The sequence below is a fragment of the Pipra filicauda genome, unplaced genomic scaffold, assembly GCF_003945595.2.
Source record: "Pipra filicauda isolate LSUMZ 115617 unplaced genomic scaffold, ASM394559v2 scaffold124_size2119055_pilon, whole genome shotgun sequence".
Taxonomy (NCBI): Eukaryota; Metazoa; Chordata; class Aves; order Passeriformes; family Pipridae; genus Pipra; species Pipra filicauda.
Window position 1 is genome coordinate 1,436,236 of NW_024103707.1, and position 288,358 is coordinate 1,724,593.

General features: G+C 39.2%; 5 protein-coding genes and 1 long non-coding RNA gene across 7 annotated transcripts; 2 read left to right on the top strand and 4 right to left on the bottom strand.

Moving 5' to 3' along the window:
- Positions 1 to 1,938: 1,938 nt before the first annotated feature.
- On the bottom strand, positions 1,939 to 13,275 carry LOC120324821. The gene is made up of 3 exons (XR_005566462.1): positions 12,464 to 13,275; positions 4,342 to 10,168; positions 1,939 to 3,912 (listed from the first exon to the last, which is right to left on the bottom strand). It is a non-coding gene; the product is annotated as an uncharacterized LOC120324821 (long non-coding RNA).
- An 18,660-nt stretch (positions 13,276 to 31,935) lies between these two features.
- NHLRC3 (NHL repeat containing 3) lies at positions 31,936 to 40,987 on the bottom strand. The gene is made up of 7 exons (XM_027729234.2): positions 40,890 to 40,987; positions 39,688 to 39,840; positions 38,695 to 38,842; positions 38,001 to 38,201; positions 36,787 to 36,878; positions 35,115 to 35,227; positions 31,936 to 34,614 (listed from the first exon to the last, which is right to left on the bottom strand). Exons 1-7 carry the CDS (start codon positions 40,935 to 40,937, stop codon positions 34,386 to 34,388), a joined length of 984 nt encoding a protein of 327 aa, XP_027585035.1. The 5' UTR covers positions 40,938 to 40,987; the 3' UTR covers positions 31,936 to 34,385.
- Positions 40,988 to 41,713: 726 nt separating this feature from the next.
- Positions 41,714 to 63,547, top strand: PROSER1 (proline and serine rich 1). 2 transcript variants are annotated; one of them, XM_027729233.2, is made up of 13 exons: positions 41,714 to 41,875; positions 45,732 to 45,797; positions 46,513 to 46,581; positions 47,050 to 47,144; positions 49,316 to 49,409; positions 49,917 to 50,027; positions 50,742 to 50,825; positions 51,784 to 51,862; positions 54,146 to 54,241; positions 54,365 to 54,409; positions 56,639 to 58,397; positions 59,048 to 59,195; positions 63,213 to 63,547. In XM_027729233.2, the coding sequence occupies exons 1-13, from the start codon at positions 41,831 to 41,833 to the stop codon at positions 63,216 to 63,218; spliced, it is 2,697 nt and encodes an 898-aa protein (XP_027585034.1). In that variant the 5' UTR covers positions 41,714 to 41,830; the 3' UTR covers positions 63,219 to 63,547. The 2 variants fall into 2 exon arrangements, with proteins under 2 accessions (XP_027585034.1, XP_027585033.1); XM_027729232.2 differs by lacking the exon at positions 63,213 to 63,547 and adding an exon at positions 60,518 to 62,182.
- A 2,943-nt stretch (positions 63,548 to 66,490) lies between these two features.
- STOML3 (stomatin like 3) lies at positions 66,491 to 73,084 on the top strand. Its single transcript, XM_027729237.2, is given in 6 exon segments — positions 66,491 to 66,715; positions 68,629 to 68,700; positions 70,910 to 70,946; positions 70,949 to 71,112; positions 72,116 to 72,250; positions 72,648 to 73,084. Coding segments are annotated over 6 exon segments (720 nt in total). The 5' UTR covers positions 66,491 to 66,604; the 3' UTR covers positions 72,849 to 73,084.
- A 1,707-nt stretch (positions 73,085 to 74,791) lies between these two features.
- LOC113992168 (complement C4-like) lies at positions 74,792 to 134,485 on the bottom strand. Its single transcript, XM_027729236.2, has 42 exons — positions 134,301 to 134,485; positions 123,096 to 123,178; positions 120,630 to 120,822; positions 119,437 to 119,617; positions 118,706 to 118,776; positions 118,316 to 118,401; positions 117,519 to 117,601; positions 116,306 to 116,393; positions 111,583 to 111,688; positions 111,267 to 111,390; positions 109,159 to 109,274; positions 108,274 to 108,441; positions 107,330 to 107,527; positions 104,719 to 104,910; positions 103,195 to 103,344; positions 102,663 to 102,789; positions 102,227 to 102,298; positions 101,129 to 101,332; positions 100,116 to 100,227; positions 99,815 to 99,885; positions 98,715 to 98,854; positions 97,404 to 97,616; positions 95,349 to 95,400; positions 94,749 to 94,829; positions 93,505 to 93,708; positions 91,875 to 91,950; positions 91,301 to 91,457; positions 89,852 to 89,947; positions 89,367 to 89,535; positions 88,232 to 88,398; positions 87,629 to 87,787; positions 86,999 to 87,058; positions 86,446 to 86,539; positions 85,563 to 85,728; positions 84,176 to 84,263; positions 83,486 to 83,560; positions 82,347 to 82,455; positions 81,343 to 81,432; positions 80,889 to 80,981; positions 80,078 to 80,161; positions 76,583 to 76,715; positions 74,792 to 75,412 (listed from the first exon to the last, which is right to left on the bottom strand). Exons 2-42 carry the CDS (start codon positions 123,158 to 123,160, stop codon positions 75,274 to 75,276), a joined length of 5,052 nt encoding a protein of 1,683 aa, XP_027585037.1. The 5' UTR covers positions 123,161 to 123,178; positions 134,301 to 134,485; the 3' UTR covers positions 74,792 to 75,273.
- Positions 134,486 to 142,599: 8,114 nt separating this feature from the next.
- Positions 142,600 to 265,402, bottom strand: FREM2 (FRAS1 related extracellular matrix 2). Its single transcript, XM_027729239.2, has 24 exons — positions 260,245 to 265,402; positions 256,022 to 256,111; positions 199,408 to 199,554; positions 196,926 to 197,156; positions 194,464 to 194,589; positions 193,326 to 193,577; positions 178,979 to 179,128; positions 177,293 to 177,502; positions 176,827 to 177,024; positions 174,714 to 174,878; positions 174,451 to 174,633; positions 170,976 to 171,106; positions 169,905 to 170,063; positions 168,724 to 169,027; positions 166,364 to 166,495; positions 165,422 to 165,753; positions 155,536 to 155,728; positions 153,172 to 153,276; positions 151,928 to 152,055; positions 151,699 to 151,833; positions 147,472 to 147,598; positions 147,090 to 147,277; positions 146,055 to 146,201; positions 142,600 to 144,412 (listed from the first exon to the last, which is right to left on the bottom strand). Exons 1-24 carry the CDS (start codon positions 265,400 to 265,402, stop codon positions 143,900 to 143,902), a joined length of 9,504 nt encoding a protein of 3,167 aa, XP_027585040.2. The 3' UTR covers positions 142,600 to 143,899.
- Positions 265,403 to 288,358: the final 22,956 nt, after the last annotated feature.

Here is a 288,358-nt window from a genome sequence, read left to right on the forward strand (position 1 = left end):
ATGCTGTTGCCCCAGCTCCTTCAGCTAAAATTACTCCTAACCTGGCACCTTGAGATGGGGTGATTGCCAATACAGATTGAAGAGGTATGGTTTGCGCTTTTTCAGACTGAATTTCAATTTGATGGGTGGTTCATGACACCAATAACAGAATTCCAATGCTGCCCCCCATAGAAAAGGCCTGGGCATTTGTTGAAGACACCTGAAATATAAGAACTTGAGAATGTGATATTAACAAAGGATTTAGCGAAGAGTAATCCTGACACTGTATCCACAGCAGTGAATAAATATTGCCATCTCCTTGACGGGGGCAGGGGAACAATGTAGGCAACTTGCCAGGCAGTCAAAACCTACTGAGCCCGCTTCATTTTCCTCTGGGGTCTTTGTAATACCCTTAAACACAGCTATGTATAATTGGGCATACTTAATCAAAACATTCTTGCAGGCATCAAAGGCTTCTTGTTATTGCTTGACCCATTGCCAAACAATTTTCTTCCTAGTCAGTTCCTGCAGAGAGTGCAGTAGTACCGCCAGGTATGGAACGAAGGTTCTCCAGTATGCTGAAAACCCCAGGAAAGTGTGCAGTTGCTTCACTGTGGCTGGTATTTCCTTGAGCTGCCCATGCCAAACTACTCCCAGAAAATGTACAGTATTACTAGAGCCCTCTATCTTCTTTGAATTAATCACCCAGCCTCGGTCCTGTAAGGGGGCCTGTAGAGATTCAGCAGCTGCCTCAATTTTTCATTGTGACTCCGACATAATCAGTAGATCATCAGTATAATGGTACACAGCGCTAGTACCTGACCACAACTGGTGGGCACAACATCAGCAGCCACCATTTGGTGTCAAATGTAGACACTGCTTTTAAATCTCTGAGGCAATGCCTCAAAGGTATGATGCTTTTGTTGCCAGGTAAAGGCAAACTGGTCCTGACATTCTGAAGCAATGGCCAGTGAAAAGAAAGCATTAACAAGATTCAATGCCACCTTCCAGGGATGTAAATTTTTTCTGAGTCTCTCCATGAGGGTAACCACATCTGGTACTGTAACTGCAAGTTGGAGGATGACTGTACCAAGTCTCCATAATTAACAGTCACTCTCCATGTACTATTTGAGTTTCAAACAGGTTGAATAGGGTTCGTAAAAGCAGTCATGGTGTGTCTAACGGTTCCCACTCCTTTTGTCTTAGAAAGCTGCATTATGCCTGGCAGCAGTGTGTTTGAACATATCCCTGAACAATTACAGAACCCTGTTGATGTGATAGAACATGTGAAGGAAAAATGCTGTGGCAGTTCCGAAGAGGTGTGAAGTTATGCAACGTGCCAATCTCTGGCTAATATTTATTGGGCACTGCTTGTTACTAGACAGCACCTCCAGGTAGATGGGGAAGGAAAGCAAACCAACAGGCACCGTGGCCACACAAACTGTAGGTGAACCAGAGGAAGAACTCGTGCAAGTTACAGTTGCACCTATACAGAAGAAGAAATCCAAGACCAAATTAGCTTGCTTAGTGAGGAATGACAAGGAAGTAGGGCCTTCAGAACAGGAGGAAGAGGCAAGGCTGCGGTAGCATCTGCCATTTCCTCCTTTGTCTTGGGAAGCTGTGTGGAACCAGGCTCTAGTAACATCAGGTTAGTCAGATTTCTGTAAGCATTTTTGCATGTAATCACCCCCTTTTATACAGTATTGTTATTAGTATTGTTGCTGTTACTGTTTGTTTTCAATATCTCATTGCTCTTTTTCCAATAAATTTTTATCTCAACTCATAATCTCTGCCTTTTTGTCCCTTTATCACTGGAGGGGATGGGGAGAAGGGAATAGTTGCTTGGAACTTAATTTCCAGCTGGGTTTAAACCACAAGAGTGGTGACACACCCTATCACACTTTTCCTAGCAGTGACGCCAGAAAAGCCAGAAAAAGAACTCTCTAAGACTCTTTTGAGTACTAGAAAGCAAGCATTCTTTATTATAGCATGGTGGATGCACAGGAAATGTGTTCCAAATTGTGCATGTTGAATCACAAAAGGATCTATAGCTTTATTCATCTACCTAATTACAAATTCAGGCATTGCCTTATCTTGTTCCTCCTACTTCCAAAACCATTCCACCCACTGTTCCACCCTTGACATGCCCCTTGAATTTGAATCTGAGGTTCTGTTGGTGGTCATGAAGAACCCTGGTGGTCATCTCCATTGTCTTCCTCAGTTTGTCTTTTTCTTGATCCCTTGCTTTTGGCACAGCATCACATCTTCTGGAATGGTGTCAAGGTCTATGACCAGCTTTGACTAGTTTGCTAGTTTTGTGTCCCTGCTTCACAGTAGAGGAACCTTCTACCTCATTAAAATTCCTGCCTGTTGAGACCCTTAACAAAGAATGATAAACTACATAGTTTAGGTTACATTAGTAAATTATAGTCACTAATGAGCTACATTATTCTTTATAGTTGCAAGTCCCCCCTTTTAGAGGCTTTAAAGGACTTCATCCTGTTAACTTTCTACTACCTATATTTAACATTGAACCATAAAGACGAACGACAACATTGAATCATAAAGCAAGCCAATATAAACCCACAAATGATAAGTATAATTATCACAAAAAGCTGTTTTATCCAGGTCCAATTCGGTAACCATGAAGTGAGTTTGTGACAAATGTTTTCAAAACCTAAAGAGGTATAATCAAGGGCTACCTGGCGTAGGGTTTGAGTTTGTTTCAAAATTTCTGCAAGATCTGTGGCAATTCTTTCGCTTTGATGTACATAAGTACAGCAACTGGTGTTAACAGCAGTACATAAGAGAGCCATTTTGTTCTTCAGAACTACACTAGACAAACGATGTCTTGTAAGGCAGTGAATGCATCTCAAGTTCGATTCTCAGTGTGTTCAGTAGTGGCTGAAATGTTGACAATTCCTTTCTTCTCATTCACTTACTTATGAAGAAGGAATAAGAGCTCTAACAAAACTGTGAAAGGCCATGGGATGATCAACAGGGGCATTATTGGATCTTTTTATTCTTTTTACGTAAGTTCTTACCCACCCACCTTGTTAATTAATTCGATGGAATATCGTTATGTTTCGAACTAAGGCTCTAAGAACACAGGCCCCATCCTTATTAAAGGGTAAAACTTTTCACGCTTCATTTTTGCATATCCAGTAGCATCCTGAACTCTGTGTGTGGGGGTCATTCTCCAGGGTATTTGTGCCAATCCCTTTATAAGTTCTGATGTTAGTTTCACTCTGGACTTAATTTAATGGCAATATGAAGGAAGAATGACCTATCCCATGGCATTAACAACTATGCAGGGAACCATGTAGTTTTCATGGTTAAGGATTAAGCTCCTTAGGGCTATAGGTAGGTAGGTTCTCTTGATCTGTCCACACCATTCAGATGTGAGAGTTCCTGAGCCTGTGTGTGTCATGTGTGTCGTATGGTCCTGGAGTTTGTGGACCTCATTGAAGTTTGTTTCAGTCAAAGGTCTTTTCTTACCAGTTGTTGGAATTTGAGTACAAATCCAACAGTCATTTTTATGAAAAATACTAGAAACATTCTGAACTAGGGTCAAATGTAAATTCTGGTCCCAAACTTGGTTCATGGATCCCAGCAGTACACATAAAAAGTACACATAAAAAGTACACATAAAAAGAGTGGTTTAAACGACATTTCTTTTTATCTTATCTGCTTTTGTTCTACTGTCCAGGGAGCAGAGGCCTTCTTAATTATGGAGTAGTGAATCCACTATCCTTTGCCACCAACCAAGGCTGCGGTGAGGGTGGACAGCAGAACTTGAAACGGATCTCTTCACTTGGCTTGCAAAGGATAGCTGTCCCGCCATGTAACATAGGCTCAGTCCCAAGGCTGGAATGGATGGGCAGGAGCGTCCAATCCTATTGGTCTGGATGTCACGACATATATCTGTAGCTTCTGCAAAGTAGATCATAAAGCCATTAAATAATTTTGCAAATCAATTTTCCCCCTCATGTGAATTTCTCCTGGAATATGTGGAGTTTGGTATGGCCTACTGTATAATATCTCATAAGGACTTATATCACCCCTGCATCTTGGCTGTATGCAGATCCTCAGTAGAGCTGTGGGCAAGGCTTGAACCCACATCATGGAAGTTTCTTGGTAAATTTTGCTTATCTGTGTTTTGAGAGTATAATTCATGTGTTTGACCTTACAACTTGCCTGAGGCCTATAGGGACTGTGCAAAACCCAAGTGATTCCCACAGCTTGACTGACCTCTCCCACTACCACTGCAATAAAATGTGATCCTCTGTCTGATGACATTCCTAAAGGAACCCCAAATCTTGGGATTATGTGGTTAAGTAAACTTTTTACTACTTCTCTTACTTTATTAGTGCATCCTCTTCATCTGTGTCAGGCTCTGATTTGCTAGTTGTTCCAGGAACTGAAGCTTTCTTTACTCTGGAGTAATGAAACCAGGGTCCTTTGCCAGCAACTTTGATGGCAGTGAGGGAAGTCAGCAGGACTTGGAATGGTCCTCTCCACTTGGCTTGTAGTGGGTCACTGTCCCATCATTTAACGTAGACCCAGTCTCCAGGCTGGAACTGATGAGAAGGGGTGTCCAGTCCTATAGGTCTGGATAACTCAATAAATCTATGGAGTTTCTGTAAAGTATAGCCTACAGTCATTAAATACTTTTGTAGATCAACTTTTCCCCTCATGTGAATGTCCCCTGGAATATGCAGAGCTTGGTATGGTCTCCCACATAATATTTCATAAGGACTTAGGTTATCTCTCCGTTTTGGTTGTATGTGAATACTCAGCAGAGCTAGAGGCAAAGCCTGAACCCATGACATGAATGTTTCCTGACAAATTTTACCAATTTGCATTTTAAGAGTACCATTTATATGTTCTACTTTGCCGCTTGCCTCAGGTCTGTAGGGAGTATGCAGGCCCCAGACAATTTCCAGGACACGACAAACCTCCTTCACTACTGTTGCAATGAAATGTGTCCCTCTATCTGATGACATTCCTAGAGGAACCCCAAACCTTGGAATTATATGGTTGAGCAAAGTTTTTTCCACTTCCTTGCTGTGTTAGTGAACCAGGGGCAAGCTTCAGGCCATCCACTGAAGGTGTCAACCAGTATGTACTTGTATCCCTCCCTGAGTGGTAACTCAGCAAAATCTATTTGCCAATAATCTCCTGGAAGGTCCCTGGCCTTTGTTACCCCCAGCACCACTCTCTTAGTTGTATCAGAATTGTTTTGCCTGCAGATTTCACATTTACTTACAATGGATTGCACAACTTCGGTCATACCTGTCCCTATTACTATCTTCTTCAAATGTTTTAGAAGATTTCTGGTCCCCAGTGGGTAGCCTCATGTTCCCGTAGAGCTATCTCCCTAAGAAGTTGGGGTGTGATCACAACCTGTCCTGTAGGTGTAACAGCCTATCCACTTTCTTTGATTTCAGCATTAAGGGACTTAACTAACTGGTGGTCTTTCTCATCATATTTTGGGGTGAACCCTGACAGAACAATTTCTTTCTGTGGTATTACTGCTAGGATACCTTTTTCTGCAGCCCCTTTTGCCGCCTGGTCAGCAAAATGATTTCCCAATTCGAGAGTTGTTTTCCCCTTTTGATGAGATCTGCAATGCATGATAGACACATCCTCTGGTTTCCAAATACTCTGCAGGAGTGCATGGATTTGGTCAGCATGTTTGATCCCACTGTTAGTAGCCCTCTCTCTTTCCAGATGGCTCCACGGGCACGTACAACACTGAATGCGTACTTAGAATCAGTCCAGATATTTAACTTCTTTCCTTCGCTCAGTTCTAGAGCTCTTGTCAGTGCAATTAGCTCTGCTTTTTGGGATGACACATCTGCTGGCAAGGCCTTCATCTCAATTACTTCATCCTTGGTTGTCACTGCATATCCTGTCATTCTCTTACCATCCCGCATGAAGCTGCTTCCGTTCGTGTACAGTTCCCAGTCCAGGTTTTCCAGAGGCACGTCCTTCAGGTCTTGTCTCCTGGAATAGGCCTCCTCAATGGTCTGCAAACAGTCATGCTCAGGCACACTGTCAGTCAATGTTGAGGACAGAAACATAGCAGGATTTACAATAGATGTTGTTTTCACGGTAACATGATCATGTTCCAACAACACAGCTTGGTATTTAAGCATCCTGCTAGGGGACAGCCAGTGGCCCCCCTTCTGCTCAAGTGCAGCTTGGACTGCATGGGGTACATACACGACAATGCGCTGCTCAAGGGTGGGTTTTCAGGCCTCCTGGATCAGGATTGCAGTTGCTGCTACATCTCTCAGACACCCCGGCCATTCTTGGCTAACTGTCTAGATGTTTGGAGAAATAGGCCACAGTCCTTTGCTGGTTTCCCAGGGTCTGTGATAATACCCCCAGAGCAACATTTAGTTGCTTATATGTAAACAGTTCAAAAGGCTTAGTTAGGTCTGGTAGTCTCAATGCTGGAGTTGACATTAAAGATTGCTTCAGCTGTTTAAATGCGGCTCTGGTCTCATCTGTCCATGTTACAACTCCTTCCTTGGCTGCTTTCAGTGTTCCATATAGGGGTTTGACTAGTAGCCCATAGTTAACTTTCCACAGGTGACACCATCCTATCATTCCTAGGAATGCCTGCATTTCTCATACGGTGTGGGGCTCTGGGAGACTACAAATGGCTTCTTTCCAGTCTGTGCTGAGCTGTCGATGTCCATGGTACATTTCAAGCCCCAGATAGATGACTATCTCCTTTGCAATCTGTGCTTTCTCTTTCAAGACCCTATACCCACTTAGTCCCAAAAAGTTTAAAAGACTTACAGTGAGCTCAATGTATTTGTCTTGACTTTTGGCAGCAATTAGTATGTCATCTACATACTGCAGGACAACTCCTTCTGGTTGCTACCTTCACCGGTCCTCCAGTTCTTTTGCCAGTTGGTTTCCAAATATCGCCAGGCTGTTCTTGTAGCCCTGCAGTAGAACTGCCCAGGGGAGTTGAGTTCTTCTCCCTGTCTCGGGATTTTCCCATTCAAAAGCAAAAAGCTCTTGACTATCCTTATGTACGAGAATGCAGAAGAAGGCATCCTTGAGATCAAGCACAGTAAATCACCCTAAATCATCTGTTAATGTGGTCAATAAGGTATAGGGGTTGGCTACTACTGGGTATATGTCCTTGGTTATTTTGTTGATTGCCCTCAGATCTTGGACCAATTGATAGCTCTTGCCATCAGCCTTCTTTACCGGTAGGATAGGGGTGTTGAATTTGGACTCATGTTCTACCAATAACCCAAATCTGAGAAATTTTCAATTATGGGTGCTAACCCTTTACAGCTTTCTAGCTTCAAGGGGTATTGTTTTTGTCTTACCGGTGTTGCTCCTGGTTTGAGTGTGATGCTTACAGGCTCTGCTTGTTTGGATCTCCCAGGACACTCGCTAGCCCATACTATAGGGATGACAGCATTCTCATTCATTCTCATCCATCTGTGAGGATCTCTCTGTGGTTCTCCTGTATGAAGAAGGTAGCTGCCTTGATATATTTAGTGTCAGGAATTATGACTTTTATTTCCCCCCCTTGCAAAATTTAATTTCAGCTTCTAATTTCTCGAATAAGTCTCTAGCCAATAAAGGCTTGGGAGAGTTTGGCATATAGAGGAATTGATGAGTTACCCAGTGTTTACCTAATTTAAATCTCAAAGGTGTAAAGAAAGGCCTGGTTTCACTTACCCCTGTAGCACCAACCACAGTTTATAGTATCACGACTCAATTTCCCTTCTAAGGTATTTAACACAGAATATGCTGCGCCTGTATCAACCAAGAATTCAACTTCTTCTTCCCCCAACTTAGCTATAACCAGAGGTTCTGCTGGGGAAGAATCCTCCAGTCCCCTTCATGCATCCCGGTTCACAGACAGTTGAGGGACTGGATTTCTGCTTCTTTTCAAGTCTGGACAATCCCTTTTCCAATGTCCCTTCTTTTTACAGAAGAAACATCGATCGTTTGCCAAATCATACTTGTGGTGGGCATTATGTTTGCGGCGTTCCTGACAGTTACTGCTTCTGTGGAGTACATGGCAGGTATCTTCCTCTAGCTTCAGCACCCTTGCCCTGCCTTTCTGATCTCTATTGCGATACACTGTCCAAGCAATATCCAATAATACACCAATATCTTTCCTGCCCCCTACCTCCTGCAGCTTTTTCCTTATATCATCCGCAGACTGGTATATGAACAAATAGACCAAGTACTTTTCCCCGAAACCTGACTCCGTGTCTATGTCTGTATATTTTCGTATAACCTCTTTTAGCCTATTCAGAAAGTCTGTTGGGGACTCATTTCTATCTTGTTTTACTTCATCCACCTTTGACCAGTTCACTGCCTTTGGAATCCCATGCCTGAAACCATACACTACCCAGTCCTGATAGCGTTTCAATGCTTCTTTTTTCTCTGGTAAATTAGGGTCCCACTTCGGGTCCTCTAGGGGGAAAGTATCCTTAAGTTTCCCTGTGAGTACTCCACCTGTTATTAGTAGCTCAGTTCTAGACTGAGCAGCTTGCTTAACCATTTCCTTCTCTGTGGAGTCAAGTAATGTATCCATCATCTCTTCTAAGTCACACCAATCTGGATTTTGTGTTCTAATTGCTCTTTCCATATAATTAGCCACTTTATCTGGGTTATCTCTATATGCTCCGACAAAAGCTTTCCACTGCTGCAATTCAACCAGAGAAAAAGGAGCCTTTATTAACACTGGGCCTTGGTTACCCATAGCCTGTATTAAGGGAGCCTCTACCACAGGTTTTTCCTTCTTTGTCCTCGTTCTTCTAGCCACTGGGCTGGAATCTGCTAGGGCTTCACAGACTCTCCTCCCCTTTGCTTTTGGTTTTACTACAGGAGGTTTTTCCTCCTCCGTGCTACTATCTAATTTGCCATCAGAGGCTTCTGTATCTGTGTCAGTAAAATCACTGTCTCGAGTTTCGACTTTCACACTCGAGGGGTCAAAGGGGGGAAGACCCTGCCTTTGCTTCCTGTCGAAGGCCGGGATTGATTTGCTCTTTCTTGGAGTGCTCGTTCCCTGATGATATGGGGCAGAAGCTGGAAATGCCTCCAGTTCCTGCTTCCCCCCTTCCACAGTGGGAAATCCTACATAACTGGGCGGCGCAGCGATGCTGGGGGAAAGGGGGCGGCTCCAGCTCCGCCCACAATGACGGAGCCGGAGGGCCCCGTGTCGGCCGGGGCGGTGATCCCGGCTGCAGGCACCGCCCCTGCTCCTCCTCCCGCAGTTCTAAGGTCTACGCCGGTGCCTCCCATCACCATGGGGACAGCTCCGGCCGCAGAGGGCGGCTCCACCCCTCTTCCCGGGGCCGTGTCGGCCCCTGCGGGGACGAAGCCGTCCACGCCCGCAACTACGCCTGTGCGGGCGGCAGCCCCCGTTGCCGTAGCAACCGCGCCGGCAGTCAGCACCACCCCTGGGGCGGCTCCAGCCAGAACCGACCCTGCAGCTCCTGAGGGGGCCGCCGCCTCCCCGCTAGCGACCGCGCCTGAAGCCGCTACGGGCGACATCGCTCCCGCAGCCCCTGAGGGGGCGGCCCCCCCCAAAGCCGGAGGGAATCCCTTAGGGATCTTCTTCTCCTTGGCCAGCGTACAACCCATGATGACAAAATACAGACAGGAGTAGCACCGGGATTAGAGTTCACAGACCCAGGAGCACTGTGTAAACTCCTTCCCCGAGCGCCACTGCCGGCTTCAGGCCATAACACAGTACTTCAACACACGGAGAAGCGTCCCCCTGCTCGGCCCCCCTGGCCAACACAAAACACGAAACACCTGAGTTTCCCTCTGCCCTGCCTTTACCGAAACCTCACAGACAGTCCAACTGCCCGCCCCGGCCAAACTCTTTCGCCCACAGACTGGGAAAAACACTGACTTTTGCAACTTCTGGGCCAAGTCTAAGTTTCCCTTTCCCAGTCCCACTGTACCCCCTATTCCTGGGAAATAGCAGTTCGCAGCTGCTAACAAAAAGCTGCTCTTTTATCTCACTTCCGTGTGTGGTTTTGAGGAGCTGGGCCTCTCAAGATCAGTGCGGGAATTCTCCAAAATATGCCGGCCGAAGAAGAATTTCCTGCTGGATGAAATTTTCCAATCTGGAGAGCCACAGGTCCCGCTTTTCCACCTTTCAGGCTGCCAAAACTGTTGCCTAGAAGACCTAGGGAGAAAAAAAGACTTCAGGCCCAATTAGGTAAGGAGATAAGAGAGAAATTTTAATGAGCCTACAGGCTCCAGGAATACACACACACACATCCCCAGCTGCTTGGGGACGCCCTTCCGGTCTCCATGCAGCCACTCCAGGTGCTCCGAGGAGCCGGCCCCGCAGCCTGCCATGGCCCTGCAGCCCCAGATGGTTTAAAAACCAAAAACAATTCAGCATACGCTACTTCGTTCCACCGCTCCTCTTTATGAAGAATCGACATAAGCTGTAACACTGTATTCATTTGAAAAGAGCCAAACTTCAGCCAAGTCTTCCCTCCGAGCAGCCCGTGCAAAGGCCACATATTTATAGAGAGCCTTCATAACTCCTGCCTCTCTAAAGATGTTTCAGATCCAGTTAAATGCCTCCAGTGCTGCAAAACCAAGGCTAACGGGGATCCTTTTGGGATCTCCTCCTCTTGGGACTGTATACAACCCATGCTGACAACTACCAGGCCAGGTACAATGGCCTTTCCTTAAAATGCATTTACATACACTACTAGAAAACCATATAAACACAGCCTCCCTATGTACAAAAACCCTTTCACTAATCTATCAATCTCTCAAACCTAAAGAAAGATGGGTTTTCATGCTTTTTGCCCCTATCTCAGAGTTAGAAAAGAATGAAGTTTTTGAAAACCGAGATTTTATAACTTACTTTTTAGTTAAAGAAAAGGGTAAAAAACACTTCTTGCATGATTGCCTTTGCAAAAAAAGGAAATAATGCGTTGCCCCTTAAACATAATAACAATAGTTTACTGCTTAACAGTTGGGTGGAATTAGATTTTGTCATTTTCTGCCGCTATTCCTGTTCCTATAGAAACTTTCCTACTAACTCCTTGGCTAAACGAATAAGTAACTTACCTTTGGGTGAGGAAGACGACAAGCAAACCCCTGACTCAGAATCTCCTTTTTTACATAACGTGGAAAAGGAAGGCAGGACATGGTGAACTAAAACTTTGCTAACTATTCACTCATACCACTGCATTTGGCATTGTCAAGAAGATATAAGTTTTGCTTGTAACATTTGTAGTTTTTTGCCTTCAAATCAGTTTTCTCAAAAGTGGTGTAAGTTGTTTTCTTGACAATGGAAATAAAGGGTAGAGGGTAGATTAAAAATATTTACACATGGAATGAAATTTAACATCTCACCATCTTAAAGCCCAGTATGTTCATTAATTCATATTTTTTAAATGTAGAGCTGGCTGATACAAAGCTTTTATTGGGTTTGGCAGTTTCATGTTCTTCTAACTGTGATGGAGTGTGCGGGATGAACCTTTTATCAATCAGCAAACAAAGTTGGTACGCATATTACGGAAACTGGAGCAATATGGACAATTTACTAGGGAGCTAGATTTAAACTAAATAAATTCACATACAGGCTGTTTCAGCATAAATTGCATGCTGATTACCAATCAATTACTGAACTCAAGGTAAAGAAAAGGATTTGAAACCTTCTGCTTCATAGTATAAAGAGAGAGGAAAATTCTCCTTATTGCCTAAAAGCCTTTGTAATTATTTTTCACTATGTAAATTAGTGTCATTTTAACCAAGAACATTTAAGTTTATCTCCACAAAACCAGAACACTACAGCTTCAAAAATTTTCCCTATTTTTCATTCAATTCCCAATAGCTTTAAAAATAAAAATTATTAGAAGTTATTAAATTCTCAAATACATCCACATACATGCAATTGTCACAATAATGTTATTCAAATAATAAGTATAGAATTTTAAACATCCCCATATTTGTTACATTCAAACATTCTCAAAACATTTTGCTGTCACAAAACAACATACATAAATAATGTCAACAAGGGTGCAAAATAGCTGCTTAAATAGTACCCGGCGCCAGACTTGAACCCACGACCTCGGGATCACCTTGGGAGCTCCCTCTCCAGGCACCACCACTGACCTCAGGCCAGGGCAACCTATTTTAATACATGGAAAGGTGTCCCTCTCCTTCCGGCTGTACCAAGCCAATACAAAACCCCTTAGTAACCACAGTGGTAGATTCCACTGTCCCTGCCCTGCCTTTATTGAAGCCGCAAGGCGGTGGGAGGGCGGGTGGTGTCCTCCACCCACTTCCCTTTAACTGTCCCATGCTTCTGCCCACAGACTGGGAAAACACCAACTTTTGCAACAACACGGGCCCAAATTCTCACTTCCCAGCCTACCGTATTCCCCTATTTCTGGGAAAAACCCCTTTGCAGATGCTAGCAAAATTACCCAAAGGAGCTGCTCTTTTATCTCACCCCCGTGTGTGGTTCTGAGGAGCCGGGCTTCTCAAGATGGGTGGATCTGGAGGAGTCACAGGTCTGGCTTTTCCACCTTTCGGAGTGCCAAAACTGTTGCCTAAAGCACTGCAGAGAAAAGACTTCAGGCCAATTTAGTGTAGAAAATAAGATAAAGGGAGCAGATCCTTTAATGAGTCCGTAGGCCTAGAGGAATACATACCACACGCCCTCTCTCAGACACTGATTCTATGATTTTATAATAAGGTCCATCCAATCTCTATTTGTCCAACCCCCGGTTATGCCCCCTGACACGCCCCTTCGGGAATTGAGTCTGGCGGCATTTGGGACCCCTTCTTCCTCATCTTCATCTTCTTCAAAGCACATACAGTCCTTGGAGTTCCTACAAAGTTCTGGGCTTGAAGGTCACTGTGTCTGTGTGATATCTTCTGGTCCAGGCCTTAGGGTGTTTTTCTACAATTCTACCTTGAAAAGAAGACTAAACATGCTAACAGAATTTTAGAGGGGTTGATATGAAACGGGGTAGTAGGGTTGTGTATGTGTAAACATTATGCTACAGGGTAAGGGATATAACACAGCTACATTAAAATCTACGTTCATTACACATCTACTTCTAAAATCTATAAAAGTTAAAAAATCCAAAAAAAGCTCTGAGGCATTATTGCAAACAAAAGAAGGACTAGGGATAATGTGGGCCCTCTCCAGAAAGAAACGGGAGACCTGGCTGCTCTGGACAGAGAGAAGGCTGAGATTCTCAACAACTTCTATGCCTTAGTCTTTTTAGTGGGTTTCTGTGGCTAGGGAAGAGCAGAGTGAGAACATGTGAACAACAATGCAGACACCAAGGTCAGTGCAGAAGGAGGGGCAGGAGGTGCTTCAGGTGGCAGAGCTGAGGCCCTGCAGCCCGTGGAGGACCATCAGGGTGCAGAGACCCACCAGTAGCCCATGGAGAAGCCCATGCTGGAGCAGGTGGATGTATGAAGGAGGCTGTGACCCCGTGGGAGGCCTAAGATGGAGCAGGGTCCTACTGGAGACCTGCAGCCCATGGAAGCCCATGCTGAAGCAGGTTTTTCCCAGGTAGGATTTGTGGCCCCTGTGAGGGACCCACACCGATACAGCTTATTTGTGAAGGACTGCATCCCATGGAGAAGTGACCCATGGGACAGCAGTTTGGAAAGAACTGTTGCCCAAGGGATGGATTCATGCCAGAGAGGTCCATCAGGGACTGTCTCCCGTGGGAGGGACCCCATGGGTGCAGGGGAAGGACTCTTCTCCCTGAGCAGCAGCAGAAGCAGCAACTGACCGTAACCCCCCATTCTCCATACCCCTGCACCACTGGGGGGGGAGAGGGAGAACATGGAAGGAAGGAGGGGTGGGGGGAAGGTGTTTTTAAGACTGTTTTATTTCTCACTCTTTGTCTCTTATCCTGTTAGTAATAAATTTAAGTACTATCCCCACTTTGAGTCTGTTTTGTCCATGAAGGTAATCAGTAAGTGACCTCTCCCAGCTGTTAACTCATGAATCCTTAGCTTTTTTTTTCTCTCTCCTCTGTTCAGTTGCAGAGGGAGAGTGAGAGAGTGGCTTTAGTGGGTACCTGGCATTTGGCCAGGGTCAACCCATTACAGTCTTCAACAGCAAGTGCTCTAGCCATGCAACTGAAGTCAGGAAAGGTAAAGGCAGAGACTGGGAGAATGAAGACCCTGAGCCCACTGTAAGAGTGGATCAGGTTTGAGACCATCTAAGGTATGCACAAGTCTATGGGACCTGATGACATCCAACTGCATGTCCTGAGGAAGCTGGCAGACCAAGTTGCTAAGCCCCTATCCGTCATTTTTGAAAAATTGTGGCAGTCAGAAGTTCCCAATGACTGGAAAAAGGGAAATATAACTTCCATTTTTAAAAACAGGAAAGCTGAGAACCCAGGAAACCACGGACCAGTCTCACCTCTTGCCAGGCAAGATCATGGAGCAGGTTCTTCTGGAAACTATGCTAACGCACATGGAAAACAAAGAGGGCATTGGTAACAGACAGTATGGCTTTACTAAGGGCAAATCATGGCTGTCCAATTTGGTGACCTATGACGGGGATAGAGCATTGGTGACAGGGGCAGAGCAACTGACATCATCTACCTGGACTTACGCAAAGCATTTGACACTGACCCGCATGACATCCTTGTCTAAAACCGTCCCACCCTGCCAGCCCCAACACGTCCTTTTGTTCTTGGGTTAATGGGGCTGGTTTCCGTGCACTGGTTACCGCTGCCTTGCTGCCTGGAACAGCAATAACCCCTCGCATATCCTGCCAAACTCAGGGTATCACAAACGGAGCGTGTGAGCGCCGGTCCCTTCCCCGCGTCTCCTTCTTGCACTGAGTGGGCGGGGGTCGCCCCGGCCCGACCTGGCCGGGGGCAGAGGCGTCGGCGCGGGCAGGAGCATCTTCCCGGCGGCGGAGGGCGCGGACCCCTCCTCGTCCCGGGCGTCACCGGCGGCTGGACCCTTCCGTCCCCTCCGCCTCCTCCCTGCCCCCGGATCCCCGCAGCCTCCCGTCCAGGCGCGGCAGACGCTCCGTGCCCCCGCGGTGCTTACCCGGGCTGCCCGCCGGCTGCGCGGGACGGCCCCATTTCGCGCATAAGCAAACACAGCGCAAGGGTCCTCCGGCCTCCCCTTCCCCCGCCCACCCCTGCTGGGACACCCCAGTACTTTAGCCGGAAGAGGCGTCCAAACAGCCCCCTCTCTCTCTACCCGGCCACCGCGGGAGCCACTGGGGCGATTCGCCTTGAAGCCCGCCCGCCGCTGCACCCGGGCCAGTCAACCACCCACCCCCTGGGCACCCCTTCCCTCAGGATTTTTTCTCCAGAGAGGCATTTCTAACTAGGACCTGCCGGCTGCAACAAGGGATTTGAACACGGAGGTTATGGTGTCAGTAAGAAAGGCATCTGGATTCTGTAAAGCATCATTTAAAATAAGATTTATAGAAGGTAACATATAAAGCGTATAAAGAAGGTGAATAGTATAGTTAATCTTATGTTCATTTAGATGCTGGGTACTCCATGTTGGGCAGCACCAAAGTGGCCTCCCATCAGTGCAGCATGCCGTGCAGATCCCATTGGAAGGAAGGATTAGTCTGTTCTGGTCATTCAAGTTCTTAAAGGATTTTCTTACAAGAAAAAAACTCCATTCATCATTTCTACTGTCAAACAGAATGTTTGCATAATAACTTATTGTTGCACTGTGAGATAAAGGCAAGGCCATGCAAATGTGTAATCACTGGTATGGAGTGGGAGCTGCCTGTAGGCTCCTCTGTTATCATCCCCCGACTGAATTTGCGTTGTGCTGAGGGAGAGGTGCAGCACAGCACAGGCCTGAAGGTGATGCTGTACTCGTGCAGCACAGCGCGGACTTCGGCCTTCACAGAGTCACTGTTACATGGGTCACTAAACCTTACTGTGCTATAGTCTTTAAGTCAGAATCACTGCAGGAGCCCATAAAAGTAGTTTGAGATCTCCATCTGTCTGGGTACATTTTGGAAGAGACTCATGTCAAAACCAGTTGCTCTCTGTAGCAGGGAATTTGGGGTATTAGTGTGGAGTGTGTTGTTCATGCTGATAAGGTAACAGTCTATACAGAGTCCCTACACTGACATTTTGACAGTTGGTTTATTATTTAAGAGAAAGGGATTGTATAGAGATACACTGAATGAAAATAAGTCAGCAAGTTTTAATATTCAAAATGTTAGTTGGAGCTCAACTGGAACATGATCGATAGTTGTCATGAAAGAGACTTTGGCCTAGCAGATTGCATCTAGCTTCAAAATGAAAGAGCCACTGAGATTGATCTGTCACGCATGGTTATCTTCTCCCAGAGGTTCTTAGTTGCAAGACATTCTTTGATAATAAGATTGCTATAGTCTGACTACTAATTCCATTATAGTCTATAAACTCTAGAATGATACTGAAGTTTATAGAAATTCTCTGCATGGTTACACAATAATTGTCTTCACTTACCAACAGCAAATATCTCTGTCTTTTAGTTTTCTCTTCCATGGATACTCCTCATTTTAGTTAGTGTCCTTGCCATTTCACTAGTTGCTTTGTAAAAGTTAATTTCTCTAATGAATGGACCTGTAGCAAAATCACTTGTGTAGTGTTTGGGCCAATTTTAAGCTCCATTGAGGTGATCAGGGGTCATCTCACAGGCCTTGCTGCAGAGCAGACCTCTCTCAGCGCTACTCTTAATGTCCTCCACCTCCTCCTGTTTCATAGGACCTTGGGATTGGTCCTTATTTGTCTTATATAATGTTCTTCTGCAAACATAACAAGCAAGCTAATGTCTTTACCAAATAGGAAAAGTAAGCAAGGAAACTTTTCATGGGAAGTTCATGAACTATGCTTACTCCGTGTTGTACATTCAAAACCATTGATTTCTGAGGAAAGTAAATGTACCCTCTTACTTCATCAATGTTGTGCTCTAAGAAGGAACTTTTTGGCTGTTCTGTTACCCTTGAAGTAAACATGACAGAGATTGTCATTCTCCTTGTCAGTCAGAAGGGCCATCTGGCACTACATTAAAACAGTATTCTATTAAATTCATCAGCATGCTAATTATAGGATGACTAGTGAATGGTTAAACTGCCAGATGCTATGAAGATATATCACTGTCTGTTTACGTGGTTAGGCAAATGTTTAATTAAGCCTCCGCTGCTGTGTCTGCTTTACCTATGAACATATCTCAAATGCATTCACCTGTGGGAAGGATGAGTCTGTTGTTGTCTTTCAAGAAGAAAAGCAACTTAAACACAACTTTGGTGAAACATACAGCATGTATATGTATGATTGAACTCTGCATGCTGGTAGTAGCATTAAAACCAGCTACAGACTCTTACACCTCAGTTCTCTCAGTTGTGCTCCCTGATCCTTGAATGGTCTTTGCAAGCTCTTGCAAGCTTCAAAAGCTGAGTTGTTTTGGAGACGTCAGCAAAGCCATGTTAGAAATGACAATACACAGTCTCAGTTAATAAGATGTCTGCAAGTGATCCTACAGCCTTTTACTTTTCCCTATTCTAAGGAGTCTTTCATTCAGAAAATACTGAGGAGGGTAAGTAACATTCCAACATGACACAATATTTAATATTGGTCTCAGGGTATTTAGAATTTCAATGAGACTGCTTCTTCATCAAAAAGCTGAAAGACAGAATCCCTTGGCTGGAACCTGCAGAGGATGATTTTCAAAGAGAATATAGCTCCTTTATAAGTGAAAGTGTTTGTACTTGGCTCTACTTGGCATTGTAAGGTCTAGAGATCAGATGTGGAAAAATGGGATTTAGGGGTCTAGCTAAAGTCTAGTCTTCCTTCAGTCAAGTTTTCATTACATTTCCCTTTTTTGTGTTTGAGAATTAGATTTCAGAAAGGTGCTTTATTCCCACTTGGTACTGTGCCCATAGTCTGCCTGGACTCTTCTTAGAATCCATCCCAAGGCACAGCCATTGTGGTGACCAAAGGTGCACACAGATAACAAGCTGAGGTTTAACTGCGGAGCTTGAGTCCCCTGAGTAAAGAGCTTTTTTGGATGGGCAGCATCCTTGGCTGTTTGCAGAAGGTGCTTTATGCAACTGAAATTGCTGAAATTGTGTTGAACTTTTGCAAAAGGTTTTTGGCATGGTTTTGGCCTGGGCCCACAAGCACTTTTCCAGACAATTCATGAGCACAGGAGTTACTACATAACAAAGAGCAGAGCCATCAGGCAAACTAGACATGGCCAAGCATTTTGGAGGGTAAAGGAATGTAGTCATATAAGCATAGGTCATTTTGTGACAATTGAACTTTTTGCCACAGTACTGACATGAGTGGGAAGAAATAGGATACTGGGAAGTTATTTAGGAGATACCAGGGACATGGGCTTTAGAGGACCAAGTGAGAGTTTAGAGCGTCTACAATGGAAGTCATAGTTGAAATGATTTCACTATTTTTAAGCGTACTTTATTTGTAACTTTATTCTTCCTTTGCTAGCATTCTCTTTTGCCAGTTTTCATACAATGTGCCTCATTAGACACATACAGCCTTCCCTCTTGGGCACAAACACTGACAACATGATCCACATGATGGTTTTCTCAGGGTTAGATGCTGGTAAACATGCCTCATGAGCTCAACAGCTGAAATCCAAGCAGAATATTTGGGAGTATGTGGTGAGCTGACCCTGGCTGGATGCCAGGTGCCCACCAAGGCCGCTCTATTACTCCCCGTCTCAGCTGGGCAGGGGAGAGAAAATATAACAAAAGTCTCGTAAGTTGAGATAAGGGCAGGGGGAGATCAGTCACCAATTACTGTTACAGACAAAATAAACTGAACTTGGGGAAATTGGTGTGGTTTATTACCAGTTAAATCTGAGTAGGGTAATGAGAAATAGAACTAAATCTTATAACAGTTTCCCCCAGCCCTCCCTTCTTCCTGGGTGTAACTCCACTTCTGAATTCTCTACCTTCTCCCCCCAGCAGTGCAGAAGGATAGGGAATGGGGGTTGCAGTCAGCTCATCACAGATTTCTGCAGGCTGCAGGGGGATACTTGCTCCACTGTGGAACCCCATGGGCTGCACAGGGACAGGCTGCCTCACCATGGTCTTCACCACAGGCTGTAGAGGAATCTCTGCTCTGGCACCTGGAGCACCTCTTCCCCCTTTTTCTCCACTGGCCTTGGTGTCTGCGGAGCTGTTTCTCTCACATATTCTCACTCCTCTCTCTGGCTGAAGTTGTTGGAGTTTTTCCCCTGTTTAACTCTGTTATCCTGGAGGCACTCCCTGATGAGCTTGGCCTTGGCTAGCAGCAGGTCCATCTTGGAGCTGACTGGCACTGGGTTGCAGCTTCTGGCTGAATCTCACAGAAGCCCCCTCTGTAGCCCTCCCCCCTACCAAAACCTTGCCACACAGACTCAATACAGAGTATAAGATATTGGTACCTCAGGAGCTCTGTTCAGTGCATCAATGTCTTCTTGCAGTTTATGGTGTTTGCCTGGGAAAGCAGAGAGAATATATTTGGGGTCTTCCCTGGAAGTTTTACTTATTCTCCGTGTTTGGATTAAGAATGTCTTGTCCTCTCACACACTTTTTTTTTGTGTGTGCACAGTAAAGTCCTCTATGAACTGGGCCTGAAACCAATAAATGCTTTCTTCAGAAGCTCTAGCACCTAGTAACTGGGAAAAACACAGCTCTTACCGAGTGTTGTATTTGATGGCTCTGGAAATTGTTCCTCTTTTTCTTTTGAAGATGCCAAATTTGCTGACTTTCCAGGCCCACTGCAAAAGGCGTGTATGTAAGACAGTTTTCAGATGAGGCAGAGACATGCTTTCCAGCTGACAGTGGAGGTAGATAGCTGGCTGAACTACTGAGGCTTAACTTAACAGTACTTTTGCATAATTTATTATGGCAGTTCCATAGAGCCTTGGGAACCGATCTTGATTATTTTAAATTTAAACAAATAAATATGGATTGTGGGACAAACTGGCACACAGTTCCAGGAGATGAACCTGAGACACATCAAAGGCAGGCTCCCAGTGCCAGAATCAACTGCAGTTTTACAACTGTGTTAAGCTATGCAATTATCTTAAACCACAACGATCCTGTTGGATTTGCAGGGGGAAATTTAGCATCAATCTCCTTACACAAAACAAATAAACAAAATCAGCACTGCATTTTCATATTAACACAGCACAACACAGTGCCAGAATGAATTATCATCTATGTTCAGAAGTGCTGCTTCTGTGCTGGTTGCCTCACAGATAAATAAAAATGTGTAACTATTGGTCTGAGAAGCTTGTGATTACAGAGCACAGCAATGACCTGTAGAGATTGTGACCAGTAAGGTAACTCAGAAGAAACTGTGATTGTCTAAAGCAGTGCTGCTACAGTCAGCATTTTACCCTGCTGGGGTATGCAGCCCTGCTGCTTTCATTCATTGTTGGCCCCGTTTGTCTATCTGTTCACTCATCTCTCATCTCTCGGGGAAAAAGGACTGCAAGAGTTAACCCTAAGAGAGATAAAGAATGAGTATGGCAGAAAACTATCCCCAGGGCTAGAAGACAGGAGAGGACAACAACAGTAACAGATTTGGGTGGCTAAAGCACTAGGAGGGAAAATACAACCCAGAGTGCAACATTCCTTTTAAACCAATGGGGAGAGACAGCAGGCAGCAATGCAACAAATATTAACTATGGCAAATCAGTAAGTAAATAAATAAATGGCCTCTACATATCACTTAACAGCATGATCATTGTCAGAGAGAGCAGAACTTCTCTGGAGTTTCCTTCTCTGTCAGCTGAGCCAGAATCCAGCAAGAGAGCAGGCTCAGAGACAGCTTTCATTTGAAAGACAATTTGTTTATTAGCCAGGCAGAAAATCCCATTAAAAAGAGAGGAATTCCCATGATTGTGCTGCAGTATTAATTTTCAAGTATTCTGCCAAAAACTTTTGGTATTTTACATAAGATGAAACCATAATTCTCAATGGGACCTTGAATTGGGGGTGAGGCATGAGCTGAGTTCCCTGGGAGGAGTCCCAGGAGGCACTTTAGAGGTTCCTTCTCTGCTAGATTTATATATATATGATATTTTTAATCTGGGTTATGCTAAAAGCATTCATAGAAACATAGAATCATAGAATCAGTCGGGTTGGAAAAGACCTCTGAGATAAGCAAGTTCCTTGATCCAAAACTACTGTGGTTACTAGACCATGACACTAAGTGCCACATCTAGTCTCATCTCAAAAACTTCCAGGGACAGTGAACCTTCCACCCCCCTGGGCAGCCCATTCCAATGTCTGATTACTCTCTCTCTCTAAAAAATTTCTTCCTAATATCCAACCTAAATCTCCTCTGGCACAGTTTAGGACTGTGTCCTCTTCTCCTACTGATGGTTGTTTGGGAGATCAATGTCAACCCAGCTACAACCTTCTATCAGGTAGTTGTAGAGAGTGATGGCGTCTCCCCTGAGCCTCCTCTTCTCCAGGCTAAACAACCCCAGCTCCCTCAGCCTCTCCTCATAGGACTTGTGCTCCAGTCTCTTCACCAGCCTCACTGCTCTTCTCTGGACCTGCTCCAGCACCTCAATGTCCTTCCTGAACTGAGGGGCCCAGAACTGGACACAGTACTTCAGGTGTGGCCTCCCCAGTGCTGAGTGCAGGGCAAGAATCACTTCCCTGGTCCTGCTGGCCACACTGTTCCTGATCCAGGCCAGGATGCCATTGGCCTTCTTGGTCACCTGGGCACACTGCTGGCTCATGTTCAGCTTCCTGTCGATCCAAACTCCCAGGTCCCTCTCTGCCTGGCTGCTCTCCAGCCACTCTGTCCCCAGCCTGTAGTGCTCCATGGGGTTGTTGTGGCCAAAGTGCAGGACCCGGCACTTGGCCTTGTTGAACCTCATCCCATTGGAATCAGCCCAACTCTCCAGCCTATCCAGGTCCCTCTGAGGAGCCCTCCGGCCTTGCAACAAATCAACACTGCCCCCCAGACTTGGTGTCATCTGCAAATTTGCTAATGGTACACTCAATACCATCATCCAGATCATCAGTAAAGATATTAAATAGAACCGGGCCCAACACTGATCCCTGGGGGACACCACTAGTGACCAGCCACCAACTGGAGGCAGCACCGTTCACCACCACTCTCTGGGCCCGGCCATCCAGCCAGTTCTTAACCCAGCAGAGAGTGATATCTGCTTCCTGGCAGAAAGTGGGTGTTGGATATGACTTGTGTCACTCTTTTTCGGCTCATTTGGTAACACTGTTCTTGCTAAAATAAGGTGCTGACTCCTGGTATGGTAGTACAGCTAAATAAATGTGGGGCAGGGAATGGGGGCTGAGCACTGGTCCACAACTCTTCTATGCTGAACTTTTAGTTTGCTCATGGACTGGCCTGAGCACTTCAACAAACTTTTTCCAAGACAGAGCCCAGGCATGCTTCTGGAGACTTTTTTCCCAGGAACTCCTCCTGGAAGGTACCATAAATGAACCTGAGCCTCCAACATTGGCGTATGTCCTCATGCCACACACTGGTATGAACAAAACACCCACTCACAGGTTTTTGAAGTTCAGAATTGCAGAGCAAACCTTACATTATTTCAGAAAAAGAAAAGAAGGTAAAGTTCCCCACCCCTCTAGATCGTAATTCTGTTGCTGAAGGGACACCAGCAGAGTGCCAGAGGACCTCCAGAGAGAGGATGGAGTGGGAGTGCTACAGGAGAGGCATGCCCTGGGCAATGTGGATGTGAAGAAGTTCATATCACTCAGGGATACAGATCAAACCCTCTGTTTTGTTATTTTTAGTAGAGTGGACATAGTCTTTAAAACTGAGACACTAGAATTGGGACCCTCCTCCAGGTGCCCAAAGAAAAGAACCAACATTGTTTTCCTATGGAGAGCATTAGGCCAGCAGGTGCACATCCCAGGTCAGGACCAGCTTGCAGGTAGGTTTTGGAAGAAAAATAGGTGACAGATCTATTAGACCCTTCCCTCCACAATGTGGCAGGTGAGCGATTTCATTTGGAAGCTCTCCCACAGAGAAGCTTTCTGTGTTGTGACATGCAACACTCAGCCGGGCCAAAGGAGGGGTCAGTTTTGCAATGTCAATGGATCAAACTTTTTCATCTTGAGCAACTTACAGGGCCACAGCATGGCAGAACCCCTCAAATGCATACTTACATGATCTGTTGGCATCTCCAGTTTTGATTTGTACCTTCCTTTGCCCCAGGCATGCTGTCAGGTATTGCATCTCAGCTGCAGGGTGGAAAATTCCAGCCAAAGGAGATCTTCTGTAAATGGTTGCATTTAATCATAAAGCACTAATGTGACCGTTTCACAGGATATTTTGAGTGGAACAAACCCAGCAAGAATAGTCACGTAGAGATGATGAGGTTTTAACTCTGCAGTGCCATGACCTTTTAGCTGATAGGAAAGTGGCCAGAAGGATTTTCTTGGGGATTGATTTTCCTCTTTAATGTTGCTATTAAGAGATGTTGATAATAAAGACTGGTGATAATAAAAATTAACCTAGGTATTTCTAAATGGTGTGATTCATTTGCAGGAAGACTGGTCCAAATCCCTTTCTAGATCTAAGGACTAAAAGAGAAGTATGATATGCAAAATAATTATTATGATCCATCATTTTCACTGAAACAATGCAGAACAACAAACAATTATGACAGTAAATTGAATCATAAATTGGCAATATTCCAAGATGTATATCAGCTGAGTCTTCCTACTTGTCTGTTGGCAAAATAAAGAGGATTGGGGTATGACTCATCTGTTGATTGGAAAATCTACTTTAAAGTTGCAAAGAAATTTGAACAGCAACATTTAATAAGCAATAACTCTCTGGGCAAAAGCTTCTGTTCACTTACAGCTGCACTCCCCAGCTTATAAACTGTGGATGCTTTGGAGCAGCAGAACCAAAACAACTGTAACATGAATCTCTCATCACTAGGTTGTATCTTCTTGTTCTTGCTATAGTTCTTGTGAGTGGGGTCATATTAGCAACAACAAAATATGTGATGTTTTGTCTAGGGAGAAATCCTAGTTTTTCTGTAGCTGTCAGTGACAATTTTATTCCTGGCTGCAGTGCAGTCAGGGTTTTAATTTTTCCTACAAGTTTTATCTCCTCCTGTATGAAATCTGGATTCTTCCTACACCAACTTTAGGTTCATAATGCATCTGAAGTTGTGGTTTTAAAACTATTTGTGGCCACCAAAGTGATGCCTGAGCTGTTGTAAAAGCGCTGGGAAATACCACACTGTTCTAAACTCAGATTTCAAATCCTGCCTCATCCCCTGTTATCAGAGCAGCCAGCAGCTCCCTGCCTTGCAGGCACTAGTGGGGGCTCCAAACTGTGCAGCAGTTCTGGACAAAGCAATCAGTGCTGGGGAGGTCCTGGCAAACTGCCCATCCATCATCTCATCTCTAGCCTGGGCTCATTCAACCCAAGCTGCTGCTTTGTCTTCATCTCACAAACCCCTGATGTAACCAGATACCTCAGCAAAACTCAAACTTCATTCTGCTCAGAAGCCTGATGAGGATCTAGGTAACAGGTTTGTGTAAGTGCTATGTGGTTATGCCTCCACTATGCGTAACTGTAATGTGTTGGTGTTTGGCAAGTGCCATCTGGTTTTCATTTTTTTTCACAGTATAATTCATCACCTCCACCCTCACAGATTCACAGTGCAAATGCCTTTCTGCTTTCAAGACAATTTCAGCTACACTGAATGTGTTTTGATTTACTTTAGCTGAACCCAGCAGATATTACCATCAAATCATTCTCCTTCAAATTAAAAATAATTTGATTTGCAAATTTTAGCAAGATAGGACTAATAAAATCTTAACTTAAAAAGTAATAAGATGCTAGGACCAACCATATAATAATTGTGCTCACCACAGTCTAGGAAAATACTCTGCAGAAGCATCTTGAGCACATCAAAACCCTTCAAAACTATATAAGCAGTCAGAATAATAGTGAGCAATTAGGAGAGGTGTAGAGAGGAAAACACCAATTGTAGCTCACTACAGGGCATTGTTTAATAGTCCTTGTTATGACTCAAATTACTATTTCTGTTTGAGAAAGACTGGATGCATCTTTCATTAAAAACTAATTTTTGAATCTTACATTGTGAGAGGGGACACTGGCCTGTTCTATTTGTGTGTCTGTGTACAGGCAAGGCAAGCAAAACAAAAATAAAACTAAGAAGGAGCAAAAGATAGAGCTGATTACAGAAGTAACAAAAATGAGTAACTGACAAACCAAGAAGAATGTTTTTATAGTAGGTTCTTAAGACTTCTGGTGAACAGTTTTCTCCCCTTTATCTCATGTATTGTGTAGTGCCAAGTGCTTTTTTTTCTTTTGAAATAATATGGGGTTTGAGATTTTTAGATTAAGCTGCAAATGTTTCTTCTCCGATAAAGATTTTGAATCAAGCAGCTATTATTCCTTTCTTATCCCAGCTGAAATTTCCCCCAAGCAGAACAGTGAGAACAGGGGATGTCATAAAATACATTACAACTCGTACACTGGATTTAATGCAGTGAGTTAGACTGGTGCAGTAGCATTCCTTGGGACACCTGAGCTGATCTAATGGATCTCTCATGTGAAAATAGACCTCCTTTTGAAAGCATGGAGGTTTCATATAGTCTTACTGAATTATATATTGCTTTTCTTTAACACTAGCCTATTTTCTTGGGAAGGCCTCCAGGGCAAGGGCTGTCTCTGTACAGTGCAAACACAGCAGAGAACTACTGCTGATACTGGGCAGCTTAGGCATTTTCATTATAGAAGCATTTGCTACCACTCTTCTCTCCCAGCATGCCTGGGACCCAGACTAGATCAATAAAGATTAAATTAAAATAACATACATATGTATAAATGTTAGACTGTATATACTGCATCTGCTGCATACCTCTCCTGATATATTTAATCTGTACACATGAGTGAATGTGTGTTGGTGTTTAGGATACATATTATATGCCATATATACAATCTGAAATTTACATGACTTCTGTTTCTTGAGCAAGTCAACATTTGCTGGGGACAGTCATATTCTTTGTTAGACCTAGTGAGATAGTTGTTTAAAAAAAAAGAAGTAAATGTTACATAAGGCCTTGCATACCCAAATGCTTGTCTCCTGTATTAAACTGTCACAATTGCACTAACAAGAGATACTGATTTTCCTTGCAAATGTTGCTTGTGTTCGCAGATCATTATAGGTTTTACATCAGTAGCATATTGCTTCCTCTGTTGGAGAAGGAAGGTGCTGCTTAGAGAGCAGCCAATATGACTGAAAGGATCTCAGGTTCCATGCAGGACAAGGAGGGCACAGGGAGAAGATGTGATACACACATCTTACGTGACTGCTCTGCAGAGCTGCATGGGTTTCACAGCACCTGACAACCTTCCTAAGACTGCCTGGTGGCCAGCTCTGCTTTAGAGGTGGCCTCTCCAAGACTGCCAGCAGATCTGCCTTTTCAGATAAGCTGCATCTTTCTTTGCAATGCCTGGTTAAAAAAAAGAGATTTTTTTAACATAAGCCACTCCAGCGCTGTCAGGGTTTCCTGATGTGCAATCCATCCTCCTCTCCTGACTGCTGGGGAGCTGTGTGCAGGGATGAAGACCTGTGCACTGCCGAAACCTGTGCAAGGATGGAGAAACTGGGACCAGAAAGCGGCAGGCCAGAGAGAAGGTAAGTATGTGATGGGAACTGTCTGTGGCAGCCCTCTGCTTTGGAGGCAGATCAAACCTGGGTTGGCTGGAGAAACACCATCAGACATAGCTATAAGGAAAACAACAGCTTGACTGTATTAATAGTAACAGCTTAATTCATAAAAGATATTTGATAAATATTGTCTGTGGCCTGTGTTTCCTCCTGACCGGGTTGTTTATGAGAAAGAAGGAAATTTATTACAAGGAAATTGGGCAAAATGAAAATCATGATTTCTCTGCTGCACCATGCATCCCTGTAAGAACACAGGCAAGCATTTTCAAATCAATTGGAAGGTACCACCTTAAAAGTTATCCCAAATATTTTTAATTTCTCCAGCTTGTTATTTGTCCTATAGATGATTCAAGCTTTCTTTCTGTTTTTGTCTGGTAGCATCATCCATCACAAAGCCCCTGTTAAGGCAACAACTAGGAGGCATATGATGGCAACCCTTACTTAGAGTATAATCTGTTCTTAAAACAATTTTTTAGAGTTTTCATATTAAAAGCTCTGAAATTAGACTGGGCATTAAGTAAGATGGAGCAAGCCTTATTACAGAGTTAGTGTGGACTCCGCTAAGTAGAATCACTCCTCTCTCCTCCCCCTGACCTTCAGGTCTCCTCCTTAATGGATTAAGTACATATTCCCACTGTAATTTTTATACACATGTTGAAGCACATGCCCCAATACGGCATCTCACTTCATTTCTCTTTTACAGCATCCCTACAGAGACAATTATGGGCATTTGCTTGCAGACCAGTCACCCTCTGCTATGAACACTGCAGCGGGAGGCCCCATTTGGGAGCTAAGACCCATCTTCTGCCTGCTTGTTCCAGCCACACCAATGCACACGAAATAAACCAGCATGACCACCAGCATTGTGTCAGGCTGGAAATCATTAAAACATTTGAAAGAGCACCTTCATTTTAATTCCAGGATTTTTCAAGTGCTCCAATCTTTGAACAAAAATTAGCTTATTCAGTCTCATGTTTGTGTCAGACCATAGGTGATGATGTGTTACCTAAAAATGAAATTTTTTTTTCCCAATTTTGGTACCTGATGCAGCAAGTATAGTACTTTTCATCTTTAGGACAGTGGACAGGTGGCATAGGCAGCCAGAGCATGACCCTTGAGGAGAAGATCAAATCTGACCAACTGGAGTGAGGACAACTCTGACTTCCTTTGCTGAAACTTTTGATTTTTGGGAAGACAAATGAACTGACTTTGTGACTGTATGTTCTATTCAAAAAGTACCTTCACCACTAAAACCGTAGTATATTTGCAAACTCTTATTTTTCTTTCAAGCTAACCTCTCCTGCATAATAGACACCACATGTCTCTGCCTATCTGTATTCTTGCCCTGACTTTGGCATGCCAGCTGACTGTACATCCTCACCGAGTTCTGAAGCCAAACCAGTTCAGAACAGCAGATATAGGGAAAATGGCATGTTCACGCACAGGCCTTAAGTGATAAAATGCTGATGATACCCAACACAGTAGCTGGATACAGCCAAGGATTTTTAACAGATTTTTCTTCCCCTGCTCTCCTATTTCTAGTTCTGGGCAGACTTCCTGAGATTAGAAGGAGAAAGAAGAGGCAGAATTGCCTGCACTATTCAAAATGAGTGTGCACTAGGAATTCACATAAATGCATTGCAATGCCTTCTGTTTGATCATCTGGTATTTTCCTAGTACCACCCATTATTTTCTTTGTTTCCTGATTGCTCCTGTGGAAGCTGATATTTTCAAAGAATCATATCTTATGAGCTGGAATCATTTCCTAAATGGCAATATATATCAAAGATATCATAGTGTATAAAATTAGATTTCTTTTTACTAGCTGTATCTGATTTTTTATTTATCAACGTTATATTATTTTTGCTATTTTATTGCCCAGTCATTCAATCTCATGGTGTCCTTCTGCAACTCTTTGAAGCTTTTGTCTTTAGTCTCAAGCCTAAGTAGCTTAGTATTGTCAGTGCATTCTGTCCCTGACTTCCCAAATTCATTTCCAGAACATATATCAGTACACTGAGCAGCAGAGAACTAGTTTTTAATATATTTAATTTATAATATTTTAATTAGTCTTCCATAATTATCCCTTCTTTCTCATTCTCATTTCTGTATGGACACTTGGAATGAGATGTTGCTAAAAGCCCTTTGAAAATTTAAACTTTATTTGCCAGATCATCTTGACATACATGCTCAGAGATTCTTCCAAAGATCTGTAATAGATTTCATGGCTGTGTATCCAATACATGTATTCTTTCATTATGGTTTATGTCAATTGGCAAGGTACAACCATCAATTCTGTTGAATCTCTACAGAAACCTCACACACAGGTGTAGTGGCTTTTTTCATTTGATTTTGTGTGTTTGTGTGTGTGTTAGAATTTTTTTCTTTCTTCAAATTTAACAGCATGGAAAGTTTGCTAAGCACTTCAACAGCAAACACAGATAAAAACCTCAGTATCTATTCTGGTCTATTCTTCCAGAAGGGTTCCTTTACACCTTGACCATTTAGTCACCCTTTGACAACTATCAGAGGCAGTACTGTACTGTACTGAGAGCTAGTAGCAGAAACAAATTCAGCTTCATCAAATCACGGGGATATAGTATTACTCCTGTTTAGTGCTAGACTTCCTGTTACACAGTAAACATTGTTCTGGATTTGCCTGTTTTTATTAAAAAGCGCTAAGAAAACATTTTGAAATGAAAAGTCTTACCAGTTTTCCACTGCAAGTCAACTTTTCCAATTTACACAGTTTAAACAAGGAGCAGAGCAAGAGATGACTCAGTCATCATCTGTAAATGACTACTCTATGACTGATAAGAAAAAAATAAAATACCATATTATGTCTTCAAGCTAGCTGAAAACAGAAAACATGATGTTGAAGACAAATGAATCCAGACTAAATACAAAGCCTCTCCTTCATAATGATGTTTATTGACTACTAGGATGGATTAAAACACGTAGACTTTAGTTATTCAAGACATTTCTCAAGTCTTGATTTGTTTGTAAGAGATCCCACCATAGCTGAGACAGAATTACTAGGCTTATTCCTGATGTAACTGAGCAACAATTTTATCTCTGTTTTGCAGATCTAGTTACACACATTTGGTTTCATCAGCCTCAAAACATGTGATACTATGATAAAGTATGTCTATTCAGTATCTCATTTGTATCAGTGTCACTTTGGCTTTAATGCCATAACAAATAAATCCTCTTGCATGCATAAATTAATATGCTCCTACTTTAAAATTTCTTATAAGCAATATGACTGATGTTTTATGAACACTGAAAGACTCAAATATTTTGAATCATTTACCTGAAGAAAAGTCTGTGTTCTAACTTTTTTTATGGCAACTGCTGGCAAATACAAATTTTGCAGATGAATCCCCCAAAGTAGAATAAAATAGTAATTAAAAAACAGACCAAGATTTTGAAACAAAGGCTGAGAAAGGAGGGGTAGAATAAAACTGGTGAGTGAGATTAAGTAAGCTTAGCTCTAATCTCACTGAGGGTCACCTCTGTAGGGAAATATACTGGCATCTCTCTCTTGGTGTAATTATGCTGCTACAGTTATACTATTACAAATTATTATGTTTCCAAAGCAACATATCAGGAGTAATTCTATTGAAACCAATGATGTAAGGACTACAAGAATCAATTCACCATATCCAGTTGTCTCTGGATGCTGAATTACTGATTTTTTTTCTAGGAAAAACAATGGAAATAAAAGATTGACATAAATCCAGTAGTAATAAGACAAAAACGACTATGATTCTACAATCAGCTTATGTTTAAAGCAGTCTATTTTGAAAAGAGAAAGGAGGTCTGGAGCAATTTGTCATCTTTATTGACTTACTCCAAACATTCAGGAAATACCAGCTGTTTGTATTTGCAAAATATGTCTTCACACTGAGTACGCCAAGCATCGGCAGGGGTTTGGTGCCCTCTCACGTTTTGTACAAGCAACTTCACTGATTGCAAACACTTCTTGGTGACAGATCACTTGAGAAGGGAAGGCATCTCAGGTCACAAATTTTAAAGAAAGTGTCAACTAAGACAACTGACTGCTTAATGCTTCAAAAAGATTCATAACCACTTTCACAGAGGCAGTGAACTTACAGCAACAAGGAGACCCACAGACATACCTGTGTACCCTCCCCTTCAACTTTTATTGAGGTGGTTCAGCTTCACTGATCTGATCTCGCATAGCACAAACCTGATTCAGGCTTCTTTTGTTAATAAATTGCCCACTATGAGAACAGAAAAACACGCATAAAAAAAGGCTGTTTATCATCACTGAAAAATCATGATTAATGAGGCACTGGCACAGGTTGCCCAGAGATGTTGTGGATGATCCATCTCTGGGAATGTCCAAGGTGAGGTTGGATGGGATGTTGAACACCCTGATTTAGTGGAAGGTTCCCTGCTCATGGCAGAGGGGTTGGAACCAGATGGTCCTGAAGGTCTCTTCCAACCCAAACTATTCTGTCATTCTATGAAGGGAGAAGACTATGTGATCTGGTCTTACCTAATGGGAACATCATCCAGTTAACAGCTGTGGTACTTCCTTAAAGAAAAGGGTCAATTAAAAAAAAATTCTGCAAAATTGGAGACGTCAAAATATAGATTATTCCCATTTCCATTAATTCAATACTCCAGTGCTTACTGCTTACACCTAAGGTTAGCACTTACTACCTAAAACTAGATTTCTGGGGTGTTCTAGCAATCAGCTTAGGTTTTCTTTCTTGGCTAGGTAACACTGGAGTATGTTATTTTTCTTCTTGTGCAAGTATTTCTAACTCATAGAGAAGTCCTTTCTTGACCTTCTAAAAAATCAACACTGTTTAGTAAATCTTTTCTGAAAATAAAACCCAATTTGTCATAAGAAGTGTTTTGTGAGTTTCTTTTTAATTTCCCTATTAGCATCATAAAGGTATACAGTTTAAATATTTCTTTAAACTTGGCTCTTATGTAATTCATCATCCCATTTTACTAATTACTCAGAGGGAAACATATGAGAGATATTTATGTGTCTGTTTTGATACATAAATTAGAATACAAAAGAGATTGGCCACAGAAATAGTAACATACAAAGACAACATGGCATTTTAGATTACATTTGAATGTTGGTATCAGAAATTATTAAATACCTTACTAAAGTGCTGAGGGCCCCATACTTAGAAAAGTAATCCATTGCAATGGAGTGTATTGATATTAGTACAGAAATAAAGCACCCAAAACTTTAATAATGGGAAATTCTCAATTTATTTTATCAAATTACCCTACTATGCATTTTTTCAGAAATCAGTTTCAAGATGATACATAAGAAAACCTTCACAGAATTAGCAAGTTAGTGCACAAAATAATTTTCTGGTCACAGACGGAGACAAAAAAGAGTCTAAGCATTTCATACTAGTTAATAATGAGCATCCCTTGTCTCTTGTTATCACAGATACCCATATGCCTAGTGGTAAGGCACATTTTGGCACCATAGCCTATTTCAGTAAAGCCAGACAAAACTGGATGAAAGTTCCCCATCTGTAGGGGCTGCAAAAGCCCATGTAAGAAAAGAGCTGAGAGCAGATCCATGGAGCAAACAGAAGCTTGTAGAATTATCTGTCAGCATCCAAAAGTGCATTATTGCTTGACTGAACACAGAAGCAGGTTCCCAGAGAGCACTGAGTTCTGTTTCAAATGGATATGACAAAGGAAAAATAAATAAGGAGAGGATGTGATGAGGAAGGACGTATATACCTGGACCCCTTACACCACCGAGATATGCTCAAATATTGTGATATTACAGTAAAATTTAAGAAAATAAATCCACCTTGTGTAGGCAAGAAATAGCTAAATTACACATAGAGCAGAGATCCCTGAGCTAGTGGAAAACTAGTTAGAAAATCCACACAACACACTGTGTGGATATATCCACCTAGGTCTAGAGGAAGTACTGCTACTTTTTCAGCACATAAATATTGTTAACTAGCTCCCATTCAAGATCATGTGAGCGATGGACCATATGTGCTAGTGAATAACCCTGAAGTTCTGGTTCTCAGGCTTGTGTGAGGGCAGTCCCAGATGAGATCTGGTTTTGTTTTTGTGGATGCAGCCAACAACAAAGCATTCACATTTAGTGCATTAGTCTCAAATAGTACTAAAATCAGGCCATCAGGCTCCACTGCTGAGTTACTTTCCACAAAAAGTATGAATCTGACTTTTCTAGACAGATTTTCCATCTGCTGACTCACAAATTTGTGATCATAGATTGAAACCTGCCAAATTAAGAAGCATTTGCTTTTGATAACATTCACTGAAATGGGTCTTTCTCATCAGCATAAGTCTGTTTCCCATATTCTCTTTCCATAGAAGTTGAAAAAAGATTGCCACTCTTAGCTGGTAATTAGCATTAAAATAGTCCACACAGTAGAATAAGTGTGTGGAAACAGCAAAAATCCTCCCAAATGTTTGGAAGAGCTAGAAAATATGGAATGTAGATCCACAGCTTTACTCTGGTAATCAGTTATTCACTGTCTCATTTCTGCCATGCCATTTTCCCCATCCCATTTTTCCATACCCAGTTCCCTCTATGCTATAAAGTGAACTTAAAGTCTTCTAGCAATATGTAAAGAAAACAGAAGCACTCTGGTCTGGGAATGGAGAGGAACAGCATTTTTTTAGGACAGAGCTTGGAGACATCTGGTAGGATATAGGGTAAGAAACTTAACTCTAGACATTAATGGAGTTGATGAAATCTGAATTCTGGAAACAAAACAGTTAAAAATCCCCAAATTAAAATGGCTGCATTGCTGTTAACTGGCAGCGCTACAAATAAATTGGAAGAAAATCATATGTCTCCCAGTCCCTACTGCTGATTAAGACCTTCCTAGCAAATTGCAATTTGTTTTTCTTGAGGAACTTAAAATAACTTGAATGTCAATATGTTCCCCTGTGAAACCTTACAGAACAGAAAATTCATGCTGATATAAATCAAATCAGGTTAAGAACTGATTTAATTAAGAATCAGTACTTGGCTGCTGTGCACAGACTTTTACTTGAGCCAAAGTGCCTAATATCAGTTTAACTTAAGCTTATTACAGACTTCACCATTTTAGCTAGAGCTGAAAACAGATTTCAATACTTAATGTCATTAACCACCTAGGCCAGATGCAAGTGGCATCTGACACCATACTGACACCAATATCCAGCAGCATCTAATTTAACATCATTATACATCCTTGTATTCGGTGTTGGACAGTATCAGCACAATGATTAAAAAAAAAAGTGAAGAAACATTGAAATGAGGTCCTCTCCTCCCAGGAAATAATTTATACAATTTCTTTCAGACAGTTCTGACCATTTAACAACATATACAGGCTAGGTAGAGGAGTCCCAAGATGACTCTATGCATTTAAGAACAACAGTTGTGTTTATAAAGTTTTATATAATAAAATTAAAATGCTTTCCATTTTTCAATTGCAACAAAAGCAAAAGCCACCATAGCATTACTAAAACAAGCCAAAGTACTTCTCCAGAACTGCAGAACAGAACAGGACAGATTCTTAGCTGTAGGGTTCTGGGAGCACAATGTTCTGTGCTTGTCTAAGGAAACATAAGCCAAAAAAACCTCCAGGAAATGTGATCATAGGTCTTATACGTCACACAGCTTGTGCCATGGCAGTTGTGGGAAACCATCATCTTAAGGGTACAAATTTTTGTACTTGCTGGGCTCCAATCTCTGCAACATAGATTGCTCCACTCTTCATGTCCACATCCACAAGGTGCGGTTTGGTTTCATCTGCCAGCTGGACTGTATGGACCATAACACAGTCCCCAATAGCGCCAACTGGTGGTGCTACCAAGATTGCTAACCGGTTGATATTCAGCTGAGCTACAATCAGGTACTTGTAATCCGCAGTAAATCTGTGAAAGACAAACATTTTTTTGAATTATGGACGCCATATGACGTCATTTTGACACAAGCACGCACTTTTATACTAACAAAAACTCCTTAAAAGTCACATCTTTGAAGGCTATGACAGACGAAATGCAATAAAACATTGAGAATTAACTTCTAAGTCTTGCTCTTCATATGGCTTCTCATTGAGACAGATTATGCTACAGAAAACTCATTCAAGACAATCTTTCTGCCTGTAAAAGCTGCACCAGTAAAGTTAATAACACACAACAACTTTAAAATGAAGTTCCCAATCCTGCATTTAAATCCATGGGGCTTGTTACAAAGTCAGGATTTCCCTGTCAAGATACAACTGTGCAGATCTTTGCATATGAATAGGGCCCAGCACCTATTAAACTGGTTAACTCCTTGTCATCAGGGTTTAAATATCAACATTTTAATTCACCAGTATGAGTACACCTTATTTATGTAATTGCATGTGTCTAGAGGAACTGTTCAACAATACCTGACAGAATAGGGTCCATCTTCTGAAAAACAGCTGCTCCAAGACCCGAGCCATTCTCCTGTGACTTTATCAAAAACTTGGATTCTTTTGTTGTCTCTGTCTGCAACCCATACCTGTTAAGAAATAAAATCTTGGCTGTTCACAAATAGAACAAAGCAAATGCATTAGTTTCTTATAAGAGCAAGTTCCCTGTAGTAAAAATGTACCTTGGAAGAATGTACCTTCCCATTCAAAAGTAAATCAGTAGATATGACTTTCAGATATAAAACAAAACTGGCCCATAGTTAACATACATGAATTATTTTATACCACTTTAACAGAGAAATTGGTGCCTCCTCTTCATTTTTGTGGCTATGATATAGATATGTTTGATAGGATTTTTCCCCCCCACTGTGAGGACATATTCCCATATTTTTAATTCTAAAGATCTGTCTAAAGGTCTGTCACCCACCAAAAATTTTTTTTTCAATGGTAGTCTCACTTCATGATCCAGGTCCGTGATGACTGCATCTGCAAGCACTCTTGATATGCCTAATACTACTACAAATATTGAGCAATTTAAACACTTAGAGCACCTTCAGTTTGTTTTGTCTTATCAGTTTTGCGGAGCTTGTCTCTGTCCCACCCTAAGCCAACTGGGTTCACAAACATTGTAAGCCAGCAAATACCACTAGACAGTTCCAGTGAAGGCACCTTTTGTACAACAATCATTGAAGTTTTAACTGTTGACAATGCATCAGTCTGGTAAGTAAACTTCACGACTTTTCTGGGGTATCACTGAAAAGGGAGCAATGAACAAGAGGACCTGATATTTTTCATCACTATTTTTAAATGAAACACTACTACAGCATTCTCTTACATTTCTTAGGAATTAACAATTATTTTTTAACATAGGCTGATCATCAACATTATGTTGGCAACAAAATCATAGCCCATTGTGGTTGCTGTCTTGTAGTGAATAAACTCAGTTACCCTTCAGCATAAAGTGACCATGTCTCTCCTGTTTTCTCTCCCACTCTGCCAGTTTTGGCAGAGCAGTGATTTTTATATACATTTCTTATTCTGACTGAGATAGCATCAGCAGAATTAGCTCAAACCAGTCATGTTTTACTGAAGCTATCTTATTTTCACTGAAACAGAATAACAAGAGGCTGTGTAATTTGTCTATAAGAATGGCAGACCAAAGACAGACTACAATTAATATCTGGCAGAAGTGGTCTCTTGGAATGCCTTGAGCTGCATGGAAAAAAAGATTAATGTCCACAATGTAGCTAGAGCCTCACTATCATCTTAAACTCATTTGGAATTTCCAAACATGAAATTAAAGCCCCCTGATGTGTAAGGGGGTAGATACTTATTACAGAACAGAGTTCTCTGTTACTCTCACAATGGCAACCTGTTACAAACTGCAGGGGAAACAGTCAGTTGTTGCATGGACATTGACAATGTAACTGATCAGAATCCTTGCGTTAACCTTGGAGTCAGCTATACCGGTAGAATCTGCAGTGGGAAACTTCAGCTCATGACTAGCACAATGAAAACTGTAACCTCCATAAAATGACACAGATCCCAACAGTTCAAATAAAGAAGAAATACAGTTTGTTTTGTTCTAATACATGTAAATGGGTCTGTTGAAAGATGAAAGAAAAAATAATTTTCTTTTACTCTTTACCCGTCCAAAAGCATCCAGTGTTACACTGTGAGGAATCTTGAACTGACCGATGCCAGTCCCGTTTATTCCAGTCAGCCATATCTCTTTGTAATCTAAACAGTGAGCACGATGAAAAATAAAAGTAAAAAAATCACATTGAGAAAACAACAAATAAAGCATCTTTAAGTCATTCCCTTGCAAAATTATTTTGAGTAATTTGTAAAAGGTGAAATTTCTAAACTTTTCAAACACAGTAGTCCTGATACACAAACCCAAGAAATACTGGAACTACTACAGTGACTACTGGATTATTATTAGTGGTTTCAGGACTATAGTTACAGAAATGTAACCACTAGTACATTTCTGCCATAGTCTAAGATTCTGTTAAGCACTGAACTAAAAAAAAAGGAAAAAGAAAAGGTGGCTGATTATGCTATTAATTTCTTCACTAAATTGATTTTTTATATTTGTTACCTGGCAGTTCTGGGTTTTAACAATTCACCATTTTGCAAACCAGTTATTAGGAAACTATCTGCTTTATGACAGAACAAAGGAGAAAAAGTAGCTCCTCCACTAATTCCAACCATAGGCATGTGCAGACTCCGCACTCACTGCTCTAACTGGGGTATATGAGCAAGCTAATTAGAATCACAGAACAATTTAAGTATAAAAGATCTCCAGACACCATCTGGTCCAAGCTGCTCCTCAAAGCAGAACTACTCTTGGTAACAAATTCAATTCTGAAATTAGATCAGGATCCTCATAACTCATAACTTTCGAGCATCTCCAAGAATGGAGAATGCATACCATCTCTAGGCAAAATATTCACTGTCTAACCAGCCTCACTGTGAATATTTTTTTCCAAAAATTGAATTGGAATTCACCCCCTTGCATCTTTTGCTTAGTGTTCTTCATTTCTTCACTGTGCATCAACAAGAAACATGTGGCTCTGTCTTCTCTATAGCCCATTACTGACTTGAAGACAGCAATAAGAATCCCCCTTAGCTTTCTCTCTTAAAGACTGGACAAACTCACACTCTCAGCCTCTTCTCATAAATGATTAGGAGATTTTTCCTGAAGTGACAAGCAATAAAACAGGATCTGATTCAACAAGCTCTTCTAACTAATGTTAAATGACAGTTCTACCTATTCCTTGTTTAAAAGTATTCCCAAGCTGTGTTATTTAAAATTCAATTTTCAATAGGCAACTACTGCGACAGTTCATTTTTCCATACCATTGGATAGTTTGATCAATCTGTTGTTCATTCCTCCATCTCCATCCACAACATAGATATCTCCATTTTCCTCCACAAAGATCTCTGCTGGCTGATCAAATTGCAGGGGAATCAAACTTGAACCAGCATTTCCTGGTGTGCCCAAGACTTGCATAAGTTTACCCAAAGGGCTATACTGTTTCACAGTGTGTCCGTATTTCCCTGAATTAAAGAAAAAAAAGGTGCCAAAATATCTTAACAAAACAAAATGTAAGTATTAAAACCAATCGCAAAGATTAAAAATCTCCTGATACTCACAAGTGATATTAATTCATCAAACAGTCAAAATTCTGTAGTGAGATTATGACTGTAAATCCATAGGATACGACAATATTCATGAATTGTATTAAGGTCGCTAAACCTAGAACAGACAATAGGTCTAGCCAGAATTTGTGATTTTTTTTCCTGATACTTCTGGGTGGCAGCAGGGTGGAGTGCTTACTGAGCTCAGTAGCTGTAAGCAGACACACAGCACAAATCATGAAACTTTGGAGTGTTTTGTGCAGCACCCGGGAAGTTTGTTCACAGCAAGAAAAGCACAAATCTGTCTCAGAACTCTTTGAGAGATTTAAATAAATGAGTTGTTTAAAGCAAAATCTTCAGTATTAACATTTTCTTCCCCACCTAATACTTCTCATATCACCACCATGCATACCTGTTCCAACATCTGTGATCCATACTGAACTATCTGTTGCAGTGTTCCATACAAAGATACCATGAGGCATTTCAACCGTATCATTCCAGGAGTAAAGAAAATAGCCTTCCTCTGAGAACACAAGTACTTTTGGCACATTGTCTCCCCTCTGAAAAGGCAAAAAAAGATCTAAAGAAAACATATTAAGCAAGTAATCATATTTTTTTAAATTCTTCTTTGTGAAGTTTTTGCAATGTTTCATAAATCATAAGAATCTCCTGAGTTTATTGTCTACTAGACCTCTTTTTCCATCTAGAAAAGGAAAGAGAGAGAAGAGTCTAAGTTTAGCATGAAAAACCTTCCACTCAGCCTAGACTTTCACTTTAAATCACATAAGAATCCAACTTTCAGAGCAGCTAAGCACCTGCAGCTATCTTGGCCTTCATTTTGAAATGTGATTTTATGTTCCTGCAGAAAAACATGGCCAGTACAACACAGGCATGAAAAATTGTAACTGTGCTTATTAGCTGCATGGCACTCAAGTATTCATACTGTGCTTTACAATTAATTCCCTCCACTTATCCATGGCCTAGAGATACCGATGCATGGAACTGGGTAGAGGAAATAATTTAACTCAGTTACTGTAACCGGTTGAAAGAGCTATGTCGTTTTGATTTTATGGGGCAAGGCCTGAAGGAGTGGAAGATTCAGTTGCCACAGAATCACATTTTCCCTTGCAACTAAAGGAAGAAGCCGCTGTAACTCAGTGAAGTTGGATCATGCATTCATACCACAGAAATTTAATGCTTTTTTTAAAAAAAAAAGCTCAAACAAATATGGTACCAGAACTGCTTTAAAAAATAGATATAGCAGAGACATCTATACTTATATTTTCTCTGATTTTGATACAAAAATTATTCATATATACATTTAAACATACACATATACATCCTAATCTAAACCTTTACAGGTAAAAATACACCAGAAAGAGAGAAATACAGTGTTCCCACTCACTTGTCCTACATAGACCAAACCATGAAGAGAGTCAACAGCAACACAAAATGTTTGGCCAGTGAAGTCTTCTGGAGTTTTAGGCCAGCCTATGTCTAGCTTGTACATCTGCTGCTGTTCCCTCCAAGGAGAGAAGTAATCATATGCTTTTAAAACCTGAAAGTACAAAATAAATATCCAGTAGTAATCAAATTCCATGATGGTGGGATCAAAGAAAATAGCAGTTGAAAGTAACTGTGTGCTGAAGCACCATAAATTAACTTATTCAATTTATATTAACAAAACAGATAAGCAGAAGCAGGCTTGCTGCTAGAGGTTTGGATTGCAAATGGGAAAGCTTCAACAAACTGAAAATTAGCTAATGAGTCCTTTGGACTGGGGAGCTCTGGAGTTAGAAGGCAAAACACACATGCTGAAATTTCTTACATCAAAGTTGCTATTAGATATTTGTATCTGTAAATCACACTCCAAAATGAGGAAAATAGTGGAGAAGGTTCCAAATGCAACAGACTCAACAGCCACTTCAAGAAGACATGAAAATAACAAAAAGAAAAGATCAGAATTAAGGGGAAAAAACAGGTCAAGAAAGAAAAACTACATCTTGGAAATTGGGAAGCATAAAACACCAGGAACGGCCAGACTCAGGTCCATTTATGCATTTTAAAGGATAACGGAAAAAAATAATCTTTCACATTTTTGTTCTATTTTTCCAACAAAAGAGAGGAAGCTAAGCACTGCTGCAAGATAAATGCTGAAACGGAGAGCTCAGTCCAGAGCTAAGAACTACCCTGGGTGACCCTGAAGGCCCGCGGCCACCTGGCATTCCTGCTCCTCGCCTTGCCAGGAACAGTGGTGCATTGATGACAGAACTGCGGACAGACGGACTGGGCTGCCATGGAGGAAAACCATGAGCAATCCAGCAGGGAGAAAACCCGACAGCAGCAATAAGTGGGAAGTCATTCACCCACACCTTACTTTTTCCTCCCTCGAGCGCAGCAAACTGCCTGGAAACCCCTGAAAAGGATCGCTCGGCACCCCCGCCCCGCCTCACGTCAGCCGCCAGCCGGGCGGGAGAGTCACAGGGACGAGGGGAGTCCTCGAGTCCTGGGGTCCCGGCCGGCCCCCCACCCCCTCGCCGCAGCCCCTCCCCGCTCCCCGCCGTAGTCGGAGGCCCCGGCACGGAGCCCCGGGTGGCCGCGGCGCACCTGGGAGGCGCCGAGCAGAGCAAGCAGGGCCAGCACCCTCCCGGCCATGGCAGCGCCGGAGCCGCAGCCCCTCCCGCCTCCCGGGGGCCGGGCCGGTTGCCATGGCGGCCACGTGGGCGCCGCCCCGCCCGGCCCGGCCCCGCGGCCGCTGCTCCCCGCGCCGTGCCGGCCCCGGGCCCGGGGCGGCGCCGAGGGGGCGGCTCACAGTGGCTGCGGCGGCGGTCCCGCCAGAGCGCTCAGCGCTTCGGCGCCGCGCCGGGGGCTGGGAGAGGGGCGAGCCCGCCGCGACTCCCCGCCGCTCCTGCGCAGGCATCAGTGTCGTCGGCCAGCGTAGAAAAGGGCCCTCAGTCCGCGCCGTGATGCCATAGGGGCGCGACGGCGGGAGGCGGGACCGGCGGAGGGGGTGTCCTGTCGGTGTGTTCGCGCCGCTCCCGGGCCGCCTTCCCCGCCTACCCCACCTGCCCTGCCCTCCCCGCCTTCCCCGGGGGCCGCTCGGGGCCGCGCCGGCTCTGCCCGCCGGGGTCGCAGGGCGATGCGCTGCGGGGGCGCCCCGCGGGCGGGCGCGGGCAGGCCGGGCCTCGGCGCCGCGTGTTGAGCCGAGTGGCCGCGGCTGCCGCCCCTTCCTGCCGCTCCATCCGTCCCTGAGCCCCGCGCCCTCCCGCTCCCACCGCCGGCCCGAGCGGCCCCGGGACGCGCCGTGACGGGCGTTCTGAGCTGCGCCCGGCGGGAGCCTTTGTCTCTGTGTCCGGATGAGGAGAGCCCGGGCCGCCTTCAGTGCCCAGATTTTTTTTTGTTACGTTCTCTTTTTTTTTTTTTTTTTTTTTTTTTTCTGTATACTTGAGGACTCTTAAGTCTTTAGCCCAGATTTTTTCCGTTTTTTAAATTTTTTTTAAATTTATTTAGTTTTTTATTTCGTCCACGCATTGAATGAACTAATCAAGATGGATAAGAAATCATTTGAAACCGTGCTGGATGAAATTAGGAAGGTAATAACTTCTCGTTTTTTATATTATGTTAGTTTAATAATTTGATTATAGGCTGTAGGACAAGGAGTAAGGGGTACAAATTGAAAGTGGGGAAACTTTAGGTTAGATATTAGAAAGAAGTTGTTTACTGTGAGGGCGGTGAGACATTAGAACAGGTTGTCTGGAGAGCTTGTGGATGCTCGAACCCTAGCAATGTTCAAAGCCTAGTTGAATAAGGCCTTGAACAACCTGGTCTAGTGGCAGATGTCCCTGTCCATGGCAGGGGGCTTGGGACTAGATGGTTTTTAAGGCCCCTTCCAACTCCTTAACATTCTATGATTCTGTTCCTCTTGATGAACACACGAGGTGAGGGGTTTTGTGTTCTTTGATAATCCCTTCAGGATTCAATAAAGGCTAAATTTCACCACGGTGTGAAGAACTAATCCTGTATTATTGATGTATTCCAGTTTTTGTGTGTCAGATCTAACAGTGTAAAACTGCTGTGACATGCTTCCTCGCTTTGAGATGTTTTTAATTGTCTCATAAAACTGATACAGGATGTCCAGACTGGTGCCACTGAACTAACACTGTGTGCTTCAAGAGCCCTATTTGAAAGAAGCACTTGAATAAGGTTATTGCAGCATTTTCACTGTCAAGGAAGATGAGGAACAAAAACCATGTGCTGGTTTAAAGGTAAACCAGCAGGGGAAATGAACCCAACTCAAAAGAGAGATTATAAATCAGAATAACAATTTAATAAAATAATACAATAAGTACAATTATGAAGACAAACAGTTGGTTTTAACCCACAAAACCCAAATGTATAACCCAGCACCCTGGGGCATGAACAGAGTGGTGTTCGTTGGGCCCCCTGAGTCCAGAGTAAAAGGAGAGGGGAAAACCTGTTGGTGAGAGTGGTGATTGCAGTCCGATTGAGAGTGGTGGTCTGCAGTCTGGTTGAGAGTAGTGGTCTGCAGTCTTCCTCTGGATCCCACGAGTGGTTAAAAAGGTTCCAAGACTCCAAGATTATATATTCTCCAGTTCAGGCAGGAATGCCCAGTACCTCCCTCAGGGCAGGGGGTTCCACAATGGGTGTGAGGACAGAAACACCCTCCTATCTCGCAGGCCTCTTAACACCTAGTTTATAGCCTGAGGAGTCAGGCCTGCTCTGGGCTGGTGGTGTAAATGGTTCATTGATAACGGTTTCTGGGAAATGGCATGGAAGGCTATAGAATACACAGTTTTGGGTTACACCCATCCAGTGATGAACTGGTCCCAGCTGTTCTAACTAGGACAAACCAAAATAACCAAGTATCTCTTATTTGGGGAAAAGGGTTGCATTTACTTGGCCTGACCTGAGACAGTGTGAAGTATCTACCTTTTAAAAATCTTTGTTCACGAAGCCCAGCCATGAAGAGATACAATGCACAAGTAGGACATAAGAGCTGATTTTCAAAGCTGCACGCAGCAGTCCTTGGAAGCCGCATCCCTCACAGCTTCGGAGTGTTTGCACAGCTTCTCCAGGATGTAAATCCTATGTTTTTATGCTTGCTCCGAGCTGTGCTTCTGCATCCCCTCTTTAAAAACTAACGGAGCAAAATACCTGCTAGTTGTGGGGAGTAGAGATACAAACCTGGGCTTCCTGGTGTCTGGCAGGTCTCTCTCTCTGCACTGAGGCCTGCATTTAATAGGAAAGCTAAAGGTTAGTGGTTGGCATAGTTACCGTAACGCTGGAGGTGGAAAAAGAGAGAAAAAAAATCAGAACCTCTGAGATTAATTTTTCCTGGTTTGCATGGGAAGTAGAAGTCTGTAACAATGTATTTTGTTTTATGTATCCTTCTAAAGCTGTCTTGGTGTGAAAATGAAGGGCTTGTTTCAGATAAGATTGCCTCATGGCAGAAAGGGGATCCTTAGCATTTTTGTAATAAGTGGGCTTTTTTTGTTGTGTTGGATTGTCTAGGAAAGGTAAATTTCCTTTGGACTTGGGTACTAGAGTTGAGTTGCAGTTCAGTTTCTCTTCAGCATGAGGCCCAGCTGATGGCTGCAGTTGCAGTATTATTATTTTGCAACATAGTGAGGTATAAATGAGTGTGCAACAGAAGCCCCAGGGATGAGTCTTTTTTATCACATCTGCATTTACTAGCATTTTTGCATAAGGTCACGGTCATAAATTCTCCCTTATAAAATAGGTATGTGTATAACCAGCTAAAAACATGACAACCTAATAAGATATTTGAGGGTATGGACTTCCCTCTTGGTTAAAATTTTGTGTGGAAAATCTGGGAACAAAAAAAAAATAATTAAGGGACAACTTGCACATGAATGCTTTCTGTGAGAATTCATGGTGGGAAGGAGTAATGTTTCAATTATTGCTACTGCAGTGCAGTCCTTCAGAATACGCTCTGTGATTACTAAAGACTTCAGACAAAAGGGTTTTGACATGTGATTTTAGGCAATTATGTTTCCTCTATGCTATCTGCCTGTATTCCTGTAAACCCAACTTGCAGTTGATCTAAGGATCAGTGCTGTGCTGTGTTAATAATAGCTGTGCTGTTGCAGTGTAACATTGCCCAAATGCTGATTTCGTGTCTTTGCTGCTGTGTTTTTGTCTAAGCTTTGTTTCTAGCTCTGTGGTAGAACGTTTTTTATTTGTGATTCATAAGTTAGTTGTGCTAGTGTGTTCCATTCTCAGTCCTACAATTAGGAGGAACAATTATTTAAATGTCTTCTTGTGTAGCTTAGTATTATTTTCCCCATATTTATAATTATTAGCAAAATAAACTTTGGGGATTTTGTTTGTTTGTTTCTTCCATAAATATACATAGCAGTAGTTTCTGTTTGTGTTCTTATTACAAAGTTGTTGATTTAAGAAAGAAAAGTAACATTTGTTTTGGTAAAAAAATATGACATACCACGCTCTTTTCCAAAATACATGGAAAAGGAAGAGACAGAAGAAAAAATGAGCGTGAAGAGAGAAATTCTTTTCCCTCTGTGACTTCAGTGTGTCTGGTAGTGTTTATTTCTTAATACAGTACAGAAAGGAAAAGAGTTGCCTCAAACAGTATCCAAGTGAGTTTCCGTGCACCTGTGCTACTCACAGTCAGATTGCAGTGAAGACCTTCACATCTGTCTGTGTGAAGGGACGGGAACAAAAAAATTTAGAGTAGATTTTAGGGCTAGTGGGAAGCAGATGGAAATGGATGTGGGGGTGAAGCTGAAGGTGGTTTGAAATTATGCATGAGATCTAGCAATAGATGGAGACTTGGAAACTAAGGAAGAAAGGTGTTTGCACCAATTTGGGGCAGGAATTCAGCTGTCACCTGTCTTCTTTACATCTTGTACCCATCTCAGTGACTGGGTATGAGGAGAGGAAGGAAGTCCTGGCTATTAGATAGCTCACATGGTTATCAACAGAACTGTCTCGCCACAAAGTTAAAAGTGCTGCATCAAAGTACTGCACTTTGTTTGTTTTGTGTGATTGCATGTTAAAGTTAGAAATCTGAAAGGTAATGATAAGACATCATTCACCTCTGGAGCAAGCTTTGCTGTAATCTTAATTCTTTCTATACAGACTTGTTATCCAGTCCCTTTATAAAATTGATATAAAGCTTTGGGGCAAAAAGAAGAGTGATGATGATGATGATGTTCTCTCAGCACAGTTATAAACAACAATAAAAAAAATGAAGTCTTTTTCTGTTTTTCACCATTCTCAATTATCTAAGGAATATACTGTTACTTCAGAATGCTGTGGTGTGATTGATGCAAATGCCACTTTGTAAGGGCAGAAATTTTTAGATTAAGAGATTAGTAGATGATTGTACTATAATTATACTTTTTGGGCAACTAATTGTATAACTTCTTTTTCTGTATCTTTTAGGCTGTATTGACTGAGTACAAATTAAAAGCTATTGAATATGTTCATGGATACTTTTCTAGTGAACAGGTAAAGTCAACACTGTCATGGGTTTAATGGGAGCTATTGTTTTTGTGTATTCAGTAATGCAGACTGTCTCCAATTATACCAAAGCTGATCACATTAGCTTTTTTATTTATTAACTAAGAATATTTAATTCCTTGTTATATCAGCATTAAACTGTGAAAAATAGTTCCAAGTTGTTTTATCATCAAAGTAATTACATTTTCGGTTGTGTGTGGAAAATGGTATAAAGTTATCATAATGGAATTTAGGATTATTTTGCATGTATTGTCTAAACAGGCATGTAGTAATAATTATCCAACTTATTTTGATACTATGTATATTTTTTCCCCTGTTTCTTTTTCTGCTGACTTTTTTGATGTATATTTGGTAAATATGCTGTTTGAGATACTGAATGTTTATAAGGTTTTTCAGAGATAGTTGACTCTTTTTGTTTTAATACAGTCTCATTGTTGCACATATATGCAAATATATAGAGAGTAGTAAGTATCTATCTTAAATATTTCCATAGAAAATCTTCATCTCATAGCATAGATTTTTTTAAGTGCCTACTTAAGAGATAAAAATCATTAGATGCCAGTAGGCACTGATAATCAAACATGCAGACAGATGTTTTTTAACAGTATACCACTGTACTATAAAAATGGAAAGATCATATTGATGCTGTTAGCATACATTTTTAGTATATCTAAAAGATTAATTGAAGGCCTTACTATTGCAGGTTGTTGAGTTACTGAGATACTTTTCCTGGGCTGAACCACAGCTCAAGGCAATAAAGGCTTTACAACATGTAAGTTCTTGTGACATAATTTTGTGGAATAAATTTGCTTTTATAATCTTATTTTAATTTTGTGATATATACTTTTGCAACTGATGACTCATTGTACCCTTTATAATTGTCAAAGTTTCCTCTTTATGTGTTGCTTCTTCAGTGGTATCAAACTATGAAACTTCATACTTCTAACCAGGGTATATTTTCTGACTAAAGTGTCTTTTACTTTCCTGTGTATCACAGAAAGAGATGTAACCCTTTGTAACTATTGTTAACTTACCTGATTTCTTTGTTTTGGGTGAGTGCTTTTTGAAACTGCTTGCTCATAATTTAGCATATAGAATCTTTTTCCAAATGGGAGGGAGAGACTGTTAAGTGTTTGCTGAAACACACCATGTGAAGTTGTTACTGAGTTGTATTCTGAGTTTAAAATAATTGTACTGCTTTATTTTATATGCACTTTTTTCTTTCTTGCTTTCTTGTCAGAAAATAGTGGCAGTTCCAGCATCAAAAATGGTTAATATTCTCAACTGCTTCACATTCAGTAAAGATAAACTTATTGCCCTTGAAATCTTAGCTTCGTAAGTATTTTTCATGCTGTATTCCTTTAACTTGTATTGGTTTTGCTAGTGTTTGGGTATATAAAACTTTACATACTTCTAGAAGGAGGCACTGTACCTGGTTAAGGTAAAGCACAAATCCATTACTGATTGTGAATTAGAAGAATTAGAAGTAGACATAAGGCTGAGAGAATTGGATTTGTTCAGCCTGGAAAAGAGAAGGCTTGGAGTTGACCTAATTTCAGCCTTCCAGTACCTGAAGAGAGCCTACAAGAAAGATGGAGAAAGACTTGTTACAAGGAATGTAGTGACAGGACAAGGGGGAATGGCTTCAAACTGGAAGAGAGTAGGTTTAGATTAGATATTAGGAAAAAATTCCTTACTGTGAGGCTGGTGAGGCTGGAACAGGTTGCCCTGAGAAGCTGTGGATACCCCATCCCTGGAAGTGTTCAAAGTCAGGCGAGATGGGGGTCTGAGCAACTGGGGCTACTGGAAGATGTCCCTGCCCATGGCAGTGGGCTTGGACCTAGATGATTCCAACCCAGACCATTCAAGGATTCTATGATTGTGGAAAATTCCATAGTTCATTTGAGTCTTGAGCATGCTGCTCTGTGGGCTTCTGCCTGCTGGAAAACTGCCACTTTGGCAATGCTTTTACAGTGGTCTTCAAATCAGGTAGAAAATGAAGATGGCCTTAAGCTTATTTCTCTGCTCACTGAAATGTGAAAGACTTGAGACTAGGGCATTCTGGGAACTGACCTCTTTTGCATTCGAAAAACCTTCTAAATTAAGTATATAGATCTCCTAAATTGACAAATCTACAGTCTAAAAAAGATGTATAGATACTCTATGTTTACGGAGCAAGTTGGGGTTTTTCTACTGAACAGAGCTGGTTCAAAGGATCTGCTACTTGCACATATTTACACTGGAACTCTGCTGCTTGGTTCAGGAGATTTATTATAAGAATATTGTTCTGTTTGGGGTTGTTTTGGTTTTTTTTTTTTGCTGTAAGTATGTCTGCCTTGCCTATGAATGCTGTATATTACAGCCTGCTTGAACTTTCTGGGGGCATATAACTTCATGATATAAATATCCATGAAAAAATTAAGACACAGACTCCAAAATCTGGCTTTTGGAGTTGAGTTTAAGGAAGCTGTGTGAATGCTCCTAGTCTGTTTCAGACCAAAACAAAACAGGGTAGCCTAAGGAAAGTTAGTCAGTGGCACATTAGACTCTTCAGTTGCTAACTTCAGCTCATGTGGGGGGAAAGCATGGTAACTTCTTTAGCTGTTGAATTTCTACAGTACAAGAGCATAATAAGGGAGTCCTGATTAGAAATCCTAAGCCAAATCTATGTGCTGCTTACTTTGTTAATCAGGACTAGAGAACAAAGCCGAAAGTTCATTCACGTTTTAATAACGTTCTTTGAGGCATTTTTCATGTCTTCACTCAACATTCTGCTGATTTCATTTCTGTCTAATATCCTCCTTTGAGAAGTCCTCCTTTCTGGTACCATATAGTATTTCCAGTAGTTTGGATGGCAGAGGTAGTATTTGACAGAATAATGCTGTGATCAGGATTTTGAAAAAGGTAGGTAGAAGCAGGCATTGGTCTCCTGGTACTCACACATTTTGTCTTCCCTGATGTATCTAGTGTTGTTTTGGGGAGAGAAGAGAGGAAGAGTTCTTTTTGGAACTATCTGAAGACTTTCACTAGCTGTTCAGAACTTGGAGAGAACTGCCAGGAGTTGATCTTTTTCATTCTGGAGTAAATTAGATGAAAATTTGTTTTTTTACCAGACGAGCAAGAAACAGTGGCAAACTGAGTAGCTGCAGGTTTTCTGCTGTGCTAGGAATTGTGTGCTGGTAACAATTAAAGCTTTCTAACAAACTGTTGTGATGCAAGATTCGTTTTTTCAACATAGTTATTTTTGCAATAAAGTTTAGCCATCATCATCCATTGTTCTGTATTGATATTTAATTCTAATACCATGATTTACTTAAGACGTAAGAAGTCCATATTTAGGCTGGAAGTTTTTACTCTAATAATAGTAATAGTATGATCTGAACTAATTATGTTTTTTTAATGTACTGTTGGGTAGTGGCTAAATAAGTGTTGGTCACTTATCAGCGGTGCATTATTTCTACTTATGCAAATGGAATGGCAGTAATTGTCTGTCACTGTCTTTATAGCAACATTGTTGATGCTCAGAATTATCGCCTTATTGAAGATCTGTTCAGAATTAATATGTCAGAGAAGAAAAGATGCAGAAGAATTCTTGAACAGGTAATCAAGATATACTAGTATCCTTGATTCTGTCAAATACAGTGTTGTTTCCATCCTTATGGTCATTGTGGGGTCAAGGCTTAGCATGAGGACTGTTGGGAACTGGTGGTGTAAGACAAGCTGAAAGCAACTGCAAAAAGATAAGAGCTATGTAATGCTTGTGCAACAAAAGGGGAAGTTTCTGTAGGCATTAGGAATGTATGGAAAAGGGAGCACAGAATTGCGACCAATGCGGAAGGAAATAGTTTGTGTTTGTTTTAGAGAAAACCAAGGGCTTAAGCCCAAGTTCAGTCTGAGCAGAACTGGTCCGAATAGAGTTATTCAAAATAAAGGGGACTTTGGCAGAACCTTACACTTATTTGGATTATTTGGAAAAAGATTTGAGACAAAAGATTTCAGCTGTTCCATGTAGGTTGATTCATGCAGTCTAAATGTCATGAAATAGTAAAATTCCTTTAAAGCATTGAATTTGATAGCAAATAATGTTCTTTCTTGATTATTTTGTAGGCTTCCAAGACAGGTTGTAAGGCTCCTCATGCTATGATATCATCCTGTGGCATGATTCCTGGCAATCCTTATCCCAAGGGCAAACCAAGCCGCATAAATGGAATTTTTCCAGTAAGTGTGCTTTTGCTTTTCGCAAATGAACTCTTGATTTGGGATTCACTGTAGTATAACCAAAACCAGAATTGATATACATGGAAGGAGGACTGGGGTCAAAACTGATGTGCATTTGTTGGGAGTTTTTTGTTTGTCCGTTTTTTAATACCCCCTTCCACTATTATAGAGAACTTGCATTATTTTTGTTTACCCATTCTTTCTATGCTGCTTCAAGTAAAGATTACTTCATAAATTAGACATTGTTCATATCAGAAACACATTGTAAAATACAGCAGTATTTGGCAGAATCAGGAGAGGTATAAAAAGCCTTACTGGTAGGTTGATAAGATGGCTTAATATGGTCACTACAGTACTACTGCTAATCTTAGTGTAGTTCTTGAACAACCGTGTTAAGTGTTTTCTGTGAACACATAAGGGACTATGAAATATGTTATCACATCCACAAGTCAAAATGCAGAATTCCATCACCAATCTGGACTGTTTAAAATACCTCTCTTTACAAAAGCTCGGTGTTACAAACCAAGCTATTGGAATGCTGTTACTCATCATTTTACAAGCCTAAAGGACTGTTGTTTTTTTTTTCTGGCAAACATGGTTACTTTTAGAAGTTTAAAAACTCAAATGTAGTTGGGAAAAAGTCAAATATGGCAGAAATTCTATATCAATATTTGCTTCTAAATTAATACTTTGTTCAATTTTCTTTTGTTTCAGGGAACCCCTATCAAAAAGGACACAGAAGAATGTACTAATGAAGGAAAGGGAATAGCAGCCCGTATACTTGGACCATCCAAACCAGTATGTCTAATAAATGAGTAAATAAATGAAACTTCAAGAAAACCCAAAACAACCACGAGCTGATTCAATGAGGCTTTATTATAAAATGCTGTTATGTTGCAAGAAGACTGTAGAGCAGCAATTTAATTGAAGCTAAACTTCTATAATGAAGTTAATATGACCTAGTATTTTTTTATTTAGCTTGAAAATAAGCTGTAATTTTTAGCTGTGGAGAGGAGATTCTCTGCTTGATACAGTGTGTGTGCATTTGAAAACAATTTAAATTACAATAGCAGAAGAGAAAGCTAAAAGCATTTTTAGTAGTCCATCATGAGCTGATCTCTGAGGATTTCCCACATGGACAAAAAAATGCCTGCATCTTGGGAACTTGAATTACAGCTGTGCTTTTGAAGGAGCTTCTTGTTTCTTAACAACACGGCTGATCTGTATTTCAAAATTCTTAAACATGTGGGACAAATTTTCAGTGAACTTATTACTCTTTTGAAGTATTGTTCAAATATTTTATTATCACTTTTATTATGAAACGTTTCCTACAAAGCTGTATTATTTTAAAGGCAGAGGTACCGTCAGAAATATTGGTTAGGTTTGAATGTGCTAAATCTTTAAAATGAGATGTCAGTCCAAGACTGCAGAGTGCGAGAACTGTGAGGCAGAAAGGAGTTCCCTTTCCCACCTGTGCTCAGTTTCATATTAAAATTTAAATCTAAAATCTAATCTGCTTTTCACTCATGTTAGGGATTTCAGGGAGTTTTTAAGGTAGTTGATAAGAAAGTGATGTTTGTTTCATTCTTTTCAGAAAAGAGTGAAATACTTGCACTGACTATGGATATTATAAAGTTCATATCACGTATATTTGTAGTGAAGAATGCCTGTATGTAGTAGTATCTGAATGTTATTTTTTTGTCTGAGATACGTTAGGTAATGCTTTCACTATTACCTTTTCCTTTTGTTTATGTAGGCTCCATCGACGTACAATCCACACAAACCAGTTCCATACCCCATCCCACCATGTCGGCCACATGCAACTATTGCACCAAGTAAGGCTTCTATGTGTTCTAGCTTGATACTATTGTTTCATGCATTCAAGTAATGTGTCAAGTATTAGTTTCTCTGACCATGGCCATCTCTGAAATTGGCTTGTGCTTCCTTGGCATGTTCTGAGTACTCGTTTCTACCTTTTCTTGTCATGACTGCAGAATTGATAAAAAGAGGAATATATTGACTTCTTTTTCCAACATCCGCATCATAAGGAAAAGTCACAATCCTGTTCTGATGATGAAATATTTAATTTATGGGTAAATACTGTGCATGTTAGACAAGGGCTGTGACTTTGTTGTAACATTTGACCAAGGTTTGGGCTTTAGCCTGTCGAGTCTGACTTGTTGCTGTAGAACCAAACTTAGGGTATGGTCAGCCACAGCCCTGAACTGGATGGAACTATGTAGGAACTTGCTGGAGGTCTGTAATATGTTTCTCTCAGCTGAAGGTTCAGACTTGTAATCTGTTTTTTTCAGTTGCCTTCAGCTTTACCTACAGTTTCCTGAAAGAAAAGCACATTTCAGTCTCAGAAGGGACATAGTGATTACCTTTTCCTGCTTTTAGTCTATTTGTAGCCTTGTGCCTTAAGTAAGATTGAGCCTTTATTCATAAACTCCTCTTTCTTTGCTCTGTTCCATCAGTTGTTTGATTCCAGACATGTTTGGAAGGGAGCAAGACAATTGCCCTTTCTTAGGAGGAGGAGGTTATTACATAGTCTGACTGGTCTTTTTTTTCAGTATCTGAAAGCCCTTCTTAATCTTGCAATTCCTACTGCAAAACAAGGAGTGCTCTGGTTAGGACATTTGCTTTTCACTGATGTTAGGGATTTCTAAGGTCCTTCCCAAATCTTCGTTCGCGAAGCCCAGCCATGATGATGTTAGGGATTTCTAGGTAGTTGATAAGAAAGTGTAGTAGAACTCTTAGCATGCTTGTTGAAGGGTGAGTCATCTAATCAACCCGATCTTTGCGAGTCTTTTTATAGCCATTTTGGAAAAATGGGCACTACAAGTGGCTAAACTAAGACTGATTATTTATGCCCAAGAAATAACTTGCTCCCAGGAAACTGTATGGGAAACTCGCAGACTAGCTAAAATTTATATTAAATAAGTCCTATTCAGAGTAACTTAAAGTACCAAATTTGACCTGTGACTAGATATAAATATTAGTACATTTTAGGATATGAACAGCTTTTGAGGTTTCAGGGCCTTATTAGACTGCAACATGTTTTTTAAGAGAGTTCTTGTGACAGTGGAACTCATAACTGTTGAAATTATATATATATTTATGTGTGTGTGTGTGTGATGAGGTTGCAGATGCTGACCTGAAACTATTAAATGTGATTGTTTTCAAGCAATGGTCAGAATGATGTTTTGTTTTCAGCCTCTAACATTTCCTTCCTGAGTGACACAATGATTGTTAGTTGTTTTCTGATTTTTAGGCAAGAGTTGTCATGCAAGAAATCTTAACATCAGGTGCAATTGTGAAATGTGAAATAGGAAGGAGTCGTGTATGACAAATTATTGCACTTTCAGTATTGTTCGAGTGCTACCTTTCCCTATGAAGCACAAGTTTTTATGCTCCTATTCATTCAGTACCACTGTGAAGTGTGTTTATGTTCCTGCAATTTAAATGTCGATGTTCTTCATCAGAACTGTATACCACAGCAATACAACAGTTTGAGTTGCTCCAAAAAAATAAGAGGAAAAAAAGGTATTTTTAATACATCAATTGCACTAAGAATTTTATATTAAAATAATTTGTTAACCCACTTGAATTTCTTAACTTTTAAAGAAATATTGAAGAATACTAGATGAAGTATTTGAAATGGAACATTTTCCTCTGAATTTTCTGGCTAGTGTTGAAGGGCTGGTCATGGTCACTGGTCTGTGTTTCTCTTTTTTATTTGTCAAGACTTTAATGATAAAGGAGTTGCCACAGACTTTAAATGAAGAATACGAAAGGAACCAATGATGCTGCAGCACTCTGAATCACTCCTTCCCTTAGAGTTTGTTCAGGCGAAATGAAACTGAAAGGAATTGAAACCTGACTTTTTCATGCTTTCTCAAGAGAATTGCTCCTAGTAAAATTTGAATCACAGCTCATACCATTCAGGCAAACATTGGCCAAAGCCAACATCCAGCCCGGATGATTAACTGGTCTAGCTTTTTGATGAAGGAATGTCTTACAGTCTTGAAAATGCTCTTTTAAAGCAGAAGATGCCTACTGGTTCATTGAGATATGGGTTTTTTGACAACAGATGTGTATTGCATTTTTTATTTTAGGTGCTTACAACAATGCTGGCTTAGTTCCAATGGCTAATGTCATAGCTCCAGGCTTACCAGCTCCTCCACCATACACTGCTAATCAAGTGGTATCAGGTAAAACATGCATATCTGTAAAAATATTGATTGTATTGATTTTGCAGTTCATTGTAGTAAGTGGATCATTCACTGCTGGAATTTCATTTGCTTTTGAATAACAAGCTATTGTTCTCTGTTTAGAAAATGAGGACCTTTCCAGCCAAGCAAAACCTTCCCAAAATCAAGGTAAATTGCAAATCCCCAGGGGGATTTTTATGTTGATTGTATCTTTGTTATTTGTTCAGAAAATGTTAACAACTCACTTGTTTAGTGGGATCTTCACAAGACTGTAATTGTTTAACTACTGTTGGAATAGGATTCCTTGAGAGTGGAGAAAAAAATCATCAGGTATTTGGTGCTTAGAAGCATTATAACTTTAAAACTCATCCTTTTATGTTAACCAAGTTTTATATTCTTAAGTATATAAGTATGTGAGAAATCAGGTAAAAAACTAAATCAAAATATGTTTTGCAATGTCGTGCACTGAAATACTTCAATAAATCTTTGCAGTTGTTGAAACTCTGGACATGTGTTGGAAAACTCATTCACATTTTAGTTTCCTATAGCAGTTGCAATAGGAAGGTAGAAATACAAGGGAGATTCAGAGATTCTTGAATGTCTTATCCCAGACTTATATCCAGCTATGTCTACCTGCACTTTTGTCTTACCCTTTAAGATCCTGTCCTTTTTACAAAGACAGTTGTGCATTTTTTGTTGTTTTTATTTGTGTAGTGCTTTGTATGCTTAGTATAAATCATAATAATACCATTAGGAACTACTTATAAAAAGGCTTTGATAATACTTTGTTAGGTTTGACAAATAGAAGCTTAGAATCTACTGACTGTTGAGTCAGGCATATTGACAAATACTGCAAATAGATAAAATGACCATGATAAGTCTAGCTATTGTAAATATTCTTAGGGACAAAAAAAAGAAAGTTTATGTTTTGTCTTTTCTTCTCTATGTCCAGGGGTGGTTCTACAGAATGTTTCAAAGACTCACTTTATTGTTATATACCCCTCCACAAGTGTGCATATATTTTACAAGGTAGTTAATACAGCTAAATGAATACAGTGTAACAACGAAATCTTCTGTATTAAGAGAAATTCAGTAACAGCTCTGGATTCTATTGCAGCTGTATTTTGTTGATTATCTTGGCTGTCAGGATTAAATAACTGTGATTTTCAGGAAAATCTTCAGCTTAGAAACAGAGTAAGGAAAGAACAGAGCTGGGCAGTCTATTTTTTTTTAAAGAATATGTAAAAGAAAATAGTTTTTTTGCAAACTAGCTAGTTTTAGAGTTTCAAGATACACAAAACAGGAGTTTGTCATATCAACTTAGGTCCTAGATTTAAAAGATTAATTTTTTTGGATTTGTGTGTATATATGTAGAATTCAGGCAAGAGAGACATTTATGCCGTTACAGAGTTATGGGTGATGAGTTTGACTGGTTGGATCAGTGATTTGCTTACAGTTGAACAGATTACTTCAAAAGTAAAATAAAACACAAAAGTTGTTTGAGAGGAATGATTTATTAACATGTTCATATTCCACAGGAAACTAGAGGCAGGCATATCAAGGTGCTTGACATGTTAGTGTTCTTAAATGCAGCTTCTTTCCATTAATCTCCACCTCCCCATTCACAGTGTGCCTTCCTGTTTTCCTCCAGCTTGACTGATGTCTATAACTTACTTTGTAGGATTGACACAAGCTGATACTCTTAGTGGCAGGTGCTCGCCTTGATTACAGACACCTGACTAAAGACTTCTAGAAATATTTGCTGATAAAGTCAAGTGTCCATGTTAGTTTAATACTGTAGTGTGATACATGAATTTAAAAGTGTACCTTCTTAGAATCAAAATCTGAAGGAAGCACAGTGAAGAGAATGACCTGATTTTGAAGGAAAGAAAACTACCAGCACCTGAAATCAGCTTTCTTCAGTTGTTGACTAAACTTCTCTGAAATCATGATACATTGAATTAACTGGTTCTGAAGGAAATTCTGACCTTCAGTGAGAGTGGATGCAGAGGAGCCCAGGTGATCTGATGCTGATTTGGGTACTGCCAAATATTAGGGACTAGAGGGAGGGTGTTTACCTGTATCACTTAGATGTTCCTACAGAGTATATTTGAGTGTATCTGACTGTTTTGCATGATATCATAAAGAGGTAGCAGATGTCACAAGATGTTTTTAAAAGGAGTGGTAGCCCACATGATGTACGACTTGTGTGATGTGTTTGTATGTACCTTTTTGGTTTGTTTTCATAGGTTCCAGTATCCATTGTTTATATATAGACATTGCGTGTTAGCTATTGTCTGTGTATCATATTTTGAAATGATGTATAAAATGTTTTTGTGTTGATTTTAAACATTTCTGACAGTTTCAAGTATTCTTACTGGTTTTGTTTCTTTGCAGCTTTTTCTGCACAAGCGAATCAGCTCTTTACTCCTCATGGTTCTAATCCTTCAACACCTGCTGCTACTCCAGTCCCTACCCCATCACCTGTCAAGGCAATAAGCCATCCATTAACACCTGCAACTCCACACATCTCTGGGATGAACATGTCTACCCCTGTCCTTCCTGTTTTCCCAGGACAGGTCTCCTCTTCCATCCATACATCTCAGCCATCTACCCCAACCCCTACTGTCATCAAATCTCTCTCATTGCCTGGTGTTCCTGTCACATCTGTTCACAGTGCAACCTCTACTCCTGTCCCTGCAGTTTTTTCTGGGCTGGCTTCTATACCCACTGCTATGCCTACTCCACAAGGTTCTTCCACTCCATGTGCCACACCTGCACCTAGTGAAGCTTTTGCATCTGCTACTGCACCATTTGCTGGCCTCCCGTTTTCTGGAACCTCTTCTATTGCTTCTGCTAATAATCCTGCTCCATTGTCATCAGTTTTTGCTGGCCTCCCTTTGTCCTTGCCGCCCAATGCCCAAGGGATTTCTAGTCCTGTTCCATCTACAATTGCTAATTCTCCTGCCACTACCATTCCTGGTTCACTTAGCTTACCTAACCCGATTTTGTCTGTCTTAAAGGGATTTCTGACATCAAATGACGCTTCATTAATCAATTCATCTGCTTTACCTTCTGCTGTGACAAGTGAGCTCGCTTCTTTATCTGCTCTTGCTAATCAAAGCTCTGACCCTCCCACTTCCTCTGTCAACAAATGTTACACTCCATCAGCCACCCCCACACCACAGCGTTCTTCCACACCTGGGCTGGCTATATTTCCAGGTCTTCCATCCCCATCTGTAGCCAATTCTAGTTCCACTCCAACATTGCCTGCACAGTCACCTTTAACCACTTCACCGTCAATTATTCCAGTCAACTGTGGCTCATCAGCCTCCCTCCTGCATGGCACAAGCCCTACTAACCCTGACCAGCAGCTCTCATCAGCCCCAGCTGCCACAAGTATCCCAGTTCTGGTCAAAACAGAACCCATGAGTCCTACCCTCTCAGCCTTCAAAGGTCCTCCTCATGCAGCCAGCCCTTCTCATGGCACTATAGGCCTGTCAGCACTTGGGCGTGCGTACACCTCAGCAGCTTCAGTGCCAGTCAGTTTACCCAGTTCCCTGAATCCAGTGCTGTCAGGTCTCTCTTCTTTGAGTGCTCCTCTAAACAGTTCCAGTTCTCTGGCTTCCATTTCCCTCGCTCCACATGGCTCCTCTGCTCCCATTGCCCCTGTGTTCAACGGACTTCCTCCTTTTACGTCTCTAACCAGTAACTTTGCTTTTACTGGTAACCCAGCACTTACACCACCCGTCACTCTCCCAGGGTCTTTGTTAGCTACTCCGTCTACAACCGCTTCAGCCGTGTCTGCCCCCCATGTGAGTTCCACTGCTGCCGTACTCTCAGGACTCGCCGCCTCAGCAACAGCAACAGCTCCACCCTTCTCGCTTAACTTGTCCAGTGCTGTCCCTTCCCTGTTTTCTGTTGCCCAGGGACCTCTGGGATCATCAAACCCATCCTTCCCTGGTTTTCCTGTCTCTAACACACCCTCTGTCACTCCTGCTCTCCCTTCTTTCCCTGGCCTCCAGGCATCTTCTGCAGTAGCAGCAGTTGCACCGTTGCCAGCAGCTGCCACAGCCCCATCTCCAGCTCCGGTCCTGCCAGGGTTTGCCTCGGCCTTTAGCTCAAACTTCAACTCTGCACTTGTTGCACAGGCTGGGTATGTTTCTGTTTCTGAAGGAGGTCAGAACTATTTCTTTTTGTCTTGAGCAAAACACTGATTTTACTTCCGGTGTAGACGTTATTTTCGCTCATAGTTAGTAATTGCAGATAATTTTAAAAGTTAGTTCACTAGTAGATTTCCACTTTAGAAGCTGATAGAGAAGTGACTAAATAGGTTGTCCTCAATAGTCCCTGTTATGACAGTTCAATCCAGGAGTGATCTTATTTCCCAGATGAGGATACTTGGCACCTTCTAGGCTTTTATGAGAATGAATTCCACATGGGCATCCATTGACACATACAGGTAATAGTAGACAATGTCTTAGATGTTCCTATGTTTTAAGGAAGTACTCAGCATTAACTCTTGTCTGTAAAGTTTTTTTGAGTACAAATTGTAGGCACAGTCAAGGTACAAAAAATTTGGAGTTCCCTTCTAAGGTGTGCTTCAGACAGTCTTGGTTTGTGTGTGCATGAATAATTTGTAGGTGAGTAAAGTCTGGGCTTCTGTTTGGAAATTCTGGCCTTATGAGGTTTAGAAAAAGAAGTGCTTTTCTAATTTGTATAGACAGAATCTTATAGAGAGGGAAACGTAGGATAAAACACAATGCAGATGTTGCTAATAATAGCTTCATTTTGACATTGTTTCAGCTTGACTTCTGGACTACAGACACCTGGAAATGCGGTTTTTCCTGGTCTTTTATCTCTCCCTGGTATCCCTGGCTTTCCCCAAAGTGCCGCACAATCTTCCTTACAGGAATTGCAGCATAGTGCAGCTGCACAGTCAGCACTACTACAGGTAACATGCCTATTTGCTAGTACTGTTTTGTTTCCAGTGATCATTTGAGCATGTACTTATGTGCTAACTTCTTAGGATTAGTTTAAGTCAGTAAATGATTAAAACCCCTGACCTGCGTGAGAACTGATTACAAGGATGATGATAAAGAACAACTGATATTAACTTTTTACTCAGGGCTAGTGTACAGTGCTTTTATATGTTATGAATGTGATTAAACCCTTTTCAAAAACTCTTTGTAAAATGGGGAGAAGTAAAAGAAAGAAAAGATGATGCAAATGAAATTTTTGCTGTGTGTGTGTTAAATCTAATGACCTGGCCATGTATTTGCAAAATTTGTGCTCAGTTCCAGTCTGACATTTTAATAACTTACAGATTTCGTGGACCCTTTGTTGTGAGTTACATGACTCTTTACACATGTAATCAGATTGTCTTGAATTTGTGTCTGTTGTGGTTGTGCCTTTCTCTTGGTGGTTCCCACAAATACAGTTGTTGTAATACAAGCTTGAAGTGGCTTTGGGTAATGTGTAGTCTCATCGTCTCTTGTCCATGAAACAATTTGTTTCATTCATCAACCTACGTAAGTTAACTGAAACTACCATCAGACTTTGTGTTTACATGTTTAGTTTGTCTTTTGTTAAAAACAGCCTCTGTGCAGATTAAGGATTCTGGTAGGAAATTTGTCCTTCTCCACAAAACACTAAAAGAGGCAGTTGAGTGTCTTGAATTAATGTTTTGTATCTTCTGTGACACATCAGCTGTTGAAATGGAGCATGTGTCTAAGTACTATTCAGTGTGCAGAATATTGTCAGATATCTTTTGAATATCAGGGGATCGGAAGAAGCAAATTATTAGGCCATGCTGCTTTTGCAGCTCGGGAATCTGTTTATTCTGTAGAAATCTATGTACGCAGATTGCATTGAGGGAACATCATTTTTCTTATTTACAAGTTTCAATCACTAAAATTAACACTTATCTACTTGAGCAGTGAAGAGAAAGGAAGTTCGAACTCACTGAAATACTACAGCTCCTGATTAAGCTATGCCTTCCAAATCAGTAAATGCCATTAACATTTCTTTGTTTTCCCTCTTAATCCAACTGCTTTCTTCATTCTCTGGTATTTCAGAGAAATAGTTGCACTACAGTTTAGCATCTGTGAATAGATGCATTTCTCATCTCTGTTCTTTGCACACTTCAGATTATAAATAATTTTTTTTTGGCTTGAGTTGGACTGGTATCGTGGCTGAAATTTTGCTTGATTCAGATTTTTGTTTGTTTCCTTGTTTTTATCAGTGCTGTTTCCTAACTTCTTCTCTTCCTTAAAGGCACATTCTGCTTCTGCTCTGGAGAACTATACAGCTCAGCCTGAAGGTTTTGCTAACTATCCATCAACACCAGGAACACCATTTTCATTGCAGACAAGTCTGCCCCAGAGTGGATGGCAGTAAATACCAGACATTTTTAAAGACTGGAATGTTTGCTTGACAGAGCCTGATCCTATTCATTTTGAAGGCTGTCTCTGCATTAGTGGGAGCATGGTCTGAGTTGGCAAAGAAGGGGAAAACATGAGGGTAAAATTATTCCAGGAGGCTGTGTCAAATGTCAAACTTAATTTGTGATTGCATTCAATTGATTCAGGGTCTGATCCTGTGAATTGCTGAGCATCCTTGACTCTCCTTTAATCCTAAGAGTTGAATGTTTGGTGTCTTACAGGATCAGGAACTCAAACAGACGTTTATGTAAATAGGGGTAATTGACTGTCAAACTGAGTGGGGAGAACAAGTATACTTAATAGTGTGTAAAAGCACCTATCTTTCTGTTATGTTTTGTATGGTATATGTGGTTAATGTAGAATGAGATCTAGGCTGAAACTAGACAATTAAAGCTGTAGATGATCTTTCATCTAGAAGCACACTTCTTGTGTGTGCATAGATCAAGGTCAGCTTATTTTTTTGGATATTTTCTTTGTATATATGAGGATCTCCTGTTAGCATCAATAGTATGTTAAGGGGAGGGTAGATTAGAGGTGTGTGGGGGTTTTCTTATGCTTTGAAATATTGTCATGGGCTTGCTGCTGAATTGAGTACTCCTTTGTCTGAAAAAGAAAGCTAGGAAATGATGCTGTACTATATTTGGGTAGCAGTGAATTATGTTTAACTGGAGTATGGTTTAGCTAGCTGAGAATATGTCTTTCCAGAGTACATAAAAACATTCTAACTCGCCTCTAAAATAGTGTTCCATAATATTCTCCTTGCCCCCAACACCCCTCTGTGAATGAAATAATTGTACTGCGGATAGGCTGCCTATCCAGCACTTTTGACTGCAGACTTTTGTGAATGTTTACAGACATGGGTCAAGTTCTTCTCTCCCTTATACTCACAAACAAACTGGTTCTCTATGCTTTTCAGCTGTAAACTACAACTTGATGGTGCTTACATTATCCTGTGAATACAAGTGGGAGCAGAATTTGGACCATGGATTTTTTTAGTATTTTTCCTTGGAAAACGTACATAATTTTAAAGGCATATAGCTAAATTAACTGTTACAATGCAGCATATAGAAAGGTCTTGCTTTGTTAGTGAAATTCAATTGTGCACTCTTCTAATAATGTTAGTACCTGTGGCAATGTGTAACACTTCATTGAGTATCATCTATTTAAGATATACTCTTGATCATGTTCCAGAGACAATAGAGATGAATGATATTCAGTCACGTGATTAAATTAAAATGTAGAGGACAGATACTACACTGTAGAAAAGTTCTGCACCTAGAGTTTTACTTTTTTAAAGATTGATTCTGCTGGGAGATGTTGCTAATGTATTTTCTTTCAAGATGTGAACAACTTTTTTAGAATGTTAACAGAAATTACTGTATTGGTTTTTAACATAATTTTTTTAAATAAAAAGTTTACAGTCATGGCAAAAAGGCTTTGCTGACTATTTACATATTTACCTAAAATACAAATGAATAAACTTGTTTTTACTAAGATATTTCTGATGTTTGGTCTTGCTTATGCTGTTTCTTTATGATGGAGAATTCTGTCCATAACGATAAAATTGACTTCCTAAAGAGTGACAAGAGAGATATCTTATGATTTTTTTAGAAAAATTTGGCAGCAATTGGGTAATCTTATATTTTAATAATCAAATTTATACTCTTGCTTTTTTTTTTCATTTTGTGAAACCTGTTGAATTATTATTCTCCACTCTAGACTGCTTTTAAAATTGGTGCATTTTATCTTGTCTCAAGAAAGCTGTGGAAGAAATCTCTACCATCTTTCATTATACTTTCCTTCTCATTCTTTTCATAATTTGTTCTTTGTAGATTTGTAGATCAATTGGAGAAGGAGAAAATAAAGATATAGGTATCTTATCAAAGCAGATTGACTTTTGTCCCATAAATATGAATGTAAAGTAGTTCAAAGTCAGCATTTTGTAACCATACTGTGGGCCTAAGTTTGATATCCTGTTTTAATCCTAGTTTCCCCATTAATCAATCAAAGTCTGAACTAATTTACATTACCTTTTAGTAAAAAACAAGTAATATGCAGTGTTTTATCAAAAAGTAGGCAGTTTGTACCTCTTTCTCAAAATGTCTATTGGATGGCTGTGGGGTGTGGGGTTTTCTATCTGAACATGGGACAGCTCAGAGATACTGAAGAAGTTGTGAAACCTTGTTTCTCCAAATGCAAACAGGTGAGAAGTCGTGAAAATGCACTATTAAATGCTCTTCTCCTGAAACAGTGTAGTTAATGAGTGGTGTCTAGCCACATCATCCAGAGAAGAGTATTTCATACATAGGTGGGGTAGTTTTACAGACAACTCCCATCTGTGTCAGACAAATGAATAATTTAAGAAGCATTAAACTGTTAAGTTCCTATGTCTTGAATGGCCTCTCTGGTTCTTAGTGAGCAGAATTCTGTAAATTGAACTTTCAGTGCTTAGGATTAAGATAAAATTCAATTTTATAAATATTTCTCCTGATGTAAAATTGTTCTTTATTATTTCTTTTTCTCTTCAGGAATAAAGTCTGTGTTCTTCATTGTAGCAAACTCCTGTGACCCAACCTTGGAATATCTGAAGGAGGTGATTTCTCCTGAGCTCTTTCATGCTTTCTTGAGCACCATATTTAAGAAGCCAAGGAAAAGTCTGTTCCTGAGGCAAACCACCTTACACTGAGCCTGTACTGAGAAAAGGCTTTTGCTGTATGACTTTAATTCTGAACTAACTATGATTTTTTTCACTGTTCAAGTTGCCTATTACTGCTGTATTTCATCTGTGTTGACAGACTACAAAGATAAGGTGTAGTGAAGTGTTCTTTGAAATAAAATCTTTCTTGAAAGAACTAAGAACTTACTGGAATTGTGTTTGCAAATGTTTCAGTGTTTCTTTCAAGTACTTTAATTGCAGCTGCAGTGAATATGGGAGAAACAGCAATTTTCTGTCCTCTTCCTCCTATTTGCAAATGAGTATTGCGAGTTTGGCTGGGGCTGAAAGGAAACTTGCTATGTTATGAATGTTCTTATTTCTTGCAAATTGCCTTCCTTTCTGGATTGAGATGGGAGCAATCCGTTTGATTAACTCTCTCTCGTATTTACTCATGCTCTAGTGAAATGTAGTCAAAGGGGGGCTTCCTGTTGTCTCCTGATCTTCAGCTATTGAAAGCCGATGCCTACCTTGTCTTCTGAATTTTGATTTGGGGAAAAGGAATGATGGGCCTGAAGCAAATAGGCTAGTGCCTATTCTATGGGCAGAATTCAGGGCCAGGGAAGGACTAAGCTGAGAAATCTTTAGGGAATGGCTGAAGCCAATGGATGAGAAGGGAAGTGGTATGGGTCCAAAAAGGTCAGAGAAAGACAAACTGAAACCTACAACTTTTTTTCAAATCTCATGTGGGCATTGCCTGATGATTCTTTTATATACCTTTGGGATTGGCACTGTTTAGAAATGGCCGTGGGTAAGAATTACCCTTCTGGTTTTAACAGACTTTGAGGTGGGTGCTTGGTCTTTATGATTTAATCTCTACAGTTGGATGATGAGGTAAGCGGGAGCAACTGGGCACTGTAGAGACATTGCAAAGGACTGGTGCCATTTGTAAATGTAGCAGTTTTTGCAGAGAAATGCTGGAGAATGGCATGCTTACAGGTAAGCACCTAATCATGCCTGAACTGAGCCCTTACTCTGCTTTTAAACAGAAGTTGAAGGCTTTAGCTTTATCAGCACTCTGCAGAAATAGCTGAGCTGCCACCAGCCCAAACCACAGTCATCTGATGTTGCTTCTAAGTTAGTAAGTCCTGCTAAAGCAGCTTTGAACTCAGTCTTATTGTCTTTGTGGTAGTGCCCTGACACAGGACTGCTACAGGCTGTTCAGCACCAGTGAACTTGCAGCTTGTAAACTGCTTTGCTCCGGGGGTCTTGTATTTTATTCTCTGAGTGTTCTGTAGCACTCTGGGACATGAGTTATCCGCATGCCCCAGTACAGCCCCAAGAAGAAAGGATTAGGATTGCCTTGCCTTTGATTTAAAGTTTTTTAAATGGGGAGTAAAAGTGCAGCTGAACTTAAAATGAACAAACTAATACTGCGATATTACTGAACACAAACGAAAAACACCATCTGCTTTATTCACCTTTTAAGGACTATATTTACAGGCATCTCAGGGAATTATCAATAAACAGCAGGGAGCAATTATTTCTGTTGAGTTTTAGTGTTTTGCTCATTTATCTGATGATATAAGCAGCTGTGCAAATTGTGGCATTCAAATGGCTCAGAATTAAGTTATTTTCAATAAAATTTTCAATTAAAAAGTTGCTATAAAGTGGAAAATTTTTGGGTTGGTTTTGCATATTATGTCTTTACTTCTGAAGTAATTAAAACACATTTTTCTTGTAACTGTTCATGCTTGCTACCCTGCTATTAAGCATCTGTCTTGAGGTTTAATCTTACAGCTCAGTGTTCAGAAGCCAAATAATGAGGAAAATGCCTTAAATGACTTAATGACTTAAAATGGATATTGTCACACATTTGCAAGAAGCATGTCAATCCCAATTTTTCAAGCTGTTTATACTTATGGCTTTCACTGTAATTTAAAACATCAGTTTCGGTGGTATGGTTTCCTCTCTGTGAGGCTGAGAATGCATTCTCGGGGGAGCAGTCAGCTTTGAATGACCCATCTGGGACCAGTGTGATTACTGTCAGAGAGGAAGACTTGGGTGAAATGAAGCTGGAGCCAGATCTTCAGAGTTATTCTAGGTGACAGATGCCTACACATGATTAATGCAGGTGTCTGTCAAACTCATAAATTACATATGAAAAACCACCTCGTTTTTTTTACTCAAATAACAAGCAACAGCTTTCTCCTTTGAGAAGGTTGCCCTTCACTCCTGCACCCTTCAGAAATGGCTTAGTCTGAAATGCTATGCTTAGTTTGATTGTCAAAATGTTCTGTTAAAAATACTCTTATTTGGGGGACAATTTTAAGACTTTGGAGCTGAAATACTTCTCTGGTTTTTAGGTTGTCTAGCTCAACAGGGCTTGGCCTATACTGATGGACGGTATGAAGAAGTGTGTGGTGAGCTATTCTACACAGCATGGAGATGTCACCTGGAGGATTATTTATGTTGCTGGTGTAGCTGAGCCCCAGAACAGCAGAGGAGCAGTACTCAATCAATCTCTACCTTCTGGCTTTATAGAATCATAGGTTGGAAAAGAGCCCTCTTAAGATCACTGAGTCCAACCATTAACCCAGCAGTGCCAAGTCCACCACTAAATTACATCCTTAAGTGCCACATCTATATGTCCTTTAGACACTACCAGGGATGGGTACCCAACCAATGCCCTGGGCAGCCTGTTCCAGTGTCTGACAACCCTTTTGGTAAAGGAAGTTTTTCCTAATACTTAATCTGAACCTCCCCTGGCACAACTTGAGGCCATTTCCTCTTGTGCTATTGCTTGTTTACTGGGAGAAGAGACTGACCCTTGCTTTGCTACAACCTCCTTTCAAATAGTTGTAGAGAACCTCCTTTTCTTTGGGCTAAACCTCAGCTGCTACTCACAGGACTTGTTTTCTCTTTATCTTCTCTTTCTGTCATGTCTTGTTTGCTTTTTTTTTCTCTGTGGTGACAGATTCATAGAAATTATTTCCAGCTTGTGTTTTGTGGGGTCTAAAACCAGCTAGGCCAAAAGCACACCCAGACAGAAGACCAGGGAGTTATACCAGAGGCAACCCGAATCCGAGAGGCTGTGCTTGTAAACATCCTCTCCTCACCAGGGTAACTAACTCCCAGGGGACTCATACAAGGGATTTCTCCTTCTCTCACTCTGCCTCCTTCTTCAGCATTTTGCATGAGCACTGTGCAGTTTCGAGGTGCACTGCTGTCTCGTATGCGAGGGGATCAGAGCTTCCCTCAAATGGGATGGAAACCCAGAGGGAGATGCCCAAGAAAATCAACATGGAACATCTAATTGGTAAGCCTTGTTTTGTGTGTGTGGCTTTTTTTCTCAATAATAATGAAAAGGACCAGAACTAACCAAACAAAAAAAGCACATTTGATCTCCCACGTAGTCAGGAAATGAAAATTCAGAATCTGCCACTGTGAGTGATTGAGCAAATTGCATCATGCTGCCCTGCCAGCATGTGCCAGCATCTATCTTCTGCCAGCATGATCCCAGGGCCAAAAAGGACTGATTTAGCTATTGATATACTTGTAGGGATGGGGTGGAGAGGGAAAAATATGACTTAAGGAAGGCAGAAGAATTTTTCAGCCCCAAAAGAACATTTAGTGAGGTTGCGCTTGTGTGATGAATACCTACCTGGTGTTCTCTTCAAACCAACTTGTTACTGGCAATGTGTGCTGTTTTCACCGTTGTGTCTGGCCATAGGTGTGGACAGTGCAGTGGGACAAGCATGAGTCTGAGCAGGATTGATTTGGGTGCTAGTAGAAAGCAGGAAGGTACATGGCGATTAAAAAAGCTGAGTCTACTCCATCTTTGTCTGGCTGTAGGAGACTTGGGAGATTTTTGCCCACAGTGAGCTTTTCATTTGCCTTCCAAGTTTGTAACCCACACTGTGATTTTATCTATTAAGTGTGTTTGTGATGTACCCTGAATCTTATGAGTGTCCTGGAGCTTTTCCACAACTGCTGAATGATGAGCTCTCACAGTGCAATCACGCAACAGCTACAGGATGGACAAGGGATCAGACCCAGCCAGCAGGGGGTTAGGAAGGGCAGGTCCTATCTGACCAACCTGATCTCCTTTTATGATCAGATGACCCACCTGATGGATGAGGGAAGGCTGTGGATGTGTCTACCTGGACTTCAGCAAAGCCTTTGACACCGTCTCCCACAGCATACTCCTGAAAAAGCTGGCAGCCCACGGCTTGGACAGGGGCACTCTCTGCTGGGTTAGGAACTGGCTGGAGGGCCGGGCCCAGAGAGTGGTGGTGAATGGTGCTGCATCCAGTTGGTGGCCAGTCACTAGTGGTGTCCCCCAGGGATCAGTGTTGGGCCCAGTTCTATTTAATATCTTTATTGATGATCTGGATGAGGGGATTGAGTGTACCATTCACAAATTTGCAGATGACACCAAGCTGGGGGGGAGTCTTTATCTGCTGGAAGGCAGAAGGGCTCTTCAGAGGGACCTGGACAAGCTGGAGAGATGATCTGATTCCAGTGGGATGAGGTTCAACAAGACCAAGTGCTGGGTCGTGCACTTTGGCCACAACAACCCCATGCAGCGCTACAGGCTGGAGACAGAGTGTCTGGAGAGCAGCCAGGCAGAAAGGGACCTGGGAGTTTGGATTGACAGGAAGCTGAACATGATTCAGCACTGTTGTTGGATCAAGAGTTGGACTTGATGATCTTGGAGGTCTTTTCCAACCCAGTTGATTCTATGATTCTATGATTTTGCACATTCTGTACCAAGAGCATTACAGCTCTTGGTTTTCTCTGGACTATAGACCCAAGTGAGGGTTTTGGGTGATTATGGCTATTGTAATCCATATACAGGCATGGCAAACCCAGGTCACTGATATGCTGGATTGTGACTGATTCTTCATTATTGTGTTTTCTTAGAATCTTTCATTTGTCTTGTAGTTAAATGGTTTGAAACTTAAATGGGGTAATCAGAGGAGTTAAATGGGGTAATCAGAGAAGATCTGGTGTTCTTTGGGGAGCTAGGAGCTTCATTCACTCTGAAGAATGCATACATTCATATCCTGCTTTTTGAATTGGAACCTACATTTTTAGCTGGCATAGGACAATTCTCATGGATTCGATTGTACTTTATTCAAGATTTGGGTGCATGCTTTTTGCCCATCGTGGTGAGGGGTGATATCTTGACCCCTACTGCTTCTCAGCTGCTTGAGCATCAATCTGCTGAGTGCAGGCATTTGTTCCCAGCTATTCCCCCTGTCTGTGGATTGTGTCATTCCCACCAGGTATCTTCACAGCAGGATCAGGTGGATGACGGCAGACTCAAAATTGCTTTTGAGGAGATTCTTCGTAACCAAGTTTGGCACAGAAGAAAAAGATCTTCAGACATTTTCTGTAAGCTAGTCATTTTGGTGAAATGAAGAGAGAGACTAAAAATATTGAGTTCTGTTGAAGTGAACAAAACATCCTTTCATGATTAATTTCCCCAGGTTTCAGATTCAGAATTATGAATTATGCCCATTCCATGAGTTTCATTGATCTCTTTCTACTGACTAAAAGACACTGGACTGCTGGTACTTTGTGTACCTGTTGTAGCCTGACACATCACTAGTGTAACATGAAGTACACTATGTGGCAAACACAGCAGTGACAGTGTTAAAGATTTTCGCATTAAATCCTAAAAATTCTGTCTTCATACACATGGCCTTAAAGTTTGCATGGTAATTTGTTCAGGGCTGCTCCTCAAATCATTTGTACCACTGATTGCAGAATGCCTGATGATACCTCATGAAACAAATAGGGATTTAAAAATGCTGTTTTTTTGAAAGGATGAGGAGGAAAGCTGAGCTCCCACTACAACAATTCTGTGCCCAGCTCTCATGGAGGCCTGAAACTGGGCCCTCTTGGGCACACGTGTTTAAGTATGAGTGATTAACTCTGCAGCAGGTACCTCAAAGTAGGATGGGCAAAACTGCGAGCAGCAAAGGGCTTGATGTAACACCCAGGTGTGCAGCTACCATTACTAGCAGGCTCAACCCAACCATGCACAGATAGGAGGGGCAGGAGCCTCAGGAGGGCTGTGCTGTATTTTCTCCTCTGGGGTTGCTGGGAGTTTTCTGACAAACGTGTCAGTCCTGCTCTACTGGTCTGTTAGCTTGTGCCTTACAGGTGAGGGAGCCTCATGCTGTTTCCATGGTGGTGACAAGTTGGTTTTTTTCAGACAGTATAAATTGAATTGTTTCCTATTTATCAGTTTCTATCAGCATGTGAATTTTCTTTGATGTCAGAAATTGCCAGTGCTACCCTATACCTTTCAAATAACTTATCCAAAACACCTTGCACCTTTCCATCAGCATGGCAGAGCTTCTCTGAGGAGACCTCTGAGACTTTGTCCCTTTGTCCTGCTTCTTCCTCTTGCACTGGGAAAAGTACGCTGTGGTGTTCAGCTTCCCATCTGCTGATGCTCGTGCCTGCAAAAATCCTCTTCTGGCCCAAACCAGGCAGCTAGGCAGCCCCTAGGATTATCTCATCCTGCATCCCTGCTGCTTTCCTTGTGACTCTCCTGATGCTTTTCTACATTTAGCAAAATTCAGTTGATCCTACAGCACTCTGTCCTGATGGCAAGACTGTCCGATTTCCCTCCTTGCCTATTTTTTGAGGATGTCAGCAACTCCAGCCGCTCTTCTCTTCAAAGACCAGCTGCTCCTTGGTCACACTTTTCTTTGCAGAGAGCCTCCTGAACTTTTAGCATTTGAACAGCTGCTCACTACTGCCTTCCTTTCAGGCATCAAAATAATGAAAATTATTTTTATATAGTTTTTTTATTTCATTGTAATGAAATTTTGGGATGAGACAAGCTCAACTCAACAAGACAACTGCTTAAAATGCATGAGTCTGCATTTTGACAAGCAGTAATTTTGAAGTTTATGGTTCACTGAATGAACTGATCCATCAATATTCTTCAAAACCTTCATGTAAAGGAAGCAATAGTTCCTCTTGTTTTCCTTATTACCTGTTTCATACAAACTAAATATTTTGCCCCAGCCATGGTGCACTGACAGATTCATACTCAGGGATACTCCACCCAAGGTTTTTAATTTTCCTTCACAGCCCCCAGCTTTGGCAATATCTCACAATTCTTTTCACTTTTCATTTTTGTTTCAATTTGCTGGTGTTTCTTACATTGTTTAGAGGAAGTAGCACAGATCTTCCAAATTGCATGTAATGTATAAAATCATTAATGATCCTTTCTACAAGAAAGGAAGAGGATGGCCATCATGTATTAATGCAGAAGAAATTAATTCAAGTTATGAGATTCGCTTACTGTCGAAACTGTGGTTTAGAGGCTATGTACAACATTTTACCCCAGTTTAAAAATTGGTGGTGCTGGAGAGCTGTCTTGAAGTAATTCCTCAGGGTAACAACAAGAAAATCAAAAGAAATTCTTAGTTTCTTTGAATTATCAGAGCCTTCGCCTCACTAAGGGGTAAAAAAAATAATTCCCCATCCTAGGCAAAGGATGTGTTATCAGATCCTTCTCTAGTTCTTTACGTTTCTCGAATGCAGATTCTCACGAAAGATGCTGTTACTGCCTAAGTTGATGGGTGGTGTACTACAGGATCTACAGTGCTGTCAACACTGTTGCTAACATCAGTGATGTCCACTCAGCGACCTTGCTTTTGGCACAGACAACCCTGAGAAACATTCTGGGTTCACAGAGCTTGGCTCAGCTGCTGGCAGGTCATGAGGAGATTGCACGAATTATCCAGGTAAATCTGGCTCTCAAAATTCACTGACAGGCACTGACAAGGGAGATGTGTTCTGGGGAGTAACAAATTAGAAATACTATCTTTTTCTTTTTTGAATAATGATAACAAAATCTCCCTTTATTGTTTTTTCAATTACACATCTCATTGCTTAGAGTCAGAAAGAGTTATTCTAAAGGTATTTCCCCAGGTTCTTGTAACAGAGTTATCTCCTATCAAAAAGCAATTAAGATTTTGAAATTATCCAGTGACCTAAATAAATCAGTTTAGTCTTGCACAGAGGCCGCTGCAAGCATGGAGAAATGTTTGCTGCTTGTGGGAAGCTCTGTCTTGAGCAGACTCTTGATTGAGGCAAGGCTTGTATCTCCTGTCATCACAATTAAGAGTACAGAACCAGTTGTTTTGTGCTTTAAAATACCATCTGGTTCCTTTCTTTATTTGGCAGCCAAGGAAGGAGCAGAGAAGAAATCCAACACCTGATTTACTATTTTCAGTCAGAGACAAGGCATAGTCAAATCAAAGAGAGACTCTATCCCTCTCCAGCAAGAAGAGTGGCCTTGGGCAGAGCCAGGGTCATGGTGGTGGCGTGAACTGCAGGAGTGCCCAGGAGCCAGAGCAAAGAAGATTGTGTCAGTGCTGCAGGGCTGTGCTGTGTCTTTCACCCATAGTGTACTTTTACGTGCTTTTACAGTGTTGTGCTGCCAAGGAAGTTGTTGTAGTATTTCTTTGTAAAAGGGAGAAGTTTGGTAAGTGCCCAACTAAAGCACAGGGATCGTAATTTAGGAGGTAGTAGAGAAGCCACACAGGTGACACTGGTGTTGCTCAGCAGGTGTTTCATAAGGTTGTGGTACTCACCATACGCACACTGTGCTCAGTGTTCGTGTCTCTGGAGGGTCTGTCTGCTGTCCAGGTTTGCATGCTGCCTGTCCTTCTGTCCAAGTAGCAGGGTACATCGTGTGGCTTTCTCACTGCACTCTTTGTGGTGTGTTGTGTGTTTATCCCCAAGGCTATCCTCAACAGTGCCATGGAGCAGTGGGGAGTCAAAGCAGCCCGTGTGGAGATCAAAGATGTCAGGATTCCTGTGGCCATGCAGAGGGCAATGGCAGCTGAAGCAGAGGCTGCTCACGAGACAAGAGCTAAGGTGAGACCCACAACAATGTCTATCCCCAAGCACCCGTTTCCTTGTCATAAAACCATAGAATTGCTTGGGTTGGAAAAGACCTCTAAGATCATTGACTCCAACCATTAACTCAACACTGCCAAGTCTACCACTAAACCATGTCCCTAAGCACCACATCTACATGTCTATTAAATATCTCTTGGGTGGGTGACTCCACCACTTCCCTGGCATCCTGTTCCAGTGCTTGACAACCTAACTTTTTTCCGATATCTAATCTAAACCTGGAGCAACTTGAGGCCATTTCCTCTTGTCCTCATGTTCCAGGAATCCAAGTGCTTGCTTGTTTTCTCATTATAAAGTGGGTTTTCCCCACTAAGAGCAGTGTCACCATGGCATTTCCATTTCTTTTCCTTTGCAGGTTGTGGCAGCAGAACAAGAAACGAATGCTTCTAGAGCTCTCAAGCAGGCCTCCATGGTGCTGTCTGAGTGTCCAGCAGGTCTTCAGCTGCATTACCTGCAAATGTTAACAACCTTGGCAGCAGAGAATAATTCCACCATTGTCTTCTCTCTCCCTATGAATATGCTTGGGAGTTTGGGGCAGAAAAGTAGAGGGGGATAGAGACTGTTCTAGGGTAGCTCCTTAGCCAGAGATATTTAAAGGTTTCCTCAGGAAGCCAGGGGTTCCAGATTGCCAGAATTAAAGTAGAAGCATGCTTGGGTCCTCTGTCCCAAAAATAAGAGTAAAATTAGTTTCATAATCCTATATAGCTCCCACATTATGCGTCTGCATTTGCAAAGATAGACACTAAGCAGTTTCAGCTTAGCTTATCTTCAGTAAAATAGAAGAAAATATGTAAAATGCATATGTGATGGTTTCAGTCTAGGCCTTCCTGGAAACCAGCTTGTAACCAGGAAGGAACTAGGAAGGTGACCAAGGAAGTATTCCATGCTATTCCTTTACGTAACCTAGGGTATAAATAAGGCATTGATAAGATAGTTCGCTCTCTTCCTTTCCGGCGAGGTTCGAGAACGGTGGGTCCCTGTTTCGGTCGGGCTTATCTGGAGCCGAGGCCTACAGTGACTGCTGTTATCTGCCACCCGTGAGGGGAGAGCCAAGGGCCGTGTCTAGCCATCCTGCCTGTTCGAAGGGAAGTGGTGAGATTTTTGCTAGTTTGCCTTCGGCTGGTTGTTTGACTTGTGCGGTCCTTGCCCCTTTTTGTCCTTCTCCCTTCCCTTCCCCCCCCCCCCCCCCCCCCCCGGTGTGTGGTATTCTCCTTTTGTGTATCTGTCTCATATGTAAAACATATATATATATATATATATTTTTGCTATAGCTTTGGCTGCTTGTTTTTTTTCTTTTCCCTCTCTGGGAGGCAGGTCCTTGTTGTCGAGTTTTGGGGGACTTGGCGGGAAGCCAGCTTGAAACTTGCACAACATTTTTGGTGTCAGAAGTGGGATACGAACCTACGCCTCCATACGGAGACCAGAACTATCATAACATTTTAATGATGCTTTCACCACATCATTTTACAGAGTCTTGAGTGGAGCAATTATTTGGTGTTTGTCTGCTTAGCAGGAACCTCTGACCTGTCAGATACTGGCATTTAGCTCAAGTCCTGTGAAGTGGAAAAGATGGACTTAGCTCTTAACCTTAGAGATATCTTTTCATAAATATTAGCAGAATTACTATATAATTGGTATGTTGGTGGAACAGGCTACTCTTTATTTTGTATTAGTAGAAATTAGTACTTGCTTTACTAACCTCAGCTGTATTTTGCCATATGACTACATTTATTTGAGTTCTGTAATAAAAGAAAGAGAATATATGACCAGGTATTACAGTCATATTTCCTAAATATGAAAGTTGGAGCAAACCTCAAGGTCCTCTGTTAATTTAAGTGTCTGTCTTACACCTTCAGTAGGTTTCTTATCCTCCTTTGCACATATCGTGAAGCAGTGATACAAGTTTTTGTAAAATGAGCCTTCCCACCCTCCATCCATGCAAATCCTGGCAGCTGAGAAGAGGACGTTGCTGATATTCGTGTTTAGCTGACATTAAATTTGAGTTTGCAGCCTTCAAAAATAGCTGGGTACCTCACAGTGCGAGCGCACAGCAATGAACTGTCTGGGTCTGACAGCTGTTCTGGTAGGTGCTTTTGCCATGTAACTTCTTGTCCACACAAGGCTCACTGCTGCCCCTCCTGTCAGTGGAGTAATTTGACTCCAAATTAACAACATCAGCATGAACCTGCTAATTGTCATATCATTGATACAGGCCCTTTTATTTTTACTGCAGTGTACACAAGGAGTCCGGGTGGCAAATATTTGTGCTCAGTAGCTGCTGGCAATGTAGTAGATAGGCGATGGTATGAGCAGCTGAGGATGGTGACCTATTCAGCAAACACAGCTTTTTGTTGCAGCTCTTCTCTGCTTCAGATATAACTGCCAAATGACATCTTTCTGGCAAACTAAAGTATAACACCTGTATTTGCAAGTCATCTGCTTATCAGTGTTATCAAAACACTTTCTACAGATTTTTTTCTTATCTTAAGAAAAGAGAAGTTTTGAGTTTTGGGATAATTTTTCATTGTCAACTGCTTTTGATATTTGTGGAAGCCACAAAAGTGATATAAAGTATATATATACAGCCTATTTTAAGCCCAGGAATGTCCAGTCTTCTTTCTGACCCATGGAAATTTCTTGACGTCTTTTTCTGGAAGGCAGGAATTAATCAGCTCTACAAGCACAATGTTTTTTCATTTGACCCTCCACAGGATAATTGCGCTGTTATATAATGGATCAGGAAGACAGAAATTCCTACTCTCTCTTTGCCAGTGTCAGGTACAATAAACACAATAACTAGTAGAGTAACTGCAATTTTTGTTGTATTACTCCCACACACAAATCTACAAGGAATACCTCAGAGAGCAAAACAGCAATGGAAGCAGCCCTGCAAGGTTTCAGGTGCCACTTGGGTGCACATTCTTTGCAAAAAAAATTCAGGAAGGAGGCAAGCTGCAGTCACAAAGAATAGGATGTGTGGATCAGAGCAGGCACAGGCTATCAGATGTGTTCAGGAAGTCCTGCAGGTGAGCACAGCTTTGCCGACGCAGGGTGCTGCGGCACTCACTGGTGCCTGGAATTTTCTCTACCCAGGCTTGTGCATCAAGGAAGTACTGCATCCTGAATGAAAATGGGACAGATAAAGAAGATGAGTCATTATTCCTGACACGGAGCAATGCGAAAGCATAATCCCTGAGATGCTGCATCCCTCCACTGAGGCATCTCTGAGATCAGGAGATATACTAGCCAAGAAACTTGCCTGAAACTTAGTTTCACCAGCAGGTTAACTGAGCTTTGAATAAAGTTTGGGAAGTGTCGGCACCAAGCTGGGACAAACCTGGCTGTACTGGTGTTTTGAGAGTGTCAGGTAAGCTCGGGCTAAGTTTCTATTAGAGTTTTCCAGAATGGCAAAAAAGGCCCCAGTGCACATCAGTGGGACACAGTGAGGGGCAATTTAGTTTCAACAGTGTCCCAAAATGTTTCCTAATTTTTTGTGCTGAGAAGCTGTGTTACTTCAAGTATTTTACAACTGGCCTGGAGAAGACTTTGGAGGTTACACCTCTTCCAGGAGACCCCACTCTTTAGCAGGCTTCTGCTGAAGAAGGCCCCTTAGACACTCACTTTGGTGTCATATAGAGATGGGGGTGGGACTTTTTAAGGTTTTAGGAAGTGGCGCTCACAATTTGATGGAGGTCTCCCCCCTAGAAGCTTTCAGAGGCACTACCTTTCTCCACTTCTGTGAAAGGAAATGAAACACTTAAGATATCTTCCTCCCTGAATACTTGATAGTGTCAGACTAAATTCCTACACAAATAAATTGTCTTTTTTTATTGAAGAGTGACAATGGGAAATGAGAAGAATATGCTGTTTACATGCATGATATAACAGAAACTTTGTGGTCTGCTCTTAGTCATTGTTCTGCTCATTTCTTTTGCAAACACAGGAGTTGTTTAAGGCATCTGCAGTAGGTGGACTGTGTAGCTTTTCCCATTCTCCTTTTCCAGCTGTGAAGTTTAACCCAATGGAATCAGGGCCAGACAATTCTGAGAAGTCTGGAAACCAACCTCTGCACAGACACATGAGCCGACATTTTGGTGGCTCAGCTGTTCCCCACAGCTACCCTTTTGCCTATGGAGTGGAACTCTTTGCTTTTTAGTAAATTCAGCAGAATTAGTCTCTGAGAAATTTGGTCCTGCCTTTGCTTTCTGGAAGTATTCTAATAGATTTAGTATCCTCTGGATTTATGGTCTGTAGTAGCAGCTGCTGCTGCTCAAAAACCATTGCACTTACTTGTTGTTGCAATCGACTGTTTCCCCATCTTTCCCCATGAGGAGGTACTGTTTGCCAGGGACCATGTTTAACTTGCACGTGGAGCGTGTTAGGAACTGTCGGTGGGCACCCACTTGAATGCTTTCATCATCAGCTGCAGGACAAGAAAAGAAAACCCCATGAACTTTTCTAATAAAGAGTAGAACTGTAGCCCACAAGGCACAACCCTTTGGGATCATTTGCCCCACTGCCCCACTCCCATATTTCACTTGGGATTTGAAGCTTGACATGGGGATAAATGTCCATGCTTTGATAGGATATGTTTCCTGTAGCATTACCTGAGAAAAAGTAAGCCACTTTTGCCTTAGCTGGTTGTCTTGGCCTCTGCAGTAGTTATTGAAGGAGCTGTTTTGCTATAGATCTTAGGACTTTTCAGACCTTCTGGAGTTTGTTTAAATCTCAGAGATTGAAGGAAAAGCCAAGGAAAATAGAAAATGTGCTGCCTTCTACTTCAGATTTCTCAGGCTCAGAGTGGTCTTAAAAGCTAGGATACTAAATTCAAATATCTTGTGGCTTAACAATGCAGCAGATAGTATTAAAATCTCACTCTCTGTAGTATATTTGACCTGAACTTCACTGATGTAGCCTTTACACCTTTCCCTCTAATCTAATACATAGGACATGCTCCTGGTGATCTCCATGTTAAAATAATTTAGAAGATTCTGCTCTGGATCCTGGCCCAGAAGATTATTCATTCAGAACTGCATTGCACACTAGAAGTGAGCATCCAAGGCAGACGAGATGGCTGCTCTGGTACTGCAATGACATGAGAGCTGGAAAGATGCTTATTCATCAGACCAATTTCAGGCCATGAAGATATTGTGTTGTTTAACTAGGACAACAGTTTTCAAAGTCCATTTGGAAAAAAATGCAAATAACTCCAATATTCTACTTGCTTACTCTCTTTCTAACTATAATTTGAAATGTCCTGGTGATAAATTCAATATTAAACCAGCTTGAATTACAGGTAAGGCACCACAGTCTTTCTAACAGTTAACAGAAACTTGTGCAGCTTCTGCTCTCTAAAGTATTATATTAAAAGTATGGGAAGTCTAGTATTCAAAATAAACCCCTAAAAGTAGATTAAAAACCTGAAGTAGAATATTTCGACATTAATAAGATTTCAGAGAATTTGACATGGACTGTGCAACCTAGCTTTAAGAACCTTATCTACTTCCTTAGTAAAACTTACACTGATTTTACAAATAGTACTTATACATCTACATTTTTCCAAAGAATAATAAGTACTTCAGGTTTTCTCACATAACCCAAGACCTTTTTGTTGTTCCCATGGTACATGGACTGAATTTTCATTTTGTTCATGGAATGCAAAAATGGATCAGAACTTGAGAAAATTATCTTATTCCTCAGGTTCATTGGGCTTAAATTACCAAGGTGTTTCTCGGTTCATATGCTTCACAAATACCCTAATGAAATTGAGACTGTGGCAATTGTAAGCATTTGAGTTGTTACTTTAACAGGTTATTACATAATTTTCAATTCTAAATTGAAATTAAAAAAAATTATTAAAATATAATGTTTCAAAGCTTCTAAGCAGAATGTAAGGGGAACAATTACTTCAAATTTTAGAATCTATAATAGGAAACAAAAAAACTGGGGGTAGAAAAAAAAAAGAAGAGTAAAAAAAGGATTCTATGCTATTTTGCACAGGCTATACTGTTCCTCTAAGAGGACTGCTAAAGAACTCACAGGACAGCATAAATATTAGCCACCCAAAACACATGTACTAATTCTATTATTAATCAAGGTAATCCTAGAACCACACATCTGCAAAATTCTTTCTTGCTGACTCCCAAACACAAATAAATGCTTCCATCTGTCTTCTGAACCAATCCTTTATTTCAAAGATTGATACTGAAATAATGACAGGGATCCAGGGAATGAGATTTTTACCCTACGAATTCTCACCTACCCTTGGTGACGGCAACATAGGCCAACCTCACTCAAAAGAGACACAGAGAATACAGAAGATAATAACTCTAGTTCAGTCACAAGCTGATTTGGGTGCAACACCTTGCTTTTTCTTTATCATTGTGGCTTCATGCCTCCTGCCAGCCTTTCCCAAGCCTGCTGAAAGCCTCCTGCTCAGAAGTTGCATTAGACAGCATAAACCAAAGGGGATTTTAAAGTATGTGGGAATGGGAGAAGATGTCTTTTCCCTTCAACTTCGCATTCAAAGGGTGTTTCTCTCAGCTACCGAGCAACAAAATTTTTCCAGTGCTTGCCTGTAAGTTGTGAGTACAAACGCATTGGAACCCAGAGCTCTAAATCCTTTAAATCCTGTAGGTATTCTAAAGAGATTAATGAAACGTTCCCACAGAATACCATAATTTCCCATAGCCAGTATTTTGATCACTAGGTGCATTATCATTTCCCTGCATAGGGAAAGCCCTATATGTCAGATGCTCTCTCTGGATTCATAAAGAGTGGGTCTGATTTTCCAACAAGAACTGAACATTGGGCACACAAGTTGTGTGCCATAAAGTACTGTATGGCATTGCCAGTCCCCTTAGCAAAGACTGATGGAATGAGTTAATTATTCTGTTCCAGAAAGGGAAGGATTCAAAACCTTTGAAGTTCCTTTTTAAAGGCAATCTCTGGCTGCCAAACCCAAAAATGGCAACTGCATGATACCACACTGGCTGCAATTTGAGATGTCATGTAAGAGCTTCCCCAGAAATTATTGTGAAGAGTATCAATGTTCACTGATACTGCAGATTAAGTTCACATGGGGGCAGCTGGGATGACAGGCCTGAAAAACAACATTGCCTAAGTGCAAATATTTACACTGCACCTAAAGAAACAGAAAGGCTTCTTTGTTGTTATCACAATCATTAAATTGAAGTTATAGTTTTCCTGGGTTCATTGACTTGAGGCAAGTCATTGTGGACTACTCAGCCTATTCTTCAAGGATTGCAATTGTTTCATGATTAATTGAGTAATAAGCATGTCAAATCTTAATCTAGTATCAGAACAGAGGCCAGTGAATATGCATAGACTAGAAAAAATATGAATCAGTAATAGTCTATAAAGTGAACTAGTTGGTGCAGAAGTCCTAATATCCAAACTAAGCATGTTTTTTTTAGAGGGTTTATCTTAGACTAATTCTAGTTTGGAGCCATGGACTCAGTGTAGCTAGAGTGTGTCTTCTAGTTTAGTTTCATCTGAAAGGACGAAGCTCACATGCTCTGGGATTGCACAATGTGCAATCATGCACAGTGTGAACAAAAAACTATCCCTGAGCCGAACTGAACAATGAGGCAGATACACCAAACCTTGCAATAAATCAACCTTCTTGAAAGCCTAGTGTAGAAGTGCATCTGACCCTACTTTCTGCAGCAAAAGATGGTATCTGCGTGGCTCATACTGGCTAACGTTCAATCAACCTAGTTTTCCTACAGGTGAATGAAAGGAATCAAAGATTTTTATACTTACTGGCTTTAAGGATTCTGTGGATTTTGGCCTCATAGTAATCAAAAACATTCTTCTTTGTACTGTTGAGGATCTCCACCTCATACGCTGCAACCAAATGGAAACATGAAATTGCATCCAAAGACTGAGAAATAGGTATGCTTTTACCAAGTGTCTATACAGAGGCCAACATACCATCTATTCACAAATCATGGGAGTATGAAAGACAACTTTCATACTTTTAGAAGCTCAGGTATTAATGAAGACCTTATAGATTTGTATTCCTTTTTTGTATTTTTTTCAAGGAAGCTCCTCTATGATTATCTTTTCACTCTTTTTCCTGTCCTACTGTTAGAATCTAACTTACCAAAGCTGCTCAACCAGTTTTCCTTCAGTAGCTCTTCCAATTTTCCATCCAAAGAAGAGGTCAGAAAGGCAAATTAACAAAGGAGAAAATATTCATCTAGCTCTGTAGAAAGAGCTGCTGAGCTATGGCATGCTATGTAGAGCCTATTCTTTATCTACATCCTGTAACACGAGGGATGCAAGGCAAGGTGGTATTCACACCATGTTTTTTTTCTAAACCCTGTAACATTATGTTGTCCATTCTTCCTTCCCCCAGCATCCCCTGTATCTTTCCAAGGCCTTTACTTTCCATTTCACCCCTCTGATGGCTACAATAGCACATGCCTTCATTTCATCTCCTTAGCCAGTAGGCCACATACAGAAATCCTACTCAATTCAGGAGAGGTCTGGGCATAAAAAAAATACAAATTTATCCTTATGAAAAAGAACTATGTTTAAACTAAGTTGACAGTTGTCTGTCATGTCTTACCATAATCTGCGGTAGGTTGGTAGCAGGCAAAATTAAAACGTGTAGTTTGTGTTACAGCTTTACTGAAAGTTGATCTTTGTCTTGGGCAGGGACCTGGAGTGAAGAAAATAAGTGATACGTCTGTCTCTGTAGACATGGACATGTAGACAGATATAGTTTACACATACACATTCACACCACAATATAACAGATAATAAAATGGCAGAACAACTTTCTTAGAGATGCGATAGAGAGTTTTTACATAGGCGTGCACATATATATATATACACATATTGCATTCAGCTATCAAAGGATCAATTTCAATTTGATACCGAACATACTAGAGGACGCACTGTGTCCTGTATTATGTATTAGTATAATTGTAATGGTCCTTTCTGGACTTAACAATTTCCATGTTAATGGTTCCTTGAAGTATCTATCTTCTTTTAGATCCGCCTATGTAGTAATTCCTTACCTTCTGCACACTGGCAAACATTGGCGTGGCACACCTTTGAAAGCATGGCACTGTGCTTGGGAGCACTGTAGAATACACTGCACTTTCTGTCTATGTAGAAGAAACAAAACAGCTTGTCTCAGAGCTCAGGTGGAAAAGCCTGTACAGTAGAATCTACATCTGCAGGTCAACTTTTCTCCCTGGTCCAGGGAAAGGAGAGCACTAAGGGATAGAATGCACATCAGCAGTCCACAAAGACCTATAGCTTAGGCACCTAGAGTACAGGGATCACCTTGCCTTTCAGTTGGGCAATAGTCTTTTTGTTCAGCTGGGGTAAATTTTGTTCGTTTTTTTTTTTTTTTTAAGTTGCACTCTTCTCTCCCTCCCCACTCCCCTGCCATTTTTATTGTTCCCTGTGAAAAGCATTCATCTTAAAAATCATTAGACCATAGAACTACAGTGGGCACTGCACTGTTTCAGAAGATCGTATCACCAATAGCTAGTGGTTTAAAGCCAGTGTAAACTGTCTTGGACCCCTCAGTTTAGGCAAAGTCTACTTTCACCTAATTTTCAAATATTGTTTGCATAACTCTGGCAAATGGGGATGATTTGCATTTAACCTTCTTTGAATGGGGAACAAGACTAACTTCTCCAGCAAGCACAGTACATAAATAAAACCTCTAAGGTTGCTTATCTTAGACAGTCTAACTGAAAACAAAACGTGACTGAAACATGCTTAAAATCACCAGAAGAAACAGGAACTCAGGAAACCTGATTTAAAAATCCATAAGTGTAAAAATTCTTTTTTCATTCCATTTGAAATAATGGACCTTCCTGAGAGGATCTCTATTTAGATAATCTTAAGCCATGGTAGTGCAAGACAGTATGCAAAGCAGGTTATTTTATCACTAGATAAAATTATGTGGCTTCACACATTACATCAAAATCACTTTTATATAGACTGGAGGGGTTTTTTTGAGGGTCTCTCTTTCAAGCAGTTATGCATCATTTTTCTGTGCCCTTACCAGGACTGTAAAAATCATAAAGGATGGCATTTGCTGGCTGAACCAAGCCCATGGGATTGATTTGCTTTGCCCCAAATGATATACAATCTGGGTCTGGTCCACTTGTGAGCTGGAGGAAAAAGAAACAATAGTTTTGATGAGAAAACTAACTCTCTCTCCTCAGTCAATTCCTTATTCATTTGTACCTGTGCTAGTTTTTGAATGCTTGTTTCTGATGGCATAGATACTGGTATCTGTACCATCAGCTTGAAGGAGACTTTTCCTTCCATGATTTTACTGGGAGATTTTGTGCATGAGTTAAGACTCAAAAAGTAGTTTTGTAAGATGTGTGCAGGTCTTCTCTGCCTGCAATTGTCTGATCTGGACTCACATCATTGTTACTTCGGGGTTTACTTTTCAGCTTTTTCCTAAAGCCACCTTGCACAGGAGTAATGGGTGTTAAATACGTTCCCTTGTGCCAGTGGCCACCAGTATATACACTTTCTTTAGTAAACTGCTAAGGTCAGAGACAGATTTTGACATATGTTAAATGAACAAATTATCTAGGAAAGTCATAGCAATAATAACATTTACATTTTTTCATTTGTCTATTATCTAATATTAAAAAAAAAATAAAAATCACTGCCCATGTGTGCTTTCTACGAGGACCTCCTGTTTTGACTGTAGAGGTGAAGCAACTCAGGTGGGTATAGGGTGGATTAATTATCCAAAATATTGGGAAATACACACAGAAACTATGGGTCTTGATGATTATATTTGTTTATCACTATATGAATCTTGATCTTGACGTGCAAGTTGTCCATGTGGAATTTACAGGACCACCAGTTAACACTTTTGTTAATCATGCACAAAAAGTATCCCTTCTGAGTAGAGAGGGAGAGGATTTCTCTTTTTATTTGAGCCAGTGATCAAATCTCAAATATGGACTATATCTCCTGGAACATAAAAAGGTGGAAGATGAAGGTGTATGTTTCCCTTCTTTCCCTCCTCTGTTTTTTCAATTGAGCCATTCAATAATAATATATAACAAAAAATACAGAAAGGTAATGGAGTGTGAAAAATATAATCATTGGCTTTAAAAAAAAGTCTATAAGCTATCTGAGATGGCAGGGATTAGAAAATCATTGGGTTTGCTTTACCTCACCAAAGTAGAGCAAAACCTTCCCTCCCTTGTACTCATAGTGCTGAATGTACTGGTCTGAAGCTGTCACCAACTGCAGGAAAACAAAGAAACAAACAAATCAGAACAAAACCCTGGTAGAACAGGAATACTACAACCTGTATATACTGGTTTGCTTTGTTCAGCTGTTTGCTTTATTCTGCCCTCTTACTTCCTCCCTAAAGGAGACAATCCCTGAGAGGCTGAAACTGGGCAAACCTGCCCCAATAAACCAGGTTCCAGAACCCAAAACGCTGTAGCCATGTTTTTAGAGCGCCGTGTCCCCCTATCTCCTTGTCACTGTGCTCTGCCATCAACCACCTCTAAGACGTACTTGCCAGGACAGTGCACCCTGTGCTTGCAGGGGGAAAGACAACAGTGCCAGTGGGGACAGTAATATGTGTGAAGGACAGGCACGTATTTAAGTGCCCTGCTGAGCTTTGCCCTAATTTCTCTTACAAGGGACTAAGAAGGTTGAACTCTGTTCACCACAAGCTTTGCATTTGTTGTATATATTCAGCAAATATTTTATCAGAACATGAAGAATAATGAAAATCTGCTTTTCCAAAATCTGTTTTCCCTTGTTTATTCTATGGACTTCTGAAAGATTTTGAAAGACAAATTTTCTAAAAGGGCTATGAAAGATTGCACAGAAAAGCGTGTTTTTAACCTGTTCGAGATCCTTTGTGTCAGGCTCCAAGCCACTCAGCAGAGTGAGATCAACCAGGGACATCTTTGGTGCTTTGGAACCTGTGGACCTTTATAAAGGAGATGGTCAGCAGTGAACATCTGCACTGAACAGCCAGCTTGCTTTGAAGAGTTTGGCTTTTCAGGCTTGCTAATGGTGAAACAAAACATTCTGCTCCATTTAACTTTCCAAAGTGGATTTTAATTTGAAAATTAGCTGCCTACTTCATTAGGAGTCATGAGGCAAAATTAGTCATCTCAACTGGTCAAATGGCCATTCAAAACCCAGGTGTCTTGCCTAAGCTTCTCATACAGGCTTTCTGGACTTCAGAACTTTTTATTTTGGCACCCTCCTTTTCCCATGAGAGTTGTACCACAGTGTAGGGAAGAATTGGTGATGTAGTTTGTGCCTTCAGTTTTTCTCCTGTGTCTTAACTACAAGAAAAGGAGCTTCATACTATTGTTTAAGCCTCACCCTAACACTCAACAGTGTGCTATGGAACAGTGGGTCTGGTGGTTGATAAATGTTACGTAGTAATTAATGGGGAAAATGATGCTTTGGCCAGTACACAATTCACTGAATATATGTTTAATGAGCGGGAGTGAAACTTGGGAATTAGGGTAACTTCAGTTCTCTGCTGCCATTGTTCATGCCATTGTCTGGGAGGGGGGATAAAACCACTGTCTTCAAGGCTTTGCCAAAAGTCAATGGAAAAATGAAATTCTACTGGGGAGTAAAACCTGCTTCTGTCACCTTTCACCTCTCTAGAAGGGGAATCCAGAATAGCCACCACTTTGTGCTTCTGAGACCCATGCCAGTCGGTGAGCAAGAGAAAAGACAGGTGTTTCAGAGTTATTCTGCATGGGAGGATTTCTTTCTTACTACCTCTGGCCTTGCCAACTTCTTGATTGTCACAATAGGATATCCTATCTTCCTCCCCTGCTCTCTCAGCTAGTAGTAGATATATTTTCTTTCTTATAAGGCCAGAATTTGACTGTGAAGGAAGTAACAGCATCTTTCCAGAAACTCTGTAAATGTGTTACTACTGTATTCCAGTTGTATTTACTTTATTTAATAAAAGACTTATTTCAAATGATTAGCCTGACAGGTGCTTTAGAGTCTCCCCAGAGTCTGATGGGGCAGAATCTGCAGTGGGCATCTGAAGTATATGCAAATCATGTAAACCTCATAATTGTGTGGAAATCCTTTCTCCTGCCATGGGAGCGAGGACACAGACTCTTAGTGTATTCAGACTCACAGAAGATCACCATGTTGGATGCTGAGTTTGTGGATATGAAGAGGGTGACCAAGGAGACAAACAAATGGGGTGACCATACAAACAAATGAAGAGCTGGTCTTGCAGACATACCTGACACAGACTTTGTACCGCAGTGATTCTACTTTACTGGGAGTGATGGCATCCCTTTTCCTTCTGCTGTGGATATCAAACCACTCTATGCCAGAAAGCCCCTCAAATGTGCTGTTTTCTGCAGCAATCAAGTCCTCACCATCATTTTCATCAGAGTATTCAGCTTCTGGAGGTGAGAAATATGATCAGCCATGCATAAATTTGCCTGAGGGCTTGGTAATTTGGCTCCTTTTGGTATAATGATAAATATCGGTTGGAAGTCATGCCATCACTGTGGGTTTTATAAAAGTTTGCTGTACACCATCTCAGTATTTCCAGTTAATTCAGATTTAGAATTTTAGGGATAACTAGAGTAAGAATAACCAACAAATGTAGCTAAGTATGGAGTTTAGGCTATGAATAAATTTGTAAAGGACAATCCCTCCCTCCAAAAGTTAACTATTCAAACAGAAAAAAAATGCAGACAAAGGCAGAGATGATGATGAATGTATACTTCAAGGGATGGAAAACACATTATTGCTCATATGAAAAACCTATGACAAATCTGCCTCGAAGAGTTTTAAGGGCACATGGTAGGTCCCTTATTAGCCAGGGAACTGAGCTGGGCTTTACCTTCTGTGAAGGGAGTTCACCTCCTGTTCTTCAAGAAGAGTTTCTAGTTCTGTAATTGTTAAGTATCTGCTGCACCTACAGTCACTCTGATAGTTATTATATTATTACAAATAATAACGAGCTAAATGAAAGAATAGGTAGGGAGAGTTCAGGGGCTTCTATCTTTCCTTGTGATAATTCTCACTTTCCGCAGCTGGAAAGCTGTGAATTATCATTAGCAGCTGGCCAAACGTGTCACCTTTGAGACCCAATCGCTGCCCCTTTCACTTACCAGAGTACCTGATGCTCCCTTCCATTTCCACCGTCAAAATCAAATCATTGCAGGTATTGTTCTTCAGCTCAGAAGACCAGTACATCTTTAATATCTAAGACAAACACACAAAAAGCAAGCCACTAAAAATATCATTTAAATGGCAGGGGATTTACTTATCCAGGACTTGAAGAAATGTTGATGGGACATGGAAGTGTAGAGAGAAAGACCAGTCTCCCAGAGGCTCAGAATGGTCACAGAGGACTGTCACGGGTATAAGCATGTGCAATTCACAAATGGTGTGGGACCCCTTTGAGGTAAGTCTCTATTCCCAACCACAAAGAGGTCTTTCAAACTCCAGCTGTCTCTATCAGCATTGACATTTCAAAGATTTAATAAATTGAAAGACAAGAAAAATTGACTGCCCATAAGGGCAGGCTTTAGACCATGAATTTTAGAAATTTGGAGGTAGGAACATGAAGGTTGAGGTCATGGCAAGTGATCTTTCACTCAGTTTTCAAAAAGGGATTAAAAGAAGTCCAGTTAGACTCTGGATTTTGAATTTGCAACTTACACTCATTGTCCCACTTCCTCTGCCATGTACTGATACTTCAAGTTTTCTCCCAAGTTCAAACTGCAAAGCAAGGGAAAAAAAAAATACTTTGTGCTCAGCATTTGATCTGTAGATTTCCTGTCATCTTGCCTTTACCCCTCCAAAATGGGGTAGGGAAAGTTTTTAGCTATGGAGTTATAAGACCTCAAGTTTCATAACATTTTAAATGTGCTGAGCTGGTACATCTTACTCTGCTGTTTAGGGCTCAATAGACATATTTTATCAACTTTACTCTCCCCTCTGTAGCCTGGATTTGATATTTTCACTGTTCCCAGCACACTGAAGATCCGAATATTCCCCTTCTTGCTCATTTCCTAGCAAGACCTGGTCTCCTGGCTGCTCTTCACTGTTAGGGGAGATTCATATCATCAAAGTCCTTGAAGAGGCAGGAGAAAGCACCTCTAAAGTGTGCTGCTAAGCACCTGTTGTTTTTTTTTCTTTAAAAATATTCTGTTGTTTTACAGATTAAATTATTTAAAGGTATTATAAGCCAACTACATCATGGTTGCTTAACATGAGAAAACCCAGGTCAGATGATCCAGTTTCTCCCGTTTGAGGAAAAAAAGTTTGAAACAAGGGATTGTTGTGTACCTCTGTCTGCTTCTGAAACTCTTCATCAGTATCAGTCAGAACAATGGTGTAGTCATTTTGTCTTCCAGGTGTTCCCAGTTTGACAGTCAGGTCAGTGGAAGCAGTGTTCAATGTCTGTATGCTGTATGCTGACAGAGCTTCTAAGGCCACTACTGTGTCCTAGGTGAGAAAGAAGCGCAAAAAACGTGATAATTATGCCACATTATTTCAACAACATGTAGGATGACATTATCAGTCACCTTGGACTACTCAATTTTATGCTTTTTCCTGCTCTGAAGTTCTCCTGTATCTGTTCCTACCTGCACAGACTGTTAATCCTATTTCCCAGCTTCTTCTTTTAGCACTAAAATTGTAAAACCACTGGAGTTCTGACCTTAGATTATCATAGGTCTTCATGAAGACAAAGAATCTTCTTTGCTAGCTTTTAACCATTTTATTTTGGCTCATTGTTTATTAATGAGCCAAAATCTTTAGTGCTTCATGCACCAAAGAAGTTGAGGATTAACTGTTATAATGCTTTCAAATCTAAATGAAAAAGTCTGTATGAGGCTTCTGTTTTCTTCCCCTTGCCCTAGAACTCCCCCTGGACTGGTGGTCAGGCACCTGTGTAGAGCAGTACCCTCCACCGTAGTTTCTTCTTTCTGTCAACCACGTAGCAATAGGCCTTGTGTACTCCATGTCTTTCAGGAGCAATGTTTGAAGCAGTGCATAGGCCGTGGTTTCCACTGAGACAGCATCGTTCCCATTTCCCCAGTAGCGCTGCTGCTTTGCTGCAAGAATAACTCAGTCTTGAATCTCCTTCATAGGGACATTTGCCAAGAATCACTATTGTTCTACACAGTAGGTATTTCATGTCATAGCACTGAGGGACCACAAGACACAGGTGGTGTTGTGAGAGCAACAAATCCATTGAGAAGAAAAGATAATGGAAAAGGAAACCTATAACTTCCAATTTTTCAATTATCACAGTCTAATGAACCCACTGTACAGCGATGTCCATGTGATGGAGTGGTAGCATTGTGTCTGGTGGTTCCTGAGAGATAATAGTATTAATTATGCCCATAAATCCAGCCTTGAATAAGGACAACCATATTCCCTATACTTAAACTATGGCTATTAAACCATAATGTATTGCAAGAAATTTAGCAAATGTATTGGAAGAAATTAATAGGATGGCAGTGCTGCCACGCAGCCAACTAACCCAGCAGTCACCACATCCACACACTGGAGGACTAAGAGGTGACATCCGTGTGGAGCTGCAACAAAGCACTCCGAACTGGTGGGGGGCTTTGAAAGCAGGTGGTCTGGAAGAGACACCTTGCCTCTTGATCAGAAATCCAGTCTGGGCTACTGTTATATGTAGCTATTTTCTCATTCAAATTTTCTTCTTCCTCATTTGGCTTGGACTTTTTTTTTTCTTTTCCCCAAGGGGAGTAGAAAATGTAAATGAATATTTACCATGGTATTGTCCAAGTTCCAGTGTCAGAGAAGATCATGATCCAAACTTCATTATGGTGTCACTTTGTAGTGATATTAATTATGCATATTACATATTAAAACATCAACATTGACATATTTAATTATGTAATTTAAATAATTAAATATATTACACATACACATACATGTTTCTATAAAATGAAATGTTTCTCATTTACTTGAATATGTTTTGTTCATGTAAGTGTTCTCAGTGTTTCAATTAGGAAAAGTGCTTTCTAAAGGAATTTTTAAGGATGGTTACCTTCATCAAAAACAGAACAGTCCCTTAATTTTTCTTTCACAAACTGGGCTTCTTCACTATCAGACTGCACAAGTGTCAGAGCATAAGCCGTGATGACTGTAGAATAGCAGTCAGTATTTCTCGAAAGTTGATTTTTCATGTAATCCACTGCTCCTCTAATCCCTTCTACCTGTGAAAACAGAATGGATCCATTTGAAAAGATCACTGAGATCTACTAAGTCTTACTGCTGGCAAGAATACTAGGAAATTAGAATACTTCACTGTAGTAATTTTTGACAATTGTAATCACTTTTGCTTAGTGATTAAAGCCATTGATGATGGACTGTGTAGGTCGAAGCGCCTTGTACAATAGGCCACGGAATCTTTTCCTATACACCACAGATGTAAACAGATTTTATACTCCTGATTTGCAGTACTGTAAGAGATAGAAGAGTGGATATGCCATTGTGCAATAGCCTTCAGACTTAAAGAGTCACGCTTCCTACCACATCAGGTAACTTGTAGACCTGGAGCGTCTGTTGCAATGCTATGGTTACAAAGGCTGTCATAGCCAAATCCTCTTCTGCTAACTTAATGCCACCCTGAAAGACAAAACATTAAAAGGAAAAGTTAAATGTACATGCTTATGATTAAATTTAGAAAATCACTTTTCATGAAGTAAAGGATCTTCTTGGTAAACCATCTGGTCACATACCATGTAGCTTTACCTTTAATTTTTCTCATTGTGTCCATCTAAAGTATATCTTCTATAGTGGCAGCTAGTTTTCATTAAACAGTGTCAGAAATTAGGAACCCACCATGTCCTTCAGCTGATAATCAAATATTTAATTATTTAACTTATAGTTTAAAATCTATAATTTGTCATTGAAATATTCATAGCTTCAATTTTTCAAGCATTAGTTGGGTGGGGTTTTTTCTTTTCATTTCTCTGGTACTTTTTATGCACTTACTTGCACACAGAACTTTTTTCCTGTAAAGGTATTTATGCACCAATACTAGATCATTTCCTATCCCTCTTCTTGATAAAGTAAACATAGTCCTTTCATTCGCTTTTTTTCCCCCCTGAAAACTCTTGAAGTATATGTAAAATAGAAGATAACTATCTCAGCATGAACATAGGTCAGAAAAAAATCAAAACCCTTTGGCCAGTTCTTGAGCTGTTTGTTTTTTTCCCCCCAACAGTGTTACATCAACTGTAAAACTGGATTTGAGGGGGAAAGCCTCACGACTTATTTGACACAGATAATTAATAATATTAATACATGTTTTTTTCATATATGGTCACTACAAAGGTAACTGCATTTTCAATGAGTTTTGGAAGATGCACATTATTTCCATAGTCTAGATTCATGGACTGTATAAGAATTTTGTGTTTCTGGACAGTTATAGGGGATGTGTAGACTAAGATATGCAAGTGGAAATTCTGCTCAAGTATTAATATTTTCTTTTTTTCACCATGAGAGTGGTGAAATACTGAAACACATTACCCAGAGAGACCAGGAGGTGCTCAAGGCTCAACTGGACATGGCCCTGTACAATCTGATCTAACTAGATCTGTTTTGAGCAGATATATAATATCTGCTCAAATATAAATAACCTCTGGATGTCCCTTCAAAATTAAATTATGATTCTATGGCTCTGTTGCCTTTGGCAATAAAAGGCTTACATTTTTACCAAACATATGGACCTCACAATTAATTTTCTAAGTGCTCTATAGGCATAGCTGCAAAAATTATCTAAGATTGGATGAAAAGATAAGGGTGGTAAAGTGCTAACTATGCATCTGACATAAAAGACCTTTTAACAAGTTAATTTTACATTACAGATTTATTTTCTTTAGATACATTTCTTGTTACTCAACAACTCACAATATTCCTTTGAACCCCTAATAGCCCTAAATGAGCAACAGATTCTTCTAAATATGGATTACCTACCTGCATTGACCTGTCCAATACAGGGTGATGGTCGTGGAATGAACCATCTGCCTGCTGTTGATTAATCAAGTAGGAAATGGAGTTGAGTATGTGATTGTCTTGGACACCAATGTAATCTCTGCACCTTGTGAGTACTTTAACAATGAATGCAGTTAACCTGCACAAAAGAAAATTTTCCAGACTTGTGCTGACATATATTTATAGAAAACTATATCGACAGGAAAATAAACATACTAATTTTGTATACAGACTCATATTCAATACAGTCCACTCACTGGAACCTAGTGTGTTATTATTCAACATCAGCATGACCATTTCTACCCTGTGGCAAATGCAAAATAATCAGTGGCTCAGTATAAATCTCCTTCATCAAGGACTGAACGTGCTCAGAGATTTTGTGGCTGACTATTCATGACAAAAGTATATAGGCAACACCATGTCCACCAGATCTTGAAAATCTATCCCCCTAGAAAAACTCCTGATGCATCAAAAGGTAATAGAGGTAACTCGGAAAAAACCCAACCAGATAAAGAAACAAAACCAAAAATAAAACCACAGAAAAAAAATCACTTACCATACACTACTGGGGATTTTTTTAAATGCTCCGTAGGAGCCATCCACCTTCTGAAACTCAAGCAGTCTAGTATAACCTGCATGAAGAGGAAAGAACATAACTTTTCAGAGAATACCCATATTTACTGGGCATTTCCTACATCACTTGCATTAGCATGAATATGTTCTGTATTGACTGGTGGAAGAGTTCATGGAAGTGTTCGCTGGTGCATTAAGGAGGAAATGACTGTGTCAGCAGACTTCGACACAGAAAAAGCACTAGGCTTAGAAGGTCCTCTGTCTTGTTTGGCTTAACTAAGCCATGAGAATAACCTGAAAACTGCAGATACCTATGGTTACAAAGCATTTTCTGTGTAGTGAATCTTGGGAAACTTATTTCCTCTTATTGACAACTTTTCAAGTTGTTGACTTTATAGCACATTGAATCAGAAAGTATACAAAACATCATCTATTTCATCATACACAGCCTCAGAAATCACGGCCTCTGATCTTGACTGCTACTGTCCTGACAAAGTCTGTATCACAGCCACAGCTCATTTTTTATACTAATGAACTTCAATAAGAATCAGTAAAAGCATAATATAGGGACTAAATGATGCTGATAATACCAAATACTCATTAGCAGGATCTCATATCACTTTAGGCAGTCTTAGATAAATAGGCAAAGACCTCCATGCAGCAACTGCTAGCATGTTTTTAATTTCTATTTATATACTTATTTTTCACTGTTGAAATGTGTGCCACACGTCTGAATATCACGAAGACAGGCATGTAATATTGCTTTATGCCATAAGCACACCACTGCAGTTAGAAAGATCAGCTGTACCTGCTGCAACACTGGCAACTCTCAGGCTCTGTGTTAGTGCCTGAGAGTTAGTGAGCTGGAACACTTCCACATACTGTGGTCCTGGCTTTACCATTTAATAGTATCTTTGGATCACATCTTGGAGTGGACTCTTCGAGAAGAAGACTTGCAGGTGTCCTCTCCCTAAGAAAACTCCCTCCCTGGGTTGGGCCAAGGCTGCTGAAGCCATTCTAGCTTATGTGATGATGAGTACGGGAGTGTGGAAGCAAAAGTGTCAGTATCATGATTAGCATTGGGAATTTCCTTTGTGATACTTCTTTTGACAGCCACCGACAGAGATGTCTACATCCCAGCTGGGCATCCTAAGCACTGTCTGTGAGTCGTGGGGAGAAATAAGTCTTTTTAGGACATGATTCATCTTTATCCATTTTGAACTTGTACATTAGGAGGAAATGAAGGACTGGCCTTTGCTATCCATTTACTCTGAAAAGAGCTGACATTAATCAGCTCAGATTTTACTTTCTACTTCTGAATTAGGCAAGAGGGAGGATGGATGGTGAACATCAATACCTGTCCACTGCCAGATGCTGGCAAATAGTCTCTTAAGTCCTCCTCACAAGTTCTGTTTGCAGATTGTCAGAGGTATTTCTTTGTGGCTGTGACATTGGTCACTCCTTCACCAAGTAAAAACAATCAGCGTGCAGTGCAAAATGATAACAAAAATCCCATCTTTTGGGCTCTGGTTTGGTTTTTGTTTTGTTTTGTTTTGTTTGTTTGTTATTTTGGGGTTTGTTTGTTTTTTTTCCCCCCCTCTTTGTCTGCATACCTTGTTCAATCATACTAATGGCTTCCTGCTTCCGTTCAGGATTAAAGTTCACCCACTGCTCACTGGCATCCAAGTACTCAATAGCGTAGACTGCAGGGGCCATTGTGACCATTGTTTGCTCTGCACAGCCTGTGGGCACTTGAATAAGTTTCTCCACTCCAGTAAGACTAAGACAATTTTCAACAGACTTGTCCATAATATTCCCTGTTGTAAAAAACATAAGCCATAATACATACCATATTTAAAATTGGGTGGTGTAATATGAAGAAAGGTGATAATAACTATAGGTTGACATTCCAGCATGGCCTGATACTCCTCACCATTAAACACTGTTTTTAGTTACCTAAGACTTTGTAAAGCTGAAGAAGAACAAGGATGAGGTGCCAGACCCTGGGAAAGCTGGAGAAAGGAGGCTGGCACAATGAAGGAGTATGAAAGAGTCCCAAGGCTGCTGGAGGCAGAGAAGCAAGGAAAGGGGGAAAGATTGGTGCATGGGGTTTGGGCTGGAAAATTCCTGTCAAACCAGACATGATCCTCCCACAGAAGGGAAGAATGATTGTACATTAATCATGCCAAACCTTTTGTGTATTTTTTTTCTCTCTGCAATTTTATCATTCGATGAATTCACACATCCCTGTACTTTAGCTCAGGGATTTGAAGTGGAAGCCAATACCCTTTGTGTCACAAATGCATTATTTTCCATTTTCTGGGGAAAACAGTAATTATCCCTAATAAAATTGCTTGCTAATAGATGTTTTTAAAATACGTATACATGCATATATATATGTACGTATACAGTTATTGGATTAAATGACTATATGATTATACATATCTTCTCTTCAGCAAAACAGAACTTTCCAGAACTTATACATCAGAATCTGGCATCCTTATTTCTAAAAGCTAAATCAGATTTCTACAAACCTAAATGCAGTGTGGGTTTATTAGAGAAGCTGAATCCCTTCACCTTTGGCCTTCCCATAATTTTAGTCTGAGCACAGTGAAGAGGATGGATCATATAAAGCTATTACATCCATTTCAAGTAAGAAGGAGTAATTAGAAGGAGGAAAAGATACTGGATCAACCCTGGGGGTGTTCTGTCTTATGACCTGGTCATGTAGCACAGACAATTTGACTCATAACAGAAAAACTAGGAGGGAACGGATATTTGACATGCAGGAATAAGCGGCACAGAGGGACCTGTCCCTTGTCACCTGGAGAAGTTGTTGACAAAAAATTACATTTACCTTTCAGGCTAACAAACACATGACTATCAGAACCTGGTACCATATCAGGTGGTCTGTTCAGGTCCAGTGTTTGGGATTTTACTGTAAATAAATAATAAATAGAGATCTACACCCAGACTTTTTAAACATAAACAACATACAGTGTAATTTTAGAACATACTTTTCCTTAAGCATTTCACAGCTGACATCAATTTTGACAGAAATGTTATCTGAAACATTAAATGAAATTTTATGGAAAGAAGTATTTTTAAAATTCATTTAATTTATTTAATTTCCAATCTTTAACAATATTTTAGGTTTGAAAAAACTCCTACTTTTTAATATGTTTAGGACCCATTAGTAGATGAAATAGAGGCTTATTTAATATTTAAAGAATGCTACTTTGAAACAAAAAAGTAAAATAAATCAATCCTAAAAATTTAGAATTTAATGACTTTTCTTTCCTGAGTCTTTTGCTAGGTACCAGATGAATTTATTTGTGATAAGTTCTGGTTAACAAAAGCAATATCTCTACATTAAGAAGTATTTCACTGCATCCATCATTCACCCCCTCTTTCTACTCCAAACCTCATCTGAATCAAACTCTTTTCTGTAACTTACAGCCACTGTTAATGCAAATGGTTTCCTCTTCTCTCTGTAAAACACCTTCTGCCTGCATAATTGAGGAAAGAAAAAGTCAGAATGTTTGCAAGCACTCACACCTGAAATTAACCTGCACAAAACCCATAAGCTCCATTCTGGCATTAGACCAGCGGGTGGCACAAATAAGTGATTTTGATGTGAGATTTCTCTCCAGGTAAAACTCAAGCATAAAATCAGAATTACAATCTCCCAGTTGAAATACTAATAAACTATACTGACTTTTTGTGTTACTATTGAAATATTTCCCTGGATGAAATTCCCTTAAATAAAACTAACTTCAAAAAATTAAACTTCAAAGTTTATTCTCAGCTTTGTGAGCCATGCAAGTCAAGTTCAATGAGGGACTCATATTTATAAATCTCTCAAATATGAAATTCATGACGTTCTGAGTACATCTTGTTGATAAAATCTAAACTTTTTTCCTTCTGATTTCCACATATCCTTCTTCCTACAATTTCAGTTTTAATAAAGCTATTTTTACAGTTACTTTTAATGTTTTAGTGTAGCATTGAACTCTGAGACTCTGCCTATCTCCAAAAAAGTTATGGCCTGTAACAACTGCAGGTTCTCAACATCCTGTGCCTTATCCTTACCTACAATGGTACAAGGATTCATATTTTGCACTTTTTTGTGTGGATTGAAAATAGCCCTCAGTAGGTGACTTGGGTGCTGTAACAAGTCTGTGTTGGCTCTTGAAAAGTCATCTTTTCTAGAAGGTTCCTCCTTTTTATAATTTTGAAAGAGAACTAAGTTATTTAATAATATTTACAGCATTTTTTTTGCCTGTATGTTTTACCTGTGCAATCATTAAAACTGAAGATCCATCAACCAGAGGGAATAAAACAAGTTTAAATTTATTACTAGCAGAGAGTATTTCCTTCTCAAAATATTGATACATGCACATCTTCAATCTTGGCTTCATAAGGGAAGAAGAATTTTCATATAGAATCACAGAATCATAGAATATGCTGAGTTGGAAGGGACCCATAAGGATCATTGAGTCCAACCCTTAGCCATGCACAGGACCATCCTCAAAAGTCACACCATGTGCCTGAGATATTGTCCAAATGCTTCTTGAATTTTGTCAGGCTTGGTGCTGTGACCACTTCCCTGGGGAGCCTGTTCCAGTGCCCAACTACCCTCTGGGTGAAGAACCTTTTTTCTAATATCCCACCTAAACCTCCCCTGACACAACTTCAGGCCATTCCCTCAGGTTCTGTCACTGGTCACCACAGAGCAGAAAACAGTGCCTGCCCCTCCTCTTCCTCTCACGAGAAAGTTGTAGACTGCAATGAGGCCTCCCCTCAGTCTCCTCCTCTCCAGGTTAAACAGATCAAGTGACCTCAGCAGCTCCTCATATGGCTTCCCCTCAAAGCCCTTCCCCATCTTCTTTGCCCTCCTCTGGATGCTCTCTAATAGCTTAATATCTTTGTTATATTGTAGTGCCCAAACCTTCATGCAATATTCAAGGTGAGGGCACACCATTGCAGAGCAAAGCGGGACAATCCCCTCCCTCGACTGGCTGGCGATGCTTTGCCTGATGCCCCCCAGGACACGGTTGGCCCTCCTGGCTGCCAGGGCGCTGCTGACTCAGATTCAACCTGACATTGACCAGGACCCCAAGGTCCCTTTCCATGGCACTGCTTTCCAGCATCTCATTCCCCAGTCTGTACGTACATCCAGGGTTGCCTTCATACATGTTGATAAAGCAGGTGGAAGTTAAAGATTACGAGATGAGCACTGGCTGCATGAAGAAGTTTTTGCTATGTCATGGGTAGAAGGATGCATTTTGCTATAGAGAACAAACATTTCCATATACATTATACATATAGGGTTAAATTTCTTCCACATGCTATACCTCACTCCTTACTGAAAAACAGGTTTCCTGAGATTGTTTCCAGTCTTATCTTTGTACCATTTCACTCCCTTCATGAAAGCTCACACACAGTGAATGTTACATTTGGGGAGAAGCACATATTTGTGAAGTTCTTGTCCTCAACAAGTTATACCTACCACAACATTGAGGTTCTTCCTAATGCTGTCACTATACCCAGAAACCTTGTCAAAAGCAGTAATAGTAATTGGAATTTCTCCCACAGTCAAAGGGACAACTGAGAAGTAGGCTGGTGTTGCAGAGTTCCCCTTAGCCACCAGTGGCAGCTGCACAGCCTTCTCTGTTGTCTCTGCGGTGCACAGCTCCTTCACTGCATCCATCTTCACTGTTACCTGTGGGGACAAGGCAATGTCTGAGATCAGTCTTACAGCATCACTGCACAGGAAAAATACTCCAGCTCCACTATGCCTAGATAAGAATGGGAAATTAGAAACAGGTAAAACAGGAGACTAGCTTTTGCTTAAAAAGGAAAGAGCAATGAAGACATTTTGCAAGATATTGTTTTTCACTTTGCTCTCCTGAATTTACTGTTTTCCATTTATAAAATGGGAAAACCTTTTCATCAAGAAGTGATTGATTGCTGACACAGCTTGTCCAAGAGGTTTGTGGAGTCTGCCTCCTTGGAGATATTCAACATCTGACTGGACAAGACCATGAACAACCTGCTTTAACTGGACCTGCTCTGAGCAGCAGGTTGGATTAGAGACCTCCAGAAGTCCCTTACAACCTAAATTGTTCTATGACCCTTTAATTCATCTACATTGACTAGGGTTGTGAATATAAATTGGCTAGTATTTCTTCATTATGCTGAATTTGCAGTATAGTTTTGGCCTATCCCCAAACCACAGGGAAGTAAGAAAGATAATACATTTTTAATATGTCCCTCTATACCATCCAACACAGTTCAGAAAATGCTGGTCAAACAGCTGGCTGAGAGATGGGAAGAAACAGAAAAAAGAGCATCAGCCTTAGGATGACAGAGGTCCTAAGCCCAGTGACAACTGTGGCTGTATGGAGAGCTGCATAGTGGCTTTGCATTTTTTGCACAGAGTTTTGTGGTTAGCATATCAGATTGTGTGCTCAATTTACCTCTGTACCTTGAGCACCTTGTGAAATAGCAGCAGCTGGGTATTGCCCAGATTACCAGTCAGCTAAAAGGTAACTGATTGCTTCAATGAAGGGGAAGAAGTCATACCCAAAGGCAAGGAATACAGCTGTGTAACATGGTAAATATAATCTTTTTTATACAGTAAGTTTGATTAGCAAGTAGAACTGGATCCTGTCCTTGGGAAAGCTTTCAAGATGGGAGCGTTATGTCTGGGCTGTAGGAGGGCACTGAAAGGTGGCCAGGTCATTTACATTAAATTACTACATAACTACAGATTTAGCTAGCTAGGAATGTATGGTACAGCAGTTGTTGGTTACACTACCTGGAGATCATTGGGCAGATAGTTGTAAACCACTGCTTTTATTTCTAGTTGCTCATGTCGTCTGACTGAGTATGGTAATCTCAGGGACACAAAAAAGTCTTTGAAAACCGCAAAGGTGTGGGGGTCAGCTACACAGAATCCTGTGATGAGAAAAAAAAAACCAAAACACAAAGAATTAGTTGAGAATTACACCCTTAACAGCAGCTGATAAGAAGTTAAACATCTAATCGAAACTAATTGCTTGAGCTCTCCTGAAGTCAAGAGCAGGAGAGAAAAACAGACATATTCAGAAAGCATTTCAATTCATCTGCACTAGAGACCCATCTCAGGGGTAGATGGTTTGCCCTCTGGGGTCACTGCCATGATTTTTGATAGGTAAAACTTGGCAGGAGTGTTTGTAACGTTTGTGAGTGAAACACAGTCCAGTTTTCCTGCAAAGGCCATGTTTAAAACACAATGACCTTTCCTTGTTCTCGGAAAATAAACTCCATATCCATCACTGTAACCCTGGATGAGACTCCCTTTCCATAGAGGAGTGGTCAGTACCAGAAGGACCCCTTGTCCCTCCTGCATGGTCCTGGTCTACTTCCAGGAGCTCTCAGAGTAGCACCAGGAACCTGGGCTCTCTGGTGTCTAGCCCTTGCTGGTTCTCTGCTTGTTTCCTGGCGCTCTTCTCTTATTTGTCTTCCTAGAGATCACAGACTTTCATGCTTTGATATGGCCAGAACTTGGTTCCAGAATTATTCAAAGAAAAGCAGTGTTTACTACCGCTATCTTTCTTGTGGCTTCCTGGCTATGTGGAAGCTAAACGAAGGTGTTTTATAGAGAAAAAAGAATAAGAGACAGTTTTGATTGTGTTATCCATCCTGCCTCAGATCCCACTTCATGTTGCTTTTATAACTATAAATCTAGCTCATAACTTCTAGCTGGGCTTTAATATGGCATAAAAGAGTGAAGGAAATGTCATGATCAGAACATTTTGCATTTGTTCAGTACAGACTGTTTTACTCTGTCAACATAACATTGTGTTTCTCTTTTAAAAACTACACATTGTCTATTCGTTCATACAAAGAAACCAAAAAAATGCCCAATACTTATACCTTTTTCGGGAGATATGCTTATTGCCTGAACTTCCCAGGTAGTTATTGAATCAGGAGCAAAGTTTTCTACACTAAGAAACAAAAAATAAAATATATTAGGAAGAATGTATAAAATGTAAACACTGTTATTTGCTGAAGTTTGAGTATTGTAAGGAAAAAAATCCATATTCCATTGGTTGTAGAGACAAAGTACTTGCAAATATTCTGAAGTCCTCTGCATCAGAAAACATGTAAAGCTGATATTTATATATATTTTACTGTACAAATTTAGACATATTCACCTAGTCAGGAAGCACAGTACCTATGGTTTCCAGGGTTTTCCACTTCTTCAAAATGCCACCACCAGCTCTCGGGAAAATAACTGCGCAAGCTGACAGAGGTTTCATCAAAGAATTCTTCATGGTCGCTGTATTCTGTAAAACAGGAGTATGGTTTCTGTCTGGAAGCCTTTGGCTGCTGACCTTACACTGTCTTGCAGGGAGTCAGCAGGTCAGAGCATGAAAAATACTCTGAATAAAAATATTTCATCTGTGTTTCATCTTCTACATTACAAAAATATGTTGAAAAAGGAGAAGCACTGACCAAATCTTGTCAATGAACAAAAGCTAATTCCTCTTTCCATGTTCAATAACTATATGCTACCAAATGAGAAATCAGTTCCCTTTAGTAATACATAGCAAAGATGTTCCTGCTGTCCCATATTTGTGAAAGACAGAGAATGAAAGGGTTAATCTATGAGAAATTGTAGCAGAAATTGCACTTAGAAAGGGGTCATTTTCTATGCCAGGTAATTTTTTTTTTTTTAACATGAGATAAGATGTAACATGTGGTCAGAGATAGACTTTGGTGAGTAGAAAGGAAGAAAGAGACTAAATTATTCCTGGTTAAAGTGGTCCCTTCTCATGACGAGGTGTCTGGGAGGTACTCAGGTGTTACAACAGTATTACCACTAATAAAATAGTAATGAATCTAAGACCACCTAGAGCCCTGAACGCAGACAGCCACTCACTGCTCTGCTGTCTGTAGCCTCCCTGGAATTTGGGCAGGGGACAACAGCTCCTCCACAAGGCTGTTCTGGGCTAAAGTGATTCCCGCCTTTTCTCACCCCAAGAAGTCATCCTGTCCCACTCCCACCTTCCCAGTGTACAGGTGCGAAGATGCAATGCTATGTGGGTGCTGCACTATACTGGGGCCCCCTGCAATGCTGATGTGAAAACTTCCTCCCCAGCCCCACGGCACTAAATGCTCCTTAATCCTCCCTTGCCACCATATGAAGTGTGAAAAAAGTGGCACTTGTATGCCATTGTTCTTTACGTCGTCGTGCCAAGCCCACTCTGTTCCTCCGCTTCGCCTCCTTCCTGAGGGCTGTGGCTTTCTCACAGCAGTCCTGGAATGCGCTCCTGCATTCACGAGAGCCAGACACCCTTGTTAGTCTTTTTGCACAAGGAAACCTCATGGGATTTATTTTCATTCCATCTTGACAGCATTTTTGCAGATCAGTGTTTTGGTATTTGCTGGCTGCAATACAATTAAACCCCAGAATTATTGCTGTGTAAGTAGCAATAAGTGTAAGAGTGTTCATAATGCTCACTTCTGTCATTCTTTGCCATTAACATTAGTTTTTATTGCAACAGTCAAGCCTTCAGCCAGGGTCCTGTTCTCCATCCTAAAAACAGTTCACAAACACAGAAGGAAAATACAGGCCCTATAGCATCCTAAATATTCTGTTCTAAGATTTCACTTCACAGTCAGACTGTGAATTAAAAACACCTCCTTGGTAGGCTGAAATTAGATATCTTAAGAGAAATAGCCATGGCAGTGTTTTCCTTCTCAAATAAAGAGCCTGATTTCAAAAGTAAGGAAGATGCCAGTTTCAAGCTGTCATGTCTTCCAGCAAGGAGACGTCAATTTGTGTAAAATTATTTTTTTTCCAAATATTTTAGACCAAATATTATACTAACTCATCTCTTAATTGAAGCACAAAGTACCAAAATTTTAAAGCAGAATATAAAGGAAAAAAAATAAGATATATGAAACATTTTCTGGCCATACAAATAACTTTGAAAAGCTTCAATGTCATGACTGATTACATGACATCTTATCTAGTAGAAGTACTTCGCATTTGAGAGATTGTAAAGTCGTGAATTATTTTCCATTTGCAGTTTTTTTGGTTCAGTTGGGATTTTTTTTTCAGGTTTCTTTATTGTTTAGTTGTTTTGATGAATGATGCATCAGGTCACGCAGCATAGTATAAACACTTGTGCTAGGTTATGTCACCTAATGCAAGAACTGGGACTAAGAATATCTTGGTATCTTTTACTATGCCATCACTTCTTGCTCCCTTAGATCCTAGCCAGATTCCTTTGCCTTCCCCTGCTAAGCCTTTCAGGCCACCCAGATGAGCAGACATACCAATTCCTGACATTTTCTTCTGAAAATCCAAAGACCTCTTCTGCCTTCTGGTGCCGTGGGGGCATTTATATCCTGGGAAGGCAGAACAGAAGAGTTTGTCACGATAACATGACAGGAACAGCCTGATCATTCACATCATTCATGAAGACTGATCTTAGGACCCATCTCATTCACAGAAGACCCACAGTTTGTCAAGTTACCTTCCAGCCCTGGCCAACTGCTGCCTGCCCCATGTGAGGTGGTCACCAAAGGACCAGCAGCCATCATCTGGGCTATCTGATCTTCCAGCATCCAGTGGAAGAACAGAAGAATAAAAATCCAGAAGCAAAGGAGATTTTACAACACCACAATAAAATGTTTCTGGTTTTTAAGCAATCAACCTCACCAGATCTACAGTGTAAACAAACATGTAAAGTAGAGGGCAGATTGCACTTACCTTCCCGAATGCTGGATTGAATTGTATCTGATAAAAAAGCCAGACCAACATCAGTAAAAACTTGAACATTATTTGAGCCACCACCTGCAGAACACCCAAGATCATACGAATTCATAGCATTAAATACCTGCCAAATAAAATAGTATGGATGTACTGTACAAGCTTGCAAAGGGTTTATATATATATTAGAAAAATTCTTGTAGCCTTTGATTCACAGAAGCAAGGCAAACTGGAGGTACAAGCTGCATTTGGAAACTGAGATTAGAGCTAAGGAATGTTTTAGTTAGGAAGTGATTTCAAGCAATGGTATCTTAATTTACAGACTTGTCTGCCATTGCATGAAAATTCCCATCTTAAATATACCATTCATCTTAAATAGACAATAAATTGCAAAAGAAAAAAACATTTTCAAGTTTAGCAAATCAGTGTTTAAGCAATTAATAGCCATTAATTACATTTTGATCCTCACATTAGTAATGGAAAATTTTGTTTGACTAGCAGATAGAAAATTTTCTTCTTAGAAATATCTTACTTTTTTGGCTGTAAGCTTATTTTTCTTATTCAGAATAAAAACTGCTTTATCAACCACAGCTAAGGCAACTTTTCCCGCATGGTCCGTTTCAATCTGTAAATTGATGATATCTGTTGGTTCATATATCTCTTGTTCTGTTCTCACTTTAAGCTAAACAGAAAAGATTGAAACAAAAAATATCAAATTTGTTAATAAAAAGTGAAGACTCTTTGGGCCAGGCATACTGTCAGCTGTGATTGTCAGCAGTCAGAGGCTGGGGGATGCTTCTGTTTTGTGGTGCTTCTGCCTGGGATCCTGTGTTTTGGAAGATGGAGATGCAGATATTTCTCACTGAAGGAAATCATGGGGAACTAAAAGATGTGTCTTGCAGAATATTGGACGCTGACTTTCAATGACGAATAAGCACAAATGGGAATTAAAAGTACATGTAAGGGATTTGCTGAACTAGGGTCTTCAACATAATTTTGTTATTTTCCAGTGGAAACAAAATTGCCACGAAATACAGGAAAATACTAATTAATGTACAAAACTAACTGACTTAAACCAGTCTGTAATAATACTACCTGCTTTCTATTGCACACTTGCATTTTTTAACATGACTGGGTAAACTCAGATCTGGTTCTAATGTAGACATTTTGTGGTTTAGGAGGGAGTAGGAACAGTGATTATGAAACTAATACGGAATCCGTAGTAGATATGCCAGCTTGACCATAACTGACTTTTGTCATTGTATAAATGAAGAATTGGTTTGTGTTTTACAGATAGATAATTTTTCTTGAAAACTTTTTTTTCCCAATAGACTATCGCATTCTTTTTCCAAAACAAATATTTTCATTGTAAAATATAGTTTTAGATGGCTGACATTTTTCAGCAGTTGTGTTTCATGCCATTAGGAAAAATTCCTGTCATGTTTTTTCATTTTACCTTATGGTCCCACAAAGGAGGAGGAGGAAAGTGAAAGCAAGGCTTAGAGGGACTCCTATTTTACCCACACTTCATTTTCTAATTTAAACTTTTTTAAAGTGTTGTTGAAATGCTACAAAATCTCAGAAAATTACTTTTAAAAGAAATCAAAAAGCCTGAAAAATTACTTTGAATTTGTTTTTTTTCCCAATACGTGGCTTCACTTTCTTTCATGTGGCACACCTTACTACAAAAAGACAAAGTTTAAAGAGATTCTGCCCCTCAACAATTCTATTGGTGTTTCACTGCAGATTTCTAACATATAGACACTCACAGGGGGGGCTTTATCTCTACAAAACTATATTCTTCATCTTTTTGAGGCACAGCCTGTCCTGTAGAAGAAGGATATCTCTTCTGTCACTCTTGGAAGCCTTTCTGCCATCATTCTTGGGAGCCTTTTCAAGCTATACCTTTCAGCACGAATCCTGACGACTCCCTTTTTTCAATAAAAATGATACGTCTTTCACTTTTTAACCCCAGGCCTGTATTTGCTCTGCTGATACCCCATGTTTTTGTTTTCAATTTGGATAAAATAACAGAAGCTACAAGCTCTGGAAGTACCTTTCCTTCACAGACATCCATAACGTCCACCCATACAGAATCGGCAACAATGTCTTGATGGCCCTCATTTGCAATGAAGTAGTAGGCTAAAAAGCGAAAGGCAGGCACCATCTTCTCTGTGATTTTAAGGTTTATTATTTTTTTTGAGGATGGGACCCTTCCCAAAAGCTCAGCTTGTCCCTTTGCCACAACCTGCAAGGCAGAAACAAACATAAATAAAATACTGCGAATATAGCCTAGAATGGGCATTATGTTGCATAATTTTACACATACATATATGCATATATATACATAGATATAATTTTCTGAAGTGATTTCTGTTTAAAACATATTCTTTTTTAATGGCACTTAACAGTTTTAATTCTTAACCCGTATACAAGTAGCCTGGAAGAGACTAGCACTCAGTGTGGTGGTGAGCCTCTGCTGCAATGGTCTTGTGGCCAAGGTTCGAACACAAATATGCCACCCTCCACTCAATCTTACAGCTTGAAAAGAGGTACCCAGATGTCAGTCTTATCTTTGTCTTCCACAATGACTGACCATCACCCCCACAAGGATATCAGCTTTATTTAATCTGTAATCAGTACTGAATCTTTCAGATGGTGTGAAAAGGTTGGAACAGGAGGTTTCATCCAAAAAATACTATTCAGGATAAAATATCACAGCCTTTAATTGATTTCAGCCCATCTTTCACTATTTAACGCCTTTCTCTTCACACTATGTTAATTATATTAAATTGAATGGAATGAAAAACAGACACAGTGGCAGGACTGACAGTGTTCTTCCCTGAACAAAACATGTGGAGTTTTCCTAAACACACAATGAATGGGCTTCTGGAAGAAACAAAGACATGCTGCAGCCTTCTCTGAAATCCTCGCTGCCCTCATTTAGATGACCAAAGTTTAGGAGAAAGCCTTGCTGCTGCACTCTAGCAGTGTCTCTCACCACATCTCCCACACACCCTGCCTAACCAGCACTATGTCTTCCCAGAGCGTGGCAACACCAATTCCAACCCTCTGCTAAGTCATCCAATGAAAATTAATCCACAAATCTAAACTTAACTCCTAGGGATACAATTATTACAACATATGAGAGTCTTATTAAAAATAAATGGGAACTGGTGTCTGTGGTGTTTATCATCCTGGGAAATTTAAGCTGCCAAAAGAATTAGGATGAAGAGAGGGAGAAGAGGATTAAACACATTTCACATCCAAAAGATTCACTCCTGAAATGTACCCATGAATACATTTGTCTCCTTCAGCAAAATAAATACTGTGCATTCCTGATCACAGGCTGAGTAAGATGGTTTCCTCACTTTTCTATCTACAGATCTGCTTTTCAGTTGTAGAATGTTATTTAGGGTAGTAACAGCCAATGCCTTCAGTATCATTCACGACAATCTTTGTAGGAGATAACACTGACCTACTGATTAACTAAACCAAAAGCAGGTAATATGGAGCCATGGTAATACAAAAATCATGTATTATTTGTGAAAAAAACCAGTAGTTAATTATAAAAGACATTTTTAATATGTTCAACATCCCCTAGAATAGGACTAGATTTTCTAATTGCAGAGTCAAAACCTTATTATATATATAATCTGTCCACAACAAGGTGGGCAGTTCTGTAATAGCTGGGAAAAAAAAAAAAAAAAGCATTTATGGGAATCAGACCTATAAAAACAATATTATGAGGAAAGAATACAGATTGGAAGGAGTGTGAAAGAACAAGATCTGGATTAAGAGAAATTTGGATGAAGATAAAATTGCTATAGATATCATAGAAGTTATCTGCCTGGGATTTCGGCTTTCAAAGCTGTCAGTTCTTTCAAAAATAAAACAAACTAAACAAACAAACTACAACTAAACTACAAACTAAAATTTATACTTACATGTCCTTCTTCAGGAAAAAAATTTACAAAGATTCGTGTATTACATGCCCCAGAATATATATAAATATAAAAAAATAATAGAATTATAGAAATAGTTTCTGGAAGGGACTTATGGAGATCTCTAGTCCAACTGCCTGCTCTAAGCAAGACATCACCAGTTTAAGGTTAGGTCAGATGTGCTTTTTCTCTAGTTGAGTGTTGAATTTTTCTGAGGATGGAAAGTACCTAAACCCTCTGTGGAATCTCTTCCAGTATTGCATTCATTATTAGTGAATAGATTTTTCCAAAATGAACCTTCCAGGCCATAATTTTTAGCCTTGGTCCCTTATTATCTTGCATGGTACCATCTAGGAAAGTATGCCTCTCATTAAAGTTTGAAAGTTTGTCTCTCATTATGTCTGTAATTTCTCTTCAAGTAATTTTAGGTTACTAGTAACTCACTCTGAGTCTCTTCACTAAACTGAACAAGCCCAATTCCTTCAGCTTGTCTTGGTGGGTCAGGTGTGCCAGAACACTGATTGTCTCACTTGCCCTTTGCTGGACATTATTAACTTGATAAATATTCTTGATAAATAATTCCTAAAAGAATTCCTAATAATAATAATTCCTAAAATAAATAATTCCTAAATAAATAAATAAATTTATAATTTAAATAAAGAAATAATTCCTAAAAGAAATAATTCCTAAAAGAAATTACTGATATGATACTATTTTGTTTACCATATAATAGAAGTAGTCAATCTTTCCACTGCCAGAGTGATGAATGTCATTCAAAGTGATGTGTAAAGTATCTCCAGGTGCCACAACAGCATGAGGGATGCTGATGCTTAGGTAGTTTGGGGAAGCAGACTGGTATCTTTCAGCTCTGATACTGGCTTCAGGTGATTCTAATTTTTCTTTTCCCTCTTCAGCCTTTACCTATCAGGGAAGAAAAAGACAGAGTGAATCAAGTGTCCCGCAGGAGATAGTACATGTCACCATTAATTCATATCTTGACGGATTATTTGGAAAATGCTGTGAAGTGAGATGAATCATTGCCAAGACCTCATTAGCAGAACCTCTCACCAAAAAACAGGATTTTAATTATTTTATTCTCTCACTCCATTTTGTCTCTTGTTCCATTTTAATTTAGTATCTTTCATTCTTGGCTCTTCTGAATGAGAAATAATGCCTCAAAATGACTCAAAAGTGATTTTGTACTCAGATAAGTTTTTTTCCCATTTTATATTGTACACTTAAATGAACCCCCTGAGTGGGCAGATGTAGCCTACTCTCTGGATTGCTCAGGACCTTTTTCTTCACCCTCTTTTCATAATTTCCTATCATTTTCCATGGTGAGACCTTACAGTCCCATTTCTGTCCTTCATGCCAGGAAAATGAACATCAAAACACTGAAAAAATACACCACTATAACCAACACATGTATCCCCAAGGCTCTGATGTACCAGAGTGCCTTTCATGTCAGTGAGACATCCCTCGGGCCCCTGGTCTCTTTAAAATATCCTACACAGTCTGAATAAAGCTCTACAGATGGTGTAAAATATGATGTTCCACCCTCTGTGCTAATTTATTGAAAACTGATCATTTTCACAGTCATTTGTAATTGTGTTCTCAGTTCTTCCCAGTGGTATACTTTTAAATATGGATGTTTGGGTTTTCTTTACCATTATTCCAAGCCTTTGGGCATCTCTGGGGATGTCAAATGTAAGGGGGATTAGGCCCTCTTTATTAGAGAGTGCAGTCTTCTTCATTGGGGGTTTTCCAGGCAAGGTAATAGTAGCAGTGACAGGAAGGGAGCCAGCAGGAGAACCATCAACCAAAGTGACAGATGCCTATTGGAAAAAAAAAAGTTTTTGTTACTTAAAGAAAATCCTGGGTTTAAAAAAGGCTTATAAATAAGAAGCAGTTATTTTTATAAACTCAGAAGAAATACAAAAGTGTACACATTAGTGTTCAAAAATTTGAGCTTTGAGAGAAGGGGGTAGAAATCGACTCAGTCTGGACTCCAGCTAAGGTAAAAATCTGTCAGTAAGGATTAAGAGCTGCCCTAGATATTTACTTGGCATCTATTTGGTCTAAGCTGATCCCAGAGACATTTGTCTTCAACTATTATAAGGCAAATTTATGACTTTAACTTGTTGTAGAAAACTCTGTAGAAAAACTTGAAGGTGTGAAGTTTAAAACAGTAGAAATTTCAATGCATTTTTTTAAAAAGGTAATATGCTGTTTTAGTTTTCAGAATTCTAATTTGATACAATATTATTAATTTAATATTTTGATATGGAAGTGAGGAAGAGATTGCTGTTTTGTAAGACCTTGTAGGACAACAGTACGCATTGACTTCCAGAGCAGAAAACCAGCATTTTCTGGCTGCTCGGGCTCTGAGTGTACAGAAACAAGACAAACCAGACACAAACTGTAGGTCTATGTTGGATCTATTCCTAAAGGTCTCTGTCCTATAGAGCTCCCATTGGATCAGATAAGGAAAAAGGGCAGATACAAATGCCTTTCTTTAGAGGCAAAGATACAATCAGCTAAATACTACATACCACAACAGAGAAGGGGGCTCCAGGCACAAAATGCTTTTTGGTATTAGACAGATCAACAACATAAGGAGATTTCACAAACTTCACATTGCTCAGTTCCTCTTCCCTCATCTCACCACCTATTAATATCAAACAGTACATGTTGCTATGAAGGCAATAACTACGTACTTGCATATAACTACAACATCTCTCATTTCTGTTTCCAAGATTAGTTTCACCTTTAGCAGCATATATAAAGGAAAGTGAAATACGATTCCCACACAAGAGCTTCAGTTTTTAGAAGAGGATGAATAAAAATTCCTCTCTAATACATCAATTGGAACAAAGTACCTGCAAACAAAAGGCACTCTACCCCAGGAGCCACTGCAGCCACACACCTCCCTTTCTGAGCTGTTGGGGCTCCGTTCCTGGGGAAAGGCTCCATCAAAGACTAACATAGAAGTTACTCAGAACTGGTAGAGGGGTTGGGACCTTAGATCTCTAATTTTCTGAAAGATTATTTTTCATTTTCAGCTACTAGTGAGAGTTAATATTACCTATTGCCATCTTCTGCAACTTGCAGCTTGAGCAACTGCTTTCCATCTAAGATTCTTCTAGTTAAAACAGTAATTCTTCTAGTTACACCACTACCAATAACTATATCTAAAGAAACTAGTTGCACAACTTGTTTTAAACCAAATGCATTTAGAAACATGTTTCAACATCCTTATTTTCCACTTTAGCTCTCCAAGGTTGAGAGGTGTCAGTAAAGCCCACTACCCTTTCCCTGTCATGCATGTAATTAGTACCAAGCCCAGCAAGTACACAAGTGTGAAGGTAGCCTGCCTGTGGTAGAAAGAGGCAGCATGCACAGCGTGGTAGAGAGTATGGCTCACCGTGAGATCTTGTGCCCATCATGATGGTATAGTAACAGGAGTACTTCCAGCCCCTTTTGCTCTTGCCATAAATGTTGTGGCAATAGCGCATGCTAGCACCTATAGTAGGTAATACTAAAGAACTGCACAGCTGCAACAAATCTGGATTAATTTGAGGATTTTAAGGAATCCTACTTAATGTATAGGATTTTTAGGAATTTACGGAATTCTTGTAATTCTAAGCTAAGTAACTAGACTCCTTCTATAGCTATTGGGAACAGACACCTCTGGAGTGCAGTTTAACCCATCCATTCTCTATACTGACTACACAAAATACCTGAGCTCTGACTAGATACTTTACGTTCAGATATCTAAAATAAAGGGGATCAATTTCCCTACGAAGAAAAAGAAAAATCTTGCCCCTGTTGGAAAGGTCAGCTCTGTCACAGATTTAGCTTCAGAAGTTAGCTCCAGAAGTTAGCTCCAGTAACAGGAAACCTGTTACTATCTGTTTCCTAGAAGAACAATCGCAAGCAACCATTAGAAACTCTGGAAGACATGCTCCAGGCTCATGTCCCAGATGAACAGCAAGACCAAGCAATTTGGACTATATTGTGCTTGCGCATATGCCAAGTACCACAGTCTAATAAAATTGTGGGACATAAGAGGACAAACAGGACTCACAAGGGTTAGATCCTCCTCTTCATTGCACTGTGGCTCTAATACATATGCCTTACCTCTAACCTGACAGCTTAGCCTGCTGAGGTACAAAGCAAGCTAAGATATCAAGTGCAACTAATAAATTTATATATATGGAAGGAATGGAGGTGGCTAGGGCAAGTGGTAAACAAGATCTTATGGGGATTAATTTATTTGCATTCATACATGTGTCTGATGCCACTTCAGAGGGACTAGGATATCTCAGATATCCTCACAGAGCTATTTCATGTGGGACAGACCCCATAGGACAGTACTCACAGGAGACTTGAGTACTTCTGGAGCAGCAATGGAAGACAACACAGGACCACACAGGGCATTTAAAGTGGTCAGGATATTTGGGTTCAGATAAGTGAATACCACACAAAATGAAGTTTTTGTACAGAAGGGGGTCAGATGAAAGAGGCTGTCAGATGAAAGAGGCAGGCTTTGCAGCAAAGATTGATCCAGTTGCACAAGATTTCCCACACGAAGGATTACAGTAGAGAAAGGTCAATATAAATATTACAGACTGTATCAGCTAAGCCTCACTGTACTCACTTGCAGTTTCTACAGTGGTAACAGCAACATATAAACAAAACCCTTCCAGAGTGGAAATGCTCTTCCTTAATTTCTCTTCCAAAAGTAGTGTATTTAAAGTAACTCTTCCTTTCCCATTTTGAATCTAAAACAAAAGTGAAAAAAAAAGAAAAACAAAAAAAAGGGAAAGTGACAACCCTTTACTGGTTTGCTGCCATTAGAAATAAAAAAGTGTTGCTTATATCATGACTGGTATGGCAGGGTTCTAAGTTTCCAGAATTTCTGACAATATTCAGCTTAGGTACAATAAATCAAAATAGTTCCACCGAATACTTACAGATAGCTGTTGCTCCAGGCCTGGAACAAACACTTTGTTTTCATTTTCATCAATGATGCCAAATCGCACATATGCAGCACCTTGAATTTCTTTCCCATAAGAGTGTCTTTGAAAGGAAGAAAAGCAAGGAGGTGAATTTTTATCTTAATAAAAAACAAGCATAAATCAGACCTATCATTTTATGTTGAAATAAAATCGGAATATTTGTAGGCATCCCATCTGTAACTAATACCTTGAAAACAAAAATTAGTCCTACTCACTTGTAACTCAAACATGAAGACTTTTACTGACCTGTGTACCAAGTAGTGATTTCAAAAGCAGACATATATATGGAGTAAATAATGTCAGCAGAATCACATGTCGAGACACCATCTGACAAAATTTGTACTAGAGTAAACAAAACTTTTTTTTTTTTAATGAATTAACGAGAGCTTTAGTTGCACAGTGAGGTCTCACACAACTCATCCCCTTCAGACAGAGCAAGGGAGGTATCCAGTTTCTTTAGCTTGGATGCACAGCTAATTCCTTTGTATGAGACACCTCATGAGAAAAGCTTTTGAAATAAGGGATCATTTGAGGGACTGATATGAAGTATTTAGTTCCTCTGAAGATGTACAGAGACAGATCCTATCTACTGATATTTTAATACATGCATTAGGTACAGTAGATACCCTCTACCCTACATCTCCCCTACAGTTTGAGGCAGTATAGCATAAGGTTCACTTGTAAGTGAAATATTTGCCAGGCAGGTATCTGTCCAGAACACCCCTGGACGTTGCATATAGGTCATGGAGAGAGAGGATAGGGCATGTAGGACATGTATCTGGCTCCTTACTCAAGGAAACCCCGGCAGATGGAATCCTCTGGCAGCACAGTGGAGGATGTTACATGTGCTACATGAGACTTGTCATGGCCATAGTGTTGTCTTTTGCTTGTGGAAATCCTGCTTTATCTCAGTTCTGTAATGGCTTATTTTTGTTTAAACAAAGCCTCTTTCAAATTGACCCGATCAGCAGCACTGATCTATACCAATGAAAGCAACTGAGATGCAGCTCTTATGAAAACTCCATTAAATTCCAGAACTAATAACGGTGGGAAACAATAGTAAATATACCAAGTAACTTTATTACATGCATGGCCAGTTCAGAGAAATAAGTTCAATTATCAGGAATTACATATGTTGATTTTGGTGAAAGTCAGGCAGCACCACTAGGACATTTTCCAATAGACAAAAGAATTATATGCAGTTATTAAGACCTTCTTAAATAATTAGTATGTTAATGAGTATTGAGATATATATGAAGTTTATAAACTCAAAAATGAGTGCTGCAATAGAATAGAGAAAATTTTAGAAAGGATTAAAATTAAAGCCAGTGATTTGATATTACTTCATATCACAGTATCAAGCAATCATGATTAAAGCTAGTAATTCAATACAACCAAATAAAGAATTACAGGTGACCAAGAGGAGATTAGAAGAGTTGAGTTCAGCCAAGCAAAAAGAAGTGGATATAGGATTCTGTCTGCTCCCTCAAGGTGTGCTGGGGAAGGAAGGACCAGCAGAGTTAAGGGCAGAGAGCAGAAGTCCAACAGGATATACACTGGTCAGGGATAAATTTAGATTAGAAATAAACCCAGATAAGAAGTAGGGGGAATGGGGGATCAGTATTCCACTTGGATACAGTTCCAGGGTCCATGTAGCAAATCTAATGACTGTGCTCTGTTTGGACCAGGTTAATTAAATTAAACGAGTACAGTGCTGTTCTACTGCAGCCAGCTGGCAGAGCTCAACCCATCCCCGCTCTACTAAACAGCAAAGTGGTCACATAAATACCTTGAGCTGACCTTGGTTCGTGCTTCTTCCTAAAAAGGTCTCAGAAATTGTCTGGGGAGTGCTGCATTGAAGAGGTCAAGCCCTTGCCATAGACCAGCTGAGCCACTGGTAACTAAGCTCTGGGGCTTGGAACCCAGCTGAAACTGTTTAATTGACTGACCAGGTGGCTCAAATAATTTCTCTGGTATCATGTTGAAATGCAGACAAAGTTCCTACTGTATGAGGATAATATTTGAATAAAATAATAATTCATTTGCTGCTCTTAATTTGGAGGGCTTTCTAGAGTCAAATACACAAGGTGAAATATGAATGGCCACAGTAGTCACATGCACTCACATAGAACCATAGAAGCAGTAAGGTTGGAAAAAGTCTAGCTATTAACCCAGCACTGCCAAGTCCACCGCTAAACCACGTCCCTAAGTGCCACATCTACATGTCTTCTAAATATCTTCAGGGATGGTAACTTTATCACTTCCTGAGCAGCCTGTTCAAATGCTTGGAAGTCCTTTCAGTGAAGAAATTTTTCCTAATATCCAATCTAAATCTCCCCTGGTGCAACTTGAGGCCATTTCCCCTTGTCCTGTCACTTGTTACCTGGTAGAAGAGACTGACCCCTACCTCACTACAATCTCCTTTGAGGTAGTTGTAGAGAGTTGTAGAGACTCCTTTTATCCAGGCTAAACAACCCCAGCTCACCAGCTTTGTTGCTTTTCTCTGGACATGCTCCAGCACCTCAATGTCCTTCTTGTAATGAGGGGCCCAAAACTGAACACAGGATCTGAGATGCAGCCTCACCAGTGCTGAGCTCTAGTCCTGCTGATCACACTATTGCTGATACAGGCCAGGATGCCATTGGCCTCCTTGGCCACTGAAAAATGTTAATAATTAATTCCTATTTAACTAAAGGTTACTGTAAGCCAAATGACTTCTATGGTTAATTATTGTCAGTGCTTAATAAAGGCTCAAACTTTGGTTGTATAGACCAGGATTTTTTATTCTTATTTGCATATTACTTTAGAAATTTCTATACTTAGATCTTTCCTCCCTTCTGTATTGACTGTCTTCTCTCTTCCATTTGCACCAACTACTAAGATAGACACAAACTGTGCAATGGTAACTTATCAATAAGATATTCTTATACTATTCAATTATGTGTATGTTTCTAAAAGGCAATACTCAAAGAGGTTTTGCCTAGGAAACTTAATGAAATACCTTTATAAAATTATACAAGTTATTCTATAGAATTAGTAAGTTATAAGAATGAACTTCTCTGCTAAAATATCTCCCAACAATGTCACGTGTATATTTATATATTATTCAAAAATAATTGCAAACCATTAATGGTCAAAATATTAAAAGTGAATGGATACAATAAGCTTTACAGGTCAAAAATAAATAATCATTATGTAATAAAATATAAACTGTTCACTTTCCACTATCTTGCATTATTGTTACCATACAAAAAATTTGCCCACTGTATAACACTAAATATATTTAACAGTACTGGCTGCAATAACTCTGCTAAAGAATGCTAAGGGATATGGTGAATCAACCTCAAAAGCCATGAGGTGCTGATTTCTGTTTTAAGGAGTTGTTCTCAGTGACAGTCTAACACTACTTGCTGATACTGCATAGTCAGCTCTTCCCTGACACATCAAAATTGCCTGGAAATGAATCTGAGCTTTTGTCTATCTAGGGAGAAGTAAACAGAATAACTAATTCAGTATTATGTAGATAATACAGAGTACCTTATTTCAGGAGATGTATTCTTCCATATCAACTATCCAGTGTGTTTGACAATATCCTAAAACCCTTCTCTGTTTGATAGTACTGGTAAATATTAATTTCTGATTTTTAAAGACATAAAAATTAGATTCCTCACTTCTTTGAAACTGAATAGATTTCTCCCAACTATGAAAGAAGACCAGCTGCTTCCACATGCCTGTTGTCATTTATAAAATTTACTCCTCTTCAGAAAAAAAGAGAAAAAATGTATCTAGTTCTGATTTAGTCATTCTCTCAACAGGCAGTTTCTTAGTATTTTGACTCCTATTAAACTTGAAAATTCAACAGTCAAGAAGGTTTGAAAGATGTTGATAAGCCACCGCCAGTGTGCAGCAAATTTAGATCTATCAATTTGTGCTCAAAAATACCAATATTCAATTTCAGTTGTCTGATTCTTCAAAACTATTAAAAATATTTTGATGGGTTAACTTTTCACTCTCTGACTTCCTAAGTTACTCTGTGTTTGATGCCATTCTAATTTGGTATGGGACCAGGTATAACTTATTTTTCATTGAGCCCTGACTCAGGGTCTGGCCAGTCTTGTAGCCATGTCTCATCCAGACCAGTGTTGCACTACTGTGCAGCAACAGACATATGTGTAGTGATGGTCATGGAAATTCCTCTGATTAATTGTATTTATTCCCCTGGAAACATTTCTGCAAACAAGCACTAGCTAACAAACTTCACTGGGCCTTGAAAAAATAAATACCCAAACTTGAATCCATTTCTACTTGAATTAAATAACACATCTGTGGCTTTAGAATATTTCTAAATGTAAGAAGCAAAAGTATAAAGAAAACCAGGTGATCAGTTTGCCTGGAACCTTACCGAGCAACACAGAGGAGAATCCTAAATAGTCACCTTTACTAGCAAACTAAAATATTCAGAAAATCTTGCTCACCTTAATCACCATGACTTGAATCCGGGTAGAATTTTACACTGCTGTCTCAAGTCATTAGTGGAAACAGAGAATATGTAAGATTAGTCAGATTCAAGTAAAGCCAGAAGTGGGTTAACTGTTAATGACAAGAAAAAGGAAGAAGCTGCAAAGTTCACAATCTACTTATCTGCCTCCTGAAACAACCTGACTCTGAGCACACTTACTTTGCCTCGATATCAAACACAAAGCTTTCATTCCAGATGTGGTAGTATGGCTGAAGTGGGATGAGTTTGACTTCAAAAGATGGAAGTTCTGCATGAAAAAAAGAAGGTGAAAGGTCATGACATGCAAGTTTCAAACATATCTTAAACTCCTGGCATGTGGCAACACCCACTGAGAGGATGCAGCTGCATTGAGGGGATGTTTTAGTTTGAATCAGTAGTGCACTATTGAAGCAAATCTCTAATCATCTTCCCTTATTCTGCTTTGCTTCATATAGTGGAGCAGTCTTTGAGCCCAGAAAATTAATTTATTCATTTATTTACAATGAAATTAAGCCAGAAGATAAATGCTACTGGGCATTAAGTGCCCTGGACTAGAAGCGGTCTGAAGTAAACCCACCCTGAAATGGGTTGAGTGTGGACATGAGATCCCTAGCATCAGCTGTGTCACTTTGATAAAGCCAAACTATTTGCTCCTGTAGATATAGTCAGGGTAATTTGCTTCTGCATGTAGGTGTTTGTGGAGGATGCAGTAGTCTCCACTATTCTGTTACATTCGCTACCTAAGGCAAAACCAGTTTTCTTAAACTGAGATTTTCATACAATCCCGAGGTTTTCTTTTGTCTTTAAGAAAAAAACCCCAACAAAATAACAAACCCACACTAACTTTTACAAGAAGGCATAATTTCAGTGCAAATAAATCAAGCAATTTCTTAACCCAAATAGTTAAATTTTTACATTTTTACTTTTCCCACAGTACCTTTACCATTGCTCAAAAAAACCTTCTTTGAGTATAGGAACTCTCATAAACTTCCAGACTGAATTCTACTGAGAGAAAACAGGCAGGTTTTTTTTCATCGTAGTCTTCGCTGGAAACTTTAGGGGAATTGCAATGACTTTAAAAGGGAGCTCATCTCATTCTTTTTTTTTCTGCAGTAGGAGAGCCCTTACAATGTTTGGTGAAAAATGTAAAAAAAGTGTTAAAAAAGATACTAAATCTGTATATAACTAAAGGTGTTTCTCTTTTCAAATACAAGTGGAAGCCATACAAAACCAGAGTTTTCCTTCTGTGCATCAGAGATAGCAATGATGCACAGAAACACTGTAAAATTTGTCCTTACTACCTAAGTAGAGCCAGGTTTAATCACTGTAGTATATCTTTTAACACATAGTGGTAACTTCATATATTTGAAATGAAAATTTAATATTCTCTTACCATATTTTTTAACTTCAAATTCAGCGGAAACATTAGACATTTCGTGTTGGTGAAACCAGGCTTTGATTTTCCAAGTTCCAGGCCTAAAGTTCAGATTCAGCAGAAAATAGTTAATTAGGATTCCTCAGATATTTGATGATGCCAATATATAAATTATCGCTAAACACTAATATTTTCCTTACTTTGATCTCATCCTAAACTAATTTATTAATGGATTTCTCTTTGCTAGGAGGAGCCAGCAACATATTTCCAAATGTCCTAGAAAACACTCAAAATAACTGTACGAGGAAGTACAAGATAACATATTTGCAAACCACATGTAACATGTATTACCTTTGAAAGTCCTCAGAAATAGAGCACTCATCAAATATTTCCTATAGCTTATATTCATTGTGATATCAGAATCAACTTAGCATGCAAGAATACACTGAATATTAAGTAAAAGCCTGACCTAAAATGATTAATATTTAATAATTAAGATATAATTAACGACACTTTGCAAACTAAGCTCTTGCAGAAGTGCTCTCTTGAATGAAGCCATGCATTGGAGCAGATATTTACGCAGTTTTTTTAATTTTCCCTTATCAGGATACATGCTGCTAATTACAGCATATTAACATTAAATTCTGGACTCAAGTCTCCAAGATGAGGTGCTTAAAGGTAAAAAGATATTAACCATAGGCTCAATCTTTGCCCTATGGTGAGAGAACGACAATTTTGAAAAGTAATTCTAGCAATTCAGCAGTTAAAAATCTTAATCTACAGGTTTTCATACACAAGGCACAGCAATAACGTACTCAGCAACGTCAGGTATTTCAAAATGTTCACTGAACACTGCCTTTATTTTCCGATCTGACTTTTTAACCACCATTCCTTTTGAATTCTGTTGAGACAGAGAAAGTAAACATGAAATTATGCACCAGGTGTCAAACATTTACATCCAAAAGTTCAAGTTCGTATACTAGTCCTATGGAAGAGAAAATTCTTCTCTGACTTTCCTACTTTAATATTCACGTCATGTTTCCCTCCATGCTCCTGATATCAGCCAAAACCAACCAGAAGTATCTTACTATATGTAAATACTGAGAGGAGTCAAAGCTATAGTTTTGCTCTTACATCTTTTGTGCAAGTTATTCATATTTCCTGTGTTGAAGAAGAACTCATCAACAGTGTTTTTGCATACTTACTAGCACAGCAACTGTAACCGTGTCATCTGTTGGCCTCATAGCATTGTCCAGAATGAAGATCCTGTATTTTACTGTTTAACAGAAGAATAAATACAGTCACAAATTTTTTTTGGCCTTTCTAGAGAGTAATTATTACAAGCTGTAAAATGATTTACTGAATTTGGTATTTATTGAATTTAGTATTTACTGAATTTCTTTTAATGAAAATAAGTCTGAGAAATTTCAAAAAAGAATTGCATTCTCCCACAGGCTTTGCATGTTACCTGACCAGAAAACCTCTTGAAGCAAGTCCTGAAAATTACTCACTTTTATATTCATTCTGCAATTGAGGCCTGAAACCAAACTCAAGAACTCTGTTTACTTCCATCTCTTATTACTTAATAAAATTGTTAGGTAAGAAAGCAGTTGTGGTCTTAAAGAGCAAAGGACACATTGCTGGTGGCGCAAGCAGGACCAATATGAGTTTTGGTTTTTTGCAGGTTTCTCACAAATTTGTTTGCCAAAGGAATGTTGTCATTAAGCTTTTTGAACAAAAAAGAGCAGATTTTGTCTGGCTCCTGTTAGAATGACTCTTTGGCTCCAGTGGCATTTCCACAAGGGTTGCTACAATGTACAGTGCAGACCCTGCAGAAGTCCTGGCTGCAGGAAGGATCAAGTCATTGTTGCTTTTTCTAATCATGCCCTTGTAACATCTATATTCAACATTCAAAATGCAGCATTTGTATTTTAACCTTTGGAACTTTGTGTGTATATAGGCTTGTCTGTTTGAATAAAAATGTAGCCTTTCTTGGAGGACAGGAGGATGCGAATGCTCTGAACGGCCTTAGGAAGCTCCCTGCTTTCAGTGACCAGCAGAACATATGGTTGATTACTCTTCTTGAACAGGTTCTGTTGTAGAGTCCCTGGCTTGACCTGAAGAGGACAAAAGGGAAAAATCCACAGAGTCAGAGATGAGCCTGTTGACTTTGGGGCCACATAGATGAGGCCCCAAAACACCTGAAGTGCTTAAATAATTTTATTAGCACCATTCGACAGAAGATTCTCAATTATATCTTTCTCACTGGGGGTTATATCTTTCTTCCTAGATGAATATTTCTTTAAAAGTATAGATACTATCTAATCCTTTATTTTCCATCATAGAAATACACTTCCTTCTGTTCAATGGCAATAACTCAAGCCTGGTGACTTTTCTTCAATTTACATGCTTGTTGAGTTCCAGTCACCATGTATCCTGTAATCCGTATTATGCTAAAATCTTGTCTGTGAGATTGGTGCTTTACTTCATGCAGTTTTATGTGATGCTTCTAAACATCACCCTCAACAGGAACCTGATCTGAAAGCTCAGCTGTTAGCTTTGGGGGAAACTGATCAGAGCTAAACTAAGTATTGCTGTGCTGTTTTCCAACCAACTAGCCCAAACCAGTGCTACTGAACACAATCCTGCCAGACTTCAAAGAATCATGGCAGAAGCAAATGATGCAATGCAGGATGTAAAGAACTAATCCACTTAAGAGCTTGCAGAAGCAACACAGGCTTTGTTCTGAGAGACAACACATTTTTAAAGGCTTCTCCGGTTTTGTAACATGGCCAGTAGTAAGTCGAAGATATGAATGCAATCGTAGTTTAAGTGATGCAGAACAACAGTGATAAAACAATTAAACTGAACTTATTTTATCACCATGTGGCAAAATCTTGAGCTTGTTATTTGGGCACAAAAGCGCACTTACAACCACCACTTCAATTCCATTAGGTGTTCTTTTATTAGCTGGTTGGGTGAATATGGTGCAACTGTCACTGGAAATGGTGTTCTACCATGTGTCTCTAGGAATCAGTGTTATCTCTGTCCCAACCTATTCCTAGTACAAATTATGTGCTTTTTATCACTTAATTAAAAAAATGTACATCACTGTGATGGCAGACTCACCATTATTTTTTTCATCTCCTGGTAGTCATTATTTTGGTTAAGGTTAAAGATGATCCTGTCTGATAGCAGCTGATTTTTAAGCTCATCTTTGAAGTACGCAGTAACTTGCACAGGACTCTGTGCTCCGTGGACTTGAACTGTTATTGTCTCGTATGTGCCCAAATGTACCACATTTGGAGCAGTAATAAGAAATCTAAAACAGCAGACAAACAGATTTTCCAGTATGCTCAGTGATTGTCCAATCAGTACAAATTTTAAAGAAAATAGCAGACACTCACAGAATAGCTGAGTTTGGGAATTGTGGAGATCAACTGATCTATTGCCCTTGTTAGTCAGAATAGAGGTTAAAAATAGACAGTTTCTCCTCAACTGATCCCCAAATTCTGAACTATCACATTTAACTCCTACAAAACATCAGTCCCTATACATAGGAGAGAAAAAAACCTGCAACATGTCCCAGGGACCACTTATTCAATTTATAGCCTGGTTTAACTCAGACGAAGTTTTACAAACTCGAATTTCTTAAACAAAATGAGGCCATGCATTGAAAGACAATGAATACATATTCATAAATACATATTTAATGTTACAAAGTTATGTATCTTTGTGTATTAGCACTTACATTATGACAGCTTATGCTTTAATATGTCAGGAGAAATCAATTTCCTATCTAACCATGTGTATGGGGTTACAAGTAGCTGATCTTCATTGCAATATCACTGTGAAATGCAGGAAATGAGAGACCACAGAAGGTAAGACCACAGCCCTGGGAAGGGTTGAGCTGGAGGTTAAACTGGTTAGGATTTCTTTTTTTCTCTTTATTACTTTCCTTTATTCTAAACTCTGCTCTGGTGCTTCTTAGCAATTAATTTCATGACCATTAAAATGTAGATCATTATTCTTGCTCTCATTTTTTCCCAGGATATTTTACACATAAAAATCAGAGAACTATGTCAAAAGTCATGTCATGACTCTTCACATATAATGTCACATACACAGAGAATAGTTCTCAGTTCAAGGAAGCTGCTTTTGGAAAATTATTATTCTGCAAAAGAATTCTAAAATGAAAGGTAAATGATTTTGCTATTATCAGAATGGGTTGGCTGAACTTTCTCTTTTTTACTTTTTTAAGATAATGTTTCTTCTTTCTTAAATGTATAAAATAAATGGTGGGGTATAGCAATCAGGGAATAAAATGGATATTTAATTTCATTCACTCAGAGTCTGTTGGTTCTAGCAAAAGGTCACACAAGACCTAACTTCACATATGGAAAATAGAGAGTAATGCTTGCTCTCTGACATAGTCTACAGAAATTCAAGGTATTTTTTTTTCCTGAGGTATAGTTAGTTGCTTTGGTTGTTTAAAAGTTCACCTATGTAATAGCTCAGTGAGGTATGGTCACTAGCCTACACTGCCCATAATCTCAGCTAGCCAGACCCAGGCCAGATCTAGTCTCAAAGTATCACGCTATTTTTCTGATGTAATGCTCAATTTCATATACCTGATAAATTCAGCACCTTGCGTTTCCCACATCCCATTACCTCAGGGAAAAAAATCTATCTCAGTCCCCCTTTCCACTAAGACTTTTTTCACAGATGACAAAGATTGTGCTTTACTAATGATGAAGTATGTCTCAAGATGCCCCACAGGTGCCCCAATATCAAGTTTTTGTGGGGCTGTAGTTTTCATGCTGATGTGGACACCGGAGTTCAACACCAGGCTGCAGGCAGGAGTCTGCACCTGGATGAAACATCATCAGAAAAGAAATAAGTATTTGGGGCTAGAGATAACCTCAAAGGTTACCTGATACGGAAGGGGAAGAAAGTTTGAACTGACAGCCCAAATATCTCACCAAAGCTCTCCTCTGAGTATGGTAAGTACCTGCAAACATTTGATCCTCATGGGAACAAAGAAAGAGCCTCTTCTGCTGTACCTCTGCCCTACAGATAAAGATTAATTTGAAGGACCTTTAACGTACTCCACAGGTTTTCTCAAAGAGTAACACCTATTTCCCAAACTCAGGAATTTGTCCAACTAAAAGAACCAGTATCAACACATGTAAGTCTCCGCTAAAATAGAGGATAAATACAGAAAAACACTGAAGCTCTCCCAAAAGTGAAACCTTTGCTTTCTGCAATGTATAGCTCAGTTACAGAGATATTGTTTCCGAAGATTTTTCAATCCAGTACATGTCATAAACAAAAGGTGAACAAACAGCAATAACAGAATGAACAACATGCTTTAGTGGGATATTTTTAATTATTCATTACTAAGTGGAGGTCTCTTCCCTTAAAAGTGCCTTAAAAGGGCTGTTTTAAGCTTTTTACCTCTTACCTATTTAAGATTACACAAATTTACAGTGATCTAAGAAACTGGCTTTGTTGATTCTCTATCGAGAGAAAGAATATTTCCTACTTTCTCTTCCAAGGGATAGGATTTAAGAATTGATAACAAAATGTACTTACGATGGTGCTTGCTGTGTATCGGACAGCAGCAAACAAAAGCTCATGAACAATGCCAGCCTTTCCATTGGAAAACTCTACAATATCTGCAAAACAGAAATGCCAAAGAGCCACTGTCAGTTTAGGTCCATGCTGTAAGAAATGGGCTGATGGCACATTGCAGCAAAGAATATTACCTATCCTGGTTATTTATTAATGACTTGCAAAATGGTGCAACCAAACATGATGGACATGCTGGTGATGTGCACATTAATACCCCAGGGACAGACATTCTGCACTAAGACACAATTTTACATTTGATTATTCATCCATTCTCTTCCCAGATTCTCTTCCATTTGATTATTCATCCATTCTCTTTGACATGACAGCAACTAAAAGTCACGTGCAGAGACAAGTTTTCACAAATAATGCAAAGGCATCCCAAAATCAAACTAGACACTGTGGCTAAAAGAAAGGCTGTAAAGCATTTCTAAGTGGGGACAAATGCAAGTGACAAGGCCGTTCTCTATGCCATTACTTAACCCCAGGCATTACTTAACCCCAGCAAGGTGAGAGAAAGCTCCTTCTGGTTTATATAGCACCAAAGTAACTGTGCTGGAAATCTACCTGTACAACACCATCTCAATCTGTCATGCTTGAAGGCGTTCATCTGCTTTAATTTCAGTGGAAATAAAATTGATGGCTCTATCTGAGCTACTCAGCCCATTTTTCCTATATGTTCGAGCCAGAGGGATTTCCAGAGGGTAATTAGTCTCATCTTAGCATAAACATATAAGATGACTCATGAGCTGATAGCATTTCAGACTGTAGGAGAGACACAATATCTTACAAGGCAGGATATTGATTAACAGGGGAAAAAATTGTCTGAGGAATAATTGTTTGTACAGGAACCAGTTTTGACCAAAGGCAAATGAAAGAACAAACTGAAACTTTCATCAGGTCTCGTTTTTACAAACCTTTACTGGATTGTTGTCTCCCAAACATAATTTTGTTGACTCATGAGAATGGAAAAATGCCCATCTGATTTACAGGCAGGTCAAGTCTCAGAAATGATCACATGGCTATCTCCCAGGTTCTGATGATAAACTGCCCTTTAATACACCACATTTAAGTCTGTGTCTTTAATTATTAGCAATGGATGCCTCAAAGCGGCAGTCCAGTATTTGTAACATGAATTCATGCTCACAGCATGGGCTCACTGCGTGTTGTACTGTGAAGATGAAGGGACCTTCACCTTACCCCACCACCTGCATAAGTGACATCTCTTGCCTTCCTTTCAAGACAAGGAGGTAGGGAAAGAGAAGAAGTTGCCAACAAATCAGTTCACTATTTTATAGTAGGCATGCCACAAGTCTGGTAGCTCCCTCTGAGACCAAAAAAGATGGCAAGTACACTCTGTCCATTGCTGGACAGAGAAAGGGTCAGAAGCAGTAGCAGGAAGAATGTTTCTGACTTCAAACTAACATCAGAAAAAGCTAAGTTTTGCCTGTTCTAGGCATAGGTTTTTTTATCAAGAGACAGCCAGTTTCCTTCACCCTTCCTCTCCTGGCTTCCACTCTCACTTCAGGTGTCAGGAGGGAGGAAGAAGTTGAGGAGAGGTACCTGTGGATCCTCAGGGTCCAAATCTGTGCTCTTTAGGAGATGTTTACAGAAGTTCAGACTTGAGAACTATCAAGAACAAAGTTATTTTCACTCTGCCCTCCCTCTACATCCTCTAATTCCCTCTGCTGATTTATTTCCATGCAAAAATCTCATCATTTTCCTCAGGGCTTTTGGCCTCCCAAGCCAAGCCAGGTGAGGAGGAAGAGCAGAGATTTCCACCACAAAGCTGGTTTATGTTCAGGGCAAAGACGTGGAAGAAGAAGTCCTCTTGGGAACAGGGCTCATGCTTTCCACAGGGAGCAAAAAAGGCTTGTTAAACTTGCAGCTGGTAAAATAAGGACTTCTCACTCTTGCAGAGATAATGAGGGAATTAAGAGCAGCAGTGGCTGTGGAGCATAAGGCTCCTGCCATTTTCAGAGACAGTTCTGCTTCTACAACTTGCACTGATGCCATGCAAGGTCGGAGCTGATGCAATTACTGAGTCACTAAAACAGGACAAGAAACAACTATGAGTGGATTCTTTGCTTTTCTACAGACAAAATACAGGATAAGAAAAAAAATAATATCTGCAAGGTTAATACTTATTCCTTGAGAAACACATAAGGAGTTTTCCCAGCTGAACAGTCAACAATTTGCAGAAGACTGAAACACAACCAACACGGATTTCCTACTCCCGTAGTCACTGGAGAAGCACTTTTGCACTGTGAGATCACACTAAAATCTTGTTCTGTGCCCATCTTTTTCAGAGGGGAGGAGGCAGGCTTTCCATTGTCCGGGATGGCTTGTTTGTCAGGGTCTGAGGTCTGTTTGCACAACTATACAAATAGCCTTGTATGAACCCACAGCTAAACATTTTCACAGATCACATTGTAAAAGCTACGTTTTTTGCTTTCATTTGTTTTTACTTGGATTTGCACTTTTGCTTCCTTAAGTGAATAAATATATGTGAGTACATAACAACTATCCATAGAAATACATTGCATAAATATTTTATATTCGATTTTAAGGAAGTGTTCTGCCTCTAATAAAGATTTTTTTCCACCAAAACATAAACCAGTAACTTCAACTAAATAGGGATATTTCTCACTGTCTCTCACAATCATAGAAGAGCAAGCCTATACATAACCATTTATACAATGAATCTTAAAACTCCTTATGCTTGATTGGTCTGTCTCTGGGCTTGTATAAAATGATCATTGCACTGGTTTTCTAGTAACACAGATTCTTCATATTGTGATTTCTGGCAGAATGTAAAATATTCCAAAGGACTGGAATATTGATAATGAAACAAAATGAAACAAAAAAAACCCAAAACAATCTTGATTGAAGGTCTCTAACACATGCATGAAGGTGAGAACACAGAAAACTCCCCCTAAAATAACTCATATGCCTGTTCTTTTCCTAAAGGCAAAGTCCTTTCCTATTTACTCATCAGCCACTTTTCACCTATTGATCCTTCAGCTGACCCACAGTACAGTACAGCGTGTGGAAAGCACAGCCCAGGGTTGATGTGTGTGTAAGAAGGAACTGGTGAACCCCGAATCTGGGGAGACAGAGTTGCTTTATTTTGAGTATATGTTATCTCTCTTTTCAGTAGCTTTGCTGGAACTTTGCAGGATTTCACAATGTTTTGAGCACCAGCAGTAGTTTTTGTTCTTTGGCTTGAGAGCTTCTCAAAGCCTTTTTCCCCTTAATCAGCCTAAATACTAACAAGACCAAACTCTTCTTTCAGTTTCGGCCTGCGCTCTTTTACCTCTGCTTGGCAGAAGGGTACAAAGGACAGCTTTGCAAAGCATATTTTAGAAATAAGTGCTGAGGTGACAACCTCTTTGCCGAGTTGCAGGGAGCTGTGACAAACATAAAAGGCAATATTTTACTTCCGACATTTCAGAAAATTAGATTTTGAAATCCTTTTTCAACAGCAGACCATGAAGTGGTCTAATTTGAAAAGGTCCTCTTAACAGCAGGATAGCTTCTCTTTAGTGTCAATGTAAATTGAAATTGTAGATTAAAAGTATATATTTTTTTCTTACAATAATCAGTCATGAATTAAGAAGATAACTAGGTTGTAGTTGCTTTTGCCATTAAACCAAATTTCTTTAAATGTTCTGCGTTCAGTGCTCCTAAGTGTATCTACTGAAAAAAAAGGATCTGTTTAAAAGAGGAAAAACAATATATCCATGGGATTTTTCTGCTCTATCTGAGGAGGCTTGATTTCAGGAGGATTAAGCAACCAACCTTAGTTTTTTCTCATAGGTTTCTCCCTCATTTCACCCTCATTCTCCCAATGGGTAGGCTAAATTCTGTGATTTTCTTAACATAGTGTCAAAATAAAATAAAATAAAAATATTTGTGAAAAGATGTTCAAAACCAGCACTGCTTCTGGAAATTTAATATATTGCAAAAGTGACCTATGAAAGACTATGGGATTCTTTTAGGTCAAGCAATCATTGCATTATACTACTGACATAATATTTCACCCTACTGCAATAAGGCATCCTGTTCTTTTAGTAAACTACCTTTTTCAGAATCTCAGTGCTTTTGGCACCTTTAAGAACTGTAGGTCAAATTAGTAAATATATCAGCGACAGCCCTGCTGAGAGAAAAAGCCATTGAACTGGTCATAGCCAGGAGGGGAAGAGATGTCTGAGCATGCAAGTGACTCTCTCAGCCCCAGTGAAAACACAGAGCTCCTTGAAATGAGGAATAAAACAACTTGGCCTAAATAATACAGGGTATTTAGATTATTGCCGTTGTAGTCAAACATCCTGAAACTCTGTCTAGAGCCTTGTTCTCAAAACCATCCTTTGTGGTTTTCCTTTTTTTTTTCTTTCAATTTCAGGATAAAACACAAAGAAATCCTAACTTTTCCTTGTTACCAACTGTAACAAATACAAAATACCTACAAAAATTAATGTATTTCAAATAATTTGGTCTTTCCCAACTTGTCCATTTTTCTAGACTGTAATGAACATAATTGTCTTTTTAGGGAATTCTTCTCCTTTTCATGGGAGCAAAAGGTGAGAATAAGTTAAAAAAAGCAAAAGGCATCTTGAACATATCAGTGTCAAAAGCTAAAATCTTAAGTAGCTGAGAAGAGTAAGAAAAAACATTACACATCTGGTTCTGTGAATGTGGAGGCATATCATGAAATCAAGGAAAACCAGTCTTTTGTGCAGGAAAAATTTAGAGATGTAATTTATAACTCTTACTGACCTTCATTCCTTGCATTTCCTGATTTGCTAAAGGGAGACACTCTAAGGTTTCAAATGGTTCCACAATTATATTAGAAAATGCTTCATAACCACACTAAAGGAGAAAAAAACCCCCATACCATGTACAACCACGGCTAGCCATGTGCCTATCTGCCACTGACATCCTGCCTTATTCTGATCCGCAAATTAAATCTAAAATATTAATTTCATCCAGTAACTCAGAAGAGCATGGACACCAGAAAGCATTTCTTCCCCCCAGCTGAGAGAAGGCTCAGCTCCCTCGTCCATTACACTCAAGCAAGTTGAGGTCAGCTCCACTAGCAGATCGAACCTGCCCTACTATTTTTAATCCCTTGGTTTTAATGTTGGAGGATGAAACACAAAGACAAAGATAAAGGGGAAAGAAGATGAGATATGAGTATCAGAAGAGTTTTGTTTTTATTGTAAAGGAGAAGCTGCTCACGGATAGCATATTTCAATCTCAGGAGCTGCACCCCCCTGTGCAGCAGGCAGGGTATCTGCTCTTCTGGTACAGAGGGGTAAAGGCTGGATGACTTTTGTAGCAGCTCCGTGGGACAGTTATTCAGGTAATATATCTTTAGTCTTCCTTCTGCCATAGAGCTCTGATTCTTTGTGACCTTCAGCTTTTTAGGCAGCTATTTGGGTGAATAATGTGCCTCTTTGTACTGTCAGGCACAGATACAGGAGGAAATGGAGGATGTAGCAGGAATCTTCCCTCTTGCTAACCCAGTTTTACAGAAAACCATCTCCAGCAGAATGACACAAAAGAAGTCAGCTCAGCTGCCCTCTCAGTGGCTTAGATGCAGAGGGGACTACTGGTGCTTTCAGAAAGAGACCAGGTCCCCAAAGCCCTTCTGATGGTACTTGGGTCAGACACACCCTGCCCAGATGATCAGTTTACATTACATTGTACCTACAGAAAAAAAGGTGAAACTATAACAAAATGTGAACACAAAGGATGTTTTCATTTATTTAGTCAACACATCTTGAAAGGAACATGGATCTGCCCCTGCTAATAAGTGATTACATGTTCTGTGATGTTGTGCTGGTTTTGGCTGGGATAGATTTAATTTCTTCAGAGTAGCTGGTATGGGGCTGAGTTTTGGATTTGAGCTGAAAACACTGTTGATAACACAGATGTTTTAGTTACTGCTGAGCAGTGATGTAACAGAGTCAAGGCCTTTTCTGGTTCTCACACCACTCCACTAGTGAGTCGGCTTTGGGTGCAGAAGAAGTAAGGAGGGACACAGCCAGGACCGCTCACACCAATTGACCAAAAGGATATTCCACTTCATACCATATGGCATCGTGCCCAGCATATAAAGCTGGGGGAAGGAGGAAGGAAGTGAGGAATGTTTGGAATTTTTCTTCCCAGTGTCTCATTTTCAGTCTTCCAATTTTCTCCCTTATCCTGATGCAGAGGGAACGAGTGAGCAGCTGTCTGGTACTAGTCGTTGGATGCGGTTAAACTATGACATATTTATTTTTATGATGTGGGACACATTTTCAGACCCATCATGCTCAATTTTGACCTGATTTTGGAATGATGAAAACAAATTTTCACTCACATCAGGATGTGGTCTAAAAACACTTTTCTTCAGGTTCAGCTTGTGGTCCCAGCAGGATCCTGCTGTTACCTCTGACAGTAGCCTGGCCTGCTGTGAATGCCACTCTTCTCTCCCCTCTTCAGGGTTGGGGGCTAGAGAGGTTTTGTAGGTGGTGCCATTCACATCTGGGCATCAGTCTTAGCTTTTCTTCTACCTGCACTGGGTGTGCCTGTGGTGTCACTCTGGATCAATGAGGTAGAAGAAATAAACAGCAGGTTTGAAAGAGTCAGTGCCCATGACACTCTGAGCCTCAGATAGAAGCCCAGATCTGTGATCTAACTGCCTGCTTGCTTATGCTGTTCCTGGGCTTGGACACCATCTAGTATTGCACCTGGAGCCCACTGGCCTCTGCCATCTAAATGATGAAGCAGGCTCCTTCTCCAGATGATACATGGCATGGGCTGCCAAGGCTGGCCCTTACCAAGCATCTCAGTCTTGGGCTGCTATGTTCTGCCTTGCAGGCTTTTCTCATCCCTTGCTGCCACCAGCAGCAGTTTCTTCAAATCTGAGGCTGGCTCCTATTACATGGGCTCTTACACTTCTGCCTGAGCAATGACAAATAAATAAATGAACAGTCATCAGAGACATCATTACAAATTACAACATAATGTAACGGATCACTAAATTTCCAAACACCTCCCCTTTCTTTGATGACTTCATAAAGCTTCTTGGCTTTGGTAAGTACACTACAGATGTACATTTAGCAGCAAGTCCAGCTTCAGTGGCTGTGGAGAAGAGTATTAACAGCATTTACTTGTACATTATTCTATAAATATCCACCATAAGTTTTTGCATGTATTCTCCACTGAGGTGCAAAAAAGCACTGTCTCACTGTGGCAGCATCAATGCCTCTGACCTGCATCATATGTGGGATGTTAATATACTTTAAGACAGAATCTTGCAGCCAGAATCTGCACAACCTGCAGCATCTATATACTGCTGTTACTGCAGCTTGAAGCAGCAAGAAGGAAGATTTGGAACAACATAGTTTTTTAAAAAAAATGTTTTTCCCTCTATCATATGGTTAGAAAAAGTGCATTCCACACCTCTGATTATTCTGTATGTGATTATTCTGAAATAGCAGCTTGTATGGATAGGAATATAAAGTACTATGTAGAATATTCCATCTTGGTAACACACCATAAAAATCACTTGCCCCTCTGAAAATATTAGCCGTAACAGCATCCTGCATCTTCAGGCATAGCTTTCACATCTGTAATTTCTCCTTATCATTTTGCTTGCAGAGTCTTGCTGTGTCTGTTTGAAAAGCATCACTTAGAGCAGTGATGGATAGGACAGAGTCAGGGAGGCTGAAGGGGAGCGTGCACATACGTACGGAGCCCTGGTGCCATCCAGCGGGCAGCTGTGCTCTCCACTGTGGGAGTAAGCTTTCAGGGAGAACTGTGAAATTCCCAGTCCGGCTTTCTGAAACCCCTTTGTGCCTCCCAGACTTGTACTAGTAGTAAAGGGGAGTCAGCTCCGGATTCCCACTCCCTCAGGTGGTTCTCCTCAGTGCAAGCTGCTCGTACATGTGCTGCGGATCCAAGCTCCTTCAATACAGCTAGTGGGGTTTAAAAAGCAATTTGGGTTATCTGAGTGGAGGGACCCCATCCCAGTCTGCTTCAAGGAGTGCTTAAACACTTGTATGGAAAAAAAAAAAGAAAAACATAGAATAATACTGCCTAAGCAAGTCCCAGGGGACCCACTGGCAGTACAGAATCAAGTATCTCTTTTGAGACACCTCTGGTGGCATTCACTTCGGGATACTGAGAGCTGGCCACCTCTTGGCATCACAGCCTTTACTCAACTGTCTCCAAAACCATCTTGTCTAGATGCAAGTCCAGGTTTCTATCCAGCTTTTTGTCCTATTGTCTCGTCTATCATTTTGCAAGAAATTGCAGCAGCAAAGGCAGTGCTGTTCATGCCATATTTTAAGGGTAGGTTTTTACAAAGTCAATGCACTCTCAGTTGGTAGAACAGTTCAGAGTCATGAACACCTTGCCCTGCTCAGTTGCATCAGCCTCATGGCACTAGACCCTGGAAGGCAAGATGAAATGGTTTTTGTTGACCACTACAGTTTATTGCCAAGAACAAGGCTTATCTCTTTTGAGTCCTTTCTGGAGTTAATATTGCAGTCAGAAGCTTGACCCCACTCCATGCCTTATGGACTTTTTGATTTACTGCAACACACTCTTCCCACTCTCAGCAAGTCAAGAGCTTATCTGGGAAAATAGATGCCTTGAAAATGTGGGGCCCTTATTCTCTGTTCCGGCTAGATTCCACTTATAACTATAAGGGAGGGGGAAAGATTATGTTAAACCATCTTTAAGCTCTCTGTATTTCACAGTAGGCAAAGGACTAACTCTACTTCTAATAGGAATTAAAGTGCCTTAAGGTATTGTGATATAAGATCAGCTGTTTAGGAATGCTAACACATTTCTGACCCACAGGAATAGGCAGAGAGGGTTTTTGGCTTCTGTCATAACTTGTATCTTTGAGGTTAAGAGACAAAATAAATCCTTCTGAGGGTATTTATTTTACCCTTACTACTTATTTTTCTTTACAATCTGCAAATAGCCCTTCTGATGTGGGGGTTATAGTAAAAATAAAGACTGGTTTAATTATATTTACCATGCTCTTAAAGAATAAGTAACCCTATCTGCAACTCAGATATCTGAAAGCGCACTCTCTAAGGAGTCAGACAGGCAGGATCTGCTTCAACAGAGCAGTCCAAGACCATATAAAAACAAGATAATGTGTATAGGGTAGGTACAGAAGAATGCAGCTATGTGCTTAGGAAAACACTCCTCATGCAAACTGAGATAAAGCAAAAGACATTCCTCCCTTTTCTGCAGCCCTGAGAGATGTACTCTGACTGCCTCCGTATCTGCCTGCCAAGGTGACCCACGAACACCATTTATGTGGTTATGTACATCCCCCTGCCCTCGCTCATTGGGGCTACTCTTCACTTTTTTTTTTAATCACCTAACACAGAACTATCTCCTGTTTTTCCACTGCAGGAGTCCCCAGTGAAAAGAAGCTAGGACCTCAGAACACAGCCCTAGCTGATTAGAAAGAAGTGTGTTCCTTGCTAGTGGCTAGAGAAAAGAAAATAAAATGTTTCTCATACCCTGGAGTTTGGAGAGTCAGCCTGGCCTTGCCAAAGTCCAAGTTTATCTTTACTTATGGAGACTCCTTAAATGGCTGGAGAGGAAATATGGCTAGGAAAATCTATGCAGAGGAATCTGCTCACACCCATAGTGTTGGGTTTTATTTAGAATAAGAGAAGACTAAGATACAGGGATAAACTCGTGGAAGGGTAGTTGCATAAGGAATTCCCTAGTGGGTGTTTTTTTTTTTTTTTTAGGGGGGGGAATGGTCAGCCAGACAAAAACTCAGGTTAAAAGTCAAGAAGTAAAACTGTGGGGCTGTAGTTGTGTTTTGATCTCCCCATACCACTGTTTTTTGTGGTTATGCGCAAGTGGGGATACCCAGGGTGCCCTAGCATCCTGGTTGTTCAGCATCCCTGCATCAGTGAAATGAGAGGAGTGAGATTTCCCAACAGCAGCTCTGAAGCAAAGTGTGTACATATGGGTGTACACCTGGAGGTGAAGGAGCTGAGGATAAGAATTTAAAAAAGCAGATACAGATCTTCATCCAGCACCATCGCTAAAGAGAGAGTGGATGAAATATCACCTTCCTTCTCCCACTTTACTTTCCAGCAACAGTAGTCAGAATTGGTCTAATTTCTGGTTTCCTTGAAAACTCTTTAGTGAGCATGTTTACTGTTACAGCTGGAGTGCAAATAGTGTAGGTAAAGAAAAGTCTGTGAATAAAGAGATTTTGGTAGTTCAGAGGGATTTAAGAGATGTATGCATATGTAGGTTTACATGCGTGTGTGTGTACCCATGCGTGGATGAGCACTCATCTTACACAAGTTTTGAGAGTTTGGAAATTTTCTTTGGACTGTGCAATAGCTGAAAAGAACAGAAGGTGGCATGTTTCCAGCATTTTCATCCAGCAAGAAAGTTCAGTAAAGGAAATGCAAGAAAGATCTACAGTAAAGGGAAAAAGGATACAGAAGGAGGAATAAGACAGCTAAGCCCAGATCACCTCCAATTTGATAAATCTCTGCTGTTAATGATTGTGCTAATGATGAAGGCTATTTATTTTCCCTGTTTTTGCAATTCACTGATGCCAAAATGGGCTGATTTTACTAGTCTCTGGAAACAACCTCGTCAGTTGTGATACACTTCATTTTGAGTACAGTAATATTTTATGAAAATTGTAAAATGTGGTTGGGGTTTTTTTTAGTTGTTTTGTTGTTTGTTTGACTTGTGTTTTTTTAATGATAAAATTCACACAGTATCAAGACCCATGTAAGGAAGATAAAAGTAGCCCTGACAGTTTCCCTTGCAGTGCAGTTACATAGGAGATAGCAGCAGGCAGAAAGGAGAATTAATTTGCATTTGCCCAAACATTCTGTAACAAGAACTCAAAAGAAATGAATTAAAGATTACAGAACTGTTTGTTCTCAAGTCATTAAATTAAGATCTTTCTGAATATTCAATCAGGCTTTGTGAAACTCTTAGTGCAAACAGGTGCTTTTTAGCCTGCAGGAATTATCTTAGCCTGCCTGCTTTTCTGTAAAGCACACATTTAACTCTCTTTTCCAATCCACGAAACTGTGATAAGCAACAGGTTCCCCACCCCCTGTGTGACAGAAGAAAAAGCCCCATTTACAGCTGATGTTGGTGACTCACCAGGTAGGATGCTCCTCGTGTCTTGAACACTCCTTTTCACTATTCTGTGACTAATCGCCACAGCTCGTTTAATGAGAGCAGACTGCTCCAGAGGGACAGCAAAGGCTGGTTTGAGCAGGACCAAAGTGACCTCTCCTGTCCCAGCTGGGGGTGCCAGGAGCCACCAGGGAACGAAGGTTCACATCCTATGGGAATAAAGCACTTTTGTTGCCCCTTTGAGAAATCTTGGACTGCATCTGACAGCAGACAGCCCTTCTTTGTTTAGCAGCCAAACTGCCTCATTCCCTGGGCAGTTGATTAGCTTTTAACTTCATACCTTCACCAGATGAAAGACTCCCTTAAAATATCTGGGGACAAGGGAGTGAGGCTTCAGGTGGCCCAGAGGCTGGGAGCATCCCCAGCCACAGGCCCCTGCAAACACAAGCTCACTGATGGAGCCTGCTGCCTTCCCTCTCTTTAGTGGCATTTCCAAGCCACTTTGCTACTGGGGGACCAAAACCAGCTCACAGTAGTTCCAGAAGGGGGGCCAAGAGCCCAGCAGCTCAGGAAAGGGGCACAAGGAGAAGCTGCTGCCACATTTTTCAGCCCCTAGGCTGCAGGCTCTTGGGACAGGGAAATCCTGTTGCTGCAGCATCTTGACATAAAATAAATAAAAGAAGCATGGACTTTTGGAAGACTTCTGTTTTTAACTTCTCTTTTTCTTAATGCATTTACTTGCTGATCTCTAAACACAAGGTATCTTGGATGAATGGTTGTGCTTCTCCTTGGCATCCTGCAGCAGATCTGGACTAAGAAGCTCAAAGCTGGAAGTAGAGATTGCATCTGCTGGTCCCAGGAGCCGCCACTGCTGAGGTCACCATCTGGGAGACAGTCCTGAATGCCACCAGTTTGCTTATTTTGGACTCCAGCAGAGTGTATCAAATCAGTCCCTTACCCCAAAGCCCTGGGAGGTGCAGTCTCAGGTTTTGACTGTGGGTCTGGCTCCTGTGATTCCTTCCAGTCAAATACACCTCGAATTTTGCTTCCCAGCTTGTAACACTTCATTCTTGTGAACTTGTCTGAGAAATTACATATAAATAAAAATTGTATTATATAAAAAATTACATTAAATATCTACAACTTACATAGTATATAAAATGCACAGATTAGATACAATTATATGCTGTATATGTATGTTTAAAATATATATTACATGAGAAAACCTCTATAAAATATATATAATAATAAAAACATATTTTTTGTGTGTGTGTTTGTGTCTGTGTGCACACATGTACAGTTGTACATGTCATGCTTTGAAACCAAACATTTTGGTGGAGAATAACACTTCTCAGCACTTCTTGAGAAGACAGGAGTAACGCATATTACCACAGCTGACAGTTCTAAATGGGAACTATAGGCAATGCCTAAATGCTGCAAGAATTTTTTTGAATTGTTGGTCTCACACTTACCATTCATAGTGATGTTACGGATGTCAAATACAGTTCCTGAGGAAACTGAAGTTTCCTGAGCGAGAAATATCACCCTGGCACTGTCATTGAGAGCTAAATTGGAAAGGAAAATCCAAGCATCATACCAAGTCAAACAGCTTGGACAGATGCTGTTATTGGTGGTCTTATTCTGTGCATAGTGTTGCAAGGTAGAAAAATCATCACAGCTGAGGAAAGAGTTATAAATTAGTGCCCTAATTGCAGCAGGTGTGCAAACAAAACTCTTCAGTCAAATGTGCGGTAACAGAATCTGAATTTCCCAGAAAAGCTGTTTAACTATAAAACTAGTTGAGAAAAAACCTTCAGCAAGAGAAAGCAGGTATTGAATTGCTCACATGTAGCCTGGCTACATAAAAACAAGGAGTGAATTTTGCCTCTGAAACTTGCTTTTTTTTAGGTGCCAGCCTGGTTAAAAACAGTTAAGTTAGCAACAAAACAGTTTCAGGCATGCACCCACCTGGCTATGTCCTGCAGCTGGGTTAGGTCTCAGTGCACACCCTGCCGTGTTGAGAGTCATGGCTAAAAAAACAAGATTTTCCCGTAACCAATCACGACATGTAGACCCTTAATCAGCAGTAAGAATTGCACTTCTCTCTTGCACTTCTGTTCAGCAACTTTTAGATGTCTGTTACCAGCATAATTTTGTCTATTAAAGGGGTTTTTTTAGACCTTGTTACTAAAGTTCACCTGAGGGGAGTGAACATGATCTGCTGAGACCTTTGCCACTGACATCTTGGAAGACATGACATACATGAGCATATCGCCTGTGCAGCATGGCAATCTGTGTTTGACATTGCAACCTGCACTGAAAGAAGTCCTCAGGAGTGCAAAGGAGCTGTGAGAGACTCTGTGCTGTACTGCACACCCTGATGCATTAGGGTTGCTTGGAATATTGAGGGCAACTTGTGGCACGTCTGCTAAATCCTGGGCAGATGAAAGTTGCTGTGTGTGTGATGCATGGGCAGCTGTTGATGTCCATAAGCCATTACAAGTTTTTCTCCATCTATGCTCTTCAAGGGTGGATCCAAATCTTTCCTTTCCTCCTACTGGGAGAGAGTGCTTCAAAATCCTGACAGAGGAGGCCAGGAATCCTGACTCCAGAAGACTGTGTAAGGCACATTATTGATGAGGTGGTCTGTGGTACTGTTGTGTGATGCTGCTATGAGATGTGAGCACAGAAAGGCACCTATGAAGCCAACCTCCTCGGTTTCACAGATTTGACAATACAGGGGACCAGTCCCTGTGGGGCATAGTGTAGCTTGCTGTACTGAAATCCATGTGTCTTGCCAAGAAATGGAAGAGCCCAGCCACCTCCCCCTGAGCTACTACTTTTAAAGAATTTGGTATTTATGCTTCTCTCTTACCATGACCATTTTGGTGCCATTAGAAACATAAAAAATACATCAGTGAAAGAGACACTTGAAAGCCTAAGAAATATTATTTTAACCTTTTGTTACACACAGCAGAGAATAAATGGAGTCTGTTTATAAGGTAAATAAAATCATCAACAGTATCTTTTACCTTGGCCCTCACAGTCCTCTCTCCAGATGCTTTACTTCATTCTGTCCAGATCATATGCCTTCACAGGATATGCACCAGGAAAAGGCTATCGGATCATGGTACCATTTCAAGGAGTCCTCAGCAGGAGGTTTAAGCAGATGTGAGGTGCAGGTAAACCAGCTGTTAGAGGCCTAGAGTGCTGATAAATGGAAACTTTCATTCCTCACTTAACTCAAGAAAAAACCCACAACACCCCACATTATGGTTTTTGCACTTTATATTACCAATTCCAAGCTTGGGACTGGTGGGTCTTTGTACAACTGTTAGTGCAAAAGATTGGCTCTTCTGGGTTTGGTGATCTGCCTTCGACAGTGCCCAGTAATGAAGGGAAGAGAAAGGAAAAAGATGACCAGCTTGATCCTTCTCCTGAATCCTCCTGACTTTTACTAGTCCAGCCTTTCTGAACTGGCTGTTGATGCAAACAGATGATTGCAATGGACTTTTTTCTCATGAATTTCACTCTTTTTTAGTTTGGTATGCACATCATCCTTCAGTAATGAGTCTTGCAAATTTTAATTTTAGATCAGATTATTAGGTATTAACTACTTTGTTTCAATCTTGTAGCCAGAAAATTTTGCTGAGTGGAACCTCTCTAAAATATTACAAGAAACAGTGAATCACTGTTCCCTAGTCACTGTCTCTGTGAGATTTAGAATATAACGAACCTCTATAATACTCTCCCTTGGGTAATTCTTTCCAAGGTTAAAGAGTAGAGGAGAGTTTTATCTGTTTAATCTCCTTATGGTGAAGACATTCCTTACCTTTTATCATCCTGTTTGTCATTTGCTGCGTCATTTATTTCCATTATATACTTTTTGGGGAAGGGAATGCAAGTGGAAGGAAAGCAGAAAGTAATATATTATCAAAGACGTGGGCACAACATGCACTTATCCAGAATGTCTCTTCTTGTGTTCCATGCCGAGTTACACCTTTTGCTGCAAAAATGGTCAAAAAGACGCTAGAGAGGATGATTGTTACACATTATCTTCCAGTTCCACTAGTTTAACTTGAGCACTTTAACTTGTACAGCTACAGATTCATGCTTTACTTGTAAACTTACACTCAGGAAAACTTGTATCATGAATCTGCAGGTAACGGGACCCAGCAGGAATCCAGAATATGCTTGAGTATTGGCCATGAAATGAAACAAGATGTATCATTTAAGGATCTTCCAGTTGTTAGTTTCATTTTTACTGGAAGTCAGTGGCTACTTACCAAAGCAACAGTAGTACAAAGTAAATTCTGAATGGATTATCTCATGAGACAAATAACAAAACCCCCAAAACTCAAGCAGCCAACTACTTCAGAGCAATTTACTGAACAGCTTACAAAGTTGAAGGATTCAATGATAGGAGTTGAATTCCTTTGGGGTAGGAGTCATTCTTTCAAAAGACAGTGAGACTGCCCTAAAAATCCCTGTCTCATATAGATGCTGATATGGGACTAAGCTGGGGCTGTGAAATGAAAGTCACCCTGGACTTGTTGAAACACGCTTGAACATCTTAGGAGTACCAAAATTCCACTAAGTGCCAAAACGAGCGTGGACTTGAACAAACATGTACCTGACTTGATTACTGTGAATCTTGGAGTGAGAAATTAATGCCCTTTGATTTATTGATAGTGCTATAGTCCTGTGACCAGATTCTTTATTCTTTATTCATTTACATATACAGCTATTTATATTGGTGCAGGACAGAAACTCTTTCAGTCTGATTTGTCCTGGCAGAAATCACAACACAGAGCTCACAAATTTGACACAGGATGGCTCTGCTCAGTCTAAGTAACTGCTGAGTGTAATTCACATGAACAAGGGTAGGTGGCAGGAGTCAATAGACATAGCAGGAATTGCTGACTGCTAGTTTATCTTTCCTTATAGCAGTTGGTAAGTGTACAGCACCACCCCTGTAACTAGTCATGAAGTATGGCCTTTCTGACAGTGTAGGAAGTAGGTGCTTGCCTAAATTCACACAGAAATCAGAGGTCAGTGCTGACCAGTTTACCAAGGATGGGGTGAGAAGGGAGAAGTTCAGAGCTGCTTTTTCTTTCTGCATCATCGTATGTGTGTATTATCTCTCTCTCTCTCTCTCTCTAAACAGTTTCACCATAAGTGTCTACATCCATCAGTGATATATTTGCCCCCGGGAAAAAACAAACAAACAAACAAACAAAACTAATGAGTGGGCAGAAGAAACAACTGACAGTGCTGCATGAACAAGGGAACTGCTCCCTGCATACTCAACTTCACTTGTCAATGAGACTAGTAAAATAAACCTTGTCAGCACACAGGAACATCGCAATCCAGCCTACAAAGACTTGCAGATGCCTAGAGATTTCTGATGTTCTGGAATTGAAAGATAAATCCATCTCTGACTCATGAGAACAACCACAACGATTCAAAAACAACCTTAGTGCCAAACACTTTGTGACCAGAAAACAATCAGCTCAGGAACAAAGCAGTAAGATTTATTGCAAACACAGTAAGTTTATATTCTTCCACTGATGTGACAAATTAATTTTTCTTAACACTGCATTACTGACCTCTCTTCAGAGGGTGGTATTCATACAAGAACTTTAGATCAGTAACCAAACAGAAGTAGTTTTATTTTTTTCCTGGTACAAATGCCAAATATCACAGCCATAAACATAAGCAAAAAATTGTTCCAAATAAATATGACAGCTTGATAACAAATTTAAACACAGTAATTATTGTATAAATGGTTAAACAAATGGTATTACTGCTAGCAGAATAAGCATCTCCAGGGAAAAGACGATTGAATACATAGTCTGGAAATAGATTAAATATATATATAAAATATACTCAGTTTATTGCATGGATAGATAAATATTAAAATATTTGTGCATATAACTGGGAACGAGGCACTTATTCAGGTTAGTATAAACAAGGCCACTTGTTAAGTAGAAGGGAAAATGTTAATAAGCTTTCAAAACACGTTGCTGAAATCTAAAAACTTGAAGCCATAATAAAAAAAATCAGCATGCTGTTACAGAGGTATTTATAGTTCACTGAATTGTAAGAAATCCAGTTTCTTAAGAATGGGAAAAATCTGGCATGCTTTACCAAAAACATTGGGATTTTTTTCCCAGGAAGAGGACTTCGATATCTGACTTATGAATCTCACTTATGGTTGTCCAGCTTTTCTGTGCTTACTGTGTCCATTTCTTTGTTATCACCAGTCTGCACTATTATTTTATATATTGTTAGAAAAACATTAGACTGGTAATCCCCATCAATCTAAATATTTTACAAAGTTGTAATCAGATGCCATTCAAAGCAGTGATCAAGTTGTTTACCAGGCTAAATATATGGCTTGTAGAACACATGGGTTTTGATGTGACTTTATAAAAAAAATAATAATTAGAAAAGATTTTGCCTGCAAGGAACTTTAGTGATATTTCAGCCTGGAAAAATTCAAAAGCAGAAAAATAGTTCTATTGATAAACACCTAATTTCTGTATTTTATATATATTTTTTAAAAAAAGATCTCTGCTTATACAAAACAGGCATTTCATAAATATTAAAATGTTCTATTATTTACATGTGTCCCATTTTACTGTAGAATCATTGACTGCTGTTATCCAAACATGCAAGTTCTAGGAGGGAAATTCTGCTTTTCACATCGTGATTTCACATACGTGTACAAAGGCAAATTTGATCTTAGGTTACATTTGCAACTTAATGGTGAACTTACTAAATACAAAAAGTATCTGTGGGTTAAGTCTTTGATCAATCTAGCACACATAATACATGGATCACAAAACCGGGAACATTAAAAGAGCAAATTGATGTCAGGTGACTAGGGAAAAGGTCTAAAGCACTGGGCATGGCTTACAGATAATTCTTTCAGGCTAGAACTCAGATTAGTTAAAATAAAGGATGACTGCTAGAGTTTAGTAACAGAGTTTGACCCTTGGGTTGCTGCAAACATCCTTCAATTAAGCTCTCTAATCACTGTCTTTAGAAAACCTAGAAAAGGTAAGAAAGATTTTGACCTGGTTCATTTTGCGAAAAACTGATGAACTCCCATTAAATGAGCGAAGTCATAACAATACAATGAGTCTCTCTGTGGGCATACTCACACTGAATCATAGCACAGATATTCCTAGGCTAGCAGACCTCCACATTTCTGAGTCTTTATGGCTCAGAGGGCAGTTGTGCAGTATTACTAGGTCAGGTTTATCTGTGCTGACTGAGCACCACAGCCAGGCCAGGAAGTGTTTTGGATGGATTTTTTTTCTAGTTCAGAGGCAGCATTGTGTGGTTACAGCCAGGCTGCTTTCAAGTTGAATCCTGCTCAGCTAACTCAGATCCCTGCAGCATGATACCCGGAATACCAAATGCCAAGGGTATTGCAGCTGAAGATAGTTTCTAGTTCCACAAGATGGTGGAAGGGAACAGGCAAAGTTTCAACATCGTACTTTAGAGTTTATATAGTTTAACTCCATTGAGAAATACATTGGCAACTGCACTGACTCCACTGCAGTTTAACATCTTTGTTGGTGACGAGGACAGTGGGATCAAGCGCAACTTCAGCAAGTTTGCCGACAACACCAAGCTGTGTAGTGTCGTAGACATGCTAGAGGGAAGGGATGGCACCCTGAGGGACCTTGACAGGCTTGAGAGGTGGGCCTGTGTGAACCTCATGAAGTTCAAGAAGGCCAAGTGCAAGGTCCTGCACCTGAATCAGGGCAATTCCAAGCACAGAGACAGGCTGGGTGGAGAATGAATTAAGAGCAGCCCTGAGGAGAAAGACTTGAGGGTGCTGGTGAATGAGAAGCTGAACACAAGCTGGCAATGTGCACTTGTAGCCCAGAAAGCCAACTCTATCCTGGGCTGCATCATAAGAAGTGTGGCCAGCAGGTCAAGGGAGGTGATTCTTCTGCTTTACTCCACTCTTGTGAGGTCCCACCTAAAGTACTGTGTCCAGCTCTGGGGCCTCCAACATAAGTGGACCTGTTGGAGTGAGTCCAGAGGATGGCCATGAAGATGATCACAGGGCTGGAACACCTCTCCTATGATGACAGGCTCAGAGAGTTGTGATTGTTCAGCCTGGAGAAGAGAAGGCTTTGGGGAGACCTGAAAACAGCCTTCTAGTTCCTGGATGGGGCCTACAAGAAAGCTGGGGAGGGACTTCATACAAGGGAATGTAGCAATAGCACAAGGAGTAATGACTTCAAACTGAAAGAGGATAGGTTTACATATTAGGAAGAAATTTACTGTGAGGGTGGTGAGACACTAGCACAGGTTGCCCAGAGAAGTTCTGGATGCCTCATCGCTGGAAGTGTTCAAGGCTTTGAGCAAGCTGGTCTAGTAAAAGGTCCTGTCTGGATAAAAACTGATATGGGACACTGCTGATCCAAACTTGCCATGCTACCTAATTCAAGAAGGCTGAGAGAAAATTAGAGTTACTCTTGCAAAAGTAGTCATTCATTAGAAAATGCACAACAATGATCCAGCATGCTTGTCAAAATGTGCTGGGATTTACAGCAATAAATACTACTTGATTCAATCAAATGCTAACTTTTTCTTCACTTTTTGCCATTTAATGTGGCAACTAACAATTACATGCTGGATTCAGTACCATGATTCCTAGGCTCAGTTCAGGCAGAACCTTGTCCTCTGCATTTTGAATCTAACTATCATCTTCTCTAAGTACTGAAATACTAATGCTTGCATTTCTCAACAGTGGACATGCACTAAGAAATACAATTACCTTAAAACACTTCCATATTCCATTATAAACTTAAGAGGATATAAGCATCCAGTTTCACTGAAAACCAAAATTCTTTCTGGATTTTATTGCATTCTTTGGCTTTATATAAACATAAATAAGGGGGGAAAATTCTCAGATTAAATAGACGAATAGGAATTTGCAGAAAACAGTATGTATTGCATCCTGTGGTATGCAACTGTTTATAATGCTATGCTGTATAAACTAGCTGTTTTTTGAAAAAGTTCAATAACATGTAAGTAGAAAAAAAAATTAAAAAATCACTGGTATAGCTTAAGTAAAGTCAAAAGCCTATAGGAGGGAGGATTTATACCTAAGGCATTTCATTACCTTTCAAACTAATTGTAGACATTGAGTTCTTTGTGAGAAACAGTACAAAATTTAACAGAAGAGTGTAAGGATCCCTTCTCTCAAGTATTGTGTTTCTGAAGAAACAGATCTCCTCTCTTATTGCAGACAGGATATATAGCACCTTTGTATAGTTTCTTTTATTTTTTTGAAATGTCAGAAAGTACAAAAACAATAACTCTCCCTTACAATGCAGTCCCTTGAATTGCTGCTTGAAATCAGTGCATGGTATAGAGATGTCAGCATTTCCTTTTGTGCAAAGTGGGAGATTCAGTACGGCTCCTACTATTGTTAATGGCAAAAAGAGTTCAAGATAACAAATTTCAAGTACACCTAGAAGCATATGAACTCTTTATTCCTAATGAGTCACCATTATCTGCTTCTAAAATTGTGCAGTTCAAGGGTTTTTTTGAGGCACTCTGGAGACTGTGGCTTGAATCTTGTGGTCTTGGAATCAAACCTCTGAGCTGTCGCTGTTGTAATTATGTGGTAGTATCATTGGTTCATTGCTGCCTGCCTCGTTTGTGGCTTCTTTCTTCTCAGAATTTTGTTTCCATTTTAGCAGCAAAATGATAATTGCAATTAAGCAAATGGCAAGGAAAATGGCAGCAGCTCCACCAATGATTGTGACCATGCTGATTCCTGTACTTTGGTTATTCAGTTCACTGGGGAGAACACCATTGACTGCAACCTCCCTTTGAGAGATCTGTTTCTTGCCAGTGCGATCTAGTGCTATGTGCTGTATGTTTGTTCCTCGGTTGTTTTCCATTCCAATGTCTTTTGCAAGTTCTGGGTCCTGCTCAACTCCCCTCTTCTGTCGTCTCTGTGTAGATGTTCCTGGGCTTCCACCACTAAAGAGCAAGTGGTACTGGTGCTCCACGCTCCTTTTGCCTATTCCACGGTTAGCATTCTCTTTGGAACGGACAGTGTAGATTGTATGAACGTACCACTCCCTACCCAAAGACACCTAGGAAGAAACATTTTTTTGTGTTTAAACACACACATACACAATTTGGACAGCACTATATGCAGGGGAAATCAATCTCTGTTCTGAACTGGTTGCTCGGACAAGCAATTTCAAAATCATGCACAGATAACACCCCACTACGTGCCAATGTGCACCAGAGGGTCAGGTTTTCTGCCAAAATTTTAAGAGGGGTTAGTCTACATTCCTCTCTACAGCCAGACTCTATGGCTATCAGATGCAGATGAAGACGGCTATGGCCTTGGTATTTTTTCTGTACCATTAGTGTCAAAGGCCATAGAAAGTACCTTTAGCTGTGGACAGGCCGCAGAGAAGGACCTTCCAGGCCCTACCTGCCAGTGGATCAGGCCCTGGCTCTAATTCCATCTCACCATAAGAAAACAATTTTTTACTGTATGAATATTGGAACAGGGAGCCTTGGAGTCTCCTTTGTTGGAAATATTCAGAACACAACTAGACACGGTCCTCGGCAACCTGCTCTAGGTGATGCTGCTTTGAGCAGGGAGTTGGAACAGTCAATTTCCACAGGCTCCTGATAACTTCATCCATCTGTGATTGTGTGAGTCCCTGCAGTCTGTGTGAGATAATACTATCTTCTTTGAATTTCTCTTGTCTTTCCTGGATACATAATAAATTTGTCCTCCACAAGATCCAGTAGGCTTGTCTGAATACTGTCTTAAAGCTACTGACGGATAATGTAAACGGCTGCAGTCAAGTTTTGTTATTGTGAGAAATATAAAATTTTTTATTTTACTCTACTTTTTCCAAGTCTTTTTCAGGATATACTATTATTTCTTCATATTCTCATTCTTTTGACAGAATGATGATGAAAAATCACTGCATTATGGATTCTTCACATAAAAAAGATGAGGTTTCATTTTCCTGGAGGCAGATTTGGAACCCTTTTTACATTGATAAGTAGGCTGTTTTCTTAAATATTCCATTACTTACAATGGGACCTTTATACTGAAGTTGGCAGGATTAGGATCAAAGTCTCCTCCACACTTTTTCTACTCATTTATACACTTGAGTTTTGCATGTAGTTTTGCAAATACTAAAGAGACAAATAGTGAAGAGACAGCTCTTGGATGGGTTATATAGATGAAAAGGGTGAATGCACACAGCTGAAGGATTATATATAATTTAGAAGTAGTTGTACCCTTTAGTTATCAATTTTTAGGCTTTCCACTGCTTCACACTGTGTAAGTTTGCAAGGAAAGAATTTTACAGAAAATTCTGAGTATCAATTAGCTTTTGATGAAATTCACTATAAAAGTTATGATTCTTTAATATTGACTTTGAGAAGTGAGATGGGAAACAATAAAACATTCCTGTGTAACAAGAAACTTATTAAGTTCTTAGGAAAAATGCTTAAGAACAATCTGTAAATTTCTGATTAGTTTGTGGAATTAAACAAGAGAAAAGCAGAGTATCCCACAAAAATGTTTTAATAAGTGCTCCAAATTTATATCTAGTAATTTTTAAGCAATTATAATCGTATTTGACTGTCACTGGAATCAGAATAAATCTTTCTGTTGACTTCAGTATGACTTTCAGTTAACAACAGTACTTGTGCAAGTGTTTCTTTCTTGGTTCAGTACTGATAAGATAATAGAAATCATACCTGAAATAGAGGAGTTGAGTCTACTTTAAATCCATCAGAGCCTGGCTGTTTAACTAATGGAATTGCTTCAGGATCATCTATTGCAAGTTTTGCATTAAAAAGCACATTTCCAAAGCTTGTGGCTTGTGTCTCTGGCTGAGCCTTGTCCTGTGTGGAGGAAAAAAGTTTGTAAACCACGAATTTATTTCTTCTAGGAAGATATTTACATGCAATGTATAAATTGTGTAATTTACACATGCTATTTTATGCAATCTAGTGAAATACCAAGAGAATAGACATGAGAAACAGTTGTAGTCACTTCTGAATTGTACTAAATTCTATTTAATCTCTTGCCCGAAGATATTGTTTTTCTGGAATACAAGGGAGAAACACTAGAGAACAATCATAGCTACACTTCTTAAATAAAAAAGACACATAAAAATGGTCTGAAATGAAAGTAAGAAGTCTATTTCCCACCCTAAAGAAGCTACATTTCATTTTATTAACAGACATTCACATACATTTTTTTAGCTAATTATATTATCATCTTAATTAAAGTTAACTCTAAAAGTTGGGCATCAGGTTTGTAGTTACCTAGCTTACTCTATAGTTATTTTCAGAAGGGAAATTATCTCAGATATTCTAAGCCATCTCTCTTTCCCTATGAATTACAGAGGTGACCTAGATGACTAACTTTACACTATACATTACATTTTGGGTGGCTAAATAGGAAACAGATTCCAATCCTTAACTTGCATGTCTCCTAAGGCTCTCTCTCTAGTCAATGGATATTGACAGCACAGAAAAGAAGCCTATCTTGGGATTCTAAGTTAGGTCAAACTCTTATCGAAGGCAGTCCCCAGAAAGATTAAGAATAGAACCAGGAGGGTGAAAGGTAAGATATTGCCTCCATCAGTTCATGTTAGCCTGGAGGTTGAGTTGAAAATCTGGTGCCATCAAGAACATTTTAAAGAACGGTTGGTTTCTGGATAAAAGAGAAGTTAGAAAAAAATTAAAAAATATATATGTGCACCCTCCCAGAATTAGAACACTTACCACAATCTTAAATCTGTACAGAAGGGATGGTGAATCAGCAAGGCACCCATATTCAGTGTTGGATGGATTATATTTGGGTACATATCCATCAGCTCCTGTGCACAGGAAAACCTTCTCGATGCTACAGTAGAAGGAATCACCCAAATTCTGCACTGGATCCACCATCACTCGACCATATATGATATCACCTGTAAACAGTGCATAGAGTTCACATTGTATTAGACTGGAACACTTAGCCCAGTTCTGAGGCTAAGTTGATAAGCCTAGTCAAGAACCTTAGTGCAATGAGCCCAAAACCTTATTCCTATCTTGTTTTGACTGAAACAGGATCCTGATAGTGAGGAATTCAAATTAAATGTGCATGATCTGTGCACAATTATACCTTCTGAGAAAGCAACATCGCTTTCTTGCCCAAAGCCCATTGAGCCATCAGATAGCCACAGTGTCTTTTTGGAGAGGAGGAACATCTGGGTATTCAAGCTGAACTCAGCAGCCACTGGGTCACTGACCTAAAACACAAAAGCATAAGGCTGTTCAACAAGTATTCTTTAATGACTCTTAAAACATAAGCATGACCTCCCATACATTACTTATCAGCTCCTTACATCTACATGCAAAAATACAGTTTAACAAAAAGATTTCTTTGTACTAGACATAGTTCATTTTACATGCAACCTTTGGATTATCTGCATCTGTGATATTTGATAGTATTCTAGGTTAGTTTCTTTCCACCACATTTTTCCAAATCCCAGGTAAGGAGGTGCACAGGGCAACTTACGTGGGGATAATATGAGGAAAAGATTTCCCTCAAAAACTTCTCTCCCTCTGACTCATGAGAGCCTGTTTTCTGTATCCCATTTTCATTCTTACACTCAAGTCTCACCTCTGCTCTGATCCTCTGCCAATTATTTAAAGTACACATTGCTGAGGATTTATTTGCAAGCATTGAATTTGCAAGTTCTTCTGGTGTGCTGCAGGATATCAGATCGCGCATGTGAAAATGCACCAAACAGTTTGAACATCTTTTTATGCTAGCATTTATCTTTATATACTTGACACAGTTATCTATGGTTCTTCCTTGATTACAAGAATAAAATAAGTCAGTACTATCAGCAGCAGGTTCTCATGGGACCATATAATGGAAGATAGAAGGCAAACTATAAAGGGACATAATAAAAGAGAAATAAATACAATGAACACAAGAACTGGGGGGGAAGTTAAAGATTAAAAAGATGTGTGTACCTAAATAAACAATGTGGAAGACATACACATTAAAAAAAAAAAAAGAAAATAACAAGAGGTCACTAAACGAATAAAAAAATGATAACATATATATGCATATTTATGTACATATATGTATAAGTGTGTGGAAAGGAAGGAAGGAAAACAAAAAAGAAAACATTCTTGCTGGCTCATGGACAAGGGTCCATTTCACAATATAGTATCAAAACTATCAAAGAAATGGGATTTAGCAAGAAAAATGTATAGCTGACACATTTTATAAATGCACTGCTACTCTTCAGAAAGAGTAACCCTACCACCATAGCCTTTTCACAGAAATAATGATTAAAAAAATAATTTCCATTCTCTTGGAATGCTTCCTTCTAAATGCCTGGGATTCAGGCTATTGTGTTGCAGTCCCATAGCTTCAAATACTTGACAGGCACAACTGGTTTCCAGCTGTTTTTAAAAGAGAAACAACAACCATGGCCTCATCAAGCTCTTCCTGAGCAGCACAAATGTCCACTGAATAAGAAACAAGAAGGATGTATTCAGCTAAAGGACTGGATTTCAGGCACACAGTTTACAAGAACAGTGAGAGCAATGGCCTGGGTGAATACTGTGTGTATCCCTATGAATACATCTCTTAGGCATTCTATTTTAAATTACTAGTTTTATTTCAGTTTTACATGTAAGTCTCAGTGCTGCCAGGAGCCAACACATAGCTGTTATTTATGATAGTAATTTAAGTGTAATTATTGTCATGGGCATTTGAGATGTTTTAAGCAAGACTTCTTAAAAAAATAATCTGTGAGGATCTGCTGGGTGAGAAGAGTAACTGTCAATATACTCTTCCTATTTGCCATGTCCATCAGCTCTGCATATGGATGATCTGGAGACAATGCAGATCACTCATGGTAGACAATCCCACCTCCATGGGATTAAAGCCCATGTGATATTTGCCACCTCAAGAAGCAGAGAACTCTTAAGATTGGTCCATCCCAGAGAAGCAAGTATCCTGATTATGGAAGTGTGTCTGTCAGGAAATAGTCATATACATCTAAAAATGGAGATGCTGAAAGGGATAAAGAAAAGCCTGGAGCTGAATACTGTTAATCTTCAGGAAGTGAGACAGAGTGAGACAATAGTAATACAATTCTCACTAGTGTTTCAGGATACCTGCTTCATTCCTCAGGGAGCATGGAGAAAGGAAAAAGGAGACGTGCAGATGATATATGTTAAAGAAGGAAATGTTGAAACTCCAGAGAGGAAACACTAAATACATTGTCATCTTGATGTTTGAATCTAAAAATGGTTCCTCACTCGTGAACAGTGAAAAAAATTGTGAAGGAAATTAGAACAAAAAGTTTCCAAGGAAATTAAAACCCTAATATTAAAAATCCCAAGAAAGTAATTCAGTACAGGAGCTGAAGCACTAGACAAAGAATTGGGGGATACAACTCCTGTCCTGCTCCATCATTTTACCACTAGACTTTACAGTCAAAGTCATTTTGGTCCAGTTATAACACCTATACTTGCTGATTTCAGAGAGTCACAGAGTGGTTTGGGTTGGAGGGCGCATTTAAAGATTATCTCACCCAACCTCTCTGCAATGGACATGGACGTCTTCCACTAGACCAGGTTGCTCAGAGTACCATCCAACCTGGCCTTAAACACTTCCAGGGATGTGGCATTTCACAACTTCCCTGGGAATCTGTGCCAGTGTCTCATCACCCTTATTATAAAAAGTGTCCTCTTTATATCCAGACTAAACCTACCCTCTTTAAGAGGGTAGATACTGCCTACTGAATTTGTACTATTGTTCTGCTACCAATTGCTGCTTTTTTGGGACCTGCTTTAAGTCCACATAGTGTTTCAATCTATGATCATATGGAACAATATCATGGACCACAGAATTTCCTGAACCTCTTTTACTATGAGTATCTCAAGAAAAAGAGATGGTCTTGCTTTGAAAATTCTTGATGATGGGGAATTAACTGGCCACAGTCTATGATACTGTTGCAACTTTGTACCTTATGCCTATTTTGAATTGAGGTACCTGAAATTTCCATATACTCTATTATTAAAGCTTTATCTGATATAATGACCCCTATAGTATCTATTTATTCGAAGGCAGTTCTAATTCTTAGTCATAGTTCTAAGTTCTTAGTCATAGGCTACTTCCAGGTGAGAGTTAGGTCTCTCCCTAGGCTACTTTGTCCCTTTTGCAATGATTTTTGCAGGTTTTTGAACTTTCTTTGAAATATCAACATTGTATTGTCTATACACAAGTTGTGGTTTAGCATTGCTATGAATTGCTTTAGAGTCTCTAGAAGCAGATTAAAAATGCCAGACAAAAGCCGAGGTGCTGAACTATTATAAATTCCCCTCACCCACTCCATTCAAACTTTTTCAAAATGTTTTGCTGGTTAACTCTGAGAAGGCAGGTTTCACATCAGATCATGTATCATCCCTCTGCTTTTCCAGGACTTAATACCCTATCAGGAACCATCTATTCTCCCATAGCTGGCATATTGCCAAATGAAAGCATAAAGACTGTATACATTCCCTTGTGTACTCTAGCTAATTCAACAGAAAAGTGATTGTGTATCCCTGACTGATCTGGATCAGATTCATACAGTAAGATGATTTAATGGCATACATCTGTACTATTAATGAGCATGAAACCACAGCCACACTGTTCCAGTATTAGCTGTATTGGCTCCAAATAACAGAAAAGTATATAATTTCCTTTACAGCTGAGCTTTGTGAAAGGTATGTTGTTTGCCTGTTCTTATATTCCCATATGATCCATATTGCTATGGATCGGATTTGTTTCAGCCACTTTTGTGTCTTAAAGCTAAGCACTTTACCAGTGTTGATTATCTACACTTCTTCTACAGTCAGTGAAGGAAGTTATAACAGGGCTGAATGAACCTTCCTCTGGAGGACACACTTCTAGTACCAGAGACCTACTTCTGATTTTGTGTCAGATGAAAACCTTCTGATAATTGTTTTATATTTGCCTAATTACTTGATAAAATTGATTCCTACCAAAGCCAACAGACAAGAAAAGAATTCCCAAACGTTACTATCACATCACAGTAACTAGCCTCCAAGCCTCAAGGTCAGTGACCTTCTTATTGACTATTAAAGACTGGTCACGCATTGAGGAAAAAGTCCATTTATGCTCCTACATTTGCCTTTTCCAGTTGGGTAAAACTGATTATTTAGCAGGAGAAGAGTATGTGCTGTCCCACCAATTTAGAAATGCTTTGTTTATAAGCAAGTAAATTCAGTTTCCAGTGCTATTATTACGAGACCAACACAGGCAATATGGGAATCAAACTAAAAAGAAAACACAATGAAGGTATCATTGGAATGGTACCTGCTGGAATCGGATATCCAGATCAAAAGTGATTGGCTCTCTAGGATTGCAGATCACTGGCAGGCTGTACTCCTGATGTGGAGCAGTGGTACAGGCTATCAGCTTCACGGTGTATGTTCCAGAATAGTCTCGAACCTAAACACAGACAGAGATAAAGAGGTAGCTGTACCACCAGATCCTAGCCAACAGGCTAGGGCAACAGAAGACATAGTGAAGGCTGAGGTTTTACCGCAAAATCTGAGACAAAGCTCCACTGCTGTACTGGCTGGTTGTAGGTTGGCTCACTTCGGATGAGGCTGAGGCTAAATGTTAGGCCTGGGTGATCAGCTGACATAACCATGGAAGTTAGAGATGAAGCTAGAAAGATGCCAAGAAACAGATTTGTCACCTTTAGTGTTTCATTGCAAACTCTCAGAGCCTGAAAAACATTTCCAATAATTCATAAACCATAATGCCATAGCTGATGTTAATACCTTTACAGGGCATTGGGTTTTATTAACTGAAATTAACAAACCATTTACAGTCAATTCAGTGGGGCCTCCTTGATTGTTGTTCAAGTGTCTATTCAAGGGCTGCTTTGGGACTGCACAACAAGAACTGTATGAATACTAAATTTAACAGACAGGTAAAACAGTGACAGTGGAAAGGCAAAGATCTATTATCTGTCCTGTTTTAAACTTGGAATGTCAGCCCAAGGAAACATAACATAGTTTCTCTTAGCAATGGAAAGCTTTTGGCACCACCCAATAGGCAAAGCTTAACATACAAAGAGGACAGTTGAGAAAAAGCAGAAGCACTATGAAGGAGTTTTATAGGTTTAAAAACCCCTGAGTTAAACTAAAGGAGATTTCTTAATTGTTTTTCCCTTCTCATTGTTGTTCAGCAGATTTAATTTAGTTAGATAATCTTTTCCATGGCTGGCATTCATGCTCAGTTTTATGTCCATACACAGAGTCTTACACCTGCAATTATTCTGAATAAAGGCATGAGGTTTAAACAGATTAAATTGCAGGAACAGGTCCTCAGCAATAATTAATTGAATGTCAGTGAGAATATTATATTAACTGAGTGACATGATGCCTTTTCTTGCTCTCTGAAAAAGGTCTAAATAACCCAGAAAAGCTTCAAGTTAGAAAAGAAATTTTAATGCTATGTAAGTTCCTAGGGCAAAATAACTAAACAGTAATCATAACTACTGGATTAAAACCACAAATCTGTAGATCTCTAATGGACAGAATGGCCTAGATCATCTTTCATGAAACAGACTCTTGTTCAAGTGGAACTATCTGCTTTCTATCACATTCATCCACGTTTCAACATGTTTGACAACCTGAATACAGTCATCAGTGTCAAGTAAGAAATCTCAAGTAGAGGAAAAATCCTTATTCAAAGAGCACAGTATACAAAAATAAAGTCAGATATCAGTAGCAGAAATAGAAAAAAATGAATAGCTAAAGTGTAGATTACGCTTACCAGGATGGGACATAACAAATAGGCCATGAAACCGGGCTTCAGTCTTGAAGTTGACAACCAAGCGCCCCTCTTCACTAATACGCATGCTGGTTGGGTACAGGGAACCTGGCAGCAAAACAATTAACAAGGTTTGTTCCACTTGCAGATGACAAGTAAATCACACTCCTATGAAACACCAGACCCACTCTTCCATTTCTTGTCATGCCAGCTGTTTGGGAGGGGTCCTGCTGGCACTTTTTGAGTTGCCTCAAGATTATTATCAAACAGGCCTAGAGTTTTCACAACAGCTTCCAAAGCACACATAGAATTTCCCGGTGAAGTCATGCTTTCACATGTTACCATGGACCTACATAGCTGCTCCAGTAGCCTGAGAAAACATCCACACAGCACAGTCTGTGCTTGTGTTCGGGCAACAGGCATGGTCAACTGTCAGGGGAGTCTGCAGAAGGAAGAATAGCTGCTTCAGAGATACTCTTTAGCAGTGCCTACTGTGCCAAGGCAGGAACCACCAGCATTTAGTTGTAGCAATTGGTTGTGACTTCCACAGCAATTTGTGTTGGGGTGCTTCAATCTGTGAAACTCATTTTGACAGACTTTGCATTGCTGGCAATTTTTGGCATGAATTTGGCCCAAAACACAGGCTTATGCCTTTTAATTTCACATTGCAAGGTCTTGCTTACATGTCAGAAGCGGTTTATGGCTGTAGCTTGCAGCCAAGTCCCTTTTTCTCTAGAATTCTGCAAAGCTTCAGAATTCAGGCATTTCCTCCAGTGATCCTTTACAAAGAGCCAGTGATGTACTATCATTCTGCTCGCCAGGAAAAAGAAGGAAAGAGGAATGTTCCCCCATGAATGTGCTGGCAACCAAATGCACTCACCAGTGTGAATGTATACTACCTGTATAAAATCACCTGTACCAATCATATTTATTGGCACATTAGAAATATATGTCTCTCTATATATGTATGAATTACGGTTTTAGAAGACCTTGACTGCTTCACAGCGTTAAATAGAATTTATTTAGAACAATTATATGAATTTAGAGTTACGGAAGTAAACAAGAAACTAGTTAACTCCTCCATGCTAAGAAAAATAGCTGCTCAAAAAATACTACCCAAATCAGATCGGGATATGCTGGACGTCTAATCTCAGATGCCTCCCTCTTTATCATATACTTTATCCCAGCTGTTTTCAAAGGGAACTGTCAAAGTTCAGCATCTCCAAAGATCTGGCCATCAGCTTCTTAAAAAGAGAAATAAAAAAATTAAAGCATCAAATACAGGAAATGGCGGCATAGATGCCCCACATAACTCCTGAGACAGAGGATTAGAACTGGTTGTTATTTGGTGACCAGCACATCACATGATTCTTGGCATGTAGCTTATTCTTTAGGCATGGCATGACGTGCTTTATTCTTCATGCACTGTAGATTCCCCTTGCCACTCCTCATTTCCTGCTCTTTAAACATAAAGACAGAAATTGCACAGCAATGACTTCTGTAATCCATATACAGAGTTTGCAGAAACAAAAAATGATTTTATGTTCCCTGGAGTCCTGAAATTGTGGAGGTGCATGTAAATAACTACAGCTGGTGCCTGTATTCTAACTTAGGTTGAGAGAGATATGGGACACATGAAGCTTAATGCTGGAAAATACTATGTAAATTTTCATAAATAGAACAACACAGCATAAAGTTGTAACTATATATTATAATCTTGCACACACAACTGTATATCTCTACTTTTAAAAAATAAATTAACTTTTTACAAAGATAAATTCTGTAATGATATAGTTTGATTTGTTGACTAGTTACATTGACAAACATTTTCCGACAGTATCTAACACATTTACAGAATGTTTCACAGTTTACTACTTTAAATACAGAACAGGCTATTATCCTCATAATATATTTGTTTCTTTTACATGTTTCACAATGTTTTCAAAATATCAAAAGTTTCTGAACCTGGCAATTCATAGCCAGGAAGAATGGCATCACAGAAAACCTTCAATTTTTTTTCACTAAAGTGCAAACATCTTGTATGATAACAGAATATGGTTACACAATGTACCTTGGGGTTCTGAGTAGAAATAATTTTTTTTAATTTTTGTAGATTTACTTCAAATATAATAGTAAAATTGTCTTTCTTTGCAATAAAAGCACTGATGTCAATTTTACACAGTTTTTATAAACACTCCAGCAGAGACCTGTGAGCACTAGGAACTGATAGATTGTTTGCAAATGATAATAAATAGTAATTTTTAATTTTTTTTTAGTATTGGAATGATTGAAAAATCATCCTACTGTGTGTAAATTATAGTCTTAGTAACAGAGCATGAGTTCTGTGCAAGGAAATCCAACACCCACCTTGGAGCTCTGCTTCAGGGGGGCTACCGATCCCATCCGTCCACAGGATGGCAGTGTCATACACAAAAGTCAGCCGAAGCTCTGACTGTAGGTCGAAATGCTGCCAGCCTCCTACACCCACAGGAGAGTGGAAAACATAAGAGACGTACAAAGGGACTCGCAGTGTGACATAGGACTGTACTAAGTTGAGAACCTATAAAAACGAAAATTATACATTAGGGTTAGTGATCATGAAAGGCAGCATTGCACAGGTAAGCCAAATGCAAGAGAAAGGGAAGACAGACCTTCAAATAAATATTGTGACTGAATCAAATTCTCTCTTTTTGCAAATTACAGATGAAGTGCAAAACCACATTTCAAGGTTTTCAGCTTAGCTTACATATCTTCAAATTCCATTTCTGTATTTCAAACTGATAATGACTTCTTATAACACATAACCCTCTCAATTTTGACTCATCATTTTTGTTCAGGTTTTCTTAATACATAAACAACATAAATACAAATGAAGGCTTTAGAAATTTTTCATATATCCTTTTTCATTTTCTCTATCCTTGTGCTTTAACCAACTCTTTTGCTTACCTTCTTCTGTTACTACCATCTAAGAAGCATTCGTGGAAGACCCCGAAATTGCTCAGACATTGCAAGATTGAGTCCTTGGACTGTACTTACTCATATTTGCAACTATTTCTTCCTTTGTGCACGGATAGTAGCTAACATATGGCATGCAAAAACACAAATCACATTGTTTCTCACTGTTTGGAAGAACTAAAAATAATATACAAGTTGATATGGATTTAAAAATAGACCCTTTATGCAAAACAATAGTGCTGTAATTATCAAAGAATTACATATTATTTATATCTATTTTGACGAAAAAAGAGAAGAAGAATAGTGTCAGTAAACTGTCACCTCTTAAGATAGCTCTTACATGATTCATGGATCCAGACTTTTCCAAAGAGACTTTGTATTTATGTTTTGTTACAAATACTTTTTCATTCATATATCTCTGATTAGAAATGTGCAATACAGATCCTTTTAGACCATTCTGGATTTTCTCAGAAATAATCATGGAAGGAAAGACATTGAGATCATCTCCCATTGGGAAACTTTTCAAAGGCACAAATATTGTTAAAACTCATTTACTTCCAATAGAAATTCCATATATAAATTTGTACATCTGAACATTTCCCTGGAGTAATTACCTTACATTCTTCTAAAGAGTGTTTTGCACTGTTAAAAACTCCCAGCATTCAAATTTTACAAGCTATGTAAAAATCAAACTGTTTCTGGGTTCACCCACAGTGGCATGTCAGGGAGCTGAATGTCCATTACCTCACAGCTGCTTTACATTTCCAAATGCCTGACAAAACTTTTAGTAATATGATGAAACCACAAATTTACTGCTTGCACTAACTAAATACTCTAAACTAATTAGCCTTAATTCATTAAAGTAAATATTTGTAGTTGCCACAACTCGCTTTCACATGTGACGCTCCTTGATCTACACAGTATGCTACCAAAACCCTTTCAACTTACATTGTTTGTATCATTCCACAATATGTGCTAGCATTTAGACAGTAAACAGTCTGGAAACACACAGAATCACAGAATTGTCAGGGTTGGAAGGGATCTCTGGAGACTATCCAGTCCAACTCCTCTGCCAAGGCAGGGTCGCCTAGAGCAGGTGACCCAGAAATGTGTGCAAGGGAGTTTTGAATGTCTGCAGAGAGGGAGACTCCCCGACCTCCCTGGGCAGCTTGTTCCAGTGCTCTGCCACTCTCAACGTAAAGTTTTTCCTCATGTTGAGGTGAACTTTTCATGGTTTATTTTACAGCCATTACTCTTTGTCCTGTCACTGGGCACCACTGAAAAGAATCTGGCACCACTGAAAAGTAAAACAGTAACACAAACTGGTAGATGAGTTGAGATGCTACAGTTGTAGATTATTTTATAGTAATGCTTCTTTGTTGGCTTTACATAAACACAATCGAGAACTTCTATTTGGAACAACAACAACAAAAAGGATTGCTTCTCTATATGTATTGGATGACAAATAGAAGTTAGACAAAAATATTATTCTTTAGTAGCAAGTTTATCTTTGTGATACCTTCCTGCACGGGTATCTGAGCAATTATTTTGGACACAGATTTGCTAAGTTGTTCCAAATAACAAAACAGTATTCTCACTTCTGTAAAAAAATATAGCTATGATGTAGCTCTAGAGTGCCTCATGGTTTGCCTTTGATTCAGGAATAACCTCAAAAATTTGTCGTTTCCTGGAAGTGTATCAAGAACTGAATATATATGTGGCAGTATAACAAACATGTTTCTATTGTAAGGTCATCCCAGACAAACTGTGTTGGTTTTTCTCTATGTGTTTTTGTTCTACAGCTGCATGATGTACAGTAACAATTAGACACTGAAGTCAAAGATCTGAAATTCAGTTTGCCTATGAGGAGGAGACAAAAGCACATGGAAGAAGATTTAATATATGTCCATTATTCTCTTGAACAGAAGCATACACAATGCTAAATGACAAAGTAGAGGACTGGAATATCAAAGTGAGAATTTAATGACCTTGAGGACTAGAATAATAGCAGTGAGATGAAATTTTATAGCTTAAAGTATAAGGTAATAGAAACCAGTCACAGAGATTTCTGGTAGAAATGAAAGACACTTGTTAGAAACAATAGAGGGGAAAAAAATTTTGGTATGTGAGTTGATCACAGCATAACTATGATCTTCCTACCTTCTGCATGTGCTATGATCCTAAGACAAACTGAGGAATGAGGTGGAAATTAGAAGCATGCATGTCATTATACAGAGCACTAGTGAGAGCTTATCTGGAAGAGCTTTGATCATCCATGCTTGAAAAAGTCTAATTTGCATTGCAGATTGCACAAAAAAGAATCAACATAATCACCAGAATGGCAAAACTATCTGATGAGAAGAGTCTAAAATAGTCAGGTTGTTAAGCCTAGCACGACAAAGGCTGAGAGGGAATAAGAATGCTGTCTATATACATCAAGAGACAAACAGTGGAGAAGGGCTACTGATGATGAAAGATGGTGCTGACAGGGAACAAACGGGCATGAGATGACCATGACAAATACAGGCTAGAAATCAGAAGAATTTCTAGCCTTCAATGTGGTGGCATTCAACAGGAATAGTGAGGCCATGATATCTGGTTAGTTTTTAGATTAAGTTTACTAGAGTTTGAACAACATTATGTAGAGCTAAAACAGTAGCCTGGACAGGGGGATCCACAAAAGCTTTTCTAGCTGAGTATCTTATGCCACCTCAATTAAAAAAAAAAACAAACAAAACCTCCTTTCAAAGCTTTTCTTGATTTTCAAGTACAAGGTATCATCAGGTCTTCATGAATATTGTACGTAAAGAAATCTCTTAATGCGGTTTTTAAGACACATTTTAGAGTTTTCTTGACTCCATTCAAGGGGACCCTAGTGCTAGTGAGCTCAGAGCATTTGTACTGGTGGAAATCTAGTAGTAGGATCCCTTCTGGGACAAGTTTGCTGGAAACACTGCTCCTCTGACGTACGTTACCATTACTCATGGGAAAATCTGAAACTCTCTCCATTTGTAGGACTCTAGAATTTAAAAGGTTCTTTCCTTTTAGTAAAATCTGCAAGAGATGTCTAGACAGCAGGGCTGTTTGCCCCAGCCTGGAATTTATTTGTGTACATCTATGTGCTTCCATCAGCATAGCTGCCCTCATGTGATTCCTGGCATGTGGGAAGAGGAAGGAGTTCTTGCTAAAAGCTCATTGAGTTTTTATGCACACAAACCTTTCCTTATGCACTCATGGATTTGCAGGTGTGGAGGCAAACCTACAACACTGATAGTCAGAGAATTACTGAATAAATAATTTTCTCTCTTCTAACAGTAAATGAAAACTTTTAAGGGCCTATTGTTTCTACAAGGGGAAATCTACTCTTCCATAGGCAGAAAAATCTCAAGATATGCTATATGAAAGAACCTTTTGATACAATAAAAATAAAATACAGAGGAAGTTGACTGCAGAGGAAAACTGTGTCAAAGTGAGCAGCCACCTCCTTGCCCCCACTCCTCAAATGAATCAATGGAATGTGTTACACAGATGGAGGACTCTTACTTCTCTAGTCCTCTTAATAACGTTGTTTAGACAAACATGAGAAAACATTCTTTCCATTGAATTATCTTTCTTTTCCAGCACTGCCTGTAAAGCCTATTGAAAGCAGCCAGCTGTTCATACTATATCTCAATGTGACACTGATGAGACCAAAATGGTAACTTAGAGCTCTGTAAATGTAGGATCAGCTTAACTGCTGTGGGAAGACAGAACAGGTGCATTATGTGCATACATCATATGCACAGGAGATTTTACCAGTGGTATTGACAAAATTACATTCACTAACATCAATTTTAAACCATAATAAGTGGGTGTGAATTTTAGCCTTGTGATACTGGGAGAGAAATACAAACTACAGCTACACCTCAGCTGAACTGAGGAAATTGTGTCTACTACTCTGTGACAATGCCAGGTCTGGAGAACCAGAGAAGACAGAAGACAAAAACTGTTCCAAGCAGGGAACAGACGCTTACAGTTAATATCTGGAAAAATGTAGATAACAAATCATCAAGTAGCACACCTCAAAATTCATGTGTGTGAGAAAAGAACATGATTTATACTCAACATTGCTATAAGTAGAGTTTCATGCATTTTCTTTGCAAGATAAATTATCACAGAGCATCAGATCCGGTTTTGAATACTGAAAATTCTCATTTAAGACTTAGGAAGTATTAATGGGAGTTTTATAGGTGTTCTTTTGTTCCTCTTTCAAATCAAACTGTCAAACTTCATTAAGTAAAAAACACAATTATTTTGAGAATCTGTCACATAACAAGTGAGAATATTTACAATAAAAAATATTTTCAGTAAAGAGTTTGGGGTTTGGCCTCTGTGCTGCATTTATAGTGTGCTTTATTTAGCTGGCTTACATTTCCAGAGGACAGAACTTGGCAGTGAGTGTGTATGTACACTGACAGTACTGATAAAATCAGAATTAAACATTGGAAATAACACAAGTTCATGTTTTATACTATATATTTCAATGAAACAGGCTTTACATGAAAATTCTATTTTTGTCCTCCAAATTGCCATCTCATTTTCTATTGTGTCTACTTGCTATGTCTGTGAATTTGAGCCATGCAAGTTTAACAATGCTATCAATTAACTGCATACAGAATGTCAATATGGTAAACCTAAGATTTGGCCCCAACAAGGAACTCAGCCAGGTAGGTCACAGGTGAAATGCAAAGCATTGTTTAAAGAAGTCTGAATGGAGAAGAAAATGCAATACAGCCTTGAAATGCCAGTTTCTTGAAAAAATTTAACCTCTGACTTTGTTACACAGCTGGTGCATTAACTTTATAGTTGCTTTTTCTTCACAGCTTACTAAATGCACATGTTTACAGCTAGAGAAAAAATGTTTGGCTCTTAGTGAGGTTTCATGTCAAGGAAATATGAGTTGTAGGGCTTTCTTATACTTGACTGTGGTGGCTAGAGTGAATATAAAAATATGAAAACAGACATTTCTGTTTATTTACATTTTATAAGATCTAATGAGATTTTCAGAAGAGATTAGTTTTCTCCTGAAAGTATGACTTCTGTAAAACTAGAACTACTAACTAATAAAGCTGGAAATATACTGTTTCTGTGTAACAAAAACCCTCTGTAAGCTGCCTTGTATAAGCTGCAGCAGTACATTAGTGATTTTAATCTGTTTGCAGATGGGATTTTCAAACATTCAGTGCTGTAACGTGTAGCATAAATATGAGCTGAACCTACTGAACGACAGACATTTTCACTTTGGGCCAGAAATAACTGGTTTTTGAAGAGAAAAAGCAAACTGCTAAGCTATACTCAATTACTGTAGTTTCAAGGTATAAATCTGTACATTCAAGTATTTTAATACACATTCTTCACCTTCTTGTCTCTGTAAAAGACTTGATTAACTAGTTGTTAATAAAATTTGTTGGAATGGTAATTTCCTTGCTTCCCTATTCCAAGTCTGGCAATGGACTGGAACTAGGGAAAGCAACATCCATAAATAAATACCTGTGCAGAACCACACAGAAGCCTTCAGATGCCAAACTGCTTGACTATAGCAAAGAGGAAATGAAGTAAACAGTAGGAAACGAAATCAAATGATACTTCACACTCTATCAAATAAGTGTAGGCCAACACTTCAATATACACTTTTTTAAAGGACAGTCACTTGCTTTGTTTCCATTGTCTCATTTTTTAACTTCCTTTCATGAAGATCTGTCATTGTTTTAGAACCTGTATCTTGAGAATGTGAGATGCCTGTAGTACTTGACTTACACAATGTCCCCGTGAAGTAAAGTCTAACCTTTATTAGTTACTTGAAAGTACACAGGAAGACAGCTCTCAAGTAGGCGAGTTTCCCTTTTTAAGACCTGTATATATCCAAATGCAGACACTGAATTTCAGGCTGTGACTGCGGGTTCTCTTAAAGAAAACTGCTAATCATTAAAGCTGACCTTAACTTTAACAAGGACAGAATTCTAATCCAAATTAATTAGTTCACTTTAAAGAGGAGTAGGCCTTTATTTTTAAATAGAAGTTCCTTCAGTTGCACATCTAAATCCATATTTAGATACATAAGTGCCTGATTTTTCAGTTGTGGGCAGACCCCAGGAACAAACCGTCAAGCTGTACACTGAAAGGAGTGCTACAGCTAACTCACACAAGGTTTGCTCATGCACAGAATAATTGAGAAAGAGAATGGGTCACAATCAAAAGGCCTCAAAGAAAAAAAAAAGAAAACTAAGACCTTCTCTGTATGTATTATGACAGTTCATGAGTTCATGGGAACTGACTAAGACAGCTGCAGCTTGCAGCAAACACTAGGAGTTATGCCAGAAGAACCACACCAGCTGCAGGTCTCCCACCTCACTTCTTGCTCACTAAAGTTCATCTTCTTCCCCTACCATAGCAAGAGTTCCCATAAAGTGAAGGTCCACATCATGTAAGATATTGTCAGATATTTTTGTGAAATCTCTCTCTCTGAATCAACCTGGCTATCTTTGACCATACAGGTACTGGAGAACTAGAGTCAAAAAACAAAATTTTGAGCCTAAAGATCTAGCCAAAGTATTTGGTAAATTCAAGATATTAAATTTGCAGTGGTAGCAGAGGATGTGGTAAGAATGTTTTTGTTATTTATCTGTTCTGTCTGTATTATAGGATTTAAACTTCCTTTGTGTGCTAAAAAAATGGTGAAAACCATAGCTGCCAGCTTTCCTCTCACAGAGGAGGATTATTAATTGTTCACTGGAGGAGAAAAAAACAACAATGGTGACAACCACAGAGATAGGGCACTGACTGCCTCCCCTCTCAGTTGGAAGGGGTCATGTGAAGATAAAGACCAAACCTGGAGAAGAATTAAATGGAGGTGGGAAAAACAGGGAGGTCAGTGAAGTGCATACTGGCTGTGGGGCAATGCTTCACCGCTAGAAGTAATTCAGCTTGATATTTCACTTAACACACTGTAACCTTTTAGCCATAACCTACGAGGCACTAAAGGGTGACTTCAGCTGCAGTTTCATGGCTCTCACAGCTCGTGTTCACCTCTCTCTGCTTTTAAATGAGAGATCTTACATAAAGTACATAATACTTCTGGAACCTAAGGAAAGGACAGCTCTCTTCCTCGGCCACATTACCACTTATGCATGTCCCCCTAAACTGAATATACGGGTTCTTTTAATTTACTAAAATATCGGAATGGTGTGTATTTTCTCCTCTGTTTATATGCACATAGACATAAATAGGTTTTATTTAGATACACATTTGTCTAAACTAGATATTCAGCCTTCCCCCTAAAGGACACAAAAGTATTTCAAATAGAAAGGATTCATACCAAGTCTTCCCTCCTTTTCACTGAAGTAGAACTGGCTTGCATAGGTCACAGGATCAGAGTTACAGCTGCTTGGAAGTTGTGTGTGCTTATGATTGTGTTGTCTGGGAAATAAGAATATACTGTTGCATATTGCATGGGTAAAAGGAGATAGCCAAAGGAATGATGAGTTGAAGAAATGAAATCATTCTAGGAATAGCAAAGATTCCTGTCATTTTTATCTTGTGGGAATGTGTAACGTTTACATCCCACACTGGGATGCCTTCCCCTTCCCTCTGACAGGTTCGTAGTTTCAGTGGAATGCACCTGTAGGAGGATCTGCTTGCAGCAGAGGGGCAAGCCCAAGCAGATGCACGAACAGTGAGCTCCCAACATCAAGGCAGAGACCTTGAACTGGTCTCTGTAACAGACAAGGAACCAGAACTGATGACAAAGCACTGGGATGACATATCCATCAAGGCCTTTTAATCTAAAGGCAGAAGCTCCATTCTGTTCTGGTCTTATGCTTTACAGAGTATATAATCTCTAGTTAAGAGGGACAGAATGTTAACCAAGTTAACCAAGGGCTAAAGAGATCCTGGTGCAATTTCTTTTCCAGCAAACTGACTGTATCACCTGCAAGGGAGCTGATCCATGGAGTAAAATGGACTTCAGGTGTGTAAGTATAACAAAAACAACAAAAAAAAACAGTTTATCTGATTAGATATCTATATGTCCATTGGCAACTAGGCTTTTAGTAGTACAGTAGCTTTGTTGTTGCAAATGCCCATACGTTTCTTTGGGCAACGACACACTTTTCACATCTACCTTATGCCATTTGGGACTAACAAAATAAGAATTTGTGCATATAAGTCTGTTGAGGTCTGATAGAAGGTGGGTCCCTGGTAAAATGTTAAAGAAGCAGAGAAATTATGGCCATTTCTCAAAGCAGCCTCATCCTTTTCACAATGGTTCAACAAGGAACTCTCGTGCACCAGGAAAGTCAGGTACCTGTGGACAGACTTCTCGGAAATGAGATACTGCATTTCCAGTTTTTCTTCAAGCCTGTAGGATTACTCCCCAAAGAGTTTTTTCTGTACATTAAGGACTGCTCTTCAGAGTTACAGACTTTGTACTCCAGAGCCTGAGTGAGATCAGACAGGCTTATATAGTGACAACATAAGGAAGACCCAGGGATTAATTTCACTGTGACTGCACCAGAAGAAATCCTGCACTGTTTATCTTCCACATTACTATGGATTTCTAGAAAACATTTTCCAAAGGACACCTGAAGATCTCTCCAATCTCCTTCTTTTAACTCCCCAACCACTTTCACAGCTCTGTTCTTCAGCCACTCCATATGGCAGTTTCTCTGCTTCCTGACCAAGGAATTTTTTGATGGGTAATGTGAGACCACTGTGCTGTCTGCATTGATGGGTCTTGTTACCCAGTGAGCAAAAGATCAGCAGAGTCAAGCAGCTGGTAGGACACTGCAGTCCATAGTTATTGGCAAGAAGTCCCTCCACAGTATTTTAAAACTGTTTTTTAAGATACACCACAACTAATACTAAATAGCCCAGTACTATCTATGGGCTAAAAGCAATACGTCAGAAGGCTTTCATTCTAAGAAAAGATTAAATTGGCTCACTATACAGTGAAAGTGGGATTAGTTTGTCCTAAAATACTCCAGAACTGTACTGGGAGAAAATTGTAGCAAATTTAATTCAAACCAAATTATTCTCCTTAATTTTAATTGGACAAGGATTTCACATAGAGCTTATTAGCATTTAATGGATATTGATAGTTTTAAGAAATAAGCCAACCTGAGGAGAAGTCTATTTCTTCTTAAGAAAAAAAGAACACTTTTCAACTAAATTAATTCTACACCCACTTATTTCTACTAGCATAGATGCCCCATAAGGGAAATACTTTAAGAATACAGTACAAAATCAAGTTATAGTTTCATACCTGTCCATCTGTCCCAATGGTGCCTCCACAATCTGTGAGGAGCTCAGACATGTCATAGTAACTAACAAACTCCCATAAACAGGCTTCCAGATTCAGATTGCGGTAAAAGCGCAAGGTATTGAAGCCTCTGATTGTTGGGCTGTATTGATAGGGAATGGTCTCTCCAACCACATCTGGATTCTTGGTAGCATCAGTTAAAAAACCATGATGGGTTTTTACTTCTGTGTAATCCAACAGGTTGGAGCATTTATGGTTTCCAACTCTAGTTCCATCAGGACTAAGTGTCAGCTCAAAGTTGGAGAGTTCTCTTGTAGAAATAACAGGCAGCATGCCTAAAAAACATTAATTTATAGCACTATCACTAAATGTCAGTTTTCAGAGCTGCTTAATTTAGCCAAACTTTGTCAAACATTAAGCATATTATCCGGTGGTTTTGTATTTTGTATTGCACTTTAGAATTCAAAGAAAGTTGATATGCTAAGTGTGTATGAGTGCTATCCACAATAATTATGTCTGTATACTATGCACAGCCAAATAAAATATTTATAAACACATTAAAATTACATCATAATAATATTCAACATATCAATATTTCAATAATAAAAATTTCATTTGACTTTTTCAGAAGCACATAATAATTAAATGGTATATTTCTATGCACTTCAAAGGAGTTTCACAAAGCGTACATCTAGCTTAATTTATGCAAATTATCCAATTAATCTGAAAACACTAAATCTTCATATCAGAGACTATGTATCAATACCGTATTTCATCCACCTTGTTGCAAACTGTGCTTGTTCATTCATAACATTTTTCTCTGTTCCCACATGTTAAAAGATCATATTATTATTTTGTCTATTTAGAACAATATGACCAATAAAATAGCTCAAATAACAACATGTTGTATGAGTTCTCCTAACTTCACAGCTAATTTTCTCATACCATCAATATGTGGCATTGTGACGGTCAGTTTGATGAGGTTGGCATAATCAGGATCTTCTGGGCCAGTATAGCGCAATTTGGCAGAGAATGGTTCTGCTCCAACTACTCCTGATATACGAGGTTGACAAAGACCTAATGGAAAAAAGAGAAAGCAACCTTACTTTTATGTCCAGAGAAAATAACCTATACTTTCCCTTGCACTATTTTAGATGCATTTTTTTTCCTGCTGTACAGGTTTCCAAAACAACAAAAATTTTCTTGAATGACAGCTAAACACTTTGAGCAGCATTTTCCATTCTGAATGGGAATTTATGCAAAAGAGGATTCAAATAAAAATCAGTATTCGATTAACTAGGACACATTTTCAGAACAAGGTGGTGATACTCCATCTGTAGCTTTTCAGTTGCATGTGTCAACCATATTTGCAAAGTTGGTGTCAAGTGTCATACTTTCTTACAGTGGTCTACAGTGGTGTTAATTCCTCTCACCCTCTTAAGCACATACAAAGCTTTACAAAAGATACCTGACCAGTGTTCAGTAGTTTTTGGCACTGGATTGGGGTATGCACCTACATGCCCTCACAGAACTTTATGGTCCTTCTGTTCCATTAGCAACAAAAATGTAGTTAGAATAATTGTGTCAAAGGACCTCTGGAAATACTCTGCTCAAAGTAGAGCCAGCTTCAAAGTCAGATCAAGTTCCTTAGGGACTTGTTCATTTCAATTTTGAATTTCTTCAAGAAAGGGGAATGTATAACTTAATTTGATAATCTTTTCTAGTGTTAGTTCACATGTTCCAATACCAGTCCTGGTTTGTAGACCAGAAAATTAGGTTTGTAATCATATGATCTGAGATATATGCAATTTGTAGTTGCATAGTTCAATGCAGATGTTGTCTGCATTCTGGCTACAAGAACCACAGCACTTTGCCATGTGATGGCCAAAAGATCACAAAGTACTTTAAGTAAGAAACTAGCAGACATGGAAAATCAAAACAGTTCCCTTTGCCCTTGTTCTGCTCTTTGCTCATTTCTGAGGGATTACAAGAAAAGAAAAGGCTGTGTTCTCCTCTTGGAGGACTTAATGGATCTGGTGGACCTCATCTGGTTCAGCATCTCCCAGTTGGAAACTTCTGGCAGGAGGAAAAACATTTTTTTTCTGCAGATGATAGCTTTTAATTTGTTGTCTGCGTGATTGATTGTTTGATGGTTTTGTGGTTGGTTTTTGTTTTTTTTTTTTTTCCTCAAATGCAAGTAAGATGTGCTAAGGAGATTAAATGCAGTTTTTTGCACAACCTGATTTACTTTTGAGAATTTGGTCTATATACTGGAGGTCAGGCATCCTCAAGGTGGCAAATATTCAGGATTTTGGCAGGTTGCTTTGATCATTGCACTTCTTTCCTTCCACATAGCAAGTTAGCTCAGGTACTGGAAGTAATATATCATGTAATGTATCATGTAATCATGTAACGTATCTCACACAAACCGCAGCAGTTAATGTAGCTACAAAAGCAGCAAAGATGACACAAAGAATGCAAAATGGTTGCAGAAGGGTAATCAAATACGTTTTGCACTTTACCTTGGTTGCTGATGTTACTCATTCTCCATATCATACTGTAAAAAATATTATCTGTGATTTTTGTAACAAAATAGCATATGCATGTCAGTGCTTCGTCTCTGTTTCATAATGATACTTAGTATGAGTTTCATGAAAGGAGTTGGTTAGGCAAAGGAGGTAGACTACAGTACCTGATGGCTAAGAGAATACAGCATCAGTTCAATATTAGTTAGGTGTCAGAGATTCAGAGAGAGACAAAGAGAGTAGCAGAGAAAGAAGACGGATGAATATTATGAATACCTCAACCATGAAAAAATTTTGTCCACAACCTGTTATTGGACACCACTTGCTTTAGTCCTTAGTCAAGGAAGACACTGATTCTCAGATGTCCAGCGAGGCCTGAATGTCAAATGAGGGTTTTCTTCTGGCTAGGCACTCATATGCCACCCCTATGTGGATTTTCCAGTGTCCAACAGGAGCTGAGCCTATACTGCATCATTACTACAGTTGAATTCAAAAGCCAACAGAAAATAGGTTTCACTAATTCCAGTGCACATTTATATTGTTCTCATGAACATACAAGTTTGCGGTGTGGATTATTATTTAAAGATATGGAGAACTAGCACAGATGGAAAACATTTTCTTTGCTGTGTGAAGAGAGTTTTTGTACCATCTCTATGAACAACAGAAGAAAAACCGAGACTGTAATGTTAAAATGCCTGATCATGTAATCAGATTTTGTTAGGACAGAATTTGGGATCCAAAAGAGACCTCTGAACTCTGCATGAGGTGATGATGTCTTACCTTCTGATGTGCTGATAGTTACAATAGGGCTCATAAGCTCAAGACCTTCATTCCCATCTGAATTCACAGCCCGAGCCGCACACTGGACACGAGAACCAGCTTGAAAGTAAATGGAGTCGAGCGTAATCATTTTAGAGGACGTGAAGAAGGTATCAAAGTCAACCTCCTTCATGGGGCTGGTCACACCATCAGGGCCAGTGGGTGCACTTACAAGCCACCGGTACTGAGTCAGAGTATTATTGATGTTCTCACTGGCACATATAGAACCAGTCTTGTCAAAGTCTTCATATTTAGGATTACAAGCCTGCAGAAGAAGGCCGATATGTTAGCAATTTCTTTGCTTCATGGCAAAGGAATTTTAAGTTATCAGGAGTCACAAAACTCAACAACATGGAACTGACGATCCCAGTGAATCTCTTAAGAAATCACCTTATTTTGACAGTAGTGCTTTCAACATTGTTAGGGTAGATTAAAAGGCATATCTAATTATGCTTATTGAAATAAAAAAAATATTTTAAATTATGATATATAGGTGAAAACGTGGCATAGTTATGAAGGCACAAACTACATTCCCACATACTGCTTTAATTTGAACTTCTTCCTTTGATCTAATTCTGCAAATATCCTTTGTATTTCAAAATTTTCTTTTTCTTCTTATTTTTTTTTTGACTTAAGAGAACCATTCAACACATGGCAAATTCCTGTGTATAAGAAATGTGTGAGAAACAAACTGAAGATGCAGATGGACAAAAATGTTCCACAATGTATATGCACATTCATGTAAACTTTTCAGTTGCAAAATTACAATGAAAGAAGCCTTCAGCAAACAGCACTCATTTTTCAGTTTGTGGCACTCATTGAAAACAATGTCTCATCTGTTATCTCCAGTGATTTTAACTCTGCAAATTAAGGCAAGATAATGCAGGAAATAGTAAGGTCATACATAGACATAGTGTGAGTATCAAACTGTTCTCAGTGATGAACAAATGAAACATCTTTCTATGCTTTTTGTCTCCTGAATATGGATTCACTATCCAAACAAATTAGATTAGCTCTGAGGACAGTTCTAGCTTGAACTCGTATGTGACTCATCACAATATTGATCAATACTGGGTGTCTAAAATCCACCACACAAAATCCGTATACTGATTTTGTTCCATTTTTTCCCCAGAGATACTCACTGTGATACAGATGACAGGATAGCCAGCTACAGGACTGGTTCTGTCTTTGGCTCTAGAAATATCATCATATATCAAAAGAGATGCAACTTGAGGGACAGAGGGAAAAGTGACGTCTGCCATGCTGTTCATTTCTTCTATGTAAACAATGGCCTTGGCTGTCTGACAATGAAAAGACAGAAACAGTTCTCTGTGAAAATTAAATAAACAAGGGGATTCAAGCTGGACCTTGATCAGAATATGTCTAGCCTTTGAAACATTGTTCCTAAAGAAGTTCTAAAACCTCAATTGGATGAGCTACTGAGAAAGGGTTGAGGAACTGCAAAGTACATTGCAGAGTGCAAAAGGAAGAGGTAAAATGATTTTTTTCTTCTCAGTACACTGAAGATCCCAGACCTTTAGCCTTGTGTCCCAGCTTTCTTGAATCACTTCAGTATGCTGGTAGAACCCCAGTGTGCACTGTGTGCTTTAATACCTGGTGGAAACGGTCTTTGTCATCAGCAAAGGTTCTGTCTGGCTATATTATTGTATTCATATATAGTCAGACTATATGTGGTATGACACTGATGAAGCAGCCAGAGAATTTCAAGAACATTTTATACCAGAGGAATATACTGTTTAAATTAAAATTATGTATGTTATAATGTTAAAAAAAACAAGAATATGTGGCTATTTCATCTCACACAACAAGAATAACATTAACATGGTTTTGACAGCAAAAGTTACATTTCACCAATTGCTCTTTTTACAGCATAGAGGTTACACTGTATTGCCAGAGAGTGTTTCCAAGAGGACATCAGTTTCTAGGACTGATTATATGAGGAGAATGTGTGTGGAGTGATATCTTGAAGACTTCAGTCTTTCATTGACTCTATGTCCCATCAACACAATTCCCTTGGCAACATAATGTTTTGTGTAGGTGCTACCATGTCAGTTGAGATGATCCTCTTTGTCTTTTAAGATACAAGCCAAGATGGTGCGAATAAATCTTAAAATAAATGTAAAACTATGATCCAGAAAACAAGAAGTCTGTTTATCAGATTTTGTTGTTCAGGACTTGCATGAGCTTGTTACCTGTATTTCTGCAACCATGTTCTCATCAGGCTTCAGATGAACAGTGAAGGCTTCTCTCATCTCCCTTACTCCATCAAAGAGAACTTCAACTTCCACAAAGTGCTGTGTTTCACCCTCTTTAAACTCAATTTCTAAAAACATAATGAGACACTTAAAAATAAATCTGTTGTTCATAAGAAGCTGTGATTCTAGGCCCTGCCATGAGAGATGGCAGCTAATACTCAGTTTTCAAACTACAGCTGTTTGTATATTTAGTTTAACCTATTTGATAATAATAATGAATAGCAGTGGACATATGTGGAAATCACTGAAAATGTGGCATCATCATCATCAAGAGATTTGTAAAGATCAGGATATAGTCTAACAGAACTTAATATTTTGAAAATTATCTGGGACTAATTACATTAATGTTGGTAACATATGAATGACGAAAAGACTGAATGATTCTAAATAAATAGTATTGTCAGGTCTTGCTCAAACAAAGTGCATTTTAATACAATGGTATATACAAAAAATAAGATAAAAATCTAGAGTTACTCAACAGTTCTATATTTTGGAAATCATTGTCTCTGAAAAAACTTTAGAGGCCATGGTGGATAAAAACCATATTGGGTTTTCAAGGCTTCTGGTCATGGGTGGGCTGCAGGGGAGGCTTCTCTGAGAAGACACCAGAAGCTTCCCCATGTCCAGAAGAACCAGTGCCAGTCAGCTCCAAGACAGACCCACTGCTGGCCAAGGCTGAGCACTGCAGTGATGATGGTAGTACTGCAGTGCTTCTGGGATAACACATTTAAGAAGAGGAAAAAACTGCTGCACTACAGCATCTGGGAAACAGCAGTGAGAATATGTGAGAGAAACAACTCTGCAGACACCAAGGTCAGTGAAGCAGTGAAGAAATGTTCCAGGTGCTGGAGCAGAGATTTCCCTGCAACCTGTGGTGAAAACCACAGCGAGGTAACTCTGTCTTTGCAGCCCATGGAGGTCCATGGTGAAACAGAGATCCACCTGCCACCCATGACAGAGCAGGTGGAAGTTTGAAGGAGGTTGTGACCCTGTGGGAAGCCTGTGCTGGAGCAGGCTCCAGGCAGGACCTGTGGCCCTGTGGAGAGAGGAGCACATGCTGGAGCAGGTTCAATGGCTTTTAAGGACTTGTGACTCCAGGGGGGAGCCACTATGGTGCAGTTCGTGAAGAACTGCAGGCCATGGGAAGGACCCACATTGTAGTTTGGGGAGGACTGTATCCTCTGGGTGGAACCTCATGCTGGAGCAGAGAAGAGTGTGAGGAGGAAGTGTCAGAAATAAAGTGTGATGAACTGGCTGCAATCCCCATTCCCCATCCCCCTGAGCCACTCAGAGGTAAAGAATTTGGGAGTGAAGTTAAGCCCAGGAAGAAGGGAAGGGTGGGAAGGAGGTGTTCTAAGATCTGGTCTTAAATCTCATTACCCTACGGTGATTTGATTGGTAATAAATGAAACTAATTTCCCCAAGGTGAGGCTGTTTCGCCTGTGATGGTAACTGGTAAGTGGTGCACTTATCTCAACCTTTTTGTCATATTTTCTCTCTGTTCTCGTGTTAAGGAGGGGGAGTGACAGAGGAGCTTTGGTGAGAACCTGGCGGTCAGCCGAGGTCAACACACCACACTGACAGTTAGACAGTACTATGATTCTTGACTGTAATAACTACTAAAGAAAAGTATAGAAACCATTTAACATTTGTGTCTAAAATGGGTGAGAGTGATGCTAAAATAATAGGTGCATGTCTACTATTTTTATTTTTTAAAGGATGCCAAATTAACTGAAGATGGTAACCAACAGAAACTAAGGACCAGAAGAAAAAAGAAAAGACTTGCAGAAACTGATGTTGTAATTGGTATATTGAAACACCACCATAAACAAAATATACCAAGTGCTAAAGAGCTCTGCATGTATGACAAATAAGGTCCAGAGAGGTGATGGGGACTGATCAGTGAAGTAAGATCACTGATCAGTGAAGTAAGATGTAAGATGCTAAGAAACACTCTTCCTCTCCAATGCCTTCAAATCAGGACTAGATGCCCTTTCCAAAGACAATGTTTTCTCTAACCAAAGTTATTGGGCTCAATACAGAAGTATTTTGGGGAAATTGGGAGAATCTTACAATCCACAGTGACTCTGATTAAGTGATCTAATGATCCTTTCAGCCTTAAGTGTTATTAAGCCATGAAAATACTCTGTGGTAATAAACATGCTATGTGATAGCTAAGAATTTTACTGATTTTAATTTTGTCAGACTTACCTCAGAGACCCCAATTAAGGATGTGTTTTTTGTACCCATGGCTGAATAGGCAGGTTCCCTAAACCCACAGATATTCTGAAACCTGTGGGGAAATCCTGTACATCACAGACCTTTCTCAAAGGCTTCCAGGCAGAGAAGAGCCTCTTGTTCTGCAGTAGGTTCCCTTGAAAACTTTGCTCCCAAGTGCTGTCAGTACACAGCAGGGAGAATGTAAGCAAGGAAATGCATATAGGTAATGCATATGGGGTAAGTATTAGCTGACACTAAAAGTTCCTGTGGTTTTCAGGAGGAAAGAGCAAAACTCTAAAATGCAGGAGGCAAAGTGACTGGAATTAGCAAGCTCTGGGTTGATGCTTTGCTTATGGCTAAGAAATTCTCTCTTCAGGTATCACTAGTGGCAAATGCCTTTCCTGTGGAAACTGAAGATAGCCCAAGGTTGTTGCTGGATGTTCAAAGGTAAGTCTTATCTTTCAGCTGAACTGGACACAAAAATAGTTTATCCAAAACTGTGAAAACACTCCAGCAATGAATCATTAATCTTAAAACACAGATTAGTATCATGTATTATCATAAACTGTAGAACAGAAAAAATTCATAATGCTACAAACTCCATTAGTCATTCCCTAAACCATGTAGGTGGGCTATTAATGAAAAGAAGTTTATCAGCTAAGAAATTTTTCAAACTGTTGCGCAACTTCTCTCCTCATTCATTACTAGTGAGGAGCAGCAGGCAGTGAATTGCAGAAATATAGATAGAAAACTTTATTATTATGAATGTAGAAAACCAAAGAGAAATATACATGAATTCCTACATACAGTAAAAGCCATTATCTTTATGAATTGCCCAAGAAACAATCACACAACATATCCCAGGAGAAGATATTTCTTCAGAGTAATGGTATTACACTTCACAAATATTACTAAGGTGGAACTCATACATTTCTTCCACAACTACTTGAGCTACAGATGTTTTCAAAGGAGTCACAACTGTTTTGTAAATATCTTTACTGATAACTAGTATTCCAAGAGCAATTGGTTGTTGCATACCACCAGGGATCTGTCCACACTCAATTTGAATAATAAAACGGATTATGGAATGTGGTTGCAAATTATTGTATTCATAAAGTTATTTCATTTTTGAAACATTATGTTACAGTCATGATTGAAAACTAATAGTTGGATGTGATAAGTATGATCCTACCTTCTGATATAGGGTGATAGTCTTCTCCAGAAGTAGCAGATCCATCCTTTGTATGAACTCTCACAATAGAAACCTTGGAAGTGTCTCCCAGACGAAGCACTGGGATTTTTACAACTACTACTTGTCTTGTGTCCTTTGGTTCACTCACACTAAATTTGGTCTCACCAAACTTAATAATAGCTTCTGCAATTAGAAGGAAAAAAGTGTTTTTAGACCACGCAAATGGACTTCTAAAAGCCCGTAAAAACAAAATATTCTCTTACTGTCTGCATCATCCCGAATCTTTATCAGTGTCTCGTTTTGTTCACCAATAGAGGCACCAAAGGAAGAATCACTTCTTGGAGTGCCAAGAACCAGACGTAGTTCTTCCTCTTCTTCATGGAAAGTATCATCCATAAGTACCAGTGTGCAAGGCTTCTCAGTTTCACCTGCAATCATTCTGAAGGTAATATCAGGCAGAACTTAGGTGTTCTTTGCTCTATTACAGCACTTCTCTCCAAGCTCAAACCACAGGCTGCTTCTGCTGGCCAAGGCATCCACCTTGACACCACATAAGTTAATGAATAATGACAATAGTGAAAGCAGAATTAGTAATCATTACCTTTCTAGGGAAACTCAATTAAGTGGAATCTCCCATTTTGGGACTTCTCTAAAACAAGTTTCTATTTGGTATATCCACTTTATACGTATTATTCCTTTGGTTTTACCTTAGAAGGAAATGCTCCTTCTCAGTGACCTCTCCCACAGAGTGCCTTGAAAAAAATAAATACTTGCACAAGGAAGCAGAGCAATAGAAACTTTCACTAATACTAATGGTAATTTTGTCCTAAAGTTTTCTATTTCAGATCTCTTTTGATTGGACACTCTCCAACAGTGCGGACTTTGACTTATATTGTTCCATTTGATTTTAAAATATTTTGAACTCCCACTGATTCCAAGTGACAATAAATTTTGCCTTAAAAATGCTTTGGAGTATCAAAATGTTCAATTTTTCACTCGCAAATCAATGTGCCTAGACTTACTAGATGTTCAGAAACTGGGAAAGCAGCAAGAGTTATAAGTGGTGTGCAGTGTCTGGCACCCAGCATCAGACTTGGTGGGCTCATCATCATAAGAAAGACTCCTACATCCCTGACAAAAGGAACAGCACAGGATGAGAGAAATGAGGTCAATTTACAGCTGTTTTTCATCGTTACACATGCAAATATGATCAAGGCTCTTCAAGGTGAAGAACCAGACCAGGATGCTGACTGTGTTCATTTTCTGAGGTTGTTTTTTCCCCCCTATAGAAAATAAATTATCCATTAGGAAGAGGAAAAAAACCCCAAAATATTCATTCTGCTCATTGTCACACGGGAAATGTGAAAACTGAAATGAAACTGCTACATTTTAATATACCTAAGAAGCTTATGGAAAAAAGATGTAATTCTGGCAGACCTATTTGCTCCTTGTCTCCACAGAGAAATGGTAGGATGACACTCAAAAAAAGAAAAAAGTCATTTCCTATGTGGCCCAGATGCATTAATTCTTATAAGTTGGACTCTCATTTGAAGTTGCACAGGAGCAATGGCAAGGGTGTAGATTATATGACAGCACTAAAAGCTGAGGCCAGCTCTAAATAGAGATTGAACAACTCACTTTTTCAAGACAACTTTGATAAATGTCTACAGAAATATTAAAGTCATCACTTCTGTGATAAGGGCATACCAAGGATTTCATGCTGATGACAGAAATTGTTTAGGGCTTGTAAAAAATATTACGTGTGTTTAAACTTCAAAGACTAAAAGATGAAACTGTGTTTTGCACACGTTGAAGGAATTCGGCAACATTCTTTCAAGGTAGCAGCATTTGATTTATTTGCATTTCATCTCTGATGTGAGATATCAAGTACCTGATATTTGTGGGTTGTCTTAGGAAAGCCTCAGTGGGAGAAAAAAATTCAAGCAGAAATTAGAGAGCTATATCCCTGTTGAAAGATCTATTACTCATTCCAGTGCAAGTCAAATATATTTACCAGAAATCTGCTTAACAAAGAGCAGAACTTCTGAAGTTTCCTTTCTGACAGCAGTTCTGTGCTTCTACTGTGTTATCCTGAACTGTTTTTTGCTATCAGAAAGATTCTGGCATTCAGTCTGAACTTATATGAAGATAAGTCCCTTTGGTTCTTATTGATTATCCCTCTAGGTCAGAAGTGAAGCAAATAGAGGCAACATAATTTCTGGGCACTCTTCCCACTGTGTAGGAAAAAAAACACCTTTGTTTTCCAAAGTAGTCTTTTTGGCACTACTTTATGAGAAGACACAATTAAAACAAAGCAAAGCAAAGTGAGCATAACATGGTAGACTAAGGCCTTCTACAATAAGATCAAGAACTTACCAGGAAGGAATGTGATGATGGAACTGTCAGTATTAGGACGTTCTTCAAAGTCCATCATTACCTGAGCTGAACCTTGCCTTGTATAGCATCTCACAGTGGATGTGTATTGGATATCCCCACTCCTATATATCATGGCAGAAATCTGTCCGTCATTTTCATTGACTACATATACAGATTCTTTAAACTGCATCTTAGGCACTGGGAAGAAAAACACAAAAAGCATGTGTAAAGTATAACTGTAGAAGTTCTTATATCTTCCCTCCTCTATTTCAGATTTATTTAAGTTACATTGCACCAGATATATAAAATAAGCAGCCAGACAGGAAAGGATTTAACATATTGTCTCTAGTTGAAATGCGTAGACTCATTAGCTTTGGTGTGCTTCAAAAGGACACTTACTTGTGTACTGCAGTCATCCATCCCCTGCATAAAGGTGAAAAGGTAAAAAAACCCACAAAAGACTCACAATCAGTTGCTGAGTCATTAATGAAGATGGTGGTCTTGCTGGGTTCTCCAAGGGCAGCATTCATGGGCATCCTTAGCACAAGCTCAAACTTCTCAGTTCCTTCTAACACTGGCTGTCCAAGATCATCCAGAATTACCACACGAAACGTCTGCATATTGACTCCGGGGGAAAAATCCAAATTACGACTGATGCCTACATAATCTACTCCAGCTACCAATGGAAAAGAGATAAAATAGGATTACATGTAATGAAAAATGAAAATATCTATCATTAGGCAGTTAGTTATAGGTAAATCTATTTTTTCAATATTTTTAGTTGCCAAATTCTGGCATTTATGTAAAGCAAAACTATCTATTGACCATCTGAGGTGGACTATACAATAAAACAAGTCAATATTAATTTACTTTTTGTTTAGTGATGATTCGAGTCACAAAATGAGGCTGCTTTTGTTCTGCTGTAAACCAGCAGCTAGTCCAGAACAACTAATAAAGTTTGCTTGAAGTGAGAAATAAAAGTAAGCAAAAAGCTTTGAGACAGACTCTGGAGATGAAGCAAAGTTTTTTGGAAAGAAATTTCATATTATTTTGTAACAAAGATGCAAGTTTTGAGAGTAATGTAGAAAGTAAAGGAGAAAAGGCCAGCGAGCTGATTGTAAGGAAGAACTGATGCTCAGAGGAGTTGTATAAAACAGAATGAATGGAAAACAAACAAACCAAATTCTGCTCAGATGACATCAGGTGAAGTCTGTCACCTTACTGTTAAAGGCAGACTGATCTGGGTTTATCTTCTTTTGCTCGGTTTAAAGCAAAGCAAACCAATCCATAACATGCCAATGAGAAGAAGGCAAACAAAACAAGATACTGACTAAAATGTGACCCTATCTTGGAACCAAAGCATTAAAGGTATCTAGGACTTTAGGGAAGGACTGAATTTTAATGTTCATTTTTGTGGATAATTAATATTCTTACTGTAAGAAAATATTTTTCCTCCCCAAAATAAAATAACTTAAATATTCAGGATTAGTTAAAGATACCAGATCATAAAAGCAAACTCATAAATGAAACAATCATATATTTTTTTCAGAGTTCATAATTTTCTTTCCATGACAAAAATACATATATGTTATGTGTGATACAAATATATGATGTTTAAATATTCCTGAAATAACAGTAAAGTTACACTCAGGATAAGCATCTAAGGAAGATGAATTTTACGCTATCTCTATACTAATGTCTTAAATAAATGCTAACATTTGTTTCTGCAGACAAAGTTTCTGTCAAAGCATCACTGAACCACACAGCTGTAGCGATCCTCTTCCTGAACAGGGTACCAGGTAATAATTTCTCATTGCCTACAGTAAAAAGGAGAGGAGCAATCTCTGCACGCTGTAAGTGATTATAACTCTGTGCCCAGAGTCTGCTGCTGAGGCAGCAGCAATCAACTGCCTTTGTAGCATAGCATTCTACATGAGGATTTGAAGGCACTTCTCTTAGTGCTGTACTTCACAGTTGCTCCTAATCCTGTTTCTTTCAAATTCTGTAACTACTTAATTTGTTCTAAAAAGAAAGATCTCCTAAGAGCAAGAGACATACATTTCATCTTATGTAGTTGAAACTATATCAAGACCCAATGTGCTAGCATTTGTGTTGAGATGTATTATGAAACTAGAGTAAAACAATAACTTACCCTCTGCAGTTACTGGTTCAGATTTGCGAGACCTCACTGTAACAGAGGCAGCTTTAGACAGATCAGTTCCAGTCCTCCCTACACGTACCTCAATGTAGCCAGCACTCTCATCAACATAGTATTCATCATTTCCAAAGTAGAATGCTGGTTCTGGTGAAAGAGGAATAATAAATGTTTCTTTACCTTACACTGAAGCTAAGAAGACAGCATAAAATCCACATTAAACAAAGGAGAGTACTTCGCTCTTTTCTCAGTAAGTGAAATAAAGTTCTTTTTTTTAAGGTTTAGAATTATTCTGACTATTTCTGGCTTCTTTTCAAGTATTGGTTTTTCTGGTTTTGGATAGCAATTGTTATATCAGCACTGTGCTCTTTTTCTTGCCTCTTACATTTTCAAGTTTGTGTGTCAGCATGTACAAATCTGTGCACAAAACCAAATGTGGTATCTCATTAAAGTTATTTTAGCTGAGTCTTGTGCACAGGCCAAAAAATTCTTTGCAATTTTTACTTTGCTGCAAACAGACAAAGGTGAATACAGATAATGAAACCTTAACTTGAATGTTCTCACAGATTCCTGTTGCCAAAACCAGACTGGAATATGATATATAACTGCAGCTGCTTTTGGTAATGTTTTCCAGCTAATCAAAGGAGCAAATATTGAATTTTCATTCCCCCACATCTAGCATTTAAAACAAAATCAGTCTTATTTCATGTAAAATGGAATGTGAGCAGTCTTTTATCTTAATACTGAAGTTCCACAGTTCATAAGAAAGAAGAGCAAAAAGAAAAAGGAGGTTAAGTGCTATTCCACTTAAGAGACGTATTGTTTACCTCCCTTTTTCCTCCCCTTTTCAGTTTTTCTAGACACAGCAATTTCAAAAAGTAAACAGGCATAAAAACACATCCCATGGATGTATATCATCTCCCTTTTTCTATCCCTTCCATTCCTGTTTCAAACATACAAGAGTAATCACACACAGTCAGTGTTCCAGTTTTCCCACTGCACAGCCGAAATCACATCTACCTTCTCCAAGGGTAGGAAGGCCTACACAAGTTCTCTGCACTTCATCACAATTTTCTTATGTTGTCTTGTGAGAATTTATTATAATCATGAGGCTACAATATCACAAATGTGTTGGAAATACCATACAGCATACGGCCAACTTCAACTCAGTTGGCAAAGATCATGGCAATTGCTCAGTGCTCTGTCACTAGCACTATGAATACTTCTCCTTCATCAAGCATAGAAAAAAGTAAAAATTCAAAGGAAATGGCAATACAGAGATATGCCTTGCATAAAGAAAACAACTTACAACTTACCCAAAGGAGGAGACATACATCCTTTTTAATGGTATGTATTTTAATGGAATGTATTTAATGAAAAATAGTGCAGATTCATAGACCTGCTTGAGCATTATCAAGGTCATCAACTTTTGCAGGATGAAAGACAAATTTGGAACAGTCTAACTTTGGTAGGTGAAAACACATTCAGTTAAAATTTATTTTTTTTTTTATCCAACAGCATGTGTATTTAAATGTGTGTGTATTTGTGTGCACAGACAGACACACATTGATCTTACTTTATTTGCCTATAGGGACTGGGTTGTCATAGTTGCTTTTATATTTGGATCTGTGAAGATCTTATCTGAAACATTTTTAATAGGTGAAGAAGATACACTCTCTGTACCTTTTGTATAACTACTAACTCTGATGAGAGTTCTATACAGGGATACTGAAGAACTGGACATTAGATCTGCAAAGAAATGTGCCATTTCAGACATAAAATGATCTTCTAAAATCCTCAAGATGGACAAAGACTTACCTAGCCTCTAGAGGTTAAAAATACAGAATGCCTACTAAGACCAAATGATTATTAATGTGCCAACAGTTAGATAAATGCAGTTAAATATATTACCAGTTCTAATACCTGTCATTTCTTAAACAGGTATGCTCAAAGTTTAACACACTTTCCCAAATTTAATCTTGTTCTTATAATCCTGTTCTCTCTATATTGTTGTCCCAATGGTTCTGGAACTTGATTTGGACTTGGCTGCACCTCATTTTAAGCACTTAAGTGAGAAGTACTCACACTGAGCCTACCTGCTCTCAGTTTGCAAGGACAAAGATAGGCCAGTTCCAGGAGGTTTCCCAGCACAATGAACATAGAGAAGGACAGGTGGAATGGCTCACTCACTGAAATCAGAAACATCTGAGGAGGTGTGGAAGCATCCCCTTCTACTTACTGGCTACACGTGGGACATAGGTATCTGCCTTAAGCTAGTTGCAAGGTATAAAATAAAATGTTAGTTTCTTATAGTGTTATCCTAATGCTTGTTTTACTGCTGCTGAAGAAGAATCCTCAGGTGCTGTAGTCACTGACAAACATAAAAATACCTAAAGTCTCAACTACCTTGCCTTGTATTTCAGAGTGAGTTTTTCACACTTCTTGGAGGCATGTATGTTCAATGAAAGACACATTCTGCATGGTTACCCATCCTAGGAAACAAATCCTTACAAATGTTTTCTAAGTTCATTTCCTGTAAGCTGTGTTAGTAGCTCCCCAGGGGAAGTAGCAAAGCCAAGCTACTAACAGGGAAAGCATTGTCTTTCTCACTTCATGTCTGGAAAACACTCTGCTCAATGGCTGTGGGCTCACTTACAGCAGACCTTTAATCTAGTAATCACTCTGAAGAGAGACTACTGCAAATTTAAGAGTTCCTCTTAGAGACATACGAGGAAGTTTTCTAAGAGTTTTTTGTTCAAACCCACAGACTTCACTGGCATGAAGTTACAATAATCAAAGGAGAAAGGTTAGGAGCCTTAGTTCCAGGTTTCTTGGCACAGAAATGAAATCTTTGCCTTGCCTTTGTAGTTATACAGTTAGGAGTGTTTCTCAACTACAGCACTAGTCAGTCATCAAGCAGGAAAACAAACACACCTCTCATTATGTTAGGAATACATCTATCTTTGAAGGTACATCAGAAAATCAATCTGATAGCACAAAAATGTTTATTTCCAAGGAGGCATTCGTTTTTAAAATTACATCCTTACAATCTGCTTTAGAGAGACATGGCAAAAGAGTAGGTTGGTTGTAAAAATAACCTGTTATCAGGATAGTCAGGACAAACATAAGGACAGATTCTTCTGTGCTGACACCTTAATAAGCCTTCAAACTGAAGTGAATTTCAGTGATACATGCTACCAGTGAGACACACACACACACACATATATATATACACTAAGAAAGAAAGAAAGAATAGAAGAAAATAGACATATATGCTACTCTGACATATTTAGATATTGGAACTGGGAGAAGCAGTATTTACAAAGGAACTGATGGCTGATCTTTTCTAGTGGTGTTAAACTATTTATTCCTAAAAGCTTTTGCCTTCCTTCTTTCCGTGAACAGTACAAACAAAGCTATGATGTGAACATTATGAGTTGCCAGAGCTAGCAGAAGTCTGTTGTAGTAACGCAGGAGGTGCAAAACAGTGCTTTGCAAGCCTACAAGCCTGTTCTGCAACAGTCTGGACACACTAGTACAATGCTGAGTCCAAACTAACGAGCCCTGGTGGTTGGCACAGCTAATTAATTAACTTGGACATAACAACAGACAAACAGGGCCAGATTTCCTCTGGACCTGATCTGGCTCATACTCAGACAACATACACAACCCTACACAGTGCCTACTTGCATTTCAGTATCACAGATGGCATTAAATGACTGAGCTGCTGAGTCTATAACAAAAGAGACTATTTCTTTCCCAACAGGAAGACAGACCAGTTAGGAACAAGAGTTCCATCAAATTTGAGAAGGCATGGGCATTTACTGTTTAATAGCAGTAAAGGTCAACTTCTGTAATCTTTCGCATATATGCATGTTAATAGCAGCAAAAGAATGGCTCAGAAGAACTGTCTTTTACAAAAGTTTATAGTATGATAATATCAAAGAGAACTTTAAAATCTGGAAATAGGTAGCACCATTCTACAGCTATTTACACATTCTTGAAACTATGCAAGCAATTGAGCTTGCATTTAGCACAAAGAATTTAATTTGCCAAGTTATTTATTTTTACTGAATGCTGTAGAAGTAGGGGTCAAGATTACAGTCAGAGCTCAGTTCTGAAGCAGACCTTATTGTACAAATGCCAATAGGTTTTTTTATTTGATGTGGTCAAAACAGATTACTTTTCAAATTCATTTGTTGCAATCTTAACAGCTTTCACCTTCTTAGCACTGTCATAACTTTTGCAATCAAAAAGTAAATTACCTTCAGAGTCAAAATAGTTTCAGCCAAATTGCCACAAACTTTATCTCATGTAAATAATGTCTGCATTTCCATTTGTCCCAAAAGCCCATTTCTGTCTATCAACTTAAAAGGATTTTTTTAAAAGGATACTGCAAACATTATAACAGGTAAAAGGACAGAGTCAAATTAATGCAACCTTTACCAAACCCAATTTGATTTTGTAAGAAAATTACACATTTATTTAAATCTACAATGGCAATGTCATACATTGATTAGACTCGATCTTCACTTAATTACTCTCATTTTACGCAACTTAACCCCATCATTTCAGAAGGGTAACATGGTGTGAACTGGTAACTGCTATGAGCAACATTATATATGATTAATTTTTAATTTATGATACACACTAATTCAGCATAGCCCCTTAGATTTTAACTCACCCTTTATGTTAAAGTACATCCATGCTTTGGTTTCTCTATACACAGTACTATCACAAGCAGCACCTGCCTGGCAGGCCTGATCCACATCTAAACTCTCTGCTACATCCGTAAGCTAAACTCAAATGTGGGCTAAGTAGCACAGTAAAAGAAGTAGACTAGAGCTTTAGCTGCAAGACTGAGGATGGCAGTAAGATGGCTACTGATACCCTATCAGGGTCACCTACAGTTTCCTTCTTCATAGCCTGCAGCATACTTTGAAGCCTGGAGAACACATATATGTTGGGTTGCAATTCATAATGGTTCAGTAATAGCAAGATGAGCTACAGAGTATACCTGAACAATGGAGAATAAAGACATCTGAGTGTATGAAGCCAGGCTCAACTCATTCAAGATGCGTGCCATTAAAGTGAAGATGAATTTTTTAACAATTAGTTAACTATTATGTACCAGATAGTAATGAGCAGTCTTGTGTCTCAGCTACAATTGGAATTTCAGGAGAATGGCTAATGTGTGAGGTTGACTCTTACAAGTCCCTCGAAGAAATTAATTTACCTTTGATGGTTTGCTAAGAAACATTGCTACCTTTCCAAAACACCAAATTCATATTTATGTGAACTAACATATACCTGAAAATATTTACTAATAGAGTAGTATTGTTAGGATTCTTCCACACACTCTAAGGATATAACCTACAGACTTTGATATCACTGGAACTACCAAGGTGTCAGAGGAGCTTTTCCTATGTTCAGCGTCTGAGGATAGGGTCAGATTTTTCCTGCTACAAATACATTTAGCTCCAATTACCTGCCCAAACTATTCCATAATCCACATTTACTAATTGATAATTGCCACATTTACTAATGGAAATATAAAGACTAACCGATGAAGAAACAAACACTTTGGAATTTGGGGACATACCCAAACATGATCGCATTCCCTGCAGCAACCATTTGACTTTCACATACCTTTTTCCTACTGGCTATACCTCCCACAGAGCATGAAATGAACTCAGAATCTTCTATATGCTCTATTTTTAAAATGAGTTAGATTATTTTTATGAACAGGCACAGGAAATGGCAGTAGTAACAAATTCTCAACAAACCGATGAAACAGAGGCAGACAGATAAATGGGAAGGCTTGGCAGGAGTATTTAAATATACTACACACAAGGTATTTCACACAGAGGCTAAGCTTGAAGGACCTTACAGTCAGTAATTTGTAGTTGAGATAAAAAATGAGGACTACAAACAGAAATAAGAAACAAGCAGTATGAGAAAAAAACCACATGAGAAGCTGAGCAGTATTTTAGAAATCAGGCTGTGTAAAGATATAGCATGTAGCCATTTATAAACACGTTTTTCATATTTTAATTGAGTAATTCATTTACTACTGGGCCTTGCAGAAAAAGCTGTCTACAGAAAGGCTCTGAGTGTAATTATTATATTTGCAAAACAGAAGTTTTTGTGAGATTAATATTTTCAGGTTTTGTCATCCAAATAATGTTTCTCGCACCCACATTCACATCAAGAAACATAACCACAAAATTATAACCTTTCTACAATTTTTTTATTTAAAATAATTTGTAACATCATCTACTTAAATCATGACCCTGATTTCAAACCCATACCTCTTCAGTTTAGAGGTAAGAATGTTGGAGGGACTGTATCAAAGGTCTTGAAGAAGTCTAGCTAGATGACATCTTTAGCACTTCCTTTGTTCATTGATGGAGCTAGTCCATCATAGAAGGCCACTAGATTAGTGAGGCAGAATTTGTCCTTGGTGAAGGCAGGTTGGCTGCCTCTGATCACTTCTGTCTTTCATGTATTTCCACACATCTTCCAAAAGGATCTGTTCCATGATCTTACCAGGCACAGAGGTGAGACTTAAATTAATTTTAACCAAATTAATTACAAATCTGTATCTTATCAATGCAGAAAATGTGTTTGCTTTCATTGAAGAATAAATTAAGAAGAAGGGAGGCACTACTATTGTTACTACAAATGGTGCATAGAAGAGGAATAGCATAACCAAGAAATGTAAAATACTTTTATTTCCAGGTGGCTATTGGTATTTCCTTATCATTTCTGGTACAGCCTGTACCACATTTTTTAAAGAAAATTATTATTCTGTCCATTCTTGTGGATGGTTATTCAATCTGTTCTTCTGCCTTTATATATATACAGATTTTTCTGGATTGGAGATATCTTGACCATAACACAAGAGAGGCTAAGAAAGGCACTGCCCCAATTCTGACTTTCGATTTTGCACTTTTACTATTCGGTCACAATGCTGGTTATGTTGAGTTTGCTTAACTGCTAGAAACAATTTCTTACAGGCTATTCTGCCCACATAGAGAATCACAGAATATTCTGAGCTGGAAGGGACCCACAAGGATCATCGAGTCTAACTCTTAACTGAATGGCCCATACAGGGATCAAACCCACAACCCTGGTGTTATTAGCACCATGCTCTAACCGACTGAGCTAACACATTTAGCCCACTGCAGTCTGAGAAGAAAAATATGCAAGAGAGCTTCCACTCTCCCTTTATAGGAGGTACTGTTGAAGGTGGGACTTGGCAGAGAAGATAGAGAAGTGAAAATGAGTAACAGCCAGACTTCTCAGAACACAAAAGCAGAGCTGTAAGGACAGGAAAATACACTCTGTTATATGTTAAAACCTCTCAAATTCTGTCGTTTGGACTTCTGATCCCATTTGTAATGGAGGGAAGAGAAAAGAGTTGCCTTATAGACAGTGATGTGAGATAGTAACTGACTTAATCCTTTGAGGGCTTACACACTGGAAAGGAGAACTGATGTCATTAAAGCCTAATGCGGTACAGTGGTTACAGTGTTCAGTATCTTTTGGTCTTCAATGACTGATGACTGCCACAAAACAGCAAAGTCTCAGTATAAGGAGATTCAGAGAAGGGAAGATGATCTGAAGAAGCCTTAGGAAAACTGAATGCACCAAGATGGCTGACTCAGCTTGATTACCCAAATCTTAAACACACAAAGAACTGACTAGGTCCCTAAGTTCACTCCCTTCAACCACAAGCAACCAAGACAAATGATTAATTTAGAATGGTTTGCTAGGCGTTCGCTACATTTCTAGACAGTTCATGTAGTTTTGTACCTTCTGCTTATCGACTATTTTATGTGCTTCGAGTACAAAACTTAAAATTTGTTTTCTGTATTTCAACAGAAATAGAACTATACCTTGAAATATTACTATAATTCACATAGAAGTGTAATAATGCATATGTAAGCTACCCATTTAAGAACCTGCAGCAGTGAAAGCTCCACCAACGAAGTCCTCTACTCTAGCCATCTGAAACAGATGTGACAAAGTACTGTCTGGAGGTCATATTCCGTCCTCTTACCTATCAAAGGAGCCTAGATCATAAGGTTGACCTATATACCTAGTTATTAAGCAGCTAGATGAAGATCAGAATAATCCAACATCTGTAGTTCATATATATATATATATATATATATATAGGAAAGCAAATCATAAATGCACCTGGTTGCCTCTATAGAATGTCCTACTGTGAGACATGACATTAATTTATTTCTGTGATACACAGCAAACAGGGACTTTCTGAAATCTTTAAGGCTATCATCATAAATTGAACATTTTTCACTCTGTTGAATTGGTGATAATAAGAAGCTATTAGAAAAGAAAACTGAGAGTATAACGTGTCATACACTGGCTGACATCCACTTTTTCCCTTGATTAATTGCCAATCTGACCACCTGCCACAGGCTCGGGAAAGGGGAGGGATCATAGAGATTTCACTCAATGAGAGGACAAAAGTAGTTAAAAGCTGCACAGAACTGCCAGAGGTGTCAGACCCACAAACACTGTAAAAACATAAAAGGGAGAAAGTAGTCAAAGATGGATGTATAGAGGAAAAAGAACTAGTTTATTATTTTAATCATCTCCAGATAATAGTAATGGATAGTTGACCAAATCATGACTCCAGTCTGTAATATAACAGTGGGCATGCTCTGCCTGTAGTGTTCAGGTTGTAACTAAAATTGGACAAACAGATTCACAGATGTTAACTACCAAGATCAGCCAACCACCTGTTTAGTTTAAGGTTTGGCATACCTATTGTCAAAGAGAAAAAGAAACATTTGGTTGCCTGCCTTGGAGACTAATGAAACTAAAGAGATTCCAGATAACCTTGTGAGATAAGGATGACCCTTTGACAAACTCTGTTACTAACAGAATATTTAATTATCATCAGCTAGAAATTTTGCTCAGGACACACACTGAAAGTTAGTGGATACTGTATGCCTGCTGGGAGACAATGCAAAGCACATATTTATAATGTAGCATTGCAGTGCTGACTTTCTGGCTCTTTTCAAGCTATTGATAGTAAATATGGACTTTTCAATATGGACTTTACTACTGTAAGCAAGTTGGACAGGTCCTGATTTCCAGAACACGGTCCAAAGACTTTCAAAATTTAATTAACTGTAGGGAGAGCGACAGCAAGTGTTTTAGAGAAATCTCTAGAAGACTAAATACTTAACCAGTTCTGTTTGACCTCTAACACTGGCTTTCTGCATTATCATACCATCATCCAGTTTACTCAGTTGTAAAATATTTCCAGATAGCACTAACCTCTCTCATGTGGAAGATATGAGTAATCGATTCTGTTGAGTAAGTATAAAGAAAATGGTCAGCAAACCTCCAACATAAACTTGAGTCCTTTGCTTTCCCAGCCTTCATGCAGAAATGTCAAAAAAAAGTCTGAACAGCTTCTTTTCCATCCGATGTGAATGAAGTGGAACAAATGTATTTAATGTACTTCCTGCTGTGAACAGCATGAGGCTTCAACAATTCCACTAAGGCAGGATGACTGTTTTTCAGCCTGGCTGTAAGGCTGTGCTCTTATGACAACACTAAATACAGTAGCATGGAATTAAAATCACATGGGAAGACAGCCACTGACAAAAAACTTGAAGCAAACAAAATAATTCTCCTCTTAGGTGCAAACTTCAACTCTGCATTCATCACACTTCTTCTCTTCAGGTTTCCAAATGTCATTACAAACCAAGAGTTTTTAATTTGCCTACAACACAAAACCAAGTAAGTAAAAAAGACTCCAAATCAGCAGCAGAGCAGTCAAAATATTGGGACTGTGAGAATGCAGAGCTTTGACTGCAAACCTCTGTAAAGCATTGTGCATCAGACTTGTTGCACGCAACACAGCAACACTGTTAGTGTTGGAAACAAATTACAGCCTCTTCATTCCCACATGAATACTAACAAAAGACTTTGATCTCATCTTTTTCTCTCTCTATATGGAATGATTTCAGAATCACAGCTTCAGTTGGAAAAACAGGCTGATCTTGTTTAGTTAGTTGCTAAATGCCTGAGGATTAAGGCATTTCCATGGAAGATCGGCATCTGAGTGTTTTAGGGGTCTTAGACTGAAGTCTAGGACTCCTCTCTCCAAGGGGAGTGAAAAGTGCACAGTAACCTTCGCTTCCCTAGATGCGTAATGTTGATCTGTTATGTATAGTGCCTCCCTTGAATGAGCTTTATGCTGAACTCTGTGCTCTCCGTGCAGGGTACGTATGTCCTGAACCAAGAAACTGACTTCAAATTCTTCAGGGATTCCTGTTCATCCCCCACATCATTAAGATGAATGAAGACAAGTAGTACAGCCTATCAGTTTTGGCTAGATTTAGTAACACGAGTTCACATTTGTATGGAAAATGCTTGAGTTTCTTTGTTTTTGAATTTTATCTTGAATAAAAAAAAATCTATTGAAACACTTTAGCATTTGTCTCTTTAGATCTTAAATAGATTCTTTTAGATTTTTCTTTATATACCATAATTATTTCATGAAGCAGGAATAGCTATGTATCTGTATCCCTTTGTTGTTTAATGGCATTTCATAGTAGGTGTAGTTTTAACACAAAATTACAAAAAATTCCTTTCTTCATGCCCAGTAGTGCTTATGACTTTGGATTGAGCGGCAAATTAAATTTCTAAGGTAGGGTTTAAATCTATTGTCATGAATCAATGTATTCAGATGCACCACGTACCCCTGGTGATAAATCTCAGCAGTTTAGATACTTCCCCTAGGATAGGATGCTTTCTGGAGGTACATCTCTATTTTCATTAACTTTAGAAGGATCCTGGCATAGCCTACTTGAATCAGATGTCTAAAATTATAGATGGCTAATATTAAGTGAGATTAGTGCCACTCCAGATGTGGATGACTTCCATAGGTCTTTCCCCCGAATGTTTTTCTTGCAGTGGTTCACGGTTAGTAACTATCACATCTGACTCGAACAGACCATGTTTTTACTTTTTACTGCCTTAACTGTAATGGCATGTGTAACTTTGAATCCAAGATTTCCATGCACATTTTTCTTTGCTGTTTACTTTGTTAATTTAATCCTTTTCTTCTTTTCTATCTGTCTCCAACTTCAGTGCCTATCACGAAAAGTCCCTTCCAAATTAGAAGATGTCCCACCAGTAGCACCAATTAAAAAATCAGCTTTCATATATATAAATATACACGTGTGTGTTCTACATACTATGATTCTTTTTTTTCCAGATTTTGCTTTGGTAGCACAGCACAACTGTAAAATCCCCAATTAAACTATTCAGTTGCCAGGAATTTCTTTTATATACTGTGGTTCACTAGAAACTTGAGCACACCTCTTTTACTTTTTGTTTATTGTCATGATTATACAGCAACTCTGCTATTTTGGTTAGACCCTAAGGGTCTTCTCTGGAAATAAAAGAAGAAAAAACTTTGATGATAGGTACTGAAGGTGAATGTTTCCTAATTAACTTGCATTGAATGCCAGAGAAGATAAGGTAATGTTGCTAGTGCTGACTTGACTTCCATAGGAAAGATCTCATGTAGTAGTATTAAACTTTGACCTTTGTTGTTTGTATCTTTTGACCTGAAAAAGTCAATGCATAATGTTAATCCAGTTACAGTACCTGGAGAAATCACAATTTAATGACGTGCTGTGAGATTTGTCCAAAGAAACTTTGTTAAGTAGAAGATGAATTTAAACAAACAATGAGAAAAATAATACATCAATAGATGTGAAGTAGAGAGTAGTGGACTACAGATTTTAGCATTATAACATTACTATAGATGATAGGCTATATTATATATAATATATAAAGCTAGAGCTTTTATCCTCTATGTTAGGCACCTTCTGAATTAAATTTTATTGTTAAAAACTAAAGAAAATTCTTCTTGTTTCACAAAGAACACTGCTTTAACCTGTTAAATTTAGTTTTGTGCACTGTAATCAATAATAACCAATGCTGCTTGAAATCCTCTGCTTAGTTATGCAAAAATTCAATCACGACACTCAGGGTGCTAAATTGCTCGCATTACATAAATCTCTGTGTGTGTATATGTATATATATGTGTATGTGTGTGAATTTATAAATAAATATACAAGATGTAATTTATAATTTACCTACTCTGTAGTCTGTACTCTGCTTTTTATAGAACAGGCAGTGCAACAGGTCTCAGATGAAACAAAACACATAGACTTTTCTGTTGCCATGCATTATGTTTTTACACAAACTAAAAGTATGTGGTAGAAAATTTTATTGTTAAGTGAATTGTCAGTTAGTTTTTGAATGCTCTGGAATTTTTTGTGGAAGCACTTTCACTGGTACAAAAAGCAAAAAAAGGAGTTCTGTCACATTATTTCAAATATCTCATATGCAACATTCTGAGTGCAAAAGAGATAAGTGAATGTTTGTAAAAAAAGGATCCAAATCTATCCTTCAAAGCTCTCTTATCTTTCAATATCCCAGATATTATTTACTCTTATCAACAGAAACAGATATTTCAGTTTTTACATATGAAAATGTTCTAATGTCCCCAAACACTTCCCCAGTTTTTTTAATAAATCTCATAAGATTATTATTTGTTAAATTAATTTGTGTATAAAAGTTTGTAGCACTGAGGCAACTTGTGCTCATAAATGCAGGACCTTAAAACTGAACAGTAGTATAAAAACTAAATTACTTCTGTTTTCTAATGGGAATGTTAAAATAGAAGATTTCTCGTCAATTTCTCTAATATTTTGTGGGAGTTTTTACATAAAACTATTGTTTTATACTATGTTGTGACTGGCCAACTTTCATCATTTCTTATTCAGAATCAGTCTAGATCTCTGTTAAAATGACTGTATAAGCCATTATATATATACACCTTAATTTAAATGCCAAAAAACATATACAACAGTGTTCCCTCCTGGGTACTGAGGTTCCCACTAAAGTTAGACGCTCTAATTTCAGCTGATATCTGTGTTAACTAATGCCTTGGAGATTCATTCTCTCTATCTCAAACTTTCCATACACATTTTAAGCAGTCAGAACACCTTCAAAATTTGGGTAATCAGTTTCTTCATGGATGCATATTTCTTAATGGCTACTGTTGAAATATCCTATGCTCTGCTATTTACAAAATGTAAAGTTCATGAATTCATCAAAATTATTCATAAAAATCAAATTGTTGTAAAAAAAATCCTACATGAATAAATCCGTATTTATTACAATAGCAAAGACAGATAAAGATTTCTATTTCAGCTTGCATTCAATCTGTTACTTTATAAGAAGTGTTTTTTCAAAGTGTTGTATTCATTGATGTTATATGATTACCCAAATGCTCCACAGAGAAAACAAAGTCACCTCTGTCACAGGATTACAGGTGAGAAATTTCAGGCAGTATTATGATGCAATTAGATGGGTGTGAACTTCCTGCCTATAAGAGTTGCCTTTTGTATCCTTAACTAGAGAGAAATCACTGTGTTGATAATAGTAGTCTACTTTGGCATCAGACTTTCAAAGAGTACTGTAGTATGTAATCCCTCGCATTAGTCTTTAGGAAACATGATGGTGTCACAGTAGATGGCTTATGGCCACATAGAGAGGACTAAAATAGCCATCAGTATTCCTTTCACAGAATTTACAGTTGAGATTTCAGTCTCCAAACTCCATGCATAAATGAGGGCAATTGTACCAGGAAAACTTTTTGCTACCACTCCTACAAAAAGAGATATCATGCTAGGGGCACAGAAGGCAAGGCTTGAGGCCACAATAACATCTACATGTATTTTTGAAGGCAGTGGATGATACAGATTCTACTCTGCCTTGGTCACAGACCTTTCTCTAATCACCATCAGAAATATCCCTTTCAATGCAAGATATCAAAAGTATTAACCAGTTGAGTAAAAGACATAATTCTGTCAGCAGTTCCTTACTGAGAGGATTTCTAAATCAACATTACTGTCACTTGAATATTTTCTTTGTTAAAAAGACAAAGGAAGCATATGTGGACACCTGTAGACAAAAATTTAAATGCAGCATCAAATCAGAAGAAATATAGTTTGAATCTTAGGAGCTGCTAGATGGCTTCTGCTCCATCAGGGCTTCTAGTATGGCCCTTTGCAGCATAATAAAATGGGCCTGAATCATACATACAAGGCTGCCAATGCCGGGTGACATCACTACTCATGTGATTTTCTCAAACAATATGATATTAATACTAAATACTTTCAAAAACCCATCCAGAATTCCTTTTTCTACACGCTGATTTGAATGGGAATTCAAATGTCCTGAATTGGGAATATCACTTTATTATATGATATCTTACCATCATCCTTGTCAGGTACAATGGTAATACGAGTGCTTGCGAATTCTGCACCAATTCTTCCACCCATGGGCATGCTCAGCAAAACATCAAAGGTCTCAGCCTCTTCATACAAGGAGTCATCTATGATGACAATGCGACACATTTTTTCTCGTTCGTCTTTGTCAAAACGTAGAATGCTGTTGTGATCCTCAGGTCTGGATATGTAGTCAGAGTAAGAAAGCACAGAAGTTGGGGCTGTGCCAGATGCTGTTCCTGTGGCATAAAAGGAAAACAGTCACTATACATACCATGGTTATAAAGAACCCCTCACAAAAGTGGAATTTTGTTTTCACTATCTTTTAATTTCTGTTTACTTTTTTGTGGTAAGATGGGCTGAAACCTTGGACCAGGCTACATTTCTGAGGTCCATGGACAAACTACTTCTGTATATGATACAATGCAAGTATGTGGCTCCTCAAACTCCTTTGCAGCTTTTCAGTCTATCACAACAGACACAGGTTGACAAAGTAGCCCCTGTGAGGACTACCAGTTAACTCCCTTAGTATATTTTACCTGTATTGAAGATATTGGAGGACTAGAACTGATAGAATGTGATGAAAACAAATTATTTTGGCTCCAGATCTCTTAACACAAAATATTACTTCACCTCTCCAGATGAAAAATAATAATAAAACCACAGGAGTAGAGCCCCCATGCCCTGCACACATATAATTAATAAGAGACTGAGAGTCAGAGGAAGGAGAAACATGGTAATTAAGTAATATTATTTTATATATTTTTTTTCAAGATAGAAACAAGTAAAGATATTGTGGGCAATTACTGCAGTGCTTTTGGTTCTCATCACTTCCAGATATCTGGGGCGGTATATAAAAATCTTGCAAAAATATAAAGAACACAGATTCTCTTCACCTCTTCATGGCAGAAATTTGAAACATGATGATTTTTAAGCTGTGTTCAATAATACTCTAAGACAGATTGTAGTGATGAATACATTTCCCGTTGAGACTGAAGATATTTACATGAAAAGGTAACCAATAGTTATAAACAATTTTATTATAAAATAGATGGAATAATTATTTTTTAGTTTCTGTCTCTTTTCCAATTTTGCCTTTTATTATTTTATAGCAGATTCTATTACCTTGTTGTGTGTAGCAGATAACCATCAGTTCCTGACTCACATCTCCACTTCTTCTGACTGGAATAAACAATTCACCAACATCTTCTTCAATACTATAGGTGGACTGAGGAATAAAGACAGTTGATTCTGCAAAAAACAGGTACATTTGTTTATGTAGATTTTTCACTTCATAAAATCATCTGTACAATAGCTAAGAGCATTTTGGAATATCCTGAAATGCAACAAATAAGTCATACTTATCAGCAATGCTACTAAATTGTAAGTAAAACTTCAAGGGTGACAGAAGAAAGAGTTTCTCAGTGTTTCAGAAATGGACAAGAAAATCAGGTCATTAGGTCTGAACTCACAAGTCCTTATTAATTGGTCTCCAATGTGACTATTTATCTAGGGTTAATGGTGCAAGATAGTTTGAAGAATTTGTCCACAAAGTCTGTCTTTTTATTATTTCTGTGGTATTTCATTACTAACTGTTAATGAGAGAAGTATCACTAGCATAGCTCACACACAGGCTGTGGTTCTCCAAGGCCATTATGTAACTTACTGCATCAAGATAACCATGACAATCATTTGGTATTGAGGAGCAAGGCTGAGCTCTTGATATCTTACTCTGACTTGGATATTTGATTTGAGTTGGCTACATGTCTACACTCTATTTTTACTCAAAGGAGACCTAGCCAACATGGTCAGTGAAGTCTGGGGAGCAATCTCACTCTGAAATGTCTAATTCCAAAGCATATCAGATCGGTTTTTCAGAAGACAAAATCACCAAAATGCATTTAAAACTCCCTCATTATTTTATACTCATTTAAACAGATTGCTGAGCTTTATGCTGTAATTGGGATTCAGGATCAATTTTGTTCTTGTTCTTTCAAACACTCAAGAACAAAAGGTAGTTATGCATATAATTATAAACCATTTTAACAGTTTCATTAGTATGACTGCAACCCAGACAGAATATAATTCTGTATAATATCAAATCAAGTGGTATCAGCTGACTGCACAAAGCAAAGCTTTTAAATATTTCAGAGCACTGTGGCAAACAGTGTTCTGAAAATTATCAGGTGATTTCTTTGCAAACATGTCCCAGGTTTTATTTCTCTAGCTGGAAAATACTACTAGCATGACTTAAGGTCAAAAGCCTGCCATAAAACATAATATAGGTTTGGTAGGATCTAGACACATACATTATTCCAGCAAGTTAAAAATTTAGTGTGAAAAACCCCAAATCCCTACCTTTCTCTTTAAAAGTAAAACAAAAGGTAACACTACAAAAGATCTCAATTTTTTCCTTCCATTTCTCCCTTTAGAATTTAGCTGACAAGATGGAAAACTCTGTCCTTCCAAAAAATGCAGGAATCTGATTTGTTTGGTGTCCTCTCTCTCTCTCTCATAATTATTCAACTAGGAGTAAAATGGTACTCTAAATTTTAACAGACCTTAAAAATAACATAAAAGCTCAGAGGAGAAAGAGCTACACCATCTCAGTTGGTATAAGAAAACACATCTGTATGCAATTTATATTTGTAATAAAACGTTAACTCATGTCCCATACACCAAGAGGCTGGTGCAGCTTTCCAAACAAGCTCACTATTTTGATCCTAAAACTACACCATTCAAATCAATGAATTTCAAAATCTTTATCACTGGTAGTAGAATAAAACTTTTGATGGTTCCTATTCAGTAAGCATTTGAACTTGATACACCCTGTGTTATAAAATATTGTTAGGAAATCCAGTCCTTCCCAGTACTTTCTTTATTTTTCCTGTAAATATGCCTTGATTTGCAGCTGTGAATTTGATTTTCTCCTATGTAACTTCACTTTATGTATAATTACTACAAATTCTCTGGGACTGTAAAAATTTTACCTTAACATAAGAAACAGAAAATACTGATTCTCAGCATTAAGAAGACTCAGATGATTATCCTGAGTTGTGCTATCTCACTGCTCATAGAAAATATAAAGAGATTTAACACATTTTCCAATAATTTCTGTGTCATACATACTGCTTTTCAAGTTAAACTCTACTCTTATCAGTGACTAAATACGGATGTCAGATAAGCTCTGGCTAGACTTTCCTGTACCATGCTCTGCCACACGAATTATCATGACAGAGTAAATCAAGTCAGCCTCCAGTCACCTGTGCAGATACATTTTATTTGCAAACATATTTAATGGAAAACCTGTTATACCTCAAATGAAAACAAACAAACAAAAAAACCCTAGAAATACTGTATCATAAAAAAAAAATAGGTATTTCATAAAAACATGCTACCTGAGTTAGCTATTCATGAAGTATTTAAAGAGGTAGAGGGCAAATGCCTACCCGATGCCCAAGTCTGTCTTCAGAAATATTGTGGAGAAAGGTAACCTTTACTATCCACTGTTATTCATAACATTTGCCCTCCAGTTTATCTTTTGGTATATGCACATATTGGCAGTACAGTTCTGGAAAAGTTCTTACCATCTCCTGGGTCAATAATTTCCACTGTGGATGCAGCAGGAAATTCCAGAATTGCCATGACAGGCTCAGAAAGAACAATTTGAAAGGATTCAGACTGTTCATGTTCACCATCACTCAAAATCCGTACTCGCCACGTAGCTAAGGTTTGACCAGGATTAAACTGCACTTGCTTCTGGGCTTTTCCTCTGAAGTCTTTATCTTTCCTGGCCGTACCATCTTTGGTGCTAATACCTGTCAAAATCAGAAATTCAGGTCATTAGAAACATCACCGGTAATTTTTCTCCTGTTATGTCATCTTTAAAAAAGAAGATTTAGAAAAATATACTTTTTACAACCAGAGGATGTCCAAGCCAAATCCATTACTCTTGATTAATTTTATATTGGGTGTCACACACAGAGGGGCAAGCACATCAGTTAACATTATGAAAAGCAGTTTGGACAGAATTAGCCAAAGCAAAACTACTTACTAGAAGAATTCTACATTCTCTGGGGTTACAGACAAGTTTCAATTTCCCCATGATTCAACTATAGATGCCCAAAAGGGACAACGACCCCTTTTAGCATTCTGGGTTCTCTTCTGCTCCAGAATATCTAAATAACATGCTGCCTGAAACCCTAGAAAATATGTATTTCTCTTGGAAAAAATAAAGACACTCCTGAAAAGTTCAGTTGTTAAAGGGAAAGCTAAGGAAAATACAAAGACAAAAAAGGGTATAGCATATTGAATAAAGATGAAAGAAGACGTAAAATCTGAGCCATTGTTCTCATTGCCACTGAAATAAGAATTTTTTAAAACTGTTATCCTTTTATTTCAGTGTTTGAATAATGATAATCATTAAATTCAAGTGAAGTTGAAATTGCAAGGCCATGGGATAAAATGACTCAATCCACAGAAATAGCACAGGCCTTTCAGCCTTGGACTCAGATCTCTCTAAAACAGCTTTTCATTGGCATTTCACCCCAGTTTAAGGCTGTCTTACAGGCCTTCATGGAAATCAGACAGCATTTCAGAACTATCTCCAACTCATGCATGTGGCCTTGTTTAAATCCCACGATACCACTTAAATCTTAAAGGCCTTTCTCAGGTTTTTAGAAAAGAAACTTAAAACCTCCCTTCTCTGACTGTTTCTTCCACCTGTATTGTATAATGCATTGAAACATGTCACCTGTCCCTACAACCCTGGCCTTTCTTGCCTCAGGCTTGTGCCTCCTCCTAACTCATAGCCAATATTTTGTATAACCTATAACCCTTCAGCCACTTTGGCATTGCACATGGACCAGAAAGACCAGTAACTATCTTGACCAACATCTTTTATGCTCTTTACAACTCTGTAATTCCATTTGCAGGATTAAGTAGTCAGAGGCAAGTTATTCAAACTGGTCTTGCTGGATTTTTAGGCAGCTCAATTCAGAAACTGACCTTGAATCTGTAGGTAGAAAATTTTGTAAGCACTCTATCTGAAGAATCATGTCACATCAGTATCTGTTATTCAGTAGCAGTAATTAATTTAAACCACTCATCCTTAACTTTGTATTTCATTTATCTCTTCCATTCCTTTTCTTTCTTTAGAAGAAACGTATTATCAAAGTTAGTTCACTACTCAAAACAGAGGCTTTTAAGTTAGATCCAGTCAGCTAAGGCCCATATCCCTTAAATCTCATGCCAAAAATAGGTGTCCCAACTACATCTCACTACCTGAAACTCAGATTCTTATTCAGAAAGAGACTTAAACAGAAACCTGATTTCTAAGCATGAGTTTGTGCTCCATGTCAGGTAGATGTTTACATATATCTGCAAAAACAGCTTTAAATTGAGTGCTTTTTCTAAGCAGTGTAAGCTCACCATAGGTTTCAACGTGAAATTGTACAAGGATAGTATTCTCTGGTGCAAATGCGTCAGAGGATGGGAACAGATCCAGAAGCTAGAAACAGGTGTGAGGTTGCAGAATGTGATAACACAATCTTTTTTTCACCTCTTTGCTCCCCAGACACTGCAAACAGTTTTCAACACCTCCTGCATCAGCCTCAAATGACTGCCAACACTGACTGAAGAGGCTAATGCTCGTAGCTGCTGGTCAGACCAGCTGACAATAGTCTTCCTGTTTATTTTTGTCTTTCCAATTGCTACAACTGTATTTTATCATTACAGGCTAAAAAAAAATCTGGACAGAAACTGTATTCTGTGAAATAAATAATGAGTGGTATCAACAGATCAAAGAAAGAAGGACTGTCTGGGTTGTTTAGTCAAAAATTAATTGCAGAAGACAAAAAAAAACCCAACCAAAAGGGAAAACATATAACTAAATAAATCATATACTTAGCATAACAAAAGATAATTGCTTTAATAAATAAACATATTGCTTTGAATATAGTTTGCTTAGCATGAAACACCAGTAATAGGATGTAGTTGTATTGACAGATTTTATCAACTAGCTGGACAGTGATTTAGAGAAGCAATTGATAAAGTTAGAATTGAACTTACTTATAAAAGACGTTTCTCCCAGGTAACCTCTCCGTTTAAGAACAACATCAAGATATTTGGCGTCTTCATTTACTAAGTAATACTCCTTTTCTAAGGAGATCCATGCCCAGTTTAGGCGAAAATGTTGATTCTTCAGCTTATTGCCTCCTGCAAAACAAAATTATAATGATACAATTATAACTTTTCTTTTTTGTTAAAGACTGCTTTGTCTTTAACAAAAGAAACCTTGTACTCTGGGTAAGTTGTGATCTGGAGATCACAATCCAAAGGTTTTAAAGATTTAAAACTAAGAAATAAGTAAAGAACTCAACCATGGTACACATAGGAATAAATTTTATCTTAGATGCATAGTATCCTAATTTTCTTATTTTTCAAGCAAAAACAATCAAGAATTAATCAAAACATATTTGGAGTGTCTATTTTAGAAACTAAAAATATTGTGGATGCACAAGGTTGCTGCAAAACTGTATTGGTATTTACAAATAACACACAATGTAGGACATCATGCAGAACTTCCCTGATACCATCAGGCTGCCAGAAGCACTGAAAGACCCTTAGCATTCTGAGAGTGGAGACAGTATCTATCACCTTTTAGACTGATTTTACCTATGCAGTCTAAAAACCTGATATTTTATTCACTAAATCTAACAATTTCTCCTCTTCTTGGTTTAGAATTCATGCATCAGCTCTGTATGGTTTTAGGAACAGCATTCACATCTTCAACAAGATTAAGTATCCCCGATGCACACCACAGTTTATAGCTATGTTAAGGCCCTCCTAAGCTTAAATGCTTGTTGGGTTAAGTATATGTAGTGGGTTGACCCTGGTTGGGAACAAGGGTAGCTGGTAAAGCCACTCTCTCACTCTCCCTTTGCAACTGGATGGAGAAGAGAGAAAAAAAAAAAACAGCTAAGGATTCCTGAGTAGAGATAAGAGCTGGGAGAAGTCAGTGACTGATTACCTTCATGGGTAAAACAGATTCAAAGTGGGGATAGTACTTAAATTTATTACTAATAGGATAAGAGCCAAAGAGTGAGAAATAAAACAGTCTTAAAAGCACCTTCCCCCCACCCCTCCTTCCTTCCATGTTCTCCCTCCCTGCCCCCAGCAGTGTAGGGGGATGGGGAATGGGGGTTACGGTCAGTTGTTCTTTCTGCAGCTGCTCAGGGAGAGGAGTCCTTCCCCTGCTCCCATGGGAGACAGTCCTTGATGGACCTCTCCAACGTGAGTCCATCCCTCGGGCAGGAGTTCCTCTCAAACTGCTGTCCTGTGGGTCACTCCTCCAGGCAGTGCAGTCCTTCACAAATGAGCTGTACCGATGTGGGTCTCCCACAGGGTCCACAAGTCTTACCCGGGAAAAACCTGCTCCAGTGTGGGTTTCCCTCTCCACGGGCTGCAGGTCTCTGGTAGGACCCTGATACATCTTGGGCCTCCCACAGGTTCACAACCTCCTTTGGTTATCCACCTGCTCCAGCGTGGGCTTCTCCATGGGCTGCAGGTGGGTCTCTGCACCCCGATGGTCCTCCATGGGCTGCAGGGGCACAGCTGCTCCACCATGGTCTGCACCACGGGCTGCAGGGCCTCAGCTCTGGCACCTGGAGCACCTCCTGCTCCTTCTGCACTGACCTTGGTGTCTACATTGTTGTTCCCATGTTCTCACTTCGCTCTTCCCTGACTGGAATTTCTTCTGCGCAAGAATCTTCTGTTCTTAAATATGTTATCACTATTAGCATTACTATTGCTCCTGATTGGCTTGGCCTTGGCCAGTGGTAGGAAGTCTGTCCTGGAGCCAGCTGGCATTGGTTCCATGGGACAGGGGAAGCTTCTAGCAGCTTCTAACAGAAGCCACCCCTTTAGTATGCCCCGCTACCAAAACCCAGCCACAGAAACCCACTAGAGTATGATTGCCTGTGCCTTCTGAGAAGAGTTAGAGAGATACAAATGCTTATTGGAATTATCTTAAACTATTTTGCAATGACCTATCTCTGCAATATGATGAACTAAGTTGCTGAAATGTGTTTTGAGAGTCAATTTTAAATGCACCAAAAGACACCCTCAGTTCTTTTTACACACAGATAACTGTAGCAACACACTCCTAGTGAAGAAAACAGACTCCAGGGATCCTCTCCAAGGTACTGTAGCAGTAGCAAAACAGCTTCCCTGCAGTTTCACTGAACATGGATGGTTTCCGTGCACTCATTCTTACTGGGAATGCAAAGCACAAGAGAGTCTGTAGTACACTCAGATAGGGACATGGCTGTTAAAATGGACCAAGTCTGTGTCTGCCTTGAAGACTATTTCCTCATACAATAATTGAGAGAAAGTTCACAGTCCTCCTCAAACAAAAATGTCTATATATATTTATCCACAGAAGTAGGTTCCCTTTTTGAACACATGGCAACGCAGGAATACAGGAAGCATCTCTCCAAGTTTTGGAGGGAATAATATGGAAGTCATTGAACTCCAGCCCCAAAACGCTAAGCACCACCCTAAAAGCTGAATATGCCTTAGCCTAATTTCTCACTTGCAGCAGAAATAAAGCTGTTGTGTCTACAATTAATGGTATTTGTATAACTGCAAAGCAAGAGGAAATACATATTGAAATTACAGGCTTTATGAAGTTTTTCTTAAGTCCAAGAAAGCAATCCAGAAACAAAAAATGTAAACAGATGGTCCAGTTAAAAATGCTACTTTTTTTTTTTTAGTTGGCAAGTTAATAGAAAAGAGCTAGTACCCATTTCATTGACTGTAAACCAAGTATTTGAACAACAGATTGAATATCTCAGATTGACGCATTTCTGATAAAATACAGTATAGCTTTACTTTCTCATGGACAGTTTACCTCCACCTGTTCACTGATTATCCACAGTAAAAAGGCATTTCTTGTCAATGTAGGGATTCTGGATGCCACAGATAAAAAGGCATGACAAATTAAATTCTGTATATCATCCTATTGGATAGGGTTTTTTTACTCAGAATAATCCTCTACTTTCTATAGCAATAATAAAATAAGCTGTTCAGCTCACTGATGGCAGATGCTCACTCAGCAACTGTCTTCTGGGAATGTTGTCTCATGTGAAAGACTGTAGTCTAATTTCCTTCCCACAAGGTGCTGCTACAGAACAAGGTTTGCTCAGGTAATAACTGTATAAAATGTGCAAGAAAATTAATACTTCTTTAGAAGTTAACACGTCTGTATACAAGGCAGTGAATAAAGTAATTCCTCTGAATAGTAGAGAAACATATCCATTAATTTCAATTAATTCACGGCTTAACTACTGGAGGAAGAGACAAATGAAGGTTGGTTTACCCCCTCCAGTCTCTTCCATTCTTGAAAAATTAGGCAGCCATTCCATATTCTTTCACTCTGCTTCAAAGATAAACCTCCACATTTCTTTATTGACCTGTCTACTAGGAAAAACCAAGAACTACAGTTGAGCAATCTCACATAAAGGCAATGGTACTGTGTAAACGAAAGGAAAGAAATGGTTACTGGAGTATCTCCCTGAACTCCTCACCCTGCTTCTTTCTGCTCTTTTGATCTCTATTATTACTGATAAAGGGGGAGGCTACAAAAACACATACCAAAAACTGTAATGAGCACAAGAGAACCAGCAACTATAGTGTTACAGCAGTAACTATACCAGCACTTACAGTTGGTTAGCCATGTTATATCTTCCCACTAGTTTCTGGGGACAAATGCAACAGAATACATCCTGTTCTCTAATCTAGTGAGAAAAGCCATTTGTGTGCCACCCTTGAACACACTACCCAATTCAACTGTAATTTGACAGAAGGATAAAAAAAGAATGAAAACTGTGAAACAGATGAGAGAGAACCAATTAGTAACATCAGTGAGAAAAAATACTGTTACATGAGTTTGCTAGAAATGAGAATGTCAGATATTGGAAACCTCCCAGACGAAGGAAAATCTTCTATCAGAGTTTGCACCCTTTTAGACAAAAGACATTCCAACCAGAGGATAGAAAGCAAAAGAAAATCTTATGCAAAGAACTCAAGGTTTAAATGTGTTGTGGACACAGGCACACAATCTACATCTTACACACAGGTCTCTTACAAATGAAATTTAGGAAGAAAAAAAGCACAAGAAAGGCAATATAAAAGATTTAACATTGTCTTCATTCTACCTATTTCTTTCTTTCAGCAGTTTCTTTCTATTTTCTCTAAGAATACAAGAAAACCAACAACAAAACAAAAAATTATATTTCTAAGCAAGCCTCCATTTTTACAGATGTATTTCTGTCTCTGAAATATATATTGTTCAACTTTCAGAATGCACAGTACTAAACCCATCACATTTAGAATTTTAAGAAAAGAATAGAGATATTTTAGATCCCTGTCTTCACTTTGTGCTTTTCTGGTGTTCAGAGAACATGTTTTCTGACTTACAAAAGCCCTTTTATTGTCTACTGTCCCCAAAGAATAAAACTGCTGGATGATGATGATGGTGATAATGACGATGGTGATTGTTATTATTACAGACCTCTGGCACAATAGAGCAGAAAACATATGATACACCTTACCTAATTTCAGGGATTTATTTTTGGGCTGGAAATCCTAACTAGAACCAAGAAAGAAAGAGGCATTTTGTAAGACCATAACTTAATTTAGGTATCTATTTTTGAATGCGATTATTTGTGCCTCAAAATATGCAGAAATACATGCATTTTTCCTCAGCAGCTTTTAAAAATGCTCGTTATGACCCTTTGTGTTGTAGACACTTTTATTATAGCCACCAAATCCTTGGTAAGATGAATTCCCCCATGCCTGACCTAGATGAAACTGCTACAACATAGTAGAACCAAGCACCACATAAACATAACATCTGTAAAGAATATTAAGAGTATAGCTTTTAGAAATTATAAAATTTCAGAAATAAAATTGCTCATGCTACTTTAATTGATTCACTATTAATTGCCTACCCTACAATAATATTTTTACAGGCAGATGAATTGTGCATTGCTCACTAGCACTTCCCTTGGCCACAGTCAAACATTTAGTTGTTGGGCAAGTAATTAAGCTATTATACCCTAGTGCCAGTTTTGCTTTTGTTCCTCTTCCAGGCAAGTGCTTGCAATATAAATGCATCAGAAGTCCAGAGAGGGAAGCCACTACTTTTAAAACTAAGTAAAAGGAAGGAGGGCTGTGTTAGAACAAGGTAAATCCAAAGTAACTTTGTTTATATATCAATGAGATGTGGTTGGCAAGATGTTGCTATAATGAGGCACGAAAACTTGTTTCTCGAACTCTGCCAGAGATCAGAGTGCAGCAGTACTAAATCAGAAGATGCTAGACAGGATGTGGTGCAGAGAGATATTTATAATAAACAAGTTGGCAAGAGTTGTAAGGCATTTAAAAACTTTTTAAAGAGCTAAAATTAAGGATCTAGAGTAGGGTGAGTCACAAAATGATTTCATGACTGACTGAGGCTTTTGAGGACAAAACTTTCTGAGAAGATATGCCTGAATATGACAAGTCAAAGATGGATGTAACTTGGAATTGGTCTTTATAGGAGTCCTGTCAGCAAATTGTTCACCAGTCAGAAAACAGTGATGTATTCTTTTTGCACAGGTCATCAAACAAGAAATTCCTAAAAAGATCAAGTCATCTGGAAAAACCAGTTTCAGTTACACAACATGAATAAAAAAGGAGGGGTCAGTAAACTGCTTAAAGGGAAAAATACTAATATTAATATTGCCATCTAAGCATTTATCTTTCCAACCATGCTGCTCAGATATCTTAAAGTTATAAAACCACCATGAAAAAATACGGATTAGATTGTCAGAACCTTCTGTCATGATGCAAAGAGCCCAGAGAAGGAAAGAATCAGTTCCAGTTTTCTGCCAGATCATGGAGCTATGTGAAAACAGTATAAAAAATAATTCATGTCTCTTTAGCACTGGTGACCTGAGAGGCCATAAAAAGTGGCCCTTCCATAAAGAAAGTCTGATTGCAGCTTTGCTGTCCCTAGGAACTACCCCAGACCCTAATTCCTAAATAAAAGCATATAACTACACCACAGTATTCACTTATTGATACAAAAGAAACTGATACATCTTGATGCAGATATTGGCTTCCCTACAAAGTATCCATGGCATAAATCAGAGATGGATCAGCAAAAGAGTGCCTACCTATATAACCATAGCCATACAGACTCCTTGTGTCCACAAGATATGTCTGTACAAACACAGCTATCTTTGACCTCTAAGAGCTTCATGGTACAACATATCTGCTCTCCTTAGTCATTAGGTGAGGTTGTTTAATGGGGAAACTCATAAATTCTTCCAGAACAAAGAACATATATCAAACACAAGAAAGATAGAGGAAAAAACAACCACTAAATAAAACTAGGAAGAGTTTCTACAAATTGTTTACTATTGGTCTTTTCTCTTTCCTCTTCTTATTTTGCTTTCTAAACTGACTTGCAAAAGGATGTTAATAAGGAGAACCAGAGGAACTGTGACATATTAACAGATCAGAAATCATTGTATGGTAATGCAATACTTGCTGATTTGTTTGCATGTCTGCAAGAGCTACAGTTTTTCTTCCTTGTTTCAAAATATTTGACCCTACTGGGTGCCTCATTCAGACAAGGTTACTTAAGTTGGCACAACTCTGTCCTTCTCTTTGCTATGGATCTCCTCATTGCAGTAGCTAAATGAAGCATCCAAAAAAGTAAACCCACTCCTGAACTTGAGTTCAAAGACACAGAGAGAGGGAAGAAAAGGGAATTGTCCACTTTTTAGACATCTGTTCCGTTTTTTTTCTCTGATTAGCCTCTTTCTATGCCAGGCCGACTCAGTTAATATGCACCAGGATAAAGTTACCTCAACAGTTTTACTAGAAGTAAAATCTTACATGAAATGTCAAAATCTTAGCCCCCAGCATCATGATTCCCCGTTTAGCCATGAAGCATCCCGTAAACCTTAGCACTTTCCACTTCCCCACACTATTTGTTAGACATTCGTGGTAAGTATAAACCTGTTTTTACCAGACTACAGGAGGCACACATAATTTTAGGTGATTCTGCTAGTCAGAATAAATCTATAGATATTGTATGTTCAGTTCAAGTCACATAGTTTCAACAACTCTGATTTGGCATACTGTGTCATGATCCCAAGTACATTCCAGCTCCAGGTCAAAAAGGCAAATTAATTTTTTTTTTTTGCTAAACTATTAAAAAAAACCCAGCAATAAAATAGATAATAAATGTTCTGTATTCAATGTATTAGGGCAGCACATCATTGGACTAGATGACCTTTAAAGGTCCCTTCCAACACAAACTAATCTATGATTCAATGATCATAGGCTATTCCCTCTGCCATGACTATCAGAAAAGGAATATCCTATAAAACTGATGTAATTTCATATGGAAATTGCAGAAGTGAATTGTCTAAGTAAAACCAGCACATAAAATATGCCACTACAATGTTCTGAATTTACTTCAACAGTGCATAAGCTAACCTAATGATTTTATCCAATTAGAAACCCATTAAAATGCTTCACCTTTGTAAGTGTCTTTCAAATGTACTATCATAGACTCCAATTACTAAAATAACTCGCTGAACTCTGCACTCTCCTGCACTCTGTCTGCCACTGTAACTCAGTATATTTGCAGAATAGCCAAAACCAACCCCCTAAACTAGCCCCTGGTGATTAGGGACTAAAACAATGCTTTCTCTGACTTCTCATGAGAAAACACACACTTCCCAGCATTATGGACTTAGCTTGCCTGGAGTGTAATTGCTGGTATCCGATGAACTGCAGACAGTTTCCGTCTTTCAGTAGTTTCTGTAACTCTTTTTTTATTTTTGTTTTATGTCTACCCCCAAGAATCAAGTTGGAATGGCCACATTTGCCTGGGCTCAGTCTTAATAAATGCTTGAAGTCACATAGCAGAAGAAATATCTGAAGAATACTGTGTAGTTGCTTTGTTACAAAAAGAGAAGGGGAAGTGAGAGACGAGACGTGAATGTAAAGGTTAGCTGGTGCATATTAAATTTGGATCTTCGTAAAATTCAACTAAGCGTAACTAAGGATGTCTCCAAGCACAGTCTGGAGATTCACACTGGGTTAATTTAAGGAATTCCCAATTCAAGTCTATGTCCAGTTCTGCAGGAGATTAACCAGATTCCGATTAAGAGATTAATCTGATTTTCATTAACAAAAACTGTGGAAGCAAAATGCACTGCCTCTTCAGCCATTTCATTCCATGGCTTTAAATTAATTTCAGTTTAAATCAGCTCAGTACAAATTAATTCCCCAAAATCCAGAATACCTTCAGTCTGTTGGCTGCACTAAGAGACTATGAGCTTCCAAAGGAAAGAGCAAAGCGGATAAAGAGAAACCCAATTTGAATCATCAAAAAAAGATACTGGAGCGCTGTGTGTGACGGAAAACCTTTACAGGTGTTAAGTGCTTAGCTTTGTAACTGATTTCAAGGGAATCCAAAAGATCCACTTTCTGTTTTGGGATTCCATGCTGTAAGCAAAGCAATTGCTCTGCAGGATGACCACTGCTTCTGAGCAGAAAAAAATTCAGAGCAGACAAATTCAATAGTTCCAGTGAAAAACCACTACTGGCAAAACACAGTATGTTTTTGCTTAGGTCCCAGTGCACATGAACAATCAACTGGGTCCTGTTCCACAAAAGATGAAGACAACAAATCTGCTTTAGAGATCCTACAAGAGATCCTACTTGAAGATAGTATTCATATAATCTAATGTTATCATGTAAAAGATATATCTTTAATTTAAGCTAGCTGTCTAGGCACAGTGAGGGGAAAGAACTACCTCTTCAGGAACTGCAAGTACATCTTTTATGAACAGCTGGATCACCCTCTGGGAAGATTTGATCCACTCCATTGAAGAATGGGAGTGTGTGCAACCCACCAGTCTAGATGGGTAACTAAAGTCCAGTGATGTCAAAGAAGGGTCCTGAGAAAAGTCAAAGACACAACTGGTCTTGAACTGTAATTTGGGGAACCTGTAAATTTAAACACTTTAAAAGTAATCTTAGGAATATTTAAAAATAGCAACAAAAAGATCTATTTGGTTTAGAAGAATTATTCTGTTACTGTAAAGTCATTTCCATGTTGTCGGTACACTAATTAGCATTTTGTGTAGTCACACACTTTGCATGAGAAAATTAATTTAAATTGCCCTGTGAGTAGTAAGAGAAAAAATCCAAACATACAACTCAAGCTGTCATATCTATCAATAAACAATGCCTCTATTACCTAAAGCATTTTTCCTAAAGATCCACACCCTGCACATCTCTCTGAAGAAAAAACCCACCACCTGGATTAGTAAGACTTAATACATGCATGGCCTGCAGCAACAAGTAAATTTATTAGATCTCTGGCAACACATTCTTAAAATAAACTTTAATAGTTTTCAGGTCTCTGCTTACTAATGTTTTCTGGCACCAGGTAAGTTCTTCCTACATTCTCCAGCTGAAATGAAGTAAGGTTCATTTTCTCGTCTCATAGAATAATGGGTTTAGCTCAACTAGTTTAGTTATTGTCACATATGGGAACTTTTTTTCTGGTTTATACCTTTAAAGTACTGCTACATATGTATTAGCCCGTAGGCAAACCACTGTCATTTAAAGCCTAATCAGACAAAGTGTTAAATTTGAGGGTCACAGGGTATCCTAAGCCCTGGTCTCAAAACTTATGAGTAATAACAGAAAAGTATACTGCAGCCTCACAAATGAAAGACACTATAACACAACAGGATCCAGGAGAAATATACTTAAAATCAAAATACTATCTCAATATGCAGTGTTTTAAGAAATTCCTATTTTTCTCGGAAAACCTACATCTATATCTATCTATCTATCAATATATACACAGACACACGAATTTCCCTTTCATTAAATTACATTCTCATTGAGAACCCACCACTGAAAACTCCTACATATGTGTCTAATATTTCAATGTTTGCAAAATTCTCATGCTTAAAACTATGGTGCATGAGTGGGTACCATCTAAAACCGAGGCCTCTAATTTTTAACAATTTAAATTTTAACAATGAATTTTAAATTGTTATTTGTGTCAAATTGGCAAATTTTTCTTGAGGAAGAAGTAATTGAACTTTTAAACTCTAACTGTTGAGCACTGGTTTTGTAGAAAATTCCCCTCCATTTCAGGTCACAATCCAAACTCATAAATCTTAAATTTTACAGCCTTAGGAGGAAAATGTATGCAAAAGGGATTAAAGAGGTTGTTGTTGTTGTTTGCAAAACCTATTCTAAAAAGTTGGAAGAGTATTTCCATTTTATCAACTTGCAACTCACTGAGCACTCATATAAAAACTATTCTTTAAACTCTGTGTCAAAGTGATTGAACTGCTTTTTTTCATTAAGAATTCACTTCCACATACTTGAATTTTCTTTCCCTTTCTGTTCTGGCAATACAACAAATGAAATGCCTGACTGACTGGAGGAGAATAAATGTCAGGCAGGTTCATTTAACATTTATTTTTAATTAATTTCAGAGTAATTGTACCAGGTAATCTCAAATACTTATTTTTTGATATTGTTTGACCAGAGAAACTCCTTTGCGGTGCCTTTCATCCTTTTTAAGCTATGCCAAACCTATAACTTTTTGCAGATGATTTAGTCCTGCTCAGCAAAGGCAGATTAAAAAAGTGAAAACATACAAAATTGTTGATATAAACAAGAATAAAAAAGGGTTCCTTTTTAAGTCACTAACTTTGACTTAAGACAAGCCTTGCAAAAAGCTACTCAAAGATATTAGTTCTGCTGAGGAAAGAAATACTTTTGCATTAATGTGTTATTTTTATATACGATGGCAATTTTTTTATTGTTACTTGAGGTCTGTCCTAAGGAGCAGAACTGTAATTATAATATATTCCTGTATTATTTTATCTCAAATTCCTATGCTGCAGTATCAATGTGTATTGCAAGATGAAAAAAAATATTAAAAAATGGGAGAATCCAAAAATTCCTTAAAAGATTCAAGCCAAGATGTCAGAAATCTGTTTAAATATTAAAATTAAGTGTTATGAAAGTACTTCAGAAATTAAGTGCAATGAAAGTACTTCAGAAATGAAGTACTCAGAATTGAGACTTGAGAATAATATGACCCCTGTGAATTTTCCAAGAGAGAAGCTAAACAGACATAAAGCAGAGAGACAGGGGACAGAAGTCACTGTGAAATTATGACAACTCAATCTTGATAGTATGTTGCTTCCAACACATCATTTCTCTCTCCCTCTTTCTCTCTGCGTCTGCATGAAAACTTGACTTATGCTTTGAGATAAGTAGCAATTAAAATCATCAGTAGAAACATTGCATCTTGAAAATTAAATTTGTTTTTAGCATACAACAGGTTTTAAGAACTTATTTATGTACAGTTCACATTTTACTCAGCTTGAAAGGAGATTACTGTTTTAGCTATTATTTCCCGTCTTAATGTAACAGCAGAACACTGCACTGTCTTGATAAGTGAAGAGGCATATTTACATCAAAACTCCTTTATTTCTAACAGATTTGGCAAGATTATTTTCAAAAATTTCTCACTGACCTTCAAATATCAGGGTGTGTTTTTTGACATGCCAAGTTGAAGTTGATTTGGCATCACTCAGGCTTCCAAAAAATCCTTGATCAAGATTTCCATGACCATTCTCCCACACACAATGAGAAACCAAAATCCTTCAGCTTCAGGGAGGCAATGTTTTTCCCAAATCAAGTCCACCTCCCCCTGAATCTGCTGGCTATCGCATACAGGCAGGTGAAGGCCTGAGTACCTCTGGTCTCAAGTTTACATTTTTTGCCTTAGTGTTTGTACAGAAATGTGTGGAGGTGCGACCACAGCAGTTTTAACACGTTTATCAGTTTTAAAGAAAGGTGTTTCCCACCCTTTCCTGAAAGAGAGCTTCATAGCACTCACCTGTTGGGAGTGAGTGAACTCAGCCTCCCACATGTTACCTGCTGTGACTGATAATGCTGCTGACACACAAACCAGAGAGGTCCCCTGGGTTGCAGCGCAATGGGGGGCACTTGGGAAGTCTCTGGGAAAACTCTTGCCTGCAGCAATGGTTGCTGAAATCCGTCTAGCTAATGACTGCCATAGAGGTACCTGTGAAAGCCTCATAGTTTAGGAAGATAAGCTCTCCCCCACATGCCTTTTAAGGATACATCTTCTTCCTTTTACCTTAATTATAGAAGAAAACTAAGGTCTTAATTAGCAGGATTGATTAATGAGAGATGCGTAAGAAATGCATAAATTACACTCATAGGATTTCTTTCTCTGTTCTGTAGGGTCAATATCAATTGATTCAACATCAGAAGATGGGATGGCAAAAGTACTATCTTCATACAGGCAATTATCCAACATATAAAATGTCACTGATTGCTGGGCCTCTGTTGACACCTCTGGAAAGATGTACATTTCAGCCCATCTATAAAAGCTTAGTGACCACGTGGTCAACCTGACAGCAATACATTGCTGATCCTCCTGTGCAAAACAATCTATGCCACGCATTCTATAAAAAAATATGGCAGTCACTTCTTATCTATTCAGAGATAAACCTAAAAAGTTATGTGCTACATAATAAAGTTTCAATTATTCCAACATTTGCACATGTAACTTCAGTCATACAAATGCCCACACCATTGCAAAATGACATCCTTGACTTCCTACCCGCTATAGGTTCCTCTGTGCTAGTGAAAACTTCCTGCTTTAACCTTGGTCTACTGGTCAGTCCTATCTTGTCACTTGGAAGCATGGACTCTAGCCTTAACCTTTCCAAAGAAGTACCCTAGTACTATGTTATCTATTTAAGAAAATAATTCATTTATCCAGGTCTACATCTCCTGCCTTTTCAAAGAGGGAAAATATTACTAGTCTTATTTGTAAAGTTGTATTGGGACTGGCTGAGATGAAGTTCATTTTTCCCACAGAAGCTCTCACAGTGCTCTGCTTTGCATTGATAGCTAGAAAGGTGTTGATAACCAGTGCTTTGGCTACTGCTGAGCAGTGATGACACAGAATCAGCACTGTCTCCGGCATTCTCCCCCCCATCAGTAGGCTGGCAGTGGGAAAGATCTTCGATAGGGACACAAGTAAGAAAGCTAATGCAAACTGACCAAAGGGATATTTTCACTAATCTCCTCCTACAAAAGCAGGGCTTCTTGCCCTTCTCTCCACCTCCTATGGTGGAGCACTTCAAAATTGTTGAACAGATGAAACTAGATGCCTGTTGACTAAATGGAACTAAATGGCTGAAAGTGGATGAACTTTAAGGTCCTTTCCAACCCCAAACCATTCTGGGTGCTGCAGTCCAAATGAGGTCTCACAATAAGGTTTTATTACAATCTTTGACTCAAACATCTCAACACGTTCTGATCTTGAAAAGTTGCTATCCAAACATATTTCTAATCCTTTGGACGTGATTCTTACCTCATCTTACTAAATTCATGTATGTTTTAGATTTCTTAGCTGCTGAAATATAAGCATTAGCTGTTCTTCACCTCTTCACATACTCACTAAGTTCTTGGAATGAGGCTAATACAGTCTAGCATAACCATGTGCAAGCACTTTCTTTCCACTTTCTAGTTAATGAGCAACTTTCAGGATAAGTTTGATAAAGATCCTTATGCTAAAGAACATGGGAGGGAACTGTGAAGTGAAATGTGTGTGTACTTGTCTCAAAAACTACTTGTTCAATGCAGACACATTTACTCTAGTATGTGCTTACATTAAAGATGCCTAAGCTACAGTCTCTTTGTTCTTTTATTAAACAGGTATTCCAATCTACAGTCACCAAGATACCTTAATGTGCTTTTGCTCATGAACACTGGGGCAAGACACAGTACATGCATCCTGTTAGAGCCGCACAAACAAGCTCCAGTTGAGCTGGTACATCCTCATGGCATAAAGGATAATGTCACATGACTCTGCCCTGCCAGAATCAAAGATTTACTAGTCTGATGCTCTGCTGAGCCTACTAAGCTCTGCTGATTGCTGATTCCTGACACAGTTCACTAAGGTCTATCTTGAGTATCTCAGTAAGGGACCATGTTGCTCCATAGACAGAAAAGGTTTATTTTTGGCTAGAGGGAAACAAACGAGGAGGGTAGATTTTATCTTGGGTTCTCTCAGTGTTTTTCCACAGTGTGCTCTACACGTTGTTGGATACACTTGTCTCTCTCTTTCCTACTCATATGTGGCCACAGAAATAATTTTCTCTCCAGTCTGTCATCACATGCTCTTCTCGTGGTAAATACAGTAACTGCTTACACAGACATAATACAAAGGCCAAGTCTTCCAACCTTTTTTTTAAGGTTTCCTTTAACATTATTCAATAACTAGAGACAAGGAAGTATGGCAGTAATATGTGTCAGACAAGTTTCATAGCCATTTTTCACACCAGTGTCCTCATAGGGCACTGCTTTCTCTGAGTCACATTTTTAAAACCAGAAGAACAGCAGTTATTTAAATCTACTGGAGAACAGTTTGGCAAACCCTGTGGCACGAAACTAGATCTGGACTTTCTTTCCAACTATGGTTAAACTTTTTCTTCCTAAGAGATCTTATAGTACAGCCACTCAAAAATTGCAGAAGAATGAGATTTGGACAGTATACTGCATGGAAAAGTTATAACCTTTTAGGTTAAGTCTTTGCTCCCTTACCAAGTATGCAATAAGATCTGAATAAAAGAAAGGTTATGTAGAAGTGCGTGGAAGTTCGACATAACAGCATATTGATTTGCAGTACATGTAAGTACTACTCACAGATATATAGATATATATGTATAATGATGGCAATATTCCAAGAAACAAAAATAAATTTTGAGCATATCCAATAATGGCTATGCTCTATTTCAACTTTAAAGCCAACATGTGGACTCTTCTTATATCCTACAGTGCTGAGCAAAGTCAGCTTTATAACATCAGCTTTACACTGTCTAACATACTGACTGTATAAGCCATCTTCAAGAAAAAGCCAAGACTATCTAGAGAAGAGGATTGTGCAGATATAACACGTGAAGTCAGACTTGGCTTGGGCAACTCCCTGAGCAGACAGACAGGAATATATCAGCACGGAAGTCCTTACATCTTGAGTGACTCTGCTATGTTTCAGTTGTTTATGCTGAAGAGATAGTGAAAAGGAGCTGAAATCAGGGATCAGTGACAAAATAATTAAGGAATTTCATTAATAGTACTGATTTGGCATATCAAACATTTTCATGAGTTATGAAGTAGATTGGTTTGTATGTTTTAACTGAGTAGCTATTTTAATATTCAACAATTCGCAAGCAGAAAGGTTGATTTCATTTTAGCAAAAGAAGATCACCATACATATCAGATCTAACCAGATGTTACACTGGAAACAATTTCTCCCACTGATGGTCCTACATATCACTTTTCAAATAAAATCTACTACTCTGGAAGGAACTATTAATACCATTCAGCCCTTTTGTGGACAGACTGCACCATACTCACAGTTTTAATACTCACTCATTGGAACGTTTTTATATCTCACATATATGACTGTCTTTCAAGTTGACTCTAAATTTTACTTTCCTCCATAATTCTGTCTTAGTGTTGATCTGATAGAATTCATTTGGACTTGATTTAAAATGCAGCTTCCTCAGTGGCTTTCACCAGTATAGCAGAAGATAATTTTTAGAGCAGTAAATCACAATAAAATGTGACACAAGAAAGATGTGTTAGAGCTGAAAAGAAAACCATTTAAAAAACCCCAAACCATCATAAGTTTGAACAGGAATTAAAACAATGGTTTTCTAGATCACTTTTGATGTCAAAAGAGAAGAAGGTTTAATCAATACCCTTTTGCCAATTCTAAATTTCTGCTTATATCACATCAAATTTGATGATAAAATATGCCCCATCACTTAGTGTTCTAATAAACTCACTGGTCACAAAATAATAATAATAAAAAACTAACCACAATTCCATATTAATTCAAGTAGTGCAAAACTTACTGTGAATTATTTCTGTGAATTTCTGAATGCTCTCTGCATTCTGATATTTAATATTTTATAGAATTTTTTTGTCCATAGTTGACATACGAGTGAATGCTTATAAATACCTATAAAGTCAGCAGTAACCAAGTATCCTGTGGAAATTTTGTACAATGTTTCAAAGAAAGAAACATAATGTAGCATGATGGAGAGAGAGAGTCTTATATGATGCAGTGGATTGCTGCAGATCTGCTTGAGGCAGGAAGGCTCTATGGAGGGATCTGGACAGGCTGGATCAGTGGGCCAAGGCCAGTTGTATGAGGTTTAACAAGGCCAAGTGACAGGTCCTGCACTTAGGTCACAATAACCCCATGCAACACTACAGGCTTGGGGAAGAGTGGCTGGAAAGCTGCCTGGTGTGAGTGCTGGCTGAACATGAGCCATCAGTGTGCCCGGAGCCAAATAGGCCAATGGCATCCTGGCCTGTATCAGAAACAGTGTGCCCAGCAGGACCAGGGCAGTGATTATCCTGCTGTACTTGGCAATGGTGAGGCCACACCTCGAGTACTGTGTCCAGTTTTGGGCCCCTCAATTAAAAAATTACATCAAAGTGCTGGAGCATGTTCAGAGAAGGGCAATGAAGCAATGAAGCTGGGGAAGGGTCTAGAGAGCAAGTCCTATGAGGAGCAGCTGAGAGAGCTGGTGGTGCTCAGTCTGAAAAAGAGAAGTCTCAGGGGGGACCTTATTGGTTTCTACAACTACCTGAAAGGAGGGTGTAGCCAGGTGGGGATTGGTCTCTTCTCTCAGGCAACTAGTGAGAGGACAACATGAAATGGCCTCACACTGTACTAAAGGAGGTTCAGCTTGGACATCAGGAAGAATTTTTTCAATGAAAGGGTGATCAGGCATTGGGACGGGCTGCCCAGGGAGCTGGTGGAGTCACCATCCCTGGAAGTATTCAAGAACCTGCTTGACATGGCACTTAGTGCTATGTTGACATCTTAGTGTTCAGTCAAAGATTGGATTCAATAATCTTGGAGGTCATTTCTAACCTTAAAGATTCTATGACTCTACAATTCTATATTTGAGTCAATACACAAAACATTCTGACACTTAATAGCCAAGAAATCTACAGTATTTGGGTCAATAATAGAACAGTATGTGAAAACTTTCATTATTTTCCTATGAAAACTAAATGGTGTGTGAAGCAAAGAGCTTACAGTACTTAAGAGTTCTTTCAGAGACATACTCAACAAGGTATAAATCTCTTGACTCTAGTAAGTATAATATTTATGTCTTCTAACCTATGCCAGAATATTATTATTATTACAGGAGAAGAAAAATCATAAACATTTCTGTTTTAAAAAATATTATTTCTACAGTTCCCTCCATTCCTAGCATTTCAGTACTATATCGCAAACACCAACAGTGAACTCAAGGACAGCATTCATTTCTATAGTTTGAATCTGCCCAATAGAGAGTGTGAAGAATTGAACAAACAATGCTGTATGAGTATTAATTTACGGGTTAACATGAGTTAACAGGATGAGTTAACATTAATGTATTAAGGATGATTTGTGTGGAACACAGAAAATATTATTAATGTTAAAGCATTTTAAACCTAATATGCTCAAATGATTGACACAAAATTTTTTGACCATGACGATTTACATTTCTCATGTAAGTTTCAGGAAGAATCCGGATTTCTTCCTAACAGTGATGTATACTATACTTTTAAGAAGCCACGTGGATTTCACTTGATGAACTTTTATACTTTCTTTGTACATTGTTAGATTAACAAAGAAAATTGAGATGCACTACTTTCATGTAATACTCTTTTAAAATATGAAGTCTGATAGGCACGGGACATAAATATGTTCCTACACTGCAAACCTCTTTTTCTTTCTCTCTGTGTATCTTAAACAAGAGAATTACATAGCTGTATGTAAATCCCTATACACACACATACACACACAAACATATAGGAATGCAGAGGGCCTGTACACTCAGTTAAATAGTTCATTAAGTACAGTGCATTCACTCTGTATTCAAAATCAGTCTTATTCTGCAGCTCAGATGAAGCAAATGACTGCTCATTAAGGTGAAGACCTGGTCCATATTTTTTGTGCTGCTCTGCCATCACAGAACAGCATGGATATTTATAATAGATGCTCACCAGTGAGATGCACTTCATATCACCAAAATAAATGGGAATAAATATGCTCACAGCAACATACCCACACAAATTTATCATTTTTTATTGTTCAGATTATGCATTGGGATTTATTTTTCATTTTACAGAAAATTCAAGTCTTTTTTCAGGGCTGGAATAATCTATGTAATGGGCCAAGGATTAATTCTCTTCAGCTATTTCAAATACATCAGTAACATGGATAATAATAAATTACAATTATGGATAGTAAGATTATTTTGCTGTATGAAGCAAAGTGAAATATAGTGCAAATCTCCAGTCACGTTTTATGTATTAACGGTTCAGTTCTACTTGCCTCATACTCCAATCTTGATAAGAAGCAATTCCAAGACTGATTCCCCATGAACCTTGCCCAGGAGTGCAGCAGGCTCCCACAGCAGACACATGAGAAATCAGTTCATACATATTCCCAAGACAATTAAAACAATTAAAACTTTCCATTCTGCAAGTAAATCAAGACCGAGCACCCTGTTCTAGAGTGAAAAATGCATTTTGTGAAAACAACTCAGTCAAGTCAGGCATTTTCTCCAACCTTCAATACTGCAGTTTAAGTTGGTATAACACACTGACCTGTCTTCTCCCATTAGTCAGACTTTTACCTGGAGTAAGCTTTTGGGCTGGATAGTACATTGGCTGTGGGAACTGCTCGTTCTACAGAGCTTGACTCACTAGAAACACCCCAAAAAGTAAAGAGATTGTGGAGAGCAATGTTCTGGCAAAAAATGTGATGGCTGTCCCAAGCAGAAAACTCTTTGATGTGTACGTAATTCTTTTATCTCTTCTCTCACTGAACTTACATATTCATTCAACCTTTTACTGGAATAACACTTATACCTCCCTGTCCAAGTATAGTTGAGTATATATAACTCACAGGTATAATCACAGCCCACATATTTGCCTTCTTATGAGTGATCCAGGCAGTAGACTTGCTGGTTCTAGTAACTTCAGTTCCTTTACTGTTCTTGCCAGCAGCAGCTGGAAGCTTTCTCCCACTTTCTCTCCAGAACTTTCTATGTAGGGAGACGTTACTGCATTGAATTACACTCATGCTATGTTAGACAGGTTTTCTGAAAAGCATTTATTGAGATTTGTTTCACCTAAGTTTGGATAAGGTAGATGTCTGTATTCTAAGATAGTTATCCTAAGCATCCATTATAGCCAATTGAAGTCTAGTTAGTGGATTTGGATCCTGCTATCTAAAGATAGGTATTCAGGGTTATTTGAGACCCTTTAAGGTATCTGGGACATCTGCAGAGGGATGGCAAATATAACACAGGATTAACAGGAAACCCATGCCCTTTGGCAGAGTGGCTGGAGCCCCTCACAGTACACTTGGTCCTATGCTGAGGGAACTGAAACCTGCCCAATGGTGTCTGGAGAGCTATTCAGATCATCCTAAAGAAGACACTTGCATTGGCAAAATAATTTTGTAATTCCCAACTGTACCATCTATTTTTTCATGGACTGTAATGGGACCTTTGACAACTAGACACATTCAGAAACCTGCATTTAGTCATCTAACTTTGTCTGTCTTCAATCTAGCACAAACTACATGTAAACCTTTTTTTCAAAGAAGGGAGTATGCAGATTGAAGAATAAATCTCATGTTACATGGCAGCTGACTCTACTGCTAAAAGGGAAATCTGCAAGCCCTACCTCTTGGCACTATATATTTGAGATGAATGTGTGCCTGCATCAAACAGGCAGCCTGAAGGAATATGCAAAGAGTGTATGAGAGGAACACACCACAGAGCAGGATATGTTCTGAAGGAGACAGTATTCATTTCAGTGTTGGTCTCAGATTGCATTAAATTGATGTAAAATGCATCCCTGAGTCATGGCTTCCTGTATGCATTCAGAAAATACAGACTAAGCACTGACTAAGAAATCAAGAATCCCCTGTTCCCTCATGGGCTCTCAGTCCCAGCTTCTGCTCTGTCCCCTCCCTGGAACTGGCATAAGTGGTTCTATGGCCATTTAAGGAACCGCTCCAGAGAACTGATCTCTAGTAGAACTAAATGTGGAAAGAAACAGTTTAATTTTAATCTGGGTGATTTTGCTGACCCAGAGTTCACGGCACAGCAGCAACAGTGCTTGTGCCAGTGTAAGGGAGGCAACAGCACAGTGGTAAATACCAGGGATGGAGAGAGAGCTGGACTGCTGTGCTTGGCAGCAGTGATGTCTCTTGATGCTGAAAGCAAGTCCTCATGCTGACATTCCTTGCTAGTATAAATCAGTGTGTTAGAATGTAAATCTGGCCATTAACCTGAAAAGCAAATTTTCCATGTTATTTCCACTAAGAAACAACTTCACCCCTACGTTTGATACCTAATGTAGAGTGAAACCAAGGAACACACAATTTGATTGTGACACAAATCACATAATGAAAATGATTCTTGATAGAAGCCAGGAGTTGTTGTGGTAACCATTTGAAGAGGCCATAAAGGTTCCTGCCTTAAAATGCTTCCCAAGAAAAGCAAAAGCCTACAGATACCCAGGCTTTCTGTTAAGGTACCTATCCATCAGACTCATAGGACAGTAATGTCACTGAAGGACAGAGCTTTCCTTTTGATAATTTGTGAAGCACTACCATGCATCTAATTGCCCACCAGCCACCCCCTTTAAAGGTCAGCAGTCACTCCACAAAATGGAGATTTGATGTCCTAACAAGAAAAGCACACATGAAAAAATCAAACCCTTTAAAAATTAATTCCCTTAAACTCGTGCTTTACATACACACCCACAGAATATCTAGGAAATTAAAAATATATTTTGTTTTTTGCAAACCTCCTTAGCTTGAGAAATGTGTTGAGGGAGTAATTTCTGAATGTATCCACAATTGTGTCCTACTTACTAAACCATTCAATGTGCTCACAAAAGAATAAAGGATGAATATAGGTCTCATCTGAAAATCGAGATCTGTGTATTAGTTTCTCTCTTCTGCAATGCTTCAGTTGAGTGCCCCTTCCATACATACTTTGGAATATACATATATGAAAACTGGAGAGGGAGTTTTTTACAAGGGCATGCAATGGCTTTAAACTGAAAGGATTGGCTTAGACTAGATATTAGTAAGAAAATCTTCACTGTGAGAGAGGCACTGGAACAGGTTGCTCAGAAAAGCTCTAGATGCCCCATCCCTAGAAGTATTCAAGGCCGGGCTGGATGGGGCTTTAAGTAACCTCATCTAGGGGAAGGTGCTCCTGCTCATGGCAGGGGGGTTGGAACTAGGTGATCTTTAAGGTCCCTTCCAACTCAAACTATTCTACGATCCCATCATTCTGTGATTTTATGATACCAGCCCTGCAAATACACAAGTGACTTTTTTCAGTATAGTACTCCTATGGATATTGAAGTATTCATATAGATAAGTCATGTGAATGATTGACCCAGTAGCAGATACTTGCTGGAAAGTCCTTTTTTCATTGTTTACTTACATATTAGAGAATAAACAGATCTGCCTGGCTGTGACAGACACCAAGGCAAATACAGGGAAGAAAATGCACTGTGAGTGGGACGAATCTGAACAATGTGCTCTTTGGTTTTCTTTGTCCTTCTTGGTCATGTTACAATAAATGTAACAAAGACAAATACGTGCAAAATAAATTTCACATTAACCTCTGGCACCAATTAAACTCTCTCATAATTTCATGTTTCTTCAAGTTTTAAATGCAGCGATGTTTTAATAGTACATGACATAATATGTACTAATAGTACATATTCTCTTGCACAAATATCATGGAGGGTATGGGAGAAACCTCAGATCTGATTCAATTTCACTGGTTTTTAGATAAATCTGAGCCTAAAACAAAGCAAGGCTTGCTTCTTGCTTACATAGTAACATTAGGAGCACAGAAGAAACCATCCTTAAAACACGTACAATCTACACACAAAAGGTGATGGCAATCATTCCAGACACATAGAAAATAGGTCTGTGAATGAAAAAAACCAGCAATAAAACCTGAAGGACAAGGAGGCACCAGCATGGCATTTTGGTGCCTCATTTTAAGAAACATAATGATCAGCACCTAGACCAACCATCTTTACTATTTTATCATGTCACTGTCTGTTTTAGTTGCAAGAACTTTATCAGTTTCTCTATTCACTAAGTACAGATAAATTTTATAAAACCTGCAGAGTAACTTAGTACCATTTTTTGCCTTTGTTTTCTTTCATACATATTAAAATAAACTATTTTGTATGTTTAAATAAAAGAAACCCCATGCAATGTTTTCTGGTTTATATTGAAAAGTCCAAATGTTAAACACAAAATACAACTAGCTAACAAAACTCAAAAATGGAAACTGTATTGTGACTGTAAGCTTTAAATCATCTTTTGTGGTTGGCCAGGACTGAAACTAAATTTCACTGTGTCCAACACACTAGCTTTAAAAAAATGAATGTGTACTTGGCCTACTTCTGATTTTGATGACGGTAACTTAGGCTTAATTTTGGTTATAATTATGCATCAAGAACAGTTTTTTTCAGAAACAACTTGGTTTATGTTTGAAAGCAAAAAGAAGGATTGCGTCACTGAGCAAGGCTTTGCTTTTATCAGTAATTACAGAAAAAAAAAAAACCCCAAGTTATTTTTATCACTTTTCTCATGGTCACTGTGATGTGATCCACCTTTAACATGCCCCCTTCAGTCAACGGGGAATGCTAAATGATATCTAAACACTCCCATTCATCTGCCCAACAGAGACTTTAAAGGTGTGTCCAGTCTTTTTGTTAAACAGTTTTTGATGACTTCACACTGAACTTTGACTTATGTTTAAACCGAAAAAGCATTCCTTCAAGGGGCTCAGTATTCTGGGCTGAGCACATTTAAAACACTGCTTAAAGCTCCAGTTCAACTGGCTAGTCAGTACTCCCTAGGCATAATAGACTTTTTTCCTCTCCTGAAGGTGAAGCCTGTCTGTGCAAGAAACACAGCTTGCTTGGGAGCTAATCTGAGTTTGTGAAATGAACTCCCCCAAGAATAAAGAATCACCACAAATCTTCCCTTGATTTCTCTTCAACAACATATAATAATGTAACAAATACATTTAAAAAAAAAAAAAAGTGCTAAGTTACACTGCACACACAATTCTGCCCCAAGGAAAAGATGAAAGAAAGAACATTTTGTGACAGATGCTAATCGTGTTTGCTCATGTAGTACTGAAAGGTGTTTGGATACTACAGGAAGGGGGTGGGGGAAGTGCAGTCAGAACCAACAGAGAAGAGAATAGCCACACCATCAGTCATGTCCTGACATGCTCTGTAGAACTGTTGCCCTGTCCCAGTGCAATACTCTGTGCTTTATCAGGAACACATTCTCTTTGCCATCTACACAAGCTCACATCTTAAATGAAGTTGACCGTTAATCTGTCAAGCCAGCTTCCTAAACCTAACAACATTACAATAAACCCCGTAAATGTTCACCATAATTCTCAAAAAAAAAAAAAAAAAATGGAATGTAAAGTAATGCTGACAGCACAGAGAGCTATCAATAATCTCAGTCTTAAACACGAAGTGCCATAAATTTCTGCATGTGCTATTATGAACATATGGTTTTCAAGCTCTGTTTCCTAGTCCCCAGTACATTTCTGAAGTTTTTTATTTTATCCATTCCTATTTCCAGACAGGTGAATACTATATTGGACATCTGTTCAGATGTAAATCCTTTTAATGCTCTTGATGGGTTTTCAAAACCATGTAATTGGTAAAACTTTCAGATACCCATTTCTATTTAACAGTAGATTATTAATCCTCTGCCAGAAAACTGTTCCTAAAATGTAGTCTCCATTCTCCACTCTAACTTGCCTTGTGCTGACAGTTACATGATTTTACCACAAGCAACATCTGTGTACTCCTCATCCAACTTCAAGCATGAAACAAGGGAAAAGACCAATTGACTTTATTTGGTTGATAAGTGAAACTAAAGACAGCATGCCAATACTGTGTGTCTTGCAAAATTGAACACATATTGAACAAACTGACAGTAAAACTTTATGCTGGATGCTTTATTGTGTCATATGTTTTCATTTAACAAAGCATCTGTCACAACTGACCTTGTAATCTTACCACATTTCTCAAAGTGATAATGTTATTTGTACATTTTGGACCAAAGTTTTTACCAAATAGTCAACTCAGGGACTGAGATAAATGTGAACTTTCCAAAAATTCAAAATGTCAAAATTGGTCTCTAGTAATAAAAATGAAGTCCCCGCAAAAAATAAAAGTGAGATTATGACAAAAGACATTTCATTTTATACAAGACAAAGAATTATCATCACTAGGTTATTATCAGGCAGCCTAAAAGATCTGGAAGAAAGAGCACTATGAAAGCAATTTATGGCAAGTAATCAATAAATTCAGTTTATTGCAGCATTTATACAAACAGTACTCTCTACTACTCCCATGAGTTCCCCTTTGGAGATAATACTTTCCTCCTACCAGGATACTTTACCTCCTCTTGCTAGGTTGTCCTTAGTGCACACTAGTCTTACCCTATTCTCAGAGTGCCTCAGAAAAAAAAGGAGTACATAAGCTACTCTCACAATTCATCTCACTACTGGGGACTGGATAGCCTTTAAGATCTTGTTCTCTTGCAAAGGGAATGACTGGCATTACAGAATAAAGGAGTACAAAACAAAGATGGAGAGAAGGTGCTTCCCACCTGCCCTCCCCACCACTGGCAAAGCCGGTCAGACAAGCATTCATGTCAGAAAGTTATCTTTCTCTGAGCCAAAATCTCTCTGGCAGCTTTCCATGGGTCCTGCTGCTTTCCATGGGATTTGTCATGGGTAAATTGCAGTAAACAAAATGCTGCACACTCCAAGGAAAACTGAACTCAGATGCTGTAGGCATCACGAATTACTACAGACAGGTGGAAATTGCATGGCAGATGCAGCTACATGTCTAAAGTCTGAAGGGATTCTTGAGTTCAAGTAAACTCTCATGAGAATCAATACAATTCCTGTGCCTCATTTGCTATGGGGCAAAATGCAGAGTATTTAATGTAGCATCTGCACTTCTGGTTTCAGGGCACTAAAGTAACACTTCAGTATATATGTATTTATTGGACAGGGGCAGCTGGGAATCCTGAGAGATGAGCAAATGGCAAGCCAGAAATGTTGGTGTACAGTTAGTCTTCGACAGGAGCAATGCTGTAAAACATTGGAGTGAGTAAGCATATGAAGAAGATAGTTATGTTACTGCAGCTGTTTAAATTGCTATATTTAGTTTTAGGCTGCAGCCAGATATTCATCAAAGAAATGAATAAAATGGTATTAGAAGCTATTATACCTTGGCTACTTGTTTCTGCTGCTCTGCTGGAGGCTGCCATTCCTCTAGTAATGTAAATGAACAGAACTTGTGAGCCTCTTTCATGTACTCCAGCACAAATTATCCAGCTTAGTTTAAAGCCTCTTTGTCAACAAGTTAAGGTAACTCAGGTAACTGGGCACTATGCTGAAGCAAAGTCAGAGTTCTGTTGTCTCTTGTGAGGCTTCAGCCTTTAGCAGAGGTTTAGTACTGAACAGCTGCAGGACAATGACATCTTAAACCACCACAGCTGCTTCTGTGAGGATTGTCTGAGAGGGCCTCAGTGTTCACTTACTGAGATGCATACACAGGGTAGGTCATACATATGCTAACTGCTACAGCACGCTTACAGATTTCAGAAGAAAAAGAATACCGTAGTGATGTGATTCAGATGCCAAAGCAGTGACAACTAGTGCAATTTAAGATGGTTATGGAAACCAGACATCAGTGCAGGCTGGTTTTGGGACCTATGGAAAACCTGCATTGTTGTAAAGGGACAGCTAGAGGCCAGAAAGCTACATCTTGGTTCTACCCAACCTGGATTATTGCAAGACAGACATTTAGGCAACTCATTCTTAAATCACTTTGCCTGATTATAAAGACTGAGCATGCATTTTTAAAATTAAAATTCAGGAAAAGATTTTTTTTTTAATCCTTCTTTTTCTCTCATAAGATCAATGGTAAATTTAATATTACTATTCGGCAAGGACAGAATAAGGTTAACACTGGATACTTTTTCAAATCATACCCTTCCATTCTGGAACACAGTATGCAGGCTAGATTCTGCAGCTATAGATGTAAACATATCTGCAGTCTTATCTGTAAGATATCTGTAAGGTATCTGTAAGAGCCCTTATGCTACTAAGTATATTGCCGTTGCTATTTCCTAATTCCCACAAGCATCATTGTTACCTTCCTCTGTTGAAAATAGTCTTTCAAACGCTTCTTACCCACTACCAGCAGAGCTTAATCAGTTTGCTGGAAAGGTGCCTCAGCAAGTGGCACTTCCTTTATAGATGACTTCTACTTTGAACCACTTTATTAGCCAACAGGTGCTGCCAGCCAGAAAATACACACTCAAATGCCAGTCATAAGCTGGTTAGTGTGTGCAGGATTAGAGAAGGGTGCTGCACAGCTCCTGGACATAGAGGCTTAGTCTTGTGATGACATCTACTGGCTAACCACAAAGGCACTAACCCACCTGTAGGGAAGCTCATTCCAAAATTTTCCATTCCTGAACATTTTAGGTACATGATCTAACCTCAGAAAGGGGAGGTTAAAACAAAAAGGAAAATAAGGGTGTATTGAGAGACTCTACCTCTGCTGTTGATGCTTATTCTGACTATGTTATCTTGCCTTCTCTCATAGAAGAGAAATGCAAAATAGACATATGATGATCTGTATTTGGAATGTATTGTAAGTAAAAATTTTCTCTACTGTAGCAGTTTTCCAGTTTTGTTATTTTTCAGTCCTACTTTTTTTCTTTTTTGTAAGCATGAACACTTTCTAAAGTGTCTGTGGTTTTCCCCTTTTTGAGGGGCAAAAAGGACTGTTGTCATTTTACCCCAGTCAGCAGCCAAGCCCCACACAGCTGCTCGCTTACTTCCCCACCACTAGGATCGGGGAGAGAATTGGAAGGGTAAAAGCCAGAAAAGCCATGGGTTGAGAAAAAGACAATTTAATATGGAAAGCAAAAGCCGTGCACACAAAGCAAAACAAGGAATTAATCTCTGCTTCCCATGGGCAGGCAAGTGTTCAGCCATCTCCAGCAGAGCAGGGCCCCATCACACATAACCCTTACTGGGAAGACAAACACCATCACTCCAAACATACCCATCTCCTTCCTTCTTCCCACCAAATTGATATACTGTGCATGATGTCATATGCACGATGTCCCTTTGGTCAGTTTGGGTCACCTGCCCTGGCTGTGTCTCCTCCCAACCTCCTACACACTCCTAACTTCCTTGCCAGCATGGCAGTACAAAAAGAAGAAAAGGTCTTGGCTTTTTACAAGCACTGCTCAGCAATAACAAAAACAACCCCGTCTTCAGCACAAATCCAAAACATAGCCCCATACTAGCCACTGTGAAGAAAATTAACTCTTCCCCAGACAAACCTAGCACATCAATCAAGGTGTAAAATACAAACAAAGTGATATAAAAGAAAAAAAGCTAAGATTTTTTCAAATGCTCTCATTTCTACTTGGAGTTTATTAACTTCAGAGGAGCAGCAGAAGAATGCCACTCAAGGATAAATCAAACCTCCCTTTTAAAATGCACATATTAAATTTTCCAAAAAGCATAATTTCTTACAGCTGTATGATTATTTACTCCTTTGACATAGCATTCACATTATAATTGCTTTCACTTCATTCAAGACAGTTTAGGCTAAGTGAAAATGGACAAAACTGAAGGCACTCCATAATGACGCTCTAGGAAAAAGGCATTGTGCAAGTAGTTGATGCGCTACACTTAAGGGAGTTAGAATGGACTCCCCTGCCAAGGTAACCAGATCAAGGTAAAAGCATTAACCTGCCAGATTCAGCAGATTTTGTACATAAGCAAGTCTCCATCTAAAGATAACTCTAGAGTCCTAACTTGCTGGAAAAGTATTTAACTAAAGGGCAAAGTTTGCTATTAGCAGTCTAGTATACCTGTGCATAATAAAGTTCAGAAAATTAAATCTCACACACACACATTTTCATTTATTGAAAGTCCTTTTACATTTTTTGATCACAACATAAACGCTAAGATTAAAGATTCAGCCCACTAACTAATCAATATTCCTGCTTTTCAACAATGACCTTTTAAAGGCTTAAGGTAGAAGATATCCCTGGGTAACATAAAAGGTATTTCAACAAACTATGTCACATGAACAGGAGCATTGCCAGAAGCCAGCTATTACTCTGGAAGCACCATTCAGTGGTCATTCAGTCAGTTTGTGTAATTTCTTTTTTCTTTTCTTCCCCCTAGGTAGGACCAATTATTGGACACAGATCTGAGAGCACATAGGCATCTCTCTCTGAGGTCAGGAAACAACTACTTAATGTATCCTGCTTTCAACTTTGCTAATGAAAGGGTAACTCCTAGGTTAAAAATTATCTTTCAAGGTTTATGTACTTCATGCTAGAAAGGGCAGGGGAAAAAAAAAAAGAGTGACTTGAATTCCTTGCTTGTTGTATGTTTAACCTAGGTGTGTGAAGTGAAATTGCAGTAATCACAAAACATCTGTCAGTTTGCTAACAAATATTTTTGATGCATATGCTAATGCATCTAGGAAAAAAAATACCTATTAATGTTAATGTAGCTGCTAAGAGGATTTAAGTGTAATTTTTTTTTTATAAAACAAAAAGCTTTCATATAATTTCTGTTTACAAGATTTATTCCACATTTCTGACTCTGAGGAAAAAAAAAAGGTGGCCATGCTCAGTTTTTTAAAAATCAGATTATTATCTCCTTCATTTTACACAGTTGCCTAAAAGTCTGCCATGAATATAGTAAACATCCCATACTATATTCTGAACCCAGCACAGTGCTGTAAGCTTAAAGTTCCCTTTTTTAGTGGCTACAGATATACACACCGAACAAAACAAAACATGGGGAGAGGGAGAGAGAGTACAAAAATGTATTGGTAATGTGCCCAATCTGGTGCAAAACCAATGCAATGTCTTATAATGCAGCCTCAGTTCAGGAGGCTGCTAGGAGCTTCTTGGTTATTTAAGGAGGTGTCAGTTAGAGAACACAGAACTTATCAAGTGAGCAGAAAATCCCATTCCACGATGCCCAGGGCTGAGCCTGTACATTGAACACCTGCAGAACCATACACTGGCTCTTTTTCTGCTTCACAGCACTGTGTCCCAGAATTTGGCTTTTTTTATCAGGGCAAGAGAGAGGTTGTTAAGTTACACAGCCACAAGGATACAACCTACAAGTGAGCCATAATCAACAAAGTCCTGCTAATATGCATGCTTTCTAGTAACAGCTCCAGTGTCACAGCCCAGCTTTTATCATAGGACTCAGCATGTCCCATCAAGTGACATGACAGAGACCATTGGCAAACAGTGTATTAGGCTGTGAGCAGGAACCTTGAGCACTCCACATACCTTGGAGCTTTGCAGATATTAACCCTCTGCCAGTTCCTCAAACCACTCCTGGATTCCAAATAAAATGAGAATTCCTTTGCGAGGCCTGCCAGTAATAAACAGCATAGACGTGTTCATCACAGCCCTTAAGAGTTCCACTAAACACATCAAATGCGTATTTCTGACGCATTTCCTTGGGGCAGTCCTGTGCAGGAGTACAAAGGTGAGGTTTCCCTGCCTCACTACCACGTGTGCTCCAGTAAACTACTGTTCTGCAGATTTCCTACACACTGCTCACCCCATTTTGTTCATCTTTTCTGAACTCCTCTTTGTAGCTCATCTGTTTGTAATGGCCACTGCTGTTTCTCCTGCTAGGTAACAAATTAAAGCTTTGCAGCCTACAGCCCATCATAACAGATCTCATCTGTTTTTACTTCTATAGCCCATATCTGTATTGGCCACTCCACAATTTTTATGTATACAAATTTTTAATAAAATTCCATGACACCAAAGGCATGGTACAGAAGCCTAGTCAGAATGTAAGGCATGGCCCAAGAAGCCTCAGGAATATCATGCTAAATTTTACAATCATTACTTTTGGTGGGGTTTTTCTCCCATGGGGATTACATTGGATTGGATAATAAATTACATACACCCAGCAAGTCCAAGAAAATCTCAAAAAGCTAATCTCTTTTTTTAACAATTGTGATGTAGTTATTAGCCAGATGCAAGAGGATGTTCTAGGATATATATTTTAAAGGTGACAACGAAGGCAGAAATCTGCCATATAAATATCATACTTCAGTTTCTTAAAGGTCTGTCTTAAGTCAACAGACAGAAAAGGTAGGACTTGCCTCATCCCAAAACAGATATCGAAACTAAATCTAAGTTAAATGAAACAAATCCCTTCCTTGAAAGACCATTCTAAGATGTTGTAGGCTAAATAAGGACAATGAAAAGAAAATAGAAGTTTTTTTCCTACCAGTGTGAACTGCGACAGAGAGACTAAGGGTTATACCCAAGATTACCAGCCAGCTGAGACGACTGAAAAACCGAATAGAGATTTCAATCTCAGCCTGTTCTAGTGCCTTTCTCCAACCCCCTGTTTTCTCCTCAAGCACAGTAGATAAAGATCTTCTGAAGTGAAGACAGAGGGAGATAAGAAGAGAGGTTTATAAAAAAAATATTTGTATGTGTGTCTCTGTGACCACACTGAGACCACACAGTTTAAGTTATTTTTAATTTCAATTAATTAAAGTAGGATCAGTTTTCAATTAAAATGAAAAATGCATTTTTAAATGCCTCCTTAATCGGGTCACTGAAAACATCCTATCCCACAAAGGACACATGTAACTGTATACACTCTTGTGACAAAAGACCAGTCTGCTGAAATTTCTCTCACCATAAGAAAAATCAGATGGCATAAACTCTTAAGACTTTGGACTGGGTTTAACCACCATCGTATACTCTTTTGTAAATTTTGAAATGCAGTTCCAGTAATACAGAATTACACTTAACTCTATATTACCCAGGATTAAAGTTAAGGGGCCTGGGAAAACCCAGAAAATGGAAAAAATAATAACAAGGGAATTATGAGATGTCGGGGAGGATGATGTGCAGATAGGCAAGCAGCTCTGTAGGGTATCAGGTCAAGTCTAGCACAGGGTGGAAACAATTACTCGAGCCCACAAATAACTGTGAATTTTCTTAAATAATCAATTCTGGATTCCTCTCTGAAGTTCTTTACCAGATAAAATTTTCAAAAACATCTGAATAAGTCAAGAGCCACTATTTTTTGGTGAAACTTTACATGCATCTCCAGTACAAAGGGACTCATAAAACAGCACCAAAATCTCCAGTTAAACAGCAAGGCGTCAATTCCATTTCATGAGGCTCAGAGGTGACAAGCCCAGCAGAGATGACTGCTTCAGTCACAGAATTCAACTGACACGAAGACAACAAAATAATTTGTCTTTCTAGGACAACTCTATCTGTCTTACAAGGGGTTGCACTATTCCCAGACTTTAAATCTACTTTCACATTTAACTTTTCCCCCTACTTGATTTAATAATTTCATTGCAGCAATTCTCATTTTACCATTTTATTTGCTAGCAAAACTTGTTGAGCTTTTTTTCTTCGTGAATTGTTCATTATATGGACATGAGATGGGAAAGGAAACAAGATGATTTTATTCTAAATTTTCCTGAATTATCATAATTTCTTCTAATCCCATAAAACCAAAACCACCTAAATGGCCAAGTGTTTAATAGCATCACATATCTCCATTGCAGCAGCTTCTCTTCCTCCTGCTATGCAAGCACGTGGAAGCATAAAGCATTCCTTATTTTGTTTGCTTGCTTGGAAGGAACCTTTGTGATGACAAAGATATTTTCCTAACCCTCTGTAATGGCTACAGAAAACAGTATGCAGTTGCTTTTGCAAAAAACAAAGCTCTAGGCCTCACGCTCTGGGTCTGAAGCATATGCCAAAGAACACAGCACCCAAAACCACCAGGCAAACCTCCAACTCCATACAGAATGTCTATGTTTTACTTAATAATAACAATCTCATCAGCCACAGCCACATCTCTTGGCAGCCTAATGCAAACTAGCATTCACGGCAGATTCTCAAAAAGCTTCCATGAGATCTACTTCCATATGTACAATTTCTAGTTATCACAGTTTATTTGTTGCAGGGACACCTAATACTGTAATCGCTTGGTAGAACACAAACAAAAGGACATTCTGGTGGAACTGCTCTGGTTAAGTAGCCATCCCTCGGATTACACACAAAATTTAAATCTCTTCAGAAAGAGGTATGTGACTGAATAGGAATAGTCAAGAACTGATGCAGTGTGAAATTGGTCAGAATGAGACTGGTCAGAGTATCAGTATTACAGTTTGCATTAGAAGCTCAGCTCCCCATGCAGAGAACCTGCAGCCATTGCTTCATACAGTATCTATCCCCACTTTGTAGCATCTGCTCCCAAACTATGCGCTCATCTTGCTAAAACTTATTCCACCTCCTGAAGTTCCTGTATCACCGAATTTCTAGGCCTTTTGCTTACTGGTACAACTTTGCGAAAAACACCATCCCAGAACAACTCAGCTCAGTGAGGCCATAAGAACCTATACCTGTGCTTCAGAGAAGCCATCTGCAAGTTCAACACTGGCAGTCTCGGCCATGGATGGCCGCGTGCTGTGAGTTGACTCCAGTCCTGCAATGTGCACACTCACAAGCAGACCTGGATCACTTGCAGACTGAGATCTGCTCTAAGACCTAGGTCACAGTGCAGTGGTAACATACCTTCAGGGAGTTTTAATGGCCAGTCTGCACCTTAGGCAAATCTTCCAATTGACTTAATGAAAACCCCACTAGTTTCATCTAATGCAGAACTTAATGATAAACCTATATAATGATAATGATAAACTTAATGATAAACACATATAATCCTAGATTCTTACAAAGTGTGGCATATTTCTGATGATGGAAGTAGGAGGCAAAGCATATTCTCAGTCACACAATAGATAGATCTGCTGCAAAGACTCCACAGAAAGACCTTTTTCCTTTTAAAGTAAAACTTTCAAGAGCACATTTCTGCCTGAGATGATAGATCTCTCATTAAAACACATAAGGAGAAACAAAAGACATATAAAAAGTAACCAAATCGTAAAGAGTGACATTTCACCCTCATATTCCAAAATAAGCCCCCACGTTTAGAGAAAAGAATTTCCAGTTTAGCACACATTGTAAGTTAAGACACATAACTTAAAGCTCCAGCTGGCAAAGAAAGAGCAGCACAAAAAGACAAATTACATAGAAATTATTGCAAGAGATTCACTTCCCGTTTTGATTACTGTAATTCTGTAGGCTTTCTAAGTCATTACCCTTTTTTCTGCAGTACCACAGAAAGCACTGCAATTTCATATTACTCCAGGGAAAATTCCTTCTATTACTTAAATTATCATGGCTAGGCTTTGCGAACAAAGATTTGGGAAGGGCTCTACCCATATTTGTTGCAAGCGCGTTGATGGTTAAAAAGGCCAATACGAGATAGACATGTCCGGTTGCAAAAGGCACAGCAGAAAGACTCCTTAGGTGGTATATTCTGCAAGGTACGATTCTTTCTGTGTTGTCTTTTCTCCTCAAGGGTGATCCTGTACACTTTCTTAAAAGCATCCACAGCGTTTTAGATGGTGTGTCTCCAGACCTCCCGATTGGAAGCCAGAGTAGACCAGTTATGTTGATCAATATGGCCAAGGCTGAGATGTTGTTTCAGAGAGTCCTTGTATCTTCTCTTTGGGGCTCCTCTCTTGTGGCAGCCGGTGTCAAGTTCACCATAACGCAAGATCTTAGGTCCTTCATCCTGGAGACGTGCCCTTAAATTAACTTCATAACAAATTAAACCCCCATTTTTTTTCTAAGTGTTTTCTGCTAAGTATGGCACTTTCTTTCAGTCTCTATTTCTCTATTAATATCCTGCTTTACCTTTGTTTTTTCCCCACAACTCTTCAAGGTTTTTCTCATGTAGTTGCATCTACATCAACACATCATCCCATTTTCTCCAAACCACTGGCTCACAGTTTTCATATTTTATGCTGCATGTTACTCCTTCTTGTACTGCCCCTTCATATCCACAATTCTATCTGGCAATCACTATGTCCAAATTTCTATTCTCTCTCAACAAAGCCTTCCACAATTGCGTTCATGTTAGCATGTGAGATATAAATACATTTTCACATATCCTTCATTTGATATGACAGAGAGAGGTAATACAAATATTTCTGTAATAAAACAAATTCCTAGCACTATAATGATCATATTGTCCTTTAAATTAATATTTCTTTAAAGTGCAAAAGTCTGACTACATCTACATCAAGCCCAGAGACCAAAGAAGGCTGACTTAAGAACAACTGTTTCATAGGTGAACCTGAACTTATATTTATTGTTACAACTATATTATTTTTTAATCCAGTTTAAAATTGACTTTTTCTGTGTATGCTTATTAAAAGAAAGCATTGCTTTCCTAACATGTTATTCATGTTCTGTATTGTACCAACACACCGATGTCCATAACTGCAATGAATGATACAGAAACAGTACAATTAAGAATGTGATTAATTCAATGACAACTAGACTGTCAGTGTGGTATTTTAAATCTGTTTGCAGCTTTTACTTATTTGGACAGGTCAAACACACCAACATATACTTCAAATGAGGGGTGAATAAAAAGTATTAATGAAGTGCATGATACTGCACATTCTGATGCAAATCTTGATCTCATGACCATATCTGACAGGAAAGTCCTAGCAAATTTTGCCATAGCAGCTTTAAGACACTACCCTCCACAGCTGTTTTCCCCTTTCTACATTACTGGCAGACCTCTAGCAGTGTTAGTAATGCAGAGTATTTGTCTCTGCCCTAAAACACACAGTCTCAGTTCAGTATCTTAGCTTGCACTGCTACAGAGCTGGACTAACACTGGAGCTACTAAAATATGCATACCACTCTGTTGACTCTGTTAAAAGGTAGCTACCTCTGGCAGAAAGGGGATTTAGTAAGATATTAAAACACCACACCTGTTTTCGCAGTAAACGACAGTCAAAACTTGTTTTTTCAAATGTGGTCATTACTACAGCAATCCTCCCACTATCTTCAAGAAGAGCTTAGGGACAAAATTTGTGACAAGTAGCATCAGCAAGCTTAGATATATCTGTTTGAAGGCAAAAATGTTAGATTTTTATTCAGATGATATATTTAGACCCTTGCCTTCACACAGGTTCCTTTGCCTTGCCAATGTCCTAGTCAGTGCACTGGAGCAGAACACTCCCATGCTGCAAAGGAACAGCAGTTTCCACATCATACCCTACCCTGAGCACAGAGAAAGGGAGTGTAGCCCTATCCCAACTTTTGGTACTGCACATTGGCCCTGTGCATCACAATCCAGATAAGCAATTGCAGCACAAACAAATACAAGGCACCCAGCATTAAACTAGTTACTTAAAAAACATATATGGCAGTGGCAATGTAGAACTTGGCATGAACAACTGCTCCTAGGACTGCAGATCAAGCTGAACCCCAAGTTGTCGTGTCTACAGTGTTACTAGTACCTGGTCCAGATGGTAAATTCAGTTCAGGTACCTCTCTATTCTGGTACCTCATTATTCTGCCTTACAACTAGCCTGCTGCGATTTACACACAGCATTGATCAAGAATAGAGGATTTTGGCGTGCTTCGATGCAGACCAGAATCACTGTGAATATTCAAAATAGTTTTAGAAGTCAGCTTGCCATATCACCTTCTCTAAAAGATCACATTTTATTTCCCTGCAAAAACAACCAGATTAACTGCAACATTGGCATAATATTTTCAGATACTCTGTTCAACAAAATCATCTCTATTAAGCCATAAAATGGCTCATTACTACACTATATGGAAAATTTGAAATACCTCATCACAGTTGCAAATGACAATTTAAAGTACAGTGATCTTCTGTACAGTATGATATTATGATAGATTTAAAAAAATGAAACATCTAGCACAAACACAAAAAAGACATCTGGCATGCATGTGCATGCACTGTCTCTAAACAGAGACATCTTCAGAAAGAAATCTCCAGAGGCAATTGCCTTTGTTACGCAAAAGAGATAGTAAAATGTCTAAGCTGGCATCTCTACAGACACTGCATGTCTGAACAAACATGCTGCAATTTCTTGTTTTATTATAGCAATGTCTCTGGCTATTGTCTGGACCTGTCTCTCTAACTTCCCCTGAAGTCCGTGCAAGGAGAGAAAGGCCTCTTCACTGAAAACTCCAAGCAGAAGCTGAGTACTTGTAGCTGCTTTTTGAAGAAGCCCTTCTTTCCTGGGCAGAGGCCTGCAAGTGTGGGCTCCTGACTTCATCCCCAGCACCAGAAAGTCACTGGATCAGCACTAGGGGGAGACTACCTTGTCTCAACATGCACAACACCAATAATTACTGACACAAGGTTTTAAAGCAATAGAGAACATGTATGAATGACCTTTTCCCTAAAAATTAGGAGGACGCACTTTCTTTTTTTTTTCCTTAAGACACGAAAACTTTGAACCTACTTTTGAAAAATCCTGTGATGATGTGGTTCTCCACTAGTTCTTACTCAATTTTGGGTGATATGGTTTAGGCATTACGATGGCAGAGTTGGGTTGATGGTTTGATTTGGTGATTTAAAGGTCTCTTCCAACCCTGATGATTTTACAATTCTATGAAACACTGAAGCTTTTGCCTAATGACTTGGTTCACCACTCCTTGTATGTTTTGCCATCTTGAAAGGAGATTATTTTGATGATGTATTCTTTGCATGAGTGCCACATTCAACTTCTTAATCAATATTTTGTGTAAGGGATGCCATTTATTGTAGTAGAACACAAGAAGTAGCCAGGTGGGTCTTTCTATTGCACAAGTTTTATAGAACTATAATTTCAATACATATAGGTACATGACAAATGATTTCAATAATCTAACTGCACATCTCCTACAACATGCAAACCACCATCTTGTGTAATGTACTTAAGATGTTTAACCCCATTCTGGTTTAGTGATAATCGACTTGCAGGACAATGTTCCTTCCACAAGAACAATTAAGCTACGTTTTCATCACTTGTTACCTCAAATCCAAGTTAAATCTTTCACCGGCATTGGTGCAACATTCTAAAGAAAATAGAAGAGTTTCCTTTATTGAACAATTAAAATTATTTAAACATTTAATAAAAATTATTAGAATAGTATGAATTAGAACACATAAAAGTTTTTCTATTTTATAATGTGTGTAATGCTATACATAATAGTTTCATTATGTACAGATTCAGATTTTTTCATAAATATCACAGATATGTACATAATTTTCCATCTTATTTTTTCTATTCATTATTCTTTTTAATATTTATAAGATTATTACAAAATATATAATCTCACAAAATACAACAGCTCAAGACCACAACTGGGGAAACTCCATTCCTCTCATCTCCTCTAGTCCCTCCATTCCTAGATGTGGGGTCTCCCTGCTGCTCATCCCCGCCTGACTGGTAAACCAATTCAATACCCTACCACTCACTTAGCCTAAAAATCTACTGGCTTTCAGCCACAGCAGTTAGTTGAATCAACCTAGGATGCTATAAACTAGTGTAGGATAAGATAGCAAAGGACGAGGGAGGGAGAGTGGGTTCTCTTGGTAGCAGCAAGTCATCAATTCAGAGTTGACTGTATCATTGAAATATTTTAAGGGAGAAACTCAACTGCTCTAAACTCTGTAAATAGATGATGGAGAGAATTAAGTAACTCCAGAGGGCTACCTGGCCTGCATAAGTCCTGAAATGTCCTCTAGAGGTATCTACATTTCCTAAATAAAGCTCTGGAGGTATCACATTTAGTGGCATGGATTTATGGATTCCCTCTCCCCCTCCTACTCACCTCTGATGAATAGCATCTCATTCATTAATCTAAATTAAAAATTAGGGATGGAATTAATTCCAGTTATAAAGCAGTACAATTTTATCATATTTTAGACACTTTTAGCATATCCTTTCATACCTCTTACATGATTTTTGGATGTCCCCCAATGTTAGACAGTTAAATTGAAAGAAAAATTAACACTTTCAAGCTAACCTCCAACTCTGATTCTTCTAATTTTACCAGTCATTATGAATACAAGCACCTATGCTCCAGCCTTTAATAGAGATACAAAGAGGGAAGAGAGGAAACAACAGCTTGCAGCTGCTTTGCCATGAACCAAGGTACTAAGCGGTAATAAATCTTGTGAACTGCCAACACAGACTTTTACGTGATTTCCCCAGAATCCTACTATGAGATGGACTTTCTAATTACAGTTGCTGTTTTCTAATCATGCTCCATTTCCATGTTGACTACGGAAACCAGATTCTAGCCCGATCTCAGCTATCAGTGATTCACACTAATTTGGAAATTCTTCTTGCACATAAAATTTGTAAGCCACTCACATTCATGGTAGTTTGCATACTTGCATACTAGTCTTGGTTCTTCACATATGAATGAAGTAACAGGGAATTAATTTCCTTCTTACTGCCACAAGACCTAGGTTTATTTAGATTGATACAGGATAGTATGGACATAAAAGGCATCCTGGGCTTCATTAGAGTGTCCTGCCAGCAAGCTGAAGTATGTGACCATTCCCTTCTACTCAGCACTGGTGAGACACACGTGGAGTGCTGGACCCAGTTCTGAGAGCCCCAATACACGAGAGACATGGACATAATGGAGCAAGTCCAGCAAAAGGTCACAAAGGTGATTAAGGAACTGGGAGCACCTAACTTACAAGGAGAGATTGAGAGCTAGGATTATGCAGCCTGGAGAAGAGGAGGCTGAGGTGGAAAAGTAAACAGAGCATATGAGTACCTGATGGGAAGGTGTAATGAGGAGAGAGAGTCAGGTTCTTCTCAGAGGTGCCCAGTGACCAGACAAGAAACAAAGGAGACAAACTGAATTTCAAGACACATTCAAACATGAGAAGAACACTTCTTTACTGTAAGACTGTTCAAGGGGTGGATCAGATTATCCAGAGAGGTTGTGGAAGTCTCCAGCCCCGCAGATACTTAAAACCTGACTGGGCTTATTCGTGGACAATCCACTCTAGTTGATGCTGCTCTGTGTAAAGGTATCAGACTATATGATCTCCAGAGATGGCTTCAAATCATTGTTATTCCAAGATTCTGTGGTTTGCATGAAGTCACATACCAAGTGTGAAGAATTAGGAATAAAAATCATTTTAACAACTTCATTTCAAAGCTATCCCTTCTCCACTTAGAGACATAAACAGAATTGGAAAGTACTGGATTCTTTTCTAATCATATTATTTATTTTGCTCCTAAAAGTAAAGAATATTCAGAATATTCAATATAATGTCTTCATTTAACTTCACAGCTAATATCTTCATTGCATTTCTTGTACCCACATAGACATAAACATACACAACCAGGACACTCTATACTCACACAAGTATTTAGAAAAATGTAGTTAAATATTTATAAAAAAGTGTTTCCAGTATTTTGGTTTCAATTTCGTAATCTTCAGTGCTCAACTCCCTATTTTCTCTAATCACTTGGTGTATTAAAGGATTATATATAGTAGATAAAAATATTACTTGCATCTCTAAGCATTATATTTTATCTGAATCACAACTTCTTGGTATTTCACTCCTCAAAAATTATCTCTGTATTCTTTCTCAACTATTTAGATAAAAGGAATGGCCACTGCAAATGAAAGCGGTTTGTCAAATTTACAGTGAAAAAAAATACACAATCTTACTTTTAGTAACTCCTTCAACTCATTAAAACTGTTCTCAGTATCTACTGCATATGCTGCAGTAATTAAGTTTATACAGAAATAAAGTGGAACCACTACCATCTCCAAGCATCAGAAAAGGCAAAATACAGAACTTGAATTTGGTTTTATAAATAACATATATCTAAATTTTAAACAAATGCACTGAAATTACTGCATAAACATATTAGGTAAAAATAATTTAGAAGACACATTAAATTAACTGTAGAGTACTCAGCCTCTAAGAAACAGACACTTCTGGTATGCTCTGAAACTCAGAGCACACTGTGATAGAAACACTATGAATGTGAAAAGAACTGCAGTTTACTTAGCTAGGGAAAGACTACAGAACTTTAGCATGTCTAGTTTTAATTTACCAGTGTCAAAAACAGACAAGCCTGCATGTCTGCTTTTAGCTCCATTTAATTTTATTCCTCTTTTTAAATGGGATTTCAATTATTAGGCCCAATTCTGTTTGTTTGGTTGGTTGGTTTGGTTTGGTTTTTTAGTGTGATTCAACTCTATGTGGCAGTTATGGAACTGTGTGCATAGATGCAACATTTTTTTTCTAACTTCAGCAATGACCAAGATGTACCATGACATCATGGAGAATTTCTCAGTTTACATCTTCTTCATTAACTAAACAAACAGTATGTTTGATCACTAGTTTTAGTTTATCCTTATAAATTCAAGACTTTAAAAAACACTTAATGACTTAATTGTAAAATGTGTAAACCAGTGTTTTTTAATTTATTTATTTATTTCTCCTTGAATAAGAAAAAACAGTCTATTAGGATAGAAGAAGGAAGTTTACAGAACATGGAAAAAGGGACAGACCACTTGGGAGCAATACAGAAACATCATCAGAGTACGAAGGGATGTTATGAGAAAGCCTAAGGTCCATTTGGAATTGAATCTGTCAAGGGATGTCAAGGACAACAAGAAGGGTTTTTTCAAGTACATCAGTAGCAAATGGAAGCCTATGACAAAGGTGGGCTTGTTGCTGAATAGGTGGGTGCTGTGGTAACAAAGGATACAGAGAAGGCAGAATTCTTTACTTCAGTCTTTACTGCTGAGGCCAGCCTTCAGGAATCCCAGACTCTGGAGGCAAGGGACAAAGTCTAGAAAAAGGAAGATTTTCTCTTGGTCAACTAGGATTGGGTTAGAGACCATTTAGGCAAAAGGAACACCCACAAATCCATGGGCCCCAATGGGATGCATCCATGAGTGCTGAGGGAACTGGCAGATATTATTGCTAAGCCACTCTTCATCATCTTTGAAAGGTCATGGAGAATAGGGGAGATGCCTGAAGACTGGAGGAAAGAATGCCACTCCAGTCTTCAGAAAGGGCAAAAGGAGGGTCCTGGAAACTACAGACCAGCCAGTCTCACCTACATCCCTGGGAAGGTGATGGAACAACTCATCCTGGATGTCATCTCTAAGCAAGTGAAGGAAAAAGTTATCAAGAGTAGTTAACATGGATTCATCAAGGAGAAATCATGCTTGATCTAATTGCCTTTATAATGGGACAACTGGTTGGATAGATGAGGGGAGAGCAGTGGATATTGTCTACTTTGACTTCAGCAAGGTTGTTGGCAACATTTCCCATAACGTATCCATGCATAAGCTTAGAAAGTGTGGGCCGGATGTGGACAGTGAGATGGACTGAGAACTGGCTGAATGGCAGGTCACAGAGGGTTGTGATCCATGGTGCAGAGTCTAGTTGGACACCTGGAGATAGGGGTATTCCCCAGGGGTCAGTACTGTCTCAGTCTCATTCAGTTTGCTCACCAGTGACCTGGAAGAGGGTCATGTACCCTCAGGAAGTTTGCTGATGATACAAAACTGGTAGGAGTGGCTGACACACCAGAAGGCTGTGCTGCCAGCCAGTGAGGTCTGAACAAACTAGACAGTTGGGCAGGGAGGAACCTAATGAAGTTCAACAAAGGCAAGTGCAGGGTCCTGCAGCTGGGGAGGAATAACCCCATGCACCAGTAGAGGTTGGGGGCTGACCTGTTGGAAAGCAGCTCTCCTGAGAAGTAACTGGAAGTCATCATAGACAAGCTGTTAACCATGAGCCTATAGTGTGCCCTTGTGGCCAAGAAGGCCTTGGGCTACATTAGGAAGAGCATGGGCAGCAAGTTGAGGGAGGTGACCCTGCCCTTCTACTCTGTCCTAGGAGTACTCCTGGAGTATTGTGTCCAGTTCTGAGCTCTTCAGATCAAGAAAGACAAGGAACTATTGGAGAGAGGGACTTCATAGCAGAGATTACAAAGATGATTTAGAGGACTGGAGTATCCCTCTTATGAAGAAAGACTGAGGGAGTTGGGTCTGTTTAGCCTGAAGAAGAGATGACAGAGAGTGGATCTTAATAATGCTTAAAAATATCTTCAGGATGGATGTCAAGAGGATAGGGACAGATTCTTTTCACTGGTATGCAGCAACAGGACAAGGGGCAACTTTTTATCCAAATTCAGCTGATATTTTAGAAACTGTTTTGAAATGTTATTTTTTGCAATCTGCACCCACAAATAAAACTGGTGAAGAGCAGGATTCACCTTTTTCATATTTAGATTAATAATGTTTTTCTAGTTTTACCAGGCCCTCCTTACCATAAACGGAGAAATGAGCACCTCAGGAGAGTAATTCAACTAATCTGTTATCTTATTTCTTAGATTAAGGTGAATCAATCTTGCTTAAATTAACAACTCCATTAACTATAAAAGGATCCCAAAACTACCACTAGGATTTGGAACAATACATTTGGACATCTTTGTTAAAACAAAGGACTCCCATCCTTTTTATTTTCCTTTTGAATTTGAAAGAGCAAAATTTGTCTGTACGTTGAGAATATTTTTTTGTTGTTAAAAGGTAATAAATGAGCAGAAAACTAAAACATATTGACTCTTTAGACCTTCCATTTAAAATATCAAAAACTAAAACTGCCCAGGGAAGTTTGCTACAAGCTCCCTCCAAACTTCGTTAAATCTTAAGAAAAATGAAGAAACTAGTACGAATACATGACAGTGTACCTGTGCTATCTTGATCTAGCCAGCACTCAAACATTAGCATTAATGGATTGTAATGTGGGCTTTAGCAATGCTTGTTATTTATTTAGCATGTATATCCAGAAGGTATATAGAGGTTGTGCTCGGATTAAAATATGTTAGAATTCATGCCGTGGCTTCTGCTATGCTAAGCTATGCAGCTAACTTGAAGTAAAACAAATATGTTAGCATGTACAATTAATCATGCCTTTGTTCCTCCTGTGTATCCTACTCTATGCCGTTTAGCACGTGGTCTTGTATTTTGAAATGAAGCTGAACAACACTGCCCAAAGGGGAATTCTCAGAGGGAATGTATTTATGAAGGGGAACATAAATTATTTTTTTTAACCTTAGCAAGGAATAAGATAAGGACTACTAAACTGCATAATAAGTAATCAAAAGGATTTTAGAAGAAGCCCAGAGAAAGAGCAACTTTAAAAAAAAAAAAAAACAGGAAAAAAATCTGCATTTACTCATGGACACCACTTTGCACTAAAAGTCCACCCTATATACTTCATTTTAGTTTTACTCCTTAAGCTTGTGTTTATCAGCTCCTTGACAATCTCTTATCAGTTCTACACTAGAAAGGTGGGTTGGGCCTGAGAGCTGTATTTTGAGATACTATGATCAGTAAGAACTAAAAGCTGACCTAAAAAGTATTCTGTAGAAGCGTGAAAATATCTCTTGACCATCTTACCCCTCCAAATGATTCTTTTTTTCTCAAAATGGCAGTCTTTCCTATGCAGAAGATTTGTGTATTTTTTATATACCCTAGAACTGACTGCTATTTGAAATGCTATCTCCTCTCAGTGTAGCTAGCTGACTGGATAACAGCGTCTATAAGCAATGGCCAGGGTAAAGAACTATTTACGCAAAGCTAAGCACTGAAGGAGGAATACCTGCTTTTCTTCAGGTAGAAAGCCAGTTCAGGCATGTCAAGAATCCAAAGTTCAAGACTTAACTGTGAACCATGCTACTCACCAAAGAAACCTCAGCGCTACATGGGGAAAAACAGGAGTGAAGCAGGAAAGAAAGCAGCCCTTTAAAATATATATATAAACTCGAAGAAGCTAGTTGGCTTAAGGGCTAGAGACAATCCTCTATATATGTATATATAGTCCCCTTCTATAGTAGACTAGAAAACATTTAGCTTACAGACCATCAGTTCAAGTTAGAATAGTTAAGCAAAAGCGAAATAACTATGCATGGACCACTGGAGGGCTGTACAAGTGCGACGTTACATGATCTAATCACAGCAAGTCATCCATATCCCTGCATTTGGATGTGACAGCACATCCATAGAGAAGCCAGCAGCATGATGAACATGACATCTCTCTCCGATCTGCTGAACTCTTCCAAGCAACATGCTGCTCAGGCAGAACACATGTTGGATAACCTTTGTGGGAATAATTTTGCTGAGAAGGGGGTTGAAATCTTGCTAGTCTGGTTCTAATTTCATTTACACAAGAATGGAGTTATTTCACTTCATTATGTCAGAGCAAACCTAATATAGCTAAGAACAGAATAAACACTGGAATTGTATTAAAAATACTGCACCTACATTTATATAAAATATTATTTAAGAAAATCTGGCTTTTTGAACATAAAAAAATAAATAAAAGTTGGCAAATTTCAGGTTTTTTAATTGTTAAATGCAAAAGGTTGTTTAAAAATTCAGCAAGACTGGTCAAATTTGTTAGGTTTCAGTGTTCTTTTAGGTTGTTTTTTCAAGTGCTTCTTACTTTTAGAATTTCTTGTAAAAACTTCCCTGAGGTGAAAAATGTTAAGATAACATTAAGATTAACAAGATATACTTTACAAGAATGTAGGTGGGTGGGAGAGGGATATGATTCTATGTTGAAATGCTAAACAAATAATAACCAGTGACTATATGAAAAGCCATAACAATCCACAGATTCTGAGGTCTGCACCATTCAGCTTTTATTTTATCTTTGAATTCTTGGCTTCTCAGCTGTGTGATTTAAAGGTCCTTCTATGACTTTCATAATAGCACTTCTTAGTTTCCTGAAGGATCTTGGAGAGGGGTCAAGGAGGAGTGAGGATTGTTTCTTAAATATACAATTTGGAAGAATGGCACTGATAAGAATTTTCTGCAAATTATATATTCTCTTTTCAGTTTTTTCTTACTAATCTTCCAGGAGAGTTTTGCTGCTGACTCTAGTTTCATGCAAAATCAGTAATAATTGAGAGTTTCTATAAATTCCTGGTCCATAGATCTCAGGTCAAAAGAGGCATTTGTAATAATTTAGCTTGATCTTCTGTATTAAGAGAACAGAACATTCTATTCAGTAACCTTGTGTTGAATATAGTTTCACAGGTGGGGTTTTTTTCCAGTAAGATACCTGCCACTGCAGACATCAGAAGAATTCACCACTTGCCTTGAAAATCTGTTACCAGGTAAAAGCACTTACTCTTAAAAACTGCATTCCCATCTCTAAACTGAATTGTTATGTATTCAATTCCAACCACTGATCCTTGTTATGCCACTTCCTAACAGTGGTGAAATACAGAAATCAAGCATTCAAAAACTTCCTGCAGACCAGAAGCAGCTGAGACTCCTTCTTAAGCAAAACCACCATTACTGTTAAGTTTCATGAAATAAGGCCTATAAGGAAATTACACTTTCCAGCTTTTGTGTAACTTGACAAGATCCATGATCCTTCAAATGAAACATTACAAACTGTCAATTTTATGAACCTCAGCATTAGCCAAATGCTAAAGATCATTTTGTTATGTCAAATCCTGTGAAAGAAAGCCTATATAACTCTTTGTGATTATCTTTATATCTATTATTCAATTCCACCCTATCTATTCTCATTCTGGAGTCATCAAACAGGAGCGAAAAAAAAAAAAAAGCAGAAGTAGAATTAAACTTAGTTCATTGAACGAATCCAAAGAGCCCAGTTTTGATGCAGTGGGACAGGCAGTTTGATCTGCGCTTGGCAGTGAACAGCAACTCATTCCACACAAAATGACTCTGCTTCAGTAAGAGGGATTCACCTCACATTTCCTATAGCCTAAAAGTTACAGCAGTTTTGCAGGAAATATTTATTTAAGCTTCCTCAGGCAGCAGAGAAAATTAAGCACAGGTCTCAAATATCTACAGGAAATAGAGTATGCAATGACTTATTAAGTAAAGCAAGACACTGTCAATCTCATATCCTTTCCTATATTTAGCATAACGCCCAAATCAGTCAACAAGCTTGAAAATGTCCACTTCACCAACTAATTTGTAAACCTTGCCAGTGCTAAACACTGCTCTGGTTAATACTTACATGATTTATGCAATTCTACATACACATGAAAAGGAAGCTATGGGCAAAATTGGGTTAAAATTCAGAGTAATTGTTCTGTGTCACATCCAAATTTACTCATCCTCACCATTACGAAGGGAACCTAAATTTATTATGGCTGTAAATTCAGCATTTCAAGGACCTTGACTTGATTAGGATGAATCCAGGCAAAACCCCACTCAAAATGCCCACTAAACAGGTTGCCATTTGGATCTTAAATGTACAATACTGCATCACCTATCTCTAAAGAAGTTGAGTGTGATGAACTCGTGCATTTGCCAGAAGAAAAGGTAATGACTAGTTTCCTTTTTATTAGGATCTCATATCTCTATCCAAAAGACTCTCACTGAAATTCTCTCAGGAGTGATGTATTTGAGCACACAGTACAGTAATGATGAGTCAGTTTGAATGGAATTACTGAGATTAAACAGTGTAGACAGTGAATGAATTCAGCACAAAGCCCAGAAAAGTCTTAAAATAATATACAGAGTACTTCAGTGTTTTTTTTAACTGGTTACAGTGTCTTGAGCTCTTGAGACCACAAGCTCTGCCTAAAAAGGAGACATCAGAATAAGAAACCAAATACTTTGAAAGCCCTAAAATAAAATTTTCTAGGTCAAAATAGTTTTAGAGACAGTGAATAACAGCATGCTATTAGTTATGGGAATCTTATCTGGTATGACCTGCTCTGGAACACCACAGTAAGAAGTGAAAAAACTATTCTCAAAGATTTCAGTAATGGAGGTTCAAACCACAAACCTCTAGGCACAAAGAGGCACTGGGCGTTGAATTAGGCTTCAAATGTTTCTTTAAAGGTATCCTTACAATTTCCTCTCTAATTATTATGTTACATGACAACTACAAAGCTTTAAAGAAGCAGCAAGATCTGTGGTAACAGCATTCCTACAGTCTTGAAGAAAATGCATACTATACAGCAAAGTGACAGAAATGCTGTGCTGGTACTTAAGAGTTACTGAGATTGCATTTCTGGCAAACATTCAGGGCAATGGTGTATCAAGTTGACTGAATTAATGTTTTACTAATGACTTGAACTTAAACAAGCTAAAATCCTTCTTCAGGAAGGGGAAAAAAAATTTGTCTTTCCAAGGAGCTTCCTAAGGGCTTACCAATAAATTAAATCCTCTCTAGTACTAAAACCAAAAATGAATTAGTTAAATATGTAAAAGAAAGATTAACTGAAAGGAACCCTAGAGAAAACAAGCCACACTATACCAATCTAAGAAATCCCCATCTAGGCCAAACCCAAACAAAAATCAACCCAGGTCAAATTAATTAACTTACTCTAACAAGATTTTCACTTTGCTTGTATCATTTCTGGTTCTTAACTTCGTAGAATCATTTAGGAAAAGACTTCTAAGATCATCAAGTCCAACCATTAACCCACCACTGCCAAATCCACCACTAAACCATGTCCCTAAGTTCCACATCCACATATCTTTTAAATACCTCCAGAGATGGAGGACAGCCTGTTCCAATGCCTTCTCCCAGCTGCTTATAGAATATGTCATCTGCCTTTTCATCCTGGTTGGGTGCTCCATAACAGACTCCCACCACAACATCTGCCTTGTCGGCCTTCCCCCGATTCTTATTCATAAACACTCTACCCTATTGTCACCATTGTTAAGCCCTAGACAACCAAAACACATCCTAACCTACTTTGATGCCAATTATAAAGAACAGATCATATAATTTCAGGGAAAATTTGAACAGCATCCAAACAAAATTTGGGCTTATGAAATAAAACTAACGTCTTCATTTTTCTAGAAAAAACAAAGAGGTTGATGAGGTAAGAATGGTCCTTATATTACAAGCCTTATATCTAGCAAGGCAAATAGAAGCTTACAACATTGAGAGTATTGTAAATAAAGATGCACAAATTGCAAAACTTTGATGACAACGTATGCCATAATTTTATTTTCTCCATTTTTAATTTAACTTGATTCTTAGTGTATTTCCACATTTATCTTATGTTTTTTCAGAGGTATTTATCCCTCTTTGTATAAGTATCAACCTAATTTTTTGAAAAGTCCAGAAACTTCCTGCATACATTTTATTTACTGCTCACACGCTTTGTGGGAACTCTAGGGGGCTCTACATAGTTAACTCACCAGTGAAGTGATAAAAGCTAAACTTACTCTGAGGTCTATTTAGAATCCCTCGAGTAAAACAAGTCGGGAAATTAAACAAACTTAGCTGCTGTGAGCAGGGTTTCTTGACAGCAGCCAGTGTCCCTTCTCTAGAGCCCTTTAGAATATCCAAATCAAAAATATTTGCAACCGACTACCAAGATAATTTCACAAGCTTATTATGGCTCACTTTAGGAATTAGTGTCTTTCTGTAGGTTCTCATGTCACTGGCAATCAGTGTTACTGCTGAGAGTTCTCAATTCTTCTACTTAAGCCTAGTGTGTCTCCTTAATCCCTTTAATTCTTGCATTTTGACCTAATTTTACTGCTCATTGTCATGATTCTTTTGCTGATATCTGGGCCCATATTCTATATCATAAGAATATAAAAGCTAAATTGGGGATTATTTTTAAGTAAAAAGCCTGTTAAGTACTTATAGGGCTACCTTGAGCATTATCTTCCTTCCCTCTCATCTGACCAGGTCAAATGAAATCAATGGCACTATTCAGCTCAGTAAAGCAAGCGTGATTCAGCTCCAAGTGCTGAACTGGTAAACTTTGTTGTGACTACACTGTTCTTTAAAAGTGTGATTACTCAGCAAGTGATCTCAGTTGGAAACTCGAAAAATATCTATCAACAGGTGATGGCATTTGAGACATTTCCCTTCTATTCAACCAGCCCAACAGTCAAGGTGCTCATTCTACAGGGAAGACAAGACTATTGGCCCTGACTCAAAGAGAATTGGAACGGAATCAAAATCTCCCTGCTCTAAACCCTGATCTAAACCGCCAGCCTAAGGGTTAATCTGGAATGCATTGCTCCTAATTGGCCTGTTCAAGCAGTTTTATTCTGTGGAACATTGCAGGCATTAGCAGCAAAGGAGAAATAAAGGGGAAAAAGAGAGGAGGAACAGACACAAAAGAATGAGACAGAATTTTTTGGCCCCGTAGTAACAATACTTAGTTTTAAATGATCAGCTGAGTCCAGGCTATGTTCCAAAGAGTAATTAAGAACTCATATTCTTGGGCAGCAGCAGACAAAAACATAACACAAAACAGGCTAGAATATAAGTGAGGGCACATTAGAGGGAATATGGGTTGAAAACCTTTGAAATGAAGGAAGGAACTGCATCTGAGACTTCCACGTTTGGAAAAAGTGCTCTAACTTCTGTCTAAAAGGCAATTAAAACCACAATTGCCTCTCCTTTTCTAACCCAAGGCAGTATCTAAACTCATTGCTTCAAGTACACTGCTTTGCTTTTGTTAAAAAACGATCAGTAATCCAGGGTGAGGAGCAGAGGAAATCTTTGCTTTTGTATAAAATCACCATTTGAACCCCAATAATTAAAAACAAACAAAAATTCTCTTGCCAAATCAAACAGTTGCCTTTATTCCTCACAAAAAAAATAAAAATCTTCTTTCAGCTCGACAAAGTAGACCTTTTCTATGCGTTTATTTGGAGGATAAGGTGATATTCAGGTTAGAAATGGAAAATTCAATAATTTACCCATTTCGGTCTAAAATGCCATGACAAAGAGACCAATATAAGTAGTACAGAAGACAATGAAAGCCTTTGCACTGAGATTAGTAAGGTTTGTACTAAACTTCCTATACGCCTCATATAAGCACCTCTTACTCCTGTATTCTTTCACAGATACTATGCTGTAACCTTGCAGCCACATTCACAACAATGTCCCCATGAACTAATTTTTTATTTATAGTAAGGTTTATTTATATATTTATTTTTTTATAGACCTTAGTGTCAAACTAACTATTTAAATCCCTTGATAATACTTACAGCAAGAAGTGTGATGTGGAAAATCGTTTGGGCACCAACCTAAAGTATATTTAAACAGCAGCAACAAGCCTAACAGACTAGAATTCAATACAGTACTTGGCAAATGATGGCAAACGTACTGCCAGCATGCGATGCCCTCGTTTTTAAGCCAAAGATAAATGTAGTTTCTTGGCAAGACTGGTGTGCTCAAATGCCATATGCGAGCTCAAGCAAGGATGCTGCAAATAATTGCCAATGATATTTCACCAGTCTGCTTCTTTATGAACTATCAGATATTCAGTCCGAAATGTCTGTTCCCACATTATTATTATAGCTCACCCAGGAAAACACATCAGTATTTTTGCTTTGAAAAGCAGCACTGACAACCTTTTTAGTTTAATAATTAAACTCAGGTATGTAATATTATTCTCTCACAAATGAATAAAGCATACAAGAATGGTGAAATTAATAAAAAAATATTTTTTTAGCAAAATGAAGGACGACAGATAAAATAATTGTATTTCACAAACTTAATGGAGAGTTTTCTCTAAACAGTGAAACAGTGATTCTTCAATTAACAAAATTTCTTGCATAAATGTATTTGGGAAAAATCTATGAAGTTGTCCCAGAAAATAGGTTTAAAGGCTAACTTCAGGGAATTGTTTTGAAAGATTCTTGCTTCAGTGAGGATTTAACCAAATGTTAGTACAGGAAAATGCAGAGCTGTGTTAAGGCATTTAGGGATCTGTAATGAAAAGTTTAAATAAGATTTAACTAATGATGTAAATCACCAGTTTTAGTGAGCCTTGGCTTTGTGATTCTTTGGCTTTAAGTCAGAAAAGCTGCCCAAAGAGCCTGAAATAAAACAATTCTTGTTCCCCTAGTGATCCTCGCATTCCTAAAACAGCCATGAGAATCTGTGATTTCTTTCCCTTTGAAACCATTCTACCCTTGAGGCACGGTAGTGCAAGATACCGCTTAGCAGTCCTAAAGAAACAGTTTGGAGGACTCCACTTAAGCACTAAGCAGAGAAAGAAGTTAGGTAAGGGAGGGACAGATTACAGTTCAAATTAGGCTGAACAGGAAATGGATTTTTCCCTTGCACAATCTTGGGGTTTTTTTCTGAATGCTCCAGATCCAAAAGGCCCAAAGCAGGGTAACCTCATTTTTTTACTCAGAACAGGAAAACTTAATGGAACCGACTAATTAAAAAAAATATTAGGATGACACTAGCCTCTTGCAACAAAAAATACTGAGGTTCAAAACAAGAACCTCTTCCATGGGTGCTGCAATCCTGGTTGACAGCTTCTCAAACTTCAGAAGACAGACAGGGCAGGAGGAAGAACAAACAAGGCAAACTACTGCAATGAGAGCACTAAAGGAACAAGCAGGTCAAGAACGTCTTCTTTTAAAAATACTTGGGAGCAGACCACTTTTTATAAGAGATAAACATTCTTTTACTGACTTTACATGACCCAATCTTGAACATTTCAGAGTTATCTACAAAACCTAACTGGATAAAAAAATTCTCTTATGTGAATCAAAAAAGAATACAACAATAGTCCTTTACAGAGAAACTCTAACTGGCTCTCTAACTGGCATTCAGCACACTGCTGCAGTAGTACTGTTACCCCAGAACCGATACCTGTTGCTGGGCCAGGAATGTATTTGACTTTGATACTGCCTCTGGAGGCATGGAGTTTGTGCTGGGGTTTGAGTTTAGTGCCAGCTTTGGGGTATGTTTGTTTTACTCTACACAATCAGCAGAATCTGGTAAAAAAATTGCCTTAAACCAGTTCAACCAGTTTCAGATTGTTTGAAACAGCACATTTCATGAGAAAATACCTTCTACAGATTGGCTAGGTGGGCATTAGATCCATATTCTTATTCAACTATTATGACTGACTGCAGTGACATTTAGAAATCTCAGACAAACAGAGAAAATAACGAGAAGGTGAACAATATACTTCAGTTTTAACTGTACATTTTCAGTGCACAGTTCATGTAAGGAGTAGAAAAGCCTCAGACCACTCACAAGGGATGTAGTGTGAAATTGCAGCATGCAGTTTTCTGAAACAGGCACAAGAGCTCAACACACTGGAGCTAACTTCTCTGTCAACTTTCATTCCGTAAGGATTAGTGCCATTTTGCACAGTTAAAGCACCAACTCTATGTGTATATTTGGCAGTGCCATACATACACAATTTTCTCGAGCTTCCAGACTTGCTGAAGACACTGCAGCTTCCATTAAAATTATCAGATATAATTTACTATATGAGTTTGTTTTTCACTAAAGGCTCAAGGATTTTCAACTGGATATTTTCTTCAATCTAGTGAGTCTTTCAATAATGTACCAACTTACATACCAGAAATATGTCCAGGAGTTCAACTATCAGTCTGGATTTGCATTTTTTTACCTTCCCAGGGGGAAAAATCCTGCTTTCCCTGCCTTCTGGTAGCATTCATTTCTTTATTATTGAATTAAGAATTTAATAATGTAAACATCAGGATTCACCACTATCACATGTTTGCTCTTGCTAAGAAGAGTTTTTTCTCCACCTTCTTAATGGAATGCAGAGACCACTCTTGAGGAAAGTAATTCGACTCAGACTATTTCACAACCTTTGTGAAAAACAAAATTTCATACTTTATCCATGGTTTTGCTAAAATGGAGTCATAACACTCATAACACTTTTTCAGTAAACATGTTTTCACTATCAACAGGTGTACATATACTTATCTTAAGTCCAAAATTTAAAACAAAATGGAAAGTAAATTGTTAATATCAACTAAAGTAGTTTCTTTCAAAACATCACACAGCTAACTCAGGAGCATCTGATATACTCCAGTATAACAGAAATGCATGGGCTCACACACTTTATAGAAGATCATCATTTATCCTCAGTTAAATCCCTATATATGAAGAATAAAAACACTTTCTACCTTTAAAGAACTTTTGTGCTAATAAATAGCCAAATTGTGTTCAATTTATTCTACTTTTTAATTACTCTTATAAGAAATGCCATTTAAAGCCACAAAAGCCTTACATTTGCAGGTAATTGATGCTGACCATAGGACTCTTTCAGAGCTTTAAAACTCAACCAGTTCTTTCTGGTGAAACCTCTAATTTTGATTTGAATACAGAAGGCCTATGCTCTCACTTGTGAATTACAGTTCTGAGGGCTTTCTTTCCTTTAAGTGGCCTTCCTTTCTCTTCATATTGATCCTGTTTCTGTCCTCTTTAGTTATAATCAGAAAGTTTATCATGAGACAGCCATAATGCCTGAGCTAGTCTTCATTTGTCTATACTGCAGTTTTCTCCTCTGGCCCCCAAGCAACTAACCTTGTATTGGTACCCTATTTCATGCTTTCAGATCCTAGGTCACGATTTGGTATGCAGCATGGCACTCACTCCCACTGTGAGAAATGGAGCAGGCAAGGGGCCAAGAGCTGGCAGAGTGCTGACTTGGCTCTTTTCACCTCACTTACCCACCTGGTCTGCTGTTGCCCTAACTTGCTCACTAGAAATGCTACCACGTTAGACAATAAACAAAATTCCAGATCCACAACAAAGTTCATACCAGAGCAGTTTGATGACTCCTTGTACTTATTCTCCAGGCAATTGCCTGAGATAGCTGACTCAGGCCACAATCAAGACTATCATCATTTAAGAGGCTCACAAAAAGCCTTCTGCATTTGTTTTTGTAAGTCATGGTACAATGAGTAGGGCAGATCAACCGTCAGAAGATGGAGCTAGGAAAAGTCATGCTCTTTTTCTCCTAATTGCAGCTCACAGACCACGAACAAATATATTGCAAGACATGTAGAAAAGTATTTTGCAGGCAACACTATAGGTATGGGGCAAAATCAACTTTCTGATGCATGTCATGTGAAGAGATCAGAAATTGGCATTGTATGTTTCTCTCACTGAGGCATGAAAGCAGCGGAAGATATAAAATACCTGGAGCACAACATGTGCCTTATTTTAGGGTTTTCTACTTATTTGGATAGCATTAGCTGAATTACGAACACATATTCATTCATTGAACCACTTTTTGAAATCCTTCTTGATTTGAACTGGATCTTATAGATTTGAACTGGAACTTATAGACTGTCACACAATTCAGCTTAAGTGAAGTCCCACTTATTTAATTTATAGTGTTAGGCATTGTATGGTAGCACAAACCTGTTACTACTGCAAAATTCCTGATACAGGAGACAAAAGTCTGAAGTGTGCCTTTCTACAGTAAGTGTTAATCACCTGTGCTGCATCTTTCACTCAGCTCTTGTGTGTAGTCTCTTAGTATGATCTGGCTTAAAATCAAAAAAACTAAACAATAGTCTTGGTACCACTGAAAGTCTGCCAAAATATACTTGAGCTGCAAAACATTGGCTTTGATGTCTTTATGAGGAGGGTGGGAATATAGCTGGATTAAATTGCTCTATTTTTCACCTGTTACAGATTCTAAAGACACTGTTAAGAAATTTGAGTTATTTCAGACAGACAATTACTAATGTTTTGTTCACAACTTCATCAATTTTAAATGCAGCTTTACTATCTTCAGTTAAGCAGAAAATCAGAAATGCTCTGAAACGCAACACAGCTCATTTTTCACTGTGTCAACAAACAGCCTCAGGAAAGAAAAGACCATCTTACCATCTAGCTAAGTAGACTGTAAGACAGTAACGTTGCAAGTTCCAAAGGCTCTAAAAAATCAGCAAGCATCTTGTTATCATAATGATTCTTTGTATTATGAAAAACAGCATTGTGTTACAATTGACAGGCTGTTACAGGTCTGCTAAATAGAATCAGATGTGGCAGGTAAGCTTTTCAAGGAAAGAAAAATTCTTGGTATAGAGTTGGAATATATTAAGTGCGATTTGCTTTAACTACATATTTGCCACTATGAAGTGTTAAATAGAATGGAGAAAAGTCCCACAAATGTCGGGTTGTCAAGGGGAAACAGTTTTAAGAATTGATGTTAAACAGCCTCTTGAGAGCAAACTGTCTTCAGCTTTAATTAGTCTCATCACATGAAACCTCAAAAGATCTCAAGGTTCATGAGTATTTGTTCACCTACTAGAAGAACAACTTAAAAGTCATGAACAGTGTCACTGTGTGGTGACATTCGTCATAAGAAAGTGATGGTAACGCTATGAAAATATAGCATCCCACGTTCCATGATCTTTACCTAGCTTTAAGTATCTCTAATCTATATCTCAGTTAAAAGAAAACATTTATGGAAAATAAGTCAAGTGTTACAAACTCTTATCTCACTACTTGGTCTCTGATGTCTCAAAGATTTGCAAAGACATTTTCAAAAGTCTCTAGAGGAATATACTGTCTCTTCTATGCTTGTCCAGCACAATGGAGAGGTGAACATGCTTCAATATCCCACTCCCAGCAATGGTAGATGGTGACAAAACTGTTCAATATGTGACAGACAGGACAAATCCCTGTTCACTGATCTTAAAACCCTTAATTGGCTGTGCTTCTTGTGAAGCAGTAACACAAGCTGAGTAACGCAGGCTGACAATAAGCTAATTAGAAGCTTTTTTTTCTAAGAAGTATATTATTAAATTAACTAATAAAATTCATTGTCAATTCCTCATAGAGCTATGTATCACATATTAAGAAAGTATTAAAGTAGCATAATCTAACCACCTGTTACCACACACAGGAATATCTATATTTAGGAATATCCACCTGAAGTACAGACTTTGGAAGGAAAAAAGCCTGTTAATGTATTTGGTTTACCCTTTAAACTGTTCTTTTTGCTTTAAAAACAAACAAACAAACAATCTACATATTTTTTCCTCAAATGAGTACATGCCAGTATTCTCACTTTTATATTTCCTTTTGCATCTGCCACAATCCCACAGAACAATATTAGTCAGGAGAATTCACATCAGTCTCCTGACGAAAATCTGTGACAAGCCATTGAGGATTTTGTTAAGTAGGTAGAATAAAGACTTGAACTCTACAAAACAGGTACATTAATGTTTTCATATGAATAGTCTTATAGCTGAAACCTTTAAAAAGGTAGACAACAATAACAACAAATCAAAATTTAGAAAGTTTCTCAAGATAAAGACTTAGGAGAATTTACGTGTAAAGAGCCTGGACAGGGAATACAAAAGTAAACTACATAAAACCCTGGTATCCAAGTAGACTTACAGAATTTCACTTTCTTGCTAGAGTAGGTTGAGGTTTTTTTCATTAGATGCAATTACCATTTCATCAACTCCTCTCTTTTTAATGACCAGAAATAGTTCAAAATATAGGAAAGGCATAACAAAAACCATATTCCAGGAGGTTACATAGACTTCCTTCAATTAAATTCAGTGTTCTTCAACTCCCAAAAAATACTTAAACTCTGTCTTGAAAAAAACAACAAAATCACAGATCGTAGGAGTACTCACCACCATCTTCAACGATGAAATGAAAAATGTCACTGGTGGCATTGTCACCCCCTCGTAAAACATAGCATATCTTCATATCATCTATATCAGCTGGAAAGAGTCAGGAAAAATAGATTTTATTTAAAATGCTGAAGGTAGAAAACTGTTTTTATAGAAAAACTTGACATGTATTAAACAGTTTAGCTTCAACAAGAGAGAAGTTGAGGTTCTCCAGCAGAACTGAGGAATTCCACAATTAACAGTGTTGAAATTTTACAGATATCATTCACTCTCCCTTTCTTTACTTCCCCCTCTCCAGTGCCCTCTTTCTTTTAACTTGTATTTACATAAAGAATTGAAGGGGAATTTACAAACATGGGCTCAACAGTCAGAACTACTTCAAATTTTTAGTTGTTTCTTTTCTTAAACAGAAGTGTATCTCCACTATAATATTGATTCTATCATTCTTCAACCTAAAAAGTATTGCAGAGGACATTTACAGAGATTGATTGTTTTAATAAACAGATGCGATTAAAGTAAACAGACGAGACTTCAGTAAGAAAAGAATGTGATGTACAATTTTGAATCATCAATTGCAATAAAGTATGAAAAAGGCAAACAAATATTTATTAATATTGTGTTTTCTGGTTTCCTTGAATACTGATGAGAAACCTACAACACGTAAAAAATTAATTTTTGTCACTTTCTTTGAAAGACTGCTCTTGGTAAAAAATTCACGTCTGATACCTTTTTCAAGAAAAAGAGTTAGAAATTAATAGTGTTAAAGTGCACCTCAAGTACCACCCAAGTTCTCTTCTGATGTCAGGGTGGACGCATGAGTAAAAAGAAGCCAAAACCACTTTTGTTAAAGCTTCACAAAATCTTCAGTTCCAAAAGTAACCAGACATCTTCTACGGCAAACAAGAGCGCTATCAGCAAATATATGTAACTGAAAAATCTCTTCCATAAATGTTTGAAAGTTAAAGATCAAAAATCCATGGGGCTGTAAAGAGGATGCAAACAAATACCTCTTCATGCCAGTGGAGCAAGTAAACCTTTCATCCTGCAAATACCCAAGTACTCAGCTCTGCTCATGTGGGTAGCCTTATCAAAATCCATCATTCCAGCATATATAAAGATAAATACTTAAACCAGTGTTTGCAGGACTAGGACCAACTCATAAGAAAAAAAGCTACTTGTCATCCAAATATCTCAATTTTGCCAGAATAACTGCAAAGGAATGACCTGTTTTCTCTTCATTAAGAACATGTTCAGGGTCACTTGAGCATATATCAAAAGTTGTCTAGTTGTAAGCGCAATTCATTTCTGTGTAACTACAGTGACTGCTAAAAATTAATTTTATATTGGAATTCTCTAACATAATTCTGAAATATATCCAACATAATTTTCTATTTCAAAACTATAATTATCTCCACTAGCATAAAACAGAAAGCTGTGTGCTAAACAATTGCTCTTCCCTCTCTTTCAGTTACAAGCAATCTGAAAAAACAGACTGCTCATGATACTTGCACACAATGAATCTTGTTTCACCGATGTTACCTCACTCAGTGTGGTCAGGCTGCCTATTCATACAACCACAGGCACAAATCCAAGAAATGGGAGTGTGAGGTGGTAGAGTATTAGGATGGACTTCACGAACTACTGACCAGCTTTCAAAATTTATCTGCATGAGACCCTGAACAGTCTCATCTGACTTCAAAGTTGTCCCAGTTTTGAGTAGGGGCTGGACCAAATGACATCCAGAGGTCCCTTCCAACATAAATTGGAAGACTCTGATCAAGTTTTACAAGCCCCATAAGAACCCACACATGTTGATGAAACTCGAATTATTCAGCATTTTGAAAGAGGTGGCCCACGGCAGGATGAAAGGCCTAAAAAGGGGAAAAATCAAAACATAAAAAGAAAGTGTATAAGAGCAGGTCTGATAGTCAATACAGAGGCTTCCCAAAGTCAGTTGCAAAATCTGCACTTACACAAGGATTATTAACAATATGACAAAAGAGGGTCTTGTTTACTTCTGCTCTGAACATTAGATAATTATTTGTCTCAGTATAGCATAAGCACGAAAGATGCATAAATTCACTACTCTGGATTTGACAGTGTTAAATGTTTGCATGCTAAGGGTAGTGGGCCACATGGCGAGGGACAACAGTGAACTACACACAGAGTTGTGTTTCATATTACTTCTCTAAACTGTAGCATTCTAAGTTCAGACAAGAATTTTTGTCTCCCTGCCACTCACAACCACTCTCATACCCAAAGCAGCTACAGACAACAGGGTATATGAGGAAAAAGGAAAGGAAAGGAAAAGATTGTGCCCTTTAATCCATGACTTTTGCTCCCACATTATTCTACAATTTCCAGAAAGGTCTGTCTCCCTGTCCTCAGAAGATCCCTTATGTAAGCTTGATTGATTTCTACCTTCCATGCAGCCTTTACAGGCATCTCTTCTCCCTCAAGTGCTTTCATAAGACATTTTCATGTTTGCTTCATAAAATACGAACCATTATAAAAAGTATTCAGGAAGCTGAGAAGATACCACAGAAATAACACAGATGCTCAGGAGATATTTGCTTACAGGTGTCAGAGGACATAATTGTTCAAGAAATGGGTATTTCTTAAAAACATTCTTCAATCCAACACAAATTAAGAGTGCTTGTGCCAGTACTTTCAGGGAACCTGTGAAGTTACATCGCTTTCTGGGAATTCTCACCAGCTTTAAAACCTATTTTTCCTAAGGGCTGCCTGCCTCTTACCCAGCTTAGGCAACCCTAGGATATTAAGATAGCCTGCATGAAGACCAGTTAACATGCCACATGGTTGGACTGCCAATTCAAAGCCAAGTAATAACTTCATTTTAGTCATCAGCCAAATGTACACCTGGCCACATGGCACAAGAGAGAATGGAATACATACCTCTCCTGAGTGCTCCTCCCCCCAAAAAAAACCAAAAGGGATATTACTGTGCTGTGCAGTGGTCTGCTTTCAAGGAACACCTGTTTAATAATTCTACATTCTTCAGTGTAAAAGGAAACTCATTTTAAAAAGTAATAATCTGTTTATTTGCTCACTTCCTTTCTCTTCTGTTTCTCACTTACTCTGGCAATACTCTCAATATTACTCACAGTTCACTACTGAAGCCTTACACTTAAGGAGCTGTGCTGGTTCCCAAAGCTTCTTGGACATCTTTTGATTCCTTCTCATCCTCTTTTCTGCACTAACACTGCAAAACTTAGGACAACCCATCCATTTGAAAGTTCATCAGGACTGTTTGAAAGATTTGGTACATTGCTACAGCCAAGACTGTAACATGGGTATGTACCAGTATGGGCTCTGTGAAATGAAATGCAGCCAACCGCAGGTGTTCATCTCAAGCCTTACTACCTACACAGCTCAGCCTGGCTGGGCCCCTTTAACTTCGAGTCTCCATGCTGTTGTGCTGTCTGCTTATTCCACAGCTGCAGAAGGCTGCAAAAAAACTCATTTAATTGTTAATTAACAGCCTTTAACTGATTGAGAAGTACCTGGAAAATTCTCTGGAGAATAGCTAATGCTCCCATTTCAACTGAAATTACTTCACGGCCTGTTGAGGCTTTATTTCAGAACATATGACACATGTGGGGTTTGCCTTATTTATAACACCTAATATTTTAGTTCCATGTAAAAAGTACAACTGACATAATTTTAAAACATTTACATTAACTTTTAATTTAACATAAACATTTTGTGGTTAAGATTTGTGTAATTAAGGCAACAGTTGTACTCATAATATATTATTTCCCCATTGGTTAGGAAAGTATTTTGCTTTTACAGTTGAGTGTACTCAGACTGTATAGTGACTGATATCCTAGCCACGGTATGACCATTAGTTAATAATAGCTTGGCCACTCCTACAGCATTTCGTAAATAAATCTGATTAAAGAAAGCACTGTCTCTAAAGATGTGCAGTCCAATTCTGCTATCAAAAATTCTATCACTGATAGAAACTCCAAATCACAGTTATCTGGACTAAGCTCTTCAAAGCAAAGAAGTGTTTATCCAGCAGACCCCATTTCCTGTTTATAGCAGTCACAGATGCAATAAATAATAAACAGACATAAAAAATAAAGAAGCCATTATAAATAAGCTCACTGTTGGACAGTTTCTCCCATCAATCATTATAGAGTTTATAATGAAAAAGAATGCTTCTAGCGATCAAATGAAAGCACGAAGTATTGTAATACCTTGGGTGAACTGGCTGATGCTATGGTTGCCTTTCCCTAGGTGGATCAGGAAGCCATGGCGTGGACCCTCTGTGATTCTGATCTTAAGAGTAACATGCAAACTGTCCCTGTCTTCCACTTTGAGCACCTTGTTGGTAATCAGAAACCCGACGTGACCTGTGGCCAGGATACGAAGAGTCTGAGCACCCTTATTTATTACAACTTGAGGCACACTGTTGTCCACAGCCATTATTCGAATCTTCATAGTCTGAGGCTTCCTTGTTTCAAACACAGTGTTGGGGAAGACATAGAAATCAGTATGAGTGCCATCTGTAACAGTGAAAGAAAAACTATCCTCAAATGATTCTGTGCCATCATGTTTGTAGCTGATTAGATTTTCATTTAGATCTTGTTTAGTGAAGGTGGTGACTGGTTTGGAGTTATTGAACATGATCTGACCGTGAACTGGTATTTGAGTGATGATAAATTTCAGCAATGCATCAGGTGTATCTCTGTCTTCTGCAGTCAGTTCAAATGGGGTTATCAGTTTGTATTCATTTTCACTCACTACCAGATTATGGATTGTGACAACAGGTTTCTTATTGTCCACATCACTAATGGAAATTCTGAAAGTACGAAACACAGGGTTATAGCCATCAGTCACCTCAAACTCAAAGCTGTCCATTTTCACCTCATCTTCTGAAGTGTGAATGTAATAGACTTTATTGCCTGCTAATAGGAGTTGAGTAAAAGTGGAGATGGGTACCCCAGGCTGATCTGTGCATTCAAGATGACCACGAACAGGTGCTCTGGTAATAGTGAAAACTAAGTTCTCATCTGGACTATTCAGGTCACTGGTGCTGAGCAAATCAGTAGTAAGGGTTACCTTCCCTCCTTCCTTCAAAGAAACTCCTTTGCTGATTACATCTGGGAAGACAATATCAATGCTACCTATTGTCACATAAAAGTAGCGGTCAATGAGAGGATTTATTCCATCCGTCACATCAAACTTGATAAGATCACGAACTCCTTGTCGGCCAAAATGCATATATCGAATCAAGTTTCTATCCACTTCATCTTGGGTGAAGTTCATTCCCAGGGTGATATTCTCAACTCCACCTGAAGGCTTTATTCTCTGCAAGAGGCCTTGTCCCGGCCCATATCTTATAATATATGTCAAGGTTTTGTCTTCAGAATCAAGATCAGTAGCCTTCAATATTCTGTTATTAATAGTTCTAGTTTCCCCTATTTCAATCTCCAAACCATCATTGATGGCCATTCTGGGTGTCTCATCATCTACAGGAATAACCACGATGGATACTGTTTTCCTAACGGTATGTTTACCATCTGTGAGCTTCACCTCAAAACTGTCCATCTTTGTCTCAGAGTCATCATGTTCATAGAGTATGTTGGAGCTCTCTGTTATCTGATCCAAGGTGAAGCTCTCCACGAGGACAGTTCCATTGACCAGCTGGTTCACAATGTGGCCGTGCCTGGGAACGCTAGTGATTGTGAACATTAACTCATCAGCAGGGACGTCTGCATCAAATGCGTTGAGGATGGGGGTATCAATAACCAGGCTCATGCCTTCCATCACAACAAACTCTCGCACAAAGATTTCAGGCTCTTCATCATTGATGGGCATAATAACAATGGGGAAAAACTGCCTCTGGGAAAAGTTAATGCCATCAGAACAGCGGAAAGCAAATCTGTCTTCGACAGGCTCTACACCTTTATGTATACTTTGGACATAAAAAATATGCCCTTGACGGAGGTCTTTCAAGGTAAAAGCACTTATAGCTACACCTGCCCTAGATTTTTCAGACCCTGGGGCGGGAGAAATGTTCTCTACATATCCAGATGTGGGCTGAGCAACAATTGTGCAGAGTATATCATCACTTGGAGTATCCACATCTTCAGCCCTGAGATAAGCAGAAGTAATGACCCGTTTGTCACCTTCTGTTACCACGAACTGCTCCCCCACAAAAATCTCTGGGGCTTGACTGTCGACAGGAAGAATGGTCACCACAACTGAAACTCCCTGAACAACATTGCCCCTGACACTCCACTTCTCAGACAGGTCGGATAAGGTAAGGTTGAAGGCATCTTCCTTGGGCAGAAGGCCTATTTCGCCACCAGTGTGCGCATATACCACAGCACCATCCAGCAGATCTCTCTGGGAAAATCTCTCTGCAGGCACTCCTTGAACCAGGATGCTCCCATGCTGAGGAGGATCCTCTACAATGAAGGTTAACATTAAGTCATCTGTATCCTCATCGGTACCTTGAATGACATTAGCAGTGATTTCAGCAGCACCATTCTCCAGCACATCTAGGTAGGAACCGAGAGTGCCCGGGGGCAATCGAAGTGTAGGAACCTCATCATCAACTGGGTGCACATTCATTTTCAGTGTGATGGGCACAAAATGAACCCCATCACTCACATCAAGCCTGCAGGTATCACTGTTGATCTCAGCTCCACTGTGCACATACACCACCCTCCCTTGTCTGATATCCTCCAGGCCAAAGACACCTCCTGGAACCAGACTGTACCCGGAAAGCTGCAACTGGCCATACCGAGGAACCTGGGTCAAGATAAATCTCAGACGGGCAAGTTCTGTGTCCGTGTCACTAGCATCCAGCTCAGTTGGACGAAGGACATGGCTGCCTCCCTCAGGCAAAGTGAAGCCAGTATTAGTGATTTCAGGAGGCTGGTTATCCACAGGCTGCAGGTAGATGGTGAACGTCCCTTTGGCTGCATTGCCAGCTGCATCTTGCACTAGATACTGAAACTGAATCAAATGAGGAGCCACCCCCAGCTCTTCCTGTGGGGGGCGGTATGAGATCTTGTGGTGATTGATCTGGGCTTGGGTGAAGTGAGTAACTTCTACAGAGTGATCCTCAGTCAGTACAAGGGATCCAAGGCGAGCTCCATGTACATCCGGAGGGTGGTTGGTGTCAGTGTCGGTGGGGGGCTGTGTTACTGTGTAGCGGAGTTCACGGTCCCCTGAATCCTGATCTGTGTAACACAAGTGCTTCCTCCGCAGGGGGGTCACCTGCTGTTCTGCAACTATTAAATGCAGGCTGCTGCTACTATGCAGCTCTGGGGCTAATCTGTCAACGGGGTGTACCCGGATCACAAAAGTCTGTGGCCCTGAGCGGTTGGGTGGGTCATTGTCATCCTGGACTCTAAAGACAAACTGGTCCAACACAACCCCAGGGCCAGGGCTGTGAGCCCCAAAGTGCTGGTAATAGAGACGCCCTTCTACAATGTCCTGTTGCAGCCACTCTCTCACTGGCTTTTCATAGATGAGGGAGCTCCCTGCTAAAGCTGGCATTCTCCTCCAAGAAAAGCCCTCATCTTCTTCCTCCTCTTCCCAGCCAGGAGGTGGTTGTGCTTGACGAAGGAGGAGTTGCCCAGCAGTTGGGCCAGACTCCACTATGAAGAGCAGGATGGCATCCTGCGAGTCAATGTCAGTGGCACTAAGAGCACGGGTGGTGATGGGCACTGTTTCACCCTCAGCCATGGCAAGCCCAGTGTTAGCATTAAGTAGGGGTGGCTGGTCATCAATGGGCACCAGGGTAATGGGGAAAAGGAACTCAACGCGATGGCGAGAGGCACCATCTTCCAACCGCAGCACCAGGTTGTCACTGAGCGGAGACTCACTGCCATCATGCTGGTAAATGACCCAGCCTGCTGCCAGCTCAGCCACGGTGAAATGTTTACGGGGGGCAGCAGATCCTGGTGTGTCCTCCAGGAGAGTGAGGTGGCCATGCCTCAGCCCTGCCACCACGCTCACCTGCACCTGCTCAAGGTCATCCTCGTCGCTGATCACCAGGTTAGGGCTGGGACCTGGGCCTGAGAGAGGCCGCGACTGACCCTCATAGAGCACAAGGCCAGTGTTGCGGGTCACCACGGGTGCCAGGGTGTTCATTGGCTTCACCACAATCACAAAGGCAAAGGGCTCTGAGGCAGCACCCTCTGGGTCCAATACCTCCAGCTCAAGCTCGAAAAGCCGCTCTTGATCCGAGTCCTCCATGGGCGGCTGGTAGGCAATGCGCAGCTCCCTCACGTCCCGCTGGCTGAAGGAGGTGACAGGCAAGCTCCGGTCGTCTGTACTGACCATGTGGCCCTGGCCAGGGCCAAAGGGAGAGGTGATGTTGAAGAGCAGCAGGTCTGGTGGCGACTCAGCATCCTCAGCTGACAGCATGTCAGGTGTGAGGGCCGTGAGGACAAACTGGTCCACCTCCATCATTAGCATGGCCAAGAAGCTGGGTTTGGGGGCCACATTCTCAGTCCCGGCCCGGATCCGCACGAGCACCTGGAAGTACTCGCGCTTCAGCAGTGCCCCGCCGCCCGCCGCCTCCCGCAGCTCCGCCACCAGTGGCAACAGGTCACGGTTCGGGGACCCGCCGGCTGCCGTGTGCCGGTAACGCAGCCCCAGGCGCAGGAACTCCTCGCAGTCCCACATCGAGGAAGGCACCGGCACGCCCCCCGCCGCCTCCCCGCCCGCGCTCACGGCCGCCGGGGGGTAGTTGAGGATTTCTCCGTAGCGGGGCAGCCCGGCCAGCAGCGGCAGCAGCCCCACCCGGCAGCGCTGCCGGCCCGGCTCGAAGGCAAACTCCAGGCTGCGGGCGTCCAGCGGGTTGCTGGTGCCCCGCAGGCGCTCCACAATGAGGGGCAGGTTGCGGGTGACGATCTCCAGCTGGGTGAAGAGCACCTCCACCTCCAGCACCAGGGGCAGCACCAGGGAGCGGCTCGGCGAGTCGTAGCGCAGCTGCAGGCGGACGCGGTCCCGCGCGGGGCTGCGGCCGCCCAGGTGCGAGTACTGCACCTCGCGGGCGCCGAAGTCGCAGGGGAAGCGTCGGGGGCTCAGGTGGCCCGGGCGCTGCCACAGCGGGTCCTCATCCAGCACGGTGAGGTGGCACCGGTCACCCGGCTGCACCTGCAGCACCAGGTCCCGCGCGGGGTCCAGCCAGGCGGAGCGGCCCAGGGGCACCCGCAGCCCGCGGTTGGCCACCACCACGGGGGCCGCCTCCGGCGACCACGGCGAGGAGACCGCGGCGCTGCTCCCTGGCGGTGGCTCCGGCGCCCCAGCCCAGGCGCAGCCGGCCAACAGCAGCAGCGGCGGCAGCAAGCCGACCAGCGGCCGCCGCGGCGCGGCGGAGAAAGTTTGCATCGTCCTTGCCGGCAGAGCGAAGCGCCGGGAGCCTCCGGCAGCGGCCAAGTCGTAGCGCCGGTCCTGCCGCCGGCGCGGCCCACCCAGCCCGCTCGCCCCGCGCTCACGCCGCGCTCTGCGAGCGACGCCCCCGCTCCGGAGGGGAGCCCCGCGAACCAGCGAGCCCCGCCCTGGCGCCTCCGGGAGGCCAATGGGCACCCGCAGGGGGCGAGGCCGCCGTGCGCGATTGGGCGGAGCGGTGTGTCAATCATGCAAGTTACGGGGAGGAACGCGGCTTCCCTGCCCTCCTTCCCGCGGCCGTCCGGCAGGTTGCGGAGGACAAGGCGGCGGGAGAACCGAGCCCTGGCCGTGCGGGAGCCGGGGGGCGGCGGGCACGGATCACCCTGCCGGCAGCTGCCACGGGAAGGGCGCTGCGGCCCCCACCCGGAGCCCTCATGTCAGGGGGAGGGCGGTGCTGCTGACGCGCACCGGAGGAGCGCACCTCCGCCGGCCCCGGGAGTAGCGGGAGCGGCACCGCCGCCCCCTCCCCTGCACTGAGCTTGGGGCACAACTAGAGCTGGGCTGTCCCCTCATCGCTGCCGGGAAGGACTCGGGGTTTCCCTTCCTCTCGGCGGCTGCCCGGGGGCCGAGCCTGGATAACGGGACAGCGGGAAAGGTGCCCGAGGGAAAACGGGGTGTGCACGGCAGGAGGGGAAGCGCCCGGGGCTGCCGCCGGGGCGGCGTGGAGCCCTGCCCGACCGCACCGCCGCTCCGTGCGCCGGGAAGGGAATGGATAAGTATCCCCGGGGCAAAACACTTCAGTTGATATCCAGTTTCACTCCTCGGAGGTGACTGGTCACAGCGGCGGGTGAATTAAAGCTTCGCGGTATATCTGCCACCTTGTGCCTGCAGTTAAAAGCGCATTTATAAGAGCCCGGGCTTGCAGGAGTTCTTTGCCTTTTAAAATTCCTGATAGCAGATTCTGAGTTTTGATTCATCGTTTTGCACAGCTTCTAGAATTCTTTCATGTTAATGAAATGCCTGTTTTTAAAAAAGGTTTCTAATAATAGAAAAGCGAAAAATACTACAAAGAGACAGATTCATAGACAACCCAAGACTATTTAGAAATTACTTGAGTAAATTTGTGATGCCTTCTTTTAAAATAGTCTTTTAAGTTATCCTTCGGTGGTGGACCAACATTATGGCATGTGATATTGTTGTCTGTATGGAAAACTTGAATTTGGAATTTGAATTTTGCAAGTGTGGGTAAGGTCAGCCACACTTACATTTAAGTATTCTTTCCAAGAAATAATTTAGCTTGGGTAGGGGGACATCAGTGGACATCTACACCCAATTCTACAAAACTGGATTATTGTAATTTGTGAGATACTTTGTATTCAATTATTTACATTCTTGTGTAATACTGCCAAAAGCTATTTAGTTAAATAAGTCTGTACAGAATTCTGGATTTGGACACTGCTGCAGGAGGTAGTAATTTTAGTAGTTAGATATCTAGCAACTTGAGTGACATTAATACCATTTCTCTACCCTTATGAGGCATTCATCCTGGATTTCAGCAAATTAATGTCTTATTTTTTAGCCTCAAAGGAAGATATTTCAGTACAAAAAGTTGAGTCCCGGGACCAAGGATCCCATAGTTTCACAAATATAGTGTTAGTATCTCTTTTTGTCAGGGATTACAGTATGCAGGGTGGAATGACTGGAAGTGCCCAGGTATAATGGTCTACTGTCAAGTCCTGAGCTCTGTTTTAAAACAAACAAGTAAGTTTAAAAAAACCAACAATCACCAAACAACCAAAATCAAGTGACCCAGAACATGCGGCTTGAGGTAGTATCAGGGCTGTCTGCCTGCGTGGTCATGAAGAGTTTAAATTATTAATCTAAATTATTAACTTATTGCTGTATTTCCAAATTTACTACAGCAAAATGAAGTTTTACAGAACCAACATCCAGTAGAAATCTTCACATTTATTGACTTCAAGGGAGAAAGATTTTCCAAACTCCCTTTTGCAGAGTTTGCCACTCAAACTACGTGTATGTGCATATATTGTGTGGAGAGAGAATTAGTTAGAAAGGGTAATAAAGCACTTACAAATAGCATCTAGCTTTTTTATTTGTTGTTCTAGCAGAAGAAAAATAACCAAAAATATCAAATGAAAAGTGCTCTTTTTTCCCAGTTTTTAGTACTCCTAGACTATGAAGTATAGCAAGTAAGCACGTACCTTCAAAATATTTTCTCTTTAGTGATGGTATGTTTTGAACTATGTTTGTAACATAGAAATCTCTTCAATATTTGTTGTGATGTTTGTGAAGAGACCATATGTGAGACATCTCTTTTCAATCAGTAAAGAGAGTTAGAGAAATATGGTGGATGAAAGAATAGCTTTTGAAATACCTGTGTTGAAAGTGAATGGCGAAGGGCATTCCAACAGTTAAATTTTTGAGCTATTTAGCTGCTTTCTGAAAAAAAAAAATTAAAAAGTATTAAAAGGAGGACATTGACCCATCTCTAATACAGAAATTTCTTATTTTCAGCAGACACGGAGTTTGATTCTTTGACCTCTGTTGTCTCAGTCATGAAGTTGTAAATTTCCATGTAAAAACAGCAGAAGTCCTCTTTGCTTTTAGCAGTTGCTGTCTTTTCAAACAAGTCAGTGACCTCTTGTGCCACAATCCAAGTACAAAGTGCAAGACTTGCTTTATTTCTTCTTCATTTTCACAGCACACCATAAGATACAAAAGTTTGTTTCAGTCCAAATATCTGTTGCCTTGCAGGCAGAGATGTTCATGAAAAGTCCAAACCCACTGAATCTTGCATCCATAGATTTATTTCCTATTGCCTTGCAGTGGGAAGAAATTTAACTGGTTTCTGTCAGGATAAGGTTTCATTCCTTAATTACTGAAACTCTTACACAGTCTGTTCCCAAAATTGGTTTTGATTGATGCTGGGATGAATAGAGTGCTGGTTTGTACATTTCATGTACCTGCAGTAAATGTGACCACATGACCTAGCCAACGTTCACTCCAAAACCCAATCCAAAATCACTCTCCATGTTTTTAAAGTTCTTAGACTTTTGTTGTAGTACCTTAAGATGTTTCTTTTGCTGCTGCTCTGGTAATTGTCTTTACCTGCCTGGCACTGGTGCCCTGCCCACCTTCCATGTCTCTAGTGCTATTTTTATTTCAGCTTTGGCTCTTTGAAAACCTACTTTTCAAGTCAACTTTCTTCAAGCTCCTTCCCATTTTAGAAGCAATGTGTTTTTCTTTACATTTTTTTTCTCCTCTGCCTTTTGATCATTCTCACTCTTTTTGTTTCAAAGCCAAAATACAACTTCTTGATTTCCTATTAACAAAGGGGAAAGACTTGGTAATTTACTAGGTTAAGTTATTCCATCAAGCTTCCTTACTTATTGTTTATGTCTTGTGTTTGGACTCTGAGGTTTATTCATTGTGATTATGGAATTTATAACATTATTTTTAAATGTACACTAACACACGTGCATGTTTTATGATGTTTAATGAAGGCAACAAAAAAGACACTATAAGCAACACAGCTGTTTTCAAAAAATATTTAAAGACCTGAAGACCTAGGGTCTCTCTCAGATTTCCCTTGAATAAAACTGGTTAGTGGTTGGAAATCTTGTTGATAGGAGCTGGCCAAATACTGTCACCACTGACCAAGATGGTTTATTCTCAACATGCAATCCAGAATAGGTACATGTTTTTGTGTTATGTATTGTGTTACACTATATTTATGCAAATTATAATTATATCTGGAATTATTTATTAACAAGGAATTATTGGTAAGACATTTATTACTTATAGATAAATGCTTAATAGCTGGTGGAGATTAGCACAGTCAAATCTTCCATGTTTATACATTTGTATGAAGTGCCTATTTATTTATTTTATTCTTTTAAACCTTAAACTCTGTCAATACTATTTATATTGCCATGTTTTCACTACTGATCACTGAAAATTAGTACAGTCAAATGTCTATTAATGTTTAATAATGATAGTTTATTAATGAACTGAGTAGGGAAATATTCCTGACACCACTTTATTTGAAAAATTAGACAGAATGGAAACTACTTAGTGAATGAGAGATCAAAGTTATTTAACTCCTCCTGTCCCACAAATGCCATGTAAATACATATATTCTTGTTAGGATATGTGCAACATTGTTTTGTTGTTTGTTTTGGTTTTTTTTTTCTGGTAACACATGGCTGTTATAAAAAAAATTGCAACAGAGATTTATTTCTCTTCCTGCCTCTCCTTGTTCTAATGCTTTCAGAAAGTTTTAGAATTCAGTCCACAAAGGACAAATTATGGCCTAACAGTACAGTTGTGCCTTGTGCATTTTGACAATTGCAATACAGGCATTTTATTAGTGTAACCTGTGGAAAACATTAATGGCTGAAAGAGCTGGGGTCACTTGGTGCTAGAGTTAAGGTCACTCTGCTGATGGTGCAATGTTTTTGAGTGAATAGAAAGTGAGAGAGAATAAAATTCTAGTTTTCATAGGGTGATTTATGAGTTCACGTTTGATTTCTGTATTAAGGTCTCTGGGTTTAAAAGGTAGGAGTTCAAATTCATTTCATTCTAGCACAGATGTTAGAGGATATTGAGGTGAAACTTTTTGGAATAGTCCATTCCTCTACTGACTACGACTCTATATCTTTGACTGATAGTGGTGATGTCCTGACTATTATGATTTTAGAGTTACACCCTTAAATAAGCAAAGGAAGCCTTGTACATAAAAGTGATATTTTTTAATGGGTTTAACAGAAATTACTATGAAAAAAATAGAAAAGCCTTTGACCACATAACCCTGTCTTATCTCTTGGTCTGCCAAAGAAATAGACAAGAATATTTGCCCAAAATTAATTTTCTTATGATAAGTCTATGAAGTAATTTGCGAGAGAAGTTGGGCAGTTCCTGTAGAGTGAAGCCTTGCATGCTGAAATTTTATTCACAAGATGATCTCCCTCCATCATGGGTTATGATGGTTAATCGTTTTCTGTACGTTTCATGTTTACCTTAACGATCTGTAGTGAGGAGACACTGTGTTGTACCAAGTACTCACATTGTGTTAAAGTAGTTCATTCAAAGAGTCAATCCATTTTTCTCTGGAGGAGTGATCTCAGTGGTCAAGAGGCTTTTCTAACATGAGCATGATATTGTTCTTCTCAAAAAAATTGCAGCAGTGTCTAGATATATATTACTATCTTTCTCATGTTTTGAATGCCTGCCGACCTTATGGAAGGACATATATTTGTCTATGGGTGAATTAATTGATGAAAACAGTGCACTAATTCTGCACCTGACAGAGGATTATATTTAGTAATAATATTTAGAATTATTTTATCTGAGCCAAGATGTTGATTTGTGCCTATTAATAGAACTCCTTTTTTATCAACTAAATATTTCTTATACAAACCTATACTATAAAAATTACATACTGCACATTTTTTATAGTACACAGTGATGTTCCACAACAAAGACTGTTAAACTAGGTCCAGAACTTCTGTTAAACAAGCTGTCATATATCCCCAAACTGAATGCTTTTAATAATTTAGGGTGCTATGGTATGTGTCCTAAAATGAAACAAAATTCTTTTGAAGAATGATCCTGCCATCTCTGCATTGACCTTGTATAACTATTAAAATTACATATCAAAGGCTGCAGAAACTGAGGTTTAATCACTTAAGATTTCCTTCACTGTAATTTTTTCTTTCCCGCTTTATAAGAGAAATTTTACCTAATCTTTGCAGCTTCAGTTGTCATAACAAAACCACCCCACACAGGCAGTTTCATCATGTTATAATTCAAACAGTGTCACTGCCAAATACACATTTTCCTGTGACTGTAAACTACTCACCTTTATGTTACACAGCCACAGGCTAGAATGTAAATGAGAACTAAGCCTTAAGATTGTGAAGTGGACAAGCACCAGCATCCCTCCTCCCTTTTCATGTTCAGGTAGTGATGTCAACCACTTACTATGTTTCCTTTCTCCATAGAGATTTCCGTAAGTTAGCCAGCATTAACTTTGCTCCTATTTTACACACAACTGGTGTAAATACACAGACATATTAACCTTTTGGGTCTGATACTGGGACTTCCACTCAAACAAACATCTGATTATCTTCAGTGAGTTTTGCCAAGGTAAGAATCACAGTCAGCTTAAAATATGATAGATGAGGATTTTATTTGTATACACGTCATATGGATGTAGGTGTCTGTTCATCTGCATAACTATTAAAATTAAGCATTTTGGTAGCATTGCAGATCGATTTCCAAGCATTCCTATAAGCTTGTTTCAAACAAATTCTCCAGAATTTTATTCATTTTCAAGTGAATGATCAATTATCAATTATCATACTATGAAATAGGAACTATTCTGGAGCAATAACTATAAAACCTCTGGATCAAACTGATTTTACCTTGCTAGTATTGCAGGTGTTCATCACAGATAAAACCAGCAGTTAGCAAGTAAGAATCCAAATTTCAGGTTACCTTGCATTTTAGAGGGTAGATCTTCAAAGGTTTGGATAAGAACTTAGTGCTTAACTTCATCTTTCAAGCGAGAGAGACATTAACTGGAAGTCAGAGAACAGCTAGGATTTGTGTTTGGAGAAGGATACTTGCAGCAATGCCAAGGTACTACTCACACCATACACAGGCCACAGAGTTGGGATATGCAACAGACTGCCCTTAAACAGAACCCCAAAAAAACAAAAACTTGAGCAAAGGAGTTTCAAATTTCCCATCTCAATATGTATGTGTGGAATGTGAGAGGTAGAATACTACTACCTAAGCTAAATGGTTCTTTGATCCATTCCCCTTTTTAACTTAAATTTTGTAATAAAATGAGTTTATGGCATTTTAGTAAAGAGAGAGTCTTTCAAATATACCTTCAATAAACTCATATCAAACCAGTGTTCTTTGTCATTCCTCACTCCTTTGGACATAAAAAGACTGCATTCAGGCCAATTATATTTGGTGTCTGACTTAGACCTTGCACCTTACTTCCTCCACTGACAGTATGTTAGAGTAGGGTCTATCAGCCCCCATAGGAGATTTGAATCATTTATTGCTGTATTGATATTAAGAAATTTTGGCAGCTGTCAGACATACAGCACGCCATGGAGAGACTCCTCTGATAAACAGTGAAGGGAGGTGGGGTTAGAGGCATCTCATCCTGTGAAAGATGTTTGAGAAGTGCTCATGTCCTTCCATTTCTGCTCTGGGAAAGCTTACATTCCTGGCTTAGACTAGGTGCTTGATTCCTAAACTTACAAAATTAAATGTGATAAATGCCACTCCAGGTTATGAGAGATTCAAAAGCTCTGAGCCTACTGCCTCCAGGACTTCTATTTTTAAATGCTCTTCCAGAAGTTCTGCCACTTCACATGTACTCCTATTCCTGAAGAAGCTAAATCTTTTCTTAAGCGTCCTCAGGCTTCTATGTGATGCAGCTTCCATGTGATGCAGCTCTCTTTAGTGCTCTGGTATGGAACGGAGTCCAAAGGCAAAAGGTGTTGCAGCATGTTCAAAGGCTGGTGCTGAGACTGTTGAGATTTCTGAGTGGCTTGTTTGCAAGAAAGTAGAAATAGTTGACCATCAGTTTCAAAACATTTTCCACCATTGTGATGTCTCTGTATAACATAACTCAGAAAACGAAATTAATCCCTGACACGTGTAACGGGAATATATTTGGCCAAACGGGCACAAAATAGAACAAATAGTATTTTGCTATAAGAGTTTCTGGACCATGCAACATGTGCAGCTACCTTCCCCATTTTAAAAGCAGTTAGCTATAAAATTACTTTTCTTCTAAAAAACCTATTTGCCATTAACAGCTCAACTAACAAACATACACTCACCACATAGTGAGGGATGGGGTCAGAGGCCACTATATGACCTACCATAAAATTTACTCTTGCTACAGCATGTAAATCTGCAGCTAAGCAGTTAAATCAAGATCTCCTTCAGGGGCTACACAACAACATTGCCAATTGCCTTAGATAGCTAAAAAAGTATTTGCAGACAGATAAGCTTAGTATTTAGGCTGTTTCCAGCTATATTCAAGGAAATAAAATTGGCATCTTTATTTGAAAGACTCTCAGCGGGAAGATGAGGTCTATGAGGTTGGTATCCATGCTAGATCCGCAGTTCACAGATGTTTTTGAGATGTGTCACAATCAGGCTGCCTATACTCGCTCTATATCTGTAAACAGTGCTGGCTCCTTTATGGGGGATGTCTGCTAGACATACAGCCTGTGATTACTCTGCACCCAAATGAGCACCTTTGTATCTTTGCACCATTTCCAGACATGGGAGATTTCCCCATTTCTGTTTAAACCCTTGGCCTTCAGTAGGTGCTCACAGGCCTTAAGAAACCACTTTTTTTTTTTTTCTTTTTTTCAGACTATCTATTCAGAGCCCATTACGGAATAAATTCCACACTGAAGGTCCAAATGAGTGCTAAACACACCATATATATCCACAGGAGAATTCTCCCTCCTCAGAGTCTCTCATCTGTGGAATCATTTGAATTAACCAAAATCCTCACAAAGCAAATAATCATTTCTGCATGCAGTATTCCAGGCCATTCATTTACATAACAGACTTAGTCACTGTAATGTGTCATCCTCCATTGTATGTCCAGGTTTTGATTTGCTTTTCTGCCCCTTGCTGTAGACTGATAAGAGATCAGCAATGAACAAAACACAATGTTGCCCTGAGCGGTCATTTTTAGTTCACAACCCATTTAAATGCTGTAGAATGTTTACATTATTTTGTTGAATTAAATATTTTGGACTTGTGGCAGTTAAATTCCTTCTATCACTTTCACTTGTATTTTTCAATTCTGTAACTATCTGAGAATTTTCGTCTTTATCTGTTTTTTCCGTGACTACACCAGGACATCTCAGTCGTGAAGTTTTCAGCTGAGAAGCAAATATGTTTCTTTCTCAAATCTGAAACCAGCCAGTCCAGAATACTGTAAAACAATGGAAGCAAAAACATATGTATATGATATCTACTGAAAAATCTCCCCTAAAATATGTACAAATAACTGAATCGCTATAGATCTCTACAAAATGTCACTAGTCATAGATCATCCACCATGATTTCATTGTTGTTACTGGTTTTATGTAAAAGTGTCCCAGACAGATAGTGAGTAATATGCCATGAAAACTTTGAGTCTTTATGGTCTGTTTATTTAAGGAAGAGGTAAACCAGTTATAAATAAACTAATGATTAAAGCACTTTCTCGGGAAGCACTGGAGGTGGATTTTAGGCTTTTGACAATCAAACTGGACTTAAAAGGTTTCTCCCACTTACCTGAACTGCCAGGCTACAGAACAGTTTTCAAACAGCTTTTGTCCTTCCCAGTAAAGCTAGATTAGCAAAGGGCCTGATGAAAGGAAGGACAAGTTACTGTCCAGTCTAGTGACTGAAGCCTCCACTTCTTTGACCTCAGCCCTAGAAATTAGACAAGACACAGGAAGTAAAAAACAAATACTCCTTGTAGCTTTTAACCATCAGTGAGCACACTCCCACAGGATAGCCCGGAGTCTGAATGAATGGACACACCTGACTGTGGATGCCTGCAGTGAAGGTGCTTCTGTGCTCATCACTCAAGGCTGCTTTTGTTATCAGTGGAAAGAAAAGGTGCTTTAATTTGCAATTCATCTGGCTTATTTTGGGTATCTACTTTAAGATGAATAATGCTCTGAAAGCATCTCTGTCTCCATTTACTGCAAGAAAAACCTGGGTGAGTAGGTCAGATGCAGCACAGGGATGAAAATACACAGACACTTCTAAAAGAGCATCCTCTCTGTCCTGAGAATGGAAATGTTGAAGACATGAGACTGAATAACCCTTTATCAGTGCTGAGCTATATAGAACAGGGAAGCTGAAAACACATCAAAGGCTTAATGCTTACATGTCTGTGGTTATTAATGTTTTCTATCTGCTGCAAAGTGGCAATAATAGCACTTAATCTTTGAAGAGGACAATGTGTTAGAAATTCTGAAATGCCCTGAAATTACAGTACTCAAAGTGCATATTTTTAAAGAGAAGCAAAAATATTTTGGGAGAGTAGCTGATGAAATACAGTGAAAGACTACATTTCATACTGTTGTTCTTAATTTATTTTTTTTTACTAGATGCTACACCATATCTGAATTTTTGCCCATTACACACCACAACAGCACAACCACCAATAAACTATGTTCAATATGGAATGGGACAGTCTACTGTACCAACACACATCTTGTAATAAATACTTTTCCAAGATATATACACATATGTATATTATGTGTATATATATTTTGAATCAAGTGGAAGCCTTGTTATATTTCACATGAATGTTTCACCAGATAAAATGCTCAAAGTTGTCGACATGAGACAGCCATGGACACTTAAAGTGTTTAAGTTATTTGTAAATTTACAGTAAAATTGCACTGTAACTTTTCTGAATACTTGAAATATAGTTTCTGACACTGAATTTCAATAGTTTAAATATTATGTACAACATTTACATGAATGTCTCTAAAGGGTCAGATCTTCGTATTAAAAGCATTTGATTTTTTTTTTTAAATATTATAGCTTCTTTGGTAAGGGCTTTATTTACGAAGAATTGAAGCTTAGAACCTGTGACATAGGTCTCTCCCCATGCCAGGTGACTGTGGATGTGAGATGACCTTAGGACCACCCAGTTTCAAAGTCTGGCAGCAGTTCAAAGTGTACTTAATTCATTGATATAATGGTGTTCAATCTGACATCAGTTCTTCAGGAAACTTTCCCTATTTCTGAATCAACAGCAAAGGAAACCCAGTGGGTTGTAACTCCTTTGATAGTATTCTGTAGAAAGGTAGCTTGCTGCCAGACATAACTCTGTTGAGAAGATTATAATGTACACCTGCAACTGAAGCTGTAATATTCAGAGGTTGAAGCCTGCAAGTACTATTCAGGAGAGACTGTCTACCTCTCCACAATTTGTGGTCCAGCCTTACCTCAGATATTTGAGCTTTCTGCCTCCTTTTGCAAGTCATGGCATCATTTTACCAATAGGACAAGGACAAAATAACGGGAATTCTAATAGTGACAGCTAGAGTTATAGGATATTTGCAATGCTTTATGGGAAAGTAGTAAAAGAAGAAATTATGTACCCCTTGCCAGACTTTTGGGAGCATGGGCTAAAACACAGAATATAGTATCATTGAGGAGTATAGTATGATTGAGGAATATAGTATCATTGATTTATTAGAGAAAAAGAAGGATTAATTACTACTAATAAGCATAGATTAAAAACCTGAAGGAAAAGGTCCTAAATGCAACATATTTCCTGCGAAACAATATACCAATATGTAGGGTGTGATGACCTCTACTTAAGTTATTGAAAGGATTATATTCTAAACCTGCAGAAGGAAAAAAACACTAAACACTAGGGATGAATTAGTTAGTAGTTATGAGTAGGAACGATACATATGTATGATGCAAGCATTTATGATACTTCAGGTTATGGGAGTAATATATCACTTAGTCACTGTCACTGTTCAGGGCCAGTCAAACAAGAGATGTGGTAGCAATGGCTAAGGCTGGCATCTGCAACAGGCAGTTTGTATAACTGGGGCAGTGTAAATATTTCAGTAGTAACTGAATTTTTTTGTTCCATAAAAGGTAAATCCATCATAACATGGAGACTACTGATGGATTTGATGGAATATTAAGCAATAAATAAAACTGGGAGAGGGTGGACCTGTTTACAAAGAGAATATTGCACAAGTCTTAGGGGAGTTAAGAGACCCTACTACTAAGGGTTTTTTTTTTTTGTCTTTTTATGTCTCTTTTATCTTATTCAGGATGCGGTGATAGTTTTGGGCTTGGTTTTTGGTCTACAGAAGAGTCTAGTATCTCCATTTCTATAGTAATAAATGCAGTTTAAGCTTGTAAATACGTTTATAGGCCCAGTCTTTGGTCCCCATATTTTCCCAGAGCCTACTTATCAGGAAAGAGTCAGAAAATTGTAGGAAAAAAATAGAACTAAAAAGGATGTCAGGTGGTCAAGTAGTCCACCTTCCTGCCCTAAGGTGGGATTAACTCAACCTAGACCAAATACCTGCTTGTCTAATACAACAAAGGAGATTGCCTGGGGAGGCCATGCAATCTCTGCTAGTCAATCATAAATAGAGACAGTGCAGATGAAAACTTCTTACTCTGCCTTGGAGCAACCATGCACACATGGTGCACTCAAGGAAGGACAAGCTAAATCCCAGAAGATCTTTAATGATACAATCTAAAGGCTGAGATCTCAGTTAAACTCTCGGTGATGGAAACAGATCCACCTGACATGGCACAGGAGAGACTGCAGGAATTCAGAAGGCTAAAACATACACTCTTCAAGGCCATTTTTTTCCATAAGAAAACCAAGGCAAAAAGAATTTCTTTTCCATCAGTCATTTTTAAAACAGCCAATCCATCTGAAAATAAGATAGTTAATGGAACATGTGCTGCTTTAGGAGTGGCTTCTTCCATAATGGTCTAGCTCTGTATGTGTGCATGAAGGATCAGTGTTGCCCTCTAACTCTCTGTGTTAGTAGCTCTGTTATGACTTGTTTAAAGAGAACACAATTTTATTAATGCATATTGCAGCAATGACAACACTCTGCTCAAAGGTATCTCAGTTTATAGCTGTTTTAAATATTTTGTCATTGGTGCAAGGGGCCTTAACTGGACTTTGGAGTAAATGGAATACATTTGTGTTACCACCAGCTGAACTGTTTTGCTGTATTTAATTAATTGCTGTTTCTAGTAATTGTTTCTAGTAATTGTTTTCCCAGTTGCTGCATTTCATACCCACTCTCATTGCTATTCAAACAGGACTTACCAGGCAATAAGCAATGTGGCTTCCTCTTCAGAAGTGTACTCCTTGGGTGGTTCTAAGCAGGTCTCTTGTATTAATAAAAGACTTTTGCATAGAAAAAAACAAAGAGTGGTAAAATACAGTATCTGAAGATGAAAAAGAAATAGAGCACATAAGAAATGAAGCCATTTAAAACACTACTTTTATAAGCAGTAGATATACAAGACCCACTGTACACGTGGAGTTAGATTCATTAGCAAGCAGTTTTCTTACTTTTTCCTTCAAATTCTAAATGTATTTATCTGTATTAGTGTTTCCCACTGAAAAAACAACCCTAGAGATAGAAGAGTAAACAAAGGTTTCCTAATCTTGCTAAGCTTCAGTGCAAATATGTGGTTCCAGGTGTATTCCAGAAGTGCTGTTTAAGGCTTTTAGATGCATATCTTAGCAATTCTTGTTAAACTCTTGCATTACATGCCAACTAAACAATGACTTCCTGCTTTTTGATTGGAAGGGTCATACACTTGTCCTGGAGTCCTTCCAGGGCTGTACTGCCTGACTTTCCAGTAAAGCATCCAAAATGTGCCCAATATGTGGCCAAATGGCCATATCTGTTCCTAGAAGGTTCCCATAAGCTAGAGCCAGCATGATCAGTAGGGATCAGGAGAGAACTGATTAAACTTCTTTCCTCTTTTCCCTTTCACCCAAAGGCACACACAGAAACATTTCCCACTTTTATTTAGAGCAATAAATTCTGCCCTAACAAGCAGTCAGACAGAGACAATCTAGATTACTTAAAAAAAAAAAAAAGAAAGAAAAAATGCTGTAAAATAAGCTACTTAGCACTTCACATCTTGATGCCATGTCCCCTCTTCACTAGACTTTTTGGTTAGAGACCTTGAAAGGGTATGATTCAAGTGCCAAAGCATAGGTGTCTAGCACTCTCTAAGTGCCACATGGTACCTGAGACATCAAACTGGGCTAGTAAATATGACACAGTACCAATGGAAGAGCAGCTACAGCCCTACGGAGCACAGAGGCAAGAGAAAAACCACAAAAGCATCTAAAAAAATGATACTGGGCTTGCTTAGGCACCTGAATCCCCCCGTTCATACGTTTCAGGTCCTCCTTTCCTGTGTCAAGTATAAATCACCTATTAGCAGGTGTGATTCTAAACACACACAGGCCAGAATTCTCGGGTGGTGATCATTCATTAGCAAAGCTTAGGCCAAGGACTAAACTACACTTCACTACTGTCAGATTCAGTAGTCAGCAACATCAGCTACTGTTACCTGATCCCTCCTGCCTCAGTTTATTAAAAAAACCCAAACCAACACTCTATGGATTCCCCTGATGGTTCCCTTGCTCTTGCCTATGAAATATTCAAACTTCTTTAAACTGGGAGTGAAGGGGGGGGAACCCAACAGTGGCTAAGAATGGGCAAGGAAACTTACAGAAGACTAAACAGTATTAGTTAACAATTTGAATCATTACAGAGCATTTGTATACTCAGATGGTTTCTACCACACTTTTTTACGTTAAAAATTACTATTTTGCTTGCAGAGGGCTCAAAAATAGCTGTTACAACATATAGTTACATTGTACCTGTTTTGAGTGAGGCTCTTTTTTTTTTTTTTAAATGCAAGGATGACTACAGATATTATAGTTGGTCACTAAGGCTGAAAGCTTGCACTTGCTTTTACATGTGCAGGCCAAGCAAAGATAACAGAGCTTAACTTTGACAGGTAATTTGACAGAGTGAGCATTAGTAACATGGTTTGGTGCTTTACACCAATTCAGCAAAATGGTTTAGCTGTTCCTGCCCACAGTTACTCCTGACTTTTCTTCTCAGAAATTCCTTAATTGCTGAGAATGTACAGTAATTAAAATTTATGGTCTATTTATAGGTACAAGAACAAGTGGAAGGACTGATAACCTTAGCAGCGCTTTTACAGTAAAGTGAAGCTCTGTTCTTTCTCATATGCACACCCATGTTGGCTTGCAGCCAGCCCTAAGTATATTGATGTTTTCACGTGCATGCACACAAATATCCAGTGACAGTGACAGCAGTGAACCAAGACAGGCTTTCACAGTTTTTCCATTTGGAGAGGGGATGACCCTCAGAAAACCTGATTGTGATCCTGTAGGCATTAAAAAGGCCTTTTTTGCTCTTTCATAGTCTCTAAAATGCTTCATTTATTATTCTCAGGAAATACAGCTTCAGTGCTTGAGAACTTGTTATTTTAGACAAATATATTCCTCTTTTTTATTTTCCAAGTCTTTTAATGTTTGTTAAATGTTTGTAACTTCTTTGAATGTTAATTATGTTATAAAATTCAGAAGTATTAACCCTGGAGCAATCCAATTTACATGCATTTCATTTAATATGAGACATACATATGATGGGTCCATCCAGGAGACAGGCTACTTGTAACATAGGTGCAAGGTCCATCCCTGAGAGAAGAGATGAGACAGGCACACCTACAAGACTTCTGTGGAGCTCAATAGTGAGTTCAGGGGATGGAGGTCTCACATGAGGCAAGACAGAACAAGTCAAACCTTTTGGTGCCTTCAAGCCCCTGAAAGAAGCTGACAGATAACTTTTCAGAAGTTTACCCAAGAAGCATTGAACTTGCACCGTCCAATACAAGATAGGATGGCAAGAAGTGGAGGAATTTGTCTGGAAGGCCATCAGCTGAGCCAGACTTGCTCTACAAATCCTCCTCTGGTTGCTAAGGGCCCCTGTGGCACCAGAGACACAAAGGCTGTCTCTGTTTTGTTCTTAGCTGAAAAGAAGAGCAAGGTGACTAAAGTAAAAAGAAGTGAGGACTGAGAGGCGAGCGAGTATTGCCTGAAGGTGATGAATAAAATGGTAATGTGTAAAGAGCAGAGATTTCCCTCCTGTCTGAACAAAGGAGGAAATGGAGCAAAAATTTGGATGTGGTCAGAAGGCTCTCTAGCAAATGGAACCTGGAAGTGATTCAGGATTCCTGAGCCTCCTCTATTGTGTGCTTTAAACTCTGCTGGCAAAATGTGTCTCTTCTTCTCCTTGATTTATGCAGAAGTTGACAAATGTGTTACTATTAACTAAAGAGTGAAACTCTGATGATGAACCATTATGGATCACCATAATGCTACATAATGGATTTTCTGAAGAGGTCAGTTTCTTTTTCAAAAAAACCCAAGATACTCCATTAACATTCTCTCTCTCCTCCCTTTACTCCTTCTCCTCCTAGGTTAATAGATGAATAAATCTGCAAAGTCAAACATTCACAAATATGTAAATGCTAAGATGAAGGTTACCTCTGCAGGAGAAGAGAAGAAACCTCTGCTGGTATTGCCACCTGCCCATGTACTCAAAGGCAGATAGTTTCCCCTAAACACTGGGAAACAGCTGTGTACAGCCCCTGTGTGATCCCTATGGAAAGCTGCCTTTACTCCCAGAGAACATCCTTGTCAAACTTAGATTCATCCAAGAAAATGAGGGGAAATAAATAGAATGTTTACAGCTTAAATGATCTCTCAGTTTCAGCTCTTTTTCTTCTTTCCTTCCATTTACCTCAGAATTATCCTTAGAAGAATCCAGTAACTCCAAAGCCTACTGCTATGCTCTTTGATAGATGTGCTTCAATACTTAAAATATACTGGTTAAACTCTCCAAGGTCAATTTCTGAAAGTGATGGCAAACAAAACCTCTTCTCTTTCAATTTCTTTATGTCTGTTTTTCTAGTAAATTATGTTAAGCATGTTTTGTCATCAGGTTATACATTTCTGAAAAGAGCAGAGTTAAAGCGCATCATAAGATGGATGGGATCCATAGCTATGTCTGAGGGAGAACCTTTTTGTGAATATACAAACTGGTTTTATAAATATATGCTACAAATCTTGTCAAGCAGGACTGCAGGTTCAAATAAACTTTCTGGTCTCTGATCTCAAATGGAATGTTTTAGTGTGGCACTGTGTGTTATTTATTGGTGACTAAATATTTAACAAAAAAATAAATTGTGAGGCCCTATTTCCTGGGCAGAAGGATGTTACTCCTATCTAAAGTTTCCAAGTCATTGAAGCAAATTTGATTTAGCAGTTTGGTATAACTGCTCCATGGGCAGCCTGATGCTTTCAGTCTAGGCTACAAGCATTTAAGTTAAATGTCTTCTGGGAAAGTACAATAGTCTCTGAAGAGATAATGGGAAATGCTGAGCTTCTCAGAAGTGGGAATTAACACTTTGAGGGGTTGTATCTTTATAATTCAATATAACTATAAACTATTTTTACTGACTACTTTTTTGGACTTCCCTATTTTAATCCCCAAATGAAACCATCTGTTCTCAGAAGTTTTTTCCCTGCTCTCACCAACAAATTATTAAATTCCCTGGAAATCTGGAAAAAGGTAATCAGTATTTAAGAACGAAGTGATTTTATGGTACAGCAAATGCTCCTCTTCATTAGGAATGTTCTTATAAGTAGCAAAATTGAATGCATTAACACATGAAGAGTTTGATTTGTCCTGTTCAAATATGGATTTTTGCAGCACAAATAGCCACATCCAAACCGGTTATTCAAGTTCCTTTGATGGTCAGAAATTAAGCTAGTTCATGAAGTTGAGGCTGAGATTTATTTCATCTTAAAGCAGAAGCCTACATTTGATTAAATAAACCTCATTTCAATGGTTAGATCTCCACTGACTGCACTAGGAACTTAAATGTATCAGATATAGACACCAATATATAGATTGTTAGATTTGTCTAATGCATGCTGTCTTTAAGTCATGGTCCTACATAAGCAGTGGGGTCCCAGGGCTCTCTCTTTCCCAGAAGGCACTGCTGAATGAGGGCTTTATGGATATGCAAATGTATCTGTTTTTGATGAAAAAGAAAGATGGAAGCTTCCCATTATGTTTAGGTGCATCTATAGACAGATGGCAGGCTACATCTGCCTGATTTTTAGCTGTCTAGAAATTAGCACATGGACACTTTTAAACACCTTTCCTCCCTCAGTGGAGGGATACACTCAGGGAGGATAATTCATGCTTTCTCCTTTAACACTTATTCTAGAATGAGGTGAATTCAGACAGCTTGCCTAGATTGCACATGCAACTGCAAGATGATGAACATTATGTAACATGAGTCCCACTCACAAATCCTGTTCTATCACCTGTTTGCATGTAGTGGCATATTAAAGTCACAACTTGTGACCTCCTGTAGATATTTTAAAGTCATTCTATTCTGCACTGTAGTGTTTACATCTTTCATTCATGGTGTATCATCTCTCAAATCCCTGCTTAAGACTTTTTCCTTTGTTCAGTTGCTTTTTGCTTGCAACCATACTCTCAAATCTGTGATCCTATGTATACAAATCTATCTGAATTGTGCTGTAAACCTTTCAGAGCATCTTTTTTCTATTTACAGGGATTCAGTTGTATAAACAATATCCGTTGCTGTTTAATTTTAACATGATTCTGGTGTCAAAAACAGTATGTACACTACAGCTGATGAGGAATATCATGCAAGTGCAAGTGAGAGAAAATGAACAGAGTGGTGGGAAGGAACCTCTTCCAGTGAATGGGTGCATAAGAACAGAAGACCCTTAAGTGGGAATAGAAGATTATATTCCCAAGATTTAGAGACAGGCAAATGTAAAATCCAATGTTCTGAAACTAGAAGCTCTTATTTTGATGTTTATATTTGCTTTCTTTAGACTGGAGGAGCAAATATTGATGACCAATGTTAATGCAGCCCTTGCATGCTTTAGATCTCTTCAGAAGTTCCTAACACCATTAACAATTTTTTCAGCTGCCTGGCTGCATGTACCACACACACACTGTCTGTTCTCAGGACCACAAAATGATGCCAGAAATCAAACATACTCCAGCACAATCTTTCAGAAGACATTCAAGCGTAAATTAGGATTACCCTCTGAGAAAACCTTATAGAATACTATTTCTATGATCAAAGAAAGATGCAAAAAAATGTTAGTTCTAAAAACAAAATCTGTTTTACTGATGGGCTTCTCAGGAATAGGACAGTCTACCTGATGCTACATTACCACTCCTCTTTCACACTGATTTGGAAGAAGAGAGAAGATTTGGATGTAGAAGACATCTTAAGGAAAAAGGAAGAAGCTCATCCTGAATAGTCAGTAAGTCCTTGTTCTTGTTCAGTAGGGATATCAGTGAAATCCCCTCTTCCTACTAGAAGAGTTCCTTTTGGTCTAGATAGAAATAATTCAAAGCCTTCTTATTGTTCATAAGTACACTAACTCTCTGTGCTCATCTGTTTATGCTTCTATTGGCACAGTCCCACAATGACTAGATTCTAATTTATGTTCGTGCCTATCAACTTTCTTTTCCCTTCATTTTATACTTACATTTTGTTTTCTTAACTGTCTTCCATTTTCTCCCTGAGGATGACAGTTTTGGTTTTTTTTAAGATTAAGATTGTGTTTCTTTTGTTTTTCCAAATCTTGTTTTAATGATATCAAATAAAAAACCAATTCTTTCCAAGTAGTATTTTTTCCCACTCCTGCACCTCATTCATTCAGTTCATGAGCCTTCTTAGCTTTGTGAGTCATATTTATCATTGTGGCTTTCTTGTTTTCAAAGCTGAAAATAACCAAGGAATGCTCACTTTCACTGTCTGACTGTTAGCTCAGTGACTTCTTATCAGTTGTGAAGAGCTCTCACAGTATTTGCCCTTCTCAGGTCTAGGACTTTGGAGTTAGTTACGAGACTGTTGCCTCTATAGTTCGAAAATTCCAAGGCTGGTTTAATATTAGCAGCATAGGGACCTTCAAACATTTCCTTTCAGCTTGAAGTCCCTCACAATCATGATAGATAGATGCTGAAAGCCCCCAACAAAATAAGCAAAAAACAAACAAAACAAAACAAAAAATTAGTTGGATTTTTTTCTCTGGCTTGCATGCACAGGATGGGAATAAAGACATCTGTTCATATGTTAGAACCATGGTCTGTACGGATGTGGTGTAACTTTGTCCTCAGTTATCTTTATCTCAGGAAAGGTGATCCTACTTTTTTACATGAAGTTCTACCTCTGTTCCCACATTTTAATAACTGAATCTTTTACTAAAGATATCTCAGATACTGACTGCAACCTTTTAATAAACAGAAAAGCTCATTTTGTTCTACCATTGCTAACAAGATTAATTTTTTTCAAAACTCAACTGCTTCAGTTTTTCTTTTTCATCACCTGGATTCCCCAGCAAGCAGGAAAAGGGAATCTCTTTTTTTAAAAAAATATTATTATTACTGTTATTATTTATTTTTTGTTTATCTTTATGTTTCTAATAATTCTTCCAGTATTACAAACTACTATTATATCTTCTGGGGAAAAAAAAATAGGAGTTGCATTCTGAACCTCAGAGAGATTCTGTGATCTCTGCTGTCAAAACAGTATGACAGCTGTCTACCCCACCCCTTCTCCAGTGGAGACCTGTAAGCACACTTAATCACAGTTTTGCTTATATACCTCTAGTAAAACAATGAGATTCTCTGTGTAAGTACAGCACCTAGGAGCATCTGAATATAGCTGGTTTCTAGGCATTTGCTTGCTTAGGTCAAGAATAGTTAGGCCTATATTTAAATTCTCCATCTGAATGCAAGCTCATACTGTGGATATGTTTTCACATTATACCCTCACTGAACTCTGCAGAAAAGTAAAGATGCTGTCTGGAAAAGAAATAGTGAGCCAGCTGCCCAAATGCTCTCAGCTAAACAGAGAAGCTGATGTTTTCTGTCGTATGCTATTCTGAGAATTACAATTTAGAGTAAATGAAAAGATAAATAGAAGGAGTACGACAATGCTGCCAGGAATGTCAGTCCTGAGGAGACGTGTCCCTAAGGTCTGTCATTATTGTTATCGTTCTCTATGAAATTCAGTAGCAGTAAAACTATGACTTACTATTTCCAAAAGAAATTGCTATCAACTGGGAAACAAAACCATTCAGATGTATGCTAATCCCTAACATTATTTTTGGTTTACTGATAGAAATGTTAAGATCCTTAGGACAAAGCTTATGAAAAGTTTAATCTGGGAGGATGGACACTTCAAGAATTTTGATTTTCCCTGATCAGGAAGAGTATGGCTATCTGCAAAGCAAACAAAAGGAAGGAAGGGAGAAAGGGAGGAAGAAAAGAAGGAGTATGCTGCATGTTCTGCCTATCATTCTGACGTTGACAATGTGAGCACTTAATGTGCAAACTATACAGGTGCTCTGCCAAAGAAAAATTCAGCAGGTAGACCCTCATTTAAAGAAATGTGCTGGACAGATGATGTGGAAAATAAATCTTACAGTCAGATAATATCTTTTTGTCTCACTAGAAGCTGTTGATCTAGAGTTTGGTGTGCTGTAATGCCTTCATAATGCTCCTAGGAGGAGCAGAATTTAATTGCAGCATGTTTTTATGTATAGATTGTCCACAGTAACAGTAAACAATGTAGGCATTGGCAGTTGTTTCACACAGGGAAGGCAATTTTTTGGCAGCAGAGAAAGCAGTCTCTTCTGCATACTAGGCAAGCATGAGTTGCAGTACCAGAAGCCCTAACTCCAGTTTGGCAGTGCCATTATTTCTCTGAGTAGCCTAGATCCATTTACTATCCCTTTGAACTCTCCATATTAGTTCCCTTAAGCATGAAAAAGCAAGAATTTCACCTCTCCTGTGAGCTGGCTGTAACAATAACGACACACTCTGGTGAACTGTGTTTTGAAAGTGCCAAATAGCTTTAAAAAAAAAAAAAAGGTATGTAAAGGCAACTAGCTTTCATCTACTCATGACTACCAGAGGAAAATGCTGTCTGGCTCAGTGTTTTCATGGGGTGCTTGTGACCCACAGAGCTACAGTACGATGTCTGTAGCTGTTCCATGAGCCATAGCACATTTTAATTAGGAGTTTGAAGATAAGCATATGCTACACTCTCTAAAATCTTGTGAAGGTTGTCAGTGCCTGAGATTCAAAATTCCCTAGGACAGGAATATTTCTGGAGACAGGAGAACACAGAGGCCATGCTTATATTTGTACTGTGTTGCTTTGAAATTTACCTAGTACTGTCTGTTGGTAACACTCCATTTCTGAAGTGAAAGTTAAGAAAAAAATGAACAGGAAGAAGTATAAGGAATATCTTGTATTTATAAGCACTGAGATCTATGGATGAAAAGAGATGTGTGTGTAGGAATTGCTTGTAGAAGTGAGTAATCCTCAGAATCCAACATCTTAGCAAGTCTTTTGGGGTGTTTGATTGTCACACCATGAAATCATACATGGGCTTTTTGTTTTCCAAGAATTCTTTTGCGGAAAGCTCACAAAAGAAGGTGTAGTTTTCTAAATAAATAGCTACACACAATATGAGAAACCACATGGATTCCATAAAATATTAATAAACTGAATTACACGTTTGAAATAACCTCTGCACCGTAGTCAGAGAAAAAAACCACCAAATCCTGACTGAAACCAACTATTAACTTTCTGTGTTTCCTGTTTGAGATACTGCTGAGACAGAATGGACCGGTGGAGTACTTTGAAGCTGTAAAACACTTCATTTTTAACCTTTATCAATGTGGCTATTTCAGGCAATGCCTTTGATATAGCCTAAGCTTTGAGAAAGGTTCTTCTCTAGCATAAATTCACATGCAAACCTATAGATGAACTGAATACTCACACCTAATTTTGCAAGTACCAAAAAACCTGATAATGAAAAAATTACATCTTTAATGAAAGGAAGACCACATGTTCTATAATATGTATTCTACACCTCACTTTCAAAGGAAAATATGCAACATTTAAACATATCTATATCAAAACCACATAGAAAATAAAATTTTGTAAGAGGCCGCCTTATTTTTCTACCCTCCTCTTCCATTCCCTGCCTTCTGCTTCCTTCCTCGTTACCTGTAAAATTTAGACTTAGCCAAAACAGGTCTGTGTCAGATCTTTGTTTCCAGAATGTAATTTGAGAAGAATTTCTCATGATCCATCTTTAAAGTGAAACGATACAATCTATCAAGTTCCTGGTCATAGGAGTGGCCTGCATGAGTTCATCCCCCATAGAAGAAAAACCCTGATTCCA

Bases quoted from the DNA above. Each gene is read 5' to 3' on its own strand.
- NHLRC3 (XM_027729234.2), bottom strand. From the start codon at position 40,937: ATGGCCGGGAGGGTGCTGGCCCTGCTTGCTCTGCTCGGCGCCTCCCAG. The intron at 39,841-40,889 runs GTGCGCCGCGGC...TTGTACTTTCAG, and splicing joins CTCTGCTCGGCGCCTCCCAG to GTTTTAAAAGCATATGATTA. The intron at 38,843-39,687 runs GTGAGTGGGAAC...TTGCCTTTTCAG, and splicing joins GTTTGGTCTATGTAGGACAA to AGGGGAGACAATGTGCCAAA.
- PROSER1 (XM_027729232.2), top strand. From the start codon at position 41,831: ATGGATAAGAAATCATTTGAAACCGTGCTGGATGAAATTAGGAAG. The intron at 46,582-47,049 runs GTAAGTTCTTGT...CTTTCTTGTCAG, and splicing joins CAATAAAGGCTTTACAACAT to AAAATAGTGGCAGTTCCAGC. The intron at 47,145-49,315 runs GTAAGTATTTTT...CTGTCTTTATAG, and splicing joins GCCCTTGAAATCTTAGCTTC to CAACATTGTTGATGCTCAGA.
- LOC113992168 (XM_027729236.2), bottom strand. From the start codon at position 123,160: ATGGAAAGGCTGGCATTGTTCATGAGCTTTTGTTTGCTGCTGTCCGAT. The intron at 107,528-108,273 runs GTAAAGAAAACC...CTTCCCTGATAG, and splicing joins CCCAAAGGCTTGGAATAATG to GTAAAGGCTGAAGAGGGAAA. The intron at 76,716-80,077 runs GTAAGTATAAAA...CTTGTCCTGCAG, and splicing joins CCACAGAATCCTTAAAGCCA to CTGATGATGAAAGCATTCAA.
- FREM2 (XM_027729239.2), bottom strand. From the start codon at position 265,402: ATGCAAACTTTCTCCGCCGCGCCGCGGCGGCCGCTGGTCGGCTTGCTG. The intron at 197,157-199,407 runs GTAAGTTCAATT...TGATTTTGACAG, and splicing joins GGGAGAAACGTCTTTTATAA to GTATTAGCACCAAAGATGGT. The intron at 144,413-146,054 runs GTATGATTTCTA...GTTTCTTCCTAG, and splicing joins ACTCAACTCCTCTATTTCAG to GTGTCTTTGGGTAGGGAGTG.